The sequence below is a fragment of the Ochotona curzoniae genome, unplaced genomic scaffold (assembly GCF_017591425.1).
Source record: "Ochotona curzoniae isolate NIBS_2020 unplaced genomic scaffold, NIBS_Ocur_1.0 scaffold_274, whole genome shotgun sequence".
Taxonomy (NCBI): Eukaryota; Metazoa; Chordata; class Mammalia; order Lagomorpha; family Ochotonidae; genus Ochotona; species Ochotona curzoniae.
The window spans coordinates 13,257,094-13,480,021 of NW_024467101.1; the positions used below are offsets into that span (position 1 = coordinate 13,257,094).

The window sequence follows — 222,928 nt, forward strand, 5'->3', positions numbered from 1 at the left end:
ACCTACTCTCTCCCGTCTGACAATGAGGAGGAACCCTGGGACCAGCTTCCCCAGGGTATTGTCCCTTTAAGGAATCCCTAAATCCAGACGCCCCTCTCCTCCCCCACCTGAGAACCAATTAGGGTTCCCGAATTCAAGTGGAGGCTTTTGTATGTCACGTGTTTGGGGAACAAAGCCCTCTGCGGCAGGAATAAAAGCTTCTATTCAGCAGCCAGTTTGTTCTCATTCTAATCGTTTCCACTCCAGTCTTAGTCTCCTTCCCGTGTTCCCAGGGCCGCCCAACTCGGCCTCACCTTCCCGCTTCAGTGCCCAGCTGGCAATCCTGTCTGAACCCAAACCAGGTGGCTCTGCCCACCTCATCTTCCAGAGGGATCACGTGACACCCACCAACCCTGGGCTGGGCCCTGTGCGCAACGCCTTTGGTGCTGTTAGTGTCAGGAAACCAGAGACTCAGGGGGCCATTAGAGCACTTGTCTGAAGTTGTGCCACTGGGGTAGGAGAGCAAGTGGACTTTCACCTGGTCCTGGAATAGGAGAAGATGAGGAAAAAGTCACAATTTTATGGATCCCAAGCACTTGCACAACATTACAGTCTCTCTGCACAGTAGCAAGCAAAGAAGCAGTGATTGAGGTCCAAGTCACAGACCAGTCTGGAACTGGAAGGGAGCTGGGACTCAGAACTGTGAAGGAGATGGCAGAGGCCTCAGTTCTGAGGGACATTGCTGTAATGGAGCCATTAAGGCGGAAGTATGGATGTGGTGGAGTAACTGGTATTTGGCCAACAAATAGGCCATGTGCTGAGTGTGAAAAAAAATTGTGCACCCCCACACACATACTCTTGTGCATTTCTCTCTGTACATAAAAAAAATGTGGAGAACACATACATCACAGAGTTCACACTTATTTCCTTTGACAAGAAAGAATGAAGAATGGAGAAAGGGTCTCAGGTCTCAGTACCATTCTGTACAGTTTGTTTTATGATTTTTTTTTTATTGGAAACTCAGATTTCCAGATAGAAGGAGAGACAGAGAAAGATCTTTTTGTCTGTTGGTTCGCTCTCCAAGTAGCCACAATGGCTGGAGCTGAGCCAATCAGGAACCAGGGGCTCTTCCGAGTTTCCCATGCAGGTGCAGGGTCCCAAGGCTTTGGACAGTCCTCGACTGCTTTCCCAGGCCACAAGCAGAGAGCTGGATGGGAAGCGGGGCTGCTAGAATTACAACTGGTATCCATATGGGATTTTGGCACGTTCAAGGCAAGGGCTTTAGCTGCTAGGCCATGCTGCCGCCCCTCCTTTTTTAAAAGATACATGTGGAAGGGGCGAGATACTAGGGATGGGCACCCCACACTAGCTTCCAGGAAATGTGGCTTCATATTGCCCAGGGAAAGAGATCTAGAGGCATACTGTAGTAGGAGCAAATGAGGGCATGTTTGACAGGGGAGGAATGACTTCTGGGGCTTCCACGGACTAGGCCACTGTGCTCACAGGTAGGCAAGGGAGCTGAGACAGAGTGGTTAAATGGGGAAATCCGGAAGGCATGTCTGAGTCAGGTCAAGGCACCCACCCATGTGGGCGGGCTATGCTAAATAGCTGCCACCCATTGGCTCATGCAAAATCTGGGGCTGGGGGCATGCCTGACTAGGCTAGAGCTGGGGTTAATGACAGGCTGAACCAGGCTGCACCAGACCTCACTCCTGGAAGCTAGGGCCAGAAAGGGGCCTGGCTGGGCCAGCGTGCAGCACCCACTGGCACATGTAAAGGCCAGGACTGAAGGAAGACCATGCCAATTAGGGCCATTGTACCCACCAGCACCTGCAAGACCTAGGGCTGGGAGTGGGTCTGGTAGAGGAGCTGTGGGCATTCCTCTGGGGGCTATAGCTCTGGCTGGTGAGCCTGAGAGCCAGGGCTTGGAGCGGGCCAGTTGGTCAAGGCAGCAGCACCCATCAGCATATATGTGGGTTAGGTCTGGGGGCAGGTAGGGCTGAGCTAAGCTGCAGCACCCATGTGTGTCCACAAGAGCCAGATGAGATGTGTGATGAACTGGGCTAGGCTGCAGTACATGCCTGTACATGCAAAAACTAGGGCTGAGGGTGAGCCTGGTGAGGGTTATTGGGAGTTGCCCCAACTAGACCTCAGCACCTACTGATGTGCGTGGTGCTGTGATGTGCTAAGATGGGCCAGGTCGCAGCACCCATCAGTCCACATGAAAGATGGGGCTGGGGACAGAACTGACCAAGCAGCTGTATTCACCAATGTGTACATTGGCTAGTGCAGGTGACGGGCCAAAACTGACCCTACACTGGTTGGCACACACAAGAGTCAAGTCTATAGTCACTTCAGGTGAGGATTCTTGGGGAACTCTCCAACTAGATGGTTGGACTCAAACTCTGTGCATAGAGAAAACCACAATGTATTTGATCCAACCTTGGGGTGCATGTATCTGGACTGGGTCTCCTCAGTTGCTGATACCTATGCAGTGGTCAGCATGCCCAGACTACACAGGGAACATGACAGCCAGCTCATGTAGGCCAGCAGAGGATGAGTGCCTCATCACAGGATGGAAAGCAGAGTAGATTGGACCACTCTGCTAGTCAAGCTTTGCAGTATGTTCCTGGGCCTGTGGATGCACTAAGGTGGACTTGGTCAGCCTATAATAGACCTTGGAATTTCTCAACCCTGGTGCAACTGAAGCCAACAATGTCTCAGAAAGATCAAAACAACTCAAGTAACACCCTTGGAACACTCTTCCCCATATCAGGGTCTCTGTCATCAAATGACTATCCTTCATCTCTGGGTGCTGATGTAGTTTAACAGCTAGAAATGGTCCCTTTCTCTTCACCCTCTGAACACAGGAGAAAAAAAAATTGAAACATTTGTCCCACCTACCTTCCTCCATACTTGAGTCTGCCTACCCTAATTGGAGATACACATGGGTGTGCATGCCTCTCAACCACGTAAACAATATTAAAAATAAAAGCAAAAAAAAATGGGGAGGGCGGTCCTGGTACCTAGCAGTTTAAGTCCTCACCTTGCACACACCGGAATCCCTTATGGGTGCCGATTCTAATCCCAGTGGCCCCACTTTCCCATCCAGCTCCCTGTTTGTGGCCTGGGAAAACAGTCCAGGACGGCCCAAAGCCTTGGGACCCTGCACCTGCATGGGAGACCCAGAAAAGAATCTAGGCTCCTGGCTTTGGATCGGCACAGCTGCAGCCGTTGAGGCAGCTTTGAGAGTGAATCAGTGAATAGAAGTTCTTCCTCTCTGTCTCCCCTCCTCTCTATATATCTGATTTTCCAATAAAAAATAAATCATTAAAAAATTTTTATATGGGATATACCCATATTCCATGTTGTAGTGTCTGGGATATATATATATATATATATATATATATATATATATATATATATATTTGGTTTGTTTAATTTATGATATTCAGCTGGGACTGAAACAAACCAAAGCCAGGAGCCAGAAGCTTCTTCCAAGACTCTCTCAGGGGTCATAGGGACTCAAGGGTTTAGGCATCTTCTGCTGAAATTGCAAGGAGTGGCTCAGCATACTGCGCCACAGCAGCGGCTCCACATGAATCAGATTTTGTCTGAACACCTGTTTTTGACTCTTTAGGCTGCACACCTGGGAGCTGGGTAATACGGTAATTCTATTTTGTTTGCTTTTTTGAGAAACCACCAAACTGTTTTTCACAGTGCCATGCCATTTTGCATTCCCATCAGCAATGTGCAGAAGGCTCTAACTGCTCCACAGTCCTGCCAACACTTGTTATTTTCCACTTATTTGTTTGCTTAATTACAGCTGTGGCTGTAGGTGTGGAGTGGTGTCTGGCTCATTGTGGCTTTGGTTTGCATCTTCTCAATGCTGAGTGATGCTGCACATCTTTTATATGCTCATTATCCATTTGTGTGTCTTCTTTGGAGAAATATCTATTTAAGTCTTTTGGGTTTTTTTTTATATTTTAGTTATATATTTGATAGACACACAGAGAGAGTAATTGCTTAATTTTAATTTGGGTTATCTTTCTTTTCTTATTTTAGTTCTTTTATCTGAAAGGTAGAGAGACAGCCAGATCTGTTTTATGTGCTGGTTTACTCCCCAGATGCCTGCAATAGCCTGAGCTGGCCCAGGCTGAAGCCAAGAAATCAGAACTCAGTTCAGGTCTCCCGTGTAATTAGCAATCACCCAAGTGCTTGAGCCATCCATCATGTACTGCCTTCCAGAGTGTGTGTTCGCAGGAAGCTGGGATGTAAACGGAGTAGCTGGGACTTTAACCAGACACTACAACAATGGGATATGCATATCCCATGCTGTGGACTAACTTCTGTGCCAAATCCCACCCCTCTTTAATTTTTTTTAAATTTGAAAGTCAGAGAATCAGAGACAGATGGAGAGAGCTAGAGAGTGACTTTCTATCTATTACTTCACTCCCCACTCCAGCCACTCCAGCCAGGGCTAGGGTAGGCTGAAGTTAGGAGCCAAGAATTTGATCCAGGTCTCCCACATTGGTGTCAGGAGCTCAAGGGTTTGAGACAGCACCTGCTTGCCACCCAAGGTATGCATTAGAAGGAAGCTTCTAATAGCATCCAGAATTGACATTTGAAATTAGAAACTCCTTTCTAGATTGTTAGTGTCCCAATTGGAAACTTAGCTCTCATGTCAAAACCTGCCCCCAGGCTGCCATTTAAGAAACTATTTGCTTAATTTTATTTGAAATTCAGATTTTATAGTGAGATAAGTTGAGACAGAGTGTTCTTCCATACTCTGGTTCACTCCCGAAATGGCCACAATGTCTGGGGCTGAGCTGATCTGAAGCCACTACCCAAATGGGAGCCAGGAGCTTCCTCCAGCTTCCACCTCTCCCACGTGGATGCAGGGGCTGAAGAACCTGAACCATCCTCTTCTGTATTCCAAGTTCATAAGCAGGCAGCTGGATTGGAAGTAGAACAGCTGGAACACAAGCCAGTGTTCTTATGAAAAGCTGGCACCACCGACACAGGATCAGGCTGCTGCTACACAACTGTGTTGGCCCCAAACTGTCTTTATTATTGAGTTTTAGGAGTTCTTTGTATGTTCTAGATGCTAGAAGCTTATCAAATACATGATTTTAACCCATTCTATACACAGTTTTAAATTGTTTTGCATCGGGCCCAGTGCGTTGAAAGTTCTCGCCTTGAACGTGCCAGAATCCCATATGGGCACCGGTTCTAATCCTGGCTGCTCCACTTGCCATCCAGCTCTCTGTGGCCTGGGAAAGCAGTGGAGGTCGGCCCAAAGCCTTGGGACCCTGCACCAGCAAGGGGAACCTGGAGGAGCTCCTGGCTCGGGGAGTGAACCAGCAGACAGAAGATCTTCCTCTCTGTCTCTCCTCCTCTCTGTATATCTGACTTTGCAATAATAAATAAATAAAAATTTAAAAATTTTTGCATGAAAAATACTATTTTGGTGATTTTGTTTTTTCTTTTATCATTTGTGTTATTGATGACATAACTAATGATCCATTGCCAAATTGAAAGTCATGAAGATTTACCCCTGTGTTTTTCTTCCAGGCCATTTATAGCTTTTAGGTTTTTAACCTATTTTGAGATAACTTTTGTGAATGATGTAAGGTAGGAACTCAGCATCATGCTTTTATCTGCAGCTAGAACAATTGAATAATTTTTTAAAGATTTATTTTGTGTATTTATTTTTTTAATTGGAAAGACAAATATACAGAAGGAAAGAGAGACAGAGAGAAAGAAGGAGAGTCAGAGAGAAGGTTCTTCAGTCCACTGGTTCAGTCTGCTGGTTCACTCTTCAAGTGGCCGCAAAAAGAGCGGCCAAGTTCTATGTAGCCTCAGCCTGTCTCTCCTCCTTCTTGGGAGACCATGCATGAAGGTTTTTTTTTTAAAATATTTATTTTTCTTTTTATTGGAAAGGCAGATTTACAGAGTGAAGGAGAGACTGAGAGGAAGATCTTCCATCTGATGGTTCACTCCCCAAGTGGCTGCAACAGCTGGAGCTGAACTAATCTGAAGCCTGGAGCCTCATCTAATAGTGGGAGCCGGGTCTCCCAAGTGGGTTCAGGATCCCAAGGCTTTGGGCCGTCTGTTTTCCCAGGCCACACGCAGGGATTTGGATGAGAGGTGGAACTGCGGGGATTAGAACTGGCGCCCACATGGGATCCTTATGCATTCAAGGCGAGGACTTTAGCTGCTAGGCCACCGCACTGGGCCCCCCGAAGGAAGCATTTTAAATGCTTCATTAGAAGTTGTGGTTAAGAAAACCAGACCACGAGCAGGAAGAGCTGCCTTTAAATCATCCCCTCTGTCACTGTTGAGTGGGATATCCTTGGTCAGTCTTCCTGTCTGCAAAACACAAGGCTCTTAGCAGCACCAACCTCCAAAGGTTGTAGGGAGGATTGAGCAAGATCATGTACCATCCTGCATGTAGGGCAAGGGCTGGGTGCATTTGTCAATGTCTGTTCTTTCATTGTGAGCAGCCAACACATGACGCACTCAAAAATTTGGCTACAATGCTGAAGGATGCAAAAGAAGTCTCCATCAGTTTCTCACAGATTTGATCTTTCATTAAAAATTATTTACTTTTTAAAATTTGAAACAGAGAGAGAATCTTCTAGGACCAACTCAAACCAATAATTGTTAAGTCAATGGTTTGAGTTTACAGATTGGCACGGATTTTAAGTTCTGCCTTTTCCGTTTGCAGTCTAGTTCCCTGCTAGTGCTCCTGGGAAGATAGCAGAAGCTGGCTCAAGTGCTTGGGCCTGTGCCAACCACATGAATGACCTGGATGGAATTCATGCCCTCAGATTTCAGCCTGGCCCAGCACCAGCCTTCCAGGCATTTAGGGAGTGAACCAATAAATGAAAAAAATCTCTCTCTCGCCTCCTCTTTGTAATTCTGCCTTTCAAACAAATGAACAAATTAATTAACTTCTAAAAATCAAAGGTTGGCACAATAGTCCAGTCAGCTAATCCTCTGACGGCCAAGTACCAGCATCTCATATGGGTGCCAGTTCATGTTCCAGGTGCTACACTTCTCATCCAGTTCCCTGTTTATGGCCTGGAAGGCAGCAGAGGATGGCCCAAAGCCATGGGACCCTGCATCCACATGGCAGGTCTAGAGGAAGCTCCTGGCTTCTGGCTTCAGATCAGCTCAGCTCTGGCCAATGTGGCTACGTGGGGGATGAATCAGTGGGTGAAGGATCTTCTTTTCTGTATCACTTTCTCTAAAAATCTGCCTTTACAAGAAAAATAAATAAGTCTTAAGGAAAGAAAAAAGAGAAAAGAGAGAGAGATCTTCTATATGCTAACACAATTTTCAAGTGCCTATAACAGCTGGAGACAGGATCCAAGATCCTAACCCAAGTATTCCAATATGGGAAGCAGGTGTCCTAACAGCTGGATCAGCACCCACCCAGATGGAAACAATGACCATGAGAGTGACCACTGGCTACTTGAAACATGGCTGCCCGAAATTGAGTCCTAGAAGAGCAAAATACACACTGAACATAAAAAAAAAGTAAAGTATGTAATGAACAAGTTTTACATTGATGATATGTTGAAAAATAATGTTTCGAATGTATTATTAAAATAATTTTTGCATGGGGAGGGCATTGTGACATAGCCAGGTAAGCAACCACTTCAGAGGCCCAGCTCCTCCACTTGTGATCCAGCTCGTTGCTGACTCATGTGACGGGCATTTATCATCCATAAAGCCTGTGACTGGCAGAAATATAGACATGTGGACCAGTGGAAGAGATTAGAGGTCCCAGAAATGAATCCATACATCTACAACCAATTAACATCTGGCAAAGGAACCTGTAGAGAATAGACGGTCTCTTCAGCAAATGGCATTGCGAAAATTAAGACTGCAGGCAAAAGTGTGAAACACTTATACACACACACACACACACAAAATCAATGCATGTTGGATCATGGATCTAAATCTACGAGTTGAAGCCAAACTGGCAGAGGAAAACACAGGAGAAATTCTGCAAGCAAGATAAGTCCCCAGAAGCACAAACAATAAAGAAAAAAAAAAGGGGGATTACATTAAGCTAAGAAGCTTCTGCCCTGCAGAGGTACAGAGGAAACTAACAGAATGGGAGAAATATTTGCAAACTGTACACCTGCCAAAGGATTAATATTCAGGCATATAAAGAGCTCAAGAAACTCAACAACAACAAAACATGCAATCCAGTTAAGAACTGAGTTACGGGACTGGTGCAGTAGCATGGTAGCTTTGTATCGCCAGGAACCCATGTGGGAACCAGTTTGTATCCTAGCTGCGCTACTTCCCTTCTAGCTCTCTGCTTATGACCTGAGGAGGCAGTCAGTCAAGGACACCCTAAGGCCTTGGGATCTGCACCTGCAGGGGAGATCTGGAAGAAACTACTGGCTCCTGGCTTCAGATCAGCTCAGTTCTTTTGCAGCCACTTGGGGAGTGAACCGGCAGATGAAGGGTCTCTCTCTCTTTGTCTCTTTCTCTCTGTAAGTCTGACTTTCTAAAGAAAAATAAAGATAAATCTTAAAAAAAGAGAGAGATGAGCTAAGGAGATGAATAGGTATTTTTCAAATGAAAAGATGCTCAGGCTCTCTAAACATCAGGGAAATGCAAATATTGTCCATGGAAGGGAGACGGACGCCCATGTGTTTGAGTACCTGCCTTCCACATGGAAAACCTGGGTGGAGCTTCCGGTTCCTGGCTTCGGCTTAGCCTCCCCACGGCTGCTGTGACATTTGGAGAGTGAACCAACAAATGAAAAATCTCAGTCTCTCCCTTTCTACCTGCTTCTCTGCTTTTTAAAATGAATAAAATTTTTAAAAAGAAATCAGTTGTATTGTTTCCTTTCATGCCTTGTTAACCTTTTAGAGAATTTACTCACATTGGTTCACAATTGTGGGTTGCATGTTGTTTCTGTTGGACCGGGCTGGTAAGAGAATATTTCCCTCTAGCAGAGAATTCTCTCCTGCCTCAAAGTCCATATCTACTTCTGCCAAAGATAGGCACCATTAAGATTTCTCTTCCATAGACTAGTTTTGTCCATTTCAGAATTTGCTATAAATGGGATTTTTGTGTGTATGGCTTCTTTTGCTCAATATGCTTTTGTTTAAAAAAAAAAAGATTTATTTGTTTTTATTAGAAAGTCAGATTTTTCAGAATGAAGGCGAGACAGAGAGAAAGAGCTCCCATCTGCTGGTTCCGAAGCCAAGAGCTTCTTTTGAGTCTCCTATATGGTGCAGGGTCCTGAGGCTTTGGGCCGTCCTATACTGATCTTCCATAGCACAAGTAGGGAGCTGGGAAGGAAGTGGAGCAGCCGGGATATGAACAAGGGCCCATATGGGATCCCGGTCTTGCAAGGTGAGGACTTCAGTCACTAGGCTACTGTGCTAGGCCCTCAATATGCTTTTTTAAAAGCAGTTTCCTGGGGTTATCCAAAGCCAGCAGCCAGAGCTTCCTCTGAGTCTCCCAAATGGGTACAGGGGCCCAGGGCTTTGAGCCATCCTCTACTGTTTTATCAGGCCATAAGCAGGGAGCTGGATTAGAAGTGGAATAACCAGAACACAAACCGGCACCCATATAGGATACAAGCACTGCAGACAGAGGATTAGCTTATTAAGCCACTGCGCTGGCCCCTGCTTCATTATATTGTTTCTGAAATGTATCTGTATTGTTATGCATACTTGTCTTTTGCTCCTTTGTACTTTTGTGACACATTCCATTGTATGGATGCATCATAGTTTTTCTCTTCTTTTGATGGTGGACATTTGGCTTGTTTTCAATGTCTGGCTATTCTAACCTTTGGTTCACTCCCTCAGATGACCGAAATAGTTGGGACTGGGCCAGCTCAAAACTGGGAGCATGGAACTCCATCCAGATCTCACATGTGGATGGCTGGGGCCCAAAAATCTGGGCCATCTTCTGTTGCTTTTCCAGGCACATTAGCAGAGAAGTGAACTGAAAGTGGAACAGCCAGGGTTCAAACTGGCGCTCCTATGGGAAGAATGTCAGAGTTTCAAGACGTGTTTTAACCCACTGTGCCACAATACTGGTTCTCATGAATAAATAATCTTAGGCATGTCTTATTATCAACAGATAATACATTCTTACCGTTTTTACAGAAAAAAAAAATCTATATCCATAGTAACACAAAATACATGTTCCCCTTCAGCTCTCCCCATGTTAATGTTTGCTGTAAGTAGTTTATAGCTTGATATAAGTACTTCCAGATTTTTTTCTCCACCTATAGAATCCTGTCTTAACAGTGTGAATAAAATGATCAATTTGGTGATTTTTGCTTTGGCTGCCTGGCTCCTGGGGTTGCTGCCTAGCTCTTGACCCTAATTCTTCTTGTTCTAAAATATAGATGGCACCAAAACTGGAAAAGATGTACAGATCACTTCTTCCCATCTTGCTGCCTAAAGGAAATGCAATTGTCCCTTGGCATTTACCGGAAATTGGTGTCATGTCCCTCCAAGGACAGTAAAATCTCAGATCGCTCAAGTCCCTTATAGATACAGCAGCATAGTGTTTGCGTAAACCCTAAACAGATGTCTAGATTACCTACAAACTTACTACAATGCCAGTGCTATGTAAACAGTGGCTATAATGTAGTGTTTAGGAAATAATGACAAGGGGAAAAGTCTATACATGTTCGGTGCAGAAGCAATTTTTTTTTTCCAACTACTTTTGATCCTTGGGCTGTTTGAAATCTGTGCATCCCAAATTAGTGTAAAGGAAAGGCCCAGCCAACATCACACACCTCCCACTATCCTGTGACTGCCTGTATCTGTGGCAGACATTGCTAATCAATTACAGATTTCGATCCTTGCCCAGCTCCATCCACTACTAATCTGGGATGGCAGGGGTGGGAGGAGTTGAGGGTTGGGGCGGGGGAGGGCGGGCATTGGGGAGGAAAGAAAGAAACCAATTTTCCATCTCTGGAATCATCTGGCCATTTTCCATTTTGCACATGAATAAACCAGGCCTCAGAGTTTGGGAGAGCCTGCTTCAAGGTCAGAGAGACAGGAGAGAGCCCCAGGCTCCAGGCTCCCTTTCTAACGCTTTTTCCACTATATTCACGGACTCTAAAAGCGATTTCTCTGGGATTGCTAAAAACCTGATGAAAAGGTTGAGGATGTTCGTGTCCTAAAACACAGGGCTCCGAGCAGGGATTCTGTTCCCCACCTGAGTGGAATGGAAACCTCTGCCAGCAGACTTGGCATCCCCTCCTCCTCACGGTCACCAGTAGCAGACCTGTGTTTTCAGTTTTCCAGGTCTTGCAGTTTCAGTTTCCCAAAATAAACATTAAATAAATAAATAAAGCATGCATGCTCTCAGCGTCTTTGTCTTTAGCCTCTACCATCATGGGACTATTCATTGACCAGACTAAATCAAACAGTTCATTACAGCTGAGAGGTGACTTCTGATGCCAAAAATCTTAAAACTCCGAGAAGCATCCACCTTTTACCAACGCATCAAACCGGCTCTGGCTGTCATTGGAAGCGACAGTGAGAAAGTGGGAGAGTCAGCAGGTTCAGACAGACTGTGGGTGTTCTCCACTGGGCCAGCAGAATAGTTTATTTAATTCCCTCCCTGCCAGGGCAAAGGTGGGCATGGGAGGGTGGGGGAGTTAGGGCGCAGTTCCTAGAGACGGAAAAGAACCTAACACTTGAGCCAGATATGCCTGAGCTCTTAGACTAGTGGCCAGCTGTGTGACCTTGAGCACAAGACCTCAGGCATGAGTCTCTGTTCATGCGGAAGACAGACATCTCTCTCTTTAATCTTTGTTTCTTTTGGAAGACAGAAAGAGGAAACTGCCCATCTGCCGGTATACTCCCCAAGTACTAGGAATGACCAGGGCTGGAACAGGCCAGAACCAGCAGCAGCCAGAAATTCAGCCCAGGTCTCCTACGTGAGTGTCAGGAACCCAATTACCTGAGCTGTCATCACCGTCAGCCAAAGGCTGTGTCAGCAGGAGGTAAAGTTAGATGCCCACATTGAGCCTAGATACTCTGGGACATGGGTGTATACATCACTAGGCTAAAATGTCTAGTCTCTACAACACAGGCATGTTAACAGGATGACTGCAGTGATCTAAAATGACCTGGTTAACAAGAAGAACAATAAAATTCTTGTTACTTTGAGCTCCCTCCTGCCCCCTCCTCATTGTGGCTCTGTGAGTTAAGCATGCAATGCCAGCATTGCAAATGATTACCGGTTCAAGCCCGAGCTGCGCCACTCGAACTTTAATCCGCTTGTAATGGTCTTGGGAAAGCGGCAGGTGCCGATGATGGCCCAAGTGTATGGGACCCTGCCACCCACACAGGACATCTGGATGAAGTTTCCCAACTCCTGGCTTTGGTATGGCTCAGGTCTGACTATTTAGAAACTAAAAAAAAAAAAAAAAAAAAAAAAAATCCCTTTAAACAAATCTTGTCCCTAAGTTGTGAGTTATGGGAGAGTAAGGATGGTTATCTTTCTAATTCTCCAATCACACTACAATGGCAGCTTCCAGGCAAGACTTTAGTAAGCAACTATGGGGTACTTCAAGTAAGATACAGTCGTGGGGGGCCCGGCATGATAGTGTAGTGGTTAAAGTCCTCACCTGGCACGCACCAGGATCCCATATGGACACTGGTTCTAATCCCTGCAGCCCCGCTTCCCTTCCAGCTCCCTGCCTGTGGCCTGCGAAGGCAATCAAGGACGGCCCAAAGCCTTGGGATCCTGCACCCACGTGGGAGACCTGGAAGAACTCCTGGCTTCTGGCTTCGGATTGGCTCAGCTCCAGCCGTTGGGGCCGCTTGGGGAATGAGCCATCGGATGGAAGATCTTCCTCTCCCTTTGCTCCTTTCTGTATATCCGCCTTTCCAATAAGAATAAATAAATCTTTTTTTAAAAAAAAAAAAGATACAGTCATGGGAATACCTGGCACCCAGTAATTGCCCAGTACATCTTAGCCATTACTTCATCATTTACTACGTGACTTTAGGTGAATCACTTAATTTCTCTAAAACATGCTTTCCTGGTCAGTAATATAAAAATGAAATAGAAGACTTCACTTAGTTCTGCGAGAATGAAATAGGAAAAGCCCCCAAAAGTATTTAACATGCTGTTTTGTATATGGAAAGTACTGTATAATTTCTATATACTCATAACAATAGAAACAAAAGCAAAGTGCTGCAGGATAAAATGATAAATTCATTTTTGAGCCAGTGACAAAGAAATCTTCTTAAATATATATATAGCTGACAACACCTTATTGAGATATAATTCATGTACCATTCAGTTTATACTATACATACATGTGTATGAAATTTTTAAAAGTATGTTCATAGAATTGTGTAACCATCACTATATAATCAATTGTGAAATATTTTAATCAGTTTCAAAAGGTGACTCGAGTACAGGTATGTAGCATAGCAATTAACTCAATTCTAGGGACACCTGTATCCCATATTCATATCAGAGTGGTTCAAGTCCTAGTTCTACCTCGACAGTAGCTTTTTTTTTTTTAAATAACAGTTTATCTATTTATTTGAAAGGCTGGGTTACGAGGGATGAGGTGCAGCATGGGGAGAGAGAGAGATCTTAAAACCAAACGGTTCATCTCCCAAATAGCCATAAAGGCCAGGGCTGAGCAAATCCAAATGCAGGAGCCAGGAAATCCTTCTGAGTTTTCCACACATGTGCAGGGGACCAAGAACTTGAGCCATACTCTGCTGTTTTCCTAAATACATTACTAGGGAGCGGGATCAGAAGTGGAACAACTAGGAGTCAAACCAGTGCCCATAGGGGATACTGCACTGGAGGTGGCAGCTTTACTGGCTATGCCGCAGTGCCAGGTCCCTGATGATGCTGTCTTGCTAAGCATACCCTGGGAAGCACAGGTGAGGGTTCAAGTACTTATGTTGCTGCCACTTGCAAGATCAGGATCCAGGCTCCTGGCTTCAGCCAGACTCAGTCCTAGCTGTTGTAGGAATCTGGGAAGTAAACTGGTAGATATATGGAAGATTTCTCTCTCTATGCCTTTCAAGTAGAGGAAAATAAATATTTGCATGAATAGATTTTTAAAAAGAAAACTGTACTTAGTAACAGCCACTTCTTAGTTATCCCTAAGCTTTGTATCTACTCTCCCAGGTCTAGACAACTATCAGATTATTTTATGTTTTTCTTGTTGCTACATCTCATACAGATGAAATAAAAACATGTGGCCTTTCATTCCTGGCTTGTTTTACTTAGCATAATATTTTCTTTTTGTTTCTTAAGAGTTTAAAAAAATTTCACTAGGAAGGCAGCTTTACAGAGAGAGAGACAGACAAAAAGATCTTGTGTCCACTGGTTCATTCCTCACGTGGCCGCATGACTGCAGCTGAGCTGATCTGAAGCCAGGAACCTCTTCTAGGTCTCCCACGTGGGTACAGAATCCCCAAGGCTTTAGGCCATTCTCTACTGATTTCCTAGGCCACAAACAAGGAGCTGGATGGGAAGTAGAGCAGCTGGGACACAAACCAGAGCCCATATGGGATCCCAGCAGTTGCAAGACAAGTGTTTAGCTACTGAGCCATGGTGCCAGGCCTGCAAAATATTTTCAAGGTTCATCTGCTATGTTGCATGTATCAGAACTTCATTCCTTTAAGAAAATAATTACTTATTTGTTTATTTTAAAGGCAGAGTGGTTAAAGAGAAAGAGAAGGAAAAAAAAAAAAAAAGAACGATCAATCTTCCATTACTGATTAACTACCCAATGACTACAATACTCAGGTCTTGGGTCAAGCTGAAGTCAGGAGCCAGGAACTCCATCGGGTTCTCCCATGTGGGTGGCAGGGGTCCAATCCCTTGGGCTGACGCATCAGAGAGGGATGCTGATGCTGCAGGGGATGGCTTAACTCATTGCACCACATCACCAGTCCCAGTGCTACAGTCCTTTTTGTGGCTTGTTTGTACTTTTTGGCTATTATGAGTAATGCTGCTGTGTCCTTTCCTGTCCAGCCTCTTGCATGGCTATCTGATTTTGTATCACTGAGGTCCATGCCTACACGGAGAATTGCTGGATCATGTGGGAACTCCCCGTAACCTCTTGGGGAGCTGCCAGGCTGTTTCCCATAGCGCCGTAGCATTTTGCATTCCCACCAGCAACGTCTGGAGGCTCTAATTTCTCTGAATCCCTACCTACACCAGTAATTATCTATCTTTTGGATTATAGCCATGCTGGTATGTGTGAAGGGTATCTCACTGTGATTTTGATTTGCTTTTCCCTGATGGCTAATGATATCAAACATGATTCCATGTGCATATTGGCTATTTTTAGATCCTTTCGTGAGAAATATCTATTTAGATCCTTTGATCAATGTTAATAAAGTTCTTTATCGTTTTGTTACTGAGCAGCGTGACTTCAACATATATAGCAGATGTCTTTGGGACCAGCTTGATGCAGCTTGATCCTTTGCCTGTGATGCAGGCATTCTGTATGTGTACTGGTTCTAGTCCTGGTGTTCTGCTTCTGATCCAGTTCCCTGCTGATGGCTTAGAAAAGCAATGGAGGCTGGGTCAGATCCTTGAACCCTGTGCCCATAGGGGAGATCTGAAAGAAGCTCCTGGCTTTGGTTTAATAGAATCCCAGCTCTTCTAGCCAAATGGGGAATGAGCCAGGGAGTGGAAGATCTTTTTGTCTCTCCTCTCTCTGTAACTCTGGCTTTCCCATGAACATAAATACATCTTTTTATTTTTATTATTACTATTTTTAAAAAAAATCATTTAATTTTGATTGGAAAGTCAGATATATAGAGAAAAAGCAACAGAAAGATCTTCCATTTGTTGATTCACTCCTCATGTGGCTGCAATGGCCAGAGTTGAGCCAATATGAAACCAGGAACCAGGAGTCTCATCCGGGTCTTCCACTTGAGTGCAGGGTTCCAAAGCCTTGGGCCATCCTCTGCTGCTTTCCCAGGCCACAAGCAGGGAGCTTAATAGGAAGTGGAGCAGCCGGGACACGAACCGGTGCCTATATGGGATGCTGGGACGTGCAAGGCGAGGATTAGCCACTAGGTTACCACGCTGGGCCCATGTTTTTCTTTCTATAGCTTAAACCCTTACATGAAGGTCTGAGATCCATTTTTAGCGTTGGCATATGATGTGGGGTAGGAGTGCAGCTTCAATTTTATGCATTTCAATATCCAGTTCCCAGCACCATTTGTTGAAGAGACCGTTGTCTCACCATAGTCATAGTCTTGGTACCATTGTCAAAATCAAATAAATGAGAGGTTTTATTTCTGGACTACCCTATTGATCTACATAGCTATCTGTTGGCTAGTACAACACAGCCTTGGAGGTAACTGAATTTGAGCTGAACCACAGTAACTGGATTAAGAAGTGCAGAGAGTTCTAGAATGCTCCAGAATGCTCTAGGGTTTTTAAGGTGCTTTCATGTACATGATCTCACTGAGAGTCAGTGCAAGCTCAGAAACCCTAGTAGAGGACCCGAGGCAGTAGCCTAGTGGCCAAAGGCCTCGCCTTGCAGGGGGACCCCGAATGGCACTGGTTGGGACCCTGCACCCATGTTAGAGACCTGGAAGAAGCTCCTTGCTCCTGGCTTTGGATCCACATGACTCTGGCTGTGGCAGTTACTTGGGGAGTGAATTATCGGATGGAAGATCTCTGTCTCTCCTCATCTCTGTATATCTGACTTTGCAATAATAGAAAAAAATAAAATAAATCTTAAAAAAAAGTAAGGAAAAGAAACCCAAGTAGTGTACTGCTAAATGTACGCAACCAAAAACTGTGGTGATCCCAGGACCAACTTGTTGATGTTTTGACTTCCAATCCAGGGCTCTCATTATCCTGTTTGATGGCATCCTGGGTGAGTCCAGAAGTTATGTAAGAGAAGGAAAAAATATAGAGGAAAGTTTGGATAAATATACTGGGGGCGTGGGGAAGTGCCGAACACTAGGTCCACACAAGAATTTGTGAAGAAGGTGTTTTAGCTGCTTTATTCTCAATTGCCAAAATGTTACAACAGCGAACGCATCCTACAGTAGGTAAATAGATCAACTGCATACACCCAGAAAATGCAATATTACTCAACACTAAAGAGAAATTGGTTCTGAAGGTATGAAAAGACACGGGGGTAATATAAATGCATATTAACAAGTGAAAGAAGCCAAAGTGAACAGGCTATATACTGTCCAACCATATGACATGCTACAAAGGCAAAAGTATGGAACCAGTAAAATGATTCGTGCTTCCTGGTGCTTGGTGGGGGGTGGAGAGAAGAATGAGTAGGTAGAGCATAAAGGATTTTTAAGGCCGGGAAAAATACTAAATACTACATATGATACTGCAATAATGGATATATGTCATTATATATTTGTCCAAACCCATAGAATGTATGACACCAAGAGTGAGCCGTAATGCAAACTATGGACTTGGGGTGATAACGATGTGTCCGATGTCTCAGTATAGAATCAGTAATAGTAACAGATGGACCACTCTGGTGTGGGATGTTGGTAATAGGGGCAGCTATGCATGTGTAGAGGAAGGTAGAATATGGGAAGCATGTGTGCTTTATAATCAATTTCACTGTGAACCCCAAACTGGGATCTTTTTTTAAGGTGGAGGGAGGTTATGAATGGCTGATTACAACTGAATGGCTCCCACTCAGCTTACAATCAACTTTTCCTTCTCTTGTACAGACAAGAAACAGGAGGTTCGGGTCATTCAGGGCTTTGCTGGAGTATTTCATTTTCAGAGGATGAGGAGAACTCAGTGAGATTCCCTAAGCACTAAAACCAAATGTACTGAACCCACTCTCTTGTTTTGTCGTTACCCTTTTCTAAGGCTCTTCTGAAATTTGGGGGCTGTGTTTCTGCAAGAACGGTCCATGGAAAACCCCAGTAACCAGTCCCGTCTGATAGAGGTGCTTATTTTCAAAAAAACAGTTTTCAGATTGCCAACTCTCCCTCAGTCTCCCGGAAATTAAGGGTGACTTTTAAAAAAATAAAAAATCTCTTTTTTTATTCCAAAGTCAGATATACAGAGGGAAGAGACAAAGAGGAAGAACTTCCGTCCACTGGTTCACTCCCTAAGCGGCCGCAATGACAGGAGTTGAACCAATCCAAAGCCAGGAGCCAGGAGGAGCCTCATCTGGGTCTCCTACGCGATCGCAGGGTCCTAAGGCTTTGGGCCATCCTTGACTAAAGCATCCCAAACCACAAGCAGAGAGCTGGAAGGGAAGTGGAGCAGCTGGGATACGAACCGGTGCCCTTATGGGATCCTGTTGCATGCAAGGTAAGGACTTTAGTCACTAGGTTACTGCACTAGGCCCACAGGGTGACTTTTAGGCATTGTAAGCCTTGGGAACCCTTTTTTCGGAGCAATGAAAGTCAAATTGTGAATATCAATTATCAGAGACGTGGGCATTCTGTCGAAGTCAGAGTTCTAGACAACATGTTAGATTCATGTATTCGTCTGCTTCAAATCTTTGCTCAAACATTGTCTTCCAGACGAAAACTTGTTTATACATTTGCCTGGCCCCAGATCTCAGAAATTAACCTTTACAAAGGTAGATGCTGGGATTATAGCAGCCAGGACAGTTCCTGCTATGTAGAAGGTGTTCAATCAGTATTTCTACCAAGTCAAATCCTAGTGCTTGGCCATAATGTCATCTGTCCACTGTCTTTCTAGAAAAGATTTAAGGGGGAAAATGGCAAAAAAAAAAAAATATTTTCTGAGCAAAACTGGGCGTGTGTAGTAAGAGAATGAGCTGGAATCCCCTTTCCTAATCTTCCAATTCTGGAGTCTGGGCGTGTTTCTCTAAAGATCATCTTCCTTTAATGCCACTAAGATCCTCAATTTACTATGAAATTCATGCATCCACAGTGCCCGGGTTGTGGGAGGGCTACCTGCCCAATGACTCCCTGCCCCTACCAAGAGCAAAACAGCCTTGAAGCTGCAAGGCTGTGAGGAGAAAGGGGCTTCCCTCAGCCCACTCGACATTATGGGGCCAGGAGAATAGAGACTGGCTTCTCCAGGCTTCCTGAATGAGGGCGTCAATAAACGGATCCTGTTGCAAGCAAGCTACTTTCTACACAGCCTTGGTTGGGCTATAAACAAATGTCCCTTGCCCACTTCCATTCTGCCCAGAGGCACTGGCACATAAGTCAACGCTCGTGGACACTTGGGGCATCCCACTGCCTGCACCCCTCTGCTGACCTGGTCTTATACCCGAGGAACCCAAAATCAGTTCCCTAATATGGTGCACACGTGTGTGTGCAGGGGGCAGGAGGGGGGTTGCTTCCTGCAGACCCTCCTGTGTCTCTCCCAGGACACACCTCCCGTGGCAGTCTCTGCCGAAGTGGCAAGACATGCCCTGTGGGTGATCAAGTCAGAGGAGACAAACAGGAAGAAACAAGTTCCATACTAGCGTTACACACCCGGCGAGGCAGGATCTGCCTGCTGAGGCTGCCCAGGAGGTCCCCAAGGAAACCGTTAAGATACGTCTCTCACGTTCTTATACCTGGGGTGGTTGGGGGAGGGGGCGGCGGGGAGGAGAGAGAATGTGTGCCGAGAGGAGAGGAATGGGTGCTTTCCCCAGGGGTCAAGGTTCTGCCGCCCAGCAGGTGGATGGAGAGGTGAGTGGTAGCAAAGGGCTTGTCACTAGAGGGATGTCACTGGTCTACATTGGGTGAATTGAAGGTAGGCAGGTGAGGTGAGGGAAGGGCTTAAGTGGCATTGATACAACCTCCCTCCCAACCCCAACCAGCCAACTCGTGGGTGAGGGTGGCTGTTACCTGCCTCAGCAGCCTGCTTTGATGTTTCCTGAGCTGGTTTCAGCGGAGAAAGTGCGAGGTCCTTAAACAGGGATAAAGAGAGGGAGGGACAAGGAGAGGGGCCTCCTCCCACCCCCAAGGCGGTCCAGATGGACTTTGTGAGAGCCTTCCACAGGCTAGCAGGAGGGAACTTCTAAGGTTGAGGCGAGGGAGGGAGGTGACGGCTCCCAGGATCCTTCCAGAGAGTAGATGGCCAGAGTAAGGGAGACCGAGGCAAGGAACGCCAGAGGCGGCTGGGCTGGGCGCTGAGGTCTTCCCGTTGGATACAGTGGAGCTGCACTTTGCAAAAGAAGGGGTCATTCGCAAGGGACAGCGCACAGCTGCGGCCCCGGGGATCCTAACCTGGTGGTGCAGGCTCCAAGAGGCACTGACTTCTCCCCCAGCCTCGGCGGGGAGCGTCTGGAGCGAGTTTCCCCCTATCGGACAGGAAGCAGGCTGAACACACTGACCCGAATGAGCCAGGCAGGGAAGAGGCAGCGCGACTCCCCGGGAAAAGGCTAAGGGGGTCGGCAGACCTGGATTCCAGGCTCCGGCGGAGGGGTTTTCTCAGACGATCACAGAGTCCACAGCTGAGGGGACCCGCGGGAACCCTGGGTAGAGGGTTTCTCACGCCGGCTAAGAAGGACTGAGGAGGGACTGGGACCATCGATGATGCGGGTTCTACTGGGCAGCGGCGGGAGCCCACTCCCACCCGCCACTCGGGACGCGAAAGGGGTCCACCAAATGGGATCTGACACCCTAGGAATGAGTGGGCCGATGACCTCTGGAGTGAGGGGACTTTAAATGAGGTCCGGAAGAAATTAGAGACTCCGAGGGCATCTTCTCGCTCCGACCAGGGACACAGAGGGGACTCTAGCTATTAGGAAAAGGTGGGATTTGGGGGGTCTGAGGCCACCTCCCTCCCGACCCTCCTAAATCCTGGATAGCAGGGACCCGTGAAGGAGGACGCGGGGTCCCCAGTCCGGAACCGAGCTACCTTGAAGGCACCGGCAAGCGCTTCATTCCGGGAGGGCGTTCCCGCGGCCCGGCCCCACCGCCGGGGTGGGTGGGGGGCTGCGACCGCGCCCGGGCCCCGGACCGCACCGGGATTCGGGGTCTCCCTTGCCCCCGGGAAGCCTGGAGTCTGGCGGGAGGGGGTCCCGGCGCCCCCGCCTCCGCGGGCGCCCGGGCGCGCGGGCGAGAGCGGGGCTTTATGCAAGCAGGGCGGCGGGGGGAGGAGCCGGCAGGTCGGCCCCCGGCGGGCCCTCCCCTCGGCCGTCCCCGCCCGCCCGCCCGAGCGGGGTCGGGGGAGGGGGCAGCATGGCCTGTCCGTCCGGCCCCCTTCGCCGCGCTCCTCATCTGCCCCGCGCCGAGCGCCACCGCCGCCGCCGCCGCCGCCGCTCCGCTGCCCGCGCCGCCCGCGGCTCCCGATGGAGACTGACGCGCCCCAGCCCGGCCTCGCCTCCCCGGACTCGCCGCACGACCCCTGGTACGGCCCGGCCCGGCCCGGCCCGGTCTGCCTGGCCCTCGCCTGCCCCGGCCCCGCCAACATGGCCGATCCGGGTCGGGCCGGGCCTCCCCGGGGCCCGGGCCCGCGCCCCCTGCGCCCTGGCGCCCGGCGCTCACGCGGGCCCTTTGTGTCTCTCCTCCTCCCGCAGCAAGATGTTCATCGGGGGACTCAGTTGGCAGACTACGCAGGGTGAGCCAGCCCAGGGGCGCCCACCGGCCCGGCAGGGCCCCCCAGATCCCCTCAGCACCCCGGACCCGGACCCCCCAGCCCGGCCCTGCGCCCTGCTGACCCCTGGTGCCCTCGTGCCCTCTTTCGCGCCCCGCCCGGGGTCCCCGCGGGCGCAGGACGATCGGCAAGCGGGCACGGCCCAGCGGGTGGAGGGCAGCAGATGAGGACTTCAGGGGGCATCGAGGGGGTGGGCTGGGCCCCCGGGACCCGCCGGCGGCAGCGCCAACTCCGCTCGCACCTGCGGCTCAAACTTTTGTGAGGCGGCTCCCGGAGCGGCGGGAACCCGGCCAGAGCCGTCCCCCCTACCCTCCAGCCCAGGTCGACCCCCGGGCTCCCGGAGCCCGGGGTGGGCTCCTGGAGGCTGGGCCGGGGCCGGGATGAGGCGGGGGAGGGGGTGTGGAGCCGCGGCGGGGAGCGCGCGGGCTGCCTGGCGCGGGGGCGGCCGGGCTGCGCGGGGTCACCGGGGGCAAAGGACGCGGGAGAGGAGGGGGGAGGCCCGGGGCCCGGGCCGGTGCGAAGGCGGGGTGTGTGGTTGCAGAAGGGCTGCGCGAATACTTCGGCCAGTTCGGGGAGGTGAAGGAGTGTCTGGTGATGCGAGACCCCCTGACCAAGAGATCCAGGTGAGCCCCCTCACCCGCCGCGCCTGCTCCAGGCTCGCCCCTTCACCGCTGCCACTCGCTGCCGGGTAACCATCTGCCTCTCCCTCACCGCGCCGCGCAGGGGTTTCGGCTTCGTCACTTTCGTGGACCAGGCGGGGGTGGATAAAGTGCTGGCGCAGTCGCGGCACGAGCTCGACTCCAAAACAGTGAGTGACCCTCGGGGCTTCTGAGGGAATGGGAGGCTGGCCTGAGGAAAAAGGGTCAAGATCCCTTCTGGGGAACTCTTGGATAAGATCTCATTTAGGGGACAGAGCGAGGTGTGTGTGTATGTGTGTGTTTCTGAGCAAAAGGGCTGCCATGCTGTGAAACTTTGCCACCGGACTTAGGGGTGAAGGGGTTGTGGAGAGGAAGGGGAAAGATCCCAGACCTGTATGGGGAGATGCTCCCCCACCCACTACCCCAGAACTGGTGAGGGTAGAGCCGTCCCCCCTACACACACACACACACACACACAGTACTGTAAGTGCTAATCTTGGTGCCTCCTAAAAGAGCCTGGGGTGGGGCTGGGGCCCTTCCCTGACCCAAACTGGATGAGTCAGGGCTGCAGCGACTCCCCCTGTGCCTCCTCTGAACTCTAACTAGTATTTGGCCCTGAGACACCCTCCCCCACCACACACACACACACACTGGCCCCCTCCATCACAGACCAATGGCAATACCCTCCAGAGACCATCCTTCTTCCCTCCTCCCCTGACTTTTGGTCAATGAGATCCTTGCTTTGTGTGGAAGACACAAACCTGCCTGGCCCAGAAAGGGGGTTTCTGAGAAGGCATCCAGCTTCCCTGGCAACAGGAGCCCTAGATCACAGGAGAGGCTGCTGCTGGCTGGCCAGGCAAGCTCAGGCAACTCCTCCCCCAGGGTCTTGGACCCTGCAGGGGGCGCTGGCCAAAGCTGGCTCAGGGTGGGGGAGAGGGGAGATGGACAGTCAAGAGGAGGAATTGCTCTGGGATGTTGGGGTGTCTGCCTGCCGGGTTCGGGCGGGGTGGCCTGGACAGTGTGCTGTTCTCTGGGCACACTCCCCTGCGCTGCCCCAGCCCTGCGCCTCCCTGCTTAGGTCAGTCACTGGCTTCTGTTTACCTGCAACAATGGCTGGCTGTGCCCAAGAATTTGTTAAATTACCGCCTGTCCTGTTATCTCTGCCCAGTGGCTCCCAGCTCTCCGCTCTTGCAGTAATGAGCAAATGAGGCCAGGCCCTCAACTTTGCCGGACTCTGAAAGGCTCTTCTTGGCGCAGGCCGAGTAGCCCAGGCTGGGAGTGGAGGGACAGTGGCCTATTGTTAGTGTGTGTTTGTGTGTGTGTGTGTGTGTATGTGTGATTATCTGCCATCAGGCTGCCTGCTCTCCTACCATTCCCTGTCCTCAGAATGCACTGATGGCTTCTACCGCACTCAGGAAGCTGAGATTTAGGGGCTGAGGGGCGGAGGGGGAAGGTGGAGGAGTGAAGAAGGAGGAAGAGAGAGGATGAGGAAGGAAGGCTAGATGAGTATCCTTAGGAGACTTGGGAAGGGCAAAGGCTTTGTCTGGGCTTGGCATCTCTAGACTGGGGAAGGGGGCGGGCTGGAGGTTTACTGTGGTGAGTCTATTTTGGGTTCTGACTTTCACCTTTTATTTACTTGTTGGGTTTTATTTATGTTGCCAGCCTGTATGAGTCAGACGTGGAGGTGGGGCGTGTCAGGGACTAGATATGTGTGTGGGTCTGGGGGCATGTGGCTTAAGGATTGTCTTCCGCTCAGGGTCTGGGCAGGGAGTACTGTTTGAAAGACATGGCAGGGTGAAAACGTCCTGAGAGAGACAAAATCAGAACCTTAAAGAGGGCAAGTGGGTCGCCGTGACTCCCCCTGGAGCCCAAGGTGTTCGTTAGCCTGGCGTGGGTTTGAGGAGGTCCGTCTCCGTGGGCAGGTTCCAGTGGGAGGAGAACATGCAGGAGTCTGGCTCCTGTTTTGTGTGCCAGTCAGGCAGAGAGAAGCCGGAGCCAGTGGCTGAGAGTGAGGCTCGGTTGTGAACAGAAGGAACTTTGGGAAAAGACAGATCTTTCCTGCGATTGGCTGGTGAACTTGTGAATGATGACCACTCATGTGAGTGGCAAGAAACGGCCACGGCTCTGCCTTCCCAACTCCACGTGTGTGCATCTCCGTGTCTGGTGCCCTGTCTCCTGCTGTTTGTCAGGGACACCCAAGAGTTACCAGGTGCATCTTGCATTCTCCCTTTGGTTGTTGGCAGCCGGGGGCAAAGGTGGCTCGGCGGTAACAGCACCTTTGTTTGTGCAGTGCAGGGGCAGTTTCACAAAGGACCGCTTTCACCAGTGTTATCTCGCTTTGACTCCCCGCAACTACCCCTGGGAAAAGTGGGTGTGATCGTCCCCACTTTGCAGATGAGCGGACTGAGGCTTGAGAGGCCGTAGCGGGTTACCTAGATCACAGGCCTAGCAAGAGACCCAACGGCCCCAGTCCTTTGGCCTTTCATGTCACCAAAACCCAAATGAACTCTGCCTCACCCTGAGCCTGGCTGCACTGCTGGGAGCTGTTGGCATTGCAGGCCCAGGGAAAGGCTGTTGTTGAGTGTTAAGAGTTCAAGGCGTCTTCGAAAAGTTTGTGGAAAACGCATAGAATGCTTCTAAAATTATTTGTGCCCAAAGAGCTTTTGAATTGCATTTCCCATGAACTTTTTTAAGTCTCCTCATATCGAGGAGATTTAGAACTGAGTTTGTTTACTCAGGGTGGGCTTTGTGAGCTCTCATGGTAACCCTTTCCTTCCAGACCAGAGGTATTTCTGTATGTAGGGGTGGCCCTAGCTTGAAGAGCATGTGATAGCTGGACATGTCTCCTGTACAGTCAGTGAGGAAAGTCCTCTATTTGCCTGATGCTTAAAGGAGTAAAACCGGCTCACTATTTTGTTGTTGTTGTTTTGTGCTTGCTAGGAGCTAGATGTACTATGCCAGGTACTTTGGATGTCTGATCTTAAAGAATTTACACATGACCCAAGGAGATGGGCATTAGTATCTGCCCTCTCTGCAGGCGAGCTTGACCCTAAGGCTCAGAGAGGTTAAATAACTTGTGCAAGGTCCCACAGCTCGGTGGGTGTGGGAGGGGGCAGTGGTGGGAGAGCAGTAGAGGTGTGGTTGGAACCCAGAAGCTTGAGTTCAGGACCTAAAGATTTTAACACAGTGCCTGGCTGCTTGGGATCCAGTCTGGATTTTGGCACTATCATGTGTCAGGGCTGAGGACTGGATGGTCCCCCATGAGAAGTGTGACCATCAAGACCCCTTGCCCCTCTCCCTTGTTTTTCAGATTGACCCCAAGGTGGCCTTTCCCCGAAGAGCCCAGCCCAAGGTAGGTGTGTCTGTGTCTGGGGCTATTGGGGGGATGCCTCTATCATCTCTGGCAACTCCAGGCAGTGATTTTCCCTGCATTCCCTCACAGGGCAGAGGTTGTTTCTGGAATGTCTGAGGTGTTTCAGGAATGGGTTGGGGCAGGAAGAAGGTATTCTCTGTGCCCTGGCTCTCTGGAACGAAGGCATGCACACATCTTCTCCACCTGATTTCTGGGGTGCACTGGAAAGGGAGGGAGGGGAACTGCTCCAGGGCAGGGGACACTTGGTCCTAGAAGACCCTGTCCTTGGCCCCCTGGGTGTCCTCCTGACCTCTTAGATCCCAGTCCAGGGCCTCTGGGGGTCAAACACAGGGCAGGCTTACCCCCTGAGGCTGACCCAGATCCTGGGCCCAGGAGCTCCTTCTGGCTCCCCAACCCTCCTCCTCCTCCTCCCTCTGCGGTGTGAGATGAGTTGGGTTTGCAAAGGGGGAGGGGACAATGAGGTCTGTCATCTGTTGTCCTTCAACTTAGGCCTGTAACTTCTCCCCCAAAGCACATTCTTTAGCTTGAGCAGGTTCTTCTGGGGACAGGGAGAGGGGGTTTAGGAAGCTGAATGTTGAGCCATTGAATAATACAGTACTCAACGTGTGTCACAGGGCACAGACCTAAAATTCCATGCCAGGCCTCCAGGGTACCTGCCCAGATCTTCATTTCTAAGCGATGGGATTTAGGGGACATGAGAAAAGGCTGACCACAATACAGGCTGACTGATCACATGGTCTAAAACTGGGTCCTTCCCAGTGAATTGCAGGTGTCGTCTTTGCAAAGGTGCTGGTAGGAGCTGGAGGGTGGGGGTGAGGCGTCAGATTCTGGGTCCCCCAGCTCCTGCAAGGGTGAAAGGAGAGGGATGGTTTCAGGAGACAGGAAAGGGGGCATCTCTGGCAGGGACCCAGGCCAGGGCCTGAAAGGAATTACGGAGCAGGTATTGGGAGGAAGCCACACCAGGGAGCACATGGTCGGAATTGGGTTAATTCCATTAAGCAGTTTGGTGACAGAAGGTGCTTTAGTGTTAGGATGGGGCTGGGAATTGCCGCGGATTAGCCATGCGCTCCTGGGGTAATTAGGACCATGTGTTCTTCCTAAAACAGGGCTGGGGCCACTGGGCTGCCAGAGGTTGGGCTGGGAGGAGGTTGATGAGGAAAATGTCGGCCCGGCATGGAGTTCGGGGAGACCCTGTGATGGCCCTGAGGTCCCCCGGGAGAGCCAACAGGGCCTGTAAGTTAGGCTGCAGGGTCTGGGTGGACTCACCTGCCGCCTCCCCCACCCTACCCCACCCCGTGTTGCGAGTCCTTGGGGAAGACATTTTCCAGGTGCACACCCCAGTGCCTGGAGACAGCAGGAGCGTGTGCAGGAGCCATCCAGAATGCAGGGTGCACAGCTGCCCAAGACAGACCTAGAGGCAGGGATCCAAGAAGGAGCTGGGAATGGGGGGATGCTTCAGAGAGGCTGGGGCCACAGAGAGCTTGTCAGCTGGCATCCTGGCAGGGGGGCTTGAGCCCCTGCTGGTGACCACAGGCCACAGCACTCAGATGCCCACTTTCTCATTCCCTCCCTGGAACAGATGGTGACTCGAACCAAGAAGATCTTTGTAGGGGGTCTCTCGGTCAACACCACGGTGGAGGACGTGAAGCAGTATTTTGAACAGTTCGGGAAGGTGGGTCCTAACCCAGAGTGTGCGTGTTGGGGGCAGGAATGGGGGGGAGGAGTTTGCTAGAGCAGCAAGGCCGCTGGAGGGGGCGTCAGAAGCAAGCAGGGGACCTGCCAGGTCATCCCGGGTTCTGCCGAGCTGGGCTGTGTCCTCCTGCGGGTGAGGCCAGGTCTCAGGCCCATCTCTGGGCCTCAGGCCCCTGGTGTCCCCAGGGAAGGTAAGCAGCACAGTAGCGCCCCTGTTGTTGCCTGTCCTTTGTATTTTTCTCTCCTACTTATCTTCATTCTCCCAAGGGAGACTGTGCTCCCTCCTGGAGCCAGTTCAATTCAGTCACTCCTCCTCAGCCTCCTGGGAGTTTGCACCTGTCCAGGCCACGGGGTTGTTGTACCTCACCCACCAACCACCACTCCTTCCTGGTGAGGATGATAAGGCAGTAATAAATACACCTCCAGGTTGCACTCTGCAGCCTGCCTGCATGGGCCAGAAAGCTTGGAGTAGGAACTGGGGGGCTGCTGATTCCCTGCATAGGTAATGGGGAACAGAAGGGATCACCTCGAATCCCCAATCTGGCCCAGAGGACTGACTGTCAGCCCTGAGATGCACAGAGCTTAAAATTCTGGGCCTACATAGGAAGAGATAGGCTATGGAAATGTAGGTGTGGTGATGATGTCAGACAATAGGATGTCCCCAGAAAAGTGAGCACCCCATAACGAAGTTGGCCAAGAGGAGCCCTAGGTGTGAAGTTTATGGGCAGGAGGGCTGCCCTGCTGTTAGGGGTTGGCAGCCCTGGTCTCTCGGGTGACCCAGGTAGGAGGCTCTATTTTTCCCCATCAAGACCCGGTGGAGTTCCCGGGATTGCCAGAGGTGGCTGGGGAAATGCGCCGAGCCACTGGGGCGCTAGCTGGCGGACCGGCTGGGGTGGGCGGAGGGTGCCCTGGGCGGCAGCGGATGCCGAGGTGTGAGAGCCAGAGGCCGGGGCGCAGGCGCGTCGGTGGGGACCTGGGTCGGGCGGCCCTGGGCCCCCGGAGGGAAGGGTGCTCCTGGGAAGCAGCAGGCCGGGCTCGGCTCCGGCGGGGTGTCTTTTGTGTCTGAGCGCCGAGCATTAGAGCTCGCACTAATCTGATCCAGCAGCTGTGATTGGAGGCCGCCTGCCCCCGGGGCCGGCGTTGCCATGGCGACCGGGCCCCAGGAGAAGCCGTCAGCGGCCGTGTCTTTTGTTCGGGCCTAAATCGGCGGTTGGCATGTGAAACCGGCCCGGGGAGGCCAGGGGGAGCCGCAGAATAGGCTGCCAGGGAGCGCGGGGGACAGCCGGGAATGCCAAGGGCCCTGCGGCGGGGGGCCCCCCGCCCGGATCGAGGGGCCGCCGCCGAGGGGGAAACAATGGTCAGCCGCCATGGCTGCCACTCAGGCTTAGCGGCCGCCGAACTTGGCGGCTCCCACTGGTCAGCAGGCCCCGGTCGTCTCCCCCTCCCCCGCTCCCACCGCGCGAGCCCCCCTGCCTCTGGGTTCCCATGGCGACCAAAGCCTATTAAGGACACTGGGCTCCCTCCCCTCAGCTGGCCCCAGGAGGGGACTCCGATGGAGGGTACCCTGGACAGCCCCCCTTTTCCCTTGGACCCACTCTCCTTCTGGCCCTGACTTCCACCCTGCTGTCCCTGGAAGGGAGGTCTCTGTCCAGGCCAGGAGCCCAGGTGAAAAAAGTGTGAAGAGGACCACAGGGATGTTGGGCTTGGGAACAGGCTGGTAGGACCTTGGCGTTGGCCTGAATCTGTGGGTCAGGCAAGAAGTCAGAGCTTCCGGATTAGGGAGGGAAAAGGGTGTGGTTCCCCGCAGTCACTCAGTCCATGCCAACCTTGATTGAGTCAAGGTGCTGGGTGGGTAGGCTGCTGGTGGCTTCCTCCTGGCAGCTCAAGCCGGTGCTGTGGGCTGCTCCCGCCCTAGCTTTGCACACTCCCTAAGGGGACCATGCACCCTTGTTTATTAAGCACTTACTACATCCCAGGTGCTACCTGTTCAGTGTTTGGCGCCAGATCTCATTTAACTGTTCTCCCCTGAGGTTAAGCGCTGTATGACCATTTTATTGATGTAGAATCCACATCACAGAGACATGGAGCCCTTGGCACAGGCCCACCCAACCAGCCACTGCAGGACAGACTGTGCCTTATCATGCATGGTTTTGTCTGGGTTTCCTTTGACCATCAGTTAAGCCTGGAGTGTGGGAGCTCGGGGAAGAGGGGTAGGCACATGTCTGGCACTTGAAGTGTGGGCAGTCTAGCTGATTTGAAGTTGGGATGTCAAATGGGTCTCTAAGATTGCCAGGGAGTGAGGAACACCAGGCAGGAAGGGCAGTCTCATTCTCTTCTGGCGCCTACTGCCCCCTGACACTGTGGGGTCTGGGATCTGCTAGGAGAAGGCAGGTCCCCCCCAACGCCTCCCACCCCACCATGTAGCTTGATGCCTAAGGAGAGCTGCAGGACCACTTCTAGTTCAAGGTGTGCCCTGTCTGCTTGCCTGACACAAGGGAGGCCCCTTAGAAGTCACGTAGCAGACCTGGACCTAGAAGAGGGAGAGGGGTCGGGGAGAACCCCAGAACCTGAGAAGTTTTCCTTTCTCCTTTGGCTGTCTGACCACGATAGGGGTGGAGTGGGGGCTGACCTAAGATGGAGAGGAGCCCTTGGAAGCAGCCCGAAGGTGAGCCAGGCGTGAGTTCAGAGAGCAAGAAAGAGGCACAGGCAAGACTCAGGCAAGGAGAAGGAGGTGGGACGTGGGCAGAGAGGCCGAGGTTTGGGGCCCATCCAGCTCCCTACGGGGATGTGTTGAGGGAACAACAAGAAGAGGGAGGGTCCCTGAAGCTGGTGCAGAGGTCAGCCCTCCTCAGCCCTAAGTCCCTTTCCCCTCCCCCAGTTGGTGGGAGGCAGGCAGCACAGGCACTGAACTCCACTTGGTTTAATTACAGCCTCTAGCAAAAGGAAACCTCAATTAGAGGAACAGATCTGTACCAGAAGAGGGGAGTTGAGTCTAGCTGCTGTCCTCCTGGCCTTTTGCATAAAGGGAAGAAGCTTTTGCTTCCCTGTTTCATATTTCTGTCTCTCTAGCACCCTCCCTCCCCCACTGCTCTCTGCTGCTTCCTCCTCCCCAGCTTGGTCTGGAACTTGCTGTGTGACTTTGAGCAGGCGGCTTCACCTCTCTGAGCCTATTCCCTTAGCTATAGAGTGGGACTCTAACCCTGCAGGGGAAGGGAAGTAGGGCCTAGTGCCAAGCATACATTTGGACCTTAACACATGCAGGCTAAGCCCAGCTGAGGATCTGCTGGTTTCTGTGGCAGATCAAAGCCCAGAGTGGGCCAGAGGGGGGAGGGCAGCGGGTTGGGAGAACCCCTGATCACGGGCTGTGGTGGGTCTTTCACCCACCCCACTCCACCCGCTCTCCTCACCCACTGTGTCCACGGGTTCTCATGGCAGGCTCTGTTTCAGGTGGACGACGCCATGCTGATGTTTGACAAAACCACCAACCGGCACCGAGGTGAGGGTTCCCCCTACCTCCTTCCCAGGCTGGCCCCGGGGGTGGGTAGGGGGGTCTGTGGTCAGCCAGGGGGCCGCAGGTCACAGCTACCCTTTCATCTTGCCTCCTGACATCCTATCCCCGAGGATCTGCATCCTCTCTCCAGCCTGGCCTTACAGAAGCCTTTTGTCCGGCCGTTTCCTGTGCGAGAAACTTGCCCGACTGCAGACACCCGAGAGGGGCAGAGGAGCAGCCCTGCCGCCCCTCCCTCACTGGGGTCTGCTTCTGCCCGGGGCTCACCTTGTCCCTGGTAACCAGACCCTGGACCAGGCAGCCCCAGGGTCAGGCCAGCCCTTCAGCCTCAGCCGCCCAGCCCCCTGTCCCCACGTGGTGGTGGGGCATCTGGGCCACACCGTGGCTCTGCCTGCATGGCTTTCTCCCAAGGGCCCTGCCTTCTGATCCCAGCCCAGCCCCTGCGCAGCACACCCAGGAGGGAGGCAGGGCTGTTTCAGGGCTCAGGGGAGCTTCTTGGGCCCTCTGGAAGTGAGGGTGTGATTTGTGTTTGTGTCCATGTGCGTGACTGTGACCAGATCCAAAAGCAAGGGTTACTTTAAAAGATTCATAAGAAATGAGAGTGAAAAAAAGGATTGTATTTTTGTGCTCCCCCACCAAAAAAAAATTTTGTTTAAATCCCTGCATCATTTTTTTCTCCGTGTACTTTTTGAAGGTGCCTGATATTTGTGTGTGTGTGTGTGTGTGTGTGTGTGTGTGGCGTGTCAAGATCAGGATGCATGTGTAGAGCACCAGTCGTGTCTGTGTGACATAGGAGTGTGTGTGTGTCCCTGCGGGTGCACCTGCGTGTGTCTCTGGAGAGATGTTTGTTTGGGTCTCCCTCTGTGTAGGTTTGACTGAACGTTCCTGGGGATCTTTCTGTCCTATTTGGAAAGAACCAGACAGAGAGAAAAAAGGCCCAAGGAAGGCACTGTCCCCTCTGACTGTAGGCTGCACATACACGACTCAACCCGCCTTGGCTGGAAAAGACTCACTCATCAGTGACGCCTGTGCTGGATAGACAGCCTTCTTCCTTGTCATGGCTCCTTACACAACCCCCTCTAACAGCGGCTCACGGAGCATTTATGCTGTATTAAGTACAATAAGCCATCTAGAGGTGATTTCACTTATGGAAGTTGTGCGTAGGTTCTGTGCTGGAATTATGACATTTTATTTTTTTATGAAAGATTTGTTTAGTTATTTGAAAGGCAGAGCAACAGAGAGGGAAGGAGAAACAAGAAGAAAGAGATCTTCCATCCACTGGTTCGTTTCCAAAATGGCTGTAACTGCTGGGAGTAGACGAGGCTAGAGGCAGGAGCCGGGAGCTGCATCATGTTTTCCTCCATGGGTGGCAGGTGTTCAAGTACCTGGGCCATCTTTTTGCTGCCTCCCAAGAACATAAGCAAGGGAGCTAAAGTAGAAGCACAGCCAGGACCGGAACTGGCAGTCTGACATAGGATGCCATCATCTCATGTGGCGACTTAACCCTCCATGCCACAACACAGGCCTCTGCCAAGCCACTTTGTATCAGAGACTTGAACATGCCCAGGTATAGGGCTTCCTGGAACCAGTCCTCTAGGACACCAAGAAACCACTGTGTCTTCGCTGCTACTCATCACCTTCTGACTTGCTGTGTGACCTTGTGCAGGTTCCCTCACTTCCCTGGGCCCTGGCTTTCTCATCCTGTGTGTAATTTAGAACTTGAAACCCTGTCTCAGCAGGTGGTTGAGACACTCCTGGCTGTGGGCAGAGCCTTTCATTAACTCTCAGACACTCACCCGCAAGAGAGAGGAGCTGCGGTATTTGGTATTCCTGTGACCCCGGAGCTGGAGTTTAACCCTGAGCCCGGCTTCTGACCCCGCCTTTGCACTTTGTCCAACCTCTAGGGTTCGGGTTTGTCACGTTCGAGAGCGAGGACATCGTGGAGAAAGTGTGTGAAATCCACTTCCATGAAATTAACAACAAAATGGTGAGCCGGGGGTAGAAGCAGAGAGACAGAGAAAATGGGCTTCTGTGAAGTTCTGGGGTTCCGGAGGCAGGAAGGGCCTCCTGGGGAGTGGGACACCCCCTGAGAATCCTCAGGCCAATGACTTCCCATCTCTGGGCCTCAGTTTCTTTATCTGTTACCCAGGAGAAGCACCAGCACCCCATCACAGGGTGTATGTAAGCAGCCCATGAACCGCTGCTTGCAAAGCTGTGTCCACCGTGCTGGGCCCCTAGTGAATGCCCCCTTAAGTGCTACAAGTAGAAGACCTGTTGGGGTCCAGGAGGGACGTTGACCCGAGGTCTGGAAGGAGGACTGACCACCAGGTCTCGTTGCAGGTGGAATGTAAGAAAGCTCAGCCAAAGGAGGTGATGTCGCCCACTGGCTCAGCCCGGGGAAGGTCTCGAGTCATGCCCTATGGAATGGACGCTTTCATGCTGGGCATCGGCATGCTGGGTATGTCCCGGGCCTGCACCCGGGGCTCCTCCCTGCCTGGAACTGCTTGTCGGCGCTACCAGGAGCTGCGTGGGTGTTTCACCTCATCAGTGGTCTGCCCTTGGCTCTGAGTCACTGGGCAGCAGCCCCTGACCAGGGATCTCAAGTTTGACCGTCCTACCCCACGTTGGGGTGGCTAGGTTGTGGGGTGCTGCCCTCTGGTGGTAGTCATGAGAATGGTCCATCTACCCTGTATTCATCAGTTCTCTGTCCATCTCTCCATCTGGTCAATAGCTATTAAGCACCTGTGTATACCAGGGCACTATTCCAGGCATTGTAACAATGACTTCCCTGAGCTTTATGGTGTGGAAAGATCATTAGGAAAACAGATTTACGATGGAGTATAGGTTGCCAAGGGAGTGTGGCCATAGGAAACTTGACCTAGACTTGGAGAGGCCAGATGATAAGTAACATTTTTTTAAGATTTATTTATTTTTATTGGAAAGTCATATTTACAGAGAGAAGGAAAGACAGAGAGAAAGATGTTCTACCTGCTGGTTCACTCTCCAAGAACTGAGCCAATCCGAAGCCTAGAGCCAGGAGCTTCCTCTGGGTCTTCCATGTGGGTGCAGGGCCCCAAGACTCTAGGCCATCCTCTACTGGTTTCCCAGGCCACAAGCAGGGAGCTAGAAGGGAAGTGGAGCAGCCAGGATGTGAACCGGCGCCCATATGGGATCCGGCACATGCAAGGCAAGACTTCAGCCACTTGGGCTTTCATGCCGAGCCTAATAAGTAACATTTAAGCTGATTCAGCAGCTTGAGTATGAGCCAGCTATGGGAGAGTGGGGGAACAGGGAAAGTGTTCTAGGGAGGGGAACTGACAGGTTCAAAGGACCATTGGAAAAGCAAAAAAAAAAAGAGGGCTGCCTCTTCTTATCATTCAGTTAACAGTACCTGAGAGGCAAGACACGCCCTCATGGGGCTGCCCTTCAAGGAATAGACCAGATTGGTGGGCACAGAGTGCAAGAGGCTGGGAAGGCGAAAACCACCACAAGCCACAGATGTTGATCTGTATCTGGGACCCAGGAGGGAGAGTGGAGACATCTGTACTTGGCCCAGGCAGCTTAGCCCTCCCTGGAAGGAACAAGTGTAGGGTGGGTCTTCCTGCTGGACACAGGAGCAGGGGCTCATGGACAGGCCCTCTGGGACTTCCCAGAGCAGCAGGGCAGGGGGTGAGCTGGAGGATCAGGCCAGGAAGAGGTCGGGGAGGTGGGCATTTGTAGGCGGGGCACAGGCTTCCCTTGAAGACTGGTTGTGTAGGGTTTTTCTTTTTTCCAGATTTCTTTTGTTTGAGTTACAGAGAGTAAGAGGGAGAGACAGAGAGCTCTTTCATCTGCTAGTTCACTCCCCGAAGGTCTGCAGTGGCTGCTGCTAGGCTGGTCTTAATCCAGGAAGCTGGAGCTTCTTCCAGGTCTCCCACATGGCTGCAGAGGCCCAAGAAGTTGGGCCAGCTTTTGCTGCATTTTCAGACACATTAGCAGGGAGCTGGATCAGAAGTTGAGCAACCAGGACTTGAATCCCATATGGGAAGTTGGCACCACAGCACTGGCCCATTGTTGTTTCTTCTTAGCTCTCTCTCTCTCTCTCTCTTTTTTAAAAATTTGTTTCTTTTTATTGGAAGCATACCTTTACAGAGAAAAGGAGAGACAAAGATCTTTCATCCACTGGTTCACTCCCCAAGTAGCCACAATGGTCTGAACTGAGCCAATCCAAAGCCAGGAGGCAGGAGCTTCTTTTGGGTCTCCCACATGGGTGCAGGGTCCTAAGGCTTTGGGCCATCTTCTGTTGCTTTCCCAGGCCACAAGCAGGGAGGTAGAAGGGAAATGGAACAGCCTGGACACAAACCAGCACCTGTATGGGATGCCAGCTCCACAAGGTAGAGGATTAGCCCTCTTATACCACTGCATCAACCCTGTTAACTATTTGGAAGCGATTCTAACCACCCAAAAGAGTGGCAGAAGTAGGACAGCGCAAAGAACTTAAAAAAATTTTTTTTCAACATTTATTTTTATTTGAAAGGCAAAGAAAGAAACAAAGACAAACAGAGAAAGAGCTCCCATCTTGCTAGTTCAATTTCCAAATGCCTGCAATAGCTGGGGCTGGGCCAGGCCAAAGCCAGGAGCCCAGAACTCCACCCAGGTCTCCTGTGTGAGTGGCAAGGACCTGTATCAGCACCCAGGCACCCTGGGATGGGAGGTAGGATCCCAACCTAGTAAACTACCACATCACGTGCCCAACGTCTACCCCCTTTTATCAGATTCACCTGCCGGTGCAGCTGTAGCATAGTCGACTTCTTAAAGTCATATTGATAGGTTATCATCTAATCTGTTTTTGAGTTTTTCAGGTTCATCAATTAACCTGATAATGTGTTTTTGGCATATGGTTGCTCTCCAAAGACGGAGGCTAAAACCAGGTCTAACTTGTCCTGTCTCTTTAAATCCCTTTGATAAAGAAGCTTCCTTTTTTTCCCCCACCTTTTCTTAAAGGTGATTCGTGAGCTGGCTTCACTTCCATTTCAAAGACAAAAAAAAAAGAAGGAAAAAAAGAGAATCTTGTAGTGAAATCAGTGGTCCAGGACCTGGGAGCCAGCCAGATCTGAATTTGAATCCCTTTCCGCAATCATTTCTCACTGTACAGCTGTTCCTTGGGAAGACGGAATAAAGCAGGAGCCGAGTTCAGATCATTATCCTCAGTGCAATGAAAGGGAAATTCAGGGTGACACAGCAGAGCCTGCGAGTGACAGGCAGGGGGACTCCCTGAGACCCAGGCAGTGAGAACTCGGTCGTGCAATTCATCTGGAGGAATGTTCCAGACAGGGGCACTGGCATGTGCAAAGGCTGCCAGGTAGGGGTGAGCTCAGCCAGTCCGAGGCTAGTGGCTGCAGCAGGGGGGAGGGGCATAGGAAGGATGGCTGGAGGGAGGGACAGAATGTGGGAGATGAGACCAGGAGGGCCCAGAGCACCAAGAGTTTCTGCTTATTCGCAGCCAAGGAAAAAAAAAAAAAATCACCTCTCAGCCTCGATCTTGTCTGTAAAAAATGGAATTCCTAATAATGCCTGCATGTTGGGCTTGCTTGTGCCATTTAGCAATACAATGATGTGGACAATACGATAGGCACAGAACACAGCGCCTGTGGCAAGCATTCGGAAAGAGGACTGTATGTTAAATCCCCGTCCAAGGCAGGGATGGGGGCAGGAAGCAGGTCAGCTGTGTCCCCCTCCCCATCCCACCTTCAGTGGGGTTCATGCTGTGGGTGAGGCATCTTACACTGTCTCCTCATCCCATCAGGTTACCCAGGTTTCCAGGCCACGACCTACGCCAGCCGGAGTTACACAGGCCTCGCCCCTGGCTACACCTACCAGTTCCCCGGTGAGTCCTTCGTGTTGGGTGTCCACCTGCTGTCCGCATGTTCTCCATTTCCCAGGGCAGTCTGACTCCTCGGGGTGGTGGGCAGGGTGGGGGTGAGGGTGCATGGCTGGGGTGTCTGCCTGCTGGAGGCTTGGAAGGAAGGGCATGTCTTAGGAAGGAGAGCCCCCCTCCCCACCCTCTCCCCACGCCTTCCCAGAAGCCAGGGGCGGTGCTCCTGCATGGCTCCCTCCTCCCCCAGGCATTCCCTCTGTCTGCATCCCACTTTCCTTCCTCTCCACCCTGCCCCGGGTTGCCACTTCCACCAAAGAGGGCGTCGGGCTTATGGTGGGTGCCTCATCCAGGGTCAGCTTTGGTCGTGTCTTCCCGGACACATCTGCCACATCCACGTTCTGTGCCAAACCCCGTCTAGGCCAGACAAGACCATCTGAAACCCCGCATGCTGAAAAGCGACCTTGAGATCATTCTCATGGCCACAAACACTCACTTACAGTCCAGTGAGGCAATCTTAGCGGATCTGAGAGCCAGGGGCAGGAGGTCCCACGAAGAGGTGTCTTTCCCACTGGTTCACTCCCCCCAAATGGCTGCAACATCCTGGGCTGGCCAGGTAAAAGCCAGGATTCAAGAGCTGCATCCGGGTCTCCCACATGCGTGGCGGGGGAACAGATGTTCAGGCCATTTGCCTGTGCTTTCCCAGCTGCAACAACAGGGAGCCAGATCAGAAGTGGAGCAGCTGGGATGTGAGCCAGTATTCTGACATGGGATGCTGGCATTGCAGGTTAACCCACTGGGCCACATTGCTGCCTTTTTCTTTTAATTGTTGTTTCTAATATTACGTATCAAGATTTTGCCGGTCCTATTTTTTTTTAAGATTTATTTTTATTATTTTTTCATTGGAAAGGCGGATATACAGAGAGGAGAGACAGAGAGGAAGATCTTCCGTCCCCAAGTGAGTGCAACAGCCGATACTATGCCGATCCGAAGCCAGGAGCCTCTTCCGGGGGTCTCCCACACGGGTGCAGGGTCCCAAAGCTTTGGGCCGTCCTCGACTGCTTTCCCGGGTCACAGGCAGGGAGCTGGAAGGGAAGCGGGGCTGCCGGGATTAGAACCGGCGCCCATATGGGATCCCGGGCGTGCAAGGCGAGGACCTTAACCACTTGCGCCACCGCGCCGGGCCCGGTCCTATTTTTTTATATATCATTTTATATATTTAGAGGGTGCCCACTGCTGTGTCCTCAAGCCCTTAAGGCCAGTCCACATGGAAGCCTTCATATTCTTTAAGTCATCCCGCTCTCCCTGGGATCCCACAGACCAGGCCTGGTTACCTCCACATCAGGCTCCCAGAGGGAAGTGAGTTGGTGAGAGGACACCCCCCACCTCAGCCCCCAGGACGTGGCAGAGATGTGGGCCCCAAACCCAGCCCGACCTGCCCCAGGGCCGTGACCTTGCATCATGCCACCTCCCCAGCTCTCATACCCCCTTCTCCCACACATGCCACAGGGAAAGAGGAGGTTTTAGGAGCTGGGTCAGAGCCATCCCAAGCCTTTTCAACAATTCCCAGGGTTGTTAGTTCAGTGTCAGTGTCACCCAGAGCCCAGGGTAGACGTGGCAACTCTGCCCATTCTCTTCTCTGCATCTCTCTCTGTCCTGTCCCCTGGCGGCTGGGGCCCATACTCTCCCCAGTCCCAGCCCCTGGTTCCTGTGCATGGCCTGTCCCCTCAGCTGATGCGTCACCCTGGGTACAGTCATCCTCCCTGGGCCGTGCCCAAGGGGCCTCCCTCCTAAGCTGTTTTCCGTTTCATTTTAGAATTCCGTGTAGAGCGGACCCCTCTCCCGAGCGCCCCAGTCCTCCCCGAGCTTACAGGTCAGTTGCTGAGGGTTTCACATACCTCACAGGCCTCCTGGGGACAGGGGACAGGGGACAGGGACATTCCTGGGGAAGCTAGCAGGCCTCCTTGCCACCCCTGTCCACCAGCTATTCAACTATGGGAACACAGGACGCTGTGCTGGGGACTGGCCAGTCTGGGTATCTCCACAGCCTGTTATGGGGGGCAGAGGGCCAGGTCTAGCAGATGGAATCAAAGTCACTCATTCATCCACTTGGCAAATATTTATCTAGCACCTTCCATGTGCCAGGCACCACGGAGACTCCAGGATCCAACAGTGAATGAGCTAGGGTCTCCACTCAGAATGGACTGAGCAGGAGGATGGGCGGGGGAGGTGTGTGTAGACCAGAATGGGCCTGCCTGCACAGGCTCCCACTGACCCCGTCTGAAGGGAGAAGGGCGCAAACTCCCACCATGCTCCTGGGTCTCATTTTTCCAGAGAAGCCAGACACTCAGCACTCGCTTCCATGTGAGTTCTTCAATCATTTTTAAATATTGGTGACAAATTCCAAATTTGTAAAACACTGCCGGGCAGGGGGGACCCCCAACCCAGCTCATGTGATGACTGAATGTTGTGACTTTTGGGCATTCAGGGTGAAGGTGCTTAGCTACTGGGGATCGAGTCTCTGACCTGGAGCTCCAAATGGGCCACCCGGCTCAGAGGTGGAGTGCGTGCAGGGCTGAGGGTGGCCAAGGGCCAGCGAGGTGGGCCTCCAGGGGTCTCTGCCCCACCCCCCCCCGCTTCTCCCCCCACCCTGGCTGTGTGTGTAGGATGTGAGAGCATGGGTGTTGATTTAGAAGAGGCCTTCCTTCCAAGTAGGGTTCAGGGTTCCCCCCAACATGGAGAGCAGGAAGACAGCCAGGGAGTGGGGCTGATGGAGGCCCCACCCTGACCTCTAGATGGGAAGGAGGCACTTAGTAGTTGGTTTGGAACTACACACATGGACTCACAGAGCTAGGCGCTGCACTCACACAATTTACAGGGCAGAGGGAGAAACAAATACTTATATAAAGTCTTTGAAAACTAGTATTAATTCTAGGTATACAAGAGACACAGAGGAAGTTAGCTTTCGGCTAGCCCCCAAGTTCCCCCAGCAGCTGGGGCTGGGACAGAGGGATCCAGGAGTTGGGAATTTGACCCCTTTTCTCCCAGAGGGACTCAAGTACTTGGGCCATCACTTGCTGCCTCCCAGGCATTTCCATGTAGGTTTTACCTGCTGGACCCAACACCTGGCCCACAAACAAATGAGCGTGGCTGGCTGGCTGGCATGGGCTCCTCCAACTTTGTGAGAATGCCTACGTGATCCAAAGCCAGACCCTCCCTTTCTCCCCACCCCCTGCTCCAGGCCCAGCCCTCTCCACCAGTGACCTGAGGGAAGCATGCCCTCCACAGAGTGGGCAGCATTCCTGAGAGTTTGCAGTCTGACCTCCTCTCATGCCCTGGGGCAGGAGGCTCTTGGGTGCTTCCCTCATGCTCCTTAGACCCCTCATTGTGCTGGCTGCTAGGTCCCTGCCTTGTGGGAGCTGGGAGGAGGGAGATGGCGGGGAAGCCATGAACAAACACTAAGATGCTTCCAGAGATTGAGAAATTCCACAGGAAAATAAAGCAGAGATTGATGAAGAGTTAGAGCTAGGGGTAAGAGGAAGGTAGCCGAGGATAGCTTTTTATTATTATTTATTTATTTCAGTGGCAGAGTTACACACACACAGAAAGAGAGAGAGAGAGAGAAATCTTCCACCTGCTGGATTACTCCCCAAATGGCCATGGCTGTGCCAGAGCCAAGCCAGGAGCCCCAAGTTTCTCCTGGGTCTCCCATATGGGTGCAGGCCCCTAAGCACCTGTGTCACCCTCCACTGCTTTCCCAGGTGCACTAGCATGGGAGCTGGATTAGAAGTGTAGCAGGAGACAGCTTTACCTGCTATGTCACATCACTGTCCCTGGCCCATTTTAAATAGCAAGTTCGAGGTGAGGTGGTTTTGGGGAGGGGAGGACAGGGGGCCCCTTCCATTCACTAGTTCATTGTCCACGTGGCTGCCTCAGCCAGGGCTGGGCCAGGCTGAAGGAACCAGGAGCTTTATTGTGGTTTCCCACTTGGGTACAAGACCCCACATATTGGGACCATTCCAGTTGCTTTCCCAGCTGGCTCAGAAGTGGCACAGCCAGGACTCAGACTGGTAGCCATTCAGGTTGCCTGGCTGTACCCCAGAGCTGGCCCTGTAGGAAAGGCTTCTAAAAGGAGGTAACAGACAAGAGAAGTAAAACCAGCCTTGAGACCATGGGACAAATTCCCACGTGTAGGAACCAGGCAAGGGGGTCTTCCGTAGGCTCCCTAGCCCCAAGGCTAGTTCCAGTTCAGAGCCAGGGTTACCCAAACAGCCCTAAGAGGGGCACTGAGAGCTGGGAGCCTGGCTTGTGTCCCAGAAGCCTTACCAAATGCTAACCCCCCAAAACCCACGCGCTCCACCCGGGTTGGAGCCAGCAGCAGGGGGCGCTCATCTTCCAGCCCCGAGAAAGCTCCAGGCTCAAGCTAGGCATATTAGCTCTGTAGACTTTTAGCTCTTTAGACTGGCTCCTCCTCCTCCTGCTGACATTTACTCAACTCCCTCCAGGTATTGAGCAGGTGAACAGCAAAGACCCTGTGTCTGAAGAGATTCCCAAAAAGAGTGGAGAGAATGGGGGTGGGGGTAGGGAGTGGAAGTTTCTGACCGAGTGCCCTGAAAAGGGGCTTGAGGAACTCAGCACACCCAGCCGGTGGAGCTGCCTGGGAAGCTGTGGTCTTCACAGATACGCGCCAGGAGGCGCTCTGGAGCCTCCACTGCTCCAGGGTGGGCTCCCCACCCGAGGCCCTATGCCAGGCCCTATGCCAGTCGTGGGTCATAACTCCCTGGATACCTGTGGGTTCCATGAGATGTTCAGGTGTGTTTGTCCCTGAGTCCAAGGGAGGAACTGAGGCAGGGCTGCTCACCAGGAAGCCATCACTCTTTCCTTTCTCCATCCATCCATCCCCAGGGCCAGGGCACACAGGGAGGCCCACACAGCTTTCTCTGTCTCCACACTTCTCCCACCCCACCAGAGTGTCCTGTAAGTGGGGGATTTCCCCCCTTACCCACACACACTCCTCATCAGTCTGTGTCTTCCCTTTCAGCCATTCCTCTCACTGCTTACGGACCCATGGCGGCGGCAGCAGCGGCAGCAGCTGTGGTCCGAGGGACAGGTAAGGATTTGTGGGGCACAAGAAGCAAGGGAAAAAGCGGGGTACGGGAACCAGAAAAGCTCAGAGGAAAGTGAAGGTTAGTACAAACATGGGTTTGCTGGACATCTGTTGTGTGCTGGGCATGAGATCAGCTCTAGTGAACCAGCCAGAAGGGAGCCCCACAAGCAGGGCCTTTGCCAGCCAGGTTTCCCAAGCTGGGGACGCCCACGTGTTAAAAAAAAAAAAAAAAAAAAAGACCTCATGGGAGCTTGCAGGAGGAAGGGCTTCCTAACTACAGACAGGAAGGCAAAGAAGAGGAAGAGTGTGGTTGGCCAAGGGAAAGGGGAAAAGCAAAGGGAGGCTATGGAGAGAAGGCCGGAGGAGCCTGGCCCTGAACAGGTGCTTGGAGCAGAACAAGGCAGGTGTCAAGGTTGAGGAAAAACCCTTGGGTGCAGGTGGAGAGGTGGGAAGAGGAGGCAGCGGAATGGTCAGACCGGAGGTGGTAGGGACCTGGGGTGGTGGAGTGGAAAGACTGGGATAGATGACTGGACAGCACCTGTTGGATTATGGCAGGTGGGATGGGTCTGAGGGGATGGCATGGGGTCAGCAGTGGGCACCCGAGCTCTCACTGTCTTCTTTCTGGGTTGCCAGGCTCTCACCCTTGGACGATGGCTCCCCCCCCAGGTTCGACACCCAGCCGCACAGGGGGCTTCCTGGGGACCACCAGCCCTGGCCCCATGGCTGAGCTCTATGGGGCAGCCAACCAGGACTCGGGGGTCAGCAGCTACATCAGTGCCGCCAGCCCTGCCCCCAGCACTGGCTTTGGCCACAGTCTTGGGGTGAGTGGACAGGCCAGCCTGGTGGTCTCCCACCTCACCCCTTCACCTGAGGAGATCCCAAAGTTGAGAGAGAGAGGAGACTTCAGTCTGTCTCCAGAGTCAAGGGGGTGGGGGAGGGAAACAAAGACAATGACGAGAAGAAAGGCATTGTAGAGGGGACCAATGCTTTCCCATAGAGGGTCCTTAGGCACTGCCCTCTGCATGCCAGGCATCCGCTGCAGTGCCATGGGGCACTCACCACTGCCCACGGTGAGGTTAAATGCCAGCTGACCAGGGGGCTGGCCACATGCACAGTCCCAGATCCCACCCCCACACCCCTCCACCACACACAGAATCTTCCAGCACATTTACAGGGTGGTGGATGAAGGTTTGGGTCTCCCATGATGTCCTGTGGGTATAATACAGGAGGAGCCCCACCCATGGTGTGCTCTGCTTTGTGTAGGAAGGTTAATTCTTTTCTTTTCAGGGCCCCTTGATTGCCACAGCCTTCACCAATGGGTACCACTGAAGCAGGGGACAGGTGGCAGGAGGTGAGAAGGGAGGGGGTGGAGAGGGAGAGGTGTGGCCCTGGGGAGGTCCTGCCCTTTGCTCCCCTGCAGGAGGCAGTTACGCCCCCAGTGGCCAGGGAACATCTTGAAAGCCACTCAGTTCACTATATTTTCCCGCATAAATTGAGCCAGCAATCAGCTGGCCGTGGATTTTCTAGAAAGGGTCACACCAGGGAAGGTGTGGGGGAAATTGCACGTGTACTGTTGGGGTTCTCAGGAGTGCATGCACCTAGATTTTTTTAAACATTCATGCCCTTTGACCCAGTGATGCCACTTCCAGACATTTATTAAAAAAGAAAGAAAGAAAGAAAGAAAGAAAGAAAGAAAGAAAGAAAGAAAGAAAGAAAGAAAGAAAGAAAAAGTAGCCGCAAGTAACTGCAGTGCCCCTCCGAAATATAATAGCAAAATAGCCCATGAGCCGGAACAGGATAACACAGTTAAAACAGGGTCCTGTGGATTCCTGGAACCAGGATGTGGGACCCTGGGACCGGTGTGAGTTTACGGCATTTTATTCATTCACTGGTTCGAATTTTTCCTGAACCTTGTTCCAGGCAAGCAGAAGCTCTTCTGTCAATAGTCCAGGTAGAAGTGAGACAATTCCACATGGGGTGTGTGTGTGTGTGTGTGTGTGTGTGTGTGTGTGTGTGTAGGGTTCAGAGACCCTAATGTATCAGTAATACCAAAATCGGGAACAAGAAGCCTCCCAGCAAGGCACAGAGTGCAAAAATCTGTGACCTGCGCTCTTTTTTTTGTGGGGGGGGTATGTGTTTTAGGAGGCCTCACCCGAGCCCCTCTAACCTCACGCTGTGTTCCCAGCCCCCAGCCTGCAGCTGACTGAGGACCACGCGTGAGCCAGCGAGGGGGTGGGGACACCTCAGCCGCAGCCGCCGCCCCCTCCCCCGCAGCGACTCGACCACTACTGCCTGCCCCCCACTCCCCGGGCCCGGCCCCTGCCCCGTGTGGCTCCCCTACTAACCGCCCCTTGGTCGCGTCGCCCTCGTCCCGGTCATTTGCCCCTTCCCACCCCCCCCCCCGCCCCGCTTTTATTTATTTTGGATTAGCCGGTTTTCCCCCCAACCCACCCATCCACCTGCCAACCCTCACCCCACGCCCTTCCCCCTGGGGTCTGCGTCCCTCCCTCCCGGCCGCGCCCCCCTCCCAGGACACCCCCACACCCCATCCCCGCCCAGAAAGCTTTTGTATTTGTGCATAGCTAGAGTGAGGGCGGAGGGAGCCTGCCGCAGGCCGCAGCCCAAACCCTTGATTTTTATTCTGATATTTTCCCCTCCTTTTGCTCTTTCCTTTCCTTTTTCTTCTTCTTCTTTTTTTTTTTTTCAAAGAAGCCGTTTTTAAACTATTTCTAGGTTTGTGAATGTGAAGCCCCAGGCCGCAGGGGGCAAGGGGGCCGGGTGCCCCCCCACCAGCTGAGAACAGGTGTCCTTGTAGGTGTGGGGCCGGGGCGCCTCCCTCCAGCCCCCTCCCCTAGTCCCACCCCCCGGAGGCCGAGCCCCCGGGCCAGCCTGTCCTGTATCATATGTAAATACTGTGAGGTGAAGACCCCCCTCCGCCATGAGGGGGGGTCTCTGGTTCCCCTCCTCAGACACCCGGTACTGTATGCTTGCAGGCCTCAGCTGTGGCCAGCGCAGGCCCACTCTCTCAGGCCCTCGGGGTCGGGGGTGCAGGGGTCCAGGCCTCGGACCAGCGTCCCCCCCGCCCCGAAGAAACCTCGGGTTTGGGGGCCTTGGGGGGTGCCAGGGGAGAGCGGGCCAGCGCGGAGCCACAGCGCGGCGGGGAAAGGAACGAACTCTCCAAAGCCCCCCACCCCGACCCCGGCGCGCCCCCTCCTCGGTCCGACCTCCCTGGTTTCCGCTCTGAGTCCCACCCCCGCGGGGGTGGGCGGCGAGGCGGGGCGCTTTGGCCAAGGGGCGTGCCCCAGGGGAAGCCAAGGGCTGCTCAGGGAACCCCCCCCCCAAGACCCTCTCTCTTTCTCACCGAAGTTTCCCGCCAGGACGGTCCCTCCCGCGGTCGGAGCCCCCAGGAGCATCCCCGTGCAAAGGAAAAAAAAAAAAAAAAGAGGCTCAGGGGCGCGCTGACCCTCAACTCTGAGCGGTGGACCAGGCTTGGCCGGGGCAGAGCCGAGGTCCAGCCCCGGGCGCCGCCGCCTCGCCATCCCCTCCCCACCTCTGCCGCACCCATACACGACCCCGTCCCCACCCAGCGCCCGCACCCCAACCCCCACCCGGAGCCCCTCTTTGGAGAGTTAACCGTCTGTGTGAGGTGCTTAACCTACTAGTCCTGAGAACACAAAGCAATAATCTTTGTTACTGAGATGCGCGGCTGTTTGTGTTTTGGGTTCTTTTTTTTTTTTTTAAATGTTTTCCTAATAAAAGAGAAGCTGCATTTTATTGGGTTTTTATTTTTCATTTTCTACACATTTGAGCCAAGTCCTGCGAGACTTAGCATCCCTCTTCTCTCCCACTCACTGTCACCTCCCGCCGGGCTGGGCCCTGCCACCATGGGTCTAGAGCCCTGGAATTCCATTTTCCGGTTTGTTTCCGGGAAAATTTTTTCCTTTTTTTTTTTTTTTTTTTAAGTTACATGGAGTCTCGAAGCCAGCAAGTCACCACCCACCAGTGTCCTCTCTCTACATCTGTAACTTCTTTTTCCAGGTCTTATGTTTGGTCTTGAATTCCTAATAAATTATTTGAAAACAGTGCTGTGGTTGAGAGTCTTGCATCTCTGTGTGCACACAGCCCCAGATCACCCAAGGGAGCCTCGTCTTTCCACTGTGGGCACTCCGCTTCATACTCCCAGGGGCCCAGCTGCATCCCAGAAGTGACATAAGATACATGAACAAGGGGCCCGGTGCGATAGCGTAGTGGTTCAAGTCCTTGCCTTGAACATGCTGGGATCCTATATGGGCTCCGGTTCTAATCCCGGCCCACTTTCCATCCAGCTCCCTACCTGTGGCCTGGGAAAGCAGTTGAGGACGGCCCAAAGTCTTGGGATTGTGTGGGAGACCCAGAAGAAGCTCCTGGCTCCTGGCTTTGGATTGGCTCAGATTGGCTCAGCTCCAGCCGTTAAATTGCAGCTGCTTGGGGAGTGAACCATCGGAGGGAAGATTTTCCTCTCTGTCTCTCCTCCTCTCTGTGTATCTGCCTTCCCAAAATAAATAAATCTTTAAAAAAGAGAGAGAGAGATGTATTTGAAAAAAGAAAAGAGCCTTTCTATCTGCTGTTTACTCAAATGGCTATAGCAGCCAGATTTGGGCCTGGACCCCCACCTGAGTCTCCCATATGAATGACAAGGGCCCAACCCTTGAGCTGTTATCTGCTGCCTGCCAGGAGGTAGGACTCCGGTGAGCACTTGGATACAAAACGTGGGAATCCTAAGCAGCCATTTAACCTGCTGCCCCACAATGTGCCTTCCCCACGTAGGAAATTTCTAAAAAGTTATTTATTTTAGTTATCTGAAAGGCAGAGCGAAAGAGTTCTCCCATCTGCTGGTTCACTCCCCCAAATGCCTCCAGCAGCCAGGGCTAGGGTAGGCCAAAGCCAGGAGCCCACAGCTCAGTCTGGGTCTCTTATCTGGGTAGCAGGGACCCAAGTACTTGAGCCGTCACCCTGCCTCCCAGGCTGTGCATTAGCAGCATATGAATTGGAAGTGGAGCCAGAATTCAAACCAGACACTCTGGCAGGGAATGTGGGCGTCCCAGTGATACCTTTGCACTGCACCAAACTCCCACTCACAATGTTTTAAAACTTCAAAAGCACATGGTAGATTTGAGATGCCCGCTTTCCCTGTTGGAGTGCCCATTCAGCTTCCTTTTAATGCGGCCTGGGAGGCAGCAGGTCATGGCCCAAATACTTGGGTCCCTGCCACTCAGACAAGAGATTTGGATGATTCTTTCTTCTTTTTTTTTTTTTTTTTTTAATTGGAAAAGCAGATTTACAGAAGGAAAGATCTTCCATCTGCTGGTTCATTCCCCAAGTGGCCATTACAGCCAGAGCTGAGATGATCCGAAGCCGGGAGCCTGGAACTTCTTCCTGGTCTCCCACGCGGGTGCAGGGTCCCAAGGCTTTGGGCCATCCTAGACTGCTTTCCAAGGCCACATTAGGGAGTAGTTGGGTGGGAAGCAGGGCAGCAAGGGTTAGAACTGGTGCCCATATGGGATGCTGGAAATACCAGGCAAAGATTTAGCCACTAGACAAGCTATCATTTCGAGCCCAACAATGTTCTTTTTTTTTTTTTTTTTCTTGCTTAAAGCACAGATTTCAGATCCTTATTCACAATCTGTGTCTTGTGTCGCGAGACTCTTAGCCTTTGACTCTTCCAGGAGGTTGCAGGAACTGCTGCAGTTTGCAGACCGCTGACCACATACACATCACAGCCCATCTCTGGTGAGAGCGGAAGGTAGGAAGAGGGCACTGTTTGGAGCTGGGACATTGTCACAATGATTCAGATGCTGGGAATGGTGGCTTGAAGGACAGAGAGGAATTTAAGTATTGGATGGGCTACTTCGATGTACACACCTGTGTGACTTCCTCAGTATCTTTCCTGGCACAGTTCTCCGGGCATGTTAGCTGCAATTGCTGCTATTGCTGAAGAGAGCTCCAGAGACGCTTGTCTTCACCACTTTGAGCAAATTATGTCAGTTCTCTGAACCTGTCCCATGCGCTACAGCAATGGCCACAACTCCTGCGTCAGAAGGTTGCTCCTAGACTGAACGGCAGTGACTATAAAACAGCTCTCTGTGAGCAGGGGCTTGTGGCAGCTTTTGCATGTCTCTGGAGGCAGCAGCCTTGTCCTCCGGCTGAGCTGACGGTGACCTTGCCGAAGTGTGGGTATGCCGTCACCTGAAGGAGTTTAGGAGCTATCAGGAGCTGTACTTTCCACTGGAGGGTGTGTTTTTCCCACGCTGGGACAAACTGTTTCACACACCTGTGCATGGAGCTGGAGCAGCAGAAGGTCAAGGTACAAAAAATGCAGGGGTTTGGAGGACCTACCCCACTCTTCCCCAGGTCCACCTCTGCCTGCAGCTGTCTCGGGCAGTGTCCATAGACCTGTGGACCATCACAGCTAACATGTCTCTCTCCAAGTGGGCAAGGGGGCAGTAACAGCCAGACTGACCATTCCTCACAAAATCCTCCACTCTCCAGGTGCTCTGTTGAAGCCCCAGTGCCTGAGAATTTGACCAGGATGTCCTGGGGAAGGTGTCCCAGTGGCTACGTGAGGGCCAGAGAAGAAGGGAGACGGTAGCTGGGACTAAGTTTCCTCCTGAACTAAGTGACACTGATCTCTCTTTGTCCACAGGTGGTCTTCCTCTCTCCCAACCTGCAGATCCAGCTCACAGCCTGATCCTGCGGTGTGCTGCTGGGCTAACCACTTAACTCCCCTTAGCCCTCATCATCTCCTCTGTCAAAGACTATTTAGAAGTAGGTGTGGGCCCCAATGCAGTAGCCAAATGGCTAAAGTCCTCTCCTTGCACGTGCTGGGATCCCATATGGGCACCAGTTCGTATCTCAGCTGTTCCACTTCCCATCCAGTTCTCTGCTTGTGGCCTGGGAAAGCAATACAGGATGACGGCCCAGGGCCTTGGGGCCCTACACCAATGTGGGAGACCTGGAAGAAGCTCCTGGCTCCTGGCTTTGGATCAGCTCAGTTCCAGCCATTGCAGCTACTTGGGGAGTGAACCAGCAGATGAAAGATCTTTCTGTTTGTCTCTCCCTTTCTCTGCAAAACTGACTTTCCAATAAAAAATTAATAAGTCTTTAAAAAAAAAAAAAGAAGTAAGTGGTGCCAGGTTCTGAGCATGGAAGCCAATGCAGAGTTAGCGCCCAGTCCATTGCCGGCAGCACCATCAGCTGTGCTGCAGCAGCTGCTGCTCCTCCCTTGCGCTACCCCGAGCCCCCACTCAGCAGCTGCCAGGAGCAGCACCCGTTCTTCTGTCTTGTTTTCACTTGGAGGAAACCTATAGAAAAGGAGCTTGGCATTTTGTGAGCCAAATCTTCCTTTCGTTTGCCAGATTTATGCATTTTGAGGGGACTATGCATGAATCACGCATGGTTCTTGCATTAAAATAAACTTTTCAAGATTTGCCCACCCATTTTCATTGGAAAGGCAGATTTACACAGAGAAGAAGAGAAAGATCTTCTATCCTCTGGTTCACTCCCCACATGGCTACAATGATCAAAGCTGAGCCGATCCAAAGCCAGGAGCTTCTTCCGGGTCTCCCACGCAAGGTGCAGAGTCCCAAGGCCTTTGGCAATCCTCTACTGCTTTCCCAGCTTAATGGGAGGTGGAGCAGCTGGGACATGAACCGGTGTACATATGGGATCTTGGGAGTGCAAGGCAAGGAGTTACTCCTTGAGCCATCATGCCAAGCCCTAAAATAAACATGTTTAAACTCATTTTCCTGTGGACCTTGGGAACTGCCCGCATAGAGCCCTCTGCATGATGGAAATATTCTAAACTTACACAGTCCTTGGCCACATGTGCCTACAGAGCATTTGAAACATGGCTAGGCTGACTGAAAAACTCCATGTTTGATGTTATCAACTTCCTTTAATTTCTACTGATTCACCTGAAAATTCCTGGAAACATTCCTGGAAAATTCCATCCAGGGCTCCTCTGTGGGTGGCAGGGACCCACGTTCTTGAGCCATCACCTGCTACTTCCCAGGATGCTCACATAGCAGCGAGCTGGAACTGGAAGCAGACCCAAGACTCAGACCAGGCTGTCTGGTATGGGGTGCAGGGGTCCCCAGCAGTGGCTTACCCCTTGCAGCAAAGTCCACCCCCGTGTCCCTTAATTTTAATGAATTTAAGTAGTTGCATGTGTGTCTTGGTGGCCATCAGACAGCACAGATCTGAAAACCTCAGACCTTACAGAGAGAGGATTAGTGTGAAGCAAGCCCCGGACAAAGCAAGGACAGATTCAGGCGAACATGTCCCTTCCCTTCTCTGGGCCTCAGTTTCCCCACCTCAGGGTTGTTTTGACCTTCTCATTAGCTACAGGGCCTTGCCTGAGGCACCCCCTGGACTTGGAATGACACAGAGAAGCCCTTCCTAATGGATTGCTTCTTCCATGGCCCTGATTGCACCCTCCAAGGACAGGTAGGGAGTGCTGGGGTGCTGGGGTGCTGGGGTGCCAGGGTGCTGGGATGCTGAAACAGAGGTCACAGCCAGGAGATTTCTCTCTGCTTGCCTCTCTTTTTCTGCCTTGCAAATAAGTAATATTGATCTGTTAATTTCGAAAAGCTTCAAGTTAAATATAATCCAGTATTTTGAGAAAGAAGATGATGAGAACTAAGGAAACTCAAATGAACCATGGGCCTGAGTTAATAATCCTAGTATTGGTAATAATAATAATATATTAATATTGGTTCATTAATTACGAACGATGCTTCCTACCAATGTAAGATGTTAATAATACAAGAAACTGAATGGGGGAGAGGATGGAACTCTGAGCTCAGTAAAAACAAGTACACGAAGAGATAATTAAAACAAAAATGACAAACGTGGCCGTCCCCAGATCAGGATTGTTGGAGAGATCACCCTAGCACCCAACAAAAAAGGAGCAATTGCGGAGAGGTGATTCAGCTCTAAATGCTACACGGTGCAAGTGGGGGAGCCCCAACTTGAAGCGCCGGGGACCAGAAGAACTTCCGGTTTAGGAAGCTTTCAGATTTATGAATATTTGCCTACATAGAATGAGATGTCTTGGAGACAGGATCCAAGTCGAAACACGAAATTCATCGATGTTCCGCATACATCTTGTGTATACAACACGAAGGTGATTGTGCACAGTATTTTTAGCACCCTCGTGCTTTTTCTGTGACGAGTCACACAAGGTCAAGTGTGGAATTTTCCACTTGTAGTCCCACGTCAGTGCTCAAACAAAGCCTGATTTTGGAACATTTCAGATTTTCAGGTGAGGGTCACTTGGTCTGTGCAGGAAGTATCCAGAACTGATAACAGGTCAGTAGCGGCCAGGGTGCGAGAGAGAGGGACTGCTGGTGGGTTTAAGGAAACTTCTGGAACTAATGGAAATGTTCTGGAACTGAAGGAAGTACTCATTGCACAAGACTGGGCAAGGACTAAGAGCCACTGAATCATTGACTTCAAAGTGATTAATGTCATGTTACCTGAAGTTCACCCAGGAAAATACTATATGGTCGTTCAGTATGACAGTTCTAAAAATCCTTTATTGTCCTTCAAGTCGGATCCAGGCCTCTGGAGTTCCAAAGTCCACGGTTTTTTTCATAATTCCACACCAGGAAACAAGGAAGGGAGTGATCCTGGTCTAGTAGGGAAGAATAAGCCATGTGCTTGGGAATCAGACTCAAACTTGAACCACCCTGGCTCTGCCAGTGGCTAGCTGTGTGACCTCAGACAAGATCCCTCGCTTCTCCAAACCCGCTTCCTCATCGGCAAGGTGTGTGATGGATGGGACTGTGCCCAGCGTAGACATGGCGGCCGTAGCGGTGGTCATTCCTAGACCCCATGTCCCGCTTGCCCAACAGGGCTGGCAGCTCTGCCCCTCCACACCGGAGTTGAGTCTCAAGTCGAGATTCTGGAATCTGGATGCTGGACTTTCTCCAACTGTCTGTACCACAATGTCAGGATACACTTAAATAGCAGAATGATGGAGAATGATGGACTTAGGACTGTCTATGAAGGACTATACTACCATAATAATACAGGGGAAATCAGAGCAGGTGGGGAGGGGAGAAAGAAAAATCCCAGAGCCTATGGAATTGTATCATCAAATAATAAATTAATTATGTATTTAAAAAAAAGATTATGGGATCTGCCAAGTGTAAAAATCTCCTTGAGCTCAAAGGGGCTGCACACATCCATGTCATTGTTTCCAGCCATCCGTCAAGGGTTATTCCTTCACAAACTCAAGGCCAACTCAGAGTGGGCTGAGGGCAATACAAACAGTCTTATCTCAGAGGCGCAGGCCACCGACTATAAGAAACGCAGTCACTGGTCTCTTCAGCTTTGACTTCAAGATGAAATTCCTTGTCCTGGCTGCTCTGCTCACAGGTAAGCACCCTGCCCCACCCCCAAACCCCGCGCCCCTGAGTGTGTGCTGGGGTCTTCTTCTCCTAGGATAGCACCCCCATAGCCCTGGCCCATAGGCGGGCTGCACCTGAAGTCTCAATTCCAGGTCCCCTCTAGGGAACTCTTGTGTTGGGGTTCTCTTCCCTTAGATGCCCACACATTCTGAATTCTGATAACCCCACACAGAAAGGTCTGCCCATCTTAAGCAGGTGCCACTGCTCTACCTCCCCACCATACCTCCCCGGTGCCATGCTTGACCTTCCGGCATGCACCTTGCCTGGAATTCTTACCTTGCTGCGTCCTTTATTCTTTCCTTTTTCACTTGCCGCAAAACCCAAAGCCCCATACACAGGAACAGTGCTTCTGGTACCGCCTGTTGGATGGATTCATGGGGAATTAGACACCCTGGGATTCTAACCCACCTCTTTCAGCACCCATCCTTCAACTATGCATGCAACATCTGTGGAGAGCTCTGGAGTACCAAGCTCTGGCTTTGAGGCTCAGGTCTCTGAGAGGAACAAGGCATTCTCAGTTTCTTTCTCTATTTCTCGCCATATACACCAGGTCTAGCCTCTGTAGACCTGGCCGGATGAGAGAGAGAGGAGGGCAGAAGCGTCCAGAGAGCAGCCAGGGCAGGTTGGCCACTCCTCTCCGAGTAGTCTTGAGGCCCCTGCTACATGCAGCTGCTGTCGGCTGCCCTGGTGGAGGCCTCTCATGGGCAAGAGGGACCAAAGGCAGCTCTGCCCCTAGTCCAGCCAGGGATGCAGGCACAAGAACTGGGCACAGTGTGTCCAGTGGATGGAAGAAAAGACAAGGGGCTGTGTCAGTCCCAGAGGCTGCTGAGCCACGACCCTGAAAGCCATTGGGTTCCCTCTTGTCTTGGGGCACCGGACCTCACGAGGGATGGCTCCATGCCACCGGCGGAAGGAATTCTGCTCCCCGGGCCTGCTGAACTCAACCTTGGGTAAACACTTAGCCAGCAGCAGGACTGGCCTGCTCAGTCAACAGGCATGTGTTGATCACCGACTGTGTGTCAGGCCCTTTCTTTACTTCATTGATGATTTCATTCATTCAACTTGCCAGGTGTTTATCAAGCACCTACTCTGGTCTAGGAACTTTCTTTTCTTTTTGAAGATTTACTTTTAGTTGAAAGTCATAACAGAGAGAGAGAGAGAGAGAGAGATCTTCCATCTACTGGTTCACTTCCCAAATAGCCACAATAGCCAGAGTTAGGCAGGTCTGAAGCCAGGAGCCAGGAGCTTCCTCCAGGTCTCCCACATGGATGCAGGGTCCTAAGGATTTGAGCTATCCTCTGCTGCTTTCCCAGGCTATAAGCAAGGAAGCCCATTGGAAGTAGAGCAGCTGGGACTAGAATGGCCTCCATCTATTTGGAATGACAGTGATGCAAGACATAGGGTTAGCCTGTTGAGCCACCAGAAAGTTTTCTTTTTCTTTTTTTTTTTAATTTAAAGATTTTATTATTATTTTTTTCATTGGAAAGGCGGATATACAGAGAGGAGAGACAGAGAGGAAGATGATTCACTCCCCAAGTGAGCGCAACGGCCGATGCTATGCCGATCCGAAGCCAGGAGCCTCTTCCGGGTCTCCCACGCGGGTGCAGGGTCCCAAAGCTTTGGGCTGTCCTCGACTGCTTTCCCGGGCCACAGGCAGGGAGCTGGAAGGGAAGCGGGGCTGCCGGGATTAGAACCGGCGCCCATATGGGATCCCGGGTGTGCAAGGCGAGGACTTTAACCACTTGCGCCACCGCGCCGGGCCCAGAAAGTTTTCTTAAAAACAACAACAAAAACAAAAAATACATACTCAGATATATTCTGAGACCTAGGCCTGCTTCAAGGAGGCAACCGGTCTGGTCAAGGCAAGCAGAGGGGGCAGGCGAGGGGAGCTCCAGGGCGCAGGGCAGAGGACCAGCCAGGGTTCAAGTGACTCAACCGTATCCTCCCACAGTCGGTGCCGCCGACAGCGGCGTGGCGCCTCGAAACCTGTTGCAGTTTCGTGGCATGATCCAGTGCACGATCCCTGGGAGCTCCCCCTACTTGGAGTTCAACGGCTACGGCTGCTACTGCGGTCTGGGCGGCTCAGGCACTCCTGTGGATCAACTGGACAGGTGAGTTGACACACCTGCCGGGAAAACGCGGGTGTTGGGCGGGATGGAGTGGGGAACGGACGCCAGCCCGGGAGCTCTTGAAGCAGAGAGAGGGGACTTGCATTTTTGCTAAGGGTGACGGGTTTTCATCCCGCTGGAGAGTTCTAAGGCAATCCTTAGAACGCGAAGGTTGTCAACTAGCTAGTGGAACGATGCTGCCCTCTAGCGTCGGATCGACCAAACTACAAGTCGAAAATATTCAGGAAGAAAAAATGTCCGGAACTTTTTCCCCGTGTGTTTTCCTCCTCAACAAAACAGTATAGCGATCATCAACGTAGTATTTGGATTATATAAGGACTTATAAGTCATCTGGACATGACTTGAGGTATATAACAGAAGGATCTGCCTAGTTCATATGCAGGTGCCCCACAACTTAGGAACTAGAAGGTTTTGGTCTTCCTGAGAAGTCTTGGAACCATCTCCCAGGTGACAGCTATACATGGGCTGTCTGCATTCCTGCGACCACGTTAAGATTCCTTTCAATACGCCTGGGATAAAAAGGCTGGCATCTTTTTCCATTGGGATGACTGTTTTTTCCTGGTACATCTGGCCTGGGTTCCTGTCCAACTGCTCATCAGAAGGCCAAAGTAAACAGGGGCTGCCCAGCTGCCCTGTGCGTGCCCTCTGCCTCAGTTCTCTCTTCTCTGCAGGTGCTGCCAGACGCATGATAACTGCTACTCCGAAGCCCTGAAGCTGAGCAACTGCAAACCCATTTTGGACAACCCCTACACCAATTCTTACTCCTACACGTGTTCCGGCACCACGGTCACATGCAGCAGTAGGTTTTCCAGCTCCCCGCCCAGCAGACGGTCCAGCAGGTCCCCGCAGGCCACCTCCTGATGTCAGCTCTTATAACAACCTCTGGGATAGGTGCTATCATTATCCTCAAGCCAGAGAGGAGGAAACAGACTTGGGACACTAAGCTATTGGCCCCAAGTTCTGCAGCTCCTAAGCAGTGACGTCTGCCTTTTGAACACAGGTCCATAGGGTTGAAAGGTTATTGCTCTTAACTTCCATGGCATGCTACTTAAAACAAAAACAAACAAACAAAACAGAGCTACCATTTATTAGACTCTGATTACAAGCTAGGAGTCCGGAGTAGGTTTTTAGCTTTTGTTTTGTTTTTGCATTGTTTACTTGAAAAACAAGGTGACACGGAGACAGTGATCTTCCACCCATTGGTTCACTCCTCAAACAGCTGCAACAGCTGCAGCTGGGCCAGGCCGAAGCCAAGAGCCTGAAATGCTACTTCTGGTTTTCCAGAGTGGGTGGCAGGGACACAAGCCCTTGGGCCATCTTCCACGGCTTTCCTAGGCCCATCAGCAGGGAGTTGGATCAGAAGCAGAGCAGCCAGGACTCGAACTAGCTGCCCTGACAGGGAATACAGGCATCAGACAGCAGCTTCAGCAGCTGCATCACCATACCGGCCCCTGCTGTATTTTCATTTGCTTTAACTTACCGGTCCTGAATTTGCATTGAGGGAGTGGCCCCCAGCTTATTCCAACACATTCTCCCTGTCCCTGGATTGCAGAAAGCAGGGCCCATATGGCTCAGCCACATCTTCTTCTTCTCCTCCAGGCTCAAACAATGCATGTGAGGCCTTCATCTGTAACTGCGACCGCAATGCTGCCATCTGCTTTTCCAAGGCGCCATACAACGATAAATACAAGAACTGGAGTAACAAAAACTGCTAGGAGTGCCTGCCTCGCCAACACCTTCACCTTACATTGTGCCTTCTAATAAACCAGCTCATTGCAAGACCTCGTGCCGGGAGATGGCTTTCTTCTCTGTTAAAGCTGACTAGGTCTCTGTCCCACCTTTAGGGAACAGCATTCCTCCCGGCCTTGGAAGTGGAACCACCAGGATTCAAGCACTCCAAACCTGGATAATGGCTCACCATAACAACTTAGTGATGGTCTCCACTCTGTCAGGACTGTGTGTCTGTGAATCCTACGTGCACGACCCTTTGAGGGATCGGTCATAGTAGAAAACCTTACTGTTCTAATCTCAAGTCCCTGGCCCAATGATACCATCTCCTGAGCAGAAGAGGAAGGAGTTGAACATACAGTCTTATTTATAACGAATGACTCAGACAGATCTGCCACCTGCTAATTCACTTCTCAAATGCCTGTCGCAGTTGGAACTAAGCCAGGCTCAAGACAGGAGATGGGAATTCCAACCAGTGCTACCAGTGGGTGGCCCAAGCACTCAAATCATGTCTGCCAGATCAGAAGCAGAGTAGCTGGGATCTGAAACAGCAAGGCAGGCACTTGAAGTAGCAGCTTAATCCATTGTTCCCTAGCAGTCACCCTGGGACACACACTCTTAACCGCCTGAAAGAGTGAAGGGAAAGACAAATCTCCCATATGCCTCAAAAGCTGCAACTGGGACCACATGGGATGCCCGCTTCCCAGATAGTGGCTTAACTGGCTATGCCACAATGCCAGCCAGGACTATATACCCTCCCTGTTTGAATGAAAGAAAAGTAGTCTTTTAGGAAATCAGTGCTTCTACTCACAACCCACTTATCTTTATAGATGAAAAAAAAAATGAGAGAAAATAAGAATCAGGTTCGAAAGGCTATAGCTGGGACCTACAGATATTCCCATTATCCCAAGGGTTTGGCAAAGAACAAATCGCTTTAGCAATACTTTAGTTTGCAAGGGCTGGCACTCCTCAGGGGAAGTGGGTTAGGGAAAGTGCAAAGCAAAGGCTCAAGTTTTTTATGTAAGACTTCTTATTGGAAAAGCGGATATACACAGGAGATATACAGAGAAAGATCTTCCATCCGATGGTTCACTCCCTAAGTGGCTGCAACAGCCAGATCCAAAGCCAGCAGCGAGGAGCTTCTTCAGACGCTCCGATGTGGGTGCAGGGTCCCTAGGCTTTGGGCTGTCCTTTACTGCTTTCCCAGGCCACAAGCAGGGAGCTGGACACGAATGAGCGCCCATATGTGATCCCAGCAGGTGCAAGACGAGGATTTAGCTACTCGGCTATCTCGTCGGGCCCAGGTTAAGGTGATTTAAGCGAATAAAAAAACCTAACCCGGCTGAGGGCCTTGTGAACACGGATCACATCCTATCAGCTTCAGTATTTTCATCGCGCCTTAACACACGACTCACGCTCCTTAAAAAAATGTCTAAAGTGCGGGTTGACGTAGCAAAAAAGGAAAAAAAAAAACAAACACGTGGCTGTATTTACATTCCCTGTCACGTGACTCTGGGAGCCCAATTCCGTTCCTCAATGCAACCCACGGCGGGAGGGGTTTCAAGGTAGGCTATGTGATTGGGTAGTATACGAGCACGTGACACCCAAGCGCTCTTTTCTATTGGTGAGTAGCAGCCCAGCCTGGAGGCCTAACCCCACCCACCTCCGCGACCAGCCGGCAGACCCCGCCCCTCTGGCGCCCGCTGGCTTCCGAGTCTGCGCAGGCGCAGCGGCTGCTCCCGGTGGCTCCCGCTTGGCGTCTTCCTCAGGTGTCCGCGGCTGCGAGCGCGGGTGCCAGGCTCCCGGGGCGTTGTTCTTCCCTGAGCGGGAATCCGGCAGGACGGGGTATGAAAAAAGAATGAGAAAAGAGAACCTGCGTAGATGTTTGAGGTGTTCGCCTCTCAGGGCCACCGACCCACCGGCCATTTCCGGTTGTGAGGCAACCGGGTGGATGGTTCTGGAAAGCCCAGGGACAGCCGAGATTGGGTTCCACAAGTTAAAACTTAAGTGTCCACTCCCTCCTTGAGGAAGGATAAGAAAAGGGGGTGTAGTGTCCTTTGGGGGCGCTCTTTTTATCCCCGCCTGGTGAGCTTCGTTTCATCTCAGCCTGGGTCATTTCTGGAAGCTTCAGGAACTTAACGTTTCTTCCTCAACTAGGACAGCTCATTTGCCGCACAGGGTGTCCACAGCATCAGAGCTGGCGGACTCCTGGCCTGGTCACCCCTGGTAGGGTGGGACAAGAGACCTGAGGTCTCCAAGCTTCAGGAACCTCATCTTTCAAAGGAAATGATGGGGCTGTGGGACTTGAGAGCCAGTCTTGTAAAATGCTGCCTGCAGAACAGTTACTGAATATGCGTTCGGGAATATTTGCCTAAGGGGTAAAAGATGCTTTTTTTTTTTAATTGCTTTTTTTAAAAAAAGACATATATTTTTATTGGAAAGTCAGATTACAGAGAGACAGAAAGATCTTCCGTCTGTTGGTTCAGTCCCCAAGTAGCCACAACGGGTCGGTGCTAAGCCAATCTGAAACCAGGAGTTTATTCCAGGTCTCCCACGCGGGTGCAGGGTCCCAAAGCTTTGGGCCATCCTCCGCTGCTTTCCTAGGTCACAAAGCAGGGAGCTGGATGGGAAGTGGACCAGCTGGGATATGGACTGGCGTCTATATGGGATCCCAGCAGGTACAAGGCAGGGACTTTAACCACTAGGCTACCACGCCAGGCCCTTAATTCACTTTTTAACACTGTATCATACTAAGACTTGTTCTAGCAGTTTTTCATAATTGAAACAACAGATTTTTAAAATAAGATTTATTTGGGGTCCTGTGAGATAGCTCAGTTGGCTAACTGACCTCCAAGCGTGAGCTGTGTTCCCCCACATGGGCGACAGGGACTCAAGTATTTGGGCCATCATTAATTGCTTTCCCAGGTGGATTAGCAGAGAGCTGGATCTGAGGCAGAGAGGTTGGGCTGCCAGTATCACAAGTGACAACTCACGGAGCTACAACATTAGCCCTTGTGATTTTTTTCTGTGTTGTGTGTGTGTGTTTTAAACAGATGCAGGAAGTGGAAATGATAACTCTGAGGAAAATCATGGTGAAGTCTAGATTAAGGAGTTTTCATCCAGGGATAAAAGGCTTCCTGTCCCTCTTACCGCAGTGTGTAAGTATGTGGCTGGAACCAGCTTAGTATGTGCCAAGCATTGTTGCCATGAACTTTACCTATGTTATCGTGTAATCTCAAAACAGCCGAGGTGGTAGTATCCTCATTTATAGAGAAAGAGTTTGAAGATTAAATGACTCACCCAAATCGTCCTAACTGGAACTGAAATGCAAGTCACACTACCCTAAGTTTTAATTTTATGTTACCTTTCTTTTCTGAGAAATTGAGGGGAAAAGGTACTCTGCCTTAAATTTTTTTTTCCTTTATAAAATTTTGCTTTGTAGCATTAAGGAAGAAATCTGGCTTCTACAGCTTTGAGTTTCTGCAAGGATAACATAGCTGAAGTGAATTTTTCCATCTGACTAGCCCCTGGGAGAGTTAGACAGTAAGGTGACCCAACTCATCCTAGTTTATGTTTTTTAGAAATTTATTTATTTTTATTGCAAAGTCAGATATATATCGAGAGAGGAGGAAAGACCGAGAGAAATATCTTCCATCCAATGATTCACTCCCCACTCCCCCAGTGGCCACAATAGCTGGAGCTGAGCCGATCTGAAGCTAGGAGCCAGTAGCTTCTTCGCAGTCTCCCAAGCAAGTGCAGGGTTCCAAGGTTTTGCGGCCATCCTCAGCTGCTCTTCCAGGCCACAAGCAGGGAGCTGAAAGGGAAGTGGAGCATCCGGGATAGGAGCCAGTACCCATATGCTGTCCCAGCACAGCAAGGTGAGAACTTTAGACACCAGCTGTTGTGCCAGGCAACATTTGGAATTTTATAAAATGTTAATTAGGGTGATAAAGAATTCATATTTGTTAGTTCTGCTCAAATGCCCAAAGTAGCCAGGGCCATACTGAAGCTGGAAACCATAAATTCAGTCCAGATCTCCCATGGGGTTGGCAGGAACCCCAAAACTCCCAGGCCAGGCATGAGCAGGAAATAAATTCAGGAGCTGGGACTGACTGCGACCCAGGCATTCTCCCATATGAAACATGGATGCTTTAACCACTAGCCCAAACACCTGCCCAAATGACCCAGGTTTTTTTTTTTTTAAGATATATATATATTTTTTTTATCATAAAATCAGATATACAGAGACAGAGAGGAAGATCCTCCATCTGATGTTCATTCCCCAAGTGACCACAACGGCCAGTGCCGCACCGATCTGAAGCCAGGAGCCAGGAACCTTCTCCAGATCTCCCATTTGGGTGCAGGGTCCCAAGGCTTTGGCCCATCCTCGACTGCTTTCCCAGGCAACAAGCAGGGAGCAGGATGGGAAGTGGAGCTGCCGGGATTAGAACTGGCACCCAAATGGGATCCCGGTGTGTTCAAGGTGAGGGCTTTAGCCACTAGGCCACGGCGCCAGGCCCTGACCCAGTTTTTGTTGTTGTTTTTAAATGAAGAGACTTGTTTGAAAGGTATCATGAGAGAGCTCTCCATTTGCTGGCTTATTCCCTAAATGGCTGCAACTTCCCAGGGATTGGCCCATGTTAAACTCAGGGACTCTGAGTCTCAGGGATTCTGGGCGACAGCTTCCCAAGTACTTGAACCATTGTGTATTGCTTTCCCAGGAGCATTAGCAAAGAGCTAAAATGGAACTGGAGCAGCCAGGACTCCCAACAGGATGCCTGTGTTGCGGGTGGCAGTTCACCTGCAGTGCCATGACACAAGCCCCAGACCCAGATTGTAACAGTTACTGGTGCTGACTAGGGATAATTGGGAAATCTAATTTAAAGCACCCTAGGATCCCCGTCTGCCAAAATTGCTGGAGTAAAATTTACAGCCTTGCTCCTCTATGTGATTACTGTTGCACCTGTAGTTGCACAAAGAAAGAAATCTGATTTAAAGATTGTGGGTAATGGGTCTGGTGCAGTAGCCTAGTGTCTAAATAACTTACTTTGCACATGCCAGGATCCCATATGGATGCCAGTTCATGTCCCAGTGGCACACTTCCTATCCAGCTCCCTGCTTGTGGCCTGGGAAGGCAGCCAAGGACGGCCCAAGGCTTTGAGACCCAGAGGAAGCTCCTGGCTCATGGCTTCGAATTGGCTCAGCTCCAACCATTGCAGCCACTTGGGGAATGAATCAGTAGACGATCTTCCTCTGTGTCTCCTCTGTACTCTGTGTATCTGACTTTCTAATAAAAAATAAATTTAAAAAAGATCATGGGTTATCCCAGTTAACTGAAATTTGCTCCCAGGGGAGGTTCAGGGGGAGCTTCTGTTGCCTGCCCCGATTTAGAACAACAGGCTGTGACTCGTGTGCTGCACTCTGCAGTGTGCGCTGACTCTCTGGCTAAAGCAGTGAGCCAACAAGTCTAGCTCCTCTGCTCAGCAAAAACAAATCAATGAAAGGAACTGAGGAGTTAGCCGTTTCCTCTCTAGAAACCACATTCAAAAAGCAAGTGTCTCATTTTGACAACTGAAATCAAATAAAAATTCTTAGAGTGTAATCATGAAGACCGTTGTCTTTTAGCTGGTTAAAATACACAGCCATTGGTGTGTCCTTTTCAAATGATTCCTTTATTCCTTGGTTAATAAAGCACTGTTTCATACCACTGCTCATCTTTTCAAAGAAAATCAAAGTGGTTCAGTTAAACCCACTTAGCCATTTGGAATTATAAATTAAGTCAACTCCCCTGGGTTAGCACTCCAGAGACCAGCGTGGCCTGCTCATTTCCCAGTCCGTGTCTTCTGCCAGGCGACGTAACAAGGACATTTCTGCATTTTCCCCACGAGGAGCAGCTGCTCCTCTGAAGTGGTCTCGGGAGGCGGGTCTCAGCCTGCAGATGACCTCTTGGCTTGAAACCTGCCTGGCAGGGAGGCGTTGGTGTGCTGCCCTCCCGGCCTCAGGGAGCTTCATTCCTAAACGGGAGGAGTTTGTAGGGATCTGAACAGAAACGAAAGGAGTTAATGCCGTGACGGGCTGGAAGCAAGGTAAAGGGAATGAATGTTGGTGCACAGTGGGCCAAGCCACTGCTGGGGACACGGACATCCCAGAATGAAGTGCATGGGTGTTGAGTTCTACCTCTGCTTCCCTTTTGGCTTCCTGCTAATGCCCTTGGGTGGCAGCAGATGAGGACCCGTCTAGGTACCCACCACCCACGTGGAGACCCAGACGACAGGACTTCTGGCTCCTGGCTTCAGCTTGCTCCAGTCCCAGCTGATATGGGCATTTAAAGAGTGAATTCAGCAGATGGAAGACCTCTCCTTATTGCTCTGCCTTTCAAATAAACACATACATCTATATGAGGAAGGAAATGTGAACAGCTGCCTTCCACGCAGAAATCCGTAGCACTTAGGACATGGAAGGATGCCCACTACTACTCAGTGCCTGAACACAGAATGTAATAAAACACCAAGTACACCTCAACTCTACTTCTGCTATTAGACCAGAATGTTACATTTTGGGTATCTCAGTGGTGAGGTTATATATATATATTTTCTGTGTCATCTCACCTTTCTGTGATAATTTGTATTATTCTAGGGATATGAGACTTAGAAGTGCATCATTAAGTGGTTGTGCAACCAGGACTTCTTGGGTGCTGGCAGTGTCTGTTTCATCTGGAAAAAGCTTAGTCTTTGTAAAGTCCACTTGTGACACGTGCACTTCTCTGTACTGTATGGTCTGTGTACCTAAAGCAGTTTTTAAAAGTGAATGTGCAAGAACTCTTATTGCTGGAGAAGACTGCAGAATGTTCCGCCACACTGGAAGACAGTTTGACGGAATGATCATCAATCTGCTAGTTCACTCCCCAGATGACCACGATGGCCTGGGCTAGGCCAGGTCAAAGCCAGGAGCCAGGAATTCCATCCAGGTCTCCCACGTCGAGTGGCAGGTGCCCAAAAATTTATACCATCTTCTGCAGCTTCCCAAACAAATTAACAGGAGGCTGGACCAAAAGTGAAACAGCCAGGACTTAAACCAGAGCGCATATGAAATGCCAGCATTGTAAGTGGTGACATAACTTATGGTGCCACAATGCCAGACCCTTTAAATCTACTCTATAATAACATTAAAATATCAGGACAAAGTGTCTGAAAAAGCAGTGATGACAGGGAGATAATTTTTTTTCAACTCAGAAACAACCTTGTGACCAGTTATGTGCCAGTGTTGGCTTTAAACATTTAAAACATTTTTATTTTTATTTTATTTTTATTGCAAAGTCAGATATACAGAGAGGAGGAGAGACAGGAAGATCTTCCGTCCGGTGATTCACTCCCCAAGTGACCACAACAGCCGGTGCTGTGTCGATCCGAAGCCAGGATCCAGGAACTTCTTCCAGGTCTCCCACATGGATGCAGGGTCCCAAGGCTTTGGGCCATCCTAGACTGCTTTTCCAGGCCACAATCAGGGAGCTGGATGGGAATTGGGACTGCCAGGATTAGAACTGGGACCCAAATGGGATCCCAGTGCGTTCAAGGCGAGGACTTCAGCTGCTAGGCCACCACGCCAGGCCCAAAATATTTTTATTTTTATTTGAAAAGCAGTGACAAAGGGAGAGAGAGATCTTCCATCCACTGATTTGACTTCTCAAATGACTGCAGTAGCTAAACCCGGGCAGGCTGAAGCCAGGAGCCAGGACGCTCCTTCCAGGTCTCCCAGGAGGGAGGCAGGGAGCCAGGGTCTGTTGTTTGCTCTCCCAGCATGTGCAGGAGCAGGAGGCTGGAGCAGAAGTGGAGCTGGGACGTGCTTCCAGGTACTCTTTCACAGACATGAGTGTCCCAAGCAGCAGGTAAAGCCATTGCGTCACAATGCCTGTCCTGGTACAGATACTTGGGAAAATAGCTGGTCGCTCCTCAAAAGTTAAACACAGAGTTATCATGTGACCCCACAATTCTGCAACTAGGTATATATTCAACAACTAAAAACATACTTCTGCATAAAAACTTGTACTGTTGATTACTTCCCAATTCAAGGTTGTGTTGGGTAGCTTCTCCGAGGCTCTGAGGTTAAACCTGTAACCAGAGAGAATACACGTGAGAGCTCTCTAGATCTAGAAAAGATAAGCCAAATGGGGAACCTCTGGAACTCCCCATCCTGCGAAAGTGGCAGTTACTCCTCTGCCCACGTCACTTCCTGCAAAGATATGTATAGTAGCATTATTCTAATATCCAAAAACTGGATACAACTTAACTGATTGTTAACTGATGGGTGTATAATATATTGTGTCATCTAGTGGATTATGGAAAAATAAAAAGGAATGTAGGGTCTGGCACCGTGGCCTAGCAGCTAAAGCCCTCACCTTGAACTCAAAGGGATCCCATATGGGTGCCAGTTCTAATCCCGGCAGCCCCACTTCCCATCCAGCTCCCTGCTTGTGGCCTGGGAAAGCAGTCAAGGATGGCTCAAGCCTTGGAACCCTGCACCCATGTGCGAGAGCTGGAGGAGGTTCCTGGCTCCTGGCTTTGGATCGGTGCAGCACTGGCCATTGTGGTCACTTGGGGAGTGAATCATCGAACAAAGATATTTCTCTGTCTTTCCTCCCCTCTCTATATATCTGACTTTGCAATAAAAATAAAGAAAATTTTAAAAAAGAAATGTAGTACTCAAATATTTTAGAGTCTGGATGAACCTGGAATATACTGTGCGAAGTGCAGACACCAGACACAGGGCTCGCGTGCTTTATGAGTCCATAAGATGAGCTGTTGCAGGGCTGGGGGTGCGGAATGCCTGCCGCTGGGCACGGGCTCTCTCCCTGGGCTGGCGAACGTGTTCGTGAGTTAGTGCTGATCACCGTATGACTTTGTGAGTGTAATAAAACCAGTCAGTTGTACCTATTTCAAGAGTAAGCCTTACGATATATGAATAACACCTCTTATGAAGCTGTTACTTTTTTAAAAACAGAAAAAAAGGGCAGATCCTAGAACACTTAATATTTTAAATATATATGTGCCGTGTCTAGAATTTGAAAACATTAGTCCTTCACACACTACAGCTTGATGTACATTAGGAAATCAGTTTGAATTCAGAGTGGCTACCCATTAAGAAGCCTAGGGCCCTCTCTGTTTTGTTAGAACACCCCACTACTCTGTCACATGGAACTGGAACCTGGGAAGGCATTTACCTTTAGCAGCAGATTTGCATTGAAAGGTCTTGTTGTGGATCAGGAACATCGGGCTGCGCTCAGTGCGGGTCTATTAAAGGCAGCAGTTGTCCACAGCGAGCATTCAGCTTTAGACATGCCAGGTCATCTGACCGTGTAGGCCCAATGTTCAGTATTGCGATTGGTAGCTTCTTGTCCTGAGCCGTGAGGATAAACCTATAACCAGAGTACACCTGTCCAGGGAGAAGACGCATGTAACAGATCTCTCTGGATCTGGCAAAGGGCAAACCAAATGGGGAATCTCTAGGGCTCCCCATTCCCACCTAAGGGGCAGTTACCCCACTGACCAGTCACCTGCAAGGATGAGCCCACCACCAAGAGGGCATCAGCTTCTTTTACACGCCTGTGCACAAAATCAACTTTGTCAGGGTTTACAGTGTCCCCAAAGAAAACAACATCTGGTTTCAGAGGACCTCCACATCGGATGCAGGTCGGCACGTGGAAGCTCTGCACCTGCTCCTCGGAGAGAAAGACGTCACCATCAGGAGCCAGGCCGTGGGCCTCAGCACTCCATTGGGGGTTCAGGGCTTGGAAGCGCTCCTGCAGCAGCCCCCGGGGAGTCTGCTCACCACACTCCAAGCACAGGACCCTGAAACCGAAAAAGAACCAGCTACATAGGTTGCCTTAAAAAGCCTGCAGCTACCAAGATGGTTCATACCCAACCACTTTTCAGCTCCTCCATCACTGTTCTCTTCTCCTCACACAATTTTTCTGTTATCGAATTTGTACTTTCTGAAAGGCAGAGAGACAAAACAGATTTCCCACTCACTGGTTCATTTGCAAAATGTCTGCAACAGTCAAGGCTAGCCAGGCTGAAGCCAGGAGCTAGGAACTCAATCCAGGCCTCCCATGTGAGTGGAGCCGGCACCTGTGGCCGCCCAGGATGCCCAGGAGCAGAAAGCTGGAAACAGAAGTGGAGCCGGGACTCAAACCCAGGCACTCTGACATGTGATACAGCCAGTCCAAGTGCCATCTTAACTACAAATGCCCACACCGTCTCATCATTTTAGACATATTCCTCCAGGATACTACCCTGTTTCTCACCTTCCTTTCAGTGCCAGCCTCGTAGAGTGAGTCCCTGGCTCTCCCCCAGCTGCTGCACTTGCCATCCAGCTCCCTGTTTGCGGCCTGGAAAAGCAGCAAAGGATGGCTCAAAACCTTGAGACCCTGCACATATGTGGGAGACTTGGAGGAAGCTTCTGACTCCTGGCTTCAAATCAGTTCAGCTCCAGCCATTGTATGGATGTGAACCAGCATGGAAGATCTCTTTGTCTTTCCTTCTCCCTATAAGTCTGATCTGCCTTCCCAATAAAAATAAATAAATCTTAAAACATAAATAACAGAAAAAGGACTGACACAGGATTACTCATGGGACAGAACTACAGTTCCCCAAAGTAGCAGCTCGCTCACAGATATGCTCTAGGGTTTTTTCCCCTTCCCCGTTCTCCACTCCCAATCCCTCACTGAGTTTACTGTAATCAACTCCAAAATAAACAACTTGCTCCCTAATCCTCTCAGAGTGAAACAAGACAACCATGACCAAGGCAGCTACTGTCCATGTTCTCATTTTTACGTTCAACCAGCACCTGTGCATGCATCCATGGAGCTCTGTCAGCCGCTGACTCCCTGCCTTGGTGTGCAAGGCATCCACATTCTGAGTCACCAACCAGTGCAGCTTGCCGAGCTTCTCCCAGTTGCTCAAAGCCCAGTGAGCAGGGTTTGGCTGGTGGGAAGAAAACTGAGGCCAGCCCACGAAGTTTCTGGCCCAGTACCGCTGGCGGACCGGAGCACTGCGTACAAAGTCGATGTGCTGGATAGGCCTCCGGTTGGTGCGTGCGTAGAGTCCCACCTTGTCGGACCGATAGTCTGGAATCCCCGACTCCGTGGAGATCCCTGCCCCGGTCATTACAAGGACTTTCTTGGAAAGGCTGACGAAGCGCTGTAACTCTCTGACCTGCTCAGGATCCACAGGAGGACTTGGAGGCACAAATAACTCGGCAGATACATGCGAACATGGCCGGCTGACATTGGTGACCCAAAGGCCTTTGCCTGAGCGGATGGTCAACCCACAGCTCACCCACATTCTAGAGAAAAAGAAACTTCAGGTCAACAACTGGTTTTATTAATTTTTTTAGGATTTATTTTTTTTTTTAATTGGAAAGTCAGATTTACTCAGAGAAGGAGACAGAGAGAAAGGTCTTCTGTCTGCCAGCTCACTCCCCAGGTGGCTGCAATGGCTGGAGCTGAGCAGATCCGAAGCCAGGAACCAGCTTTTTCTGGTCACCCACACATTAGGGACTTAACCACTAGGCTACCGTGCTGGGCCTGGTTTTATTAATTTTTTTTTTTTAAGACTTACTAATTTCAAAGGCAGATGGAGAGAATCTTCATTCTACTGGTTCATTGCTCAAAGGCTACAATAGCCAGATGTGGTCCAGCAGAAGTCAGCAGCCAGGAACTCCATGGTCTCGCACATGTGTGGTAGGGGCCCAAGCAGGTGGACTCGGACCGTTAGTCCACTGCCTTCCCAGATACATTAGCAGGGAGCTGGATCAGAAGCAGAGTAGCCAGGATTCAATCAGTATTTCACTAAGGTGTGGTGACATTGGAAGTGATAGTTTAATGCCACAGCACCAGTCCCAGGTACAGGTTTTAAACAATAAAGGTAGGGCCTGGCACAATGGCTAAGTGGCTAAATCCTTGCCTTGTGCGTGCCAGGATCCCATACGGGCACCAGTTCATGTCCCTCCACTTCCCTTTCAGCTCTCTGCTAGAGGCCTAGGAAAGCAGTAGGGAAGGTGCCAGGCCTTGAGACCCTGTACTTGCATGGGAGCCCCAGAAGCAGCTCTGGCTTCGGATTGGCTCAGCTCCACTTCGAGTGACCCAGCAGATGGAAAATGTTTCTGTTTCTCCTTCTCTCTGTAAATCTGACTTTCTGATAAAAATAATTATTTTAAAAAAAGAAAAGACAGGGCCCAGCACGATAGTGTAGTGGTTAAAGTCCTTGCCCTGCATGCATGCCCAGGATCCCATTTGGGTGTGGGTTCTAATCCTGGCAGCTCCGCTTCCCATCCAGCTCCCTCCTTGTGGCCTGGGAAAGCAGTCTAGGACGGCCCAAAGCCTTGGGACCCTGCACTTGCATGGGAGACGTGGAAGAAGTTCCTGGATCCTGGCTTCAGTTCAGCTCAGCTCCAGCCATTGTGGTCACTTGGGGAGTGAATCACCAGATGGAAGATCTTCCTCTCTGTCTCTCCTCCTCTCTGTATATCTGACTTTGCAATAAAAATAAATAAATCTTAAAAAAAAAAGACAGTAACACACAACAGCGTCTCCGGAAGCCTGATTATATCATTGAGTCATGTTTTATTCACATGACTGCACCTACCTGTCTTCAGACTTATTTAAAAAGCAGAGTGGGGGTGGGGGGAGATCGCTTCTCGACCTTTTGGCTAAGATCAAGTTACACTGACCTATGTGTTTAGCTAAACCCTTCCTTGGTGGGGTGGGGGTGGGGACGACAGTGTGTTCCATAAACCCACTTCCCTGTGTTATAAATGAGAATTGTATCTCCCTAAGTATGGCGGACCTCACGGACACCGCGGCACAGGGCTTTCAGGCTTCTGATTTCATGCGTGTAATTCAGCTCACATACACCTCATAGGTTCGCACACGCTACCTTCCTCCGTGGTGGCCGCCTGCCCCTCCGAGGCGACAACGAGGGGCACCTCAAGGCACCGTCCGGCGTCCTGGAACCCACGGCCAAGAAAACCCCGCTGAAAACACGCCGCGCAGGAACGGCGGCTCTTCCCCAAGTCGCGCCGAGAGGAAGGAGGAGAAATGGAATCGCTTACAAATTATGCACAACTTGCAGGAACCTGCCGACAACTCACCTTTCGCAGCTCAAAGGGGACACTTGACGCCGAACTGCAAGACCGCCTCCTGTACTGGCATTCTGGGAAGTGTAGTCCGCGCCGCTGGGGTGATGCAAAGAAAACTACAAGTCCCACCATCCTCAGGGTCTCACCCTGAAGGGACTCGGTTCACTCAGCAGCGACCCCTGTCGTCAACCTTTCAGAATAAGAGGTAAGTGAGCCTCTCTGTATTGGTGTCCTGAGTGCAAAATATGGCACTCAAGATGATGTTAGCAGAAGCTTTCATAATATTTAAGACAGAAGCCTTTGGGCCTGGTGCGGTAGAATAGTGGCTAAAGCCCTCGCCTTGAACAGGCCAGGATCCCATATGGGTACAGGTTCTAATCCAGGTGGCCCCACTTCCCATCCAGCTCCCTGCCTGTATCCTGGGAAGACAGTCGAGGACGGCCCAAAGCCTTGGGACCCTGCACCCGTGTGAGAGGCTCTGAAGAGGCTCCAGGCTTCTGGCTTGGCATTTGCTCAGTTTCGATTGTTGCCGCCACTTGGGGAGTGAATCAGCGGACAGAAGATCCTCCTCTCTGACTTTCCTAATGATGATAATAATACAATATTAAATAAATTATTCAATACAGTGCTTGTCTCTCCCTCCATGGAGATTCTGATGTGAAGGTGGATCCGTCGTCTGTCTACTGGTACATTCTACAAGTGGTCACTGTGACCAGGACCCAGGCCAGGCAGCCAGGAACTCCATCCAGGTCTCCTACATAGCTGACAGGGGCTCACGGCATTTTCTGCTTGTTCCCCAGGCACATAGCAGAGAGCAAGATCAGAAGTGGAACAGCTGGGACTCTAATTGACTGGTGCCACAGGAGGTAGCTTAACGTGCAGTGCTATAACCGTGCCTCCCCACCTGGATTTTATTACGAAAAATTTCAAAACTGTATTCTTTTTTTAAAATTTCCAAAGTGAATGAACATCATTAATAGCAGCTGGCTGGGAATACAGACTCAATGTCCTTTTAGACTCTGAAGGATCTGATGATAGGAGGAAGTTCACCGGCTCTCAGTTTTTCTCGGAGTGCTGGAAAGTCATCTGTGGAGCATGGAGTCAGACAAGACAGCTGGCCAAACAGTCTCGTGCAATAGTTACTGACAGCATGTAATGAACCACGCAATCAAGACATCCTCAAGGGACAGACTGTGCCTTTACAATACCCTTGTGAGATTAGGCTCTCTGTTTTTGAAGATTTATTTTTACTTATTTGAAAGAGTTACAGAAAGAGAGAAAACGAACTTGATTCAGAACTGGGTCAGAACTGGGCCAATCTGAAGCCAGGAGCCAAGAGCTTCTTCCAGGTGTCTCAATATGGGTGCAAGGCAAGCAAGGACTTGGGCCATCCTCTGCTGCTTTTCCAGGCACGTCGGCAGCGAGCTGGATAGGAAGTGGAGCTGCCAGAACTCAAACTCGTGCCAATATGGCATGCTAGCACTGCAGGTGGCAGCTTAACCCACATGCCACGGCACCAATCCCTAAGGTCAGCCTTTATGTTCGCAACTTCACGAAAATCATTAAATCCCCGATGGAATTAAAGTAAAACAATCTAAACAGGGGCCAGGGTCATGCTGTAGTAGGCTAAGAGCTCCACCTAATTCACCAGCATCTCACATAGACACCAGTTGGAATCCCAGCTGTTCCACTTCCCATTCAGCTCCCTGCTACTGTTCCGGGAAAATAAAAACTGAAACCCCCTAATGTAATAGAGGGACCCAGTCTCTTGTCTGTGTTCCTTAGCACGGGGTGCCTTCACCTGCTGTTTATTAGAAGGGACGCACTGACTTCCGGGGGTCGTGATCCAGCTAGCCCGAGACTCAAGGAGTCATTGGTTCTCCAAAGGTCAGACCCTTGATGGTCAGTGTTGTCCTGGGGGGATTTGCAGAATGTGACTTCCACCTTTGCATCACTCCTGAACCAACTAGAGCCCACCCGCTGATCATCAGTTCCCTGACCAATCACTGACCAAGCCTGGATGGACCCTGGGAGCCACTGCATTCCAGGAGCCCTTTCAGCCCTGAGTCCTCAAGGAGCGCAGGAATTAAGTGATAGCATCCAGCTCTGCACTCGGGACTGGTCCAGCTCCTGTGCTGAAAGGAAAAGGTCCACAGGAAACCGTTATTTGGATTAGACACACAATTCCCACATGATCCGACACTTCCAGTTTTTAGGCATAGCACGAAGGAATTGAAAAACAGAAATTCAAAGCGATGTCTGTATAACCAAAAGCAAGCAGTATGATGCACAACACCCAAAGGCGGAAACCTCAAGTGCGTCCACGGAAGCGTGGAATGAATGAGCAAAATCCCACTCAGAGAAAAAGGACATGCGACCCGCACCACAGGGCGGTTGGCTCAGGGAAGCCAGCCAGCCAGGCCCCAGAGGACAGCGCTGCGATGTCACTGGGTCCGACAGAGGCAGAGTGGACATCTCCACAGAGCAGGGAAGGAGCCAGCTGCCCAGGCGGCGGTGTGACACGCGGGGCGTTTTCACCGTGGAATAAACAAAGCTCTGGTGACGAACGGCGGCGCTGCTCACACGACACTGTCGCCGCATCCCTGCGCCCCTGAAGTAACACCTTGGAAACACACAAACTACACATGAATTCCACACGAGAGTAGGACATGCCAGAGACGGGAACACCCGTGGGAGGAGCCCGGCGACCCCCAACACCGCCCGGCTCAGCCACCTCCTTCATCCCCGCCGCCTCCCAATATTAGCATATTCTCCCTCCCACAGTGCTTTGCTGCATGCCCCACCAAAACGCGTTGATGAAATCACAGCCCGAATTTCCAGAAACCGCCCACATGTTCCCACAGACGTCTTTAAATACACATCTTCTTTTCAAACAGACAATAATTGTAAGTGTTTCAGGGAACCTGAGCCTCGCCTTTCCGTAACGGGAGCCGGGAGGCTTGGGGTCGCTGGCGGCTGCAGCGCTGACCCAGCTTTGCGCAGTGGCAGTATCGTAGCCAATGAGGTTTATCCGAGGCGCGATTATTGCTAATTGAAAACTTTTCCCAATACCCCGCCGTGACGACTTGAAATATAGTCGGCATTGGCAATTTTTGACAGTCTCCCCGGAGACTGAACATGCTTGTTGTGCATAAAAGAAAAGCTTATCGTAATGGATAGGGTTTTTTATGTGGCGCTTTGGAAATACATCCCGGCGTTTTATTATTTTACATTGGTATTTCGTTTTCTAGGTATTTGCAGACGATCTGAAGGGTTTTTCAGGTTTCCCCGGTTTCGCGTTTCTTGGTTTTCATTTTTCGGCAGTCGAGTGTTATTCGTGATGCGTTTTTCCTGTTTTTAAGTCGTAGTGGTTCTTGGGAATGTTTCTTGCCGGCGTTGTACTAGCACACTACGTTTCCTCCCTTTGGGTTTTCATTCTGAAGTTCCTTTGGAAGGGCCCGGCGTCTGTGTGACGTCAGGGTGGTTTGCATAGATTGCCCAGCGTCCCTAGCGCATTCTCTTAGATTTTTGCAAAATCAGGATTATTCTGCGTGGTAGTGCAAAAGCAAAGCACGTCGTGGGCGTGCGGCCGCGGGCTGCGTGCGCGTGGTTGGCGAGGAAGGCGTCCTGTGCCCACGCGCGGCACAGCGGCTCACCCTCGCTGTGAAGGGCGGCGGCGTCCGTGGGGTGCGCGGGTGCGGGGTCCTCCTTCAGCTTTGCGCAGTGGCAGTATCGTAGCCAATGAGGTTTATCCGAGGCGCGATTATTGCTAATTGAAAACTTTTCCCAATACCCCGCCGTGACGACTTGAAATATAGTCGGCATTGGCAATTTTTGACAGTCTCCCCGGAGACTGAGCTTGTCGTGTCATAAAGGTAGAGTCTTCTGGTGCCTTTACGTTTATGCGGCAAAGTCCCTGGCGTCTCATGTCTTGCTGGGTTATATTGGATACGCAGTGTGGAGTCGCACCGTATCTGACATCTTAAAACGCTTATTTTCCCCCCTCGTTTTGATGTCGCTGAAGCGGTCGCGCCTGTTAATACCTCACCCTCCATTGTTTGGTGGTAGCCAAGTTCACTTCACAACTGAAAGCTTCAGGGCACACTGTTTTTTTGTGTTTTGTTTTTCTCCTGTCTTGCTGTTATCAATCACCACACTAAGAATAATCCTGTAAAGTATTTTGTGTGAACCTAAATTCTTTCTTCTCGAGTAAATGCTGGGTCATATGACAAGAGTAGTTTTTTTTTTATTTTTTCAGATTTTATTTTTTAATTGGGAAATCAGATTTACAGAGAATAGGAGAGATAGATCTGTCCACTGGTTCACTACCCAAATGGCAGCAACAGCCAGTACTGACTGGCCTAGGCCGAAGTCAGGATCTCTGAGCGCCATGTGAGTCTCCTACCATAGGTGGCCAGGGTCCAAGAGTTGGGCCATAATCTCCTGCTCTCCCAGGCACGTCAGAATTGAAAGCAGAGCAGTCAGCTAGTGTCCTGATATGGGATTTTATAAAAGGATTTATTTATTGGGTTCAGCGCCATAGCCTAGCAGCTAAAAGTCCTTGTCTTGAACTCACCGGTGTCCCATAGGGGCGCTGGTTCTAATCTCGACAGCTCTGCTTCCCATCCAGCTCCCTGTTTGTGGCCTGGGAAAGCAGTCAGGACGGCCCAAAGCCTTGGGACCCTGCACCCACATGGAAGACCCGGAAGAGGATCTGGCTCCTGGCTTCGGATTGGCGCAGCACCAGCCGTTGCGCTCACTTGGGAAATGAATTGTTAGAAGATTTTCCTCTCTGCCTCTCCTCCTCCTGAATATATCTGACTTTGCAATAAAAATAAATCCTTTTTAAAAAGACAATTAAAAAGATTTATTTATTTCCATTGTAAAGTCAGACATACAGAGGAGGAGAGACAGAGAGGAAGATCTTGCAGCCGCAATGGCCAAAGCTGTGGGCAGCTAGGAACCTGGAGCCTCTTCCAGGTCTCCCATGTGGGTGCAGGGTCCCAAGGATTTGGGCTGTCCTTGACTGCTTTCCCACGCCACAAACAGGGAGCTGGATGGGAAGTGGGGCTGCTGAGGTTAGAACCGGATCCCATGTGGGATCCCGGTAGGTTCAAGGCAAGGACTTTAGCCACTAGGCCACCGCGCTGGGCCCCTGACCAGCATCTTCATTGGCTGTTCCAAGGGTATCCCTGAGGCTGTGCCAGTCACCTGCAAGTACTGCCACAGCTTAACCAGCTAAACAAGGCCAGGCCCTTTGCCATCAGAATTTTGAAAGCAGATGTGCTAATTTTTAGGTTTTCTGCAGTTTTCTTGTGGCTCTCCTGGCCTACAGAGGGGACAGGGATGAGGGGGAACTAAGAGCCACCTGCCTCAGACCTTGGCCTTGCCTCCGCTCAATCGTAGCTTCTTTGCCCTCTGCTCGCTCGCTCTCTGTCTCTCTCACCCAGTAGAGAGCAGGCTGGCTTGGGTGAGGTAATCCCGGTCTCACAGGGAACAAAGATTTGGGTCCACCCCAAGATGACCTTCTCCACTCTTCCACCATGTAAGGAAGAATCTTGGAACCATCAAGCCACCCCCCTGCACCAGCCCCCTCCCGTCCTCCCACCCTGGTGCCTCTGCCTGCCTGCCTCTTCCTCTCTCCCTCCCTGAGCTAGGGGTGGGGAGAAGGGCCCACCAGCCCGAACAATCTACTGTGTGTTCAAGTTACTGCAGGATGTTTGCGAGACTCACCAGCTTTTAGGTTAAAAATATCCCACGCCTCAGGGGCCCTCATTGTCTCAGAACAGAGCTGGCTCACAGCTTACAGCCCCCTCCACCACTGGGGAAGTGAACTGTGGCCAGCCGATTCCCCCCACGCTCCCTCCATAATACTCTGAAGCCAGATCTTGGGGATTCCAATCCTAGCTCCACTAAGCCCTAGCTGTGAGAGCCCAGACCACTCACTTCACCTCTCAGTGTCCCCGTCTGTAAAAAGAGGGTCATGATTTTCTTTATCTCAATGACCAGGGGTCTCTTGTCCTAGCCAGGCATAAAAATCATGTGGGGCAGAGGTGGTGGTGGCAGGCGGAGGGGGTTTTTAAAAATCTGCAAGGGGCCTGGCTTTGTAGCTCAGCATGTTAAGCTGCTGGCTATGACGCTGGCATCCTATGTCACAGTGCCAGTTTGAATTCTAGTTGCTCTGCTCCTGATCCAACTCCCTGTTAACATGCTAAAGCAATGGAAGATAGCAAAGTTATGTAGGCCCCCAATAAGTAAATAAGTGACCAACTTACCTACTGCCAGGCTGCATTCCAGATCAAAGTCAAACCCAAGTTTTTAGCATTGGATCTGGGCAAAAAGATCCAGGACGGTCCAAAGCCTTGGGACCCTGCACCCATGTGGGAGACCAGGAAAAAGCTTCTGGCTTTTGGCTTCAGATCAACTCAACTGCAGCCATTGTGGCCACAGATCTTCCAGCAGATGGAAGATCTTTCCTGATATCTTCATTTCTCTGTAATTCTGCTTTTCTAAGAAAAAGAAACAAAGGGCCCAGTGTGATAACATAGTGGTTAAAATCCTTGCCTTGAACACGCTGGGATCCCATATGGTCACCAGTCCATATCCTGGCAGCCCCACTTCCCATCCAGCTCCCTGCTTGTGGCCTGGGAAAGCAGGAGAGGATGGCCCAAAGCCTTGGGACTCTGCATCCATGTGGGAGACCCGGAAGAAGCTCCTGGTTCCTGGCTTTGGATCAGCTCAGTTCGAGCTGTTGGCAGCCGCTTGGGGAGTAAATCAACTGACAAGATCTTCCTCTCTGTCTCTCCTCATCTGACTTTGCAATAAAAATAAATAAATCTTTAAAAAATAATAAAATATAATAGATTGATGACTGGACCCTGAAATTCACAAACAGGACCAACATGAGGCACATGTCCAAACCAGCTGGGAATTCTGGCCTTGCCAAGGAGCTGAGCCACAACCCCCAGGTCCCCACCACAAACCAACATAAGGGTCAGGCTGACCCGAGCCTTAATCCAAATATCCTCTGTTTCCTAACCTGTAAAATAGGCTTAACACCTTAGTGGGATTTTGTTAATGAGAGTTTAACATGGAAGCAAGAATTGACTAGTACTCCCAACAGTACTAGTCACAACCTTCACTCTACCGGCCTTGACCTGTTCTCTCCCAGCCTTCCAGTCCCACCTAGATTCTTCACTGAGGATCCCAGCTGCAGGGGCATGGCTCCTCTCCTGTAGTTTTGCGCTGTTGGAATGTGCCTCCATAGAGCAGCCCCTGGATAATTCTGTGTGTCTCACCCCCAGGCTTTTGTTCTTTCTAATAGTAGCTACTGAGCATCTGCCACCCTAGACAACGGTAAGCAAGTGGCAAACAACACAGATGTAGCCCCTGTTCTCACAGCTGTGGTATCATAATAGCAGAAGGAGACACTCACGATGGACAGGCAAACAAATGCAGAGCAAACGGGCAGTAGGTGACAGCAATACAAAAAGCAGGGTGAGGGGTGTGAGGAGCAGGCAGGGAACCCCAGGGGTACTCCCCAGGATTTGCTGAGATGCGAGCATCCATTGCCAATATCTCTGCAGCACGTTCTAGGAGAGAATTCTAGAGCTACAGGGGACCTGAAGGCAACGCTCACTTGCTGTGGGTGCCTGAGAGACACGAAGAAGGAGAGGCCAGAGTGCACAAGCCGGGAAGGCCAGAAGACAAGGCTGGAGGGGCAGGCTCAGAGCTCCATGTGCAGAGCTGGAATTCATTCCAAGTGCCACAGGAAACCAGTGTAGTGGCGAAGGCAGGGGAACCAGGAGACAGAATTTACATTTTTCCAACATTACTTTGCAACCCAGCTGTTGCGCACTGAGGTGTTTATCCAAGAGAAATGAAAACATATGTCTTCACAAAGACTTCTACGCCAGGGGTCACAGCAGCTTTCCCGATAGTGGCTCAAAGGAGAGAAATGACCTCAATGACTTGCAACAGGATAATGGAGAAACAAGCCACACCACAGAGGACTGCTTGACAAGAAGGAGCAAACTACTAGTCCACACAGCAGCAAGAATCTCCCAAACACTGTGCTGGGTCAAAGAAACCAGACGTCCCTCCCCTCACTCCCCACATCCCAGTCATTTCTGGAAGACAGAATTTATGAATGATTCTATTTGTATAACTGCATTATAGAAAATGCAGAGGGCCTGGTACGATGGTTCAATTGGCTAGTCTTCCCTCTGTAAGTGCCAGTATCCCATATGGGCACCAGTTCATGTCTTGGCTGCTCCACTTCCCATCTTGCTCCCTTCTTGCTTGCGGCCTTGGAAAGCAGCAGTGGAGAATAGCCCAAAGCCTTGGGACCCCCGTACCTGCATGGGAGACTGAAAGAAGCTCCTGGCTCCTGTTTTTTTATTTGGCTTTGCTCTGGCTGTTGTAGCTGTTTGGGGAGTGAACCAGTGGAGGAAGAATCTTTGTCTTTCCCTCTCTCCGTAAGTATGCCTTTCCAATAAAAAGAGTAAATCTTTAAAAAAAAAATGAATGAAAAATTGAATGAAAAAGAGAATAAGAGAGAAAGAAAGAGAATGCAGACTATAATGTGGCTTCACAAAGCCCCATGGAAAATGGAATCAAGAGATACATTTGGAGGCGGTCATCACCTCTCCTCACAGGGGAGTAACAGCTTGAGTCCTGCACCCTCTCAATGTTCCTGACAAGCAGTAAATGATGGCTCAAGGACTAGACTCCCCCCATGTAGGAGACCCAGATGCCCAGATGGAGTTCCACTAGCTTCAGCCTGGCCCCTCCCTGGCTACGGCAGGGTTGTGAATCAGTTGATGGAAAATACTGTCTCCCATCACCCTGCCTTTCAAATAAACCATTTTTTTTTTTTTAAGATACAAGGGCCTGACATAGTAGCCTAGCGGCTAAAGTCCTCGTCTTGCACGCGCCAGGATCCCATATGGGCGCTGGTTTTAATCCTGATGACTCCACTTCCCATCCAGTTCCCTGTTTGCAGCCTGGAAAAGCAGTTGAGGATGGCCCAAAGCCTTGGGATCCTGCACTCGTGTGCAAGACCCAGAAGAGGCTTCTGGCTTTGGATTGGCTTAGCTCCAGCCATTGTAATCTTGCGGTTAGTGAGATGGCTCAACAGACTAATTCTACCTCTGCAAGTGGCAGGATTGCGTATGGATACTTGTTCCTGTATTAGCTGCTCCACTTCCCATACAACTCTCTGCTTACAGTCTGAGAAAGCAGTGGTGAATAGGCCAAAGCCTTGGGACCCTGCAACCATGTGGAAGACCTGGAAGAAGCTCCTGGCTCATGGCTTCAGATTGGCTCAGCTCTGGCCACTGTAGCTATTTGGGGGAATGAACCAGCACTTTACTTAATTCTTACTAAAAGTCTCTGAGATGCAGAGACAGCTCCCACTGACTGTCTCATTGTACAGGTGTCTCCAACAGCCTGAGGCTGGGCCACAGCAAAGTCAGGAGCCTAGAACTCAGCCTGTGTCTGCCACAAGTGTGGGTGACAGGGACCTTGAGCCATCACCTTCTGCTTCCCAGGAAGGCACAGCTAGAAGCAGAGCCAGGACTCCATCTCATGCCTTCTGACCTGGAATGTGGACATCTTAACTGCCATGCCAAATGCCTTCCCCTCTTAAAGACCCCAGGGGTAGTAGCAGGAAGCATGTAGGTGCCTCCTTAGGGCCAACAGTGAGGAAACCAGCTGCCAAGGGGTTCTGAGGAGGGAGGGAATGCCCTTGACTATGACCAAGGGAGTGGCTACATGGGTGAATGGATGCGTATGTCAAGGCTTATTGAACTGGTGTGCTCAAAAAGCATGCATTTTATTGGGTGTAAATTATGCCTCAATAAAGTTGATTTTTTATAAATAAGATAACATGGATTTCCTTATGGGAAACAGCCCACAAGGGTCCAATTTGGAGTGCAGGAATCCAATGGCAGAGGGCAGGGGGTTGGCTTGACTTCTGCCAGGGACATGGTAGTGGAAGTATGGGATTTAGCCTGGCTAGCAAGCAGCACTGGCCGTGTGAGGTGAGGTTTTGGAGTTGGGGGCTGGGTCGGAATTGACAACAGGTCTGGTCTACAGATGGGCCCCCCTTCAAGGCTGTGGGGGACAGCAAGAATGGAGCAACCTCCTGGATTATCATGAGATCCTTGTGCCTCCATGGTTCTTTATGTGAAATCCCTGTTAGACTGGGCAGGACTGTCACATGTAGAAGGATCCTTAGCCACCCCTTCTTACAGATGTTAGCACTGAAGGAGACTGGGGGCTGGGGAAGGGGGGTTGCAAAACTCTTCCCACATTCCTGCCTGCAGATCAAGGAAAGCTGGGATTCCAGCTGAGAGCTCCTTAACTTTCTGCCGTGTGGTTCAGCTTCCACTAAGTGGTCATATGCTTCCAGTGTGCTTCCCCTGGTACTATGTTCTCTCGTGGAAGAATCACAGAGCCCCGAAGTGCCTTCAATTCTAGTCCCTTCCTGATTGTACTGTAACTAGGTGCCAGGAACTTCATAGTTTTCTTTAAGGGGAGTCACTTAAAAAAGTTGTATTCAGTTGAGGTGCAGACAATAGAGACATAAAGAGTTGGAGAGACAGATACATAAGGATTTTTCTACCCATGGATCCATACCCCAAACGCCCCTAATGGTTGAGGATGGGCTGGGCCAGAGGCAGGAGCTGGGAACTCAGTCCAGGTCCTTCATGAGCATGGCAGGAACCCAGGTCCTTGAGCCTTCACTTGCTGCCTCCCAGGACCAGCGTTAGCAGGAAGCCTGAGTCAGGAGCTAGGGCTGGGATGCAATCCAGACAACTCCAACAGGAATTTAGTCTGAAATCTGGTCCTTTCACTACCTTTTCAGTTCAGCTCATTCCGAATAATATTGGCGCTATCACAGGTTTTATGTGTCAATTAAGTATTTTTTTCTAATATGAATAAATCCATATCTGTTAAAATAAGAAGACTTGTCCATATTCCACTTACACCTTGCTCATTTCCAAATGGACTCATACCGCTTTCAGGGAAATTCTGTCACAGGCTCAGCTTGCCATGTTCTGTATCCAGTTGGTGCTTGTGACAAGTTCATATACAATACCTGTTTTTTGGGGGGGTAGGGGGACTAGGCAGGGATTAAAAAATTCCTTTTTATGCTAAACTAAATTTTTGTTTTAATTGCATTTCCAGGAAATGTCCTCATACACGGCGAACTTTTGTCTAGATGCCACTTATACAGGCAATTCTTTGCTTACACCTGGCAAAAAAAAAAAAAAAAAAAAAAAAACTGACAGTGCCCATACATTTTACTTCTGACACAGCACTTCTACTTCTAGGAATTGAGCTTCAGGAAATAATTAAAGATGGGCTCCAAGATTTTAGCTATATAAGATTGTTCTTCTCAGGATTGCTGATTCTAATGCAAAATTGGAAATAACTAAATTTAACCAGGAGATGTGCTGAGTAGGTGCTGATATAGGATGGAGTGTTATTTTGCCCAAGGAAATGACGTTTCAGAAGAATACTGAATACCACAAAGATGTTTGCAAAATAGTGTGAAGGGAGGAAAGCAGGTTTCAAAGCAATGTGCAAAAATATTTAAGTGTTTATTTAAACCCTACGTGAGTCAATGTGTGTCAGAGAATAGACACAAAGAGGATATGCTGGCCTTCATTTTTGGATTATAGGTCCTTTTAATTTTTATTTCAGTCTGCGATTTTGAGATAACTGTATCTCTTTTGTCCGTATTTAGAAGCAGGCATTTCGGGGCCCAGTACAATAATCCAGTGGCTAAATCATTGCCATGCAACTGCCAGAATCCCCTATGGGCACTGGTTTGTGCCCCAGCTGCTCCACTTTCCGTCCAGCTCCTTGCTTGTGACCTGGGAAAGCAGTAGAGGACGGCTCAAGTCTTGGGACCTTGCACCCACATGGGGGACAAGGAATAAGCTCCTGGCTCCTGACGCAGCTCTGGCCATTGCAGCCATGTGGGGAGTGAGCCAGCGAATGGAAGATCTTTCTCTCTGTCTCTTCTTCTCTCTGAATTTGATGTTCCAATAAAATCAATCAATCAATAGATCTTAAAAAGAGAGAGAGAAGAAAAAGTGGGCTTTTGGCCTAAAATGAGAACACCCTTTGAGGGTGCCTATGTTTGATTTCTAACTCCAGTCCCTGATACCAGATTTTTACTAATGCAGATCCTAGGAGACTGAGTGGCTCAAATAATCTCAGCCAAGGGGTTCCTGCCACCCATAGGGGAGCCTGCTTTTGGGTCTGTCTCTCAACTTTGGCAGGCATTTGGGGTGTGAAGTATTGGATATGGGCCCTGTTTGTGCATCTGTTCTATGTGCATATCTCCCTTTTTCAAATAAATAAATAGAACTTACAAAAAAAAAAAAAGGCAAACACATTTATATTGGAAGCTTTGTAATTTACTCTTCAAATTATTTGAGAAGCAGAAAGAAAGCATGAGAGAGCGTCCCAAAGCACCTGCAATGGCTGGAGCTGGGCTAGGGCCCAAACTGGTAGGAACTGAATCTGAGCAGGAACCAGTGACTTGAGCCCCTGCCTCCTAGGATCTGCTTTAGCAGGAAGCTGGCTTAATTAAATTTAAATGTAAGACATGCACTAGGGAAACAAACAAAAGATACGCACTAGATTTCAAAGACTTTATGTAAAAAAGGTGAACTAACTTGAGCCCAGTAGCCTAGTGGCTAAAGTTCTCACCTTATACATGCCGGGATCCCATGTGAGCACCAGTTCTAATCCTGCCAGCCCTGCTTCCTATCCAGCTCCGTGCTTGTTGCCTGGGAAAGGAGTCCAGGATGGCCCAAAGCCTTGGGACCCTGCACCTGTGTGGGAGACCTGAAAGAAACTCCTGGCTCCTGGCTTCAAATTAGATCAGCTCTGGCCATTGTGGTCACTTGGGAAGTGAATCATTGGACGGATAATTTTTCTCTGTGTCTCTCCTTCTCTCTGTAAATCTTGTTCTCAACTAAAAGTAAAATAAATTAAAAAAATAAAATACTGGGTCTGGCTCAGTGGCATAGTGGCTAAAGTCCTCGCCTTGAACACGCCAGAATCCCATATGGAAACTGGTTCTAATCCTGGCAGCTCCACTTCCCATCTAGCTCCCTGCTTGTGGCCTAGGAAAGCAGTCGAGGATGGCCCAAAGCCTTGGGACCCTGCACCCGTGTGGGAGACCTGGAGGAAGCTCCTGACTCCTGGCTTTGGATGAGCATAGCACTGGCCGTTGTGGTCACTTGGGGAGTGAATCATCAGATGGAAGATCTTCCTCTCTGTCTCTCCTTCTCTCTGTATATTTAACTTTCCAATAAAAAACTTAAAAATAAATTTTAAAAATCTTTAAAAAAATAAAATACTTATTACAAGTTGAATGCTAACATTTAGGATATATTTATTGGATTAGATACACGAAGTCATTAAAAGTACCAATGACTTACTTTTCTTAAAGTGTAGCTAATGGATAAGTTATAATAGCAAACATGATTTGAATTCTGTTTCCAATGTAGAATGCTGTTTAGCAGGTTAATTGCTGACCGAACATGCGGTATCTCAGTTAATCTTGTAGTGACTCTGAGATGTAGCTATTATTAACCTTCCTTCTACTGGACAGGAAATTGAGACACAGAGAGCAAATTGCCCAAGATTAACCACCAGTAAGAAGGCGGCTGGCATTGTGGTATAGTGGGTATAGCCACCGCCTGCGATGCCAGCATCCCATGTGGGGGCCGGTTCATATTCCCACTGCCCCATGACTGATCCAGCTCCCTGCTAACAGCCTGGGGAAAGCAGCAGAAGATAACCCAAGTCCCTGCCTCCCGTGTAGGAGACTGGGAAGAAGTTCCTGGCTCCTGGCTTTGGCCTGGCTCAGCTCCGGCTGTCCCAGCCATCTGGAGAGTTAGCCAGCCATGGACTGGGACAGAGAGAAGGATTTAGAATGATGCAGGCAGGAGGGACAGCACATGGGAAAAGACTGGTCGCCTGTCTCCATGGGCCTTGTTTCCGGTGGCTGTGAAACCATTCCCAGAAGGGGCTATTGTCTCGGGCGACTGTACCCTGCATGGGGACTGGGAAGTGAGCAGGCTTGTCCATCTGTCCTGTTAGTGTCACTTGCACTTTAGGAAGCATGAGGAAACCTGACTGAGGTTATCCCATGCGATGGGTTGAATATTTGCGTCCTCCCCCCAGATCTCTGTTGAACCCTAATCCCAATGGGATGGTATTCAAAGGTAGGGGCTTTAAAAACATTTTTTTAAAGGATTTATTTCACACCATAGTCTGGCCTGAACCACAACTCTGGTCCCCCCAGGGTACATCCTACCCATTGTACCAACTGCCCAGCCCAGGTTGTAACGTTTTAATTTAGGAGAACCAGACAGAGGCAAAGAGAAGCCGCTTGAATTTTACTTTAGAGAAAGAACTCGTCAGAGCGTCCAGTGTCGTGGGGTACCTAGCAAGTAAGGCTGCCTGTGTCGCTGGCATCCCCTACAGATGCTGGGTCAGCTCCTGGATGACCGTTTTCCCATCTGACTGTCTGCTAATGACTTGAGAAAGGCAGCGGAGGATGGCCCTGTTGCTCGTGTGGGAGACCCAGAAGAAGCTCCTGGCTTTAGCCTGGCTCAGCCCCTTGTACTGGGGCCAACTGGAGAGTGAACCAGTCAATGGACGATATCTCTGTTCCTGTCTCTCTCTGTAGCTCTTCCAAATAATTAAATCCTAGGGGGGGAAAAAAAAATAAGGAACTTTGCCATCCAGATCTAGGAGGGACAACTTCCGGATATGGTGCCTGCAGCCCAGACATGTCTGCCCAGTAGGGCTGCCTAGCTTTTCCTGCCAGAGCTTCCCAAAGCACTGACCCATCTTTGCCAGAGCCGAGGTGCAGAGCCATGCTGCCTGCTCCTTTTTGTCTCAGGTGTTTCGTTGGCTGCTGACCTGCAGAGAGAAATATGTTACCGTCACCCACTCTGAAATATGGCCAAGGACCCGTGATAGAATAACCGCTGCTACTAGAATTAAGACAATAGCCGCATAGTCTATTCAGACATTCCATAAACATCATGTTATTGTTACCCAGCGTCTGAGTGTGTGGGGGCAGTCGGTGTGTGATTTACCAGCCGCCTTTCATGTCCGGTATGAAGCTCTGTCCCATGTGAACTCTTGGCAGTCTTCAGAGAAGGTGGACACGTGAAAGATTGAGGGATATGAAACCTGCAGGGTATTGGCTCTAGGTTCCACAATCTGTGCTGGGGCAGAGGGCTGCCAGCCTTTGCCTGGTCCTCCTGGGAGGTGACCTGTAGTGGTCACACAGGTGGACAAACGCACAGGTGGACAAGTCAGTGTATAGTGCGTGACATGTGACGACCAGGTGACCGCTGAACAGACGCAGGTCAAGGCTGAGGAACGGATCCCTCAGCCGGAAGGTCAAGCCAGCAGCGCCTTTGCAAGGGAAGGAGCCCAGGAGGCCTGGGGAGCCGCCCACCCTGCCCGCTCGGCCGCGAGGGGGCGCCGCCGCCCCGCCCAGCGCCGCCCCCCCACCCGCCACGCGGGGCCGGGCGGGGGGCGGGGCCTGCCTGCGCACGGGGCGGGGCCAGTCCGCTCTGGGGGCGGGGCCAGCCCGCTCTCGGGGGCGGGCGCGCGCGGTGGTGGCGGCGGCGGCGGCGGTGGCGGTGCGTTCTGTTCCGGGCCGAGGCTCGCGGCGGAAAAGTTGCGGGGCGGTGAGGAGAGGCGGCGGGACGGACTGCGAGCGTGACGCCGAGCCGGCTGCCGGCGCCGCGGCCCAGCCATGGACGACCTCGGTGAGTAAGGGAGGCCGAGGAATGAGGAGGAGGAGGAGGAGGCGGCGGCGGCGAGGGGCGCGCGGCCCCGGGCCGGCTGGGCAGGCGCGAACGTGCGGATGGGGGGCCGCGGACCACCTCTCCTTACTCTCAACCCCGGGCGGCGTGGGCCAGGTTTCCTTGACCTGCCCTCCCGGAGCTCCGTGGGACCCGAGTCCCGCACTGGGCCTTCGTCCCGAGCCAAGGCCGGCCACGCCGTCCTCACAGCAGCCACCCGCACCGCCTCCGCACCCCCTACCTCGGCAACCCCACGTCCTTGATCTCCTCAACCGGGCCCTCCTCCAAACAAGGCTCGCTCGCCCGTTAGGGACCCAACCCAGTCCACCTCAGGCACGGGACACCCCCTCTGCCTCTCAGTTCTGCAGCCCACACCCCTCCTCACTTCACGGGATCGCAGCCCACCCTCCACTTCCCCAGCCCAGGGAGCGGCTTCCACATCCTATGGGCTGCTGCTTCTTTTTCCGGGGGACCTGTTCCTATCCTGCATTTTACAGGCTGGTAGCCACGCTCCAGGGAGAACGCCTCCAAGATCACCTCTTCCCTTTTCTTGGTTAGATTCTCAAACTGGTGGTGTATGGGGGGAGGTGAGCCTGCCAGGACCACACCCCCATTTTAAAGATAACCGTCGTCATGCTGCGCAGTGGCTCCCACCTCAGGGGTGGTCACCTCCCTTCCCCTGCCTGCTCTCCCCCACCATGTGTTAATGGAGTCGGAGAGGGTGATGCCTGGGTCCCAGCCACCCAGACCCTGGTCTGGTGCCAGGGAAGGGGGCTTCAAAGGTGTCTGCGCTGGTCTGGGCTGGCTGGCTGCCTGTCCCCCCAGGCAGGTCCTGCTGGAGAGCTCACAGATGAGGAGGACATGGAGCTTCCAGAGTTTGTTCCTGGAGCCCCAGGACGATTCTTTTTCAGTCCTGACTTGATCTGCTGTCCCCATAGAGGAAAGAAAATATCTTCTGGAAGCATATGCTGAACCCAGGGGGGTTGGCACCCAGGTTCCAGGAATGTCCGGAGTGCCCGGGGCCCTGGGAGTGGGAGAATGCCATCTCCCTTCCCTGAGCAGGGATAAAGTTTCTCTCTGTGGGAGCCTTGTCTTTCCCTCCTTGGACCGTGGGTGGCTTGTGTGACCATTGGACGACACTGCTGGGCCTCCCCCAGGGCAGCACGAGGCACCTCACTGCTTCCCAGGAACTTCTTTGTGGAATCAGGGTGTCCCCCACTCTTCCCTGAGGGAGCCTGGGGGTGGGGGTCGTGTCGAATCTTGCCTGTTTTTGCAGAGTGCCGTGGCTGCCAAGCATAGTTCTGCCTCTGGGTCAGGCTTGGCACCTACTTTGCTAATGCGTTCAAGGTTGGCATGGCTTCCAGGCAGGTATTTTCTTTTCACATAAAAATAAGCAAGCTGAAAGGAAGCCTGGGGAATGTTGTTTGGAGCGAGGATCCGAATGTCTCTGTGCTTGCCTGCCTGGTGGAACTGGTGGGGAGCAGGTCTGCCTGGGCCTTTGTGCTCTGGACAGTCCTGTACTGTGTGCAGGACTACGAAAAGTCTTGCGTAGAGTTCGCCATTGAAGCCCGGAATTCCTGTCTTCTGAGTCTTCCATTTAGGGCCAGAAAACATGGTTGGTTTCTGAAAGGAGAGAGAGAGCACTGAACAGAGTGAACAGAAGTCTAAGTTTGCTTCGTGTGATAGCTCCCATCGCCAGAGCAGCCTTTGTAGAAGATCACCCTCAGGCCACCACTCTCCCATCCTCTGACGCCTGCCTTTCACACCTAGAGGAAAATGAGCAGAAAGAGGTTGATTCTGTTGCCCAAGACTGCTAAGCAGCCGACTGACAAAGGCCTGTCCCCTGGAAGCCCGGTCCCCAGCTCCTGGAACTGTGGCTCTTGTGGGCCCCCAAGGATGTCTTGCCTGGGGAGGGGTGATTAGAATCTGGGAGAGGAGGTCACACAGTGTGGGACTGCCACCTGTAGCTCCTGCCGCCTTCCACTGCAGCCTGGCCAGTCCAGTTGCTTGGATCCAGGCTGCCTGGCTCTCTTGCCCCGAGCTCCCAGGGGGCCGGCCACGCCTGGCTGGGCGAGCCTGGGGTGGGAGGAGCGGGGTGTGCAGGAGAACGGAGGAATTTGCCTCTGAGCTCTGGCCCCGTCAGCTGTCTGGATTGCTGGTCAGCACAGGGCTCGTCAGCTGTTTTCCTTAGTGGGGGGACACAAAGGCCAGGCCGCTTGTTTTTATTTTTCTCCTGAGAGTGCTTTCAGCTATGAGCCTGCTGGCCGCTAAGAGGGTGAAGAGTTTCTGGTCTGCCTGTAGCAAGGCCCAAGCTTCCTCTGTGACATTGTTTTTTGGTCTTTAAAAAAAAAAAAAAAGTTGGAGCCGCCTTCTCCTCCCCTTAGCTGCCAGTGAGGGGATTGGCCATGTGCTGTTTAATCAGTTACAAATTTATAGCTCTTTGGGCAGAAGCACATAAACACAGAGTGTCCTGCCTCCTCTGTGTGTTCTCCTGCTTGGTGCTGTGGGGTGGCTGCCTGGTGGCTTTTCTCATTGCTCCATAGAGGCTGGTTTGGCCCCGAGTTCGCTCTGTTCGGAGTTCTGGCCGGAGTTTCCTGGACAGAGTTTCCACAACAATGAGATGCACCAGGCTGAGGCTTCCTGACCCGGCTCCCCTCTCAGCCCTTGCTGAGCTTCTGCATGTGCCTGGGGGACCCTGACCACAGCCTTGGTCCACTCCTGCCTGAGGGGGACAGTATGGCTGCCGTGCATTGTTGAGTGTTAATTACAACCAGAAGAGAAAGGTACAGCCTCTCCACCTCACTGATGGCAGAGGCTGGTGCAGGGGGTTCAGTGATGGACCTAGGGTTTGAACCCAAGCGGATCTGGGTCCAGATCTTGTTTTCATCATAAAGGGGGGTCAGTGCAGTTGAGTAACCCCGGGATGAGCCGTGGACCTGCAGAGTGCCGGAAAGTTAAGTGAAAAAGTTGTGCCATGGGGGCCGCCCCCTCCCAGGAAAGAGCCTGTATGACAGAGGGTGGGGTCCAGTTGAGGATGTGATAGCTGGGCCTTGCCGACCTCCAGCAGTGGAGACAGCCAGGGGGGACAGCTGGCTGTTGGCAGTGCCTACTCGCGCTTGGAGTCTGGATGTGTCGTCTTGTAGCATCTCGGCAGTCTGGACCCTTTGGAAAACAGTGCCTCATTGTCCTTGGGGGGGGGGAGTGCTGAGAGGGTAGGGGAGTCGCCTGGGGCATTCTGGGCTGCGGAGCCTCCCAGTTTCCATGGAAAGTCTGGACTTGAGACTCGCCTGTCAGTGGAGCCTCTGTATGTTGGGCCAGGCTCAGGTCACCCAGCTGCTGGGCCTGTGGCAGAGGTGGCATTTGTCTGCTGTGGGACGGTGCCCTTCCTTCTCTTGAGCAGGGTGCTAGTCAGGCTAAACTGGGGTTCAGCTGCTTATGCAGGTGCTTTTTCTGATGTGCTGCCGCTTGGCCACTGTTGCATGCAAGGACGTGCCTGTGCTGTGAGTCAAGGTCTGCTGAGGGAACCCCTCCACCTTTTTCTCAGGTTCCCTACAGCTAGCCTTGCATCCAGGAGGTTTGGTGGGCCCTTGGCTGCAGGGGCTGGTGAAGGGCTGTGTGACCGCTGAGCCCCGAGCAACCCTTGTCCCTCACTGAGATGGTATGTGTGGAACATCTTACCCTTTGAAGCTGCTCTGGGTTGACTTGTTCCAAGGCCAGAGTTGAATCAACTCCCAGCAGCTTCTGTGCAGCCTTTCTTTGGGTTGTCCTATTCTCGGTGCCTTTGCCTAATAATGACAAATGTTTATAGAACACTTTTTTTTTAAGCAGTGTTTCAGAAACTTTCCCATATTATTTATCTAGTACTTACATCCAGCCACTGTACTAGTACCATATATGCATTGTTTCATGGAATACTGTCAGTGGTAGGAGACTAGCGTGTCAGTGGCAGGGGCAGTGTTACTATTTTGCGACCCACTTTACAGATGAGGACGCAGTCTCAGAGGGGACGCACCCATTTGCTCTAGTTCTATAACTGGTGGGCGTCAGGGTTAGGCTTTGAATCCAGGTTGTCTGACTCCAGAACTGGACTTGTAACCAACCATTCTTCACACTTCTATTTGGGTTACCGGAGCTGATCTGGTTCGCCTCCTGGTTTGTTGCTTTGCATTTCTAGGCCGCTGAAGTCTTTGCTGTCTCCTCCCCCTCTCCCCACACTTCTCATTGTTCAGTTTTCCTCTGGTGTTTTCCTTCTCTGTGGTCCTGCTTTTGAAGACCTCAGACTCGGAAGGCAAAAGGACACCGGTGGAGGCCCTCTCCTCCCTCACTGCCACTTCTGAGGGTCCCTGTTACCTTTGAGTGAGCTTGAGGCCCGGCTGCCCCGGAGAAGCTGGGGCCTGACCTCTGAGTCCCTGTCCCCCAGCTTCTGGCTGGTGAGCCACGTTGACAGGGTCCTTGTCTTCTGTACATTGTAGCGATTTGGGGCCATCCCATTACCAGAGGAGGATGTTGGTGCTAACAGCTAGTGGAGTGTTGGGAGAGAGGTAGAGTGAGGAAGCTGCACTGACAAAGCAGTGGCATATTATGTTAATCCTTCACCTGTGGTGGCGGCATCCCATGTGACCGCCCTGCACCCACATGGGAGACCCAGAAGCTCTTGACTTTGGACTGGCTCAACTCCAGCCATTTGAGGAATGTACCAGTGGATGGAAGATCTCTCTGACTCTCCTCTCTGTAATTCTACCTGTCAAATACAAATAAATACACTAAAAAAAAAAAAAGAAAGAAAAGTGCATCTCATGAAAGTGGGTCTAAGGGTTGTTCGCTTCTTTAGATAGACCTGGACCATCTATAGCCTCCCGCCTGACCTTAAGCCTCATCTCACATCTTGATTCATCTTCCAGCTGCCTAGCTGATTTCCTAACCAGTGAACCAGTGGGACTCAGGACTGTCCTCTGTGAGAAAGAGGCCCTTGACTCTGGGCTGAGGCAGGCAGAACACGTGGTTGGCCAGGCGCAGCTGAGCCCCGGTGGCCAAGTCTTCCCTTAACGATGGTCTTTTAATGCTTATTTCTTGTGTGATTGTGGTATTGTGGTTTAATGGAAGAACGTTGTTATTGTTAGGTACATGCTAAAGTATTTAGGAGTAACGTGTCATGCTGTCTGCAAACTTCATTTTCAGATGACGTAGTAAAAAAGGGTATATAAACATACTGAAAGTTCTTACTCAGAGTGTGAGGGGGTTCCAAACACCAGTGCTCAAATTTCATAATAAGAAAGGCCATAGTGGACCTGGCTCAGTGGCATAGTGGCTAAAGTCCTCGCATTGAACGCGCCGGGATCCCATATTAGCACCGGTTCTAATCCCGGCAGCTCCACTTCCCATCCAGCTCCCTGCTTGTGGCCTGGGAAAGCAGTCGAGGACGGCCCAAAGCCTTGGGACCCTGCACCCGTGTGGGAGATCTGGAAGAGTTTCCTGGCTCCTGCCTTCGGATCGGCATAGCACCAGCCATTGCTGTCACTTGGGGAGTGAATCATAGGACAGAAGATCTTTCTCTCTGTCTCTCCTCCTCTCTGTATATCTGACTTTGCAATAAAAATCAGTAAATCTTTTTTTTTAAAAAAGGCCATAGTGTCTGCAAATGAATGTCTTGCTGAATGTTTTTAGTCATCCCTGGGTGACTTTGGACACCCCCTACAAAGTCAGTACCTTGAAAGCGGTGGTTGTGCTGTGTTGTTGGGGAATGATGGCAAGAAAAGAGGTCTCTGCATGGTCAGTTCAGGCTCAGTTTTTCCCTCCCAGATTTTTATTTGAACTCACAGATGAAAACCCTGTGAGTAATGGGGATCTACTGTAAATATATAGAAAGAACAGGATGGGCCCTGTGTGATGGCGCAGTGGTTAAGGTCCTCGCCTTGCACGCCCGGAATCCCATATGGGCGCCGGTTCTAATCCTGGCAGCCCCGCTTCCCATCCAGCTCCCTGCCTGTGACCTGGGAAAGCAGTCGAGGACGGCCCAAAGCTTTGGGACCCTGCATCTGCGTGGGAGACCCGGAAGAGTCTCCTGGCTTCGGATTGGCTCAGCTCCAGCAGTTGCGGCCACCTGGGGAGTGAATCATTGGACGGAAGATCTTCCTCTCTGTCTCTCTTCTCTGTATATCTGCCTTTCCAATAATAATAAAAAAAAGGTTTAAAAAAAAAAAAAGAAAGAAAGAACAGGAGCCCCATGCATTTATACAAAACAGCAAAATGTCAATTGGATCTAAGTGGAAGATACACAGGTGTGCATTGTAATATTATATTTCAACTGCTTATTACATAGGGACATCTTCATAATAAAAAGCCATTGAAGGGACCAGCCAGATTAAGCCAGTGCCTGCGACATTGGTGTCCTGAATGACCTGGCTCCTCTCAGTCCTTGCTGCTTCACTTCTGATCCAGCCCCTGCTGACAAGCCAGGGAGAGCAGCAGAGTATGGTCCACATGCTTAGGGTCCTGCTGCTCCTGAAGGAGAACCAGTTAGAGCTCCAGGCTGCTGGCTTTGATCTGGCCTAACCCTGGTTACTGGGGCCGTTTGGGGAATGAATCAACAGAGGGAACATCTCTGTCTTCCTTTCTCCTCCCTTCTGTGCTCTCTAACTCTTCCCCCACCTTTCTCTCACCCTGCCCTCTGTAGCTCTGCCTTTTAAATAAATAACGTGTGTTTTTTTTTTTTTTCAAAGTAATTGGAAAAAACTAAGAAACTCTGGCGTTGCTGTGCTGAGTTTGGGGTCATTGGGCTGGGGTGCTGGCATGCGGTTGCCAGTTACTGGTCTAAGAGCTTTCCAACCTCCTGTGACTCTCGGCAGGTGGTGGACAGGCAGGGTGGGCAGACAGGAGCCGGTGGAATTTCAAGGGACAGTGACTGATGTTCCTGCATTGACCTGCACAGGACACAAGACAGGGCTTCCATAGGGGTGCAGAGGCCACCTCAGGAATTATTTTGGGTGTGGTGACATTTGTCAGAAATCAGAGTATGTGAGATAGTGAGCTCTGGGCAGCCTGCATGGGGCTTTCTGTGCTGCTGGAATGGAGACTGGAACCTTCCAAGACACAGGACCATGCTCCTGGGCAGCACCAGCCCTGGAGAGGGGAAGTGAGGGCTTTTGCTTCCTGGAGTGGCCTTCCTAGCTGTGGCCAGGAGGGTACCATTAGCCTGTGGGCAGCTGCCCTGCCTGGGGTGGCTCTGAAGGGGCCCTGATTCTCGTGGCAGCTCAAATTTGGCCTGTGTAGTTCCCCAGCCTTTAAGTTCCAGCTCTAGGCATCCCCACCACCAGGATCCTCTGTCTAGTTTGTGCTTGGGCCTCCCATCTGGATCCTGACACCAGGGGTGCCCTGGGCTCAGAGGCAGAGCTGAAGGCTCTGGTGCTTACTAGGAACTTGGGCAGCCAGCTGGCCCTTTGGAGGGAAGAGCTGCAGGGAGGGATTTTCTTTAAGCCTTACATCTGTGAGCATGTGGGGATGTTGAGGCTGGTCCTTGGCTGGGGCTCATGGGGTGTTCCCAGGGAGCTCTCAGAGTGGCACATCACACTGCACTGTGCCTTTTTGAAAAATAGCATGCTGTGTGTTTGCGGGGAGGGGTGGTGTGGGGAGGAAGCTTTATGTAATTCTTGGCTGGGGCTCAGGTAATTGTTTTAATGAAATGGAATGCAGCTTATTCAGAACTTGCTTGGCAGAAACAGCCATGTTCTGTTCTGTTTTCTTGTTGGGTGAGCGTGGGGCACACGTTTCCAGCTGTTCCAAGCCCTGCAGTCCTGGGTGAACTGCACAAAGTGGGCGGATGCCTCCAGTGCTGATCTGTGTTAGCTCCAGGCTGCTGGCCTCTCATCTGGATGCTGATCTGCATGTCTTTCTGAATGAGCCCCGGAGACCTCAGCCCTCCCAACAACTGAGTAACCTTGCTGAAAACTTTGGACGTTGTAGGGAGGCTGAGTGAGGGAGGAGTGTGCTGGTGCTTGGCATGCAGGAGCCAGACCCGTGCTGGCAGCCACCTCACTGAGGCTCCTCTTCACTCTACCCTTGTGGCCCTTCTCCATCCCACATTTTTGGTAGCTCCTTGGTCCCCCATCCCAATCTGTAATCAGTGGAGGGACCTGGTTTGACGTGCCTGTGAGGTCTCCATCCACAGTGCTGCCTGATTCCCTCCTTCTTCTGATTTCCTTTTTGCCATTCTGCCCTTCCTTGTCTTGATTTTGCTCCTTTCTGTGTTTTACCCAGTGGGACCCCTCCTCCTGGCTCTTCTCCTTGGCCACTGCTGTTTCTGCTTCACTCCTTGAGCTCTACTTGCTTTTATGGGGCGGGGGGAGCTCTTCGTCTTCTTCCCTGTTTCCTTATATTACTTGGTAGGGGCACACCTTTGTGTATTCTCAAAGGATTTTTTTTGGACTCCCTGGCTTTCTCTGTGGGACCTCAGTCAGTTTATTTGCCTAACCCTTTTTATGACTTGTCTGCTGGCGACTTCCAAATTTTTGTTTTTCACCCCTGACATGGATTCTATTGTCATGATTCTTCCGCTGTGCATGCCAGCAAGACCCAACTCATTTCCTTCTTGCTGTCTCTGTGTGGCCTCATCTATTGTCTGATTTCTCTGTGACTGCCCCCTCTTCTCTTGGCTGTATTCAATCATGGGCTTTTGTGCAAGCCTTTAGGCTCGAGGAAACTTTTCCATGTGGCTCATCATTGTTCTGATGTGATGCTGACAGGCAGCCCTGTGAGATGGCCGCCGGTGGCTGTCCTGGTTCACAGCTGAGGAAGCTAAACTGCAGCTCTCAGGAGTTACAGGAAGGGGACACACCTACTGTTAGCCCAGCTCGTGGTGTAAATGCTGGAACCTATGTCTTCACCTGGTTTCTGGTTTTTCACACAGGCAGCCCTAAGGCAGAAGTGGCAAATTATACATTGCATTTGGCTTGTAGACCTGTGGTATTTAAGAATCCCAAAGTAATTACCAACATTCACTTTATGTTTATTTATTTTAATTTTTTGGTTTTTGAATTTATCTGAAAAGTAGAGTGAGAGAGGGACAGAGAGGCAGACAGAGTTGGAGGAAGATCCCAGTTTTGATTTTTGCCCTGCAAATGCCCACACCAGTCAAGGCTAGGCCACGCTGAAGCTGAGAGCTTTGTGTGGCAGAACATTCAGGCCTTGCACGTGGGTGGAAGGGTCCCATGTTCTTGAGCCTTCTCTTTCCCCAGTGCATTAGCTGGCCCAAAAGTAGAGCAGCTATGACTTGAATCTGCTCCCTGGGTGCTGGTGGAAGGCAGCAGCTTAGCTCACTGTGCCGTAGTGCTGGTCCCTATGGGCACCTTTTTGAGAAGACTCTGTGTAGGTTGAAATCGTTCAGCCTGGGTCTGGCCCCATGCCACATCCGCATCCCATATGTGAGTGCCAGTTTTGAGTTCTGGATGCTTTGCTTCCTCTTCGCTTCTCTGCTGGCTTCCATGTCTGGGAAAGCAGCAAAAGATTCCCCAAATACTGGAGCCTGTGTCATCTGTTGGAGACCTGTATGGCATTCCAGGCTCCTGGCTTTGGCCTGGCCCAGACCTGGCCACTGTGGTTATATGGGGAGTGACCTAGTGGGTGGAAATTTTTTCTATCTGCTTGTCATTTTGTCTTTCAAATAAGTAAAGTGAATGTTAAGGGGAAAAAATCACCAACCAAGCTGTTGGCTCTCCCTCCCACTCTGAAATGATTTTACAGATCTTTATAATGTAGGCTTCTTTTTGTCTCTCTCTGTGCCCTGTGAGCTCCTTGAAGACAGGGATTCCCTCTGCTTTTCAAGGACCTCTGACTGCCAAGTGCCGCACTGCTCTTCCTGTGGTTGGTTAATAAACATTAGATGGTGGTTGTTGATTAAATGGGCATGAGTTGAGAAGCCCTGCAATGCTGCTTGGCCTCCGGCAGCCACTTCCTGCCAGGAGAATCTGAGTGAGAAGTTCTCTTGGTGCAGGGTGAGGAGGCAGCCTAGTGCTCTGACAGATCCAGGTTCTGACATCACTGCCTGCTGGCTCTGGCTCAGAGCTGCCACTTGCTCCCAGGGTGACCATGTTATCAGGCACTATTTCCTGAAATTCTTTCCAAGTGCTCAGTAGGTAGATGCTCTTATTGTTTGTCCCTGGAATCACCTAGACAGACGCAGCTCTGGGGTTTGACTTTCTATGTCCCTCTGTTAGGATTAAACCTTGCTTAAATATAGCTATATTTGTTGTGGCTTTGGTGGGCATTTGGTGCACTTGTGCCTGCTGGACCATTTGGCCCCTGGGGGTAGGAATGCAACTCAGGTTATTTCCTTGGGAGAACGTGCCTGAGGACTCTCGGTGGCTCTGTGAGTAGAGAATGTTGGGGGCTTTTCTCAGTGCGAAACTGTCATGGCCAATGCTGGTGAAGTTTGGTTGCTTTTTGGTTATGTGGTATTTCATTTCCCCTGAGCCTTTTTGGTGGCTTCAAGCAGAACGTGGTATGGGGAGGAAGTTGTTTGGTGGCTTAATTCACATTCATTGCTCACCTAATGCTGCTATTTGACAACTGCCAGGGAGCCACTCTGGGTTGTCTTGGGCTTCTCCTGGCACCCCCAAGCAGGGATGGGTGCCATCCATGCCATTCATGAAGCTTCCCATATCAGGCTGGCCACCAAGGCTCCTGGTAACAGGAGAAGTGGGTAGTGTTTTGTTTTCTGGACCATGACCTGTGGTGGTTGTTAGTGGCACAGTGGTTACATGGCCAAGTAAGTGTACCCTTTTCCAGTGGTTGGTTGGTTTGGGCAGCCCTGGGTTTTTTTGGTGTTTGTGTATTATTTGAGAGGTGTGAAACGTTGGGGGAGAGTGAGAGAGTGCTGTCTTTCCCCATCTACTAATGCGTCTGCTGCTTCCCTCCGCAAAGTCCTGGGATGACTGGGGCTGGACCAGAGGAGCAGAGAGCCAGGAATTCCATTACTTGAGCCCTCCCAGCTCCCTCCCAGGGTCTGCATTATGGAGGAGCAGGGGTCATGGGGGTTGGGAACCAGAGCAGGGACTCAAATCCACTTGCTATAAATGTGGGGCCCCACTGCCAGGCTGCACATCCATCCCATGTTGCTGCTGAGCATCCCGGCCAAGCTTTTCCTCACTTAACTTCCTGGAACACTCCCCTTCCTTGGGTGGAAGTGGGAGCGTCCAGTGACCCGCCCGTGGTTTCCTCTGAACTTGCCATTTCCCCTGTAGACTTCTGCCTGGCTGGCTGGCTTTCTCATCACGGTTGTTCTCCAGGACAGCTGGGTTGGGCCAGTTTCTGTGGGGTAGGTGTGAAGGAGTGGCCATGGCGCCTAGAACATTGTACTGGCTCCTCAGAGACCTGACTTGGCCACCTCAGGAGCTCGCTTGGTCACGTGCTGCGTGTCTTGGAAGTTCTCTGTCCCTAGCAGTGGTTGCCTATTTGCTTTACTCCTGCCCAGTGGTGTCAGCCTTGCAGCAGCTTTGGTGAGATAGCTGTTGAGTGGCTGTCTTTCCTCCCTGCCCTACCACCTCAGGTCACTTTCCAAGAACTCCTGCCCCTTCTCTTTGTGATTGAGCACCTGAAGTCTTTTTGCCTGGTCTGCTGAGGCAGCCAAACTGGAAACAGGCTGGGGAGGAAAAGGAGTGTCCCTTGAAGGTGGCTTCTGGACCTGTTTTCAGACATCCTGTTTGTGCCCACAAGGAACACTGAGCAGGAGACAGATGTGCCTGGACTTGGGCAGAGCGTGGGGGCCTGGGTGTCAAGGTACATTTGCTCCTAGGAAACCCTTGATATTATTTTATTTAATTTTATTAATTAAAACAGTTTTTTATTGGAAAGTCAGATCTACAGAGAGAAGGAGAGGCAGAAAGATCTTTCATCTGCTGGTTTACTCCCCAAGTGGCTGCAATGACTGGAGCTAAGCTAATCCGAAGCCACAAGCCAGGAGCTTCTCCTAGGTCTCCCACATAGGTGCAGGGTCCCAAGAATTTGGGTTGTCTTCAGCTGCTTTCCCAGGCCACAAGCAGGGAGCTGGATGGGAAATGGGGCTGCTGGGATTAGAACCAGCACCCATATGGGATTCTGGCGTGTGCAAGGCAAGAACTTTAGCCACTAGGCCACTGCACTGGGCCCTGTTTTTTTGTTTTGTTTTGTTTTGTTTTATATTTATTTTTATCTGAATGGCAGATTTTACAAAGAGAGAAGGAGAAATGGAGAGACTTTCCATCCACTGGTTCACTCTCCAATGGCCTTCAGAGCTGAGCTGAAGCTGGGAGCCAGGAGCTTCTTCCCAGTCTCCCATGTGGGTGCAGGGACTCATGGACCCAGGCCATCCTTCACTGCTTTCCCAGGTTGTAAGCAGAGAGCTCGGTCAGAAGAGGAGCAGTCGGGGGCCCGGCACAGTGGTCTAGAGACTAAAGTCACTGCTCAGCTCTGGCCATTGTGGTCACTTGGGGAGTGAATCATCAGACGGAAGATCTTCCTCTCTTTCTCTCCTCCTCTCTGTATATCTGACTTTACAATTAAAAAAAAAAAAAAGTGGAGCAGTTGGGACATGAACCGTTGCTCTTAAGTGGGGCAGGCACCACAGGGGGAGGATTAGCTTGCTACACCACCACATCAGCCGTCTTTCTTTTTTCTTTTTTTTTTTTGTTTATTTTCCATATGTTATGAATGTCTATCAAAAGTGTTAATTATAGTTGTGTTCCCTTTAATACTCAGCTTTTTTTTAAACTGACTATCAATGGTATACATATTATTTGTGGAAAATTTCAGAACTACCAAATTGCACGAATAATGAAAACTTACAGAGATAATCAGACGTAATTGTGGTATTATTCCTGTAAATTCCTGTAATTGCATAACAGCTGCCAGCATTAATGTGTTTGCCCTGTGCTGAGCACTACCCTACCTTGTGCTTTCCGCACATTAGTTGTGTCAGTAGGTGTTATGATCCACAAGAGTGCCAAGAGTCTGGGTGAGTTGCATGGGATGAATTCCTGTCATGGGGCTGAGCAGGGATTGGAACCCAGGGACTGTCGCATTCAGGCTGCTGGTCGTGCTGTGGGCTCCTGTGTTTGAATGTGGTGCCATTGGGGTGGAGAAAAGAGGAAGGGATAGGCTGGGGTGTGTGTGCCATCTGCAGCTCACATGTGGTCTGTGTGGGGATGCAGGAGGTATGTGGAGGGGACACTGTGGCATCCTGACCCCTTCCTGTGTACTGTGGGTGGGTGCTGCTCCTTGGGGGAGGGGTGTAGGCTCAGCTGAAGGGGTGCATTTCCTGCCAGGTGGCTGGCTGGCTGCCTCCCCACCCCAGGCCCACTGTGCTGCTTCCCAGAACCAGGAGCGGGCGCCCCGGGTTGGGTGGGCCGTCTGCCTGTTGGCCCTCCTCTTCGGCTCCCTGGGTGTTGGCTTTTGTCTCCTTCCCGCTTCCTTGGCAAGAGCTCCGTCCTCCACTGCAGAGTTTTCTTGCTTGAAGAGTTGAAAAGTCCACCCTGTGTTACCAGTTGTGTATTTCTCTTTTTCCTTTCAACTGTGTCAGTTTTTGCCTCATCTTTGAAACTCGTTAGATGTGTGTACACCTAGGGTAGTTATGTGTTATGAAGAATTGGCCCTTGGGATCAGCACAATGGCTCGACTGGCTAATCCTCGACCTCCAAATGCTGTCATCCTATATGGATGCTGGTTTATGTTCCTGGCTACTCCACTTCCCATCTTTCTGCTTTTTTCCTGGGAGAGCAGTAGAGGATGATCCAAAGCCTTGGGACCTTGCACCTGCGTGGGAGACCCAGAAGAAGCTCCTGGCTTTGGATTGGCTCAGCTCCAGCTGTTGTAGCCACTTGGGGAGTGAACTGGTAGATGGAAGATCTTTGTTTCTCCTCTCTAGTCTACATTTCCAATGAAAATAAATAAATCTTTTAAAACAACATTGCAGAGTTGACCGTTTTGTCAGTATGAAAGGTCCCTCTTTAGCGTGGGTCATGTTCCTGTCCAGAAGTCTACCTCACCTATTAGCAGAAGTGTTCCTATTTGGTTTTTTTCTTCCTTCTTCTAACAACTGATGTTCAGTTTAATAAAACAGCAGATTGAAGCATCTGCAGTGATGACTTCAACCTCGACTCCTGGCTCAGTCCAGATGGACGTAATCTGTTTCACAATTTGGGAAGGACTGCAGGTCAGCAAGTCGCTTGTGGATTCTCATCTGGAAACAATCCCGTGACTTAGAGCCTGCACCACAAGCAGTTTTTCCTATAGCAATTCTGGGTCTTGGTCGACACTGCAACCCCACCCTTCCCTTTGGGGTTCCTTTCCGTTGTGCACGCAACTTCTCCAGGGATTTTCTGATCTGTGAGTTGCCGCCTTTGTTCCGAAGTGGCTGTGGAGTGGGTGTCCACCCAGCAGTTAAGACACGCGTCCCATGTTAGGGTGCCTGGGTTTAGTCCTCAGGCCTGCTCTTTACTGCACCTTCCTGCCACCCTGGCACCTGGCAGGCAGCAGGGGGTGGCTTAAGTAGTTGGGCCTTGCTGTCTGTCTATGTGGGAGGCTTGGATGGAGATTCTGGCTTCTGGGTTCAGCCTGGTCAAGCCAGGCTGTAAAGGGCATTTGGGGAGTGAACCAGTGGACTGGAACTCTGTTGCTCTCTCACTGTCTCAAACAAATGGCCAAAATAAACAAACAAAAAAAAGGACCGAAAAGGGACAGTCAGGAGTTTTGAGAGTGTCTTCCTGCAGGGCCATCCTGACCTTCTTCCTGTAGCTGTTGATATTCACGGTGGTCGGTCACGTGGCGTCACTTTTTCCATTGCTTTGCTTTGAATGTATGTTGTTTCTTGTAGGTATTATATGTTAAATTTTGCGTTTTTATCCAGTCTGACAAGCTCCGCCTTTTAATCAGAGTGTATAGACCTTTTAACATTTAAAGTTAGTTATCGGTGTTTCAGTCTACCATTTTGCCATTTGTTTCCTATTTTTGCCATCTGTTCTTTATATTCTTCTTTTCCTGCCGTCTTTTTTGGGTTTGTTGACTATATTTTAAGATTCCATTTTATCTCCACTCTTGGCTTATTTGGCTGTCCTTCACTGGTTTATTTACTTTTGTGGTTGCTCTATGGTTTGCAGGTTTAACTTATCATAGTTTGCTTTCAGATCACATTATATCATCTCATGAATGATGTGAGAAACTTACAACTGTGTGTTTCCATCTCTCTTTCCCACCTTTGTGTGACGCTTGTCATGAATTTTAGCATATTTTACCAAGTCTATATTGTCTGTCTTTTACATTTATCTGCAAATTTTCTGTTCCTGGCATTCTTTGTGTCCTTGTAAAAAGAGGCTTTTAAAAACTGAAGAAAGTGACAGAAACGTTGGGCGAATGTGATTGTTTTTTCCTTCCTTTCCGTTCCAGCGTCTCCTCCATCAGCTTGCTGTCTTCTTCCCAGGCCGGCGTCCCTGACCGAGGAGTTTGCGTGGCCTCCCTGATCCATGTGCTTTGTGGTCCAGTTGTGATACTGTGATGATGCCATCAGTTGCCCTCGCTGGTGTTGCTAACACATTCCAGAGGTGCACATTCCAGGCACGTCTCCTGTCTGCTCCATGAGCAGTGGGGGTTGATTGATAGGGCCCCGCGGCAACTGCTTTCCCTGATCCTGCTTGCCCTGTCACTTGGTAATGCTGCCCCTGCCCCAGCAGCAAACCAGAGTGCTGCCTGGCCCTGGACTTAGCCTCTGCCTGGTGACCCCCACTAGCTGCCTCTTTCCTGTGCACAGAGTCCACCTCCCCATGTTCCCTTTCCCCTGACACAGAGGAATCCACATAGACCACGCAGTGAGAGCTTAAACTGAAATAGCCATAAGGGACTATGCTGTGGTCTCAGTGTTTTAAGAAAAAAATTTAAAAGGTGGGGCACGATGCTGATTTGGGTGGGGCAGTAAGTAGCTCACAGCAGGTACAGTCTGCCTTGGGATAGAGGGGGAGAGAGGCCCTGGCTATGGGCCGTGCACCCTGGGAGGACCTCATCAGGGCACAGAATGAAGCAGTGAGTAGATCGCTGCCGCCGTGCCATCCTGGAGTGTTGTGTGCTACATTCCGAGCTCTCCCAGGACTCAGGAGGTGACCATGGAGCCCCGTGCACTCCTTGCTCTCACTGGGCCATTCAGTGTGTCATGTGATGTCACTGGGGCAGGCGTGTCCACCAGTGAGATGTGTGCCTGATGCTTTGAGAACTCAAAAAGGAGAGAGCACAAACCTTGTGCATGCAGGGAAGGAGGTCACGGAGGGCTTCCTGGAGGAGTGGTATGCTAAACCCTCTGTTGCAAGTTTATCCTAACTAGAACCTTGATGTTTAGAAAGCCCCAAACCTCTGTCCTTTACAGAGACAGTCATTGTGTATGTGGGGATCTCTTACAGTAGAAGCTCTCTAGCCCTAAATAACACATTCCTTTGTCTTGAGGTTGGCAACGTGATCCTTTCTGATCTCATCTTGCTGAAGAGGAAAGTGAGTCTCCAGGGATGAAGGGTTCAGCCTGGTGAGGAAGACTGGGGAATGGTCCAGGGGGAGGGAGCAAGGAGTGTGTATGCACGCGCACGCCCACGCGCAGGCAGGGTTCACTAGCTGTGACTGGCCCCCTGTGGCCTCCCAGTTGGCTTTTCCAAACTCAGCCCTAGCCACAAGCCCAGAGGCAGTCACTTGTTTTTTGCTTTTTCTATAAACCTCATTTTGGAGCTGATGCTGGTTGGATGGCTGAGAGGAAGCTAGTCTTTAGGGCATCTCTTACCTTCCTGGAGATGTTCAGCCTTCTTGGTTCCAAATCTCTCTGGATTCACCTGGAGCTCAGGCTCGGGGCGGGTTCTAAAGGGCTTTCTGCTGAGTGTGGACCGGGATCAGGCTGTGTAGGCCACTCAGCCTGGAGGAGAGTGGTACGAGCTGGGGCTGGCCTTGGCTCTCCCAGGCCAGCTTTACTGCAGACTGGAGCGGGCAGGGGGAGGCGGCCCTGGATGTTACTGGCTTCCTGAGTTTCTCCCAACACCAGGATGGGGAGGGAAGGGGAGCGTGGAGCACAGGAAGGCCAGGAAGGACGACTTGTTTTCAGGAAAAGGGCGGATCTGAGTAGCAATACCGTATCATTTTCCCAACTACTACTTTCCAGGCCTCCCCACACCTGGGGAGACTCCTTGGTGACTTGGCCTTTGCCTGCTTTGCCATGGTTCTGTTGGCCTCTGCCTGGCCCTGGGTCCCTGCTGCCCTCACCCTGGCCCTTCCCATGGACCTTCCTCCGCAAGCCCTGCTTTCTGTCTGGTCTTCCCTATCTCATCTGGAGGCTGTTCCCTCCCTCCAGCAGGAAGTAGGCAGGAAGCTCCCCACGCTCCCTTCTCTGTCCACTCTGCTCAGCTGCTGGGTCACCCTGGTTTTTACCTCCTTTCATGTACAGCTCGGGGACTCTTGATCTGTTCAAAGCCCCGCCTCCCTTCTGAGGGATCCAAAAGGCAGGCCTGGTCCTGCGTTCCCCTGCATTCGCCTTTCTGGCCTGCCCTTGTAAGTCCAGACGGCCCTGGGCCCTTGGCTTCCACCAAGCTGGGACTTGCTCTGTGAGCTCCAGCCCTCTTGTCTGTGCGCTTCCCCAGATTGTTTCTCACTTCAACTGGGAGAGCTCCCCCTCCCCCTGGCGGGTTGCTGATCGCCCCTGGCTGTCTCCTTTTGGTGTTCTCTGGGAACAGACACTGTCTTTGTCCCTCTCCTGCCCAGCACCGTGTCTCTAGACGTTGTTGGGGGCCATAACTGGTAAATTGAAGTCTGCTGCCAGTGGGAGGGATGGAAGAACTAAGGGGAGGTGGATGAGACAGGTAGACATAATGCTGCCCTTTTTTGAGAATAGCCTTGGTACCCAGGTAAGGTTGCATCTGTTGTGTGCATTCCAAAGTATGCTGGTTTTGCTGGAGAGGGGCGTGTGCTGGCCGTTCCGGAAATCCCTGTCACCTAAGGGTCCCAGACCAGAGCAGTGGGTTCCCTCTTACGGATTTGCAGACCTTCTGGACTGTGACTATTAGGGGCCTCCAGGCTGTGCAGTGGGGACACAGATGTTACATTCTGCATGATTTCAGGTGGTCTGCAGATCCCAGGAGGCTTTCATCTGGATGTTAGGATCAGACCTCCGGGGGTTGTGGGGGATTCTTCTCCCTTTCCCTAAAGGAAAGAAAGCAGAGTGGGGAATCCCTTTGCCTTGTGGGTGGGGAGCAGGAGGGAGGATTGGGGCCAGGTGCAGCTGCACAGAACCGGTGGAATGAATCCTGGCTGGGCCCATGTTGGTGTTGCCTGAGGCTGACCTCTGGTAGAGAGAGCAGTTGGAGGCCTCAGCTGGGCATCGTGGGCTCCTTCACCAGAGCTTGCATTGTTGAGAGAGATGTTTGGTGGGCGTTTGGACCAGACTCCTGGAAGGACCAGCAGTATACCTACTTCTTGTTGGCCTCGTGTACTGAACTCCCCATACCTGAACTCGGGGGCCTCCAGATGCTCCTGTTTGGTGACCCTTTGAACTTGGGGATGCTTTGGAGCCAGAAAGAGGCATCAGAGTCAGTCTTGGTTGGGTTCTGTGCAGCCACAGCTTTTTTTTGCCAGGATCTCCTTGGCTAAAAAATGATCTAATCTTGGGGTCTGGGTAGAGGGAGCTGAGGGTGGCGCAGGAGGGTGGAGCTGCTCAGCTACACTCCTCAGAACACCTGTGCGGCTGCTCACATCTGTGGTGCTGGCTGCTGGCCCACACCTGTTTGGGTGGGACAGTCAAGGATATCACTTGGAAGGTAGGACTCAGCCTCTGTTTGAAGAAGCTCCTGGCTCCTGGCTTTGGATTGGCTCAGCTCCAGCCATTGCGGCCACTTGGGGAGTGAACCAGCAGACAGAAGATGTTCTCTGTTTCTGCTCTCTGTATATCTGCCTTTCCAATAAAAATAAAACAAATCTTTAAAAAAAATCCACACGGGACAGGCCTTGTGGTACGCAAAAGCTGAAGCCTCCACTTGGAAATACCATATCCTATATTGGAGTACTTGGGATTGCATCCCATCTCCAGTTTTGTTGTTGTTGTTGTTTGTTTTAAGATTTATTTTTATCAGGCAGCCAGAGCTGAACCAATCTGAAGCCAGAACCCGGGAGTGTCTTTTAGGTCTCCCACATGGGTACAGGGTCCCAATGACTTCGGCCATTCTCCACTGCTTTCCCAGGCAACAAGCAGGAAGCTGGAACAGAAATATGGCAGCTGGAACACCAACCGGAGCCCATATGGGATCCCAGTACTTGCAAGGGGAGGATTAGCCAATTGATCCATCAAGCTGGATGCCTGTCTCAACCTCTGATCACATCTCCTGCACACCCATGGAGACAGCAAATGATGGCTGAAGTACTTCTGTATCTCCCATGCACTGGGAGACTTGGGTGGAATTTCTAGCTGCTAACTTTGAGTTATTCAGTTTTAGCTGTTGTGGGCACCGGTAAGTGAACCAGGGGCTTGGAGCTAATCCTTCCTTCCCTCTTTCAAGGTCACTCTGCCTTTCAAATAAATGAAAATAAATAAATAGGCTATTTGGCGTCAGTGTTATGGCATACATAGTAGGTTAAGCCACAGGCTGGAGGCCTCTTGTCTCCCTTCCCCTGGTCTTGCTGTCTCTGAAGTCCCTTTCAGAAGGAGTAGGAGTTGATTGCTGAAACAGATCTTGGAAGATGATCTGATTTTACCCATTTAGGGTGTCTTAACTCGCCAGAAAGATTACAGGTGAGAGAAGTCAGGGACCATGGAGGCAGATGGGGTGCCTGTGGGACACCGTGGTCACGTGGCTGCACAGCCTGAACTCAGGCCTGGCTGTGCCCATTGGCTCACCAGCTCCGAGGCTTCCTCTGTTCCAGAGGCTGCAGGGCACCTGCTCTGTATCACCACACATTGACCTGCTCCTGCCCATGGCTCTGTGTGGCATCATCTCTGGGATCTTGACTCAGAGGGCTGGGTACCTGAGAAGTGCTAGGTCTGCTCTCTGTGCCTGGGTGATGAATTTGTCTCTCACATGAGAACAGGACTCGTTGTTGGTCAGGGAGGTTTAACTGTTCTCTACCAAGGGACAGCATTCATGCGAATGAGCATCACAGTTTGGGGCACAATGGGGAAGGGTGGAAGAGAACCAAGACTCTCACTCTTTAAAAAGGAGGAAGGCCGGTGTTGTAATGCAGTGGGTAAAGCTGCTGATTACAACGCCCACATCTGGTATAGAGTGCCAATTCATTTTCTGACTGCTTGGCTTCTGAGGCAGCTGCCTACTAATGCACCTGGGCAATCAGTGGATGGAGGATGGCCCAGTTATTTGACCCCTACTGTCCAAGAGGAAGACCTGGATGGAGCTCCTAGCTCCTGACTTTGACCTGGCTCAACCTTGGCTGTTTTTATCTCTCCCTGTCTCAGTTACTCTGCGTTTCAAATAAATGCAAACGTATTTTTTTAAAACCAGGAAAGGAGAAGAAGTGGTATTGCTTCTGCTGCAGGCATATGATAAAGCTCTCCGATTTCTTTGGTGACTGTTTCCTGTTTGGGCATGAAGATAGGCAGTAAGCAAGGCAGCCCCAGCTAACAGTTTTGTTCTGGCAGATATTGTCTGGTGAACCACAAAGCTCTCCCATGTTTAGCACTGTTGCTGGGGGCAGAAGCACGGGGTTTCTTGTTCCATATATCCTTGGAAATATACTCCAGGGGCCCCCAAAGGCAGGTGCTTGTGCCGGATATAGAACACGCGCTTGGGAATGAGGAATGCTAGGGTCCATCCAAAAGCAGAGATAGGGCTGGTTCACCTGGACGGTCACCGTCAGTGTTGTTTATATTGGAAGATTCTCCGCAGTTCAAAATCCCTTCCAGACTGTTGGAAGGCTTTGGGTTTGTACACTAGGGATTTCCTGTGAGGTATTTCTGGACATCACAGCTGGATGCTGCTGTGCCCATCTGTCCTACGTCTGTTGGGTTGGATTCCCAGAACCCTAGAGCACCTCCAGTGATCAAATCAAAATCAGGAGGGAATGGTTGGTATGGTGGTGTTGCGAGCTAATTCTCACCTGTGATGTTGGCATCCCATTTGTGCTCCAGTTTGTGTTCCAGCTGTTCCACTTCTGATTCAGCTGTCTGCTAATGGCTTAGGAAAGCAACAGAGAATGGCCCAAGTCCTTGGACTTCTGTACCCACATGGGAAGCCTGAAGTAGCTCCTGGCTCTGCGCTTCAAACCAGCCCAACTCTGGCCTTAGTGGCCATTTGGGGGAGTGAACCACTGGATGGAAATCTCTCTCTCTCACTCTTTCTGTTTCTCCCTCTCTCAGTAATTCTGACTTTTTTTTTTTAATTTATTTTTATTATTTTCTCATTGGAAAGGCGGATATACAGAGAGGAGAGACAGAGAGGAAGATCTTCCGTCTGATGATTCACTCCCCAAGTGAGCACAACGGTCGATGTTATGCCGATCCGAAGCCAGGAGCCTCTTCCGGGTCTCCGGGTCTCCCACGCGGGTGCAGGGTCCCAAAGCTTTGGGCTGTCCTCTGCTGCTTTCCCGGGCCACAGGCAGGGAGCTGGAAGGGAAGCAGGGCTGCCGGGATTAGAACCGGTGCCCATATGGGATCCCGGGCGTGCAAGGTGAGGACCTTAACCACTTGCGCCACTGCGCCGGGCCCAGTAATTCTGACTTTTAAGTTAAATAAATAAATCCAACTTGGGGATGAGATGGATCCTGTTTCCTCTCCCCTGTTGGTCAGATGGAGCCATTGGGGAGACCAGTGCAGCCAGGCCAAGTAAGAGCTCTAGAACCTCATTTGCCACAGGATCTCCAGGGCACAGCCTCCTCTGTTCAGCTCCTTGGGCTTCTGTTCCCCTATTGCAGAGGTCACAGGGACTGCTGCCATGCCCAGGGAGCGTCTGCATGCATGGAGACCTCAGGTCTGGGCTTGGTGAGCTTAGTGCAGGCCAATCCCGAGCTTACTCATGTACCTCCCTGTCCTTCCATGTGAGCATTGCCAGCCAGTCTGAGAGCTGCAGATTTCCCCTCAATGCATTTCGCTTCAGGAGAGTCTGCTGTCTATTTCCTCCCCCCTCTTCTTCTTTTTTTCTTTTTTGTTGTTGTGGTTTCCCAATGTGACTCTGTGGCCTCCTCTGCTTCCTCCCTGTGTAGGGAGAGGCAGATTTCCCAATATGGAGTCCCGAGGCCCTGGGTTGCAGAGATGTTGATCTGGCCTCGCTCAGGGCAGCGGCTGCAGGTGTCCTGACCTCTCAGATCAGGGACTCAATCCCACCTGACCTCGGGTCAGGTCCAACCTGGCCTTGTGCCGAGAGTGAGCATGGGACAAGAATTGGAGTTTGGGGTGTGAAACGCTCCTCCTGAGTGTGCTTCTTATTCAGGAGGGGCCAGCTATCTATGGGGACAGTTGTCAAAGGCCCCAGCGTTTTTGAGTCCTGAAGTGAGCAGATGGCTTTAAAAACTTGTGCAACTGAAATGACCCGGGGCGGGTGGTGTCGGTGCTTCTAGGAAAGTGAAAAGTCCTGGGGAAGCGTTCTGGGGGCGGCTCACCTGGCCTCCCTCCCTCCCCTCCCCTCTGCCACTGCTGACTGTCTAAAATAGCAGTTCCATTGCTGCATACTCTCACATGGCCCCAGAGGGTGTGTCCTGGGTTCTGCATACTTCCCAGTTCTGGGAGCGCCCAGTGGTCATCAGGGTCAGCAGCTACAGTTGATTTTCCTGAAGTAAAGGCAGCTGCATCGACCCTGCCAGCACTGGTGATGCTGGTTCGTGATTGATCACCTGTGTGTCAGGTGCAGGTGCATGTCCCCCACAAGCTGAGGCCTGCCGTGTCCTCTGCTCCCAGACCCAAGTCATCTGCTGCTGCTTTCCCAGACACGTTAGCAGCAAGACGTAGAGCAGCCAGGACTCAAAGCAGCACCCATATGGGATGCCAGCACTACAGGCAATGACTTTTTTTTTAAGATTTATTTTGTATTTATTGGAAAGGCATATGTATCTGCTGGTTCACTCCCTAAGAGGCCACTGGAGTTGAGCCAATCTGAAGCTTGGAGCTTCTTCCAGGTCTCCCATGTGGGTGCAGGGTCCCAAGGCTTTGAGTCATCCTCCGCTGCTGTCCCAGGCCATAAGCAGGGAACTTTTTGGGAAATGGAACATCTGGGACACGAACTGGTACCCATAAGGGATCCCAGCACTTACAAGAGGAAAATTAGTCAGTTGAACCATTCCCCTGGGTTGTACAAAGGTACCTACCAAGGTGCCAGCCCAGGCCACCGAATTCTTGAGTTTATCAAAGGTTCAGTGACACCCAAAGGTCTGCCTCTTTGGATATCTCCATGATATCTAGGCAGTGTGGAGTAGAGGGTGAGGAGCAGATGACGAAAGCCTTTGTGGTGTCCTGCCTGTGGAGTGTGTCCCAGGGCAGCTGCGGGCCTCGGCGTCCTCTGCTCTGCTCCTGTAGGGAAGGGTCTGGAGGCTGGGTTCCTATCAGATGTCACTCCTCTCTTGCCACTTCTCACCCCTAGCTTTCCTGGCCCTGCAGTGCTGTCCCTGGCTGCACTAGGTCAGGAGCTGAGGCTGTACTTTCCTCACCTGCTTCTCTGGTAGTTTCCATGGAACCCAGCAGTAGCTGCTATTGTGGGGATCCTGGGTTCCTCACCACAGAACGCTTTGGGCTGTGATTTCCCAGCAGGCACAGGGATGGGGGAAGCCCGGAGCTCGGCAGCCTCTTGTGTGCGTTCTGCCCTTGCTGGGCAGTGACTTGAGGCTTCTGGGCTCAGCTAATGTTGTCCAAGGAAGCACGGGGGCAGGGGACGGGGTGAGGTCAGTGGCTTGCTCATCAAGAGAACCTGTCACAGCTCCCGGGATCCCTGGCTGTGGTCCCTGGCTCTGGCTCCTCCCCTTCCCGTCCTCAGGGGAGGTAAAGATCAACCGTGTGGGTTTGTTTACTGACTGTCCCTTCTGTGTCAGAGTGGGAGGCCAGTGTTCACTTTATCCCCTGTCGGCTTGCTGGTTTTCACATGCTTTATCGACCCTCCCTCGCTGTGTGCTCGTGTAAATCAGAGCCTGGTATGATCTAGCAGTCTGTCCCCTAGACTGGTGAGTGGTGGACGTGGACCCACCTGCCTCCATTGGACGTCTGGTTCTTTTCATATCCTCTCACTGCCCTGCGGGTTCGGATACGCCAGAAGCTGCAAATGGGCGGAGCAACTGTCCCAGCCCCCGGTGACACCAGAACAGCCAAATCTGCCCTATGCACAGGGGTGGCTTTATGTGTGGACAGTGGGGGCTTTGTGGTGTTGCTTAAAACCGTCTACCAAAGTCCCCGAGTGCCTGCAGGAAAAGTCTCTTTGGGGCTTTTTTAATCTCATCATTCTCTTGGGTCTTGCATTTGACTCTGACATGTAGACTTGCTTGTTTTAATTTAAGGCACTGAATGTTCCTGGCTGTCAAGCAAAAGGTGCTCTGTGTTTATCCTGGGCCCCTGCCCTTTCTGACCATGAGGCTGAAACTGTTCCCCTCTACACTTGCTGTGAAAGATGGCAGGGGCACGTTCAGTGCTGTGAATAGGAGCTCGCAGCTGGGGAAAGAGAGAGGGATCTGTTTGGAGAAGTGGGTTACAGAGAGGAGCTCGAGGAGATGGGAAAGGCTGGTGGGGACAGTATTCTGAGAGGGTGAAGACTTGAGTGCCCACCTAGAGGTGGTGAGTGGAGTCAGGCTGCCTCAGGAGTTCAGCTCCTCCTTGAGAGGCTGCAGGGGGCGCTGTATTAGGCCGACCCAGGAGAGACTGGGAAGTCACTGCCCACAGAGAGCCTGCAGTCTAGGGGGATGGTTGCCGGTGGGAAGGGGTATATTGGGAGGGCACAGCGCAAGCAGCTTGAGTGAGATCAAGAGGGCCTGAGTGTGGCTTTGCATGCCACTTGGCATTGTTGTCTGCCTGTGGTGAGAAGAGAGGTGTGAGATTGAGGATAGTCCCTGAGCAGAAAGAATCGGTGACCGTTACTTCTGGGAGCTCGCTCAGAGGGCCAGTATGTACTGGTAGAAGAGTGGGGAGGCAGGTGGGAACCGGCGAGGGAATGGCCCAGTGCCTGAGAAAAGGGGAAGTGCTGGCCTCTCCTGCCCCACCACACCCCGGGGGCCGGCTGGGGCTCACTCACGCGGACTAGCTAGTCCCTGGAGCCCCTGTACCTGGCGCAAAAAGCTTCATTCAGCTCATCCCAGGACCCAGCAAACATTTGAACTTTTGTTCCTGGTCTCTGTGGGACGGATGACTCACTCTGAGCCCCTCCTGACCTCTGTTGGTGATTAACAGGGCGAGAGTCCGGGAGCCGCCCCGCACTGCAGCAGATCCGCTTGCCTGGGAGGCCCAGATCACAGCAGTGAGCGCAGTAGAGTGGGTTTGGAACAGCTGAACAGGGGCGTTTCTGGCACGGGTCTCCTGGGCTCGGAGCTGTCTTACTATATTAATTTGTGTGTTCAGGGGGTGGGCCTAGAGTGGGGCCCTAGATTTGACCCTGAAAGGTTCAGAATGTCTGGGGGCTAAATTCTGGTCAATGAAATGTGTTCTTTGGGCCAGTAGCATGAGCAACAATGCCACAGTATCTGCAGCTGCATAGCCTCCTGGAGCCCTGACCAGCAGCCGGAGGCCATTGAGCCCTGAGTGGGTGCTGGGTGTCTGGGACAGGTAGGGCTCAGCACAGTTAGGCTCCTGCCTGGAGCTCAGGGTGACCCCTGGAATTGCCTTTCAGCCTTTCTTCTCTCCAGTCTCCGGTTACCTGTGCCCCGTGACCTTGGGCAAGCGCCAGCCACCCAATATGGAAAGTGAACCTGCCTGCACACTCCTGTGTGGAGCTCTGTAAAGAAGTACTTCCGAGAAAACAGGAAGCAGGTTCCCAGGGCCTTGCAGGAAGCCCAGGAAAGACCCGCTCCATCCGAAGGTCCACCAGCCTCCCCACCATGGGCTGACTAGAAAACTCTGGGACCTCCCCCACCCTGGTTTCCTGTGTGTCACCCTCAGCTCACATTTCCTTTAAGGCTGTGAGAGTCAAAAGGCAGTTCTTGTTGGACGAGCTATGAGTCAGCGGAGGAACATTGGTGGCTGAGTCTTCATAACCTCCAGGCATGGCTATTAAATATTTAAATGACACTATGGTATTGATCACTTGGCATCCATCCCCTTGGGGAGAGCAGTTCCTGTCTGGGACTTGATGATAATAGCAGTGTCTTGGATTTAGACAGACTCCCCAAGAACTCAAAGAGCTATATAAATCCCCTACGGTTGTCTCATTTCCTCCTTGCAGCTATCAGGAAAGGGAACAAGCTGAGTTCTGCCCATCTTACTAATGGGGAAGGCACCCCAAGAGCTTACGGGGTTCATCTGTCAGTGGCAACTGAGCCTTTGGGCCTGGAATCCTGGCCTCTACACTGGCTGTTTCGTCTGCCCACTTAGTCTTTCCCTAGCCCTTCTGCCATGACACCTGTCATTCTAGTCGCTGACAGCGATGTGGCCTGCAGCAAGACAGACAAAAGGCCCCTGCTGTTTGGAGCTTCTTGGCCAGCACCCAGATTAGCAGAGAAGGGCCTTTAGGAGACTGAGTTTCTAACCAGTGTCCAGGACCTAGGTCCTTAGGCTGGGTGGGAGCAGGGCAGGCCTGGCCTTGATTGTGAATTGGCCATTCCTGGCCAGGGATCTTCCTTTCCTCTGAGGACAAGGACTGTTATCAGGATAAATATACCCGGCTCCCCATTCCTGGGGAGTTACTCACCAAGGAAAAGCACCCCGCCACGGATTAGATTACCTCTGTTCTAACTGCTCCAGTGCTGCAGGCTGGGGGAGGAGAAAGAGACTTGGGGCCCAGGAAGGGGAGACTGGCCCTCTCTGGAGCTTGCCTTCCTAATCTGGAAGTGTCTGACCAAAGGGGCTGAGATGAGACCATCCCTTAAGGGCTCCTTCTTTAGGAGGTGCTCAGTCCTGGTCTCATAACCCTGAGTGTGTCAGCCTCCTTGACACATCAGCCAGTCAGTGCCCCCGAAGCTACTCAAGGGGTCGGCAAGGGCCTGCAGCCTCTGGGCCCAAAGGGCTGGGTTTCTCCAGGCCCTCTTCGTTCAGGGGCTCCAGAGCTGGTACTTTCTTTGTGGAGGTCTGGGGAGCATGTGTCAGCTGGCAGGCAGGGACCACTGGCCTTGGCAACTGGAAAGGCCTGTGTACTCTGTAGCTGAGCTTCCAGGGCTGCTAGGCGGTTCCTAGGGAAGCTGGCCTACCTCTTCGTGGGGTGAGCAGTGCAGACTGGAAGGGGCTTGCAGCAGGAAGGGGAGAGCTGCCCCACTCAGAGCTTGCTGGCTGTGGGCTCTCCCTGGCAGGTCTGGCTGGGTTCTTCCTTGGTGACCTCAGGATGAGATCTCTCCTGGTCCTGCCTGAGGCTGCTGGGTGGACATAGTGGCCAAGGACCAAGCAGGAGATTCTGTGTACTCTGGGCAATAAAAAGTGGTTCCTGTTTTTCTGTCACATCTGTGCCTTTGGCAGTGAGACCTGGTGGAGAGGTTTCTCCCACCAGCTTTGTTTTTGCCAGAGTGGTGCCGTTTCTGCCAGTCAGGATGTCACGGAGAGGTGTTTTCTCTGGAAAAGGCTCCATGGGCCTCTCAGTGCATTTACTGGCCATATGCTCCATTCCATTGTGCTCGGTAAACACTTTATATATCTGTTTCTCACTTAATTCCAGCCCCATGAGTGAAGTGGTAGGATTCTCATTGACCAAGAGGGAAACTGAGGCACCAGAGAAGTCAAGCAGCCCGTCCAGGCAGTTCCGAATCTGCAGTCAGACTCCCCTTGTGTAAGTTGGAGCAGCCAAAGTCTCAGAACCCGGGACCAGAGCCTGGGGCAGCCTGGGTCCTTCCCTCACACATGCACACACATGCACCATCCTCCGTGGACTTTATCTCATGCCTCTTGGTCACTGTCCAGCTGCAGCGTGTGGTCTTGACAGTCTTTATCGCACAGTGAGACGTGGCCAGATGTGGGAAGGAACTGTGCTGGGGTGGAATTATTCTGTTGTCTTCCCCTCGTTGTTGAGTGCCACAGAGTTAGTCTGACGTGCCAGGGCATAGCCTGGGAACATCTCCCAGAGTGGGAATGTGAGGGTCCAGGGTCCCCATGCTTCCTCTCCCCTATGCCTTGGGGCTGGGCTGGGTACCTAAGGGGTGTGTCTGCTGCTTTTGTTCTGGAATGCAGATGGGCTGGCCCCTCCAGCCCCACCTTCTTGTATGGTGGTCTTAAGGATTATGCTTGGTTAATCCACTAGGGCCCAGCCCCCAGGTACTGTGCGGTTGTTTTCGAATCTAAAGTCACTGGTGCTCCGAGCTATTGCTTGGGCCAGGTGACGCTGCAGGGTGCTTGGTTTTTAGAGAGAATGCTGAATGTGGGTGAGTTGGGGTCTGTAGAACTGCATGTTACTCTTGGGTCACACCTCCAAGTAACTGTGTTTCAGGCATAGTCTCAGGGTATTGGCACCCAAGTCACCCTTTGCTCTTGTTAAGTAGCCTGCTCTATGTTTTCAGCTTAGCCAGGTTCTCTCAGAATTGAAATGTCACTGCACCCCTGGCTGGGGGCTCCGAAGTGTTTCCTCAGCTGCAAAATTGCTTGATAGCCTGAAGTTATCTTTGGTTACCAATGCTCAGTGGCAAGCAGCTGCCTGGCCAATGGTGCCCTCTAGTGGGCAGCAGCAGGTGGCCTTTGCCCCTGGCTTGCTGGAGACTTTGGCTATAGCCTCTGCACAGCCTCCCCCAAACCCCCACCCCACCTACATTGCATAGTGTCTCTAAGGGCCTTGAGCTTTCCCTGTGTGAATGCCAGTTGCCAGGGCATGTGTCAGCTAGCCCAGAGGCACCAAGTCTGCAGAGTGCAGAAAGAGATGGGTGGCCCCTGGGAGGGCTTACTCCCACAGGGTGACTTGGGTCCAGGGGTCTTAGGTCTTGACCCAGAGCCTTGATGGAGCAATGCTGAGCAAGTTTGTGGGCTTCCTTTGCCTGAATGAGGGCAGTGAGGACTGGCTCCTGGCTCCTTCCGGCAGAGTCTCTGGAACCTGACCCCTGGGCATGTGGGGCTGGAGGATTGTTCCTGGCTGGCAGGATTCCAGAGGGTACATTCTTCTCTGAGGAGGAGGAGGCACCTTCCCTGGAGGGTATGGCAGAGGGACTCTGAGCCTGCCCTTGAGGTGCTCTAGTTAAGAACTGGGAAAACCAGCGGGAATGGAGCTCTGCCTGCTGGCGGGCTCTGCCTGGCCCTGGGCCTGTGTGCTCAGGCTGGGGTGGGGTTTGCTGAGCTTGCAGGGAGACTTTGGCCCTTAACCGTTTGTAGCCTGTGGGAAGCAGCCAGTGTTAGCGGCTGCAGGAATCCAAACTGCCCCTGGCCCTCCTGCACTCCTGGCTCCCTTCCTCCAGGAGCCTGTGGGAGGGTGATTGCGGGACAGTGTCCACACCAAAGCATGTCCCATTCCAGGCGAGGATTAAGGGGAGTAGGGAGCCATATTGGACACTGAGGATTATTTGTTCGGGTTCCTGTCTCTCTCACACAAAGGTTTGGAGGAAAAACTAGGGCAGAACGGTGTGTCCCGTCCCTGATAGCTGTGCCTGCTGCATTGGCTACTTTATTGCTTTGTCTTCCTCAAGGTTGCCCTCTTCATGTCTGGTGCAGATTTTGCCCAGAAAGCTTTAGAGTAAGTCAGGACTGTGTACTCTGTGCCCAGAAAGATAATTTTCTGGTTATCTTTTATTTTTTTTTTAAGATTTATTTATTTATTTGAAAAGCAGAGTTACAGAGTGAGAGAGAGTGACAGAGCAGTCTTCTATCTGCTAGTTCACTCCCCAAATATGGCTTCAATGGCTGGGGCTGAGTCAGGCTGCAGCAAGGGGCCTGCCCACAGAGGTACAGGTTCCCAAGACTTTGAGCCATCTTCAGCTACTTTTCCAGGCCACAGGCAGGTAGCTGGAAGGGAAGTAGAATGGCTGGGACACGAACAGGCACCCATATGGGATTCTGGCATGTGCAAGGTGAGGATTTACCCACTGAACCCTTGCACCAGGCCCGCTCTCAGTGTACTGTGTAGCACCCACCATCCCTTACAGACCTTACACCTCACACCGTCAGTGCAGGTGGGAAGGTGAGTCTAGGAGTTTGCTGTGAGGGATGGTTGGGAGTGGAGGGCCTGGGACTTGAACTCAGGTTTGGCTCAACTGTAGAAGCAGTGTGCTGCAGGATTGCTCTGTCTCACTGCCTAACCAACATATATGTCCAGGTTGAAAAGAGCCCCTTGGAGCTGGGCTTTGGATGCCTCTACCCCAGGTGGGAGAGCCTGAGGTCAGGACCAAATCTGCCTCTGATGCTAGCTTTCTGCTAATGCACACCCAGCGAACCAGCAGGTGACAGCTCAAGTGTGTTGGAGCCCTGCTGCCCACATCAAAGACCCAGTTTTGGACTCCTGGCTTTGGTCTAGTCAAGCTGTACCTGTTGTGGGCATTTGGGAATGAACCAGTGGAAGATCTCTGCCTCTGTCATTCTTTCTGCCTTTAAGATATACTGAGATTGATTAAAAAATAATAATAGTAATAATTAATAATAAGAAAAGGCAATCATGAAGTGGAATCCAGTCTTTGTAAGCTAGTCAGACTTGGACTCTAACTGGAGCAAGGTGCGGATGTCTGATGAAATAGGCAGAAAAGAGTTACCATCTGCCCCGTTGAGTTTTTGTGGCCAAAGAGACCCGAGTTCAGAACCCAGCTTTGTCACTGCAGCGGGTGTTGGCTCTGTGGGGACTGGACCTTGCCCCTGAGCCTGAGTTTTGCCGCCTCTGTACTAGTGGAGTAAGGAGGAATGCAGCAGCGCAGCGAAGTTCCTGGAGCCTGGTAGGCATTCAGGCTTGGCGGCTCCTCCTGCCATGCCTTCCAGGGTTGCACTTGTTGCCTGCTTTAGGGGCTCCTGTGGTATTTCCCAGCTGGCTCAGCCCAGGATGGTTGAGGGACACCGCCCTTGCTGGGCTGGGCCCAGAGGAAACAAGGAAGCTGCGTAAAAACCCAGCAGCAGGTGTGGCCCTGGGAGGGCCTCTGGGGGTGGCTGTAGACATTGGTTCCTTTTCCGCTGTTACCTAGACACACACCAACTCCCTCCAGTTCCGGTGTGCTGGAGACAGGAAGCCGAGCTCCTCCACAGGCCCTGGAGTGGGAGGGGGCTGCAGGAAGTGACCTTCCTGGGAAATCTGGAGAGCTTCCTGAGGAGTCGGATCAGGATCTGGGGCTCTGAGAAGAGGCTTTTCCCTCTGACCACCCAACTAGGATCCTGGGTAGGTGTGGAGCCCTGGGGGGAGGGAGCGGGGTGGGCACGGGGATGAGGACTGGCCCCATGTACAGGGCTGGAGGAAGGGGCCCTGCTTCCTTCCCTCCTGCCTCCAGGGAGTGCCGATGTGGGCAGCCAGGAAGGAGCAGCCTGGCAGCTTGAAGGCGTGCACTTGCAAAGTTCAGCAAGTGTAACTTTTTTTTTTAAGGTTTATTTATTTTTATTGGAAAGTCAGATTTACAGAGAGAGGGAGAGAAAGAAAGGTCTTCTGTGCACTGTCTACTGGTTCACTCACCACTTAGCCACAACAGCCAGAACTAAGCCAATCCGAAGTCAGGAGTCAGGAGTTTCCTCTGGATTCCCCGTGTGGGTACAGGGTCCCAAGGCTTGTTGGGCCGTACTTTACTGCTTTCCCAGAGCACAAGCAGGAAGCTGGGTGGGAAGTGAGGCAGCCAGGATACTACCCGGAGGCCATACAGGATTCCGGCGTTTGCAAGGCGAGGCTACTAGGCTATGGTGCCGGGGCCAGCAAGTTGAACTTTTAAAGTGTTGAATCATCTCAGGGTCACGGCAGCCTCCTGGAGGCTGGGAGGCTGGGGTTGATGCTTCTGAGGAGACAGAGATCCTGTCATTGCTGGCTCTGCTCTCTGAGGCAAGTCTCTTCTCTCCACCCCCACCTTCTTCCTTGACCCTCACCAGAGGGTCACAGTTCCCACCACCTGGGGAGTTAGGAGGATTCATTGGGACCGTGTAGGCAAAGTGCTTAGTGTGGTGCCTGAATGGCACTGAACACAGCTGTCCTCTCTGGGTGATTATCACCCCTGAGGCGTGCGGCAGGAATGAGGGTGTGGCATCTGGGGCCAGGCGGTGGGTGCTGTGGGACTATGGAGAGTCTTGGGGAGGGAGGGGCGGTCGAGGGATCAGGGGTATCCTGGCACCCCACCTGTACCCTTCTTATCTGGACACTGGGGAGACCCAGGCTGCCCCTTCTGCTTGGTTGCCGGTGTCTGGATAATGGAAACTTGCACCTGAGGACCGATTTGGTTCCCTTGCTGTTAAAAGCAGAACGGTGGGGCCTAGGAGTCCGTGGGGCCGGGCTGCTTGCCAGGTTTTAGTAGAAACAGCCAACAGAGCAATTCTTAACCCCCCTCCCGTTTGCTGGGGGTTGGACAGAGAGCGCCACTGCACCAGCCTCATTGCTCCCCCCTCACTTATACCCACACTCATAGCCTGGAGCCTGAGAGGCAGCCTGGAGCCTCGGGCTGTTCTACCTGGTCATGAGGGCAGGTGCCATCCTAGGTGTTCCTTCTGGTCCCAGGGCTGAGAAAACCTAAATTCTTGGAAGCTGAGTGAGGGCCTGGCGCTGCCTGTCCCTTCCCATGACGTGGGGCCCCTCCCTCCCACGCGCTCCTCGGTGTCCTGAGGAGTCAGAGCTGCAGGCAGGCATTCCTCACTCGTGCCGGTTAGCTGCGCAGTCCTGTCGGAGGGAGGCTGGGGCCAGGCGCCCACTGTCCAGAGGTAGGTGAGTTCCAAAGGGCAGCTCTGGGCTCAAGCCTCCCGGTGCCCCCAGCCTTGGGCTGAGAAGAGGTCGGCCTCAGGAGCTATTCTTGACCGGGGCAGGCCGGGCCAGGCCAGGCCAGGCTGGCAGCTTCCTATCCTGGGGCTGGTCATTTCTTGGCTGGGTGGGGCAGGTGCTCAGAAGACATTAACTCCTGTGGTGCGGGCAAGCGGGGCACTGCCAGCAGAGAGCTGCCAGGATCCTCGGCTCTTACCTGCCCCTGTTGCCTTCTCTTTGCAGATGCCTTGCTAGCGGACTTGGAATCTACCACCTCCCACATCTCCAAACGGCCTGTGTTCTTGTCCGAGGAGCCCCCCTACTCCTATCCAACTGGAAACCACACCTACCAAGAGATTGCTGTGCCGCCCCCTGTCCCTCCACCCCCATCCAGCGAGGCCCTCAACGGTGCAGTCCTTGACCCCTTAGACCAGTGGCAGTCCAGTGGCTCCCGATTCATCCACCAGCAGGTAAGGTGGGGCCAGAAAACCCTCGTAGGCTTGAGGGCAGCAGAGCTTGTCTGGCAAGAACTTGGGGAGCCTATGGAGGAGTGGGATCAGCACTAGGCTACTGCCAACCCTAAGCTGCTCTTCCTGCCCACCACGTGAGGGGGACAGTGACCAAGTATTAATCACTGGGGTCCTAGTCAGATTGTGGAAATTCCCTGGTGAGACTGCTGAGAGCAGAAGCTTCCTGGGTGTGACTCGGGCTGCCCTGGTCCTTGAGTCCTTTCCTCTCCGAAGCCTCTGAGCACTCTTGTTCTTGCAGCTGCCTTCCCCATCACCTGTGTACGGTTCCAGTGCCAAAACTTCCGGTGCCTCCAACCCCCAGGACAGCCTTGGCTCCCCGTGTTCCCGAGCAGGTGAAGAGGAGCACGTCTACAGGTAAAGCCCTGGCCCCTCCCAGCTCTCCTGTGGCTGCCCGGGGCTGCTCCCTTAGGACCGTTGGTTAAGCCTGCGGAAGGCTTGAGGCTCCTGGCCAGCTCATCTGCCTGCCGCCTGGCCTTTCTGCCTTATCACTGCCATCTCCATGGAGCAGGCAGGCTGGGCGAGCACTGTGTCTCTGTGTAGTAGAGGAACTGGTGCAAGACTTCCTTCCTTCACTGTAATTATTACATCCCTCCACTGTCCTCTTGGTCGGGGAGACTTCCTATTCCCTCCTTGTTATTCTGGAGAAATTAGGGCCCTCCAAGCCAGTATAAGGCCAGGGTGCATCTCTCACTGCCTTGTGTTTGTTTCTCAAAGCTTCCCCAACAAGCAGAAATCAGCTGAGCCTTCGCCCACTGTGATGAGCTCCTCTCTGGGCAGCAACCTTTCGGAACTTGACCGCTTGCTGCTGGAACTGAATGCCGTGCAGCATAACCCTCCAGGCTTCCCTGCAGGTAGGACTGGGTGTGACCCTGCAGGCTCACTTGTTAGCTTCTGGAGCCTCTCAGGGCTCTGGGGCTGACTGGTCTTTTTTCTTCTCTCTTCCCCTCCAGATGAGACCAACTCCAGCCCCGCTTTGCCTGGGGCTCTGAGCTCCCACTATGGCATTCCAGAAAATAACAGTCCTCTGGGGGGCAAAGCTGTGCCTATGGCGAAGGAGGAGCCCAAGCGGAGTGGGGGCCGGGGCCTGGAGGATGTGCGGCCCAGCGTGGAGAGCCTCTTGGATGAGCTTGAGAGCTCCGTGCCCAGCCCTGTGTGAGTGTCCATGGGCCTTTGCCCAGGCTGCAGAGGGTCCTCCAGTGTCTATCCTCATTGCCCCACTGTCACCTATCCCTGCAATGCCTGTTTTTCAGTATAGTAGTATAGCAGTATACGTTGTACATGTTGTATAGTATAGCAGTGTAGTAGTATAGTAGACATTGCTGCAGTACAGTACAGTGAACTATAGTATAGTAGTGGCCCACCTGAACACCATTCCTGCCTCAGCCAGCCACTATCAGTTGAGAAAGACAGACATGGTGGGTGCTTGTAACTCAGTGATGATTACCACAGGCTTTGAAGCCTTGTAAACGTGTTCAAATCAACTTTGGTTTTCCCATGTGTAAAATAGGATGAAGGGGATAAAACTACCATCCCACCAGGGTTGGTTCCCAATAGCATGGGAAGGGCTTGGTTTCTGGCTCGTACCACTAGGTACGCTTGGTGCTTGGTTAAGGCAGCTCTCACATGGGGCTGTTGTGTTGCTGCAACACTTGCATATTTGGGTGTAGTGTTGAGGACACACAAAGGGTGCTTGGGCTGTTTGATAGGTGAGATGTCACCTGGACCTGGAGGCCAGCGGAGCGTTCCTCCTATCCAGGTCAGCTCACCTTGGGCTGCTGGACACCTTGGCCGACAGCTGCCCTGCGTTCTGAGTCTCCAGGAAAGACTGGGCACTGTGAGCTCCCCCGGGCTTGGAGCAGCAGGGCCCCAGCTCTGGGGCATTTGGCCTGGCCCTTCACTGATTCCCTGTCTGCCCTGCAGCCCCGCCATCACCGTGAGCCAGGGGGAGATGAGCAGCCCACAGCGTGTCACGTCCAGCCAGCAGCAGACGCGCATCTCTGCTTCCTCCGCCACCCGGGAACTGGACGAGCTGATGGCCTCACTGTCGGATTTCAAGGTGCCATGTGCCCTACCTCCCTTCTCCTGCATCCCCCAGTATGACCTCAGTTTGAGAGCAGCTTGACCTTGGCCTCTCAACGTTTGGGTGCCTTGCCCCTTTGGTACCCTACAGTGTCCTAGCTCTGCCAGGATTCTAGGGGACAGGGAAGGGAGGCCAGGCCCAGCCTGTGTGTGTCTTGTGGGGGGAAGGGAGGGAGTGGCAGCCAGTGAGGGTGGAGAAGCACTCAGCCTAGACATTCCTCCCTCCTTAGGCACTCCCAGCCGCTCAGGTCGAGGGGATCAGAGGGCTGGGACACTGGACAAAGGGCCCTGTGTCAGTGGCTGCTTGGTGGGGGAGGGTGTGCTCTGCTAGGCCATGGGATCCCGTGTCTGAGAGCTCACTTGCCCTGCAGTCCCATCTCCCACGCTGGCCTTCTTCAACAGATCTTTCTTTCTGCATCTGGCCTCCCTCACTAGATTCCCTCCAGCTTCCCCTCTCTTCCTCAGTGTTCCCACAGGCTCAGTGCATGGGAAACCTGTCAGGCTACTCATTGGGCCAGCCCTGCATGAGGTGCCCCTTCCCCTGCCCTGCCAGGCTTCCCAGATCTGCCAGGCTGTGATGTTTTATTTAGAGTCCACAAAGTCTCCATGGGGATTGGGGATGACAGAGCTCCCCAGCAGTTGCTGACTTGACCTTCCACGTGGTCAGCTGCAGACTGGGGCACAACTTGGGGAACAGGAAGGGAGCAGGCAGCCATGCATTCTTGGCCTTGATGGTGCCTCCCTTCAGCCCGGAGTTTGTGGCACAGGTGAGGGAATGAGGTTGGGAGTGTGAGTGGAGCTTGGCCTCATGATCTCAGTGCTGAATCCTCAACTCTTAAGCCAGTGGGTCTGAGCATCCCCAGTCAGAAGCAAGGAAATTGGATTCGGGCACTGGGCTGAGGCTGTAGAGGCTGTTGCTGTGGGTTTTGATTGATTGATTGATTTGAAAAGCAGAGTGACAGAAGGAGAGGTGGAGATCTTTGACCTGCTAGTTCATTCCCCAGCTGGGGTCGCTGGGAGTCTCCCATGTGGGTGGCAGGGGTCCAAGCACTTGGGCTTTCCTGGGTGTATTAGCCGAGAGCTGCTAGGAAGTGGAACAGTTGGGACTTGAACTAGTGCTCTGTTTCGGGATGCCGGGTTGGAAACCATGGCTCAACTCACTGTGCCATAATGCCAGTCCTTGTTGCTGCTTTCTGAGACAGTCTGTGGTGTGATGGTGAACAGAAGCCGCTCTGCTGTTGGCCATGACCTTAGCACAGGGACTGGGGGGTGCTGGAAAACTGGGGTTTCCTGGAGGGACACTGCTAAGGAGGGCTGAGCTGCCAGCAGTGGCCTCTTGTCTAACTTGTGCAAAGGGCTTGCCTTCCAGGGCATCTGCCAGGCCCTTGTTCGTCTAACCTTAGTCTTTTGTCCTTTTTCCTACTCTGGGCAGCCCCACAAGTGTGGCTCATTGACTGGTGCCTACTGCCTGGACTTCCTGAGGCCCGTGGAGGTCGAATGTAGGAAGGCCTCTTCTGGGTCTGGTACCTTTTCAAGGCTCTATCCCCAGGCCTCAGCTCTGTGACCACTTGAGTCAGTGTAGATGCCGGCCCTTGGAACTTGAGGCTGAGCCTCCCCCTTGTGGAGACCACTCTGCCTTACTCTCCCTGTTTCTCTCTCCTCTCCGCCTTTGTCTTCCTCCTCCTGCAGACCAGCTCCTCCGCTGTGGCCTTGAGCTCCCTGGGGGTGCTGCCCAACTCAGCTCCATCCCCACGCCACACCCCTCCCCCTGCTGGCTCTCCTCCTTTGGTGCCTTCTGTGTTCCTGCCATCCACCACCAAATCCTCCCCTCCAGGCCAGGGTCACACTCAGGAGGGACTCTGCATGGGGCAGAATGGTCGAGGGAGTCCCTCTCCTGGGACCCCCAGCTGGCTTGATTTGGCTGGTCTTGGGAGGACTCCTGATGTCCCCAACTCAAGACCTCACTCCGCAGAAGGGTCTCTGGGGCCATTTGGTGCAGAGAGCCAGGGTCGAGTTCGGAAGGACCTGCTGCAACCCAGGCATGAGCTTTGTGGGGCTCTGCCCTGCCACACTCCACTTGCTTCTGGGGGTGCAGATCCCTTGGAGCCTAGGGACCCTCAGGGGCCTCTGGCTAACCCTGTGTGTGCAGAGGAGGCCATGGCTGCTATGTGGGAGTGGCCATGGGCTTTGGAAAAGTCCAGCCTCAAGACTTGCCGTGAAGCTGCTTATAGCTTCCAGGAAGTAATTGAGCCAGCCATGGTGGCCGTGGACCGACAGGCCATCTTCCCAGACACCTGGAGTCTCATGGAGGAATATGACCAACAGAAGGATGGGGCAAGGACACAGCCCAGGAAGCTGGGGAGCAGCTGTCCCGCCGCCGTGGACAAGGAGCAGTTGGGTGGAGAGGTACCTGAGCTGGCCCCTGCACCTGAGGCCCTAAGGGGCCCAGAAGGCATCGCTGGAGCAGCTTCGGAGGCCAGGAAGGAGCAGCCAGAGCGTCCACGCGCCATGGTCATGGACACACCCAACGCCATGGAGAGGATTTCCACCTCCAGCCAGGCAGGCACTAGCTTGCACAGCTGCTAGCATGGCCCTGTGCGCAACTGAGCGTGGGCCACTCCTCGCTAACTGCATGCAGCCTGTCACTGCGCATGTCTGCCTGGACAAAAAATGCCAAGGCAACCATGGCCTGCGAGCTTGACGACCAGCACATGGCAGTGGGCCCTGTGGGGCCAGCAGAGCTCCTTGGACCCTGGCATTCCTCACTATGACCAGCCACCTCTTACTGCTGCTTGGAGGCTTGTGCCCTGACATGAGCTGCCTGTGACAGTCGATGTATGCAAAATGGTTGAAAGCATGGTTTTCGGAACCGGATCTAAACCATGTCTTCAGCACTGGCTTTCTATGCGACCTTGGGCAACACCCCCAGCTCAGTCTTTCCATCTTTAAAGTGGGGTAGTAATAGGCCATTTTCCTCAAGATAGTCCAGAAGATTAAATGAGATACTTGCTGGAAAATGGGAGACAGCAGTTGGTCCCTTAGTAAGCCATGTTTGATGTTAGTCTCTGCTTCTTTGCTTGATCACAACTATGCCTTTTTTGTAAGCAAAGCAACAAAAACCAAAAACCAAAAGGAATAATCCTGGTTGGATTTAGGGGAAGGAAAGACCACTTTTTTTTCTATCGTAAATTGCAAGGAAGGAACAGCTTTATGGCCCTACATAGCATACCCACTTCATCTTCTACAGGAGTTCTTAGAATAATATGCCTGTGAGGAAAGTCAAGAAGATACTGTTACCCCATTTTAAGGATGTAGAAGCTGAGGCCCCATGAAGTCCAGGGCCAGAGGCTGCCTTGGTCAGGAGTGCTGGCTGGAGGTGTCTTGCAGCTGTGTTCCTGAGCTGATCCGGCCCGCCCTCTCCCTCCACTTGCTTGGCTCTTCCCTGATCATGTGTTCTGCCCTGCTCCCTTGGCACCCGAGTGTGGTCTGAGCAGCGGGGTGCCCAAGCCCCAAGTAGGACTGTGACGGCTTCCCCTGCCCCCCAGATCCGTTCTGTGATCAGGAGGAGCCGAGACACAGGCCATGCACACCCCATGTCTCGGGAGCCTTCCCCTCGCCGCCGGCTGGACCCTGCAACCCTGAGCAGGACCCCATCTCAGGAGCGTCTCATCGCAGAACTGCAGGGTCGGCTGGGCATCCAGCCGGAGGCAGAGGTGGCGGCAGGGGAAGCTGGGGCTCCCGCCCAGGACTGGCTGACTGAGGGCGTCGTCATCACTGTGCAGCCACGCGGGAGGCAGGCTGGGGGGCAGCTCGTTGAGAAGGTAGCGGGAGCTGTCGAGGGCTGGGCCAGGCTGGGGCAGCGCTGGCTGGAAGGGAGACATGGGGGCGGCAAGGGTGGCAGCTTGCATCCTGTGGCTTGTCCGGTGGTGTGAGAGTGGGAAGGCCAAGGTTCATCACCCTTCTGCCCCCTCTGCTTGCTCAGCTGCTCTCCCTGCTCCTCCTCATCTCTCCCCCCTTTTCTCCTTCCTAGGTGGTCTTCCCTCCCGGCTCTCCCATCCCCCTGAGAAGAATCACCTCTGCCCTGGCTCCTCCTCCTGTCCCTTTGCTCCAGCATCAGCAGGACGCCTCGGCCAGCAGCTCTTCTCCCCTGCCTGCTCCTTCCCCTTCAGGGCTTTCTTCTTGCACGCCCCCTTCTCCTGGGGTCCAGAGCGCAAGGGGAGAGCCTCGGGCTGATGTGCAGGGCCCCCACTCCCCTACTCCTGCCCCTGCCGGTGTGAGGTCCGTGGGCTGCCAGACCGATGAGGACCCGCTCTTCCCCCCGATGCAGGCAGGCCTCCCGGGGAGCTGACCTGTCTGTCACTTGTCCTAACATCTGGACCGTCCTCCCCACTCAGTGCACCCACAGCCTGACAGGGTAGCCACAGTCCCTTCTCAGAACTTGACCCTGGTGTCTAGACCCTAGCCTCCCCTTTCCCACCGTCCCCCAGCACCACCTCAGGCTCTGAGCCAAGAGGGTCCCAGAAAGGAAAGCAGAATCCTTGCTGACCCCAGACACCCCCCCTCCTGGGCCCCAGGCCCGTTGGCATGGGCTTTGCCTCCCTCTCTCTCTCTTCATCTCTTCCTGGGTCTCTCTGGATGATTTTGCTTTAGATCTTTCCTCCTGGTCTTGGTACTTACCAAGCGGGAGAAGTAATCTTCTTCCCCATCCTAAATTCCCCCGAGTGCAGCAGCACCACGACAGGGTTTTATTCTTTCACTAACTTTCTTCTCTTCATCTCTTCTTCCACCTAAGATCCATGGCCTGGAACAAAGAGCGGATGCAGAGCTGAGCTGGGCGGCCGGTTGGCCTCCACACAGCAGGCAGAGCAGTCCGGAAGGGCAAGACGAGGGAGGGGTCAGTGCCAGGGCTGGGTGCTGAGTTTTCTGCTTGGTGTGTTCCTCCTGGGTTGTGCCACCTGCTGCCATCTGGCCTTCTCTTGGACCATCGGGGGCTCTCCAGGCCCCTAGTGTCAGTGTCCTTGTTGCCGAGTTCGCGCATCTGCTACACAAGATGCCTAGCCCCAGAAGCCCTGACCTGTCTGTATTGCTGTCTCCACAGTTCATGGCCCAGGGAAAGACGGGGAGCAGCTCACCCCCTGGAGGGCCCCCAAAGCCTGGGAGCCAGCTGGACAGCATGTTGGGGAGCCTGCAGTCCGACCTGAACAAGCTGGGTGTTGCCACAGTTGCCAAAGGGGTCTGCGGGGCCTGCAAGAAACCCATCGCCGGGCAGGTGATGATGGGGGGAAAGGGTGGGGAGTGGGCAGTGGCTGGGGCCTCTTACCCCTCTGGGTGGGGTGCTCCATGGCAGACCATAGCACCAAGCCACCTTCCCACTTTGCCCTCAGGTCGTGACTGCCATGGGGAAGACGTGGCACCCTGAGCACTTTGTGTGCACGCACTGCCAGGAGGAGATTGGGTCCCGGAACTTCTTCGAGCGGGACGGACAGCCTTACTGTGAAAGAGACTATCACAACCTCTTCTCCCCACGCTGCTACTACTGCAACGGGCCTATCCTGGATGTGAGTGCCACAGCCTGGCAGTCAGGGCTGAGACGGCCCCACGCCCGCACCACATGACTGCTCTCTGAGAGTGCAGGGCGAAGCAGTCAGGTCCCACGCCCAAGCTCCACAGCCAGGGAGCAGGGGCTGGAAGTCCAAGGCCTGGTCGGCAGCCTCTGGCCCTGAGCACACAGCTGGGCTCAGGGTCTGGCCGGCTCCCCCTGCTACAGGGTGGTGGTAGAGCAGTGCCCAGCTGCTCTGAGCCTGTTTTCCTTCACTCGGAAAGCCGGAGTCACGGGGCATCTGCACTGAAGGAGAGGGAGTAGCTGGTACATTGCACCCTTCAGTGAATCCGCACAGCAGGCTGAGACCCTGAACTTGCTGAGTGCTGGCTGAGAGCCAGGGAGGCATGGGAAGGACAGCCTTGGCTGAGAGTCCTGGCCCTGACCTCACACTCTGCCTTTACAGAAAGTGGTGACGGCCCTTGACCGGACGTGGCACCCTGAGCATTTCTTCTGTGCCCAGTGCGGAGCTTTCTTTGGTCCTGAAGGTACTGTCCGCTGGACTGGCCACCGCCTCCTGGGGGAGGGCTGGAGAGGCGGGCCCGGGAAGCCTGACCCTGCCCCCAACCACCTCTCCTCAGGGTTCCACGAGAAAGACGGCAAGGCCTACTGCCGGAAGGATTATTTTGACATGTTTGCACCCAAGTGTGGGGGCTGTGCCCGGGCCATCCTGGAGAACTACATCTCGGCCCTCAACACCCTGTGGCACCCCGAGTGCTTTGTGTGCCGGGTAAGGAGCCCCCAGCCCCCACCCGCCTCCGGAGGGGTGGGACGGGAGTGAGAAGGGTCACCTTCAGTGCGCCCTCTGCGTCCAATGTGGAGGTCTTGTTTGCATCTGCTCAGGAAGCCACCAGGCAAGGCTAGGAGCTCCTGCGCAGGGCTTGTACGCCGCTGGGGCAATCCAGGAACCAGGCGTCGTGGGTTGAGGGCCTGGCACCAAGTGGGTGAGAATTCTTTCAGACAGTGCAGGTGTTGGGCAGTGGGAACCCACAGATATGATCCGCGATCCAGCCAAGTGCTGTCTGGACCAGGTATGTGCGGGGCAGCACCAGTCACTGCAGGCCTTCTCAGAGCCTTTTAAGCCTAAACACGCATGCAAGTCTCCACGTTCAATCTAGCATGCAGAACTAGGGACTCTGGGAGCACTGTCCCAGCCACCTGCGTTGGTGCCCTGGACTCAGCTCCCTGTGTGAGTCCAGGCTGTGGAGTTGAGCTGGGTGACCCAGGGCAGCCAGCTGCTGTTGGCACGAGGGAGGTGACGAGCAGGCCAGACAGCCGTAACTCCTCTGCCTGTTGTCCCAGCCCCGAGGGACAGCCCTGAGCGCCCCCCCCCCCGCCCCGTCTCTGCCTTCCGCCCGGCAGGAGTGCTTCACGCCGTTCATCAACGGCAGCTTCTTCGAGCATGACGGGCAGCCATACTGTGAGGTGCACTACCACGAGCGGCGTGGCTCCCTGTGCTCTGGCTGCCAGAAGCCCATCACGGGCCGCTGCATCACCGCCATGGCCAAGAAGTTCCACCCCGAGCACTTCGTCTGTGCCTTCTGCCTCAAGCAGCTCAACAAGGGCACCTTCAAGGAGCAGAACGACAAGCCCTACTGCCAGAACTGTTTCCTTAAGCTCTTTTGCTAGGGCGCGTCTGCTGGCGTCTGCCCCAGCCCAGCCTCCCGAACTACTACTGGGACCCGGAGACCTGGCCCGGGGGTGAAGGGGCGTGTGTATACATGGCTGAAACTGGAACACTCATCCTCAGCTGGGGCAGGACGGGAGAGCCACCAGGGCGCCCACCTCCTGGTTCTTGCTCCACTAGAACCTCTGGGCCTCCTGCCTCTTCCTGTGGAGCTCCCCACTCGTCATCCCTCCCAGAGGGGTGGGGTTGGGGGCCCTGTCCACACCCTGCACCGTCCCCATGGACTGGCCCAGCCAGACCAGGGCCCCACACTGGAGCCATCTCTTTCTTGTATTTCGGCAGTGGAGTTGGGGGTCAGGCAGTGCCCTCTCTGTCCATGTCTGCCCCCCCCCCCCACACCCTCCAGCCTGGTGACCTTGCTGAGAGCAGTGGAGGGCTGCCAGGCTTCCCGCAGACAACGCCAGCATCCATCCATCCGTCCATCCTGGGGCGGGGGCGGGGGACGTGCCTGGGAGGCCGTGGCAGGCTCTGTGTGTTCTTGCTGCCTTGCCAGTGCCCCAGGCAGGGACGACTGCCCCCGCCTCCCTGTGCCCTTTTGTAAATGCTCTGGTCCTACTGAGAGAGGCCTCTCCAGCAATAACGTTTTGTAGTCCCTGTCCCTGTCCCCAGGACGACACCGGCCCGACATTGCACCTGCCGACTTTGAGAGATTTCTACACTGAGATTTGAATTCCTAGTCGCCTGGGTTGCTTTTACTTTATACGATGTGATTTTGAAGAGATTTTAAAGATGTTCCCTTTTGTACTCTCCCTCTCGTCCACTCCTGCCGGGGCTCTGGACCGGAGTTTGCTTTGTACTGAGGGCTTGGGGGTGGGGGAGCAATTTGTATTTTTATTTTTTCTTAGCACAAGCAGGTGAACTTGGGCACAGCCCCATGATTGTCCTTCCTGGAACCTCGCAGCTCACCAGGACTGTTTGATATCAAACTGCTGTATTTTGAACCCTTTTTCCTTAACTGGCCAGGCCAGCAAGCTCCAGGTTGACACGGGCCTCAGGTGCCTGGCCCGTCTGCACCTGGAGTTCTGGGTCTCACTGTCCTTTCCACCACGAGGAGACGCCCGCGTGGCCATCCTCGACCTCCTCCCCGCTGCCCTGGGGCTGGGGGAGCTGGCATTGGATCCTGACCTTGAAGACCACAGTGTCTCTCAGCTCTGGACTCCCGATTGGACAGACCCCAGAGGGTCTAAAGTGAGGATGACACAGTCTGTTTCCCTGGTCTCCAGCAAGGGCTGAGGGCACTGGCGTCTCTGACGATGGTCTCCTGTGTGGCCAAGGTCCCCGCAGAGGTCTGCTGTCTCCATTTGCACCCACCGGCCTTACTGCTCTGTTTACAGTGACCTTCCAGGACCCTTCCCCAAGGGAGGGCCTGGGGATTTTGGGGTCCCCCTTCTGAGTCCATGGTTATTTGATGAGTTGACTTTGATCTTTTTATCCTGTGTAAACTTGTAGCCTGGCTTTTCTCATTTCCATTCTCGTGATGTATGCCAATAAAGTTTGCCATTATTTTCACCTGTGTTAGGGCCATTTCTTGGGGTTCCAGGAGAGACCAAAGCTCCTGCAGACAGGCTCAAGGACCACTAGGCTGGGAGAAAATCATCAACGTAGCCTTGCTTGTGGCTGAAAGCCCGAGGCATGGGGCATGGTCATAGGTCTTTGTGTCTTTTCTTGAGAAGATGACGGGGAAGAGGGGCAGTCCTTGGCTCCCTGAGAATGTCTGCCTGGGTCTGGGGGTCACCTTCCACCCACTCATTAACAGCTGGTTGTGGTTCCAGACCTCGTCTTGCCTGATTCCCAGTGTGCAGCTGGACTCCACAGCTTTTTAGTGCAGCCCCTTCTGGGTGGGTGTCGCTGCCTCCTGCCGGTGCTGTGGGTGCATGCATTGCCTTGGCACTTGGTGACTACAAGGCCCACGTGGAGCTTTCTTCCAGGGTCTGTGACTTCTCTATTTTCCCGTTTTCTCTGTTATCTGAGAGTTCCCTCTAGAACCTGCAGGTGGAAGGGAAGTCTGAACTCTGGGCATTTTACAGTGAGCTTAGAAATGAGAAGACCCTTAATCCCCACCCAAAGACAGTGACTTGGCTGAGTCTGTGTTGGATTCATTTTGCTCATAGAAATGGCCGTGGTACCCTTTGTAAATGTACTTCTGCACTCCACTGTGTTTTTTTTTTTTAAAGATTTATTTTTATTATTTTTTTCATTGGAAAGGCGGATATACAGAGAGGAGAGACAGAGAGGAAGATCTTCCGTCCAATGATTCACTCCCCAAGTGAGCGCAACAGGCCGATACTATGCCGATCCGAAGCCAGGAGCCTCTTCCGGGTCTCCCACGCGGGTGCAGGGTCCCAAAGCTTTGGGCCGTCCTCGACTGCTTTCCCAGGCCACAGGCAGGGAGCTGGAAGGGAAGTGGGGCTGCCGGGATTAGAACCAGCGCCCATATGGGATCCCGGGCGTGCAAGGCGAGGACCTTTAACCACTTGCGCCACCGCGCCGGGCCCACTCCACTGTGTTTTGAGAGTGTTTTCTCGTGTCCACAAATACAGAGCTGAATCATTGTCTAAGCACGTTATGGTATAAACTTGGTTACACTGATGTTATAATCATTACATATCATCAAAGCCAGGCTGTCCTTGTCCATGAGCCGTGTATCTGTATGCTTGGAAAAGGATGTGTAGAAGGCAGCAGACTTAAAGGTTTGGAAGGGAACCCATGACGTTGTGAAGTCAGGCCATGTTGAATTTGTTTCTGGATTTCATTTCTGAAGCCAATACATACTGGCTAAAACTTGGTCAAATTATTTAGCAGCCTCTCTTTTTTTTTTCACGGATAAAGCCAAAATACCGATACTGTAGCTCCTTAGAGAAGTGTTGTTAAAATTAGCATCAGGTATGTGCACATGGTATTTCCTATAATGCTGAGGGTGCAGTAATTCATTGTTAGAAGGAAAGACTTACAGTGAGGGCTCGGCGGGGCGCAATAGCCTAGTGGCTAAAGTCCTTGCCTTGCATGCACCAGGATCTCATACGGGCACCAGTTCATATCCCTGCAGTCCCATTTCCCATCCACTTCCCTGCTTGTGGCCTGGGAAAGCAGTCGAGGACGGCCCAAAGCCTTGGGACCCTGCACCCACATGGGAGACCTGGAGAGGGCGCCAGGTTCCTGGCATCAGATCGGCGCAGCTCCAGCCCTTGCGGCCACTTGGGAAATGAATCAACGATGGAAGATCTTCCTCTCTTGTCTTTCCTCCTCTATGTATATCTGACTTTCCAATAAAAATAAGTCTTAAGGTTTTATTTGAAAAGCAGGAAGAGTAACAGGGAGGCTGGTTTAGGCTGAAGCCAGGAGCTGGGAACTCAGTGAACCACACAAGGGTGTCAGGGCGCCGAGTACTTGAGCCCCCAGTCGCCGCCTCTGATCTGTGGACTATATGGCCATGTCTGGGGCCAGGTCGGGCTGAAGCCAGGATCCAGTTAGGGGTCCAAGCACATGGGTGCTGCATGGGAAGCAGGGCAGCTGGGACTTGAACTTGCACTGTAGTATGGGGGTGCCAGCACTGCACGTGGCAACTGCACCACATAGTTTGGGAATACTTTTCTGCTCACCATGACTTCAAAAGAAGGATTGATGAATATCCCCAGAGAGGCACTGTTAACACTCAGGTCAAGACTGTTAGACCTTCCAATCTTAGACTAGCTTTGTTAGGGGACAGTTGTAGAGAAATTCAACTTAGGGCCCAGGCAGACAGGCTCATGTTTCTCACACAGGGCCCAGATAAGTTTATCAGAAATTTTTAACCGTCAAGAATGTGGGCAATGGTGTTATCCCATTTTACAGATAAAGGGTGGACGGAGGGTCAGCAAGTGAGTGGCAGGTCAAGGTTCTAATCCTGCAATCCCTCAACAAATACTTGTTCTATGTCTCCTATGAGTCAGGCACAGATATACATTTCTATATGGTGGAACTTGAGTTTCTGTAGGGAGAGACAGACAAGAACAATGCAATAAAATTACACAGTGTGTTTGAAGCTCTAAGTGCTACCACAAAAACAAAGCAAGAGTTAAGGGGTGTGGGGGAAAAGAGTGTTGCAATTTGTGATTCCAGAATGGGAACGCGAGTGGGGTTCCGTGGGCAGATGGTATTTCAGCTAAGACTTGATGGAAATGGGTTTATTCGTGTGCATATTGGCCAGGGAGGGCCCTGCCAGGAAGACACAGCAGCAAAAGTCCTGGGAAACCGACTGGGAACACCATCTGGCTGGAGGATGGGACGTGAGGCTGGGTCATGGAGGTGGGGAGCAGATGAGGCACTCTGTTTCCATTGTTTTCGTTCACTCTGGACAGGTCAGGAAATGCTCTGATTTCAGTTTTCCAGGCTCGGCAAAGCCGCGGGAGACAACAGGCCACGTTGTCGTCCAGGCATGCGCGGTTGCCTCTCGGCTGCACGTCACACACTAACTCCCTCCCACGCAGTCAGCTCCAGCCCGAAAGGTGGCAGCATCGCCCAGAAGACACCTCCACACTCACACCAGTGCCTTCTTTCACTGCCCGGCTCCAAGGCGGCTTCCTGTTGCTTCGGAGTGGCAGCAGTATCGACCAATAGCTATTCAGATTTGCCGGACGGACGATGGCGCCGGCCAATAGGCAGGGGGAACGTCCGCGGCTTCTGATTGGGCTCTTTGATCGCATATAAAAGGCCCATGCGGGCTTGCGGGCCCTTCTCTTGCCAGGCGTCCTCGTGCGAGGTGCGTGTGTGCCCTTGGCGCCGGGGTGGGACGGCAGAGGCAGCGCGAGGGTCTTGGGGAGGTTCTTGAGGGGTGGGCAGCGGGGATCGCAGGCTCTCCCCGGGGCCTGGGCGGCGGCGGCGGCTCCAGGCCTGCAGGCCGTGCTGGCGGGCGCGCGGGCCCGGTCCGCCTGGGCCTCGGACGGCGCTGCGCAGCCCCGCAGCCTGAGCCGCGCTCTTTCCCTTCAGGAACATCGTCTTTAAACCCCACGTGGCAATCCCTGACGCACCGTCGTGATGCCCAGGGAAGACAGGGCGACCTGGAAGTCCAACTACTTCCTTAAGATCATCGTAAGTGGGAGGGTGGCGGCGCTTTAGGAATCTTGGGGCCCAGCTCGGTTTGGTCTTCAGCTTAGTTCCTGTGTAGGTCGGTCCTGGGGCGGTCGAGCAGGTTCAGGTGCGGATGGCACATCATTCGCGGCCTTGTATCCTGTGACTCATTCCCAAGTGGCAAGTCCCTGCATGGTCAGGCCCGTCATTGGCCTAAATGTCCAGTGGCTGGAGGCGCTGGCAGAGAAGTTTAGTGAACTCGGGTAGCTGCAGCTGTAGCCCTACAAACACTTGTCTCGTTCGTGTCACATTTGCATAACCTGCCTGTTGGGTTACAGTTTTAGTGCGTCAGAGACCAGTCTCATAATTGAGGAAAAGAGAACGTAAAACATTCATTGAGACAATTTTTTTCTGACAGTGAGATTTTTTTTCCATCATTTCATGCACATCCTGGAAATTTTGAGTGGTGCAACTTGGTCTCTCCCAACGGCGTTTGTCCCAGTAGCAGAGGGAGTGGGATGGCTTTCTAAGGGCTCCCACCGCCCAACTTTGTTTCATTCTTGTAGCAACTCCTGGACGACTACCCAAAATGCTTCATCGTGGGAGCAGACAATGTGGGCTCCAAGCAGATGCAGCAGATCCGCATGTCCCTGCGGGGCAAGGCTGTGGTGCTGATGGGCAAGAACACCATGATGCGCAAGGCCATCCGGGGCCACCTGGAGAACAACCCGGCCCTCGAGAAGTCAGTGCCTTCCCTCTCCCTGCACTGCTTCCCTGGGGGAGGACGGGGCGCAGGTGCAACTGTGCCCCAAACACTGCTTTCTGTGCAGACTCCTGCCACATATCCGGGGCAACGTGGGCTTCGTGTTCACCAAGGAGGACCTCACTGAGATCAGGGACATGCTGCTGGCCAACAAGGTGAGGAGCGGCCGGCCTAGGGGGCTTCACAGGGAGAGTGCTCAGGTGTCACTGGAGAGGCTTTTCTCACTTTGGACTGTGTCCAGGTGCCCGCTGCTGCCCGTGCCGGGGCCATTGCTCCGTGTGAGGTCACCGTGCCAGCTCAGAACACCGGTCTGGGCCCCGAGAAGACTTCCTTCTTCCAGGCTTTGGGTATCACCACCAAGATCTCCAGGGGTACCATCGAAATCCTGGTGAGTGGGCTGTTGGCCAGTAGTAACCTGGCAGGTGGGGTGGGGCTTCTGGGAGGCTGTGATGTGCTAGACGCCCGGTGTCAACTGCCTCCTGTTTTGTTTTCCAGAGTGACGTGCAGCTGATCAAGACTGGAGACAAGGTGGGGGCCAGCGAGGCCACGCTGCTCAACATGCTGAACATCTCGCCCTTCTCCTTCGGGCTGATCATCCAGCAGGTGTTCGACAACGGCAGCATCTACAACCCCGAAGTGCTGGACATCACTGAGGAAACCCTGCACTCCCGCTTCCTGGAGGTGCTTGCGCTGCGAGAGCTGTCCATGCCTTGTTTATGGGAAACGCTGGCCAGTTAGAAGACGTGAAGGTGGATGAGTGTAGAGCCCTAGAACAGTACTGGGTGCTGGAAGTTGCCTTCAGCTGTCATAAAGAGGCAGCTTATGAGCTTATGAGCCTTCCTCCAAGAACTAATGGGCTTGTTTTTCTGAACAGGCCGAATTTCATCAAGTTTTCACTAAGTATTGGTGACACAAGCCACCCTTTGGTGGTTGTATGAACAGCTTCTATTCACATACTAGCAGGAGTGGTGGTTCTAGGGTGTGGGAGTGGCATTTGTTAGCCTGACTTGCCCTGCCAGGAGGAGGAGCTGCGAGAGGAGGAGCTGCAGCCATGGCTGTCTGGCGTGGGTTAGTCCCATCCCTTGCGCCCTCTTCCTCGGGGCGAGCTCATCACCATGTCTTCCCTTACAGGGTGTGCGCAATGTGGCCAGTGTGTCTCTGCAGATTGGCTACCCGACTGTTGCTTCTGTACCCCATTCCATCATCAACGGGTACAAGCGGGTCCTGGCTCTGTCTGTGGAGACAGATTACACCTTCCCACTTGCTGAAAAGGTAGGTCTTGCCGGGCCGCAGCAGGCAGGTGGCAGCTTGCCAGCTTGGTGTTTTAAGTGCTAAACAGCTCACCCTGTGTATGAATACGGGCTGGGAGGTGTATTCTCACTTCAGAAATCGCCCCAGGCAGGGTAGGGTTCTCTGAGTGACCGTTGAACCACTGCCTTCTCTTCTCAGGTCAAGGCCTTCCTGGCTGATCCATCTGCCTTTGTGGCTGCTGCCCCTGCAGCTGCTGCCACCTCTGCTGCTCCTGCTGCTGCAGCCGCAGCCCCAGCCAAGGTGGAGGCCAAGGAGGAGTCGGAAGAGTCGGACGAGGATATGGGCTTTGGTCTCTTCGACTAAGCCAAAAAGCAACCAGCTCAGCCAGCTTTATCTACGAAACGAAATAAAGGCTTACTTCTCTAAGTCTGGTGTTGGTGGTTTATATCTGTGTGTCCTCTTTGTCATGTAGTTCCCTTCACTCCCCATCCCCAGGTTCACTGCAAGTAAATACCCATGAGCACCAGGGTTGGGCCAGGCTGAGCCAGAAGCCCTAGCAAGGCCTACAGTGCAGTAGTGATGTCCTCCCAGGAGCAATGGCTGGAAGCTGTACCGCTGTTCCAGTGTCTGATCACTGCTAGGAAATAAGGCACAGTATTACAGTATCGGTGCTTGACAAAACAGCAATGTATTGTGGTACAACTGTTAGCGTTATAGGTGTTTGTAATAAGCGCAGCGTGTTGGATGTACTGCTAGGACATCGGGCCATACACCACGTTCAGTGTGCAGCTTAAACCCAGGGCTCATTTCTGATGTTTCCCATCTTTTGGGCTGGCTGGATAGCAATATTGGGAAGTTAGACCCAGGAGTCACTAAAAAAGCTAGATTTAAAGATTCGTTAAGTCAGATATAGACGAGAAAGGAAGATCTTCCATTGATTAACTCCACTAGCAGCCACAATAGCCAGAGCTGAGCCTCCCCAGTCTCTCACGCCCATGCAGGGTCCCAAGACTTTGGACTGTTGCTTGACTAGACCCCAAGCAGGGAGCTGGATGGGAAGTGGGGTTACTGGGATTAGAACCAGCGCCTATATGGTATCGGCCAGTGCAAGGCAAGGACTTCAGCTGCTAGGCTACCGTGCCAACCTGAAGCTAAAATATACATATTAATTTTTAAAAACTTAAAATATTTACTTTTGTTGCAAAGTCAGATGTACAGAGAGGATGATTGTCCAGTAATTTACTTCCCAAGTGACTGCAATGGCCAATGCTATGCAGATCAGGAGCCAGGAACTTCCTGCTGGTCTCCCTGCTTCGCCTGGGAAAGGAGAGGAGGAAGGATCCTACACCCGCATGGGAGACCTGGGAGAAGCTTCTGATCGGTCGTTGTGGCCACTTAGGGAGTGGACCAGAAGATCTCTGTCTTCTCTGTAGATCTGACTTTCCAATTAAAAAAAAAAAAAATTAAAAGGCACTGTAAGGGTTCCCTTTGGGGCCACCCTGGGCTGTGAGTTTTACCTCTCCAGCCCTCAACCTTGCAGCGGGAACCCCTCTGTCACAGGCCAGGCTTCTCCCGGCCACGGGATCCCCACCTCGTCCTCCCGCCACGGACCCGCGCACCCCTGGGGGACAAGACGCGGAAGGCACGGGGGTCTCCCAAGTGGGTCAGGGTCCGGCCAGAGCGGCGCAGTCCGCAGCCAGGATGTGTCCCCCCGTCCCACCCGGGCTGCGTCCCGCCCCGCGCAGGCTGTCCCTCGTCCCTCCCGCGGTGTCCTTCGTCCCTCCCTCGATGTCCCCCGTCCCGCCCGCGGTGTCCCCCGTCCCGCCCGCGGTGTCCCCCGTCCCTCCCGCGGTGTCCGCCGTCCCGCCCGCGGTGTCCGCCGTCCCGCCGGGGGCGCCACGCCTCGGTTCACACCCAGCCGGCTCGGCGACCTCGCACTGCCGCGCGGGCCCGGCGTTGACCCGGAAGCGCTGCGGAAGCGGTTCCGGAGTCAGCGGAGGCAGGATGGCGGCCGACACGCAGGTGAGGCGGGTGGCAGCGGGGGTCCGGGCGGTGGACGGCGACCCGGTGTGGACGGTGGTCGTCGGGTCCGAGCCTGTTCTCACCGGTCAGCCCAGGGGCTGCGGAGGGCGTGAGTCCGACCCGGCTCCCCTCACAGAGCCGTGCCTCAACGCACGAGCCCAGGCCCGGCTCGGCCGGAGCGGCGCTGACCGATGGACTGCCCGACCGTCCCCGGGCTCGAGGGTCCCGTGTCGGAGCTCCGTGCTTCCCCCGAGCCCTCGGGGAGCGAGCCCAGGGCCAGCGCCAGACCTTGCTTCAACTTTGAGTGTCCCGGCTCCGGTAGCTGCTGAGGGCCGCCTGGACTTGAGGGCCGCTTTTCGCCTGTAAAATGGGGGTTTGGGGTCTCCAGCGGGATGCAGTGCAGGGACTGCAGGGCCCCTTGAGTGTGACCACTTAGGAAGTGGAAAAGACACGTAATGACAGAGTAGTTGTGCACAAGGGCTGGGGTCCTCAGGAGCTGTGTTCGACTGAGCTGTAGAGCTGTAGTGTCCGGTGTGGTGTCCACGGCTGAGTGGCTAACTTAGCGCGGTCAGACTCCGCTCGTCCAGTTGCATTAGATCCCCCCATCCCGGGCAGTGGAGGACTTTTCCATCCTCTCAGCAAGTTCCATGGGACACAGGTGTGAAAGCACATGATAGTATGTGAGATCAGCAGCGAGCGCTTCTGGAGGACCCTGGTGTGTGCTTGAGCCCCCGGGTCGGGGTCCAGGGTGTGAAGTTCTTTGATCCTTTGTGAGAAAACGGCAGCCAGCAGTCCCTGTGAGGACGGCTGGATGGATCGTGGGTTGTGTTTATGCATCGGCTTTGGTTGTCTCCTCTTGATCAAAACTAGTGAGGGCTGAAAGCGATTATCACACGTGGCCTGGGAAGAGGGGGAGCCGAGACAGCTGTGTGTGTGTGTGTGTTTTCAAGAATCATTTATTTGAAAGAGTTAAAAGAGAGGGAGATGGACAAACACGCACAGACAGACACACAGACACATTCCCCAGACGGCCATGATAGCCGGGGCTGAGCCAGGCGGGAGCCAGGAGCTTCACGCTGGTCTCCCTTAGCAGGGAGATGGATGGAATTGGGACAGATGGTCGGCTCGCCTCAAGGCACAAGACCAGCGCTTTCCTGCCTTTAAACTGCCACAGCAAGGAAAGATGTGCCGTGAGCACTAACAAAGAATCAGCAGTGTAGTTCAAGAAACTGTTCCCCCAGCTGAAGTGCTTGTCCCCGGACGGAAGGTACTCAGCAATGGTTAAAAATAGGCTCACTGCAAAGCACAAGTTAACATGAAACCTTAGAACCTGGGATGCAGAAGAGCCTAGAAGCGTCCAGGGCAAAAAGCCGGTTCTCATCCAGAGGCTCAAGACTCAGGACGGCTTTGAACTTGACCAACTTGACAGCGCTGGAGAAAAGCTGAAGTCAAGGACACAGCTAGGAAATGTTCTGACTTGGAGGGCCTTCCCAAAGTTCAGCATGTGTGTCCTGAACGCAAAATGACATTTTCAGGGTAACAAACTGCACTCCAGCTGTGGAATCACCTGTCAGATGGGACATCATGGGCTGGCACGATGGCTCGGTTCACCTTCAAGCACCGACATTCCATAACATGTGTCCTGGCTGCTCTACTTCTCAATCCAGTACCCTTCTAAATATCTGGGAAAGCAGCAGGGGATGGCCCAAAGCCTTGGGGCTCTGCACCCACGTGGGAAGAAGCTCCTGGCTTCAGATTAGCTCGGCTCTGGTCGTTGTGGCCATTTGGGGAGTGAATCAGCGGATGGGAGATCTTTCTATTTCCTTCTCTCTGTAAATCTGCCTTTCAAATTAAAAATAAATAAACAAAAAACAGATGGGGCAGTTTAGAAAACTGAAGAAACTTCCGGGCAGGTGGAATTTTATGGGGTACATTATTTGCCTCAGTGAGGGGAGATTGAAAGAAGAGCCAGAAGGTTGGGAATGGAACCCTTAATAACAACAGATGAAATGCGGGATTGTTGAGTGGGTAAAGATAATTATTAACTGCAGAGTAATAAAAACTGGATAGGAGAGGATACACAGTTTATTAACAAGATTAAATGTTACTTATAATGTGAAGTGACTACTGAACTAGCTCTTATTATGCAACTGGAAATTATACTGGGGGGTTGGGGAGGTATAGAATGAGGTTGGAGAAGGAAAGAGCTATGGGAGAAAGGAAGTAAAACTGAAAAACTGGGTCCTCACCTTGGATGTCCTGGGATCCCATAGGGATGTCGGTTTGTGTCCCGGCAGTTCCACTTCCCATCCAGCTCCCTACTTATGACCAGGGAAGGCAGTGGAGGATGGCCCAAAGCCTTGGGACCCTGCACGGACAGGAGATCTTTCTGTCTCTCCTCTTTGTAAATTTGATCTACCTTTCCAATAAAAATAAACTAATCTTTGGGAAAAAAATGACAACTGAGAAACTATAAAGTATTGGCACAGATTGCCTGCATATTTGAAGATGTATTTATTATTATTATTATTTTAAAGATGTATTTATTTTTATTGCAAAGTGAGATATTCAGAGAGGAGGAGAGAGAGAGAGAGAGGAAGATCTTCTGTCTGCTGGTTCATTCCTCAAGTGACTGCAATGGCCGGAGCTGAACTGATCAGGAGCCAGGAGCTTCTTCCGGGTCTCCCACATGGGTGCAGGGTCCCAAGACTTTGGGCTGTCCTGAACTACTTTCCAAGGCCACAAGCAGGGCGCTGGATGGGAAGTGGGGCTGCCGGGATTAGAACCTATGCCTAAATGGGATCCTGGCACATTCAAGGCAAGGTCTTTAGCCGCTAGGGTACCGCGCCAAGCCCGGAATTTATATATTTCTTACTGAAAAGGCAGATTTATAGAGAAAAGGAGAGAGAAAGTGCAAGATCTATCCACTGGGTCACTCCTCAAATGGCTGTGACAGCAGAGTTGAGCCAGTCAGGAACCAGGAGCTTCTTTTGGGTCTCTCTTGCAGGTGCAGGGTCCCAAGGCTTTGAGCCATCCTCCACTGCCTTCCCAGGCTGTAAGGAGGGAGCTGGATGGGAAGTGGAGCAACTGGGATACCAAGTGGCGCCCATATGGGATGTCAGTGCTTGAAAGCATAGGATTAGCTAGTTGAGCCTTTGTGCCCGCTGCATCCAGTATATTTTCAGGATTTTTTACTTGAAAGGCAGAATGACAGGGAGAGAGAGCTTCATTCTCCACTTCACTCTTCCCCGTGCCTGCTCAGTCTAGATGGGCCAGGCCGAGACTGAGATGGACGCCTCATGCGGGTCCCATGGCAGCAGTCCCAGCGGCCTCATTCGCTGCTTCCCAGGTGTGTTAGCAGGCAGTTGGGTTGGAAGTGGAGGAGCCAGGATGTAAACCGGCACTTCATTATGGGAAGTGGGCATCCCGTGTGGTGGCCTAATACGTTCCACCACAACCGCTGCTGCCACCCTTGACTCTGAGGTGCTGCAAGGCCTGCCCATGACGTAGCCTGTGACGAAGGCCTGCCTGTGACGCAAATAACCCCAGAAAAAGAAAAGGCAGGTGCTGTGTGTTAGCTACAGGCACGCCCTGGTGCTGCTCCATCCACAGGCTGCCCGCTGTGTGGCCTGTGGCCCTGGGTCGTTTGTGCATCCCATTACAGGGGACTGTGACCGAGGCCCTCTAACATCGGTTTGTAGATCTGTCTGTTTTTGGGGTCGGTTGAGACCTGCAGATGCTGTGACTGTCAGTGCTCTTCTAGGCAGTGATGTTGCCTCCTGAGGCAGTTCCTTCACCTAGAAAGAGAGGGTATGGGTGCCTCCCTTGCCTGCTTGTGGGTGGCAGCAGGTGCCTCCCTTGCCTGCTTGTGGGTGGCAGCAGGTGACCTGTGCTTGAGCTAATTGTAACTGCTTTCTTACATGCAGCATCTCATTTATGTGTCTTCGCTTACTTGAAAGAGTTAGAGAGTGTGAGGCCTTCCATCCCCTCATTCACTCCCCAGGAGGCTGTGGTGGCAGGAGCTGGGCCCCTCTGAAGTCATTAGCCACACCCAGGTGGGCACAGGCACTTTAGTATGGAGCTGGATTGAAAAAGGAGTGGCCAGGACCTGACCTGTCTTTAACCACTCTGCCACAGAGCCAACTCCCCACAGCATCTCATTTGATCTCCAAAGTAGTCACAGGAAGTACGGATGAAGAGGGGGAAAATCAGGGGGTGACCTCAGAGGCAGGTCGGGGATCCAGTCTCTACCTTTCCTCTTTTCCGCTGTGCGTATTCTCTGCTGCTGGGTTACCAGGGAGCCAGCATGAGTGGGGGAAGTGAGAGTGAAAGATACAATGGGAAGGAGCAGGCCCTCACTAGAGTTTGATTAGTTCTGCAAACGTGTTTTCTATCCCCAAGTTTTTTGCCTTTTACCTTCCCTTTTTCCACATTTAAATAAGACAGAAGGGCTGACTGATACCTCTAACGGGGTAATTTTGCCCCCCCCGCCAGGAGACATTTTGGTAATGCCTGGAGATACTTTTGCTTGTCAAAATGGGAATGGGAGATAAGTGGGCTCCTGGCACAGTGCATAGAGACAGAGGGTGCTGCCACACAACTTTCTGTGTGTAAAATTAGCCTCTTAGAGCAAAAGGTGGCTTGAAAGGGCCAGTGTTTGAGAAGCCCTGTGTCGGAGCTGCTTGCAGGATTCTGCCCCCGTCCACTGCCGGACACGTACACTGCCCGACACGTCCACCCACACATGCGCACGTATGCTTGCTCATTGCTTTGTCATCTAAGTGGTCAGTTTCTCTGTGGCTTTGATCTTCACAGGTTTCTGAGACACTGAAGCGCTTTGCGGGGAAGGTGACAACAGCCAGCGTGAAGGAGCGGAGAGAAATCCTTGGTGAACTGGGGAAGTGTGTTGCTGGAAAAGGTACTTGCTTTCCTATCCATCTGAGAAAGAAAGCTGTGTTCTCGAGAACCGTGGTGCCCTCTTGTGCCCTCCCTGCACACTGTCTGCCTTCTGTATTCGCTGGCTGCTGTGCACCTTGGGACAGTTGAAACATTTGCCTTAGTGGAGCGTGTCCATTCAGGTGCCCAAGCTGTTTGCAGTGTGACTGTTTTGTTTGAAGATACTTATTTTTTAAAATTAGTTATTTTTATTTGAAGGACAGAGTTACATAGAAAAGGAGAGAGAGCGCTTCCATCTGCCACTTTACTCCCCAGATAACTGCAGTTGCCACACTGAGCTCATCTGAAGCCAGGAGCTTCTGGGTCTCACACAAGGCTGCAGGGACCCAAGAATTTGAGTTATCTTCTGCTGCCTTCCTGACGCATTAGCAGGGAGCTGAATCACAGCAGCTGGGACACAACTTGTACCCATATGGAATGCTGGCACCACAGATGGGGACTTAGCCTACTATGCTGTGGTGCTGGCTCCCTTGAGACTTTTTTTTCTTTTAAAGATTTAGTTGTTTGTTTGTTTTTTTTTTAATTGGAAAGTCAGATGTATAGAGAGGAGGAGAGACAGAAAGGAAGATCTTCCGTTGGTTGATTCGCTCCCCAAATGGCTATAACATCCGGTGCTGAGTTGATGCGAAGCCTGGAGTCTGAAACCTCTTCTGCACCTCCCATGTGGGCACAGGGTCCCAAGGTCCCAAGACCTTGGACCATCCTTTTCTGCTTTCCCAGGCCACAAGCAGGGAGCTGGATGGGAAGCGGGGCCGCCAGACAAAAATCATCACCCAAATGGGACCCCAGCACATGCAAGGCGAGGACTTTAGCCACTAGGCTACCATGCCAGGAACTTCTCCCCACCCCGAGATTTAAAGAAGGTACCAGCAATGAGTGATAATCCGGGTGCAGGAACATTTTCTTTTCTTTTTTTTAAGATTTATTTAACTTTGTAATTGGACAGTCAGATATACAGAGAGGAGGAGAGACAAGAAGGGCTTCCATCTGTTGATTCATTCCCCAGGTGGCCACAATGGCTGGAGTTGCACCGATTTGAAGCCAGGAGCCTGGTGCCTCTTCTGGGTCTCTCATGTGGGTACAGGGTCCCAAGAATTTGGCCCGTCCTCAACTGCTTTCTCAGGCCACAAGCAGGGAGCTGGATGGGAAGTGGGGCTGCCAGGACACGAATCGGTGCCCATATGGGATCTCTGTACTTGCAAGGCAAGGATTTTAGCTAGTAGGCTACTGTGCAGGGGACCCCCTGCTCGAGATTTCTAAAAAGTAACAGCAACAGATGATAATCTGGGTGCAGAAACATTTTCTTTGTGTGTTGAGATACCATTTTTCCTAATGAGTGTTCCAAGGAAGTCAACAAGATGATAACAAGTGACTGACCAGTGAATGCAGCTCAAGACCAGTAGGTTTGGGAGGTGCTGTTTCCCAGTGCCCTCGATATTTTAGCTCACTGGGAGTTTCTCATCTGAAAGTCTGTTTGGGGTGTGCAGGGTACATTTCCTGAGGATTATCCCCCTGGCCCACTGGGTGTGCATTCATTGAATCTTGGTCTGTTACCTTGGTTTCCTCGTGGTGGGTTTGTTTTCACTCAGCTGCACTGGTTTCCTAAGCGGTCTCCTCACCAGCCCTTACCCTAACCTTCAGAGCCTGTTAGATGGGTTCTCAGCTCCACCGCAGCCACTGAGAAGCCGTGGGGGTGAGCTCTCTGTTCTAATAAAACCCACCATCTCTCAGCTTTCAGTTCTCCTTCCTGCTGCTTTTTTCCCCACAATTATTTGTTAAAGTACTATGCAAATGAAGGAGTCGCTGTTTGTGAGCTTCTAAGGGCCTCTGCTGTGTATTTGTGCCTTAGTGTGTGAGTTTGTGGTTGCCTGAGAGGCCTTTGTGAGGGGTCGCCTTCTCAGCAGGGTTGTGGTAGGGTGCCAGCTGTGCACACCTGCCTACTCAGCAGGGTTGTGGTGGGGCGCCGGCTGTGCACACCTGCTGAGCCATAGTGGCTGAATGCTTCTCCTCCCTGCCCATTTTATGGAATAAAATGACTTGTATGGGTAAAATTTATAAATTACTCAAAACCTTTTGAGAATTTTACTCTTTAGTTCCTTGGAATTCTACATTCAGTAAATTGCATTTGTAAAGTGTTTTGGTCACCTTTGTTGTTCAATTTGGTCGTGGAAAGTTATCTGCCTCTTCCTGGAAATCCTTAACTCTCAACTTCTGGAGTCTAAGGAAGAGCTTATTGTTCATATTGCATATTAATAGCTGTTCTGGCTCCGTTTTGGTAGGGAGGAGCTAAGGAGGCGAGGTAACTGGAGGTGGTGTACCATGTTTCCAGCCAACTAAGCAATTGAGGACTTCCTCAGAGCGCTCTTGATCCTGGATGTGGTGGGTCCACAGGGCCCAGCCCGACTTGCATTGCTTTAGTTTCGTTCAGTTAACAGACACCCACCTGAAGCTCTGCTGTGCCAGGTGTGTTGCTAGAGTCTTATTTTGCCACCACTTTTTATCTTGGTGATTCTGTCCCAAATCTCTGAGATCAGGTCTGGCATAGTACTCATCACAAGCAGATTTTCATTAAATTGGTTTTTTCCTAAGTCATTTTTGTTGATGAGAGAGATTTTCCATTCTCTGGTGTACCCTCTAAAGGCTTGCACCTGCCAGGAACTGTCCATGAACCATCTTCTGCAGCTTCTCAGGCATGTTGGTTGAAAGATAAATTGAAAATGGAGGTGGGAATTGCATGTCATAGTAACCCCTAGTACCACGATGCCTGTCTCTTAAGTTCTTTTTGTTCAACAATCTCTCTAATCTTTGGTTTCAGATCTGCCAGAGGGAGCAGTGAAAGGGCTGTGCAAGCTGTTCTGCTTGACTCTGCATCGGTACAGGTGAGTCCCAGTCAGGGGCCGAGTCTGGAGCACTTGTACAGAGCAGTGGTACAGGGTCGTGGCTGGAGCCAGGCCTCGAACCCAGACCTCCTGGTTCTATATCCTAGCTGATCGCATCTTGGGCACGTCATTCTGTGCCTCTGTTATCGCCTCACACTTGTTGGTAGTAAGTGTGAAGGACCCTGCACACTGCCTGCACATCTCACAAGCTTAGTTTGCATGTGCTGGCATCAGTCCTGTTTGTAAAAGCACAGGGTCCAGTTAGAGGCCCTTTATAAGTGCAGCTCTGGAAACACAGCTGCTACCCTTACACTCAGCGGCTTCTTTGTCCTTGTCAGCTGCTTTTGGGACTCGGGGAGGAGGTTGGATTCATCTAGACATTTTCTAAGCCCGCCAATCTTCTGTGACCATCCCCCTCCCCGCCCAGTGCAGTCAGTCTGGAACAATGTGTGGCTTAAGCAACCTGTTGCCTGCCTAAGTCCGCATACTTATCCTCCTTTGTTCCTCCCCCAGAGATGCAGCCTCTCGTCGGGCCCTGCAGGCAGCCATCCAGCAGTTGGCTGAGGCTCAGCCAGAGGCCACTGCTAAGAACCTCCTGCACTCCCTACAGTCTTCAGGCATTGGCTGCAAAACAGGAGTTCCCAGGTAAGAGGTATAGAGGGGCTGTGGCCCCTGGGGGACTGGGAGGGCCTCCCCAGGAGAAGCTGCTGCAGGTGAGCTTGCTGGGCAGGTGTGAGCATGCCCGACTTGTGGCCCTTCGTGCACCCAGGGCAAGGAGGAGCTGCAATGGCCAGTTCTGTCCCTAGGGACGGGAAAGCCAGTGGAAGCCAGCAGGCACAGAACGGGGAAACCCTTCACACTTGTTTTTCTGTTTGTTAGTACCAAGAGATGGTAGTTTGGAGCCTGAGGCCTGAACTGCTTTTCCTGAGCTGTCGGGCGTGCTTTGTGGGAACGAGAATCAGAGTCTGTCCTGTTAGGTCAGAGGAGGGGCCTGCACAGCAGCCAGCGCTTTGGGGAGAGCATTTGTCCTATACGTAGACGCCACTGATCGGCACTCGTCCCTCTGTCCTTCCACAGTAAGAGCAGTGGCTCGGCCGCCTTGCTGGCCCTGACCTGGACCTGCCTTCTGGTGCGTATCGTCTTTCCCTCGAAAGGCAAGCGCCAAGGAGACACCTGGAACAAACTGGTAGGTTCCCTGGGTCTTCGGAGTAGTGAGGGTCAGCCTTCTGCACAGTGAGAGCACCTTGAAGCCCCTTCCTCTGTGCCAGGTGCCCCAGGTGACCACAACAAAGCACTTTGAGTTTGCCTGAGGCGTGTGACTTGGACAGAGTGGGCATGAGTGCAACACATTCACATTCATCTGTTGGCATACATTTTTGAGCTTCTGTGTGCCAGGCATGGTGCCCGGCATTGGAGACGCAATGTGATTCCTGCCATTGGGACATGGGAGGAAGACGGGATAGGTTGGAGTGGGGCAGAGAGGCAAGAAGGAAGCGAGCAAGAGAGCATGATAATGTCAATCATTTCATTTATTTTTTCTGGCAAATCATCATGTATGTATTTCAATGTTGAAGCGGCTAAGGTAATGGAATTTTGCTCATGAGTTTTAGTCCTTAAAAATTCTTTTCATCCTGTGCCCATTGCTTGTACATTGCCTGCTTTTCCTTCCCACACATCTACTGCACCTGATAGTCTGGGCGAAGAGGTTCTTGTGGACGCCCAGATGTACTTGATGGTGGTTTTGGAGGGATGGTTTCAGACTTCAGTGAGGAGTCTGCACATCTCCCTCAGGGTCTGATTCTCGGCCATGAAATTTTGCCAGCTCTGAGCCTGTTTCCTCCCGTACAAAACGGAGGTAAAAATGACCACTCCATCCGCTTGTAAGAGTTGCTATAAATCAAGGCAGCCCAGTGGAATTGGGAGGTGCTTGTAAGAACTGTGCAGGAGGGGATAAACAGTGAGGGGAGTTGCAGGCCACCAGCTCTTAGGCAGATAGTTGGCTTCATTCTTGGAAGTCTCTGCTATACACGCTTCAAATGGTCACCAGTGACTGGTTCTTGATGGGTAGAACACTGAAATTCTGCAGTCAGAAGACAGGTTTCATTGTTCCCCTAAAGACTGCCCCATGAGGTGGCTCATCCTGGGCAAGCTCAAAGGCTTGCTCCCTCTGCTGAATTCTCAGTAGTCATTATCTGAGCCAAGGTTAGGGAGTAGGAGGAGTTGGGCCTGGAGCAGAATGTATCAGATGCTTAAGACTGTCTTACTTTTGTAAATAATGAGTTGCAAAGGCCGTACAGATATTCCTTCTGGTTTATTCTGCAGGCACTTGCGGTTACTGGGGCTGGGCCAGATCTAAGCTGGAAGGCAGGACCCCAACTCAGATTTCCTATGTGGGTGACAGGAACTCAATGAAACACTTGAGCCATTATTTGCTGCCTCCTAGGGTGCAATAGAAAGGAACTGAATTGGAAATGGAGTAGCTGGGACTGGGACCAACATGGTGATATGGGATAAGATGTCCCAAACCTCTGATCAACCACAGCACCCATATGCCAGCATCCTCCCACCCCCCCAACTCTTTGTGTGTTTGAAATCTGGGATCTGAGCTCTTGCTTGGCTGGTCACTGATGTCACTGATGTCTGCTTGCAAGGCTGGGCTGGACTGGACTGGAGGCAGAACTCAGCCTGCGTCTCCTGTGGGTGGCAGGGAGCTGCTGGCTTGAGCCATCAGGACTGCCTTGCATGGTCAGCCTTAGCAGGAAGTTGGAGTCAGGAGCCAGGGCTGGGTAGCACCTGGCTACTGTAGGGTGGGACACAGATGTCTTAATTTTCCTTTCTAGGCTAAAGCCACTCTGCCCTCCAAATATTTTAATGAAAAAAAAATTCAAAATTCAACAGGTGTCCAAACAATGTATACAGTTAGTATAACTTTGTACATATGTCATTTAAAAAAAAAAAAAGATTTGTTTTACTTTAAAGAATTGCACAGAGACATCTTCCATCTGCTGATTCCCCAAATGGCCACAGCAGCTGGAGCTGAGCTGGATCTGGGGCCATGAGCCAGGAGCTTCTTCTGGGATTTCCACACGGGTGCAGGGTCCCCAGGACTTGAGCCATTCTCTGCTATTTTCCCAGGCCATAAGCAGGGAGCTGGATCGGAAATGGAGCAGCTGGGTCTAGAACCAGTGCCCATCTGGGATGCCAGGGCTGTGGGTGGAAGTTTAGCTTACTACGCTGCAGGGCTGGCACCACATATGCCATTTTGTACAAATGGAATTCGGCAGCATGCACTTCACAGGAATATCCTTGTTCTCAGGGAAGCAGCTCGCGCTGCGCTTGGGCGCTTGTGACACGTACTCTCCTTGAGTTTTGTTCAGTTGAGCACCTGTTATGTGTCCCACCTGTGGGATGGATTGTGAGTTCCGTGCAAGCTAGAATCACTGTCTAGCACTTTGTACTTCACATTGCCTAGCCAAGTGCCTACCGTTTCCTTAGTGCTTGATAAGTATTGGCAGCGCGGACAAAGACGAGGCAGGTAAGAGAGTATTTCAAAAGGTTCATAGCAAATGGAACAAAAATACGTTTGTATTGATTAAAAAAAATTTGAAGTCCAAGCATATGAGGGAATCTTCAGAATATTGATGAAATATATATATTGTGAAAACCTATGCATAGTTTTCAGTTTTTTTTAAAGATTTATTTACTTCCTTTGGAAAGTCAGATTTACAGAGAGGAGGAGAGACAGAGAGAAAGATCTACCATCAGCTGAGCTGATCTGAGGCCAGGAGCCAGGAACTTCTTCCAGGTCTCCCACATGAGTGTAGGGTTTGAAGGCTTTGGGCCATCCCCCACTGCCTTCTCAGGCCACAAGCAGGGAGCTGGACGGGAATTGGGGCTGCGAAGGAACAAACTGGTGCCCATATGGGATCCCAGCACATGCAAGGTGAGGATTTTAGCTAGTAGGCTACTGCATTGGGCCCAGATTTCAAAATTTGCATAAAAGTAAACTTATCTTTAAATTCCATTTTCTCTGAACTCTTGCAAGTACTCTCAAGCATACCCTTGTCCTTTTCTTGTATGACACATTTAGTGGGTGTGTTTAATCCCGTCGTTGCCTCCGGACTGTAAAGTGTGTCAAAGCAGAGGCCAAGTGTACCTTGTTCCCATGGATCTGACTCATAGTAAGTGCTCCATAAACACTGAGTGAATGCTTGAGTGACTGGTTAAAGGATGGGACAGGGGCCAGTACTGTGGTGTGGTAGGTTAAGCTGCTTCCTGTGATGCTTGTATGGGTGCCAGTTTAAGTCTTGGCTGCTCCTCTTCTGATCTAGCTCCCTATTAATGGCCTGGGGAAAGAAGTGGAAGATGGCCCTAATATTTGGGGCCCTTGCACCCACATGGGAGTCTTGGAAGAAGCTCCTGGATTCTAGCTCTGGCTCTGGTCCAGTTCTGGCCACTGTGGCCATCTGGGCAGTGAACCAGTGGATGGAAGATACCTCTGTCTCTCTCTTCCTCTTTCTCCCTCTTTCTATGTAAGTCTGAATTTCAAATAAATGGATAGTCTTTTTTTTTTTTTTTTAAAGGAAGAGCTAACTGTTAGGGGTAGAGGAAAAAGGACCTATCTAAATTGAGTAGGAGAGGCCTGGTGGAGGTCAAGCGGGGTTTGGAGGGCCAGAAAGATTCGGGGTGGGCAGCGAGCGTTCAGGACTCTACCGCTCTGATGCCATCTTCTGATATGAGGTTTCACTTGGTGCCGACAGGTGGAGGTTCAGTGTCTGCTGCTGTTGGAGGTGCTGGGCGGCTCCCACAGGCACGCTGTGGATGGTGCCTTGAAGAAACTAACGAAACTATGGAAAGAGGTGACAGGAGTCTAGATGGGGTGGCGGGCAGTGCTTCTTCCGTGCCGTCCCCACTGTCACCTGATACACCTGCCTCATGCCTTCCTTTCAGAACCCCGGGCTGGTGGAGCAGTACTTGTCCGCCATTCTCAGCTTGGAACCCAACCAGAACTATGCTGGCATGCTGGGGCTGTTGGTGCAGTTCTGCACCAACCACAAGGAGATGGATGTGGTCAATCGGCACAAGGCAAGTGCTGGGCCAGGGCAGCCGAGGGTTTACCTCCGTTGGACCCACAGGCAAGCAGGAGTAGGAACTTGTTTTGTGGATGGCCCCAGCTGCTGAACTTCGTGGAATCTTGTGGGTTTTTTCATATGAGACTCCAACCTTTCCATCGCAAGAGAAGAACTTGGGGGAACTGGAAGGATTTGCTTTCAGTTCTGGTTCGGGTCGAATCCTTTTTGAGATGTCACGTACTTGATCTTGAAGACATCTGCCATGTACCAGGCACTTGTCAGGTACAGAAGATGCAGCGCCAGGCAAGGGGGGCCTGACTTGTGCCCCCGTGAGCCTAGTATGACAAAGAACTTGCAGTTAGACCCAGGGCACCTCATACGTGGTGGCTGTGCCAGGGCTGTGAGGTGGAAGGGTGAGTGGCTGTGGCACTGCACAACGTGTTCCACTCATGAGGGAACTTGAGAGTTGGGCAGGCTGGGCCAGGTCAGGAGGGGAGGAGTATGGAATAGGATTGGCTCGTCAGATAGGACTGTGGGTTTCAGGGGGGCTGCCAAGAGCTGTGGGAAGCTAGGGAAGGTTTATTTAAATGAGACATAGCATCACCAGGGGCCTCTGCTTGACACTGCACCTCTAGACATTGGTTTGCTTCTGGAGGTATTGCTGTGAGAGAAGCCTCCTCGGCCAGGGGCCAGACCCTTCAGTAGGTCAGGCTCTAGCCAGACCCTTGTGTGTGTGCTTGCAGAGTGTTCTGCTGGATTTCTATATGAAGAATGTCCTGATGAGCAAGGTGAAGCCGCAGAAGTACCTGCTGGTGCGTACAGAGTGGCCCTCCTCGCCATGCAGGCCCAGTCCCATTTCGTGTTCAGAGGTTCTGGACCGTCCTCTGCTTGGGCTGTTCCCTGGAGGGCCGAATGCCTAACTGGGTTCTCTTTATAGGATAACTGCACCCCTCTGCTCCGGTACATGTCCCACTCGGAATTTAAGGAGCTGATACTACCTACTATACAGAAGTCCTTACTGAGGAGCCCGGAGAATGCCATCGAAAGTGGGTTGCTGCTGGACGGGATGTCAGGAGGGAGATGAGCTGCCTCATAAGCTGCTTACTCTGGGGTCTGGAGAGATGTGTGTCGGGTGGGGTAGGATATAGCCACTGTTTATGTTGGAATCCTGGGCCCTCTTACTAGAAGGGGTGAACGCACACCCACTTAAAACCCTCAGTTTGAAGGGGCCAAGTACCTCTGCAGGCTGTTCAGGTGAAGGATGTCTTGGACAGTTTGGACATGATCGCCGGACATGGTCCAGAGGTGGCACTTGAAATCCCTGTTCAACAGTAAAAGATGCTAGTAGAATATTGTGCAGATGGCTGGTATAGTGTGTAGCTTTTAAGCAGAATTTCGGGACAGATTATGATCAGTCTGCGGCCCTTTTGAGTGGTCACACTTCCATGTGGCTAGAGAGCAGGCCTGGTGGGATGTTCGTTCATCCCTTTTTAAAAATGTTGTAAAGATTTACTTGTTCATTCGGAAGGCAGAATTGAGGGGAGACAGATCTTGCATCTGCCATTTCACTCCCCTAAATGGTCACAATGGCTGGGACTGGGCCAGGTCGAAGCCAGGAGCCTATAGCTGCATCTGATTTTACCATGTGGGTAGCAGAGGCCCAAGTTTGGGCCATTTCCTGCTGCTGTCACAGGTGTATTACCTGGGACCTGGATCAGAAGTGCAGCAGCCAGGACTCAAAATACATGCTCATATAAGGTGGCGCCTTAATGCACCATGCCACAACACCGTCCCATGGTTTATGCTGAAAACTGACATGGGCAGTGCTTTTCTTTTGTTCTTAGCTATCTCCAGTCTGCTGGCATCAGTGACCCTTGATCTCAGCCAGTATGCCCTGGACATTGTCAAAGGACTGGCTGGTGAGTATACGTCCCTCGGATGTTCCTTGAGTTCTGATGTTCCTATTACTGTAGAAAAAGAGATGGAGAACAGCTCAGGCTAGAAAGGAGTTTCAGTTTTTTAGTTTTTTTTTTTAAAGATTTATCTTTTTTTTTTTAATTGGAAAGGTAGATCAGCAGAGAGGAGAGACAGGGAGTTTCCATCTGTGAATTCACTCTCCAAATGGCCACAGTGGTCAGAGCAGAGCTGATCTAAAGCCAGGAGCTTCCTCTAGGTCTCCCATATGATGTAGGGTTTGGGCTGTCTTCGACTGTTTTCCCAGACCACAAGCAGGAAGCTGGATCAGAAATGGAGCAGCTGGGACACAAACTGGCACCCATTTAGGATCCCCACACCTGTAAGATGAGGATTTAGCAACTAAGTCATTGTTCTGGGCTCTCCCCACTGCCTCCCCCTTTTTTTTTTTTAAATATTTATTTTTATTTGAAAGGCAGAAAAAGAAAGAGAGCATCTCTGTCCGCTGGTTCATTTCGCAAATGACCACAATGGCCTGAGCTGGGCTGATCTGGAGCTAGAAGCCAGGAGCTTCTGGGTCTCCCACATGGGGTCATCTGCTGCTGCTTTTCCAGGCCATTAACAGGGAGCTGGATCAGAAGTAGAGCAGCTGGGGTTTGAACCAGTGCCCATAGAGGATGTGGGTGCCTCGGGCAGGGGCTTGGCTTTATCAGCCTCAGCTCTGGCTCTGGAAATAAGGCTTTTACCTCATTTACTGGCATAGTTTCTTGAGATCACTTGTAATAACCCTTAGAGTTGGGAGCCTGAGAAAGACAGAAGTGAATGGTCTGGGCACTCAGTTATGAGCAGCCTCCAAGCACTGACTCCATGTTCAGGTCAGCTGAAATCCAACAGCCCCCGCCTGATGGATGAAGCAGTGCTGGCGCTGCGGAACCTGGCCCGCCAGTGCAGTGACTCCTCAGCCATGGAGGCCCTGACCAGGCATCTGTTTGCAATCCTTGGAGGTAAGCGAGCCTGCTTGACCATGGGGGTGGCTAAGGCATGCCCCCGGCATTCCCTTGAGCCCTGGGTCTGATGGGGACTTGGGATGAAGTGTGTGCCCAGAAGATCATCCACACTGAATGTGATGTGTGGTGTGGTAAAGTGCACCCAAAGGACAGTGTGTCCATGGGACTACATACTTGTTTTTTTTTTAATGTATTTTTTTTTATTGACAAAAATATTTATGTGGGTATATGCTTATAGGGAGGGTAACATGTGGCTTCGTATGTGTATGGGGTGTGTAATGTCTAAAATATTTTGAAATACACAGTTGTCCCTTGGGAATCTTGGAGATTTTGTTTCAGGACCAGCAGGTTCTGGAAAACAAGCAACAAAACAAAAAAAATCCCAAAAACCTGAGGATACTGAGGTCCCTTAAATAGAATGGGGTAATATTTGCAAAAACAAAAACAAAAACAAAAAAAAACCTTTACTGTTACGTACTCTGAGTTTTCTTTGCTTTTTGGATTTGAGAGGCAGAGAGAGTTCCCACTCGCTGGTTCACTTGCTAATTCTCACCAAGACTAAGGCCGGGAGTGTGAGGCATGGCTGTTGAGCTGCTGGGCTAGATGCCTACCCCGTCCTGTAAACTTCCTGTGTGTTACCTAGTATGGTATAAATGCTATACAAATGGTTGTTATCCTGTATTGTTTAAAGAGTAGTGACAATAAAAATATGTGTTCAGTACAATGCGGTTTATTTTATTTTTGATATTTTCAGTGCATGGTTGATGGAATTTGTGGATAAGGAGGGCTACGTTTGCATACGTTTTTATATTTATAGCAGGAAAACATTAAATACACCAAGATGTCAATGACTGAGTAGTGAAGACTTTGGTGCCTTTTTGTGTGTGTGTGTGTGTTTTTTCTTTTTTAAAAGATTTATTTTTAAGTTTTTTATTGGAAAGTCAGATATACAGAAAGGAGGAAAGACAGAGGAAGATCTTCTGTCTGTTGATTCACTCCCCAAGTGGCCACAATGGCCAGAGCCTAGCCAATCTGAAACCAAGAACCAGGAGCCTCTTCTGGATCTTCCACGCAGATGCAGGGTCCCAAGACTTTGGGCCGTCCTCGACTGCTTTCCCAGGCCACAAGCAGGGAGGTGGATGGGAAGCGGGGCTGCCGGGATTAGAACTGGTGCCCCTATGGGATCCTGGCACATTAAAGGAGAGGACTTTAGCCACTAGGCTACTGTACCAGGTCCTTTTTGTTTCTTAAGTTGTATGTAGGATTATAGTAGTTTTATTTTAGATCAGAAAACAAAAGGCTAGTCTATGTATTTAGTCCAGCTTCACAACAGAGAGGCTACTTCTGGAATAGGAAACTGGATCATGTGTCGTGCTTAGTCCTTCTTACTTCAGCCCCTGGGAAAATGTGGCACATGGGATTTTAAAGCTTTCGGTCTCTTCTCTCAGGCTCGGAAGGAAAACTGACCGTTGTAGCCCAGAAGATGAGCGTCCTCTCAGGTACGGATTTTCCCCCATGGATTATGGAAGTGTTGGCTAGTGGTGGGCGAGGCTTAAGCCTTAGCTAAGACCCTGAGTGCTCAACAGTGTTGGCTCTGCTGGGTTGGTAGGAGGGACTCACTCGAGTCTGGCTGTAGGCTCGTCTTCTGTGAAAGGCAGGACCGCGGAAGGGGACTCGAGGAAGGGTCAGTGACTGGCAAAGGAGAGCCGTGCTTGCTGGGGCCCGGGAGGAGATCTGTGGCCCAGTGTACAGAGGTCCTAGTCCTGGGAAGACTTCCTGTTGACCGACTGGTGCTCAGGAGGGGCTGAACACAATCTCTTTCAGGAATTGGAAGCATCAGTCAGCACGTGGTATCTGGGCCTTCCAGTCAAGTGCTGAATGGGACTGTGGCTGAGCTGTTTATTCCGTTTCTCCAGCAAGAAGGTAATTCCATGCACCCGTGTGAGGATGCAGTCTGGACTCACCCTTGACATTGGTTTCTCAATCTGAGCCCTCTGAAGCCACACGCTCTGAGGGCTGGGTGGAGGGCTGTCTGAATGTACTGCTGCTTCCCCACCAGTACTCCTGCCTGCTCTGGCTGCTTACAGTGATGTGACGTGCTTGTAAAATACAGACTGACCAGACTTCTGCCTCTTGCCTAGTTCACGAAGGCACCTTGGTACATGCCGTGTCTGTCCTGGCTCTCTGGTGTAACCGGTTCACCACAGAAGTGCCCCGGAAGCTCACCGACTGGTTCAAGAAAGCTTTCAGCCTTAAGACGTCCACATCCGCAGTGAGGCATGCCTACCTGCAGTGCATGTTGGCCTCCTTCCGAGGTAAGGCGCCGGGGAGCCGGTGTCCAGCCCTCGCCTGCAGAGAGGACTGAGTTTTCCGGGCTTGTCACCATTCCAGGCTTTTACTTATGCATTAATTTGTTTTATTCCATTTCCTCTTGGGTTTACCTATCCTGCAATCAGAGTCCTGTCAGCTTTCACTGCCAGCGCTGGCTTTACCTCCTGTATTAGATGCTGAAGGCTCAGGGCCTTCTTGAGAGAGGACCTGCAACCAGAACCTGCCATGGCAGCATCTAGAATTCTGGGGGAATTGACTCTAGTAAGACTGGTTTAAAAACCCAGCTTCAAGTAAACTTCGCTTTGAGCCTTTTAGAAATGACTGTGCCTTGGGGCCAGTGCAGTGGCTCAATTGGCTAACCCTGTACCTGTCAGTGTTGGCATCCCATATATGTGCCGGTTCTTGTTCTGGCAGCTCCACTTCCAGTCCAGTTCCCTGCTTATGACCTGGGAAAGCAGTGGAGGATGGCCCAAGTTCTTGGGACCTTGTACCCACATGGGAGACTTGGAAAAAGCTCCTGGCTCCTGGTTTAGAATGAGCTGTGGTTAGTGAACGCTCTGGGAGAGCTTTCCCTGGAGAGAGAGGTGTCCCTGGAGAAAGGACACCTTTCCATGTGAAATGTTTTTCCTCTGATGAATTTTGTACAGTGCTAAGCTGATTTGAAGCCAGGAGCCTCTCCCAGGTCTCACGGGGGTCCAGGGGTCCAAGCACTTGAGCCATGCTCTTCTCCCAGGCCATCAGCAGGGAGCTGGATTGAAGTACAGCAGCCAGGACACTGGTGTTCATGTGGGATGCTGGAGCCAGAGGCAGAAGCTCAGCCTACCTGTATCATAGCACTGGCTCCTTCATATTTGTATTAATGGTTAGAGGGGAAGAATATGACCTGAGATTTTTTTACAGTGAGTTGAGAATTAGTAAATCTTTTTCTGGAATCTCTGCAGGTCCAAGAGATGTAGATTATCCCTGTGATTTGTGAGATTTCTGCAAAGCCACAGATAATACTGATTGAAGCAAAGATTTCTCGTGGGGTGGAAATGTACAGTTCAGTCTTGTCAGCTACCTTCAGCATGGAGTGAACTCACACCCTGATTAAAAATGGACTGTGCCCTCATGTATCAAGTTAACATGTTGGCCGCATTGCTTGTCTTGATTTCAGATTGAACTGTAGATTTATTTTAACTTAATCTCTTCAGCATAAGCTAGTTCGTTCTTTTGTTTCATTTGTTAAAAGATTTATTTTTATTTGAAAAGCAGTTTCATAGAGAAAGAAGAGAGAGAGAGAAATTTGTTCACTGGTTTTATTTCCTAAATGGCCACATTGGCTGGAATTTGGCCAGCCTGAGAACAAGAGCCAGAAGCCTCCTCCCATGTGGATACAGGGGCCCAAGCATTTGGGGCATATTCTGCTGCTTTCCCAGGCATATCAGAAGGGAGCTGAACAGAAATGGAGCAGCCGGGACACAAACTGGCACCCATAAGAGATACTGGCACTGGAGGCAGAGGCTTAATATACTACACCACGGTGCTGGCCCCCAGTTTTCTTTTAAAATAAACTTGAGGTGGGGCTGGTCACCTGCCTTGCAGCACCTGTATCCCACCCATGTGGATGTTGGCTTAAGTCCCAGCTGCTCTACTGCTGGTCCAGCTCCCTGTTGAACACTGTGAAAGTAGTAGGGTCAAGTCCTTGGGCCCCTGCACCCACCTGGGAGGCCCAGAAGAAGCTACTGGTTTTGCATTGGCTCAGCCCTGACCATTGCGACCATTTGGAAAGTGAGCCAGCGGATGGAAGATGGTTCTTTGTTTCTGCTCTCTAAATCTGTTTCAAAAATGAATGAATGAATCTTTAAAAAAAAAATTGTAGGATAGTCTTTTGGATTCAAATCATGTCATTCTCAAGAATAAGATACTTTTATTGTAAAATGATCTGATGTTCTTATTTAGTAGTTAGGGCTTAGTGATAGTTTAAACTGGTTTCTGCTGGTTTTGTTTTTGGATTTATTTACTTATTTGAAAGGCAGAATTACCAACAGTGAGAGAGGGCAAGCTTCCTTCTACTCTCCAAATGGGCACAGTGGCTAATCCAAAGCAGGTAGCCTCTTCCCAGTCTCCTTCGCAAGTGCAGGGGCCCAGGGACTTGAGCCATCCTCTGCTGCTTACTTAGAGAGCTGGATGGGAAGTGGAGCTGCCAGGACTTAAGTCAGTGGTAGGCCAGCAGATGGTGGCTTTACCTGCTTTGTCATGGTGTCAGTCCTGTTTTTTTCTGCTTTTTAATGGTTTTAGTTCATAGGTCAACATACTGGCTCTGTTTTGGGAATTTGGGTCCAGAGATCATCTGGTTTGGGACAAAGTGCCGGATAGAAATGGATAGGCTTTAGGTTGGTTCTGTGTGCCTTAACCAGCCATGTGATATTGGGCAGCTCACTTAACCTTTCTGTTTCCTTATCTGTGAAATGGGTGTTTGCATTGTTGAATTATGGTTGTAGGATTTTTTTTTTAAAGATTTATTTATTTTTATTGGAAAGTCAGATACAGAGAGAAGGAGAGACAGAGAGGAAGATCTCTGTCCGTTGATTCACTCCCCAAGTGGCCACAACGTCTGGAGCTCCGCCAGTGCAAAGCCAGGAACCTCTTCTGGGTCTCCCACGTGGGAGCAGGAACCCAAGGCTTTGGGCTATCCTCAACTGCTTTCCCAGGCCACAAGCAGGGAGCTGGATGGGAAGCGGGGCTGCCAGGATTAGAACCAGTGCCCATAAGGGATCCCGGCACGTTCAAGGCGAGGACTTTAGCTGCTAGACTACCGTGCCGGGCCCTGGTTGTAGTATTTAAACTGTAGAATCTAACTGCACTTCTTTGAGATATTTGCTGTAACACTTGAGTGGTTGGGTCAGCCAGTTCATGCTTGGGTGGATTATTTCTTTGTCCAGTAATTCTGTCACCTGCACGGCTCAGCGTATTCCTCAAGGTGTTCGTCCTCTTCCCACAGGTGACACACTTCTGCAGGCGCTGGAATTGCTGCCCTTGCTCATCCAGACAGTGGAGAAGGCAGCTTCCCAAAGCACTCAGGTTCCCACGGTCACCGAGGGGGTTGCCGCAGCCCTTCTGCTCTCCAAGCTGTCAGTCGCTGATGCACAAGCAGGTGAGGGTCGTGCTTGGGAGGAGTGCCGTGAGGTGTTGGCGCAGCCTGGGCTTCCCGCACAGGCTCAGTTGCTTGTCTGTTGGTCTGTTGGGATGGGCCTCAGGGCATTGAGCTAAAACACTTGTCACTGTCCTTGCTCTGGTGCTGTGCTGCTCTGGGCTGGGTATGTATAGATGACATGTAGATAACCTGGCCTCAGGGTTGGGACTTTGTTTTTATTGGTTAGATGCTTGTAAGGTACAAAAATCAGAAGTATAGCAGGGTGTAGCATGAAATTTTCCCTTAGTCCTGTCCTCCAGCCACCGCGTTCGTCTCCTTGGATAATTGTGTCCGTTACCTGTCTAGTGATAGTCGGTGTGTAAAGAAGCACACTGGATTACATGTGGAGCCTTCAAAAAGTTCATGGAAAATAGGGATTATGAGAAAAGCTGCTGTAAGTCATTTAACTCCAAGATAGGCCTGTTTTTTGTTTCTATTTTTCTATAAATTATTGATGTATCCTTATATAAAACATATTATATACTGAAAGCTGGGAAGGATTTCACCAGCTTGAAAGACCTGATCTAGAGTGAGTCCCTTGCATGGAAGGGCTGGGGCAACATCAGTGTGCAAACCTCAGAATTTCCACCTTGGTATTTGCAGTGGGTGGGAATTCCAGTTGAGGAGGAGCTTGCAAGGAAGGAGCAGGGAACCGCTAGAGGTTTTCATTCAGGACATGATACCAAATGCCTGAGGTTAGTGTACAAAACAGGAGAGCAGTGAGCCTAGAAATGCCTCCTCCTGGTGGGAGGACTCTGCCTGCCTCTCTGGAGGGTCTGCTAGCAAAGCTTGCTCCAGCTGCCTCAGGATGGAAGGGGCCATCCCAGGGGTGAGCTGTGGAGTGAGATGACCTCTTCTTTTCTTCCAGAGACCAGACTGAGCAGTCTCTGGCAGCTGATTGTGGACGACAAGAAGCAGATTTTCACGTCTGAGAAATTCCTGCTCATGGCTTCAGAGGATGGTGAGTTCTTGCCCCCTTAGTTAAATATGAGCTTGGTGCCACATCCGGCGAAGGCATTTGGAGAGCACCCTTCCCCAACCGTTGTCTGACCTGTGAGCTCTGCCAAGCAGTGATCTGGCTCACAGTTTGTCATAGGAATAGATTTCAGTCTTGCAGGGGTGGATAAGGTTAGGGAATGGTGGGGAACTTGGGAAATTTTTGGAGACAGATCAGTGGTGCCTGAGGGTCTGTGATTATAGCTGATTGGCTAATTGGTGCTGTGGTTATACAGACAAGCTGAGAAACTGCTAGGATGTGGCATCCTCTGTGAGGAGACAGAAAAAACTACTGGTCTCCCTCCTCGCAGGAAAGGAACAGTTGATCTTTTAAATTCTGTGTTGCCTTAAGGGTGTCTGGCACTAATTGGTGATTTGAAAAATCTCTTGACTCACAAATCACAACAACCAGTTAAGGAACAGATCTGTTAGTCACTCCCTGGTTTTGCTGGTTCTTTGCTTTTTATTTTTTTATTTTTAAGTTTCTATTTGAGAGGCAGAGAAGAGAGGTGACAGGGGGCCAGTGCTGTGGTTCTTTGTGTTAATCAACTACCTGCAGTGCCAATATCCCAAGTGGACACCAGTTGAAGTTGTGGCTGCTTGATTCCCAATTCAGCTCCCTGCTGTATGCATGGGAAAGCAGTGGAAGAGGGCCAGGATTCTTGGGCCCCTGCTGCCTGGGCGCACGGGAGACCTGGAAGAAGCTCCTGGCCTTTGGCCTTATGCAGCCCCGTTCATTGTGGCCATTTGGAGAGTGAACCAACAGGTGGAAGATTCTTTTTTTCTGTCTCTTTTTCTGTCTGTATGTCTGCATTTTAAATGAATAGAATAATTCTGCTTACTATGTTTGCTTTTATTTATTTATTTATTTTAAGATTTATTTGTTATTGGAAAAGCAAATTTTACAGAGAGGAGAGACACAGAGAAACATTTTCCATCTGCTTTTTCACTCTGCTGGTCCATGTCATCCAAATGGCCAGAGTTGAGCTGATCTGAAGCCAGGAGCTTCTTTTGGGTCTCCCACATGGGTGCAGGGTCCAAGGCTTTGGGCCATCCTCTGCTGCCATTCCAGGCCACAGCCAGGGAGCTGGAAGGGAAGTGTAGCAGCTGGGATACAAACAGGCACCCATATGGAATCCTAGTGGATGTAAAGCCAGGATTTAGTCATAGGCTATTGCGCAGGGCCCCAAATATTTATCCTTTAAGATTTACTTATTTTATTTGTTTAAAAAGCTGAGTAATAGGGGAGAGATGGAGATCTTCCATCCACTGGTTCACCCCTCAAATGGCCACAGTGGCCTGACCTGTGCAAAGCTGAAGCCAGGAGCCAGAAACCTCATGTGTATCTTCCATGTGGGCATGAGGGCCCAACAACTTGTACAGTCATCTACTGCTTTCCCAGATGCCTTAAGAGGGACTAAACTGGAGTGGGAGCAGCTGGGAATTGAACCGGAATTTCAGGTAGTGACTTAACCTATTGCACCACAACACCATTCTTGTTTTTTAAAAAAAGATAGGATGGGGCCCAGCGTGATAACCTAGCAGCTAAAGTCCTTGCCTTGAACGCATAAAGATCCCATATGGGCACTGATTCTAATCCTGGCAGCCCCGGTTCCCATCCAGCTCCCTGCTTGTGGCCTGGGAAAGCAGTTGAGGATGGCCCAAAGCCTTGGGTTCCTGTACCCGTGTGGGAGATCTGGATGAAGCTCTTGGCTCCTGGCTCTTGGCTTTGGATTGGCTGAGCTCTGGCTCTTGCGGCCACTTGGGGAGTGAATCAGCGACCGAAGATCTTCCTCTTGAACTCAAACACTGTGTTTTGGCATGTGAGCATCTTAACTGCTAGACTCAATGCTCACGAGTGTACTTCTTTTTTTTTTTTTAAGATTTATTTTTATTATATTTTATTGGAAAGGCGGATATACAGAGAGGAGAGACAGAGAGGAAGATCTTCCGTCCGATGATTCACTCCCCGACCCCAAGTGAGCGCAATGGCCGATGCTATGCCGATCCAAAGCCAGGAGCCTCTTCCGGGTCTCCCATGCGGGTGCAGAGTCCCAAAGCTTTGGGCCGTCCTCGACTGCTTTCCCGGGCCACAGGCAGGGAGCTGGAAGGGAAGTGGGGCTGCCAGGATTAGAACCGGCACCCATATGGGATCCCAGGCGTGCAAGGCGAGGACTTAACCACTTGCGCCACCGCGCCGGGCCCACGAGTGTACTTCTTTAAAAAATTATTTGTCTATACCCTTCAGTTTTATTGGAAAGAGAAAGAGGGACAACCTCATTTGGTGTTTCTTTCCCCAAAGGCCAAGCCAAAACGAGGAGCATGAAGCTCAGTCTAGATCTTCCACATCTGAGCCACCACCATTGTCTCAGAGCGCATGTTAGCTGGGAACAGTGTTAGGACCAGTGTCGTGGTACAGTGTGTGAAGCCTCTGCTTGCAAAGCTGGCATCTCCTGTTGGAGCGCCTTTTCAAGTCCTGCCTGCTCCGCTTGGAATCTAGCTACCTTCTGGTATCTCTGGGAAAACAGCAGAAGATGGACACTTCCCTCCATCTTGGGATACCCAGATGGAATTCAATGCTTCTTGGCTTTATCCTGGCCCAGCGCTCATTGTGGTGAATATTTAGGGAGTGACGCAGGAAATGAAAGACTCATCTCTGTCCCTCTTTCTCCCTGCTTTTAAAATCTGTCAATCAATCAATTTAAAAAGAAAAGTGAAATGAGGAGCAGAGGTGGAAATAAAATCAGACGTTGTTTAGGTGGCGTCATAACTGTTAACCAAATGCCTGCTCTTCTAATTTTTAATTAGAAAGCATGTGCTTTCTGTATTCCAACAATACCTGTGTCTATAATTAGCAGAAAAGGAAGGAAATATAGGTGAATTTGAATTTCATATCCAATATTAATCACACATTTTGGCATTACTTTTGCAGTACATCACAATTCTGTGTGTGTGCGTGCTTGCGCCCTAGCCTGTCTTAAACCCCCTGCCCTGTTCCTCTCCCAGCTTTGTGCACCGTGTTGCAGCTCACAGAGAGACTTCTTCTTGACCACCCGCATAGACTGACTGGCAACAGCGTCCAGTATGTGAAGCATGCTTACCCTGACTCTTGGGCCGAACAAGGCAAACCCTGATGGGAGCCGGAGACCTGGCTGCTCAGAAGGCGGTGGGGATGTGGGGCAGGAGGGAGGAAGGGGAATTGGCTGTAGAAAACCCTGCTCTGCAGCGTGCCCCAAGAGCACTGTCCCTGTGTCTGCAGGCAGTACCACCGGGCCCTGGTGGCCGTGCTCCTGAGTCGGACCTGGCACGTCCGACGGCAAGCGCAGCAGACTGTCCGGAAGCTGCTCTCCTCCCTCGGGGGCTTCAAGCTGGCTCACGGACTCCTGGAGGAGGTGCAGGCTGTCCTGAGCTCTCACAAGGTAAAGGGGTCTAGGTTTCACGGCTGTGCCTTGCAGGCCTGCTTGGGCCACCAGCTTAGCCCCTGCATGGTGGTTTTGCTTTGTTTTGCTTTTTGAGGGCTTTCTCCTAGGCTGTTCTCTCTGACTCAGACTCGTCCTCCCTGCCCTTTAGCACTGATGATACCTGAATATATAATTCCTTTTAAGGGTTTTTTTTTTCCTCTTCCACTGGCTTTAGACATGTAACCCAACCTTTTGACTCTGAGTAATTGAAAAAACTTGATGTATTTAAAGCATTGTCTTACCCAGTGTCCCTTTTGATAGATGGGGAAAAAATGATCCCTATTTTGTATGAGTTGTCCTGGGAGCGGAAGTGATCTGTCCAGGGCCTCCCAGGTAATGGGAGAAAAATGAAGACAGACCCAAAGGCCTGACTCCTGCAGCGCCTGCAGCTGTGCTTCAGGAGCTCCTTTCCTCCCCACGCCTGCTAGAGGAACACGTGCCAGTGACAGACTTGCAGTCCTGGGCCAGGTGCCTGGGCTGGTTTCTGTCCTGTTGGATCTTTGGGTGCGTGGTGATAGGTGCTCCCTGCTCCCTCGCAGGTCCCAGAGCGGGTGGCTGTGCATGAGGCTTTACTGCAGCTGGGAACACATCTTGGTCTTCTGCTGCCTAACTTGGGCAGAGCTCTGAGCAGTAGGGGCTTATGTCTTGTCTCCATGTAGGTGCTGCCGTTAGATGCTCTAGTGACTGAAGCTGGGGAAGTGACTGAGACGGGCAAGGCGTACGTGTCCCCACGAGTCCTGCAGGAGGCTCTTTGTGTCATCTCTGGAGTGCCAGGGCTCAAGGGCGATGCCACCGACACCGAACAACTGGCGCGGGAGATGCTGATTATCTCCCATCACCCGTGCTTAGGTTGGTGGCTGTGGCGGGTGTGGGAGAGCCAGGGCTCCATTGGGCAGGGTGATGGCAGGCTGGGCAGATGGCCTCCAAGAGCCTCTCTCCCCCTCAGTGGCAGTGCAGTCGGGGCTGTGGCCAGCGCTTCTTACCAGGATGAAGGTTGATCCCGAAGCCTTCATCACCAGGCACCTGGATCAGATCATTCCCAGGATCACCACACAGAATCCACTAAATCAGGTGAGTCACGCGTGAGCTGATTCTGGCTTTGTGTGGGCCTGACCTGTCCTCCCAATTTGCAGGCAGTGAGGAATCAAAGGAGCAGGTAAAGGTGATGAAATAATGGGCTTGTACCCTTGGTGGTGGCAGAGAGGGCAAACTGGGTTAAGCATAAAGAGGAACTTCCTGCCTCACTGAGTTAGCAAATCCAAGTGTGTGACTGAAGCTGGTGTTGGCCTAGTGATGTCCGCCGTGTCTCTGTCTTATCCTCTTGGCTCTGCTTTCCGTGGGGTGGTTCCATTGTCAGTCTGTCCCTTCCTGGTAGTAGGACAGCTGCTGGAGCTTCCTGTTTCCACCTGTGCCCCACTAGCTCCACTGGGGCAAGCGTAATAATGATAACTGGCAGGGGTCTCACTGCCCCTGGTTGGAGGTTGAGAGTGAGAAGAGTGTGTCCTTCAAAATCAGGGGTGAATACTTGCCAGGTGAGGGAGGTGTAGTCTGCCCCGCCTGGCACTTAGGCATGCTGGGGAATTTCAGTGCCAGCCCAGGCCCTCACCTGTGTCTGGTTTCTCTGGCAGTCTTCCATGAATGCCATGGGCTCCCTTTCCATCCTGTCCCCGGATCGCGTCCTGCCACACCTCATCAGCACCATCACTGCCTCCGTGCAGAATCCAGCGTTTTGTCTGGTGACGCGGGAGGAGTTTGCCATCATGCAGACCCCTGCCGGGGAGCTGTACGACAAATCCATCATCCAGAGGTGAGTTCCTCCTGGTGGATTCAGGTGCTTCTTGTCGCCAAGCCCCGTCTTCTGGCTTGTGAGGTGGAGACATGCCTCCTCTGTCGGGTGGTTGTGAGGGGCAGATGAAGCCTCCCCGTCCATTGATGAGTGCCTTCTGCCCTCCTGGCCTGGTGCTCAGGCACTTGGCTGGTGCACTGCTTGAAAAAACTGACTGGGATTTCCTGACCATGGGAGGTTGAAGGACCCGGCTGCTGTTTTCAAGCTGACTGATCGCCTGCTTTGGTTTCTCAGTGCGCAGCAGGACAGTATCAAAAAGGCCAATATGAAGCGAGAGAACAAAGCTTATTCCTTCAAGGAGCAGATCATTGAACTGGAGCTGAAGGAGGTGCGTATGAGGAGGCGTCTCCCGCGAGGAGGCTGAGTGCTGCTACACAGACTGCTCTCTTAGATCGAGTTTTTATTTCTTGAATATATTAGAAAGCCCTCCTTGCCTTTATCAGATAATTCAGGAACGAATCGCTTCTTTACTGCAGCCTTCATCCTGAAGAAACCTGGTGGCTGTGGACTTTGGGGAAGAGGGGAACAGTTATAGGAGGCCCCATGCTGAGTTTGGGGCCTGTGTCACCAACTTAGCACTGGCATGGTGCTTACTGTGCAAGCAGGATTGTCTTGGCCTGGTAGGGGAAGAGCTCTGCTCCATGGAGATGCGATTGCATTGCTTACCCTAACCCCTCAGGAGATAAAGAAGAAGAAAGGCATCAAAGAAGAGGTGCAGCTGACAAGCAAGCAGAAGGAGATGCTGCAGGCCCAGCTGGATAAGGAGGCGCAGATACGCAGGCGGCTGCAGGAGGTAAGTGGCCACCACTCGGACAGGCCTCCGCTGGAAGAGCATCAGGCAGTCCCGGCCTGCTACTCCCCGTCCTGCAGCCAGGCCTTGCTGACTTGTCTTCTGCACCACTCTGCTTGCAGCTGGACGGGGAGCTGGAGACGGCTCTTGGATTGTTGGACTCCATCCTGGCCAAGAACCCCTCAGCCCTGACCCAGTACATTCCGGTTTTGGTGGACTCTTTCTTACCCTTGCTGAAATCTCCGCTGGCTGCCCCCAGGATCAAGAGCCCTTTCCTGGCCTTGGCTGCCTGTGTGATGCCCCCGAGACTCAAGGCTTTGGGTTAGTCTTTGTTGACCGTGGGGAAGGACCAGGTGGTTTGGGAGGTGGGCAGGGATGTACCTAAGTGTGAGAAGCAGTTGGTGACCTGAGCTGTGCCTTCACTGTGGAAGCCAGATCTTAGATAGTAGGTGTCTAGTATCTTTCATTTGGCAGTTCTTTTTCTTTCGTTTTTTTTAAATGAAAAAGTTATTTATGTATATTATATGAAAGGCAGACAAAGGTCATCCATCTTCTGGTTCATTCCCCAGATGTCTGCAGCAGCTAAGGCTGGGCTAAAGCAAAGAACTCAATCTAGAGCCATGCTACCCATGTTGATGGCAGGACCCCAAGTGTTTGAGCCATTGCCTGCCATCTCCCAGGATGCCCATCAGTGGGATGGAGTCGGGGTTTGAACCCAGGCACACTGATAAGGGATGTGAGTTTCCCAAGTGGCAACTTGACAGCTGTGCCAGATACCTGCCCCATTTCAGTTTCCTGAGTGTCTAAAGGGGAAGTTCTCTGCCCACATACCCTTGGGTGCTGCCATGAACTGGGAGTGAGAAACCAGTGAAGACATTTGGTAGCACAGAAGGGGACCAGGCTCCTTTGCTCTGCTCTGGGTCCCTTTTTTGTGCCTGAGCCAGATTTTTTTTTTTTTTTTTTTTAAGATTTATTATTATTGGAAAGTCAAACTTACAGAGAAAAGAAAAAGCAGAGAGAAAGTTGTTCCATCTGCTGGTTTACTCCCTAAGTGGCCACAATGGCTGGAGCTGAGCTGATCTGAAGCCAGAAGCCAGGAGCCAAGAGCCTCTTCCAGGTCTCCCATGCAGGTGTAGGGTCCCAAGGCTTTGGGCCGTCCTCGATTGCTATTTTAGACCACAAACTGGGAGCTGGATGGGAAGCGGAGCAGCCAGGATAGGAACAGGTGCCCATATGGGATCCTGATATGTGTAAGGCGAGGACTTTAGCCACTAGGCTAACTGTGCTGGGCCCAGATCTGTTTGAGTTTCCCCCCTCTGGGTTTCCTCTCTGTGTCACAGGCACTTTGGTGAGCCATGTGACGCTGCGCCTGCTAAAGCCAGAGTGTGCTCTTGATAAGTCCTGGTGCCAGGAAGACCTGTCAGTGGCTGTGAAGAGGGCCGTGACACTGCTGCATACCCACACCATCCCCAGCAGGATGGGCAAGGGCGAGCCAGGTAAGGAATGGGACAGGACCCAGGACACAGGGTGGTCCACCCTGCAGCATCTCAAGGGGGCTTCCTGAGTCCATGTTTTTAGGCCCTCCCATCCTCTCCAATTTTAGTTTCATTAACTGGAAAATGGATGGACTGGAATAGATGAAAGGTTTTGAGTGCAGACTTGGTATTCTTTGAGTTGCTATGATCCCGTTGACCTTTTGTGCACAGTGTCCCCTTCTGTTTTGCCCTCAGGGCAAGGTTTAGGGCAGAAGCAGGATTCTCTTTATTTGGCTTGAGCCAGCAGCTGTCATCTTTGTGGCCCTGTGTGCTTGCTGCCTGTGCAGAGACCTCCAGCCTCAGCTGTGGCACTGCCCTGCCTGTGGGATCACCCCCACTTCCTTCTCCCTCCTACAGATGCTGCGCCCTTATCCGCACCAGCCTTCTCCTTAGTCTTCCCATTGCTGAAGATGGTGCTGACCGAGATGCCCCACCACAGTGAGGAGGACGAGGAGCGAATGGCCCAGATTCTTCAGATCCTCACCGTGCACTCCCAGCTGAGGGCCTCCCCTGGCACCCCGCCTGGCCGTGTGGATGAGGTTGGCAGGGGAGTTCTGCTCTGCCCATGGTTGAGGGGGTTCAGGGAGGCAGGGCTTGGGAGACCTATGGGGAAGTGCAAAGTGTGATTCATATACCTATAGCTGCTACACGTGTTGTGCGGTGTGGTTTCAGTGCAAAAGAAGCTCCTGCTGTTTCTTAGGATGGGGCTGTAGAGATGAGTGAGTGTGGACCTGGTCACATGAGTTCCTGCACCATGCTTCATTCCTTTCTCTTGTGTCTGACCTCACATGTTGAGCAGCACTGCATGTCCCCTGTGTGTGCCCTGGCACACCTGGTATCAACAGTTTTGTAGCACAGGTCTTGGGAGTGGGAGAGCTAGGTCAAGGGGCTTGTTCTGATTTATTCTAAGAGTTTCCTTTTCGCTAAAGAGAAATATCTGTGTGTAAAGCTGAGTACCTCTTCAGCTGAGTATGATCCATTCTTTGACTCTCGCTGACTTTCAAGTGTATCACAGAGTGTATTTGGTGTTAGTTCCTGAAGTTGATTAGGATTAGTATACTTGACTCTGTTGGAAAATGAATGAACCTTCTACACGGAAGTCAGTTTTGTGGCCCAGAATGTTCTTTGGGGAAGAGGATACCACTTGACAGGTCATCAGGCTTAGTTACAGTCCTTCCCCACAACTTTATCCTGACTTTTCTACTGTTCTGTCCTAGAATGGCCCGGAATTGCTGCCTCGAGTGGCCATGCTGCGTCTCCTGACGTGGGTGATTGGGACAGGCTCCCCCCGCCTTCAGGTGAGCTGCTTTTCAGTTGGCTCTTGCTGTGACTCAGGACCCTGAGCCCAGGTTCTGTGCCTCTCTGAGCTCTCACTGTCGGATTTGGACAGAAGAGCTGCTTTTGAGAGCCAGCTTGCACATACTTGTCTAGTGAGGGGCTTTGCTGGAGACCCCTGAATGGGAGCTGGGGTCCTAGCACTAGATGAGCTTTTGGGGGGTGGGTGCTCTGTGTTCAGATCTCCTGCAGCCTGTTAACTGACTGCAATTATAAATCTTTTGCCAACCCATCTAAAGCCAGAAGGTTGATGTCTTCTTTAGGTCTTGGCAGCAGACACCCTTACCACCCTGTGTGCCAGCAGCAGCGGTGAGGAGGGCTGTGCCTTTGCGGAGCAGGAGGAGGTGGACGTGCTGCTCAGTGCCTTGCAGTCCCCGTGTGCCAGCGTGCGGGAGACTTCACTCCGGGTGTGTGTCCACTCTCAGCGGGGGCTCGGGCACTCTGTGCTAGTGCAGACTGTGTGTTCAGGATTCAAGGGGATGGCCCTCACTCATGGGAAGGCCTGGAGACATGGAGATGACAGGAGCAATTCGAGGTCCCGAGTCTCAGTTAAACTAAACACTTGTCATGGCATATTAATGTCTATTTCTTCCCTTACCTATGTTTTAAGCTAGAATAGAGATCTTGGCACTTTTTTAGACAGACCTGGTAAGATCAGATAATATCATCAACCTACTGCTTTGTGGCTTTGGACCACACCTGAAGCATTCCCTTGGAATGAAAAAGCATTGGTTCATCAGTGTTGATCTGTAGCATTTTGCTGTTGCTGCATGACTGGTTGCTAGTAAAAATGTGAAAAGTTATAGACAGCAATATGATAAGTTTCCCTCCAAAATTTATTCAACAAAGAGATTGTACTTTAGTGTGTATGTGAGCACAAAGGGATTATACTTTTTCTGAAGTTTTGTCTATCTTATTTAGATTTTTAAAAAGTACTTATTTATTTATTTGAAAGGCAGAGAGAGATCTTCTATCTTCTGCCTTAATGTCCAAATGTCATCAGTAATGGGGCGGAGCCAGGCCAGAGCCTGGAGCTTGGAACTCTAGGTCCCCACATAAGCACTTGGCCCAGGCACATTATCACGTTATTTGAAAAAGAGTAACCAGGGCTGGAGCTCCTACATGGGCTGCTGCTGGTGGGTCATAGACAATGACTTATTCCATTATGCCGCAATGCTGCGTCCATAGAGTTAATTTTTACATTAAAAAAAAATTGTGCGATTACACAGTCTCAATTTATAAAATCTAGGCATTTGAGGAGACCCTAAGCAGGCAGCGAGTTGAGCTGATTGACAGCAGTGCCTGGACCAGTGCTAATCTGCTGACATTGTCTGCAGTGATTACAAGACATTTTGTATCGTGTACTTGAGATGTGCTGGCAGTATTGAGGAAACGAGGATTTGATTTTTATTGGTTTAAGTTTAAATATAGCCACAATGAGCTCGTGGCTCATAGTTCAGCCTTGAGAGTGGTGAGGAGGTGGGAGAGAGACTAAAGGGACCTGCCTTACACAGAAAATCTCCCCCTTCCCAGGGGCTGATGGAACTGCACATGGTGTTGCCAGCACCTGATACTGATGAGAAAAATGGCTTGAACCTTCTGCGGAGGCTCTGGGTGGTCAGGTTTGACAAGGAGGAGGACATCAGGAAGCTGGCTGAGAGGTGAGAGCCAGGAGGAGGCTGCTCTGTCTCCACCCCTGTTGGGAATTAACCAGACCCAGTGTGACAGGGGTCAGTGAGAGAAGGTCTGGGGGTTAGAATGGGCAGCAGATGTGCTGTGATTCCTTCCTTGAGCTGCCTCCACCTTTGCCTGCCACAGGTTGTGGTCGACCATGAGCCTCAATCTGCAGCCAGACCTCTGCTCCTTGCTGATTGACGATGTGATCTATCACGAGGCAGCCGTGAGGCAGGCTGGAGCTGATGCCCTCTCTCAGGCCGTGGCATGTTACCAGCATAAGGCGGCAGAGGTGATGGGCAGGCTCATGGAGATCTACCAGGAGAAGCTCTATGTGAGTGGCCTGCTGGGTTCTGGGTGATGGGAGGTCAGTGGGACTCTGCTCAGTCCTCTCCGCTCTGGACAGGAGTCTTGGGGCTCACAGTGGCTGTAAACACAGGTTCCCCCCCCCCCCCTTAGTCCCCATGCTTAGCTGAAGATCTGCTGGTCTGGGCTGGGGAAAGCACTGCAGAGGATTCATCTTGTTGTCTATTGCAGCGGCCACCCCCAGTGCTGGACGCTTTGGGACGAGTTATTTCCGAATCTCCTCCAGATCAGTGGGAAGCCAGGTATGTAACCACTGTTTCAGTCCCATTGCACTCTGTTCTCGCCAAGATGCAGTGGATTGGTGGGTGGTGTTGTGTGGAGACAGCGGGGCATAATGATGTCATAGAAAGAAAAAGCAAGGCTTCCTCAAAGTTCCAGGGACCGAAGCTCAGGTGTGGAGCCCTCCGTCCTCCTCTGCCAGCTCTAAGAATGTAAGCGTGGTTTTTATTTTAATTTTTTTAAACCTATTTCCTCAAGTGTGTGAAGGGCACAGTCTGAAGGTGTGGATATTTGACAGCTCTGCTTAAGACTCCATTTTGGGTTGCCTGAATTGGAGTCCTGGCTCTGCTTCCAATCCATCTCCCGACTAAAGCACACCTCGGGAGGCAGCGGGTGGCGGCTCAGGGGCTGGGACTCGTGCTGCTCACGTGAGACCTGGATTGATTTCAGGCTCCTCGCTTTGCCCTAGCCCAGCCTGGGCTGTTGCAGGCATTTGGGGCAGTGAACCAGTAGATGGAAGGTCTCTTGGTTTGCCTCCCCCGGTTTCCCTCTCCACTTTTTCGATAAATACCAAATAAGTGAGTGAAAATTTATTAGAAAAAACAAAGCTCTGTAAAATACTCAGTGATTTATTAGGTCTCTTTTCGCTCAGAGCCCACAGGAAGCATTTGGGTGATTAGGCCTATGTGGATGAGTGAGTGTGTAGCTGGAAGACACCTCCCAGGGCAGCTGCAGCACTCAGAGTGGTGTCAGTTTGCGCTCGTGTTCTCCACTTGGTGGAGTTTTGTGTCAGTGTTGAATGGCATATGGGCTCATCTTTATTTCTTTTATGATTTTGAGAGAGACTGAGAGAGAAGGGGAAAGATTTTATCTACTGGTTCACTTTCCACGTGCTTGGGAGCCAGGAATTCAGTCCAGGTCTCCCATGTGGTTGGCAGAGCTCTAAACACCTAAGCCATCGTGTACTGCTTCCCAGGGTGTACGTCAGCAGGAAGCTGGAATCAGGAGCTGAGGTAGAACTTGAACCCAAGCACTATGATGTGAGATGTGGATTTCTATTCTACCAAATGTCCACTACCCCTCTTTTTTTTTTTCCTGTGTTGGACCAACTATACAATGTGCAGTGATCAAATCAGAGTAATTAGCATGCTCATCACCTTGAACTCGTCTTTTTGGTTCAATTCTTTTCTATTCCAGACCATCAGCAGCTAGGAGTAGAACAGATTCTTTGCACTGGGGACCGTCTTACTACTCTGGCTATAAAGAACAGTATACTGTGGCTTTGTAGAGTTTGTTTGCTTCTCAGTGTTTTTATATCTCTCTCTCTTTTTTGGTGAGGTTATGTATCTGAAAAGGAACATGGGCGTTCCTTTAGCTGTAGTGGCTAAAGTCCTAATATTGCACATGGTGGTTTGTGTCCTGGCAGCTCCCCTTCTGCCCAGCTCCCTGCTTGTGGCCTGGGAAAGCAGTAGGGGATGGTCCAACGCCTTGGGACAAACCCTGCACCCATGAGGAGGCCTGGAGGAGCTCAGCTCAGCTCTGGCTGTGGTGACCACTTGGGGAGTGAACCAGCAGATAAAAAATCTTTCTGCCTCCTTCTCTGTAGATCTGACGTTCCAATTAAATAAATAAATAAATAAATAAATATTTGAAAAAAAGAGTGACACTGAGAAACACAGAGAGAAGGCTTTTCCATCCCCTGGTTCATTTTACAAATGCCTATAGCAGCTAGAGCTGGGCCAGGCTGCAGCCAGGGGCCTGGAACTGCATCCATGTGGGTGGCAGGGGTCCAAGTACATGGACCATCACCTGTCGCCTTTCCAGACATATTAACAGGGAGGTGATTTAGAAGCAGAGCACTTGAGACTTGATGGGCACCCCATATGAAATGCTGCAGCTTGACATGTGTGTCAGAATGCCATTTCTCCCCAAGTACCTTTACATCTTGATTCTTTTCCCTCTTACAACTTGTCTTAGAGGTGGAGTTGGCATGGCATTACACTCAGGTGTGCAGGTCACTGTAGTAGGTAAACTTGGGACAGATGATAGGTGGCTCCTAGTTGGACAAGTAGGTTGTTTCAGACCAGTGGGTAAGCTTTGGGCAGTGGGCTGTGTGCTGTGCCCTCTGCCTGGGAGCAGTGTTTGCTGCTGATGGGGCCTCTTAACGATATGTTGAAAGCTTCTGTCAGCAAAAGAGGCCCCCAGATCAGATCTAGCTTGCCAACATGCTTCCGTTCTTTTCCCAGGTGTGGCTTGGCCTTGGCCCTGAATAAACTCTCCCAGTATTTGGACAGTTCTCAGGTGAAGCCACTCTTTCAGTTTTTTGTCCCTGATGCTCTCAATGACCGAAACCCAGATGTCCGAAAGTGCATGTTAGATGCAGCCCTTGCAACACTGAACACCCATGGAAAGGTAAGAAGGTTCATTCCACCAGACACGTAGATAGGGCTGAGCCATGGACACAGAAGTGCTAGCTATTGGTGCAAAATCACATTTTTGTTTCTTTTGAGCCTAAAAGACACTGAGAGGTTGTCTGCTGTGGTCTTTGGGGAAACCTGCTGGCGTTGCTGTGTGGCTTGTCGGGATGCCTGTCTCAGAGCCAGGCTTAGGCTTGATCCTTGGGCAGACTCTGGTCGCCAGATGCAGCCTTATGTTCTGGGTGCCTTCACTTCTAGGAGAATGTCAACTCGCTGCTGCCAGTGTTTGAGGAATTCCTGAAGAATGCGCCCAATGATGCCAGCTATGATGCCGTGCGGCAGAGTGTGGTGGTTCTGATGGGCTCTCTGGCGAAGCACCTGGACAAGAGCGACCCCAAAGTGAAGCCCATTGTTGCCAAGCTTATTGCTGCCCTCTCCACGCCCTCCCAGCAGGTACTGGTGGCCTGATCTGGGGCCCACAAACCTGATTAGTAATTGGGATCTGACTTAAGATGCACAGAAGGATGCTAGGAGCCGGGTGCGGTGATTCTCTATGAGGAGTCATTCCCTCTCCCAGGGGAGATCCTGGTAGGTAGTCTCCAGCCCATTGTAGTGTGCACCCTGATGGGACATGCGTGTCATGAGAGGGTCACAAAACACTGTGTCTTGTCTCCTGTGATACCCTCAGGAGGAACTGAGGTGGGGCTTGGTGACATTAGCTGTGGGTGTCGTAGAGGATTGTGAGTCACCAAAAACGCAGTAGTTGTGTTTGCTGTGCTGAGGCGGTGTTCCCTCCCATAGGTGCAGGAGTCCGTGGCGAGCTGCCTGCCGCCCCTTGTGCCAGCCATCAAGGAAGAAGCCGGGGGGATGATCCAAAGGCTCATGCAACAGCTATTAGAGTCAGACAAGTATGCAGAGCGCAAAGGAGCCGCCTACGGTCTGGCAGGCCTGGTGAAGGGCCTAGGCATCCTGTCACTGAAGCAGCAGGAAATGATGGCAGCGCTGACCGATGCCATCCAGGACAAGAAGAACTTCCGCAGACGAGAGGGTGAGTGTGTCTGAGCTTGATGCCGGTGGAGGAAGGAACATGGCCTTCTTTCCCCAACTTGTGGACTGGTGCCTATATAGGCAGCACCAGGGCCATGCTAACTTGACCTGAGTTTTTCTACTTTTTTTTTTTTTCAAGGTTTACTTATTTGAAAGGTACAGTTATAAAAAGAGGGAGGGACAGGAAAAGATCTTTCATATCTTTCACCTGCTGGTTCACTCTCCAAATTGCTGCAGTGGCTATGGCTGGGCCAGGCTGAAGCTTGGAACTCAGATTGCCATCCGGTCTTCCACGTGGATACCGGGGGCCCAGGCATTTGGGCCACCTTCTTGTATTTTCCCAGACAAGTTAGCAGAGAGCTAGATCAGGTTTGGAGCAGCTGGGACTTAAACCAGTACCCATAATGCCAGCTGCTGAACTTTCTGTGCTTGAACTCATCAGTACCCTTTTGTTGGAGAGACTCTGTGTTGTGCTAGCCATTAGTACTGAGCAATGATGCATGACTGCTGCTGTGGCTATGTCTGCCATAACCCTGCTGTGTGGCTGCTAGAGCTGAGACACTGTGTGTTGCACGTCAGTCTCACAGCTGCCTAGAGAGTGAAGAGGTGCAGGAAAATGGCCAGCCCTCGCAGTCCCCTGTCTGTCCCAGCGAACCCATCTTCTCTCACCCTAGGTGCCCTGTTTGCCTTTGAGATGCTCTGCACCATGCTGGGCAAGCTTTTCGAGCCCTACGTGGTTCATGTGCTGCCCCACCTGTTGCTTTGCTTCGGGGATGGAAACCAGTACGTGCGTGAGGTAAGTCCCAAGCCCACACATAACCGAGGCACCTGCTGGTGAGGCCCAGTCAGGGAGACTCTGGGATGGTGGACGTTCGTCTTGTCTGCACCCCAGGCTCTGGCAACTGGTGTGTATTCTCGGCTCTGTCTGCTGTGCTGGGTGGGTTTGGTACAAACACTTGGTGAATGACACTCCCTGGAGGGCCCCGGGATGTGCATGAGCATTGGGCCCTTGCATGGGTGAGGAGGCCCCTGAACGTCTTCTCTCCTTCCTTGAGGCTGCAGATGATTGTGCCAAAGCTGTAATGAGCAACCTGAGTGCTCACGGGGTGAAGCTGGTGCTCCCCTCCCTGCTGGCGGCCCTGGAGGAGGAGTCCTGGAGAACCAAAGCCGGTACAGTTGCTTCCTTCTGCCTTCCTTCTTGCCTTCCTGTTCTGGAAACTTCTCTCAGCAGGGGTTGGGGCAGGCTCCGTTCTTATCCTGTGTGTAGAAGTCCAGCCCAGAGAGAAGCCCAGGGCTCTGTACGTTTGGGCACTCTATCCTTATATGGTTGGTATGCTTTCACAGGCTGCAGCACCCAACACAGGACATTGTAGAGCTTTAAGGCCACTCGGTGGCTGGTTCTGTGGCTTTCAAGCTTTTTTTTTCTCACTAAAATTCTTTTATATATATATATATAATATTGTCTAATATACAAGACTTGGAAACAGAGCTTGTTCGATTGTAGAGGGCAGGAGAGATGGTGGTGTGGGGGTTTTGAGGTTTGGAAGCCCTCTTCCACATGGCCTCTCCTTTGGTACTTCATGCTTTGCCCTATTATTCAAAGCATCATAGTTCTAGGGGAGCATATTAGTGACTGGCCTTAGAGCACCATGAATGCTAAGCCAGGTCATCCCCATTTTGGTCTGCTTCTTTTCCCTATGCTGCCCCTCATGGGGCTCCTAGGCTCAGCAACCTCAAGCAGTTTCTGTTCCCTCTGCTAGAGCCGGTCAGCTGCTCTCCTAGGGACTACTTGGATATGGTCTGTAGGGCAGTCAGGATGTCCCCTCCCCATGCAGTAAGTAGCCAGGCCAGGTGACTTGCTGGCCTTGTGCCCGGTGACTTACTGCTGGATGTGTGTCTGTTGTCTGTAGGGTCAGTGGAGCTGCTTGGGGCCATGGCATACTGTGCTCCCAAGCAGCTGTCGTCCTGCCTACCCAACATTGTGCCCAAGCTCACAGAGGTGCTGACCGACTCCCACGTCAAAGTTCAGAAAGCAGGACAGCAGGCCCTCCGGCAGATTGGCTCTGTCATCAGGAACCCGGAGATTCTGGGTATGTGTTCCCTCCCAGGGCACTGCTTTCCCTTCCCCACCACCCCTGGAAGTCACCTCTCCTCCCAGACCTTTGAATGCTGTAGGAAACATGCCCACCCCATCTTGTTGTGTCTTCTAAATGCCGGGAAGGTAGCTTGAAAGCAATTTGTTCTCTCAGTAGTCTGGAGATGTCATTGGCTACTCATGCGGACACCCAGAGAAGCTTGACTCAGAGACCCTTAAGTTCTGGGTAAAAATGAGGCAATGGAATTGAGCAGCACACTAGTCCCCCTTGATGCCATCCCAGGTATCTGCTTTTTGGGGGAACTTCCTGTTCCATGTCTTTACAGGAGTGTGGTAGATGAAAGCGTTAATCCCCTTGACTGCACTCACCTGCTTGTACTTGCAGGTTTCTGGTTCAAGTGCCTGTGCTCAGTATGTATTTTAGCTGGGATATTGCCAGATACCTTTTCATTCAGAAAGTGATGGAGTCCTTTTTATTTTTTCCCTTGTGTTGCTTTTTTGAAGAGATTTTTATTTATTTGTGAGGCATAGAGAGTTCCTGTTGGCTGGTTCACCCGCAGGTACCTACACCTGGGACTGCGATCGGGAGCCAGGAACCCATTCTGGGCCTCCCGTGTGGGTTGCAGCGATCCAGCTGCTTCAGCCGTCACTTGCTCCTCTCCCTAGCCTCTGAAACTATTGCTTATCTCTGCACCCCTGTGAATTCAGCTGCTGCTTCCTCAGGTGTATACGCGAAGAAGTGGAGCAATTAGGAATTGAACCAGTATCCACAAGGGATGTCAGTATTGCAGGCAGTGGCTTAACTCACTGCACCACAACACTGGTCTCAGTTTCACTTTTTGAGAGGCCATTTTTCAATGTCCAAATGATTGTGCCATTGGACATACTTCACAGCAATGGATAAGGGTTTCAGTCGCTAACACTTGTCATTTAATTTGTGCTTCTCTATTGGCCAGTAATGATGAACCACCTTCCATTTGGTTGTTGACCATTTATACAGCTTTAGAGTACTCCCTGAAGTCTTTTGATCATTTTGAAATCATTTGTTTTTAATAATAATTCATTGGATACCAAGAAATTAAAAAAAAAAATATTTGAAAGGTAGAGTCAATGGAGAGAGAGGTATTCCATCTGCTGATACCATTCTCAAATGTCTGCAAGGGCAGGGGCTGGGCTGAAGCCAGGAGCTCATCCAGGTTTCTCACAGGAGTCCCAGGGTCCCCAGGACTCAGGTCCATCTTCTGCTGCCTTCCAAGACACATAAGTAGAGTATCTGGGACTTGAACCAGTGCCCATGTCAAAGCCAGCAATTCGCCACTAGCATGATGCCAGCCCCTAGCATGAGTCTTTGTGGTGGTTAAGCTCCCTGTGCTTGTGGAAGGGAGAAGCCAGCTATCCCCCCTGGAATCTCTCCTACCAGGCTGCTCAGTGCTTGATCAGCTTTTGTCTGGTCTTTGCTGCTGTAAGCCCTGTGAGCTTCCCTCCCACCACTGGTTCACAGGCTTTTGTTTTTTTTGTTTGTTTGTTTGTTTGTTTTTTAAAGATTGATTTTATTTTTTATTGGAAAGGCAGATATACAGAGAGGAGAGACAGAGAGGAAGATCTTCCGTCCGATGATTCACTCCCCGACCCCAAGTGAGCGCAATGGCCGATGCTATGCCGATCCGAAGCCAGGAGACTCTTCCGGGTCTCCCACGCGGGTGCAGGGTCCCAAAGCTTCGGGCTGTCCTCGACTGCTTTCCCAGGCCCCAAGTGGGGAGCTGGATGGGAAGAGGGGCCGCCGGGATTAGAACCGGCGCCCATATGGGATCCCGGGCGTGCAAGTCGAGGACCTTAACCACTTGCGCCACTGCACCGGGCCCGCTTTTGGTTTTTTATAAAGAAACTTCACAAAACTGCTTTTGAGTAACTGGTTGTAGGCTAAGGCCTGTGGTGCCCAAGAAACACTCCTGCGGGGCATAGCTCTATGGCTGCCGCTCAGGATGTAGTGAAACCAGCTGACAGCTGCCCTGCTAGGTCACTGCTCTGGAGCACAGGGTGCTAGCTGCCGCCCTCATGGCCACCTGTACTTCCTGTCGAATGGGCAAGGAGCACTCTTAGCAGACAGGCTGACTTTCCTAGTGAGTAACTTGTGGGGCTACGGGGAGGAGTTGCTGTGGGGTCTCCTTTGTCCTGAACCACTGTGGTTCCGAGGGCGTTGTAACCTTGCTGTCACCCAGTGTTGTACAGCCAGCCTCTCTCCTGTGTGGACCTGTAGCTATTGCCCCAGTGCTGCTGGACGCCCTGACGGACCCTTCAAGAAAGACCCAGAAGTGCCTGCAGACCCTGCTGGACACCAAGTTTGTCCATTTCATTGATGCCCCATCCCTGGCGCTCATCATGCCCATTGTGCAGCGAGCCTTCCAGGACCGTTCTACAGACACACGGAAGATGGCAGCGCAGATTATTGGCAACATGTACTCCCTGACAGATCAGAAGGTAGCAGCCCAGCTGGGGATGGAGTGGGACAGACCACCAGAGGCCAGTTCAGGGTGTGTGTCCTTGCCATGGCACACGGGGGGATAGAGGCAGAGATAATATCTGGGCTCTGGGGGCACCTTGCAGCACCCCGGTTCAAGTCCTGATTAGCTGAGTCTTCGGGGCGGCCTCCCCATTTTGAGTGTGGAGGAGTGCTGATAAAGTGGCTGCTGCTTTTAATGCTTGCAGCACTTGCTTGTTGAGAGCGTTTGCTCTGTCAGCTTGTCAGAGGAGTTTAACCTGGTTTGGGAGATTTGCTTCATTACCCTGCTCTGCTTTGTTGAGGCTGTGGGTAAAAGAGATGAGATGGAAAACTCATGTCAGTCCTAGAAAACCAGGAAATTTAAAAATCAAGTTTTGCCCATAAAGAAATTTGTGCTAATGTTTTTTAGCTCTATTAAAAGAATTATATTCCCGAACATAAACTTTCTAACACATTATTCGTAAAGCTGATTTTTAATACTTATGTAATATTCCAAGTGTATATTCTATAACTTACGTAATGCTAGCGTTGGTCATATAGTGTCCAAGGTTTATTTGCTATTTTAAGAGATGCTGCAGTGAACATAAGGCTTTTTCTATATTTAAAATGACTCCCTAAAACTGAATGCTACATTAAGAGCCATAAACATTTTAAGGTGCAAAAGGGAAAATGGTAAGGAAATTGTGAAAGGAATGTACCAGCAATAATTTACTAAACATTGAAGTCTGGGTAGGCTTTGGTCCCAAGAGCAGAGAGGAGTAATAAGAGCTTTGGCCTGTAGCTGTGGTGACTGTGACCTGCTAAGGGTGGGTCTGGGGACCCTTGCCTGTTTCCCGGAGTAATTGTCCCTTCAAGGAAACAGGAGAATTGCTCTTGGCCTGTCTCCCCAGCCCTGTTCTCTGAGCCGTTGGGTTTTCATTCTTGAGCACTCCTTGTCAGCACAGTGGTGCAGGTAGGGTCCACAGTCACATGGGTCCTGGAGAAAGCAGGATCAGGTCTCTTGCCCGACTCACCTTCTGTTGTTGCAGGACTTGGCTCCTTACCTGCCCAGTGTAACACCTGGCCTGAAAGCCTCTCTTCTGGACCCCGTGCCTGAGGTGAGTGGAACTTGAGGGGATAAGCTCATGCTGTGGCCCAGTCCTACAGAAATGGTTACCATCATCAGGTAGAGGGGAGACTTACATGGCTGCCCTGATTTGAGCCGCATCTTACCATCCCTGACAGGTGCGTACTGTGTCTGCCAAGGCTCTGGGGGCCATGGTGAAGGGCATGGGGGAGTCCTGTTTTGAGGACTTGCTGCCATGGCTGATGGAGACGCTGACCTATGAACAGAGTTCTGTGGATCGTTCTGGTGCTGCACAAGGTGAGGCCAGAGTGGCCCCAGAGGCCAGGCAGGGGATGCCTCCAGGGGCCCCCAGCTCCAGTGGGGTTCATTATGTCCTTACATTGCAGGGTTGGCTGAGGTCATGGCTGGCTTGGGAGTAGAGAAGTTGGAGAAGTTGATGCCAGAAATTGTGGCTACAGCCAGTAAAGTGGACATTGCACCTCATGTTCGAGATGGCTACATCATGATGTTCAACTACCTGCCCATCACCTTTGGGGACAAGTTCACTCCCTATGTGGGGCCCATCATCCCCTGTATCCTCAAAGTAGGTACCCATCATCATGCTGAGGCTAAAAAAAAAGAAAATGAGCGAGCAGGCTGTGGGTGCTTTCCTAGAGTTGCTAGGTCTGCCTGCAGCTGGGGCCTCTCATTGGTTCTTCAAGGAGCCCTATTTTCATTTGGTCTGAGTGCCCAGGACAAGGTGTCCCTGACTGACCCACCTTTTATGTGCCCAGGCTCTGGCAGATGAGAATGAGTTTGTGCGTGACACCGCCCTGCGTGCAGGCCAGCGGGTCATCTCCATGTACGCCGAGACGGCTATCGCGTTGCTGCTGCCCCAGCTGGAGCAAGGCCTCTTTGACGACCTCTGGAGAATTCGGTGAGAGCAGGAGATGGGTAGACCAATGGGCTGTTTGTACTTGGGAACTCTATTGAGAAATCGAAGGCAGTGTTTCCAGACCTTTCTGCCTTATCCAGACCCTTACTTTTCACCAAATGCAATGCCCTGTAGCAATCTGCTTCTGCTTCTCCTCTATGCAGTCCTCCCTCTATGCAGTCCTCCACTTTGTATCAAGATTTCAATTAAGATACCTAATCTGGAAATTCGGCTTGTTGGAATTTATTCTGACAAAATATTGGTCCAGTGACCAATGTTTGTCACAGTATTACCTAACATTTGAAAAAATTGGAAGTTGTTAGCACATTTATACAATATGCTTTATTCAGCCATTACAACGAGTGGTTGAAAGCTCTGAAAGAATATAGAAAACTCTGATGGAGTTTTGAAGGACAACAGAGGATGTGGCCTGGCCATATGGTGCAGGCCCAGTTCTCATGTTTGGGAATGTTTGTGTGTTTGTGAGTGGTCAAAAAGTGGGCACAAGGCTATCTTGAGCAGGCTAGGGCATTCGCCTGGGTGGTGCAAGACCCAGTGGTGGTTTATCCTCATCCTTTATGTTTTTCTCTATTTCTTTAATTCTGGTTTGAATATAATTTTACCAAAAAATTATTTATTTGAAAAGCAGGTGACACACAGGGATGCCTTCCATCTGCTGGTTCGCTCTCTCAATGCCAACAACAGCTGGGGCTAGACCAGAGCAAAGCCCCAATCCAGGATCCATCAGGGTGTCTCACTTGCAGGGCAGGAGCAGTACTGGGCATCATTGCTGTCTCCCTCTCACAGTAGCAGGAGGCTGGGTTGGAAGAGTACTGAGGATTCACACCAGGCATTCTGGTGTAGGACGCTGGGGTTACAGTAATCTGCTGTGCCCTGGACAGAGAAGTAGAGAAGGCAGAGTCAGAGGTGTCTTACATCCACTGGTTCATTCCCACAATGGCCACAATAGCCAGGGCTGGTCCACATTGAAGCCGGAAATCTAGAATTCTACTTGGATCATCTAGTCGGTGGCAGGAACCCAAGCACTTGGGCAGTTTTTTCTGCTACTTTCTCAGGCACATTAGCAGGAAGTTGGATCAGAGGTAGACAAACCAAGACTTGAAATTGGTGCTCTGACAGGAGAGGCTGACATCATAGTGGCAGTTTAATCTGTCTGCTATGCTGCAGTGCTTACTCTCTTTATATTACATTATAGTGAGTTACAGTAAGAGAGAGAGAGAGAGTGATTTTTCCATCCACTCGTTTGCTACTCAAATGGCTGCACAGGCTGAAGGCAGGAGCTAGGAGCTTCTTCTGGATCACGCACATGGCTGCAGGACCATGCACATAGATCAAGCACATGGATGGCCCACGCACTCGGACCATCGTTGGCTGATTTCTTTTCCCAGGCACATTAGCAGGGTGCTGGATTGAAAGTGAAACAGCCAGGTCTCTAGCCAGTGCCCGTATAGGATTCCTGCATTACAGGCGGTGGCTCTACCAGCTATGGCACAGTGCTGGCTTCAAAATATTTTTTCTCTAAACATTAAAAGCACTAAACCTAATTTAATTTGAGGAAAAAAAATGTTTATCCTTTTAAGATTTCCTGGTTTTTCTACTTCTGATGATATCATTGTAGTTACCTGCTTTCCCTCCCCATTTTTTGGCTTTCTAATACTTTCTTCCAATTTTTAGTGTGTAGCAATTTTAGTATATGCCTGTTTTTTCCATTATTTGAGTTCTATATGATCATTAGTACAACCAGTAAGTACAAATACTAGAAAATATGTGGAAAGACATGGAAATTGTTTGTAGTCATTTCCCATTCCAAGAGAAGCTCTGAGGCCCTCCAGGGCTGGGCTGTGCCCCCAGACCGCCTTGTGCAGCTGTGGATCTTGTTTTGGCTCCTCACAGGTTCAGTTCCGTTCAGCTCCTTGGGGATCTCCTGTTCCACATCTCGGGGGTCACTGGGAAGATGACAACAGAAACTGCCTCTGAGGATGATAACTTCGGGACCGCGCAATCCAACAAGGTGTGTGCCTGGGTTCAGTTGGAGTTCCTCCTGGGGCCTGTGCCCAGGAGCTTTGCCCACCGTGTGTTCTTTCCCTGACTGCAGGCTATCATCACTGCCCTGGGAGTGGATCGCCGGAACCGGGTGCTAGCAGGACTGTACATGGGCCGCTCCGACACCCAGCTGGTGGTGCGGCAGGCATCCCTGCACGTCTGGAAGATTGTCGTCTCCAATACCCCCCGCACTTTGCGAGAGATCCTGCCTACCCTCTTTGGGCTCCTTCTGGGTTTCCTGGCCAGCACTTGTGCAGATAAAAGAACGGTAAATTTCTTGGGCCTTATTCTGTCCCAGCAATTCCTGATGCCCCCTTTGAGAGTCTAGAAATCAGATATATGGGGCCTGGCAGAGGCCCTAGTATCTTTAAATAGGGAAGTGTTTAGTTATTTAGTTTGTTTGCAGATGATCTTTAAGCATCTAGTATGTGTTGAGCAGGAATTTTTGTTGTTGTTGTTTGTTTAAGATTTATTTTTATTGGAAAGGCAGATCAGATTGATGGAGAGAAGGAGAAGCAGAGAGAAAGATGCTGCATTTGCTGGTTCACTCCCCAAGTGGCCGCAATGGCTGGAACTTGGCCAATTTGAAGCCAGGAGCCTCTTCCTTGTCTCCCGCGTGGGTGCAGGTTGGACCATCCTCCACTGCTTTCCCTGGCCACAGGCAGGGAGATGCATGGGAAGTGGATTCCCTGGGACATGAATTGGTGTTCATGTGGAATCTGGACCAGCGCAAGGTTTAGATTTAGCTGTTGAGCCATTGTACCAGGTTCTGAGCAGGAGTCTTGCCCTGGGACTTAATGGAGAAGAAAGGCAGCCTCATTTGTGCTTGTTGTTTTAAAAGATTTATTGATTTTTATTGGAAAGGCAGAGTTAGAGAGAGGAGAGACAGAGAAGTTTTCCATGCACTGGTTCATTCTTTAAATGACCACAGTGGCTGGAGCTGGGCTGGTCTGAAGTCAGGAGCTTCTGGGTCTCCCACAAGGGTGCAGGTGCCCAAGGACCTGGGCCACTGCCTACTTTCTTTGCAGCCATAACAGAGAGCTAGATTAGAAGTGAAGCACCTGAGACATGAATCAGCACCCATATGGGATGCTAGCACTACAGGCAGAGGCATAGCCTGCCATGACATCACACCAACCCCTCAGTCAGGTGGCCATCCTCTGCTGCTTTTCCAGGCACATTAGCAGGGAGCTGTATCGGAAGAAGAGCAGCTGGGACTTGAACTGGTGCCCATGTGGTATGCCAGCACCCATATGTGATGCTGGTACCATAAGTGGCAGTCCCAACAGCTTCATTCCTTATCCCTGTAAGCTGTAACATGGTCAAGGAGATGGATATTATTTAGATATTAATGTTATGGATGCTAATCAGTTCAGCACTACAGATGGTCTGGCAGGGGTGTTAGGAATGTTTGAAGAGTAAGAACCACCCAGCTGTGGAGCTGGTTAGACATTTCAGACATTTCAGAGGAGATATTGGTTTAGATATAAGGCTGGGGTATGCAAAGGCCCTGTGGCAGGTGGGAGTATAGCATAGTGCAGGTGCTTAGAAAGGCCAGGGGGGCTGTTGTGAGGAAGCAGAGAGAAGCTTAGCCTGTGTGCGATAAGTCTTCTCTGCTGGTTGGGCAGGGATTGGGAGAAGGGACCCAGCCTGGTCTCATGATTACTTCTGCCCATCTTGGCCCGCTTCCAGTCCCCACCCCGGCAAGCATGTTGTGTATTTGGCTCTAAAGAAGGATTTCCATGATGCTTCAGAGAGCAGATGGATTTTTTCCTCAAAGTGTTTGTTCCACAGTCAGCTCCCTTAGGTAAGAACCTAGGACTAGGTTTCCAGAGAAAATGGTCCTTGGTTGCACAGCTCATGATGGGCTTTATGTTCATATGTGAGGGGACTTTAAAAGTCCATGGAAAATGAAAGTAAATGTTTGTGTTTATTTTATTGCTGACTTTTATTGTGCATGAAAATGTATAATGAAAAACTATAGATCTCAAAAACATTTTTGTACTAAGCTAAAACATTTTCAAATACATCTGTTCATGATTTGCTGAAGTGTCATCTCTTGCTTCAGATTGTGTAGAGATGAATTTTCTTTTTTTGAAGACTTATTCGTAATGGAAAGGTGGGTTTACAGAGAGGAAAGAGAGGAAAAGATCTTCCATCTGTTGGTTTCCTCTCCAAGTGGCTGTAACAGCCAGAGCTGACCTGACCTGAAGCTAGGAGCCAGGAGCTTCCTGTGGGTCTCCCATGTGGGTGTGGGGGTGCCCAAGAAAGACCATCCTCTTTCTCAGGCTGCAAGCAGAGAGCTGGATCAGAAATGGAGCAGGCTGTTGAGCCACTGCGCCGTCTCCAGAGATTTTTGTTTAAAAGATTTATTTATCCATTTATTTGCAAAGCAGAGCAACACAGGGAAAGGGGGAATAAAATGTTCAGTACACTGGTTCACTTCCCAGGTGGCTTCCGCAGCAGACTGCAGCCGACAGCTCCAACCTCCATCCACAGGGATGGCAGGGCCATCTTCTGTTGTTGTCTCAGGTGCCTCAACGGGGAACTGAATTGGGCACAGAGCATCCGGACGAGCTGGCGCTCGGGCATTTGGTGGCGCTCAGGTGCTGGGTGCCAGCATTGCCAGCAGTGCTGAAACACTCACCCCGTAGGAAATGAGTTTCTGTTGTGTTTTGTGAACCTTTGGAAGCAGTTCAAGGGTGGGAGCATTGGAGAAGTAAGTTAGTATTTTAGCTGATGCCAGAGAGGGTCCCTGGCCATCGTCGTGTCAGCATTGAGTGTGGCAGTTGATGTTGTGTTTGGTCTCTGCCGACAGATTGCAGCGAGGACGCTGGGTGATCTCGTGCGGAAGTTAGGGGAGAAGATCCTCCCCGAGATCATCCCCATCCTCGAGGAGGGCCTGAGGTCCCCGAAGAGTGACGAGAGGCAGGGCGTGTGCATCGGCCTGAGCGAGATCATGAAGTCCACCAGCCGCGACGCTGTGAGTATCTGCTCCCTGCTGGCGGAGGAACCCGGGTCCCCCCGACGCCGTCTGCCCTGCCCTGTGGGGACACTGTCGGCACTGTGCTGCTGGCTGTGCCACACGTGGCCTTCTATTTCCTTCTCAGCCTTCATTTCAGTTTTGTAGGAGCGAAACCATGTCTAGGCCTCCTTGAGGGATCTTTGGGAATGAGAGATTGCTTTGTTGCTCTTACTCCTCCCACGTGCTCCCGAGCAGCCCCTGCTTTGTTACTCTGTCAGTGCTGCTGAAATGTGTAGTGCCACCTTAGTGAACAGTGGGATGTGCACGTGTATGAGAGGTGGAGGATGGTAGGGAGCAGGAGGTGTGCACTCCCTCGAAGGAGTACAGTCAGAGATGAAGTACCGGTGGGTTGAAGTGTGTTATCTCTAGCAAGAGCTCTGTTTCCATAGTAGCATCATTCAGAGGCTTTGGAGTACTTCGCTTTCCAGGGTCTGACCTCATTTTAAGGCCATTGATCTCATAGCAGCCCTGGGTTGAGAATGCAGGTGCTCTCAAATCGGGTGAAGACAGCAGAGTAGTGTGTGCTGGCTAGAAGTAGAAGCAGGGAGCTATTCTGTAGCTGGGTGCACTTGGCCGACTTACCGGGTCCCGCGCCGCCTGTGGGAGCATGCATCTGAAGTGTGGCTTGTTGTGTTTGCTTTTGACATAGAATCAGAATTAATTCTGTTGCCCTAAAGATCCAATTTGTTACTATTTCTAGGCCTTGCCTACAAGGTACTCCCGGTTCAGTGGTGAGGCTGACCTATCACAGACATTCAAGTTCAGAGCGAGCTTTGCTGAGGTGGAATTGGTTACCAAGGCAACAGAGCCATCAGTGGTCTTTATTGACCTAAAGACTTCCTAAGGGAGAAAGTGTTTGCATTGAGACTTGAAGAAGGGCTTGGAGAAGAAGCAAAAGAACTGAAGGAGAGAGGGTGTCCAGTCAGGCCTGTCCTGCTGTGGGAAGGAGATTGACACGTGTTTTTAAATTAGTTTGGAAGGCAGAGTTACACAGAGTCTGCATGCATGCTCACACATGAGATCTTCTTTCTGATGGTTTAACTCCTCAAATGATCAATGACCTGGACTGGATTAGGCAGGAACTAGGAGCCTCATCTTCCACATGGGTGTGAGGTTTGAAAGAATTGGACCATCTTCCTTTGTTTTCCCAGGCCATTAACAGGGAGCTGGATTGGAAGTGGAGCAGCTGGGACAATGAACCTGTGTCCTTGTAGAATGCTGGCATTGCAGGTGGCATCCTAACTCACTAAGCCACAGCACCAGCCAAGTTGTTAATTACCAAATCATCAAGTCTCTGTGGAGGGCACATGGGTGCCTCACATCCCCTTCTCTGTTTCTGTGTCGGAATTTTCACTGTGAAGACTTGTGTGAGGAGACGGGGAGCCATGATGGCCTAGCTGGGTCAGATGCCCTTGCCTGCTTGCTCTGTTCCTTCCTGGCCTTTGCCATGTCTCACAGCATTGCTCTTGGGCTATCGTAGGTGCTGTATTTCTCAGAGTCCCTTGTGCCCACGGCCAGGAAGGCTTTGTGTGACCCGCTGGAGGAGGTCCGTGAGGCGGCTGCCAAGACCTTCGAGCAGCTGCACTCCACCATTGGCCACCAGGCTCTGGAGGACATCCTCCCGTTTTTACTGAAGCAGCTGGTGAGTGGATCTGCCACACACCTACCAGCTGGGCTTCTAGTGTCTGTGTAGAAGCAAAATGCGGGGGCCTGGGCCGGGGGTTATTCTGCCAAGGCAGTTGGAATGTAGGGAGTGGGCACAGTAAGATCAAAATTGGCTTTGTGCTTTTCCTCTGCTGGTAAGTAAACGTGGGAGCAGGGAGAGGCAGGAGGAGAAGGAAGGTGGTGGTGGCTGGCGCAGACAGCAGAGGAGGGAATAGGAGTAAGCTCCTCGGGCTTGTCCCCGCTGCCACCCTGCAGGACGACGACAAGGTGTCGGAATTTGCCCTGGACGGTCTGAAGCAAGTTATGGCCATTAAGAGCCGCGTGGTGCTGCCCTACCTCGTGCCCAAGGTAAATGACAGCAGTTGGCAAATTCTGTCTAGTTCCAGAACCAGTTGTCACTCCTGGGCCCCTGTAATGATCTGTAGGTGTGGGGTTTAGGGTGGGTGGTGGCACAGGCCTCAGCCTCCTGTTCCCGGAGTGCAGGGCCTGGTGTGGCGCAGGTGCACGGTGTTCATCACGTTGACGTTGTCCATCATTCTGCCAGCTGACAACTCCACCTGTCAACACGCGGGTGTTGGCTTTCCTTTCATCCGTGGCAGGCGACGCTCTGACCCGCCATCTTGGAGTGATCCTCCCGGCAGTTATGTTGGCCCTGAAGGAGAAGCTTGGGACTCCCGATGAGCAACAGGTATGGGGAGGGGACCTGTCATGGTCATTCCCATCACTTTCTAATAGCCATCCTGCCCTGTCCTGCTCAGCTTACATGTCCTCTGTGCTTTCTAGGAGATGGCCAATTGTCAGGCTGTGATCCTCTCGGTGGACGACGACACTGGGCACCGCATCATCATCGAGGATCTGCTGGAAGCCACTCGTAGCCCTGAAGTGGGCATGAGGCAGGCTGCTGCCATCATCCTCAACATGTACTGTTCCCGCTCCAAGGCTGACTACACCAGCCACCTGCGGAGCCTGGTCTCAGGCCTGATCCGCCTCTTCAATGATTCCAGCCCCGTAGTTCTCGAGGAGAGCTGGGATGCCCTGAATGCCATCACAAAGGTGAGGGGACCCCTTGACCTTGCATCCAGTGAGAGTCCCCGCGTACCCACTGCCGTTCGCACTGCCTGCCGCCCCTTCCCCTCCCTTGGCTGTATTATTGTGCAGCAGTCTTGAGAGGGCTGCACGTCCCGTCTGCTTGGATTCCCACAGAAGCTAGACGCTGGCAACCAGCTGGCACTGATCGAAGAGCTGCACAAAGAAATCCGCTTCGTAGGGAATGAGAGCAAAGGGGAGCACGTGCCAGGATTCTGCCTTCCCAAGAAGGTAAGCTAGGGTGTTTTGGTGCCTGTGGTTGTGAACGTGTGACCTTCCTGCTCCTTATCCCTGGACCCCAGGTCTGTAGTGAGCATCGAGGCAGTCGCCATGTGGCTGTTAAAGGTATTCCCAGGCAGCACGCTTCCTTATAGTGGCTCGATGGGGTCAGGGCTTAGGTCCCCCATGGTGTAAGCTATGGAGGTCATCTCTGATACCTGTGGTGAGAGGGATCTTTTGGGGCCCTTTCCTCTTTGATACTGACATTGTCAAGTCCTGGCACTATTGCAGCTCGTCTCTCAGGCTCTCATCCTGAGACTTGGCTCTGAGGACTCTCTCCGTTGAAGTAGAGCGGGGAGCTGGCTTTCAGGAGTGCCTTGCCTTCCGGGGAGGCTGGGCAGCCCCTGGGCCTGGAGCTTTCTGTCTTTGACGCTCTGTTTGGTTCTCGGTCAGGGAGTAACCTCCATCCTACCAGTGTTGCGGGAAGGAGTACTGACCGGCAGCCCTGAGCAGAAGGAGGAAGCTGCCAAAGCCCTGGGCCTGGTGATCCGCCTTACCTCAGCCGATGCCCTGCGGCCCTCCGTGGTCAGCATCACTGGTCCTCTCATCCGCATCCTGGGCGACCGCTTCAGCTGGAACGTGAAGGCAGCCTTGCTGGAGACCCTCAGCCTCCTGTTGGGCAAGGTGAGCCACTCACAGAATTTATCAGTTGGTCTGTTTGCATCTGAGAGCAGGGCTGTATGTATGAGGCTAACATGATGTGGCAGCGGGCAGAGGTTCTGTGGGATAGTGGAGGACGTTCTGGCCTTTCTGAACTTCCACTGGCAGGATAGAGAAAGTAAATCTGTAAAAAACAAAACAAAAATCCCCCCCAAAACAATTTTTGCACAAGTATTTAGTAGTAAAGGCAAGTGTAAAATGTATAGCTTTTTTCTTCTGGTAATAGGAGTGGAGAGCAGAATCCCAGCAGCAAAATGGAATTTTGAATGTCATCAGCTTCAATTTTGTGGAAAATTTAACCTTTTTATCTTTTCCCTTCAAATTGAATGTCATTTTCCGCTTGCATCCTGCACAGTTTTTTTCCTGAGGTGTTGTTCTAACTGCAGACACTGATGGATGGAGCCCCCATGTCACCCCTTTGGCAGGTGGTTCTCACCTCAGATTAACCAACTTCCTCTTCCAGCAGGTCTCCCAGCAGCCTGCACTTCTCATTCCAGTACTCCTGACCTTCATTGGTACTGGACCTCCAGGAGCCACTGCCATGCTCTCATTTAACAGTAGATGGATGTGGGTTTGTAAGTAGGAGGGCACACAAGCGTACAGGAAGGACTTTATCTGTGGCTCATGTACAGCATCAGTTCTCAGTAGGACTGCCTGCTGTTACACGTCTGTGCATTCTTTGTCTTGGCATTAGAGTTACTTCAGCATCCCTGATGGCTGTCTGCCTGCCCTGTTCTTTAATGGGTTTGGAGAAAGCTTTTTCATAAAAATTTTAGATTTATGTTCCTTTTCACTTGAAAGGCGGAGGGACAGAGGAAGACATGGGGAGGTCTTCCAGCCACTGGTTCACGTCCTAGATGTCTTCAGCAGCTGGCGCTGGGCCAGGCCAAAGCCAGGAGCCCAGAACTTGGTCCGCGTCTCCCACCTGGGTAGAAAGGGGGGGTCAAGCACTTGAACCATCACTTGCTGCTTCTCATTGTGCACGTTAATAGGCTGCTGGATCACAGGCTGAGCTGAGACTCACTCGTTTCAGAAACATAGGCATCTCAAGTGGTGTCTGGGCTGCTGTACCCCAGACCTGTCCTAAAAAGAGAGTTTAAAATAATTTGTCCAGGAGATGGGTTTCTTCTAAGCCAGGCTGCTGTGTAACCAAGGTTGCAGAGGATCATTCCTTGGACAGGGCTGCCCTCTGCCCTCTTTCCCTTACTCTGCCTCCTCTGCATGCCTTGGCGAAGGCCAAGAAGAGATGAGGTGGCTTAGGGAGACCTGCCTGTGCTGGACTCTGCTGTGTTAGAGAGCCTCTCTTCCTGGCCTCGGTGGGAGTTTGGGGAGCTGCCCCGGGTCCTCGGACTCCAGGACCCCAAAGCCACAGCTCCATCCACCCCAGCGTGGTTCCACACATAGATTTCTTCCACAGGTGGGCATTGCCCTGAAGCCTTTCCTGCCCCAGCTGCAGACCACGTTCACCAAGGCTCTGCAGGACACCAACCGAGGGGTGCGCCTCAAGGCCGCTGATGCACTGGGGAAGCTCATTTCCATCCATGTCAAGGTGGATCCCCTCTTCACAGAGCTGCTCAATGGGATCCGTGTCATGGAAGACCCAGGCATCAGGTGAGGTGCTGGAGTGGGAGAGAGGACCATGGAGCCTCGATGGCCAGGCGGTGGCTCCGGCTATGGGAAGGAAAGCTGGGGCTGACTCGGTCCCTTGGTTCTTTAGGGACACCATGCTGCAGGCCCTGAGATTTGTCATTCAGGGAGCAGGCGGCAAAGTGGATGCTGCCATCCGGAAAAGCATCGTCTCACTCCTGCTGAGCATGCTGGGACATGATGAGGTACAGTGGCAGATGGAAGGCTGGATGGGGGTTTTCCTGGGTTCCCCTCTCCCTTTGATTGGCGTCTCTGCTTTGTTACAAGAACTTGATGTGGCTGCCAGTCATTCCTGAGATTTGTATCACTTCACAGTTTACTAAACATTTTTCCATATGGTCAGGGAGACAGGGCAGCCGCTCTCGACAGATCAGTAAGGTTTGTGGGGTCTCAGATAGTGTCACCAGTTCGTTCTCTGATCTTCATTCACTGTCTCTCTGCACCCATGTTCTCTTTGTAAAAGGGGTTCATTGTTTGCATCAGGAAAAATTTGCACAGCTGGAGGGCCTCGGCCAGAGGTGAATGAGACCTTGGCTACGGACTTCAAAAAACTCAGCATGTGGGGAAATACAGAGTCTCTAATGTGCATAAGTATGGGAGGACCCTAGGAAAGGGCAAGATGTGTCGGGCCACACACTAGCAGCAGGAGAGTCAAACCCAGAATCTGGGCCATGGGATTCCATGTATTTTGCCCAGTTTTGTTAGTTCTGCTTACTCTGGAAGCATTTGTTAAGTGCTCTTTGGCTGTCCAGCACCATGATGGGCCCAGGAGGAGAGGGAATGTATGATCATGAGTTTTCTGTTTCAGCTTTCACAAACCAGGCCTCTTCTGTGAAGTCCTGACTTTGTGGGGCTAATCTTGGGAGCTGGGACCTCTGAGCTCATGTGGTCTCACACTGCTGCGTGTGCACACGCTTGGGGCTGCGCAGGGTTGCGTGCAGCTGCTGCAACCGGCAGTGCTGATCTGGTGCTGGGTCCCACTTCCAGTAGGTGCACACGTGAGTGCCTACCCTCACTTGGTCAGATTGTCGGCTTTTATAGGGTCATGCACAGTGCAGGCACAAGTTAGTATTGAAGCAGATTTGCATCTTAGCACAGCCAAATTTAAATAGATCCCCTCTGCAGAGAGCGGGAGTCAGAGTCAGCTTCAGCCTTGCTTGGTGCCTGGGCTTCTCCCTGGTACTCAGCCTCACCTCTGGCAGTCCGTCCTTGCACCCTCAGAAATACACTTGGACTGAGGGGGCCGTTCAGGCTGCCAGTGCAGTGTCAGCTTCTCCAGGGCTCCTTGAGTTTTGATCTGCTTATTTGGAGGGACACGTCAGGTGGGTGCCTGTTCATAGTGTGGTGCATGATGTAAAATCGCCTCCCGGTGTGCATTGCTGAGCCGACCCCAGAGGAGTGGCTGGAAGCCATTGTGCACCGGGAGAGATGCAAATCAGTAGGTGTCAGTAGTGCACCAACACAGTAGAGAGCGAGCCTGGGGTATTCTGGGTGCAGATAACAACTCAGGACTTACAGAGAAGAGGGTGTGGCCAGGGGTGGGCGGTCCCCCTCTCTTGCTGCTGATAGAAGCTGAGCTAACAGGTAGGAAGCATTTGGACTGCCCAAGAAGAAAGGGGCCGTGCAAATGTACTTGTTCCTGCCGTTGCGATGATGGCCACCATGTGCACACACACTAGGGTTTTCTGTCACTGGGGGAGGTGCTGCATGCGTCACTGTTAACTCTGCACCAAGGGGCGCTTTCGTCTGCACTGAACCCCAGTGCTCAAGCAGGGCCTGCCTTTGTAGCTTCCGGTTGACTGGTTTTCCTATCCTGCCTCCCGCTCTGTCCCTGCTACCATCTTTGCTCTCTCTGGGTCCTGAGGACCTGGTGGTGTTGCCTGCACCACTCACTCCCCTCACTGCCCTCTCTGCCTTTTAAGGACAACACTCGGATCTCCTCAGCCGGGTGCCTTGGCGAGCTGTGTGCCTTTTTGACAGAAGAGGAACTTAGCAATGTTCTTCAGCAGTGCTTGCTGGGTAGGTCTCATTCAGAGTCTGGGGAGTCCCCCTTCAGGGACGTGGGCCTCTCAGCTCTGTGTGGGTTGGGGGGGGAGTCCATGGACACTACATCTTTTCTTCTCAGAGGACCTGTCAGCAGCTAGACTGTCCTTCCTTGGGAAGCCTGCTGCTGGAGTTGCCTTGAGTGGCCCTGTAGTCCTGAGTCTCCCTGTCCAGAGGACGCAGCTGCATACGGGGCCTTGTGGAAGAGTCCTCTCCTTACTGTGCTGCGGGGAGGCTGTGTTCAGACTCCATACATGGGTCCCGAGGCAGGGTGGATTGTGTGGTGTGGGGGCACGCTGAAACATGAGGATTTACCCAGTTGTCTTAACGCCCAGCGGATGTGTCTGGCATTGACTGGATGGTTCGGCATGGCCGGAGCCTGGCACTCTCCGTGGCTGTGAACGTGGCTCCCGGCAGACTCTGTGCAGGCAGATACGGCAATGAAGTGCAGGAGATGATCCTCAGCAGTGCCATGGCGGACAGGGTGAGGCTTTGGGGAAGCCAGGGCCCTCACTCCTCTGCTCATCAAAATCCCACAGCCTTGACCTTGCTGACTTAGCCGTGGAGGGGAACTGTGGACTGGGTGCTGGGAGGCCTGGCTTCTTACTTTACCTTGCTTGGAAACTGCTGTACCTTGGACCAGCTCCTGGTCCCAGTGAGCCCTGACTTTATCATCTCGGCCAGGAACACTTTGGGTTGAGGCTGTAGTGGTCCCTTCTAGTCAGGCCTCTGGTCCCTCTTCCTTGGACCATTTCGTGATCTGACTTCTGGGACCTCCGATCTAAATGAGAGGGCGTCTGTGGTAAGAGATGAGATGGGTGGGTAAGGGACCTTGGAGTTTGCTAGGGAATGGGTTTGACCTGGCTCTGCTGCTCTGTGGAGGGAGTGGGATGCTATCCCATCTGGCTCTTTGTCTCCCCACCCCCAGATCCCCATTGCAGTGAGCGGGGTCCGGGGCATGGGCTTCCTGATGAGGTACCACGTTGAGACTGGAGGAGGACAGTTGCCGGCCAGACTCTCCAGTCTGTTCATTAAGGTGAGTGGGGCGGGGACTGTGCAGCCCCCAGGCCTGGCTCCTGGGAAGACCCAGGGCCAGAGAACACTGCAGCTGGGCCCCCGGGCCAGGTAGGCCGCCTGTGTGTGGGTTGCCTCTGGGCCTTCTCTGCACTCTTAGGAACACAGCACAAAGTATATATTTTTCTTTCCCAACTTTTGATCAGATTTCTCACATAGAGATAAAGCTAGTTAAGAATCACTGTTTTTAAAGGTTTAGTTTTATTTTATTTGACAGGCAGAGTTAGGAGGAGAAACAGAATTTTCCATCCACTGGTTTACTTCCCAAATGGCCACCACATCCAGAGCTGGGCTAATCTGAAGCACGAGCCCAGAGCTTCTTCTAGGTCTCCCACCTGGGTGCAGGGTCCAAACATCTGGGCCACCTTCTGTTTTACCAGGTACATTAGCAGGACTAGATCAGAATTGGAGCTGTCTTGGGATGCCAGTGCTGTGGTGGAGGCTTAGCTGGCTGTGCCACAATGCTGGCCCCTGTGCATCCTATTTTGTAAAGTCAAGGATAGAAATGGGCTCAAAGCTTACGAAGTCTCTTCATCCTGTTTCTCTTCTTTAGCTGGAAGGCAGTTAGTAGTGTGGTTATTGTGGTGCACACCAGGCAATCTGATGGGGGCTCTCACACTTCTTAGATATGTACTCAGGTCAGAATCAGATTCTTGCTTTTCATGAGATGGAGCTATGCCTGAGGCTCTGCCTTTGTAATCAGTCCTGCGTGCTGTTTCCGAGGTATGGACTTTAGTTACCAGAGTGGCCACCTCTACCTGGGAGCCTCTGAGAATTCCCGGGGTTTACTCATGGTGGGTCAGTGTGTGGCAGCATGAGCTGCCCTTACTTGTGTGTGCCATGTATAGTTGCTGAGTATTTGCTGAGCATGTTCAGGACTCACCCAGGAAGGTGCTGAGGTGCAAAGGCAGGCACCTGACATGAAGCCCACAAGGGAGGGCCCTGGTTGAGGTGGGGTTGTCAGGGGAGACTGCAAGGGAGAGCAGGAACTGACCAAGTCATGATCAGGGGCAAGCATATCACAGGCAAGAGGAACTGAGGCTGAGCTGAGGCAGACCGGGGCATGGCCTGTTGGAGGAAGTGTATCGCATGAGAATGACAGTAGCAGGGGTGAGCTAGGGGACACAGACAGGTGATGGGGCACACCCTGTCACACCTCCACGGGAAGGTGGGGGCTCTGTCAGGGATGGGAATCAGAGTGGATGTGTGCTCTGGTCCCCCTTACAGTGTCTGCAGAACCCATCCAGTGACATCAGGCTGGTGGCTGAGAAGATGATCTGGTGGGCAAACAGGGACCCACTGCCTGCCCTGGACCCCCAGACCATCAAGCCCATCCTAAAGGCCCTTCTTGACAACACCAAGGACAAGAACACGGTCGTGAGGGCCTACAGCGACCAGGCGATTGTCAATCTCCTCAAGATGCGGCAAGGCGAAGAGGTCTTTCAGGTGGGTGCCGGATGGTACCGGACAGGAGAGCCTCCCCAGGCTGTCCTTGTGCTGGGCACTCCTGAAGCCCCGTCCTCACCTCGGCTCACGGCTTAGCTTCCGGAAGCAGGTTGAAATGCAGGCGCCTGGCCTAGGAAATAGGATTCCTGTGCTTTTTAGATTTCTTTAGGCAGCAGAACCCTTTCTTGAGATTAAAATGTCTCAGGGCCTCAAAGTGCAGCACAGAGCCCAGTGAGGCCCTCGCGCTGTTCCCTCAGGCCCGGCCTGCAGCCGCCGGAGCACCGTCACTTTAACTGCCTCAGCTCAGGATGAGTGATTCTGAGGTTAACACATTATCCATCCTTCTTCTTCTTCCTTTTTTTTTTCTTTTAAAAGATTTATTCATTTATTTATTTATATTGGAGAGTCAGATATTCAGAGAGGAAGATCTTCCATCCATTGATCCACTCTCCAAGTGGTTGCAACAGCCAGAACTGTGTCAATCCAAAGCCAGGAGCCTGGAGCCTCTTCCAGGTCTCCCATGCAGTTGCAGGGTCTCAAAGCTTTCAGCCATACTCAACTGCTTTCTTAGGGCACAAGCAGGGAACTGGATGGAAAGCGGGGATACCGGGATTAGAACTGGTACCCATATGGGATCTTGCTGTGTGCAAGGCGAGGACTTTTAACTTCTAGGCTACTGCGCCAGGCCCCTTCTTCTCAAGAGTTATTTATTTGGAAGAGTCACAGGAGGAAGGGATGAATTTTCATCCACTGGTTTACCCCTCAGATGGCCAGAGCTGGGCTGGTTTGAAGCCAGGAGCTTCTATTGGTGCTGCAGATCTTGGGCCATCCTCTGCTGCTTTCCCAGGCACATTAGCAGGGAGCTGGATCAGAAGTGAAGCAGCTAAGACTCAAAATAACAACCAAAGGGGTTCCCAGTGCCACTGACAGTGGCTTTACTTGCTATATCACAGTGCTGACCCCAACATTTATTTGACACTCGGAGAGCTCCTGTCTGCTGGTTTGCTCCCCAGAAGCCTGGAACTCAATGCAGGCTTCCCTCTTAGCAGGGACCTGACTTTGAGGCTTCACCTGCTGCCTCCCGGCTTGTGCTCCTGCAGGAAGCCAGGGTCAGGAGCAGAGCTGAGACTCCCATCCCAGCACTGCCCGAGGGGATGCGGTATCCAAGCAGTGGCTTTACCACTGGGCCAAGGACTGCCCTTCATCTCGGTCTTGATTTGATTGGAGAATCTAAAGCCATCTTTCCTGACTGTGTTTCCTCATGCCCACCCGCCCTGCAGGCCGTCTCCAAGATCCTGGATGTGGCCAGTTTGGAAGTTCTGAGTGAATGTAATCGGAGGTCCCTGAAGAAGCTGGCCAGCCAGGCCGACCCCACGGAGCAAGTGGATGACACCATTCTGACATGATAAGCCTGGGCTGCGCCGCAGTGCTTCAGCTCCGCATCCTTGTTCAATGTTTTCATTTTTGAAAATAACGCTTGTTCCGATGGGGAGCTTGGGGCTGGTGTTCCCAGGAAGTGTCTATCAGCAGACCACAGCCAAAGCCTTAAATCAAACCCACACACAACTGCAAATTGCCTCCTCCATCTTGCCCCTTTCTCTGAGAAGAAGGAGAAGCGCGTGCTGACGCCTCAGGTGACATCCCGGGGCTGACCACCAGTCCCGCACTGAGGAGTCTGGAACCTCGGGGGGACCTCGGAGTGCCTCTTCTCCTGTCTCTGAGCCCTGGTCAAGGGCCAGCGCTACCCACCTTCCACTAGATCCTCCAGTGGGGCACCGAACTGCAGAGGACTGCCCAGTGTGGCGTGTTTTGGCTTGCTGTTTCAATCCTGGGCAGCTTGACCGGGGCTGACCCCATCCGTGGAAACAGTGCTCACACATTTCCGGCAGCTCATGAGTCTGGGGAGGGATCGGAGCTTACCTGCTGGCCGCTTGAAGGAGGAGTGTTTAATAAAGGCTTTGATTTAATCTTGACACAAGCAGAAAGCATACATACGTATATTTTTTAAGTCTTCAGTTACTTAACATGGAGCTTCCTGCATCAGGAGTAAGGATGCAACTGTTCCTGTGAGTGTTGGCAGCATTCTGACCTCTGGGCATCCCCCCTGCTTTTGGCAGCCTTATCAGACGCTGCAGATGGCTGTCCTGGGGCTGGGTCAGGAGTGGCATGCAGCCAGGCCCGTGTTCTTACCCGGGTGGAGGAGCGTTTCCTGGCCCCTGTCCTGACTTGGAACGGTAGGGAGCGTCTAGAAGTCAAGTAGGAAACAGAAACGCTCTCCTGCATGGAGTAAGAACGAGCCCGTTCCTGTAGCCGAAGGACTTGGAAGAGGAAACCCGAATCGCAGTCCAGCATCGGCTTGCTTTATGAATGACTTCCTTCCTCCTGATTCTTAGAAGGCTCGTGACACATGCGTCCTGTCTGATCTGGAGCACCAACCCCCACCCCCAAACCAGGCCTGGTGACGCAAGTTTTTCTGAGCTGTCTCCCCCAGCCACAATAGGGAACAAAACCTCTATCCGGATGACTGGCCGGAGCTGTGAAAGGAGGAGAGGATTAAAAAAAAGGGCAATAGCAAACTCATTGTAGAGAAGGTATGAAGCGCCGTACCAAAAAAAGCAGAGCCTTGCTTGTTAATAATGCAGCAGAGGGAGAAAGGAAGCTTGTGACTTAGCACTTGGCCACGAGTCAGACAAGGTGACTTCTAAGACACTGGGATGAAATCTGTGATTCCTGTGTCACAGGACTTCCTCTCCTCGCAGCCGGCCTGGTCTCGGCAGGCTCTGGGTAACTGTAGAATCCCAGGACCTTGAAGGGTCAGCTGAGCAGATCCCCACAGCCCACAGTCAGTGCTGCAGCTTTTGGTAGCCATGGTAACTGTTCTCTGCTTCTGGGACTTAGCTGGTCACCAGTGTGCCGCTCCCAGCTGCTCAGGGCCTGTGTCCAGCAAGCTGTGTGCTGCATCTGTGTCGACCTCTATGGTAAGCCATGGTTGAGGTACAGGAAGGCTTCCTGTTGGGAGGGGGGCGTGGGCTGAGCACCTGCCGAGCTCCTGGGTTTTTTTTCTTCCTGGGGTTTTCTGCAGTATTTTCCTCCAGGGGTAGCTTAGATTGCCCACCTTTGGCTTTCAGAGCCTCCGTGTACAGTTGGGCAGAGCTGCCCTTGGAGGTAGAAGAAACTGAACAAAATCCAAAGGAAAAACACCAGCCTCTGGTCCCAGAAGCTGGAGGAGGCTGAGATCTCCGTGTTCAGAATCGAAGGGTGGAGGTTGATTCACAGACGGAGATGACTCAAAGGCTTCCAGAGCGGGCTAGAGTGCACTCCAAGACTGAAAGAAGGGTGTGAGTTCCCAGGAGGGAGCTGCGAAGGGCTGGCACAGTCAAGACCACAGCGCCACAGCAGTCCTGCAAATGGCAGCCCAGCCTCGATACCCTGGAGGAGATGCAGCCTGGCACAGAGCAGTGAAAGCCGTGTGTCCTACTGGCGGATGGAGCTCGTCAGTTCAGCTCTGGGGCATCTCATCCTCCTTGGAATGAGGACATTGGACCAGCCCTCAGCATCCAGTGTGGGCCGTGTATTCCTCTAGTATCAGTGGGAATTACAGCAGATGACACCTGACTGCATCTCACATAGTCCTCACCATGATGCTGGGAAGTGTGGGTCTTACCGTTTTCCAGAGAGGAAATGCACAGAGGTCACTCCCCCCGCAGTCTCACTTCTGTGCTAGCTGTTGAGGCATCATCATTTCATGTTCTTAGAGCTGTCCCTCCAGACCTTTCCTGACAATCACAGGAAATGAAAATCCACATACAACATGAGATAAGGAGATAAGCAGCCTGGGGTTCCACCCCCCCCAAAACTCCCACTTAAAGCCCTTCCTAGTGGCTTGGCTGACTGAGGGGACAGGATAAGACTGGGAGAGCCTTCAGAGAAGATGGCTGGATAGTCCTTGAAGACTCTGTAATTCTTTGGAGGAGACATGCCATGGCTCTGTCTGTGGGTGGAAGACTGCCCTGAGCTACTCCAGAGGAAATGGTCGCCACAGTATTCCAAATCCTGTGCTGAATGGAATGTGGAAACACTGACACCCAGGTGGATTTTTCAATGTGGGATGGTGTAATGAACCAAAGCTACAGGTAAATTCCCTCGTGCAGACTTGAGGTGCTGCAGGCCTTCAGAGGGGCCAGCCGCTGCAGGCTTGATCTCTTTGGATAAAGCGATTTGGAAACATTGTTTCACTGGGTGGAATTTGAAACAAGATTGGCAGTTAGAGCTGCTGTGGGTTTCTTGAGGAATGAGTTTATTTGGATGTAGATAAAATTTTTTCAAATCTTTCCATCTGAGAGTAATAAGGATGGAAGAGGACGCCAGTCCTTTGGTGGAGTGTGGTGTGGTGTGGTGGACCCTCATGGAAGCTTAGATTGAACCTTAACCTGTCACTGTCATGCCCGTGTGACCTGAGCCTACTCCTCCCTGTGTGTGTAGAGACCATGCATTCTCCCAGGGTGGTCATGTCCATCGAATGTGCCTGCTGTGTGGCCTCAGCACCCAGGGGCCCTCAGGTGGATGGTGGAAAACAAAGGGCGCCAGGGAAAGGAGGCGCCCGTTACTGCCTGATGCCTATGCAGTGCAGAGCCCATAGCTGTACACACTGCTGGACCAGACTTGGCAGCATTAGCCTCTTGAGCCCATCATTCTAAACTACTAACAGAAAAGCTCTGTCTGAAGGAACTGTCTGCTAGGATGCTGAGGACTGCATCCCACAGTTCAGCTTGTGCAGTGATTAGCAGCAGGCAGAAGGGCGCCTCTGAGGAGCAAAGCTGAGGCACAGAGGAGCATTTCCAAGGCCATGGAGCCAGTTGGCAGAACTGAAAAGGAACCCTTTATTTCTTGATTTTTCTGGTCACCCAGGCTTAGGGGCCATTCTATATATATACAAAAATTAATTAGGAAAGTGGACCTGACAGAGGCAACTAGGCAGGTAGTGGGTACATGGTGCTGTGGAGCAACTGGGTTTCCAGTTCCTTCCATGGGTGGTTCTGTTTGAACTGTGCCTCTCTCTGGTTGCTCTCCCAGTCACCATCCTGTGAATGGGTGACGTGCTGGTCCCCTCGTTCAGCCAAGCCACTAGGAAGGGCCCTTAAGTGGGGTGGGGGACGGGAGACCCCAGGCTGCTTATCTCCTTACCGTGTTGTGTGTGGATTTTCATTTCCTGTGATGTCAGGAAAAGTCTGGAGGGGCAGCTCTACGAGTGTGAAAAGCCTTAGGTTCCTTTTATGACCAGGACACAACAGTGTGTGTTGTGTGAGATGTCCTTCCCCACCACGCCCAGTTACCAGGGTTGAGCTAGGCTGACGTCAGGAGCCAGGAACTCCATTGTGTCTCTTGAAGGTGAAAAGGACCCAAGTGTTTGAGCCTCCCAGGGTGTGCATTAGCTGGCAGCTGAAATGGACAGTTGGGCTGGGGCTTAAACCCAGGCACTGCGTCACGGGCTGTGAGTGTCCTTAGGTGATCAGTGGCTTACTTGCTGTGCCCAACACCTGTCCCTATCAGATCCTTCCTGCCTTTTAGATCTACACACACAGAGAGCAATTGGGAAGATGGGAGGTGGGGAGCCAATATTTGACTGTTTGGTTTGGTTTCTCAAACATACTTTTAGGAATTATTGACTTTACCCAGAGGGTCTTGCTTATGTGTATTTTATCTATTATAAATTTATCATCCTTTAAAATTGAGAGACAGAATTCTGCTGGCCTCGTCCCTAAATTCCTGTTATAGCTGGGGATGGGCCAGGCCAAAGTCAAAAGCCTGGAACTCCATGTGGTCTCCATGATATGGACCCAGGTACTGGGGCCATCATCTGGAGCTTCCCAGGGTCTGCCTCAGCGGGAAGCTGCACGCAGGAGCCAGGACCTGTGCCAAGCATTCTAAAAGTATTAAGACTCTGAGGTCCAAAACCAGTAACTATGTCAATGAGGCGAGCAACACTGTCTCATGCTTAATATCTGGCGCCTCATGTCTGCTCTGTGTTCAGTCTGTCACATGTGGGCTTTGGAAAATGCACCACTTCTGAGTGAATAATGAGCTAGAAAGGCAAGCAACACCTTCATGTCATGGAGATGTCTTAATCTACTGATTCTTTGGAACAGAGTCTCCTGGCCATACTCAGAAAACCACTTATCTGATCCCAAAGATGAGGAAGTCGATAGAATGGTTTGAAGGTCATGGGAAAGGCACATCCACCTTGAGGTAGACCCCATATTTGGCAGATAACCTCAGGGGAGAGAAAAAAAAAAAAAAACCTTGAGAGAGAGGGGTCAACTCCATTTCCTGTGACATCCTTTCCAGGCAATTCCAAATTCCCAGTGTGGCTTCAACAGACACTAAGTGCCTTCCAGGGTGTCGGTCCCCAAGGGATGCCGAGATGGATGAGGTAATGGGGTCCCCACTGATCCCTGGGAGCCAGGAGGGGACAGGGAAGGGCCTGCTGACAACCTCTGGGTCGGTGGCCGGTTTGCAAGTACAGGACAAAGGACCAGCTTGCACTTCTACCAGACACACAGGATGGAATTTTCCTCGTTTTTACCTGTCTTGGCTCAGCTTGCTGCGTGGGGCCCCCATCTCCTCCTTGTTCTCTCTCAGGCTTCTCTCTTCAGCCTGCGTTCTCTCCCAGAACGCAAGCTCCTGGAGATCAGGGATTCTGAAGTTTTAGTTAACCACTGGAACCCCTCTCTCAGAGCAGCACCTGGCACAGGAGTGGCTTGTCTGCCCCCACCATACTGTGAGTTCTGGGACATGGCTGACACCCAGCAAATGTGCAAATATTTACCAAATCACTGAATGAAGCTGGTCACCAGGTAAATTCTGTGGTTTTCTTTTTAAAAGCAGCTTTGGTTGGTGTTGTTTGCATACCATCTTTGGCATCAGGCCTTCCTTGCTGTTCACACCTGCTCTCCTGACATCATCTCACCAGTCGTGTAACTGCCCTTGGCTCCAAGCCTTGCTGTTGTCTCCCCACCACCATGGCTGCAGAAGCTCACAGCCCCGCACCAGCTGCTCGGGTCAGTGGCACAAAGTTCCAATCACAGTACTCATACTTTGGTCATGAAAATTCACGTGCATGGGTGTGTCTTTGTACAGAAAAGTGGGAATTAGAAACTTATTTTTGTTTCAATAAATTTTTGAAATTCATGTTGTTTTTGGTAATTTACATATCCACAAGCTTCTTTAAAAAAAAATTTTTTTTTTGGTTGTTGGAAAGGCAGATGTACAGGAAAGAGACAGATATATATAAGCGGATCCAAAGCCAGGTGCAGGGCCCACCTTGCTGAGAGGAGGCAGGTCTTTGCTGTTGGCTCTCAAGGCCAGGCACTCAGGAGACGCCTGGGCAGCTGAGGCTGAGCCTGGACACTTGAGCTCAGAGCCCAGCGTGCCTGCGCCTGCAGAGGTAGTGTGCTCCCCTCCAGTTCCCACCTGCAAGGAGCTGGATCAGAGGTGGAGCATCTGCGACATGAATCGGCAACCCTAAGGGATGCTGGTGCTCCAAGGTGGAGGATTAACTAGTTGAACCATGGTGCTGGCCACTGATCTCCCCCTCCAAAATATGCTTAAATTTTAATTTCATTTTCCATATTTTTTGGAGAGGAGTACCTTTGTATCTTCTGAGGGAGACATTGTAACAAAGCTCCTGTTAGAACTATAAGTAAATGAGCAACAATGTTTCCAGAGACAAATGTGCTCAGATTTGGGATTCCAGGCACACAGCATGGCCTCCAGGGAGCTCCCCCTCCAACGTGAAACGGATGACTCTCACAGCTGTGACAGAGGCTGTCTAAACACACCTGACATTCATACTGCTGCCATCTTCAAATCTATCCCACGAAACCTTTTCCCCAGCCCTGCTAACTGGGCGGGAGCTTTCTTCCCGTGAGGTCTTACACAGCTTATCTGACAGCTCTTTGGTCTACTGTATTAATCGTGAGCTTTTAACTCTCCATGAGCATGTCTTAACTCTGCCAGGGCTGTGAACTCCTGGAGGGGAAAAGGCTCCAGTTTTGCTTCCCCTGCCATCTGCAGCCCAAAACAAAAGAACCAGCCCTCATCAAGCAGAGAATCAGTGCAGGAACCAGCGCCTGTTGCTGGTGCATCGAGGGAGAATGACAAGTCTTTGACTTTATAATGGTCCGTTTTACTTTATTTCCCAAACTTATCCTGCAGTGTGGGTGTCAGGAGGCTGCCTTGGAAATATGTGCTGGTGTCTGCAATAGGAAATGGCTTCAAGTACCCATGAGTCGGCGCGAAGTGACCCTGATGGACAGCATGAGTTCCCACGGAACTCAGAGATGCACACAGCTGCAGCTTTTTTGTGAGGAACCCTGCACGATGCTTTTAAGGCATGCAGCCACAGCTCCAGGGTGGCATTCAAGCCAGAGGGTATGGAGGTGCTCCCCTGTGTCTGCACTGAGGCGTCTCTCCCCTCCCCCTGCCCTCTATTTCCTAAAACTTGCCTGGGCCAAAGAAGTTGGCACTTTTCCAGCTTTTTGACCAGCAGCTCCCCTGAGCTGCTGCCCTCCCCCAGCCAGTACCCTCCCTCCCACATTTCAAGCGCCCATCCCCGTCCACTGGACTTCAGCTCCTTGGAGAAATTAACTCAGGAGCCCCACACATGCGTGTCCTTCAAGGATGCTGCTTGCTGCAACATTGTTGATGAGCAACAAGATCATGGCAAACAGCAGGGCGGTTTAATTGGATGAACAGCACCATGCACCTGTTAAACGATACATCGTAGCAAGTCAAGGAGAAAGGGGGCTCGGTGGAGGGTGGCCCCGGGAAGCTGCAGCATCCTGCGTGGGGGCGTCTGGGTTCAAGCCCTGGCTCTACTCCCGGTTTCAGCTTCCTACTAACGCATTGTGACCGGCTCAAAAACTTGGGGCCCAGCCCCAGTCACTGCGGACATCTGGGAGACAACAGTGGCTAGGAGAGCTCTCCTTGCCTGTCCTTTAAATAAGTTACGGTAAGTACAAGCGTCCAACAGGTGATCTATCGGAAAGCAGTAGGGCTATGGGACACAGGTGGTAAAGGACTGGAGCGAGAAGGGCAGCGGGAGCGCCCTGCACGCCGATGGTCAAGGCGGGAGCGACTGGGGTAGCCCGGGGCCGCCGAGGCGCCGAGCAGCCTCATTCCTCCCGAACGCACCGCTCCGCGGCGGGCACCCGGGAGGTGGGAGATGGGAGGCGGTCGCCCTCGGTGTCGCGAGGGGACCCCGGACGGGGCCGGGACGCGGCTCGGACTCCCCCCACCCACCGCCCTGGTCCGTCCATCCACCTGCTCGGGGGCCCGGCAGCTCGGCGTGCGCCCCGCCCCGGGAGCCGCCCGCCCGTCCGCTCCGCCGCGCGCACAGGTGTTGGAGATGAAGGCAGCGCGGACGTCCAGCATCCTCCGCTTCTTGCAAGGAGGGCTCCACGGAGGCTCCTCTCCGCCAGCAACCCCCGCCTCAGCAGCCGGCCGCGTCCGCCCGAGAACACACGAGGAACGCGGGTTCGCGCCCGAGAGCCGGGCGGGGGGCGGGGGAGAAAAAAAGAAAAAAAAAAAAACCACTTCCACTAGAGCGCCTGCGCGCTGCGCGTGCGCGTGCGCGCGGCGAGGGCGCGGCTGGCCGGGACTGCGGCTGCGCAGAGCCGTCCTCAGGAGCCGCGCCTGCGCAGTGTCGGGGCGGGGCGGGAAGGAGCGAGGCGGTGGCACCGGCGGCGGCCGCTGAGGAGGAGGGGGAGGAGGGAGCGCGGAGGGAGGTGTTTCTGTCAGTTCCGGCTGTTTGTTCGGGAAGTGGATCCGCCGCTGCCGGAGCAGCCCGGAGGGAGCTGCGGTTTGCGAGGCCCGTAGTGACCCCGCCCGCCCGCGCGCGCCGCCCCCGCCCGCCATGGCCCGGGACTACGACCACCTCTTCAAGCTGCTCATCATCGGCGACAGCGGTGAGGGCCGCGGCGGCCGGAGGCGGTGCGGGGCCCGGCCGGGCGCGCGGGCCGCGGGGAGGGCGGGGCGGGGCCGCCGCGGGGTCCCCCGGGGGGCGCGCCGAGGAGGGGGCGCGCCGAGGAGGGGCGGCCGGGCGGCGCGGGGTGGGGAGCCCGGGCCGCGCCCGCCGCCGCCGCCTCACGTGTGACCTTGGTCCAGTCGCGCGAGCTCTTGGGAGTTGGAGGGACCCAGGTTCGAGTCCTGGGGACGGGTGGGCAGGGGGACGGCGGGGCGGGGCGGGGTGGGGGAGGTCCGGCCGCTGCCCTCGGTGACCTTGGGGCCAGCGGCTTTTCCCCTCGCAGAGCCCCCAGCGGAGCTTCTCTGAGAAATGGGGGACCGGGCCTGGCTGGGTGGTGCGAGTGTCGGACGAGATAGAGAGGGAGAAGTGCCCCGCGCGCGCGTGGGACCTCGTGTGGGGCGAAGGGGAAGGCGCCCGCGGGCAGCCCGCCGTGGCTGGCCCGAGCTCGGCTGGCCTGGGGCGTTGGTGAAGACCCCTGCCCCCGCCCCCGCCCCCGGTAAGATGGGGGGTGTCGCCGGGCCGGCGCGCGGGGCTGGCCGCAGGTGGGGATGATTGTGGATGAATGAGGCAGGGCCGCGGCGGGGCGTTCCCGGCCAAGGGTCCCTTCGGTGCCTGGCTTAGCGGCGTCCTCTGTAGACTGGAACGCTAGGAGACCCTGCCTCTTGGGCCCACTGTGTGTGTTCAGTGAAGTGAGCCTGAGGGCCTGGGTGGGTGACCTCTGACCTGCTCCGGCCACTCACTCCCAGCCCGCCACCGCGGCCGCGCCATCTCCAGTGTCTGTAGAAGTGCAGCGGCAGCCAGCGAGGGCTGCCGGCAGATTTTGTGAATGAATGAATGAATGGAAGAATGAGTATCCGGTCTCCTTAGACAAAACTGGTCCTTGGGGAAGGACCTTAGAGGTGTTTGGAGGTGGGACAGGCTAGCAGGTTGGTGGGGAGACCAGGAGGTCGGGGAGGGGGGCCGGGCCCTAGAAGGGTTCCGGGAGTGCAGCCGACGGTGGCTGTGGGCCTTGTGGGTGCACTGAGGTGGGGAAGGGGTCACGTGACAGGAGGCTATGGCCCGGCCGGTGGTGGATCCCTTGGGTGGTTAAGGAAGGACAGGGGCCCAGTCAGATGGGCTGTGGAACCCAGCGCGTCCAAGCCAGGCCAGGGCAGGGGCGGTTTTGGTTTTCCTTGTGAAGCTGGGGCAGGGTAGGGTTGGTAATTGGCAGCAGGTGGAGGATGACTGAGGTTTCCATGGTTGATAGAGTGGAGAAGCAGGGAGGTTAGGGACTAGCAGAGAGCTGGCCGAGTGACTGTGGCCCGGGAGGAGTGAGGAGGAGGACTGATGTGTGGACCCGACCTAGCAAGCTGTGCCGTCTGCCTCCTGGAGGTGGCAGGTTCCCTGCGTGCCACAGGAGTCTTTATCCCTCCGTAAGATGTCTCCTGCCTGTGCTTTGGCATCCCAAATTGGAAAGCTGAATTCACCTAGCAGACACGGCCTCTTGGCCCTCCTCTCCGAGCAGGGTGGTTAGGACCCACTGTCTCCCCGGGCCTTTTGATGGAGTTACTGATTTCTTAGGAGTCAGGTGTGGGCCAGGATTTGTGGGGTCGGGCTCCTGGTACAGGCTGGGCCGGCAGGGCCCATCTTGCTGAGAGGAGACTGGTCTTTGCTGTTGGCTCTTAAGGCCAGGCACCCTGGAGACGCCTGGGCAGCTGAGGCTGAGCCTGGGCACTTGAGCTCAGAGCCCAGCGTGCCTGCGCCTGGAGAGGTAGTGCGCTCCCCTCCAGTTCCCACCTGCTGTCCGAGTGGAGGTGACAGTGTATTGGTGGCATCTAAACTAATGTGTGTGAGAGCAGCTGGTGGCACGCCAGCGCACGGGGGCACTCAGTGAACACTGCTTTCGTTGTGATTCTCTGTGCTTCTCTCCACTTGGGCACAGCAAGTGTACCTCCACAAGGTGTCCCTCAGCTGAGGGTCTGTTTCTTTCTGGGGCTCAGGCTGTGCCTCCCTGGGCTGGCCACACGTGGTCTTGGAACCTGGAGCCTGAAGTGGCGGGCAGATCTCGCTGAGGCCCTGACAGTGAGTATAGATGTGCCTTGCTTGAGATTTTGTTTTTAAAGATTTATTCTTACTGCAAAGTCAGACTTACAGAGAGAAGGAGAGACAGAGAAAGTTCTCTCTGCTGGTTCACTCCCCAAGTGGCTGCAACGGCCAAAGCTGAGCCAATCCAAAGCCAAGAGCCAGAGCTTTTTCTGGGTGTCTTCTGTGGGTGCAGGGTCCCAAGGCTTTGAGCCGTCCTTGACTGCTTTCCCAGGCCACAGCAGGGAGCTGGATGGGAAGCCGGGCCGCCAGGATATGAACTGGTGCCCGTTTGAAAGGTGAGGGCTTTAACCATTAGGCTACTGCTCCGGACCGTTGGCTGAGGTTTTATAGGAAGGAGGTGCTGGAGCAGGATTCGTGCTGGGAGCACTTGGCTGCAGGAGCCGGGACCTTGCACAGCTGGGGCTGAAGCCTTGAGGAGCGGGCAGGAGGAGTGTGCTGATGACTGAGTGGTGTCTCCCGGAGGCCAGGCAGCATCAAGGCCACCAAGGCTCGTGCTCCCAGCACGGACACTGGATTTGTGAAAAGTAGACTGGTGCACTGTGCTTCCTCCTCGGGCTAAATGATTGGGGCATTTAGGAGCTGGTGTTGCTTGTGGAGGGTGCTGGTGGCATGATCTGTTCCTCTTGGAGGGAGAGCAATGTAGACATTTATGCATTTGAAATGTAGAAAGAGCGAGAGAGTGAGGGCGCTTGAGAGAAATATCTTCAGCTGATGGTTGAGTCAGCAGACAGGGCTGGGCTGGGGTGAAGCTAGGAGCCTGGAACTCCTTTTGGGTCTCTCACGTGGATGGCAGGGACTCAGCACTTGGGCCATCTGCTGCTGCCTTTCCAGGTGTTAGCAGGGAGCTGGATTGGAAGTGGAGCAGCTGGGACTTGATCCTGTATGCTGCTCACTCTGGGTTGACCAGCTGCTCCGCATCCCCAGCCTAGTGGTTCACAGCTGCGCTGCCGAGATGCCTGGCCCTAAACAGGGGGATATGCCCTGTTACTGCATGGAGCACCTCCCCCCGTGTGTCTTAGATGTACGGAATTTAGGTAAACCTTTGTTTTTAAAAAGGATTCTGTGCCCTCCACCAGCACTTTAGTTTGTATCAGGGCTGCCTTAGTCATGTTGGCATGGGTGTGAGAGAGTGGATCTGTGCAGTCTTAACGTGTCCTCTGTTGCCGTCAAGCAGTGCCTTGTTGGCCCCTACCAAGTGCTGGACTCAGCTCGCAGCACTGTGAGCGCAGGGTGAGTGAGGCAGCGTCTCGGAGGAACTGACAGGTCCAATGCGGGCTTTTAGCTGAGTAAGCAGGACCCAGGAGGCTCTGGGAGGAAACAGGAGCTGTCAGGGCCAGCCGGGTGTTGGCTTGGGGCAGGCCACGGTGGAGGACCCAGCCCAGGACTTGGGCCTCCTCGGGCTTAGCAGGAAGCCTCATGGCGGAGCAATGAGGAAGTGGCCCAGAGCAGAAGTGCTGCCGGCCGCCGCTGCACCTGCCTGCAGCCTGCCTCTGCAGAGGTGGGACCAGGTGGAGGTCGTGACTCGGGTTCTTGCAGGCAGCCCCTGACAGCCAGCTCACTCGGAGGGGTTCCCAAGGGGATCCTGTGAGAGGATTCCCTGGGGAGGGGGCCGCCTCTGTGACAGTGGTGCTTGCTTGGGGGTGGGGTGGAGACCTCAAGAATCGGACAGAAGCTTTGAGCTGAACGTGCAGGTTGTCATGTGCCCCTCCCCCCAGTAGCTTTGAGGGCCTTTGTACTGAGTCTGGGGGTGAGATGTTAAAGGCTCTGGGGGGCCCTTTTCCCTGTCCCTAAACAAGTACAACCCCTGCATTCAGGTGTCGCCCCACACTTCCGGTAGAGGCACTTAGGTCAGCTGCTCAGAGCCTCTGCTTTCTCACTTTCTCCTCTCCTCCACCCCCACAACACCAGCCCCCTGTTTTTTAAAAATTAGTTTATTTGAAAGGCAGAGTTGTAGGATGAGAGAAAAAGAGAGATCTTTCATTTGCTGGTTCACTCCCCAAATAGCTGCAACAGCTAGGGTTGGCCCAAGCTGAAGCCAGGAGCCTAGAAATTCATTGAGTCTTCCACATGGACGCAGTGTCCCAAGCACTTGTGCCATCCTTCCGCTGCTTTCCGAGGTACATTAACAGGGAGCTGATTGGAAATGGAGCAGCTGGGGTCCGGCGCGGTGGCCTAGCAGCTAAAGTCCTTGCCTTGGACGTGCCGGGATCCCATATGGGCGCCGGTTCTAATCCCGGCAGCTCCTGCTTCCCATCCAGCTCCCTGCTTGTGGCCTGGGAAAGCAGTCGAGGACGGCCCAAAGCCTTGGGACTCTGCACGCTTGTGGGAGATAGGAAAGAAGCTCCTAGCTCCTGGCTTCAGATTGGCTCAACTCTGGTCGTTGTGATCACTTGGGGAGTGAAGCATCAGATCTTCCTGTCTCTCCTCCTCTCTGAATATCTGACTTTGCAATTTAAAAAGATCTTTTTTTAAAAAATGAAAACTTTGGGAGTGAGCATTTAGCTTAGTGAATAAGATGCAGCTTGGGCCTGGTGTGATACCCTGGTGGCTTAAGTCCTCGCCTTGCATGCACTGGGATCCAGATGGACGCCAGTTCGTATCCCGGTGGCTGTGGCTTTGCTTCCCATCCAGCTCCCTGCCTGTGGCCTGGGAAAGCAGTCAAGAACAGCCCAGAGCCTTAGGACCCTGCACCTGCATGGGAGGCCCAGAAGAAGCTCTGGCTCCTGGCTTTGGATTGGTTCAGCTTTGGCCGTTGCGGTCACCTGGGGAGTGAACCAGCAGATGGAAGATCTTCCTCTGTCTCTCCTTTCTGTATATCTGACTTTGCAATTAAAAAAAAAAAATGCAGCATGGGATGCTGGCAGCCCCCATCAGAGAGCCTAGGTTTGATTCTGGCTCCAGACCCTGGGCGGCAGCAGGTGGTTGGAGGCAGTCAAGTGGGCACCTGTGTGGGAGACGGGACGTGAGCTCCTGGCTCCCGCTCCAGCCTGGCCGGTCGAGGGCATGCAGCCCCTTCAGGGCCTGAGGCAGCAGGTGGGAGTTCTGTCATCTCAACAGCACAGAACCTGCACCGCATGAAAGATGCAGTTGGCGTTACAGGCAGAGCTGGACGTGTGCTAATTCCTCCCTGTGTTCAGTTGACCCGGCTGGCCTCGGGGATGGCTGGGGTCAGGATGGAGCCGGAGGACAGGGCAAGCTGCGCTGTGTGGAAGAGAAGGGGACAGGAGTCTTGTGCGGGTTCCGCTCATGGGGCTGTGCTGGTCTGCCTGTGGGCTGCTGGCTGGGAGGCCGACGCTCACCCTGCTGGCCCGGAGAGCTGGCCTGGCTGTGGGGCCTCACTTGCTTCCCTGGCAGTAGTACTGTGGTGCTTTTTTTTCCCTCTAAGATTCATTGATTTATTTTTATTGGAAAGTCAGACTTACAGAGAGAAGGAGAGACAGAGAAAGAGCTTCAGTGTGCTGGTTAACTCTTCAAGTGGCTGCAGTGGCCACAGCTGAGCCGCTCTGAAGCCAGAGCCTCTTCTGGGTCTCCCATGCGGGTGCAGGGTCCCAAGGCTTTGGTCCATCCTCGACTGCTTTCCCAGGCCACAAGCAGCAGGGATCTGGATGGGAAGTGGGGCCACTGTGATTAGAACTGGTGCCCATATGGGATCCTGATGCATACAAAGCAGGGACTTAAGCCACTAGGCTACTGTGCTGGGCCCATCTGCAGTGATCTTCCTCATTTCAGATTCACGGAGTGAAGCTCCATAGTGATGGGCAGTTTTCTGGGGATTGTATTTGGACAAACTTGGGGTGTTGATGTTGTCCCCTTTGGTTGGCCTTCCTCGTGCTTGTTTCAGCACAAGGCACACGTGCAAGTTCCTGTCTCGGCGCTTGACCTGCAGGATGGTGAAGGGCAAGGCTTGGGGCGCTGGGGGGATGTTGCTGGTCGGTGACGAGGAAGGTCAAAAGTGGCCTGAGAAGGATGGGCTTATCTCCCCGGACTCCTGGAGTGAAAAGTTCTTGGGGGAGAGGCTCCACCGCCCCCTCACCTTGGCACCCTCTCTCTTGCAGGTGTGGGCAAGAGCAGTTTGCTGTTGCGTTTTGCGGACAACACGTTCTCAGGTGAGTCTTCCCCCTGGGGTGCTGCTGGGCTGCCGCCCCTGCCACCGGAGCACCCATGCCTCTGGCTGAGGTGGGACATTTGCTCATTCTGGTTGCCAGAGGAGGGACAGTGGTGGTGGCGGAATGCTTAGGTCTGACTTGTTCAGAAAGACCCTGGCCTGGCCATTATTTTCCACTCAGGTCTTCCCCAGCCCAACAGTAAAAAGCGAAGCTGCCAGGTAGTTTGTGGCTGCGTCTGAATCCAGGAGAGGGGTCAGAGCTGTCCTGCGCTGCAGCCTGGGCTTAGTGCGGCTCCCACCTGGGTACAGCTGCTGCTCCTTCTCTTTTTCAGTTGTGTGTGTGTGTGTGTGTGTGTGTGTGTGTGTATGTATGCTGTGTATATTATGTATTTTTTTCTTTTTAGAGATTATTTATTTGAAAGAGGGAGAGGAAGAAAGAGAAGGAGAGATCTTCCATTTGCTGGTTCACTCCCCCAGATGGCTGCGATAGCTGTGACTGGGTCAGGCTGAAGCCAGGAGCCTGGGACTCCATCTGGGTCTCCTGTGTGGGCGCAGGGGCCCAAGCACTCGGGTCAGCCTCTGCTGCCTTCCCAGGTGCATTGCCAGGGAGCTGCCTCAGATGTGGAGCGGCTGGGACTTGAACTTCAGTGCAGGCATTGAAGGTGATGGCTGACCCTGCTTCATAACATGGACCCTGTGCTGTACCTAGCTCACTGGAGTGCTGTGGATTGTGCGTGGTTCCTAGTTGCTGTTTTGTTATTGTTTGATGTATTTTTATTGGAGACGCAGATTTACAGAGAGGAGAGAGAGAAAAAGATTATCCACTGGGTCACTCCCCAAAAAGCCAAAGTAGTTGGAGCTGAGCCTGGAGCTTCTTGCGGGTCTCCCACGCGGGTGCAGGGGGGCCGTCCCTGACAGCTTTCCCAGGCCACAGGCGGGGAGCTGGGATTGAGAAGTGGGGCTACCTATGCTTACAGGGGGAGGATTAGCCTACTGAGCCGGTGTGCTTGGTCCAAGTTGCTGCTGTTTAACTGACGTGGTGTTACCTGGGATGTGTTGCTGGTGTGGCCCTGTGCCAGTCTTTGTAGAAGCAGGGTGACTGAGTCACACAGACTGTGTGCATCTAGCATCGTCTCAGGTGCTACGGGCTTGTCTTGGAGACATGGTCAGAGTGTTCCCCGGGACTCCGATCAGCGCCGGGTTTCAGAGGCTGTCCACGTGTTGGCTGAGCTGACAGGCGGAAGGCACTGTCTTGTCTCAGTTTGTATTTCTCACTCATTGGTGTGGTTGAACGTGGCCTTGCATGTTGAACATGGATTGCTTATTGGTCGTCAGCCGCTTGGGGTCTGCCAGCCCCTAAGGGCTGGGCTCTGTTGCCCTCTGGGTCCCTTGGTGGGCTCAGGCCAGCTGCCCTGGGGAAGCACTGGCAGCGCTGCTGCCGCTGCCGCTGCCAGGGGTGCTGGACGGAGCTGACCCCTCCGGACCTTGGGCTGTGGGAATCGTAATGGTCCTTCTGGCCTGGGTGCTTGGGAAGCTGCCTCGAGGGTGCTGGTCGCAGTGCTGGGATGCGTCATCTCTGTCGGTGTCAGCTGTGGCTGTTGTCTTGTTGAAGGCTGATAATCAGTTATGTTGAAACGTCCCCCTATGCTTTGTCCGATCAGCTTTCCTTACTTGGGACTTCCTCACTGTCTTTCTCTGCATTTCTGCTACTGGAATCTTACTCATTGTTGGTTGAGTAGAGGCTTCCACACCCCCTGCCCAGCCTCCACCAGAGACCTAAATTCATCTCCCAAAATGCTTGGGGAAAACGGAGTTAGAACATGGTGTGTACTCTCCCTGATTTTTTTGTTTTAATCATTTATTTGAAAGGCTGAGTTAAAGAAAAGGAAAATCTTTGATTGGCTGTTTTACTCAACCAATGGTCCCATTGGTCAGAACTTGGCCAGTCCAAAGCCAGGAGCTTCTGGGTCTCCACATGCATCTAAGGGCTCAAGGTAATGTGCAGGGAGCTGCATCAGAAGCGGAGCAGCTGGGACTTGAACTAGTGCCCAATTGGGATGCTGGCACTCTGAGGCTTGATGTGCCCCTCCTCCTGGTCTCTCCCCTGAGCTGGCCTTGCAGAGGAGCCTCTCAGCTGGACACCTTGGGGTCGTGCTCTGCCTTCCGCCCACTAGGAGCGCTTCCGCTCTCCCAGTTGCTCCAGCCCCAAGAACCTCCAGGTTTGCCCAGTATCCCGGGGGACAGAAGCATCCCCGGTTGAACACCCTGGTCTTCTGTTTCCAGCGTCCTTCCAGCTTTGTTCCTCACACTGCTGCTTGGCTGGCGTTGCTTGCTGCTCCCTGTCCCTGCTGGCATCACTCAGGACTAGAGGAGCACCGTGTGCTGGCTTGTTCTCCAGATGTGCCTTGGCCTCTGCTGCTGTCCCTGTGGCTCCTCCCCCAGCTGATCTCTCTCTCCGTCCTCACCTGTTCTAAATGTGACTTCCTCTCAGAAGGCTGCCATGGTCTGCACTTCAGCTTCTGCTTTGATCCTACCTGTGCCCTGCGCCAGTCACATCTCTGAATGTTCTGTCTCCTGTGTTACTATCAGCTCCCACTGAGGGACAGCTGTGCTCAGCGTTCAGGCCCTCTTAAGCCTGCCCGCCACACTGGCCACTCGCTCTGCAGGCCAGCTCCCCCAGGTGGCTGAGAGCTGCTGCTGGTGCGGCTCAGGGCCATGGGCTCTGAAACCCTCGCCTGCCCACCCCACTCAGGACAAAGTCCCAGTTCCTGCAGATGTCCCAGAGGTCCAGAGATGTGGCCCAGGCCCCTCCACCTGGCCCCCCTGCGGTCTGGATGTCCTGGGAAGCAACTCCTGCTGTGTGTGCTGGTGTCTCCATGGCCTGGGGCGTTCAGGCTGCAGGTGTGCTGGGAGGTAGTGCGACCCGGAAGGAAAACCTAGAGTGTGTCATGTCAGCTGCTGTGCCACTGACCCTTTGCCCCAGTGAATCCCCTTTCTGGTCCCTTTGTAGTGTTTGCTAATCTCTGAAATGTTTTGCTGTATCCCATGTGTTGCCTTTGCTCCAGGGTGGCTCTGTCCACTCTAGCTCCAGCCCAGCATCTTCTTCATCCAGGGCTGTGTCCTGGGAACCTAGGATCAGTGAGGCAGAGTCGGAGAGCCCATGGCTCTGCCCCGTGTGCTGGGGCCTCGGGCCCGGGCCCGGGCACTGTGCTGGGCTCTGCTGATGTGTGTGCATGTGCAGGCAGCTACATCACCACGATTGGGGTGGACTTCAAGATCCGCACAGTGGAGATCAACGGGGAGAAGGTGAAGCTGCAGATCTGGGACACGGCCGGCCAGGAGCGCTTCCGCACCATCACGTCCACGTAAGTCGGCCACATCAGCTCCCACCTGAACCCCTGCCACGGCCACGGGTGCAGTCGTGACCTGGTCGTGTGCCCGGTTGTGGTGGAAACGGCACTAGGTGTGTCCTGAGGCTGGCGGGACGTGAACTCACTTGTGGCCCAGTGCGGGGTGCTTGTACCTTTCTTTCTGAAGATGTGAGGAGGCAGGGACTAGCGGTTTGTGCTACTGGGGGCGGGCGGGACAGTGCTGTGCAGCCTGCCTCGGGCACTTCCTGTCCCTGAGATGGCGACAGACAGTGTGGGCCTTGCAGTGGTGCAGTGTCCTGCCCCAGTGAATACTGGCCTGGCACCACTTAGCTCTTGGCAGGTGTTGCGCTGACACCTGGGACAGGCTGTGCAGGTTCCTGTCACCCACCCTCCTTGCAGGGGGCTCTCTTTTTTTTAATTAAAAAAGTTTTTTTTAATTTATTTATTTTTTGGAAAGTCAGATATACAGAGAGGAGAGACAGAGAGGAAGATCTTCCGTCCGATGATTCACTCCCCAAGTGAGCGCAACGGCCGATGCTATGCCGATCCGAAGCCAGGATCCAGGAGCTTCCTCCAGGTCTCCCACGCGGGTGCAGAGTCCCAAGGCTTTGGGCCGTCCTCGACTGCTTTCCCAGGCCACAAGCAGGGAGCTGGATTGGGAAGTGAAGCTGCCAGGATTAGAACCGGCGCCCATATGGGATCCCTGTGTGTGCAAGGCGAAGACTTTAGCTGCTAAGCCACACCACCGGGCCCCAGGGGGCTCTTCTTAAGGTTTGTTTATTTTACTTCAGAGGGAGAGACAGAGACACAGAGACAAGAGAAAGCTTCCATCGGCTAGACCACTTCCCAAATGGCTGCAACAGCCAGAACTGGGTTGGTCTAAAACTGGAGAGCCAGAGACTACTTCTGGATGTCCCATGTGGGTTTCCGCTGCTTTCCCTGGCCGTAAGCAGGGAGCTGGATCTGAAGTGGGGCAGCTGGGACTTGAACTAGCATCTGTCTGGGATGTCAGTGCCACAGGTAGAGGATTAACGTGTTATATTACTATGTTGGTCCCAACACGTGGCTGTCTCTTGGCAGGCCAGGGAAGCTGTTATGGGGCCCTTCATCCATCTTCCCAAAGGTGTTTGGGAAGCCAGCCCCCTGGCCTGTGGCCTGCTTTTGCTCAAGCCCGTGTGGGGCTTTCTGCACATGGGAGGGGAGGACCAAGCTTGGGCTCCAAGCAGTGTGCCGAGGGGTCTGGGTTACCTGTCTGGGATGGGGGCCGGGAAGGTGCAGGGGTTGAAGGCACAGTTTCCAATTCAGCTTTCCGTTGTGTGTCCCTAGGCAAGCTGCCTAACCTCTGTGCTTTGGTGTCCTAGGGCTCCTCCTTAGGGCTGGCCTGGACGGGCAGCTCTGTTTCCGGGTCCTGTGCTGTGCCCACCCCGCCTGCTCAGAAGAGGGTATGGCTGGGGGCTCGGGAGCCTGGGCCCCACGCTGCAGTGGCAGAATGACACTACTGTCCCTGGAGCTTGCTTCTCTGGGAGTGGGAAGAGGAGTAAATGCCCTTGTCAGAGACCTCTTCCTCCTCACCATGGCTGCCCACTCAGGGTGAGGGGCAAAGCCCCCGTGGCAGCTGAGAGCACAAGGCTGCTGGCTGGGCCGAGGGCTGGGTCAGCCCTGGGCCGTGCTGGCAGGAGCGTGTCTATCCCTGCCATGTCCCGCGCTGGGCTGTGACCCCTCAACGCCTAGAGCCCATGGACTTGCTGGGGGGCTCTGTGCTACCCTGTCCTGGCAGTGGCCCAAGAGGCCCGTGGGCCGGGGTCAGGCTGCTTGGGATGGAGTGACTGAGCTTCGGGAGTCTGCAGCAGCTGGGCCAGCGCGGACCTGGACCTCTGGGAGCAGGCTGGCCAGCAGTGTGGGCACTGACCTGCTCACTGTGGGCTGGGACTGTCACCAAGGGCTGCACCTACTTGGTTTCACCGACTCCTGATAAGGAACCTGGGATTGTTTGCGTTTTATAGACATGAGCACAGGTCCAGAGAGGGCAAAGTGACACAGCTGGGGTCAGGCAGGCACGGGACTGAGTCCTTCAGGGGCCAAAGCTCAGGCCTGGACCCAGGGCATGGCCCTGCTCCCTGCCGCCTCCTGCCTTAGCACGGGGCAGCCAGCCTCTGCCGGGCTTTCCTGCTGGGTGTAGACGCTGCCTAGGGCGGGGCAGCAGAAGCCCTGCTTGGCTGCCATGAAGGCAGCGCCTGTTGGCAGGGCGGGGCTGGCAGAAGCTGGGCCAGCTCCCCATTTTATTCAGGCCACTCCACTGCCTGAGACAAGATGTGTTTTTGCAGGGTGGCCCCGTGTGTGTGGAGTGCCAGGGTTGAGGCCCTGGCCGCCGACCGTGGGAGGGTTCGGTGCCTGGGGCGTGTCCCTGGTGGCCAGGGCTATCGATGACCTTTGCTGATTGGGACATCCTTGAGCCTGTCTAGCCGGCGGCACCTGTCACCTTGCGCGTGCTGCTCTCTGCTGACGTTTGTCGATCCTGAGTGGAGTGCAGGGCCAAATGATGAGGAGAGGGAGCCGCTGGGCCTCGAGTCCAACTTGTCACACCCCTCTCAGCCTCCTGAAAACAGCCGTCCCGCAGGCCCTGGGCCACGGCCTCAGTGAGGGAGTCTGCCCAGCACGGAGCCTGACTCGGACCAAGTGCCAATGAGTGGCAGTGCGGATGGAACGGCTGCTTTCCCATCCAGCGCTCCCAGCCCCTGGCCGTGTCCCTAGATGCCGAGGGGTGACCAGAGGCAGCGGCGGCAGGCGTGTCCCTCTCCCACTGTGTCCGCCCTGTTCCTCACACCTCCCACCTACTGCAGTCCTGAGGCCCAGAGCTAGGGAAGCTGGCGGGCCTTCCCAAAGCCGAGGACTGCAGGAGTGCGGGCCCGGGTCTGGAGCCTGGCAGGTGGGCGGGGGGGGGGAAGAGGAGGGACCCGGAGCACAGTGAGGCTCTCTGTGCCTCATCCAGGGCAGGGGCACCAAGGGCGACAGCAGCACCCCATGTGGATTGCTCACATCTTCCTCCCAAACGCCCCAGGAGCTGAGGGAGAACCCGTTTCATTGTTGAGGGAATGGAGGCGGGCAGGTGAAGGCAGTGACCCTGCGGAGAGGAGCGAGCAGTACCCACAGCCCGGGGCTGCTCACCTGGGGCTGCCGAGGGCAGGCAGAGGCCACCTGTGCCCCGTGGTGTGCCTCCCTGGCATCCTGAGGGACTGCACCAGGCAGTGCCATGGTGTGGCAGGTACGTGACTTGTGCCCCCTCCCACGCCCAGGGCATCCTGGGGTCTGTGCAGCTGGACAGTGGCGTGCCTGGAGGTACCCAACTGCCCCATAGACTGTGCCAGGGTACAGGGCTGCCAGCCCTATCAAGGCCCGCGGCAGAAGGGGCAAGGTGGCTGTGTGGCCATGAAGGCAGCTGTCTTGCGGGGCGGCCGCACAGCCTCACCAGCCCAGGCACTGCCCTGTGTTTGGCATGCGCCTTTCCCTGGGCTGCGGGTGCGCACCCAGACCTGGTGGCGGCACTGCTCACCTGGGCTAAAGCCCCGACTCTCCCTGTCCAGGTACTACCGGGGCACACACGGGGTCATTGTGGTTTATGACGTCACCAGTGCCGAGTCCTTTGTCAACGTCAAGCGGTGGCTTCATGAAATCAACCAGAACTGTGACGATGTCTGCCGGATATTAGGTGAGGCGGGACCCCAGGGGCAGCGGGGCCAGGAGCATGGGGTGACCTGGGAGCTCTCACCGGGTGGGGCTGACTGTGTTTTGCTTTCAAGTGGGCAACAAGAACGATGACCCTGAGCGGAAAGTGGTGGAGACGGAAGACGCCTACAAATTTGCCGGGCAGATGGGGATCCAGTTGTTTGAGACGAGTGCCAAGGAGAATGTCAATGTGGAGGAGGTAAGGCCTGGCTGAGGCCCAGGTGGGGAGGGGGCAGCAGGCTGACGCAGCCTGCTCTGCCACACAGCTCCATCCACTCCGGCCTGCTTGGCATCTCCAGTCAGTGTGTACCAGAGATCGGCCGGGCTCCTGTCTCTACCTCAGTTATCCCAGGGAGTCAGTTGCATCTGTCAAGTGGGATAGCAGGGTTCCAGGCGCTTACCCGACTAGCTGTTCTCGGTCCCACCCGGTCCCCAGCTCACCTCTTCCTGCCCAGCTTTCCCTGTGGCTCCCAGACGCACGCCTGCAGGCTCTACTCCCTGGCCTCCTGGGAAGCAGGTGGGAGCCTAGGGGAGAAAATTTGGACCTTCAGCCACAAGCCCTCCTTGGGAGTCCTGCCTCCTGCCATGTCATACAGAGGCCTTAGGAAGTAGGGGGGAGGGGGTCCCACTGCGTTAGGGATTTGGGCTGCACAGGCTCCTGAGGCAGACCTGCATCAAAACCCAGGAGGTAAGCTCTCTGAGCTGCACGTGTATGTGGGGGAAGGGAGGCCCTTTCTCCCAAGCTGTGGTGCCTGGTAGCAAGTGCTTAGCACCAGGGTGTGCACAGTAGCTGTTGGCCCAGCTTTGTGTCACCTGCTGCTCTGGCTGAATGGAGGGAAACTGAGTAGGTAGTTTTCCTGGTTCCTGGCAATGGAAGAGGAGTAGGTGATATGGGAAGGGAGCTGGGCAGACCTTGGGCTCCCTGTGCGGGGGGTGTGGGAGGCCAAGCGCGTGTCCCCACCTCCTTGACTAGGAGGAGAGACGTCTCAGTCCTGCCATTTGCCTTGTACTGGGCACAACTAACGCAGCATTGCTGGGCCCGGGGGCATAGCATGCTGCGAGGGGGTCGCTGACCCTTTTAATCCTGGGACTGCCTGGCAGCTGGCTGCTGCTGCTGCAACCAGGGTGGTGGAGGACTGGTAGGGGAGGGCAGTGTCAGCGTAGGGGGAGAACAGAACTCGGGGTTCCCACAGTGGCTTGCATATCCCCTTTGCTCCACTGTGGTGGTGAGAAATACTAAGTGGGTCCACGCTGAGACAGGGACCACATGCTGATGGCAACAACTCACCCGGACTGGTAGGTGGCGGGCCGCAGGAGGCATCCTCGCCAGGCCTGAGGCCCGCCCTGCCCTGTCTCCCGCACAGATGTTCAACTGCATCACAGAGCTGGTCCTGCGAGCCAAAAAAGATAACCTGGCCAAGCAGCAACAGCAGCAACAGAACGACGTGGTGAAGCTCACCAAGAACAGTAAACGGAAGAAGCGCTGCTGCTAATGCCCGCAGAGACTGCGCTGCGGCCTGCCCGGCCGGGGCCGAGCCTCGGGGACAGCCTCTGTCCTGCCGTTATTTAAAGAATTCTCTCCATGTTTTTGTATCGGGAGGCGCCACCGGCACTTCCTCCCTCCCTGAGTGCCAAGAAGGTGTTGGACGAGCCTGCCCTTTCCTACTGACGCCCTCCCTGGCTGAGGCGCCTGGACCTGACAAGGACGCTGCCAGCTGAGCGGACTGGCTGACCAGGTTGTACATAGTGTAAATTGCTCTAACCAGCTGCACACCCTCGTCCTGCTCTGGCTTTTGCTTCCTGTATGCCAACCTACTGCGACAGACCCTCCTGCCATCTTCCCAGCCACTCTGCCGCCAGCAGCTTCTGGAGGGGAGAGCGTCACGTTCTGGCTGCATCTCTGGCCAAGCTGGCTGGTGGAGTGGCTCCCTGGCGCGCCTTCTCTCTGCAGGCTGTCAGCCTCTGTCCCGGCCTCCAGGGTCTTGGCTCCTGTCAGGTGCATGTTGCCCACCCATCCTGCCCCCAGAACCGTTCTAGGAGCTGGGGAGATCTGACTTGAGGAAGGCCGTGCCGTCTGCCTTCAGAGGAAGTCAGCCCTGCTGTTCAGTCAGCAGGCTTCTTGTCCTGCCTTCTAGACCCCCCAGGGGAGCCATGGCTGCACGCCGGCACGGTGTGCCTCCCTCCTGGCAGGAAGGCAGGACGGGCTCGCAGTGGGCATTAGGAGGATTCACAGCATTATTTTAACTGATAAAGAAAATGAAGCCAAATCAAGTGAATTAAGTTGCTCAACTATTTTCTGTCCCTGAAGATTGATTGGCACAGCAACAAAAGTTGTGGCCACCCCATTTTGGGCCCAGGGTTTTTAGAGAAAGTAAATGACTATCTGTCCCTGTGGGGCTCGTGGTCGCCTCTTGGTAAAAAGGACCCCCTGGCACCAGGAGACTGTGGTGAGTACCAGACATCCCGAATGTGGAGCTTGGTGCCAGGGCTGCCTGAGACCACGGAGGTGATGGGGGAACTCCTGTGGGTGAGATCGAGTGGCAGAAGCCAGGGCGATGGGGCCCAACTCACTCCCGCCCCTGGAGCAAACACCAGGGTCCCCTGCACTGGAGGACAGCTCCCCTTGCCTCCACCCCCTTGTCCCCAAAAGGATCACGTAACCTGGGAAGAATTGATTTCAGCACCATGATGTCTTTTAGATTTCCTTTCCGAGGCATTTCCAGGCCAAGTCCTGACTGGACAATCACGTTGCAGAGCGCTGCAGTCTCCATGGTAACACTGTGGATGGGTTTTTAATCAATAAAACTAGGGGTTTCTTCTCACCTGTTTCTCCACTTGTCCATCCTGGGGGCCAGGGCTCCCTCTGGAGCTGCGGGCGGGCCAGCATGGAGCCCAGTTGGGTCCCTGCCTCAGAACCGCCTCTGGGCATCCCAGGAGCTGGTGGGGGAGCGTGTGGGTGGGTCAAGCTGTGAGGGGGTCGTGGGAGCATCCAGCCCAGGAGTCTGGACGGCCAGAGCCAGGTGGTAGGGGTGACCGTGGGAGGATGGGGGGGCCTGTCCCGTGGAGGGTTCTGCATGAATGGGGTTATGGGGTGGGGGTGGGGAACTCAGGGCTGGACCGACGGATGTCCTGGTGGACCTGATGTGAAATTCCTGTCCAACAACAAAACTTTTAAATGGTTTGCTAGGATTATTTCTGTATTGAAAGTTTCTAATGATGCTTTTTAAAAAAAGTACTAAAAATAAAGGTTCAAGCTGCCAGATTTCTTCCAGGGTCCGTCTGCTCTCCCTGCACTGAGCTCTCAGGGGGCCTGGCTGCTCGCTCCCCCAACCCTACTGCCCCATCGTGTCCAGCTTGCTCCTGGCCTGTGTCCTGCACTGGACAGGTGCCTCCCGAGACCCCGCAACACTTGCCAAAGCCAAGTCCGCCTTCTCTGGGAGCACTGGGAGATGCCAGGCGAAGGTCCGTGTTTGTTCTTCACACCAGAAACAGGCTGCAGATGCCTCTGCCTGAAGCGGTTCCTTTTAGGTGCAAGTCGCTGCCAAGCTCAAGGGCGCTGCCCTTGGTGCCCCTTGGGCAGTGGGCGCAGGGCCCGGTGGTGGAGCATGAAGGTAGGTAGGGGTGGTGACCCGTCCTGGCCGTGTCCGTGACGATGGGTAGCAAAGTGAGGTGGCCTCCTGGATGCAGGGACCCACTGCTGCCACCCCAGCTGCCTGGACCCAGACAGCCCTTCAGATCCCCAGGGACTGAGGCAGGAGGCTCTGTAGAAATCCTTTTTATTCTTATTTAGACTATTTTCAAAAGAAGCAGTGGTGTGCTGTTTATCTAAAAATATGCCTTTATAGATTTATATATATGTGTATTATAAAATCCATACATGTATTTACACAGTTGCTACATACAAAATTACAGCACTGTGGTATCTACATATCTACAGGTACATTCTCTCCGCTCTGCCCTGCTGTGCTTCCCCCGGGGAGGGCTGGAGGGCGCCTGCTGCTCCGTGGTGAGCGGCTGGTGGCTCGGGCGGGAACAGAAGCTGCAGGATGCAGGCCTGGGGAGTGTGTCAGGGTGCCCGGTGGCCTCCCTGATCCACACCACGGTGCCAATGCTGCCCTTGAAGCGGGGCTGAGG

The 222,928-nt window shown here is 52.3% G+C and overlaps 7 protein-coding genes and 2 non-coding genes across 19 annotated transcripts; 8 read left to right on the forward strand and 1 right to left on the reverse strand.

The window, feature by feature from the left end:
- Nucleotides 1-21,168: 21,168 nt before the first annotated feature.
- Nucleotides 21,169-44,176, forward strand: MSI1 (musashi RNA binding protein 1). Of its 5 annotated transcripts, XM_041003721.1 has the most exons (15): nt 21,169-21,300; nt 21,470-21,510; nt 22,088-22,169; nt 22,270-22,354; nt 25,495-25,536; nt 27,137-27,229; nt 30,697-30,745; nt 32,662-32,744; nt 33,098-33,215; nt 36,543-36,623; nt 38,428-38,484; nt 41,653-41,721; nt 42,352-42,539; nt 43,006-43,069; nt 43,904-44,176. In XM_041003721.1, exons 1-14 carry the CDS (start codon nt 21,242-21,244, stop codon nt 43,045-43,047), a joined length of 1,089 nt encoding a protein of 362 aa, XP_040859655.1. In that variant the 5' UTR covers nt 21,169-21,241; the 3' UTR covers nt 43,048-43,069; nt 43,904-44,176. The 5 variants fall into 5 exon arrangements, with proteins under 5 accessions (XP_040859655.1, XP_040859656.1, XP_040859657.1 ...); XM_041003722.1 differs by lacking the exon at nt 43,904-44,176 and having other exon boundaries at nt 42,385-42,539; XM_041003723.1 differs by lacking the exons at nt 38,428-38,484; nt 43,904-44,176.
- A 7,927-nt stretch (nt 44,177-52,103) lies between these two features.
- PLA2G1B (phospholipase A2 group IB) lies at nt 52,104-56,013 on the forward strand. Its single transcript, XM_041003890.1, has 4 exons — nt 52,104-52,137; nt 54,121-54,280; nt 54,970-55,097; nt 55,898-56,013. Exons 1-4 carry the CDS (start codon nt 52,104-52,106, stop codon nt 56,011-56,013), a joined length of 438 nt encoding a protein of 145 aa, XP_040859824.1.
- An 8,719-nt stretch (nt 56,014-64,732) lies between these two features.
- SIRT4 (sirtuin 4) lies at nt 64,733-69,479 on the reverse strand. Its single transcript, XM_041003871.1, has 4 exons — nt 69,173-69,479; nt 66,869-67,366; nt 65,577-65,871; nt 64,733-65,455 (listed from the first exon to the last, which is right to left on the reverse strand). Exons 2-4 carry the CDS (start codon nt 67,363-67,365, stop codon nt 65,303-65,305), a joined length of 945 nt encoding a protein of 314 aa, XP_040859805.1. The 5' UTR covers nt 67,366; nt 69,173-69,479; the 3' UTR covers nt 64,733-65,302.
- Nucleotides 69,480-72,151: 2,672 nt separating this feature from the next.
- On the forward strand, nt 72,152-72,292 carry LOC121172128. Its single transcript, XR_005886208.1, has one exon. It is a non-coding gene; the product is annotated as a U4 spliceosomal RNA (small nuclear RNA).
- Nucleotides 72,293-72,872: 580 nt separating this feature from the next.
- On the forward strand, nt 72,873-73,013 carry LOC121172129. The gene has a single exon (XR_005886209.1). It is a non-coding gene; the product is annotated as a U4 spliceosomal RNA (small nuclear RNA).
- Nucleotides 73,014-84,822: 11,809 nt separating this feature from the next.
- On the forward strand, nt 84,823-129,330 carry PXN (paxillin). Of its 6 annotated transcripts, XM_041003940.1 has the most exons (14): nt 118,163-118,396; nt 118,695-118,810; nt 119,171-119,307; nt 119,407-119,608; nt 120,377-120,512; nt 122,225-123,094; nt 124,081-124,356; nt 124,566-124,862; nt 125,328-125,429; nt 125,634-125,804; nt 125,920-126,093; nt 126,541-126,622; nt 126,716-126,864; nt 127,497-129,330. In XM_041003940.1, exons 3-14 carry the CDS (start codon nt 119,214-119,216, stop codon nt 127,761-127,763), a joined length of 2,820 nt encoding a protein of 939 aa, XP_040859874.1. In that variant the 5' UTR covers nt 118,163-118,396; nt 118,695-118,810; nt 119,171-119,213; the 3' UTR covers nt 127,764-129,330. The 6 variants fall into 6 exon arrangements, with proteins under 6 accessions (XP_040859878.1, XP_040859877.1, XP_040859874.1 ...); XM_041003941.1 differs by lacking the exon at nt 124,081-124,356; XM_041003943.1 differs by lacking the exons at nt 122,225-123,094; nt 124,081-124,356; nt 124,566-124,862 and adding an exon at nt 84,845-84,981 and having other exon boundaries at nt 118,170-118,396.
- A 3,174-nt stretch (nt 129,331-132,504) lies between these two features.
- RPLP0 (ribosomal protein lateral stalk subunit P0) lies at nt 132,505-135,307 on the forward strand. Its single transcript, XM_041003663.1, has 8 exons — nt 132,505-132,559; nt 132,787-132,888; nt 133,434-133,609; nt 133,698-133,785; nt 133,872-134,018; nt 134,126-134,311; nt 134,762-134,902; nt 135,080-135,307. The coding sequence occupies exons 2-8, from the start codon at nt 132,835-132,837 to the stop codon at nt 135,242-135,244; spliced, it is 957 nt and encodes a 318-aa protein (XP_040859597.1). The 5' UTR covers nt 132,505-132,559; nt 132,787-132,834; the 3' UTR covers nt 135,245-135,307.
- A 1,566-nt stretch (nt 135,308-136,873) lies between these two features.
- On the forward strand, nt 136,874-200,539 carry GCN1 (GCN1 activator of EIF2AK4). The gene is made up of 58 exons (XM_041003961.1): nt 136,874-136,903; nt 141,719-141,821; nt 144,675-144,738; nt 145,252-145,383; nt 145,816-145,924; nt 149,499-149,597; nt 149,689-149,823; nt 150,554-150,622; nt 150,748-150,856; nt 151,655-151,729; nt 152,600-152,728; nt 154,180-154,230; nt 154,556-154,654; nt 154,873-155,046; nt 158,046-158,198; nt 159,106-159,198; nt 162,240-162,315; nt 162,493-162,652; nt 163,354-163,543; nt 163,641-163,765; nt 164,323-164,501; nt 164,775-164,868; nt 165,220-165,333; nt 165,453-165,651; nt 166,671-166,826; nt 167,223-167,404; nt 168,083-168,163; nt 168,464-168,607; nt 169,734-169,861; nt 170,019-170,208; nt 170,412-170,482; nt 172,706-172,871; nt 173,135-173,329; nt 173,678-173,924; nt 174,598-174,719; nt 174,979-175,093; nt 175,834-176,013; nt 178,276-178,496; nt 179,547-179,615; nt 179,743-179,881; nt 179,971-180,167; nt 180,358-180,500; nt 182,412-182,529; nt 182,614-182,829; nt 185,380-185,544; nt 187,067-187,228; nt 187,507-187,599; nt 187,796-187,939; nt 188,035-188,304; nt 188,455-188,568; nt 189,010-189,240; nt 190,694-190,887; nt 190,994-191,108; nt 192,846-192,942; nt 193,302-193,450; nt 193,895-194,002; nt 195,268-195,486; nt 196,767-200,539. Exons 1-58 carry the CDS (start codon nt 136,886-136,888, stop codon nt 196,890-196,892), a joined length of 8,016 nt encoding a protein of 2,671 aa, XP_040859895.1. The 5' UTR covers nt 136,874-136,885; the 3' UTR covers nt 196,893-200,539.
- Nucleotides 200,540-205,273: 4,734 nt separating this feature from the next.
- On the forward strand, nt 205,274-222,056 carry RAB35 (RAB35, member RAS oncogene family). Of its 2 annotated transcripts, XM_041003917.1 has the most exons (6): nt 205,281-205,451; nt 211,651-211,701; nt 214,942-215,065; nt 218,653-218,777; nt 218,869-218,993; nt 220,159-222,056. In XM_041003917.1, the coding sequence occupies exons 1-6, from the start codon at nt 205,400-205,402 to the stop codon at nt 220,285-220,287; spliced, it is 606 nt and encodes a 201-aa protein (XP_040859851.1). In that variant the 5' UTR covers nt 205,281-205,399; the 3' UTR covers nt 220,288-222,056. The 2 variants fall into 2 exon arrangements, with proteins under 2 accessions (XP_040859852.1, XP_040859851.1); XM_041003918.1 differs by lacking the exon at nt 218,869-218,993 and having other exon boundaries at nt 205,274-205,451; nt 220,159-220,287.
- Nucleotides 222,057-222,928: the final 872 nt, after the last annotated feature.

Coding starts and splice junctions, on each gene's coding strand:
- PLA2G1B (XM_041003890.1), top strand. CDS start 52,104: ATGAAATTCCTTGTCCTGGCTGCTCTGCTCACAG. Junction 52,138..54,120: donor CCTGGCTGCTCTGCTCACAG/GTAAGCACCCTG, acceptor ATCCTCCCACAG/TCGGTGCCGCCGACAGCGGC. Junction 54,281..54,969: donor CCTGTGGATCAACTGGACAG/GTGAGTTGACAC, acceptor TCTTCTCTGCAG/GTGCTGCCAGACGCATGATA.
- SIRT4 (XM_041003871.1), bottom strand. CDS start 67,365: ATGTGGGTGAGCTGTGGGTTGACCATCCGCTCAGGCAAAGGCCTTTGG. Junction 65,872..66,868: donor CTCCATGGATGCATGCACAG/GTGCTGGTTGAA, acceptor TTTCGGTTTCAG/GGTCCTGTGCTTGGAGTGTG. Junction 65,456..65,576: donor TGGTGGGCTCATCCTTGCAG/GTGACTGGTCAG, acceptor CTCCCTGGACAG/GTGTACTCTGGTTATAGGTT.
- GCN1 (XM_041003961.1), top strand. Junction 144,739..145,251: donor TTGACTCTGCATCGGTACAG/GTGAGTCCCAGT, acceptor TTCCTCCCCCAG/AGATGCAGCCTCTCGTCGGG. Junction 166,827..167,222: donor GATGGGCAAGGGCGAGCCAG/GTAAGGAATGGG, acceptor TCCCTCCTACAG/ATGCTGCGCCCTTATCCGCA.
- RAB35 (XM_041003917.1), top strand. CDS start 205,400: ATGGCCCGGGACTACGACCACCTCTTCAAGCTGCTCATCATCGGCGAC. Junction 211,702..214,941: donor TGCGGACAACACGTTCTCAG/GTGAGTCTTCCC, acceptor GTGCATGTGCAG/GCAGCTACATCACCACGATT. Junction 218,994..220,158: donor AGAATGTCAATGTGGAGGAG/GTAAGGCCTGGC, acceptor TCTCCCGCACAG/ATGTTCAACTGCATCACAGA.
- PXN (XM_041003940.1), top strand. CDS start 119,214: ATGAGCTCCTCTCTGGGCAGCAACCTTTCGGAACTTGACCGCTTGCTG. Junction 125,430..125,633: donor AAGGGCAAGACGAGGGAGGG/GTCAGTGCCAGG, acceptor CTGTCTCCACAG/TTCATGGCCCAGGGAAAGAC. Junction 126,094..126,540: donor GCAACGGGCCTATCCTGGAT/GTGAGTGCCACA, acceptor CTGCCTTTACAG/AAAGTGGTGACGGCCCTTGA.
- RPLP0 (XM_041003663.1), top strand. CDS start 132,835: ATGCCCAGGGAAGACAGGGCGACCTGGAAGTCCAACTACTTCCTTAAG. Junction 133,610..133,697: donor AACAACCCGGCCCTCGAGAA/GTCAGTGCCTTC, acceptor CTTTCTGTGCAG/ACTCCTGCCACATATCCGGG. Junction 133,786..133,871: donor ACATGCTGCTGGCCAACAAG/GTGAGGAGCGGC, acceptor GACTGTGTCCAG/GTGCCCGCTGCTGCCCGTGC.
- MSI1 (XM_041003721.1), top strand. CDS start 21,242: ATGGAGACTGACGCGCCCCAGCCCGGCCTCGCCTCCCCGGACTCGCCG. Junction 22,355..25,494: donor ACGAGCTCGACTCCAAAACA/GTGAGTGACCCT, acceptor CTTGTTTTTCAG/ATTGACCCCAAGGTGGCCTT. Junction 42,540..43,005: donor GCTTTGGCCACAGTCTTGGG/GTGAGTGGACAG, acceptor TTTTCTTTTCAG/GGCCCCTTGATTGCCACAGC.